Source organism: Crinia signifera, chromosome 3 (assembly GCF_055691185.1).
Source record: "Crinia signifera chromosome 3, ASM5569118v1, whole genome shotgun sequence".
Taxonomy (NCBI): Eukaryota; Metazoa; Chordata; class Amphibia; order Anura; family Myobatrachidae; genus Crinia; species Crinia signifera.
The window spans coordinates 9,370,039-9,658,396 of NC_139219.1; the positions used below are offsets into that span (position 1 = coordinate 9,370,039).

General features: G+C 44.2%; 1 long non-coding RNA gene across 1 annotated transcript; it reads right to left on the reverse strand.

The window, feature by feature from the left end:
• Positions 1-623: 623 nt before the first annotated feature.
• LOC146062445 (uncharacterized) lies at positions 624-133,711 on the reverse strand. The gene is made up of 3 exons (XR_014471321.1): positions 133,649-133,711; positions 129,251-129,333; positions 624-646 (listed from the first exon to the last, which is right to left on the reverse strand). It is a non-coding gene; the product is annotated as an uncharacterized LOC146062445 (long non-coding RNA).
• Between the last annotated feature and the right edge of the window lie 154,647 nt (positions 133,712-288,358).

A 288,358-nucleotide genomic window follows, 5' to 3' on the forward strand; every position in this document is an offset into this window, starting at 1 on the left:
ATTCTCCACAACCCTGCGGGCTCTAGAAAGGCGGTCATTAAATATGCGCCTCTCGTGGTTTAGGACTCTTTGTGGGTAGGGCTTCATTATATGTTCGTGCAGTGCGAAGGCCTCATCTGCCACGAACACAAATCCCAGGCCATTCTTTGTTTGCTCAGGAGGCGGCAGGTGAATAGAGTGGTGGTCAGCCAATCGTAGAAGCGGTTATTCCTTAGGGACCTGCCATCTGAGCATTGCCCATTTTTCCCCACATCCAGGAAAATAAATTCATAGTTGGCAATAACCATAATTAAAGTAGTAATGAGGACTCCCGTTCCGGCTAATTCCAACTGTGGCATCGGTAGAGTCCAGTCTAACATCTTCAGGACACCATAAAGTGGCCAATACGGACTCCATCATTTCTATCCACTGAGATCAGAGCAGGACAAAACACTCTCCAATTTGGTGACTATAGAATTGGGTCCATTTCAATTGGTTTTATCTAATCTTTCATCTTTGTTTTTTATTATTGTGTATTTTATATGTCAAATTGTTATTAAATTAATTATATGTGATTGGTAAAAATCAGCGCTGCTTCCTTTTGTCTACTCATAATTAAAGTAGTCCGAGTCGCTGTTGGTGGGCATTCTTCAATGGTTGTAGGGAACTGTAAAACAAAGAAAAACATGTTTTCAATTACATTTTTGTTTTTTCAACTACAGTCACAAGATCTATTTCAATCACCTGAAGACCTTGGTCATACCCCTGACCTAAACGAGCTCTCTGTTGAGGAGACAACATCGCCACCGCAACAGGCTACCAGGAGGAAGCCTTGCAGAAGCAAATTTGCAGAAGACTCGTTACTACAGGAAGCACGGTCTCACTTGCTCCGTAAACACAATAAATTTGATGACTTTGCATTGTACGTAGTGAAAACCATGCGCAAACTCACACCGCAGCAGCAACTAGAGTGCCAGCGTTTGATGAACAAGGTTTTGTACAAGACACTCACAGGCCAAATGACACCAGAATGGAACCTCAATGGCCCACCACCGCAAGCACCTGCTCCGCCTGTCCCTTTCACTTACACCAAGCCACCCGCCACCTACCCTTCCTCTGGTACCCATCCTCATCAACAGCCCATGTACCATTTGGGTTATGCCCAATCAATGGCCTCAACTTACCAACCGCCTCCTCACACCCCTCCTCAAATCAACCTCCCTACCCATTTCCACCATCACTCACCTCCATCCACCCACCCTTCCACCTCTCTGCAGTCTTCTCCTCAAATCCAATCTACCTCCAACCCGAACCAGCCACACATCCACTGTCTCCTCAGCCATATACACATCTATGTTGGCAGATCAGGATAAGGTGGAGGAGCCAAGTCTATTTAATGTTGGTTGCATACCTCCCAACTTTGTAGCTGCAGAAAGCGCGTCAGCGACCGTTGAATGATGTGGATTTGGCCCTGGAGGTCGCGAATGGATGCTTATGTAAAACATCTATTCGCAGCTGCGTGGGTGAATTCGCCATGCAAAGGGGGGCGGGGGACTGTGCGAGCAGCTCTGCATGTCAACCAGAATAACCATATCCATAGTTTCTTAAAAATAATTGAAACACAGAAATAAAAAAGTCAACTGAGTTTGCGTAGTATCTGCCCTTCAAATTACACATTTTCCAAATCAATACATTGATATTAATAGTTTTAATTTCTTGACCATTTCTTAACCCCTTCCCGACATTTGACGTATATATACGTCATGGCCGGGAAGTACTTCCCGACACATGACGTATATATACGTCATGACTTCAAACTGTCACTGCGTCTAGAGACGCAGTGACAGAGGGACGATGTCTGCTGTCCCTGACAGCAGACATGTCCCTGCATGCCCAGGGGGGGGCTGCGATGCCGCCCCCCCGTCGGCGATCGCTGTGATTGGCTGTTCAGTGTGAACAGCCATTCACAGCGTTTTCTGTGTCACCGGCGAATAACGTTCGCCGGTGACACGGGATCGGAGGTGATTGGTGCTGTAAAGTACAGCACCAATCACCGCGGGGTGTAAGGGTGACACTGGTGTCACCCCACCTCACCCCGCCCGCCCCCAAAGGCCGTGATTGGTTCGTCGGACCGACGGACCAATCACAGCCATGGAGGGGGGTTTAAACTAACGGTGACTGCACTGCAGACGCCATTCCGGTCTGGAATTGCGTGCAGTGCGGTCACCGTGCCCAGCTGCCGCCATATACTGACCAGAACCTTGCTAAATACTTACCTGATCACTGCCTGGATCTTGCTTCTTCTTGTGACATCCTGTGCTGTGTTGTGCTGTGTTGTGCTGCTGCGAGTTATTAGATAGAGAGATAGAGAGAGAGAGATAGAGAGAGATAGAGAGGCCTAGTGACAGAGAGTGCTATATTTTGTGCTGCTGCAGTGTAATAGAGTTATAGATAGAGAGATAGAGAGAGATAGAGAGAGATAGAGAGAGAGATAGAGAGATAGTGACAGATTGTGCTATATATTTTTTATATAACTGACTGCTGCCCCCCCTTTAGTGCTGATCAGTATAAATTAACTGATCAGCAACTTTTTGGGGGCGCAGGTTTTTTTTTATATATATATATACCTGTCAGTGCTGCTGCTGCAGTGTCATAGAGTGATAGATAGTGAGAGATAGAGAGATAGAGAGATAGAGAGAGATAGTGACAGAGAGTGATAGAGACTGCTATATTTTGTGTCTGCTGCCCCCCTTTTGTGCACCCCCAGCAACTTTTTGGGGGTGCAGGGGTTATTTTTCATATATATAACTGTCAGTGCTGCTGCTGCAGTGTCATAGAGTGATAGATAGAGAGAGATAGAGAGATAGAGAGAGATAGTGACAGAGAGTGATAGAGAGTGCTAAATTTTGTGTCTGCTGCCCCCGCCTTTTGTGCTGATCACTATATCTGAGGTGATCAGCAACTTTTTGGGGGTGCAGAGGTTTTTTTTTTTTATATATACCTGTCAGTTGCTGCCAGTTGCACTGTCAGTTGCACCAAAGGTTGTGCACCTGCTGCCCCTCACTGGTAATCAGTGTCGCATCACTGATCACCTTTTTTTTTTTTGTGGGTGCTGTGGGGTCTTTTTTTAATTTTTTTTTTACACACACTGTGATTTTGTGGGTGTCCTGTGGCCACTGTGCGCTGATCAGTGACGTACATCACTGATCAGCTTTTTCGGCACAGGGTTGATCTATTTTTTTTTTTTTTTGATCAAATTCCTGTTGCCTTTGAGCGCTGTTCAGTGACGGACGTTACTGACCAACATCTGTGCTCAATTTTTGGCGCAGGACCTTTTTTTTTTTTTTTAACCCCTTCAATTTTTTTTTTTTAACCCCTTCAATTTTTTTTTTTTGTATAAAGTATTTTTTTTTTCTGCACTACATACACACTACACACTACATACCCCCCGGGTTGAAATAAAGTTTGTACCCCCCCCTACACTATACACGTGTTGAAACATTTCACTACCAGTAACACAAAAATAAAAATGGCATCCCAAATGTCATCCCAAATGTCATCCCAGTCATCCAGAAGAATGTATTCAGCGGAGGAGGCATATGCCATGCTTGCCTCTGACTCTGACACAGCCAGTGATGCAAGCGGGGAATTTGAAGGATTCGTCTTAAGCTCCTCTTCCTCCTCTGGTGATGAGGGACCCCCTCAAAGACGCCCCCGTAGAGCAGCTGAGACCCCCCCCCCAATAATTGATCTCGTATGGACCCCACCACCAGACAATTTTGAGCCCCAGGTTCCTGAGTTTTTGGCCATGCCAGGAATCCAATTTGATTCCACAGGTCTCAGAGAAATTGACTTTTTCAAATTATTTTTCTCTGATGATTTTATAAATTTAATGGTGGACCAAACTAATTTATATGCCCAGCAGTTTATTGCTCAAAACCCCACGTCATCATTTGCTAGGTGGACCCCTGTAGATGCAGTAGAGATGATGACGTTTTGGGGTCTGGTGTTTCATATGGGCATAGTAAAAAAGCCAGAAATTAGGCAATAATGGAGTACAGATGTTCTGTACAGCACCCCACTTTACCGTATGGCCATGCCCCGGGCTCGATTTGAGACGATCCTTAAATTTTTGCATTACAACGATAATGCACAGTGCCCACCCAGAGATGATCCCACCTTTGACCGGCTATTCAAAGTCAGGCCGGTCATTGATCATTTCAGTGCCAAATTTGAAGAGATGTACATCCCAGATAAATTCATTTGCATAGACGAGTCCCTTATACATTTTAAAGGAAGGGTTAAATTCCGCCAGTACCTTCCCAGTAAGAGGGCAAGGTATGGCATAAAAATGTATAAGCTGTGTGAAAGCACCTCAGGGTACACTCACAGGTTTAGGGTATATGAAGGGAAGGATTCAAGAATTGAACCGCCAGAATGCCCCCCCTCCCTCGTAGGTGTTAGTGGAAAAATTGTCTGGGATTTAGTGCACCCCTTCCTGGATAAAGGTTATCACCTCTATGTGGATAACTTTTACACTAGCATCCCCCTGTTTAAGGCCCTTGGTTCAAGAGGTACAGCAGCTTGCGGTACTGTGCGCAAGAACCAAAGAGGCCTCCCAAAAACGCACATTGCCCAAGTAATGAGAAGGGGTGAAAGCAGGGGAATATGCACCGAAAATATGTTGTTGGTCAAATATAAGGACAAGAGGGATGTCCTTATACTGACAACAATTCACGGAGACAGTACCACCTCCGTCCCTGTACGAGGTACCAGTACCCACACCTCAAAACCTAATTGTATCCTGGATTACAATAGGTACATGGGCGGAGTGGATCTTTCAGATCAGGTACTGAAGCCGTACAGTGCCCTGCGGAAAACAAAAATCTGGTACAAGAAGCTGGCCGTGTATATCATCCAGATGGCACTGTATAACGCTTACGTGCTATTCCGTTCTACCGGCCAGAGGGGGACATTTATGCACTTTCAAGAGGAAGTCATAAAGGGCCTAATATTTGGGAACCAGCAGGCAGAGGGCCCCAGTACTTCTAGTACTGGCCCCCGTATTGTACCAGGGCAGCATTTTCCGAACGAAATCCCCTCCACTGCAAGAAAGGGCAGGACACAAAAAAGGTGCAAAGTTTGCTATAAAAAGGGAATAAGAAAGGAAACTATTTTCCACTGTGAAACTTGCCCCGACAAACCCGGCCTATGTATAAATGAGTGTGACGAAAAATTAAAGGTTTTTCGAAACGTTGGAATTCACGTTGCTGTCAGCCTGATTTTATTGCCGTGAGTGCCGCCTAAGTGGACGCATGAATAGTAACTTCCAGAGTGGAGGTATCATGGAGGGCACCGGCCTGATTGACTGAAGTTAATACGAGAGTGCCATCCACTACAGATCCCTAAATGAGTGTTTTAAAATATACCACACATCTATGGATTATTAGGTTCATCATTTCACCGTGCTTCGGGGGTCTTGCTAATGCCACATAGCACCCACCAACATTCCACCAGAATCTGAGCTGCAAAATCCAAAAATCACTCCTTCCCTTCTGAGTCCTGCCATGCACCCAACTGGTATTTTTTGGTCACATATAAGGCATTGCCATACTCGGGAGAAATTGGGGCACAGATTTTGGGGTGCTTTTTCTCCTTCATACCTTCTGAAAATGAAAAATTTTGAGCCAGAACTGCATTTTTGTGTAAAAAAATGTAATTTTTCATTTTCACTGCCCAGTTGTACCACAATTGGTGAAACCCCTGGGGGTTTGAAATGTACACTATACCCCTAGATGAATTCCCTGAGGGGTGTAGTTTGCAAAATGGGGTCACTTGTGGGGGGTTCCACTGTATTGGTGCTTTGGGGGTCTTGCTAATGCGACATAGCACCCACCAACATTCCACCAGAATTTGTGCTGCAAAATCCAAATATCACTCCTTCCCTTCTGAATCCTGCCACTTTTTGGTCACACATGAGGCATTGCCGTACTCGGGAGAAATTGGGGCACAGATTTTGGGGTGCTTTTTCTCCTTCATACCTTCTGAAAATGAAAAATTTTGAGCCAGAACTGCATTTTTGTGTAAAAAAAATGTAATTTTTCATTTTCACTGCCCAGTTGTATCAAAATTGGTGAAACCCCTGGGGGTTTGAAATGTACACTATACCCCTAGATGAATTCCCTGAGGGGTGTAGTTTGCAAAATGGGGTCACTTGTGGGGTGGTTCCACTGTATTGGTGCTTTGGGGGTCTTGCTAATGCGACATAGCACCCACCAACATTCCACCAGAATTTGTGCTGCAAAATCCAAATATCACTCCTTCCCTTCTGAGTCCTGCCACTTTTTGGTCACACATGAGGCATTGCCGTACTCGGGAGAAATTGGGGCACAGATTTTGGGGTGCTTTTTCTCCTTCATACCTTCTGAAAATGAAAAATTTTGAGCCAGAACTGCATTTTTGTGTAAAAAAATGTAATTTTTCATTTTCACTGCCCAGTTGTATCAAAATTGGTGAAACCCCTGGGGGTTTGAAATGTACACTATACCCCTAGATGAATTCCCTGAGGGGTGTAGTTTGCAAAATGGGGTCACTTGTGGGGGGGTTCCACTGTATTGGTGCTTGGGGGGTCTTGCTAATGCGACATAGCACCCACCAAAATTCCACCAGAATCTGAGCTGCAAAATCCAAAAATCACTCCTTCCCTTCTGAGTCCTGCCATGCACCCAAATGGTATTTTTTGGTCACATGTGAGGCATTGCCGTACTCGGGAGAAATTGGGGCACAGATTTTGGGGTGCTTTGTCTCCTTCATTCCTTGTGAAAATGAAAAATTTTGAGCCAGAACTGCATTTTTGTGTAAAAAATGTAATTTTGCATTTGCACAGCCCAGTTGTATCAAAATTGGTGAAACCCCTGGGGGTTTGAAATGTACACTATACCCCTAGATGAATTCCCTGAGGGGTGTAGTTTGCAAAATGGGGTCACTTGTGGGGGGGTTCCACTGTATTGGTGCTTGGGGGGTCTTGCTAATGCGACATAGCACCCACCAAAATTCCACCAGAATCTGAGCTGCAAAATCCAAAAATCACTCCTTCCCTTCTGAGTCCTGCCATGCACCCAAATGGTATTTTTTGGTCACATGTGAGGCATTGCCGTACTCGGGAGAAATTGGGGCACAGATTTTGGGGTGCTTTGTCTCCTTCATACCTTCTGAAAATGAAAAATTTTGAGCCAGAACTGCATTTTTGTGTAAAAAAATGTAATTTTTAATTTTCACTGCCCAGTTGTATCAAAATTGGTGAAACCCCTGGGGGTTTGAAATGTACACTATACCCCTAGATGAATTCCCTGAGGGGTGTAGTTTGCAAAATGGGGTCACTTGTGGGGGGGTTCCACTGTATTGGTGCTTGGGGGGTCTTGCTAATGCGACATAGCACCCACCAAAATTCCACCAGAATCTGAGCTGCAAAATCCAAAAATCACTCCTTCCCTTCTGAGTCCTGCCATGCACCCAAATGGTATTTTTTGGTCACATGTGAGGCATTGCCGTACTCGGGAGAAATTGGGGCACAGATTTTGGGGTGCTTTGTCTCCTTCATTCCTTGTGAAAATGAAAAATTTTGAGCCAGAACTGCATTTTTGTGTAAAAAATGTAATTTTGCATTTGCACAGCCCAGTTGTATCAAAATTGGTGAAACCCCTGGGGGTTTGAAATGTACACTATACCCCTAGATGAATTCCCTGAGGGGTGTAGTTTGCAAAATGGGGTCACTTGTGGGGGGGTTCCACTGTATTGGTGCTTGGGGGGTCTTGCTAATGCGACATAGCACCCACCAAAATTCCACCAGAATCTGAGCTGCAAAATCCAAAAATCACTCCTTCCCTTCTGAGTCCTGCCATGCACCCAAATGGTATTTTTTGGTCACATGTGAGGCATTGCCGTACTCGGGAGAAATTGGGGCACAGATTTTGGGGTGCTTTGTCTCCTTCATACCTTCTGAAAATGAAAAATTTTGAGCCAGAACTGCATTTTTGTGTAAAAAAATGTAATTTTTCATTTTCACTGCCCAGTTGTATCAAAATTGGAGAAACCCCTGGGGGTTTGAAATGTACACTATACCCCTAGATGAATTCCCTGAGGGGTGTAGTTTGCAAAATGGGGTCACTTGTGGGGTGGTTCCACTGTAACTATACCCCTAGATGAATTCCCTGAGGGGTGTAGTTTGCAAAATGGGGTCACTTGTGGGGTGGTTCCACTGTATTGGTGCTTTGGGGGTCTTGCTAATGCGACATAGCACCCACCAACATTCCACCAGAATTTGTGCTGCAAAATCCAAATATCACTCCTTCCCTTCTGAGTCCTGCCACTTTTTGGTCACACATGAGGCATTGCCGTACTCGGGAGAAATTGGGGCACAGATTTTGGGGTGCTTTTTCTCCTTCATACCTTCTGAAAATGAAAAATTTTGAGCCAGAACTGCATTTTTGTGTAAAAAAATGTAATTTTTCATTTTCACTGCCCAGTTGTATCAAAATTGGTGAAACCCCTGGGGGTTTGAAATGTACACTATACCCCTAGATGAATTCCCTGAGGGGTGTAGTTTGCAAAATGGGGTCACTTGTGGGGGGGTTCCACTGTATTGGTGCTTGGGGGGTCTTGCTAATGCGACATAGCACCCACCAAAATTCCACCAGAATCTGAGCTGCAAAATCCAAAAATCACTCCTTCCCTTCTGAGTCCTGCCATGCACCCAAATGGTATTTTTTGGTCACATGTGAGGCATTGCCGTACTCGGGAGAAATTGGGGCACAGATTTTGGGGTGCTTTGTCTCCTTCATTCCTTGTGAAAATGAAAAATTTTGAGCCAGAACTGCATTTTTGTGTAAAAAATGTAATTTTGCATTTGCACAGCCCAGTTGTATCAAAATTGGTGAAACCCCTGGGGGTTTGAAATGTACACTATACCCCTAGATGAATTCCCTGAGGGGTGTAGTTTGCAAAATGGGGTCACTTGTGGGGGGGTTCCACTGTATTGGTGCTTGGGGGGTCTTGCTAATGCGACATAGCACCCACCAAAATTCCACCAGGATCTGAGCTGCAAAATCCAAAAATCACTCCTTCCCTTCTGAGTCCTGCCATGCACCCAAATGGTATTTTTTGGTCACATGTGAGGCATTGCCGTACTCGGGAGAAATTGGGGCACAGATTTTGGGGTGCTTTTTCTCCTTCATACCTTCTGAAAATGAAAAATTTTGAGCCAGAACTGCATTTTTGTGTAAAAAAATGTAATTTTTCATTTTCACTGCCCAGTTGTATCAAAATTGGAGAAACCCCTGGGGGTTTGAAATGTACACTATACCCCTAGATGAATTCCCTGAGGGGTGTAGTTTGCAAAATGGGGTCACTTGTGGGGGGGGTTCCACTGTATTGGTGCTTGGGGGGTCTTGCTAATGCAACATAGCACCCACCAACATTCCACCAGAATCTGAGCTGCAAAATCCAAAAATCACTCCTTCCTTTCTGAGTCCTGCCATGCACCCAAATGGTATTTTTTGGTCACATGTGAGGCATTGCCGTACTCTGGAGAAATTGGGGCACAGATTTTGGGGTGCTTTTTCTCCTTCATACCTTCTGAAAATGAAAAATTATGAGCCAGAACTGCATTTTTGTGTAAAAAATTTAATTTTTCATTTTCACTGCCCAGTTGTACCACAATTGGTGAAACCCCTGGGGGTTTGAAATGTACACTATACCCCTAGATGAATTCCCTGAGGGGTGTAGTTTGCAAAATGGGGTCACTTGTGGGGGGGTTCCTAAATTTTAGCATCTTATGGTGCCTAGAAACCTACATGGTGCCTAAAAAATAATCTCATAAAAAGGAGGCTCCAAAATCAAGTAGGTGCTCCTTCTATTATGAAGCCTGTGGTTTGGTCAACGTGCACACTAGGGCCACATATAGGATATTTATGAAAACAAAAGAATTGGGGGAATCAATTTTTAGTCACATTTCTCTAGTAAAATGTACTGTGTTCCTTAGAAAAATGTATTAAAATTCCAAATCTGCAAAAAAATGAAATTTTGAAATTTCACCTACACTTTGTTTTAATTCCTGTGAAACACCTAAAGGGTTAACAAACTTCCAAAATGCTGTTTTGAATACTGTGAGGGGTGCAGTTTTTGAAATGGTATCATTTATGGGGGTGTCTCACATACAAGTCCCTCAAAGTCACATCAGAACTGAACTGGTCCCTAAAAAAATCAGTGTTTGAAATTTTCTTGAAAATTTGAGAATTTGCTATTCATATTGTAAGCCTCCTAGTGTCCAAAAAAATTAAAAGGAAGTTGAAATAATGATGGAAACATAAAGTAGACATATGGTCTATGTTAGTTATTAACTATTTTGAGTGGTATGATTATTTGTCTCACAAGCAGAAAATTTAACATTTTGCAAATTGCTAAATTTTCCATTTTTTTTACGACATTTTGGTATTTTTCACAAAAAAACACAGACTGTATCGACCCAAATTTACCACTAACTTGAAGTACAATGTGTCACGAAAAAACAATCTCAAAATCACTGGGATAAGTAAAAGCAAAAAAAAGTTATCCCCACTTAAGTGATAAATGTCAGATTTGAAAAAAAGGGCTCTGTCAGGAACGCAAAAACTGGCTCTGTCAGGAAGGGGTTAACTTGGCACAAGACAGAAGAGTAAAGTATCCCCCACAGGACAAAAACTCAATTAAAGCAATATCTCAAACCAGCAATCAGTATTTCTATATGCACTTAAGTGGATTTAAATCTCAATGTGCTGGAGGTGTCCCCAAAGATCGAATAATCAGGTGCTCATAAATATATACAGTTAATTGCCAAGTGCAATCAGCTGTTCAAAAAGGGGATTTCTGTTGTCGAGGCACTTTTATAAATTGTGATATTATCAATCTAAAACTTAACCTTTATTACTCTACTTTTTTTTTAAAATAGATACAGTAACAATTATATAGCTTACATAAATTTCTAGTCTCACAAAGTTCCTGCCAAATTATACTAAATAGCAAAAAGGCAACTGCACAATATATATATATATATATATATATATATATATATATATATAATAACCAGTGTATGACTCCCGCTATTTGGAGACCAGGAAAGGCAGTACAGCATGGAAGTTCAACGCCACATGACGGGAGGTCCAAGACCTCCCGTGTCCAAGACGGGAGGTGTCCAAGACGGGAGGTCTTCCTGACACCTTCTCCCTGGCATCACCCTCTGCCTGTCACTCACTGCTGTCACCCTCTCCCTAGGGTTTACCACCCATCCGGGATTACTCCGGAAAGTCCGGGAATTTAGCCCGTTGTCGGGAGTCTAGATGGTTGGCATTCCCGAACTATAAAAAGTCCAGGAAAACAGGGGACACTCACAGTCCAGCAGCCCCTTTCTCCGAGTCTGACGTGGCTCGACGCCCTGCCATGGCAGTGATGATGCATACGGTGTGGGCTCATCCGGCGCTGCTACTGTGTGTGCACATCCTTCGCCATCCATGAGCAACCAGTGCGTAACATAAAGCAGGTGTGGTCCGGGCCAGCGCAGGCTCAGTGGGCCCTCATGAACGCTGGGTCTGCAGCCTGCACCTGGCACCATTTACAAGGCAATGACAGTCACTGCTGACCACTCACAAAGGTTTGCTGCTGCCCTGCCTCTCTCCACCCAGCCAGCCAGTCCCAATGTGCCTCCGCTGCCCCCAGCCATGCCCCTTACAGTCAGTATATGTAATGTTAAAGTAAGTGGGATGCATTTTTGATTGTCTCTGTGGCAAGAAATAGACAGACAGTGAAATGCAGTGCTGTGTGGGCCCCCTCCCCTGTGGCAGTGGCTACTTCCCCTTGGCAATGAGCATGCAACCCCTGGCATCAAGCAAAACACCTGTAGCAATGAGCATGTAGATAAGAGGCACTTATTTGGCCTAATATGTAGTAGGCATTATGGCGTGTGGTTTTATATGTAATGGGCATCACAGTGTGTGGCATAATGTGTAATGGGCATTTCTTTGGTATAATGTGTAATGGACATTATGGCACGTGGTATTATATGTATTGGGTGTGTGATGTGTAATAGGTATTAAGGCGCGCACTGTCCTTATTATTAGTTTGGCTCCTACACTTTCAAAAAATTGTAGAGCCCTGGCATAACATGGGCATCATGGCGTGTGGCGTAATGTGTAATGGGCATCTCAGTGTGTGGCATAACATGTAATGGGCATCATGGTATGTGGAATAACGTGTAATGGGCATTACACGTGTGACATAACGTGAAAGTGGCGTTATGGTGTGAAAATCAAGAAAACATGATAAGGCGGGGAAAGGGGCGGGGCTGGGGTTGGTCAAGAAGCGGAGCTGGGGGCAGGTCAAGGGGCGGGCCACAGTGCGGGACTCTCTCACCAAAAAGGTAGTAACCCTACCTCTCCCTGATGTCATCCTCTTTTGGACATGAAGAGGTTAACTGGCAGTACTCTAGTTATGGCCTTGGTTGGGGGGCGGGATGGGGTGGTGGCCTTATGTGAAAAAAATATATATAAATAAGTGCTGATGCTCTGCCAATCTATGTTGAGTGCTCCACAGGGAATGGTGAGAGGGGGGGGGGGGGGTTGTGTGTTCCTCAGCCGGGGGCATACACATGAAGTGTACACCTTACACCGCACACCTGCTACAGCACCATACACCTGCAGCAGCTCACCATACACCTGCTACAGCACTGTATACCCGCTGTAAAACAGTGAAAAACCCCATGTCGACCTTTTGACTGTCGACCTAGACCATGTCGTGATAATGCTTGTGTCGACCTAATGATCTGTTGACCTTGTTCCATGTCGACCTAGACTCATGTCAACCTTGCAGTATGTCGACTTCGTGGTGTTGACCTAATGACTGTCAACCATCTTTAGGTCGACCAACCGACCATATCCCAATCAAACTAGTCAAATGCAAAACACCTTAGAAATATGTGCAAGGTAGCCAACACCGCCACGTAACTCAGGAACTCATTCAGGCCCTAAGGGCACAAACCGATTCCCGTAGGACACTGAATGAAAGTGTCGGTGCACAAACACAAACCATTATGGCACAACCACTGCTTAAGTGTCTCTACACACAACTTACAGCACAAAACGAAAACATCATTATTCCCACCCCATCCACAATCAGCAGTGTATCCTGCACTCCTATCAGTACCTCACCAACTACTCCACCAGGTAGGAGTGTGAGAACCAGGGGTTGTGTGGGCAAAGGTGGAAAGGGGATCTGTAGCAGGACCCAGGCCAAAATGCCTACATTTTGGATTTTTTTTATGTCTTTCTTTGACATACAGATGGAGCGCCTCTCATTCAACGCCAGCTCTTGCCAAATTCCCTCTGCTGGTGGGGAGGAGCTTCATCCTCCGGTTGCACGTACCCCCGGCTGCACACAAGCTGAGATTGTTTACATTTTTGGCTCCTCCCTCCCACCAGCCAATCAGGAGCAGCCATTATAGGAAGCCTAGATTTGAGCATACCCTTAAGCTGGACCATTGTATGGTAGGCTATCCCCTTCTTCAGTTTTTTGGAGGGATCATTTTTCACGTTTGTAAAATAAAAAAAATCATATACTGAGTTTTGTGAGAGAACAACAATAACGGACTACCAATGTATATAAATATACCATTTCCTTAAAGAAATAGATACACCTATTATGGGTGTAAGTGTTCAATCAAACTCACTGTACATCCACCCCTGATGAAGTAATATACTGCCGAAACGCGTTGGTTTAATACTTTGTTCCGTTGTCATCTTAAAGGATCTCAATTCGGTGGTTCATCACTTTATGTACAATTGACAAAACAGGAAGCATTTTTCATTTGTTTCATTGTCGCAGGGGGCAATGCCCCATTTTGCTAAGGCAACTCCCCTTTTCGGGGGGTCCCAACTCGCTCATTTAGAACATTGAGAGGTATGTACATGCCAAGTATGTACCAATCCTGTTGTCCTGAACCATCATTGCTTTGGTGATGTCGCCACGTTATGTTACAGTTACTGATGGGGATACTAGAAAATAACACAACCAAATAAGCACACAATCATCCCCCCCCCTCACATACACCATAGAACAAACACTGCGATACACAGAAGCAGTGGCATGCCTTTATCCCCTTTGTTACAAGACCCAGTAACAATATTTTGCATTCATTTATTACATTAAGAATCAGCCACCCTTGCTTTATTCACAATGCACGTAATTAAAATCTGTACATTTTGGCTGCATTAGGAGTTGTTGTTATTAGAACCTTTTTATAGAAATCGAGTACTTGGACACTGGCGCGGTTTTATATGCAATGGAATTGCTGTTGTGCACTAAAATGTTTCCTTATTAGTGGACTCCCGCTGTGACGAGCAACTATCTATGCACATAAATAATTGTTTTCTGTTAAATTAGTTGTGTTATGAAAAAAATAATTACTAGCCACGAAGGTTTATTTTATATTATTGCTCATTTGCAGCATAGGAGGAAATAGCTGATTTTGTTCATTTAGTTCACAATTATAAGCAGTTACATAATCTTATTATTTATGATATTTGGCTAAAACAATTGTAAAACAACTTAAAGGTAATGGGCGGGATGCACTAACATCCGCGTCCCCACTTCGCCGCACATCGCCGGCTACCGCATAGATAATTATCACAAAGGCACAACACCAATTGCGCACAAGGCATGTGAGCAGCGCTAAAAGAAAAGTGTTTGGTACAAAATTTGGTACTTGTTTCCTAGCACGGCGCCAGCGATTTTAATTGTATCCATCGGGTCCGAAAAAAACGGAACGCCATCGACCCGATTTTTACATTGGAACCAATGGAAAATGGTCCCTGAGACCCGATTTTACATTGGACCCAATGTTAAATGCCCCCCCAGACCCCAATATTCATTGTATACCCACCCTGATGGGTCAAATGTCCCCCCATTGTTACCGCCACCCCACGATGAATGCCAACCCGAAGCGTGGCGAGCGCAGCGAGCCCGCACGGGGCGGCGGTACGCGTCCTCCGACCTTTTCATACCCCCACTATCCACGGAGTTGATTTTTTTGCTGGTTAATCTGGTTGGTTCGCTCGGATGCGATATTGCATCCTTGTGAGTCAATCAGATCCCTCCTTGCGAATGGTGGTACGCCGGCCCACCATTCGTACGGGGTATACGTTCGCACGGCATGTGAATTGATGTTTTACATGAATACCCATTCTAAGCCTGGGAGTACCCACATCATTCGATAAGTCTCTGACCATCGAATTATGTGGAATGTGCGTGTATATCTAAGGTTGCTCATTGGTGGGCGGGCAGCTGACATCCGGTCATAACCGGCCATTTTCTGGCAGTGTCAGGGAAAACGCAGGCATGCTCAAGCATTTCACGGGAAGGTGCGTGAGGCCATCTCTTGCCCCGATCAGCCTTATTCTATCGCAACCGCCAAGTCCTGGGCTATGTACAGACTGCGCACACTCAAAATATCATTAGGTGGTGAGTGATTGCAAATGGATTCACAGCTAATTGCCGGGGGTGTGTGTGTGTTACCTGCTTGTTGCCAGGGGATTTCCTGCTCCTTTCCATGTGGTCTGCATTGAATCTGCCGATAGAGACCCTGCACCAGCTCCTCCCACCAGCGCTTGGGCTGCGGTGGCATAGGTACGCCGCTGACTAATAACACAGCAACACTAGATTGTCCATGAAGTCACATAGTGTTCATCCAGCTTTAGGCAGCAGCTCACAGAATGACAGATGATGAATGAAATGAAAAAAAGAAAGAAAACTATTGTTCTCTAGATGTTTCCATAAATATTTTGTAACAACATACGAGCATACATTATTCATTCACTTTTCAATATGTGCGCATTGTGAGCTGCATTTGTTGATTGATCCGTCAAAGTAAAATTGAACCTCGAACGGTGAAAGCAAATAAACAATGAACACTTGTAGGAAATGTTCTTTGCATTCGCAGTTTAATATTAGTGAATGAATATCTTCCGGATGTGGGTGTTGAATGGTTTAATGCAGAAAGAAGATGCAAATCAGGGTTGCCTACCTTTAAAGTCTCCTCTCCAGAAGAAGCCCGGAGAGGATTCTGTCAGCAGCACTTCGGGGGCGGGGCCTGATGTAGACTTCATCAAGCCCCGCCCCCAAAGTGCTGCTGACAGACTCCTCTCTGGGCTTCAAGCCCTGCCCCCCAGTAGGCAAATCCCGCAATTTGCGGATCTTCGAGGAGGGGGCGGGGCAAAATGCAGCAATTTGCATCTTTAGTCCCGTTCCCCTAAAAAAGCATTGAATTGCGGTAATTTGCTGCTGCGGCCAGGGAGGAACCTTTCCAGGGAGCTGGGAGGGGGACCCAATTTTCGGGAGGGTAGCCAGTCCTGAAGCCAATTCATTCACTGGGGCCTATCTGTAAGCCAATGCCTAGCATAATGGAAAGGTTCTAGGTGCTCACTGGTAAACAGATGATTGTAGCAGCCTCCACTTTAAGGCACGATTACGCCCTATACTGACAGAGGCAATGCTACTGATAGCAAAACACACAGTACTAACAATGGTGGCCATGACCGCTGATCTGTGACTTTGACAAGCTGCTGCTTAGTAAATAGGCCCCCAAGTCTTGTTTTCTCTCTCTTTTTCTCCTCTATAGAACCCAGCACTGAAGAAAATGACATCATCGCAGCCGCACTGGGACTGGGCCGCATGCAAGGGGGTGTGTTCTCGGCGCGGCGGGCGGCACTGACCTGTTCATTAGGCTGCGAGTGTACACAGCCTAGTGCACAAGTCTGAATTAGGCCGATAGTTGCCTACCCTCCTGCATTCTGCAGGAAACTCCCTGAAATAGGAGCGATCTCCCAAGGAAAAAAAAATTATATATATACATTCAAATGGAATCATCAATATGATTTCCTGCATCGGTTATTAATTATTAGTTATTAATAAATCACAATAATCCCTATGGCTACATGGATTTTAAATAAAGTTTGGTACTTGTTTCCTATCTGGGCGCCCACGATTTTAATCGCGGGCATCGGGGGTAAAATCGGGGCCATCGCGGGCATCGCGGCCGATAAAAAATCGGGTGCGATGGGCCAGACGCGATGCCCGCGATTTTCCCATAGAGAACAATGTTAAATGCCTCAATTTACCCGCGATGACCACGATTTACCATAGGAAACAATGTTAAATGGATCAATTTACCCAAATCAGCATAGGAAGAATAGTAAATGGGCCAAAAACACCCCTGAACATTGAAATGTCCCCCCAAAAGTAGTTGATGCCACCCCGCCATCAACGTGAACCCGAAGCGTGGCGAGCGCAGCGAGGCCGCGAGGGGCGGCGGTACGCGTCCTCCGACCTTTTCATGCCCTACTATCCACTAGGGCGTGGAGTGAGAATAGAATAGTGTGGCGAGCGTAGCGAGCCACCGAGCCCGAAGCGTGGCGAGCGCAGCGAGCCCCGCGAGGGGACGCGGATACCTTCACAGGTAAACGCGTCCCTTCGCGGGCTTCCCAGTTGTCCGCGTCGCCATGGACACCTGGGAAGCCCGTGAGGGGACGCGTATAACTGTGAAGGTATCCGCGTCCCCTCGCGGGGCTCGCTGCGCTCGCCACGCTTCGGGCTCGGTGGCTCGCTGCGCTCGCCACACTATTCTATTCTCACTCCACGCCCTAGTGGATAGTAGGGCATGAAAAGGTCGGAGGACGCGTACCGCCGCCCCTCGCGGCCTCGCTGCGCTCGCCACGCTTCGGGTTCACGTTGATGGCGGGGTGGCGTCAGCTACTTTTGGGGGGACATTTTTATGTTCAGGGGTGTTTTTGCCCCATTTCCCATTGTTCCCTATGATAATTTGGGGAAATTGATCCATTTAACATTGTTTCCTATGGTAAATCGTGGTCATCGCGGGTCAATTGGGACATTTAACATTGGTCCCTATGTAAAATCGCGGTAATCGCGTCGGTCGCATCGCATGTCATTATAATGGCATGCGATGTACACGCGATGCCCGCGATGGGCGCCCAGATAGGAAACAAGTACCTAAAGTTTCTCATAGACACTTATATGGAGCAACTAGTAAAACACAATACATGAACCAGCTCTGACACGTATCAGTGTATTTTCTTCAACTGTAGAGTAGATCTTCCGAAACATGTACACACCACAATAGTGGGCACTCAGGGTTCTACAGTATGTGGAATTTGTGTCGATATACCGTTCGATTCTTTTTCTATTTGTAGAAATATCTTTCTTTTCGATTTCCACTAAATATGAATACTCAAAAATTTGATGCCCTTTCAATTTGATTGTGATTTTGCTTCTATAAGCAAAATCTAAAAAAAAATAGTGGAAATCTCACCATGTGTACCCACCTTACCTGATCTGGGGCTCATCTACATTTGGATGTAAGTCATTCTATGACACCTCTCAGATGTGGTAGTGCACGTCCGCGCTTCTAGGTGCCACATTCCAGGGCCTGACCAAGGGCCACCCAATTCTGGTGTCTCCTCTACAATGTCCCTTCAAAACTTTTTTTTTTAAAGTAGGTAAGTATGGTTAAATTTCACTCCAAGCCAAAGGGCCCCTAAAGGAGTCACTGACACCCTGGGCCCCGCACATAATCTGACTCTGGTCCATATATGGAACTAGACACTCCTTTTGGGTGAGGCATGACACGCCCCCTCATCAGGGCGCCAAGCGAAATTCTAATACCAACTATAATCTCCCTCAAACTAGTTTTGAAATGTAGGCAAGTATGATTAGGCCCTTTATACAATATTAAACAAAACTTCCAACACATTACAGCTACCATGTGTATACCCCGAAGGATGCTTCCTGTGTGCAAGACGTTAGGGATTTGCGTGCGCAGCGCAGTAATATTTTAAATCACACAAATCGGCATTGTGCGCCTCAGAGACAGGCCCTTGTTGAGACTCCGAGACAGGCCCTTGTTGAGGACTTGTATATTGTACATGCATCAAGTTCACCTTTAAGCTACATAGTAAGAACACATAAGACCATGTAACAGGCTTTTCCTTTATTTTGTAAATGAATCCGTCACCAGTCGGACCACAATCATTAGCAGGAACCCAGGATCTCATGTTATATACTAGGTACAGTATATACGGACAGAATCTACTTATTTATTTTTTTTGCCAATGCTACAGTAGAGTAATGATTACAAATGACACTAATTATTACTCTAACTAGTTAATCAATAATAACACCGATGGCAATTTATCTCTCTGATAGTTCAGCAGTCTTCATTAGATTAGTTGGATATTGTTATAACAGCAAAAAGATACATAATGTACAGCTTCCATTAACCACTTCATAACTAAAGAATTGTGGCAATAAGATATCCTTCTTATAAATGGGCACGAGCTTGAATAAAGGGGGGGATGGAGGAGCAGGGACACAGTGCACAGGGCCCCCTGTAACAGGGCCTCCCCAGCATGAAGCTTCACATTGCTGCATTGGGCAATATTAGTGCGGCACTCCCCTCCTCCTCCTCCTCCTCCTCCTCTGTTACTCTGCAGTCACTCAGATTCCTATTCACCACCCACAAGTTACAATATCAGCTGAGTTCTATGGCAACGGCTGTTGTCTCGCATCACAGAGTCCCCAGCCACACCCTGGAGGACCCACCAGCAACTGTGAGGGAAGCTCAGATATCTCCAGTCAGGGACCGCTGTCCTTTGCTTCCGTATAATGAGTTCTGTTCATTGGTGAAAGGAGGAGAAGGTCCAATGGTTTAAGGCCCTAATTCTTATTGGTTTGCCCCGTTGCAAATTCACAATGTGGACCAATGTAGAAGATCTGCGGGACCCCTCGGAGCCCTGCATAATCTCTGGGGTGCTCGCAGCGGGGTGGGCGTAAAGGAGGTGGACAGGGGGCGTTGGCATGTGAATGGTGGTAGCTAACAACCTTCCAGGGGTGGGTGGCTGACGTCATGGGATGTCATCTGCCCACCCTGTTCATGGAGCAGGGCGCCGCTAATCTGTCACCGAAGAGAGATTATTGAGCGGTTCGAATCGGAGACCATCGTATGATTTCAGGCACCTACACAAGGCTGCGGATGGATGTATATGCAAATGTGGGGAAAATAGGCGAATAGTGGGGGCTACAAGGCTCGCCAAACAAGCTGCTTGCGAGCCAACCAGAATGAGGGCCTAAATGTGGACTCCATTGTCTTAAGTGCTCCAGGGCCCCCAAAGTCTTACTCCAGCCCTGGTGAGAGGTATTAATAAAGTAATCATAATGGAACGACCTTGTTCTTGGTTTAAGTCTTTCCAATGTAGGTTGCCATTTCCTATACTGTGTTGTTATTTGTAAGGTTTCAGCCTTGTTGGTGCTCATCAGTTACAATGTTATAAAGATCAATCAAACAACGAAGCTCGTTAGGGAACGTCTTAATTCAAACCCTTGGGACAAGTGTCAGAGTGACCTGCCAGGGGTTTGGAAAAGGACCCAGTGATCCCCACCCCGGGACCAGTTTAACACTGCCCGTTTGGCAAGACAATATCCACCATTGAATTCCATGCTTACCTGCTGAGCAAATACATATGGTCTGCATGGTGGTATTAATAGGGATACGGTCATTAGATTGACCCTATTAAGGTCAACATACATTGGGTCGACCACTGGATGTCAACAGGCTTTAGGTCGACACATGAAATAGGTGACATGGCTAAGGTTGACGGGGTTGGGTGGTCGACACAAGGACTAGGTCAACAATGGGAAGGTTGACAGTCAAAAGGGCGACATGTGCCGACAGGCGGTATTTCATGCCCTACCCTCCACTATGGCGTGGTAGGAGAATAAAATAGCTCACCGAGCGCAACGAGGCACCTTGCCCGAAGCATGGCGAGCCAAGTGAGGGGATGCGGCACACTTTGACCGTGTCCATGTTGTTTGTGTCACCATTCGGCCTAATGCTTGTTACAACATTCCAACCCTGTCGATCTTAGCCATCTCGACCTAGTTCAGGTGTCGACCCAGTGAATGACCCATACCCAGGGGCGGATAGGCCCACCGGGAAACCGGGCCATTTCCCGGTGGGCTGGCCCAAAACTCATTAAAAAGGGTCCGGCCGTGCTCCCCCCTGGGCTGGCTGGGCCGCGGGCAGCGGCCGCAGCACTTCGCCCAAATCCAAAATGGCCACGGGAGGGCTGCTGCGCATGAGCGCACAGCACCTCCCAGGCTCCCAGCTCCTGTCCTCCTCCCACCAGTGTGCATTACACACCGCCACCCCCACCCCCCGCATTACATACCGCTGCCGCCCAACCACCTCAACCCCAATCCCCACCCGCGCTATACTGCATGATAATATTTCCATTCACTTTTCTGTTACTTTTTTTCCCCTCAAATACAACTTTATTAACAACAATATATCACACAGTAAGTACATTGTAGTGAGTTATATCAGAACAAATACAGGTGATACATTCCTTAGGAAGGTGAAAAGTTTGAACTAAGCTGTTAATCACAATGTAACTATATTCAAGGACAACTCAGTGAACTTCCTTTTTTGGTTTAAGGAAAAGCTAGCAAACGATTAATCACAATATCCATGAACAATGTTGGGGTTAAGGGTAAATAACAGTCCATTAATTTTAATAGTTGCTTAGCCCTCGTGGAGCAGATAGCACACAGCGCTGCGTTCCACATTCTTAGGCACAATGCTGGAAGACTATACGTTTACCTCATCCCATCAGTTCCAGCCTTTCACAGACACAGCTGTGTGACTTTTATGATGAACCAGGAGTGTTAAAAATGATTTACTGTCCAAATGTTTGTCTGTGAGAAGATTTGGGAGCTTATCAATGCACCGTAATATTTCATGATGGTGGATGTGAGTGTCTGGGTCATTTCAGCTGAGGCAATTAAGAAAAATTGGAAGAACATAATGGGGAAAAAAAGACTCGAAATGTAAAATTGTTTCAGGCTGCTCTTGAGCTGTGGTGTAAAATCACCTATAATATTTCAAAGCTGCTGTATGTATTTAACACCATAATGCCGTCCCCTTGCTTGTCTGCAAAAAAGATGGCAGTGTCACTGTGTGATTATCTCCAGCCCCCAGAGGAGCCGAGGACAGTCACTGTGGTGAGTTGTATATGTACAGTATGATATATATAATAGGGTGTGAGAATCAATGGGAAAACTACCAAAATCTCTCACTCCCTGATTGTCACACCCTATTACATTTGTCCCGTAGTGTTCATTATAGCACTCTGCATCTTTCAAAACCCAAGCAGTTCCTCTTCCTTGACTAGGTGGTGCTTCTAGCACAGTGTGATCTGTATTTCAGCACTGGTGTGCAGACCAGACCTGTGCTAGAAGCACCACGACAGAGAGCGACACCCCAGGCAGAAAAAAGGAATTACATGGGATTTTAAATTATGCAGGGTGCTAGAATGACCACTATATATATATATATATATATATATATATATATATATATATATATATATATATATATATATATATATATATATATATATATAGCAATTTTTGTGGAAGCAGGCACTCACCATAGACATCAAAGTAGTTGAGACAAGGCTTTATTTCATGGTAATGGTCGACGTTTCGGTCCTCACAGGGACCTTTGTCAAGACATAAATCTGTCACATCAAGAACCAGGAACACCAGGCAGTGTACTAATGCAGTGTCTGAGACAACTATTTATGGCATCACACATATGATTGATAGCGACACCCACTTCCTGTTCCACAAAAGACAGGAAGTGTGCGCTAAATGGTATATAGACCTAAATTCAGAATAGGAAAACAACCTAACATGTTGTACCCATAGCATTATACTCATAACAAAATTTGGCATACGAAAAACCACATATAAGGACAAAAATAGAATCAAACAAGTGAGCTCCGTTAAACCGGAAGTGACATGCGTTCCACCGCTGTGGAACGCACGCCAAAACCGGAAGTTGGACGCCGTTTGGCGCGCAAATGCAACCAGGAAGAAAGGCAGAAACAGGATATGTTCTGCGTTCCAGCTCAATGACACGCAAGCCAAGAAACGGAAGTAACATTCCGTTTTTTGGTCCAATTGCAGCAAAGCTACAGCAAAGTATATAAGATGTTCAAAAAATTTGTTTTAATTATTAATCAAAAAACTGCAATTGGCTAGGAATATATAACGCTAATGGGACACTGAGAAATGAAAGTAATATGCTTTTAATATAATAAAGTGCGCCATAGATACTTTGTCTCAGAATACTGCCTGATGCATCACAAAAGTGTACAGTACCTAAATCAACTCTATGCACATAAAAACAAGAAAAAAGAAAAAGATAAATGCAAATGTAGTGATAAACATATATATACACACATACAAAGAAAAAATAAGCAGAAACATAGTGGATGCTGCAGAGTCCCACAATCATTCAACTAATTTCAAAGAAAAATATTATAAGCAATATATTCATTAAGGCCCTTTGGAGCCAATGTCCCCAGATCGTAGATCCAACGTGCCTCCCTCTGGTGTAGCTTTCGACTCCTATCTCCGCCACGTGGTAGGGGTGGTATAAAGTCAATAAGCATACATCTCAGACTAGCCACAGAATGTCCAAGTGCCAGAAAATGTTTTGCCACAGGTTTGTCGGATTTTTTCTGCTCGAGAGCTTGACGGATGGACAGGCGATGATTCGCCATACGCTCTCTAAAGCATCGAGTTGTCAATCCAACATAGTACAGTCCACACGGACACGTTAAGATGTAGATCACAAAGGATGCCATACAGGACAGTCTGTACCGGATCTTGATTTTTTTGCCGGTATGTGGATGAGGGAATGTCTGACCAACCATCATTGATCTACATGTTGTGCAATCTGTGCAACGCACACAGCCAAGACGTTGCGTAGAAAGCCAAGTAGAATTATTAGGTATAGGTTGTACATGTGGTCTCATGAGCAGCTGTTTGAGGTTGGGTCCTCGACGAAAGGACTGCATAGGCGGCCTTTTGCTGAGATGTCCCAGCTTTGTATCTGTCGAGATTATCGGCCAGTGTTTTTTTATAGCCTTGCCCATTTCGTCGGATGCCGTGCTGTAAGTAGAGGCAAATATCATACGATCAGACCCACATCTCCGAACTGACCTCATTTCCTCATGCCGATGTCTGGTGAGTGCCTTGCTTAGACATCTGTCAATAGTGGACTGTTTGTATCCTCGTTCAATAAAGCGTGTACACATCTCGTCGATTTGAATCTGCGCTGTATCATCCGATGAGTTATTGCGTAGTACTCGGATGAATTGTGAGATGGGTAAGCTTTCTTTCAAGGAACTTGGGTGGTGACTAGTGGCAAATAATAGTGAATTGCGATCGGTCTCTTTGCGGTAGAGGGTGTAACCGATGCCTTTCTCATCTCGGAATAATGTGACGTCCAAGAAGTTAATGCTCACATTTGAAATGCAATGGGTAAAACGAATGGTAGTGTCTAGGGAATTTAAATATCCGATCATCTCGGAGAACTCTGCCTCTGTGCCAATCCATATCAGGAAAACATCGTCAATAAATCTCTTCAAACATATAATTTTTTTTGCAAACAAGGGCATAATGTGCTCATTCTCATATCTGTGCATGTACAGATTAGCGTATGAGGGGGCTAGGGATGACCCCATAGCGGTCCCCGAACGCTGTATGTAATGCTCCTTGTTATAACAGAAATGATTGTGTCGTAAGACAAGTTCTGCTAATTCCAACAAAAATTCAATAGGCGGACCCTCATGAGTACCCTCCTGTAGGGTTTTTCTTAGTGTATCCAACCCCTCTTGGTGGGGGATTACAGTATACAGCGTTTGTCGAAAAAATCCGACAAACCTGTGGCAAAACATTTTCTGGCACTTGGACATTCTGTGGCTAGTCTGAGATGTATGCTTATTGACTTTATACCACCCCTACCACGTGGCGGAGATAGGAGTCGAAAGCTACACCAGAGGGAGGCACGTTGGATCTACGATCTGGGGACATTGGCTCCAAAGGGCCTTAATGAATATATTGCTTATAATATTTTTCTTTGAAATTAGTTGAATGATTGTGGGACTCTGCAGCATCCACTATGTTTCTGCTTATTTTTTCTTTGTATGTGTGTATATATATGTATATATATATAAGTATCTATGGCGCACTTTATTATATTAAAAGCATATAACTTTCATTTCTCAGTGTCCCATTAGCGTTATATATTCCTAGCCAATTGCAGTTTTTTGATTAATAATTAAAACAACTTTTTTGAACATCTTATATACTTTGCTGTAGCTTTGCTGCAATTGGACCAAAAAACGGAATGTTACTTCCGTTTCTTGGCTTGCGTGTCATTGAGCTGGAACGCAGAACATATCCTGTTTCTGCCTTTCTTCCTGGTTGCATTTGCGCGCCAAACGGCGTCCAACTTCCGGTTTTGGCGTGCGTTCCACAGCGGTGGAACGCATGTCACTTCCGGTTTAACGGAGCTCACTTGTTTGATTCTATTTTTGTCCTTATATGTGGTTTTTCGTATGCCAAATTTTTTTATGAGTATAACGCTATGGGTACATCATGTTAGGTTGTTTTCCTATTCTGAATTTAGGTCTATATACCATTTAGCGCACACTTCCTGTCTTTTGTGGAACAGTAAGTGGGTGTCGCTATCAATCATATGTGTGATGCCATAAATAGTTGTCTCAGACACTGCATTAGTACACTGCCTGGTGTTCCTGGTTCTTGATGTGACAGATTTATGTCTTGACAAAGGTCCCTGTGAGGACCGAAACGTCGACCATTACCATGAAATAAAGCCTTGTCTCAACTACTTTGATGTCTATGGTGAGTGCCTGCTTCCACAAAAATTGCTACATTTGGGACACTGTTTCCTTTAGAGCGGAGCACAGCAAAGTTGTCTGCAAATAATGGATGGAGTGCGGTTCCTCGAATCTACTATATATATATATCTATATATATATAGATATATATATATATATGTAGGTGAGTCCGCACTCAGGGTAAGCCGTTGTCATAGGGGGTGCTCCAACAGATGAATGAACATCACAAAGGTACAGAGGTATATGAAATGGGCACTCACCAAGGTCTTAAATTCAGCAAAAAGATTTATTCACGACATGAAAATACATCCGACGTGACGTGACGTTTATCAAAGGATCGTCATCAGGAGAATGTCAAAACAGGTAACAGATATCATTCCCAACCAACAGGCAACCTGGTATCCATCCATGGATGGATACCAGGTTGCCTGTTGGTTGGGAATGATATCTGTTACCTGTGTTGACATTCTCCTGATGACGATCCTTTGATCGAAACGTCACGTCACGTCACGTCGGATGTATTTTCATGTCGTGAATAAATCTTTTTGCTGAATTTAAGACCTTGGTGAGTGCCCATTTCATATACCTCTATATATATATATATAGATATATATATATATATCTATGTATATATATATATATATAAACCAAAGAATGACCCCACGTGCGCCCTTTTGATGTGAGCAGCTACTCTAAAAACCCCCCTGTTAGTGGGAGGCAAAAATGGAAATAGAAACAAGAGGTATAGAGAGCGCTTTTACCACCTAATAGAACTTCCACCAATTGAAGTCATAAACAGTACAGTAACCCAATACAATGTATATTCTTAAAACCAGAATGCTTTATTTGTGTTTCGAGAACCACATCTGGACATTGTATCCCTTTCGGAAATGCGGTATCAGTAACCCCGCGCGTTTCATCTTAAAAAATACTTCATCAGGGGTTTTACACTAGTTGTGATTTCAAACGCTTAAACATGCGTGTAACACCTTCAAGGTTTGTAGGTTGTAATACCCTTCCCCTCAGTAGGGCAGATTCCAAATATCAGATGTTCCCCAAGTGGGGTGAAAAACCTTCTTTGTGCCCCTATAACGGGTGCAGTAGCGTGATGTTTTAATTTAAAGGGACCATCCCATCTATAGAGAACTGTCGGCAAAATCTGTGCAGTATTGTTGGCCTGGTCCACAGTATCTGATCCACAGTATCTAAAAGTGGACCACAGGTATGCCGATGTTCAGTTTGAGTGGATATGACACGTATGGGTATCAGCTAAAAACAGCTCAATTTATGGTCTAATTGAAAAGTACTGGACAAAGCCGTCAGCAGATCCACTCGCATATTTTTTCACCCCACTTGGGGAACATTTCACATGGGAAATATAAATAAGAAGTAGATTCTGACTGGTTGCTCCTAGCAACATCCCATGTGAAATATAACTCCCATCTTAGTAAATTTCCTCCTTAGTCTCCAGTACTGCATGCACCATGAATCAGGTCCTTGGTCTCCAGTACTGTGGTCACCCAAATCTAACTCTCTCTGCACAAGTTACATCTGCCCCACCTGCAGTGCACATGGTTTTGTCCATTTAAGAAGGAATTTGCCTTTGCGAGTGAACCAGAATAAGGGCCATAATACTGTATTATCCATTCTCTCAAGCCCTTAAATCATCTTTTTCTTATAAATGTATGATATGATATATATATATATATATATATATATATATATTTGATCACATATGAATATTTCATGCTATATAAGTGCAATGGAATATGCTGCGCTCTATAGGAAACTGTTAATACAGAAAACAATAAATGTCACATACCATAAAACTCCCTATATGTACAGTATACATGTATTGCAGGGGCCCATCATAGTATAACAATGCCACAAACATCCGATTCCACCACATCTCTGCTAGTCGTTCCCATTCCTCAGCATCATCTGATTTCTAGAAAAGGATGACATCCATTCGCTATTTATAGATCTTTCTCTAATTAGTGGTTTGAATAATTCTACATTAATTACAGATAATGAATTGCCATGTGTGTCTGGAAATACTTCTGTACTTGTCATGATTTTTTTCCCCATCTTTGAATTATTCACACTCCTTCCTTAGACTTATCCTTCAGTTGTAATATATAACAGGTTATTAAGTTATTATTGCTAACCTAGATTTCCTAACAGAACGTGCACTATACAGTAGTTCCCTGTTGATCTGGGATTTGTATAACTGATTAGTTAATATGCGCACTGCAAACTCTCTCCTTTGTAGCCTGGGAACATGTATGATTAATGGGAAAATGACGCACACACAAGTTATTATTGGCGGATGCATGTCATATACACAAAACTACACATGCAATTATACATAAAATTATATTTGTACATGTAGACGTCACATTTTGGAGAGGGATAAAGTAGAGAAATTGTCCAAAAACAGGTCATTGGCTTCTAATTGCAATATCCTGAACTGACATAGATTAATCAGGGCCATCTTAACTACATTGTGGGCCCTAGGCAAAGCAATTGTGGGGTAGGGTAGATTGTCGAGTTGTCAACAGCGATGGAGATGTCAAGATGGTAACTGTTCTTAGTTGGTGGGAATATAAGTTATTCCGTTTTGGAAATATTGAGTTTGAGTTGGCGAGAAGACATCCAAGGTGAGATGGCAGAGAGACATTCAGAGACTCGGCTCAAAACCACTGGTGACAACTCTGGAGTTGATAGATATATTTGAGTATCATCCGCATATAAGTGATAGTGAAATCCGAAAGAGCTGATTAGTTTGCCAAGCGAGGAGGTATAGATTGAGAAAAGCAGAGGACCTAAGACTGAGCCTTGCGAAACTCCGACTGACAGAGGTAGTGAAGAGGAAGTAGAGTCAGAGAAGCGAACACTGAAAGAGCGATCAGATAGGTAAGATGTGAACCAGGAAAGGGCTGTGTCATTAAGACCTAGGGAGTGTAGTGTTTGTAAAAGGAGAGTGTGATCCACAGTGTCAAATGCAGCAGAAAGATCTAGAAGAATAAGCAGTGAGTAATGGCCTTTAGACTTAGCAGTTACCAGATCATTCACCACTTTAGTCAGTGCTGTCTCAGTGGAGTGTTGAGAGCGAAAGCCTGACTGAAGCCGGTCTAATAGGGTGTGAGAGTTAAGAAAGTTTGTGAGGCGAGAGTAAACAAGTCTCTCCAGTAGCTTGGAGAGGCATGGGAGCTGAGAGATAGGATGGTAGTTAGAGAGAGAGAGTTGGGGTCAGAATTGCCATGGGCCACTTCTCCTCTGGCTATCATCTCCTCCCTTATCACTGCTTCATGCATCTACCCCATTATCTCTCTTCACTTTATCACTCTCCAAGTCTTAGTGCATCTACCCCATAGCTGGTAACATGGCAGTTAGGAGCTGAGTAGATGGTCCTTTATCTCACTTCAATGCCTTATACTGTAAATAGATAGCTGGTGGAGCAATATGTGCACCTCAATGGCAAAATACTAATATTTACTCACCACAACCACACCTCATGTGGGAAAGGTCCACCAATGAACCACTGGGCCCAGATTCCAATAGATAAGAGCATGGTGCGCACAGGACCATCCTAATGTACAGGCACACTGAGCAGCTACCCAGGGTCCCACAATTCCAGCAGAGGAGGGCTAGGTATAGATCATCTACCACCCCTGGCTGGTGCACGGCTTCCCTGACCAGGCAGCACTCTGTACAGCCTCCCAACCTGCAGCCAGAGAGGAGTAGACGGCTGTGCTCATGATGATTGGTGGCTGGCTGGAGCTATTAACCAATCAGAGGGCTGACCGGCATGCACTGTATATAAGCCTGTGAAAGTCATGTAAAAGTAGATTTGAATTCTTCCTTTGCTTGAGTAAGAAGCTAGAGAGCGTTATAGTTAATGTTAAGTCAATAAGCCTAATCGCAGTTAGTTTACAGTAAATTAATGAGTGTTTGGAGATAAGCACAGGTGCGCTACCCTGCATAATAATTAGCCAGAACTTAGAATTACAATCAACTCTTTTATCATCGTAGGTATAAAGGTCCTGATTCAGACCTGTTCACTAGACTGTGTATACTCGCAGACAGGTAAGCTTCGCCCGCCGCTCTGCCGGAAGCCTGAACGCCCCCCCCACACTTGAATCGCCTCAGTAGCATGTGAGGGGATCTGTTCCCTACACATCCCCTCGCATGCCGCCTAACTGGCGAATGATTTCTCTCCACTTCCGTAATAAAAGTCAGTGTAAACGGACTTCTCTTCCCGCCACAGATCATCAAAAAAAGGGGCCCCTTGCGGGCAGGGGAATGTTCACCGTTTTATGGGGATTTCCATAAAACCCTGGGTGTTCCCTGCTGCTGCCCCTCTTCCCGCCTCCATACCTCCCTGTCCAGAGGGAACGGCTCGGAGCATATTCGCGCATGCACAAACCCCCCATCATCGGACATCTGAATCGTCCCAAAAACTCCTTAGCCTGTTTGTCTGGTTATGCATTCAGATACTCCTGTACCGATCGGGATTACACCAATGTGAGGTGATCGGGTTGGATCCTGGTCCTGGTCAGACCTCCCGTTGGTGTACGCTTAGCAGAACTTTGACCCAAGGAGCCTGTTCAGAGCCTTCCACTGGATGGATCTGGATGAAAACTGTGATGAAACTAATAACTGACAATAATAACCATAATATAATATAGGCGAGATGCTTTTAAACAGAAATGCGGTAAAAACCCCGTTATCTGGGTTTGTACCGCATTTACATAGGCTCCAATGCCCCTCCTCCTGGTCAGCGCCTATGGGCTTCTTACCACAGAGCTGTGTAAGGGATCCATCACGAACCCCTCCCAGCATGCTCCATGGCCGGAGTCTCAGACCCAGAAGTCCGGAGCCGCATTGCAAAATACAGCTGTTACCGCAAGAGCTGTCCTTTGCGTTACTTATTGCAAATGTTAGTGCATATGCAATTAGTAAGTATGCAAAGCCGGCGATGTGTGGCGAATACGGGTGGCGGATATTAGAGCATCCCGCCCCTAGGGAAGGGCTTTAGACTGCAATAACCATAATACAATGACTACTTCAAATAACTGACTGAAATAACCATAACTCAGTTAATTAAAATAACTGACTGAAATTGAGGTGGGAAGACAACAAATACTGTGTAAACAAAAGCCTTACCATAGCAACACTGATAACAGCAAGAAAATGTTAAACCCAACTCACAGGGTAAAACTAAACAGAGGAGAAAGCTTGGAATTAGGTGGCACCCCCCCCCCCCCCCAAAAAAAAAAAATAATTAAATAAATACATGACACTGCATGGTGTGCTCGGTGGCGTAACTATAAAGACAGCAATACTCCCCCCCCCCCCCCCCCCGCTGGAATTATCTGCAGGCATACCACTGAAGTGGTTAATAATGTTGCAGGTTACACCCTACTCATTGATAACTTAATTTCTTGAATATTTAACCCAGGGCAATATACTTTAGCTAGTTCTACATCTATAAAGGATTTACCAACAATAACTGATCTTTGCCAACTAGCTTAAGTTACTTTGTGGTGTGAATACTCTTATATTCCAATTTGCACCTATTAAAATCCATTATGTTTCTACAATTAGGAAAGAAAATCAATTTCTATGGGCTGCTTCCTGTGCAGCCCATAGAAGACCCTTACTGCTGGTGGGGGAAGGGTACGAATGCCTAGTCTCTTGCCTGCGGCTTCTATGGACTGCGTCATCTGCAGTCCTTGAAGCAGAGCTGAGCTTGCAGAAAGGCTTCCCATTAGAAGCCATATCTGCCAATCACAGCCCAGCTTGGCTTATTGGTGGGGCTGCAGCCCCCATAGGAAATTAATTGCCAGTCTTTGTTATACATATTATATCGTAAAACTATGCAGAATGGCTATTTTTTGTAAGACTTTTCACTTATTCTCCTAACCTAACTTGAACCAGTTGAACATTATACATTTTACATCCCAGATAAAGATTAAACAAGTTTGGCCTGAGGTGTTTTTAGAGAAAAAAAATCAAAATGTAAACGAAAAAGCTACATAAATCAGTGAAGGAAATTATAAGGTTGCAAAGTGATTACATGTTTCTGTGAATTGGTGTTTCTTTTTCTATAATAAACCTTGTCAGAGCGAGCAATGCCTGGTAGTGACCGCAGTCTATTTTGGTTGCTAGGGGCAACATCACATCTTTTTATATTTAGAAACTTTAGTAAACTTAACCCATAGATTCTTCTTCAAATATTTAACCTTACACAACTGCGTCAATCTTTGTCATTCATCACTGATTTTTCTTCCCGATTATGGTAGCGCTATATATTACTCCAGGTGGCCTTCAATCCATGAATCCCGCAGCCATCTTCTATCATTCTCAGGATCCTGCACTGACCCTGCCAACATCTCCTGGCAGTCTTCCGATCCCGGACCCTGTACTAATTACGCCATCCTCTCTCCGCGGGGTCGGACCAATAGTAGGTCCTGAATGGTTACTAGCGTCCGGCCAGGGGGTACGATGGTAGGCCGTGCATCAACACAAAGGGAGTCACTGAGATGTAGGTCGGCCTCGCCGAAGGGTAAGGAGGCCTCCTGGCCCTTATAGTTACTGTGTTTCCTTACCGGCGAGAGTATAGTGAGAGGGGCTATAGGTCAGGGAAATGCTCCGTCTTACTTGTAATAACAGTCCCTTGGGTCGGCAGGGGGAGAGGGTTCTGTCTCTGTACCCCGGCTGGTGCAAGAGTGAGGACGGCTGTGGGGAGTAGGGCAGTCTGGTCCAAATAGCGGTTACTGGTCTGGGACCCACGGATAGAATAGGGGGCTGTGAGGGGGTAACCGCCCACTTAGCACAATAATAGTCTCCAGGGTTGGGCGCTCTTTAGATGGGGAGTCTGGGTACCTTGCTCACTGGAGGACAGCCTAATGGCGGGGAGCTGCACTGGTGTGGTAAAATTTACTTAGATGCTGGACCTCTGGGTGCCCCAAGGGCTAACTCACGATCAGGCGTCTTCCCTCTTAATGGATGTCGCAAGATGGCGGCCGTCCTTTTCTCCTCCCGGGCAGATAGTCAGCCAGGTCCTGCAGGACACTCTCGGCTGCTGTGCTTCTCCCTTGGGGTGCCTGGTTATCAGCGCTGCTGGGATTCTGAGTCAGTGTGGCTGCCAAGCAGGGTAGGGGTGAGCCGCTGTGCTCGCTTCTGCTGCCGGCTCTCTCTCTCCCTCACTGATTGGCTGCACGTTTATCTCTCATTATCACCCCTGCATTTATCCCTTGTTAAGGCTTAATACATCTGCCCCATTGTTTGCCATGTGAGGAACAGATGGGAATTCAGCACACATAGGAATATACTGTTCCTCACTGAAATGGTTATTAAGTGTAGTGACTACTGTAGTCCCTGTATTGGGAGTCACTGTTATTTTGTTTTACACTGAGGCCACACCCCTTTAAAATAGGCCCCACCCTTTTTGGTGTGTGACTGGGGTAACAGTTTAGAGTGCTCACTGGATGTCCCCACACTCGGTGACGCCTCTGGCTGCACTGCACACACTGCACCCATTATAAATAAGCCAGTACAAGTGTCATACAGTATAAGACGTTAATTAGCTCAGTCTCCTAATGTGTCCTAGACTAAAGCTGGGTACACCCATGGCGATTCCTGCCACCGAGGATATTATTAACTATATCGGTGGTGCCGCGGGAGTCACGATATAGTGCACAGACACCGACCGATATTGGTCAGTACATGAAGTCGTTGACTAACGAATTAAGATTGAGCTGCACCACAATGATTACATATCCATGTCCTGAAATGCTCCCCCATTGTGAAGCCACGCCCCTTGTTTCATCGGACAGGTTTTCTGGGTTGTTCATTTGGAGCCAGGAGCATCTTGTATAGGGTTGCTGGGGGTTATGTCGTACCGGGCAGTATGCACATGGTACTGTATGTGGCTGTAACCGTGGAGGCAGCAAGGTTTATATTATATACTATGCAATGATGATATAGAGTGAAGGGGTCACTGTGAACTCCCACTGTTGGGCAGTGCCTGACCAATAGGCTGATTTGGCTGCAGCCTAGAGCGCCAGGATTAGGGAACCATTACTTTATGTACATTGTGCTACAGCGCCAGCCGGGCAGCCTAAAGCCAAAGTCTCCTTTACACGCCACAAGCATTAGATCCTACATGCCAGTTGTATAACCTTCGTTACATGCACATGGGCAGTATGACTGGTGAGTCCCTGAGCATCCATACACGTGTGTATAGCAGCATTACATGAACATGGGCAGTATGACTGGTGAGTCCCTGAGCGCCCATACACGTGTGTGTATAGCAGCATTACATGTACATTGGCAGTATGACTGGCGAGTCCCTGAGCACCCATACACAGGTGTATAGCAGCATTACATGTACATGGGCAGTATGACTGGTGAGTCCCTGAGCGCCCATACACGTGTGTATAGCAGCATTACATGCACATGGGCAGTATGACTGGCGAGTCCCTGAGCGCCCATACACGTGTGTATAGCAGCATTACATGCACATGGGCAGTATGACTGGTGAGTCCCTGATCGCCCATACACATGTGTATAGCAGCATTACATTTACATGGGCAGTATGACTGGCGAGTCCCTGAGCGCCCATACACGTGTGTATAACAGCATTACATGCACATGGGCAGTATGACTGGCGAGTCCCTGAGCATCCATACACGTGTGTATAGCAGCATTACATGTACATGGGCAGTATGACTGGCGAGTCCCTGAGCGCCCATACACGTGTGTATAGCAGCATTACATGTACATGGGCAGTATGACTGGCGAGTCCCTGAGCGCCCATACACGTGTGTATAGCAGCATTACATGCACATGGGCAGTATGACTGGTGAGTCCCTGTGCGCCCATACACGTGTGTATAGCAGCATTACATGTACATGGGCAGTATGACTGGCGAGTTCCTGAGCGCCCATACACGTGTGTATAACAGCATTACATGCACATGGGCAGTATGACTGGTGAGTCCCTGAGCGCCCATACACGTGTGTATAACAGCATTACATGTACATGGGCAGTATGACTGGCGGGTCCCTGAGCGCCCATACACGTGTGTATAGCAGCATTACATGTACATGGGCATTATGACTGGTGAGTCCCTGAGCGCCCATAAACGTGTGTATAGCAGCATTACATGCACATGGGCAGTATGACTGGTGAGTCCCTGAGCGCCCATACACGTGTGTATAGCAGCATTACATGCACATGGGCAGTATGACTGGTGAGTCCCTGAGCGCCCATACACGTGTGTGTATAGCAGCATTACATGAACATGGGCAGTATGACTGGCGAGTCCCTGAGCACCCATACACAGGTGTATAGCAGCTTTACATGCACATGGGCAGTATGACTGGGGAGTCCCTGAGCACCCATAAATGTGTGTATAACAGCTTTACATGTACATGGGCAGTACGACTGGTGAGTCCCTGAGTGCCCATACACGTGTGTATAGCAGCATTACATGCACATGGGCAGTATGACTGGTGAGTCCCTGAGCACCCATACACGTGTGTATAGCAGCATTACATGCACATGGGCAGTATGACTGGCGAGTCCCTGAGCACCCATACACGTGTGTATAACAGCTTTACATGCACATGGGCAGTATGACTGGTGAGTCCCTGAGCGCCCATACACGTGTGTATAGCAGCGTTACATGCACATGGGCAGTATGACTGGTGAGTCCCTGAGCACCCATACACGTGTGTATAACATCATTACATGCACATGGGCAGTATGACTGGTGAGTCCCTGAGCGCCCATACACGTGTGTATAGCAGCATTACATGCACATGGGCAGTATGACTGGTGAGTCCCTGAGCGCCCATACACGTGTGTATAGCAGCATTACATGTACATGGGCAGTATGACTGGCGAGTCCCTGAGCACCCATACACGTGGGTATAACAGCATTACATGTACATGGGCAGTACGACTGGTGAGTCCCTGAGTGCCCATACACGTGTGTATAGCAGCATTACATGCACATGGGCAGTATGACTGGCGAGTTCCTGAGCATCCATACACCTGTGTATAGCAGCATTACATGCACATGGGCAGTATGACTGGCGAGTCCCTGAGCACCCATACACGTGTGTATAACAGCTTTACATGTACATGGGCAGTACGACTGGTGAGTCCCTGAGTGCCCATACATGTGTGTATAGCAGCATTACATTTACATGGGCAGTATGACTGGCGAGTTCCTGAGCATCCATACACGTGTGTATAGCAGCATTACATGCACATGGGCAGTATGACTGGCGAGTCCCTGAGCACCCATACACGTGTGTATAACAGCTTTACATGTACATGGGCAGTACGACTGGTGAGTCCCTGAGTGCCCATACATGTGTGTATAGCAGCATTACATTTACATGGACAGTATGACTGGCGAGTTCCTGAGCATCCATACACGTGTATATAGCAGCATTACATTTACATGGGCAGTATGACTGGCGAGTCCCTGAGCGCCCATACACGTGTGTATAGCAGCATTACATGCACATGGGCAGTATGACTGGCGAGTCCCTGAGCATCCATACACGTGTGTATAGCAGCATTACATGTACATGGGCAGTATGACTGGCGAGTCCCTGAGCGCCCATACGCGTGTGTATAGCAGCATTACATGTACATGGGCAGTATGACTGGCGAGTCCCTGAGCGCCCATACACGTGTGTATAGCAGCATTACATGCACATGGGCAGTATGACTGGTGAGTCCCTGTGCGCCCATACACATGTGTATAGCAGCATTACATGTACATGGGCAGTATGACTGGCGAGTTCCTGAGCGCCCATACACGTGTGTATAACAGCATTACATGCACATGGGCAGTATGACTGGTGAGTCCCTGAGCGCCCATACACGTGTGTATAACAGCATTACATGTACATGGGCAGTATGACTGGCGGGTCCCTGAGCGCCCATACACGTGTGTATAGCAGCATTACATGTGCATGGGCATTATGACTGGTGAGTCCCTGAGCGCCCATACACGTGTGTATAGCAGCATTACATGCACATGGGCAGTATGACTGGTGAGTCCCTGAGCGCCCATACACGTGTGTATAGCAGCATTACATGCACATGGGCAGTATGACTGGTGAGTCCCTGAGCGCCCATACACGTGTGTGTATAGCAGCATTACATGTACATGGGCAGTATGACTGGCGAGTCCCTGAGCACCCATACACAGGTGTATAGCAGCTTTACATGCACATGGGCAGTATGACTGGGGAGTCCCTGAGCACCCATAAATGTGTGTATAACAGCTTTACATGTACATGGGCAGTACGACTGGTGAGTCCCTGAGTGCCCATACACGTGTGTATAGCAGCATTACATGCACATGGGCAGTATGACTGGTGAGTCCCTGAGCACCCATACACGTGTGTATAGCAGCATTACATGCACATGGGCAGTATGACTGGCGAGTCCCTGAGCGCCCATACACGTGTGTATAGCAGCATTACATGTACATGGGCAGTATGACTGGCGAGTCCCTGAGCGCCCATACACGTGTGTATAGCAGCATTACATGCACATGGGCAGTATGACTGGTGAGTCCCTGTGCGCCCATACACGTGTGTATAGCAGCATTACATGTACATGGGCAGTATGACTGGCGAGTTCCTGAGCGCCCATACACGTGTGTATAACAGCATTACATGCACATGGGCAGTATGACTGGTGAGTCCCTGAGCGCCCATACACGTGTGTATAACAGCATTACATGTACATGGGCAGTATGACTGGCGGGTCCCTGAGCGCCCATACACGTGTGTATAGCAGCATTACATGTACATGGGCATTATGACTGGTGAGTCCCTGAGCGCCCATAAACGTGTGTATAGCAGCATTACATGCACATGGGCAGTATGACTGGTGAGTCCCTGAGCGCCCATACACGTGTGTATAGCAGCATTACATGCACATGGGCAGTATGACTGGTGAGTCCCTGAGCACCCATACACGTGTGTGTATAGCAGCATTACATGAACATGGGCAGTATGACTGGCGAGTCCCTGAGCACCCATACACAGGTGTATAGCAGCTTTACATGCACATGGGCAGTATGACTGGGGAGTCCCTGAGCACCCATAAATGTGTGTATAACAGCTTTACATGTACATGGGCAGTACGACTGGTGAGTCCCTGAGTGCCCATACACGTGTGTATAGCAGCATTACATGCACATGGGCAGTATGACTGGTGAGTCCCTGAGCACCCATACACGTGTGTATAGCAGCATTACATGCACATGGGCAGTATGACTGGCGAGTCCCTGAGCACCCATACACGTGTGTATAACAGCTTTACATGCACATGGGCAGTATGACTGGTGAGTCCCTGAGCGCCCATACACGTGTGTATAGCAGCGTTACATGCACATGGGCAGTATGACTGGTGAGTCCCTGAGCACCCATACACGTGTGTATAACATCATTACATGCACATGGGCAGTATGACTGGTGAGTCCCTGAGCGCCCATACACGTGTGTATAGCAGCATTACATGCACATGGGCAGTATGACTGGTGAGTCCCTGAGCGCCCATACACGTGTGTATAGCAGCATTACATGTACATGGGCAGTATGACTGGCGAGTCCCTGAGCACCCATACACGTGGGTATAACAGCATTACATGTACATGGGCAGTACGACTGGTGAGTCCCTGAGTGCCCATACACGTGTGTATAGCAGCATTACATGCACATGGGCAGTATGACTGGCGAGTTCCTGAGCATCCATACACCTGTGTATAGCAGCATTACATGCACATGGGCAGTATGACTGGCGAGTCCCTGAGCACCCATACACGTGTGTATAACAGCTTTACATGTACATGGGCAGTACGACTGGTGAGTCCCTGAGTGCCCATACATGTGTGTATAGCAGCATTACATTTACATGGGCAGTATGACTGGCGAGTTCCTGAGCATCCATACACGTGTGTATAGCAGCATTACATGCACATGGGCAGTATGACTGGCGAGTCCCTGAGCACCCATACACGTGTGTATAACAGCTTTACATGTACATGGGCAGTACGACTGGTGAGTCCCTGAGTGCCCATACATGTGTGTATAGCAGCATTACATTTACATGGACAGTATGACTGGCGAGTTCCTGAGCATCCATACACGTGTATATAGCAGCATTACATTTACATGGGCAGTATGACTGGCGAGTCCCTGAGCGCCCATACACGTGTGTATAGCAGCATTACATGCACATGGGCAGTATGACTGGCGAGTCCCTGAGCATCCATACACGTGTGTATAGCAGCATTACATGTACATGGGCAGTATGACTGGCGAGTCCCTGAGCGCCCATACGCGTGTGTATAGCAGCATTACATGTACATGGGCAGTATGACTGGCGAGTCCCTGAGCGCCCATACACGTGTGTATAGCAGCATTACATGCACATGGGCAGTATGACTGGTGAGTCCCTGTGCGCCCATACACATGTGTATAGCAGCATTACATGTACATGGGCAGTATGACTGGCGAGTTCCTGAGCGCCCATACACGTGTGTATAACAGCATTACATGCACATGGGCAGTATGACTGGTGAGTCCCTGAGCGCCCATACACGTGTGTATAACAGCATTACATGTACATGGGCAGTATGACTGGCGGGTCCCTGAGCGCCCATACACGTGTGTATAGCAGCATTACATGTACATGGGCATTATGACTGGTGAGTCCCTGAGCGCCCATACACGTGTGTATAGCAGCATTACATGCACATGGGCAGTATGACTGGTGAGTCCCTGAGCGCCCATACACGTGTGTATAGCAGCATTACATGCACATGGGCAGTATGACTGGTGAGTCCCTGAGCGCCCATACACGTGTGTGTATAGCAGCATTACATGTACATGGGCAGTATGACTGGCGAGTCCCTGAGCACCCATACACAGGTGTATAGCAGCTTTACATGCACATGGGCAGTATGACTGGGGAGTCCCTGAGCACCCATAAATGTGTGTATAACAGCTTTACATGTACATGGGCAGTACGACTGGTGAGTCCCTGAGTGCCCATACACGTGTGTATAGCAGCATTACATGCACATGGGCAGTATGACTGGTGAGTCCCTGAGCACCCATACACGTGTGTATAGCAGCATTACATGCACATGGGCAGTATGACTGGTGGGTCCCGGAGCGCCCATACACGTGTGCATAGCAGCATTACATGCACATGGGCAGTATGACTGGTGAGTCCCTGAGCGCCCATACACGTGTGTATAACAGCTTTACATGCACATGGGCAGTATGACTGGTGAGTCCCTGAGCGTCCATACACGTGTGTATAGCAGCATTACATGCACATGGGCAGTATGACTGGTGAGTCCCTGAGCGTCCATACACGTGTGTATAGCAGCATTACATGCACATGGGCAGTATGACTGGTGAGTCCCTGAGCGCCCATACACGTGTGTATACCAGCATTACATGCACATGGGCAGTATGACTAGTGAGTCCCTGAGCGCCAATACACGTGTGTATAACAGCATTACATGCACATGGGCCGTATGACTGGTGAGTCCCTGAGCGCCCATACACGTGTGTATAGCAGCATTACATGCACATGGGCAGTATGACTGGTGAGTCCCTGAACGCCCATACATGTGTGTATAACAGCATTACATGCACATGGGCAGTATGACTGGTGAGTCCCTGAGCGCCAATACACGTGTGTATAACAGCATTACATGCACATGGGCCGTATGACTGGTGAGTCCCTGAGCGCCCATACACGTGTGTAAAGCAGCAGTACATGCACATGGGCAGTATGACTGGTGAGTCCCTGAGCGCCCATACAGGTGTGTATAGCAGCATAACATGCACATGGGCAGTATGACTGGTGAGTCCCTGAGCGCCCATACACGTGTGTATAACAGCATTACATGTACATGGGCAGTATGACTGGTGAGTCCCTGAGCGCCCATACAGGTGTGTATAGCAGCATTACATGCACATGGGCAGTATGACTGGTGAGTCCCTGAGCGCCCATACACGTGTGTAAAGCAGCAGTACATGCACATGGGCAGTATGACTGGTGAGTCCCTGAGCGCCCATACAGGTGTGTATAGCAGCATTACATGCACATGGGCAGTATGACTGGTGAGTCCCTGAGCGCCCATACACGTGTGTATACCAGCATTACATGCACATGGGCAGTATGACTGGTGAGTCCCTGAGTGCCCATACCAAAGCCGATTTTCCCATTAGGCACATGAGGCACGTGCCTAAGGGCGGCACATGTTTGGGGGCGGCACTTGGATGCCTGTGATAGTACTGTCAGCCCAAAATGTACCAATAACTGTGTGTAGATGGACAGGACATGCAGATACTGCCCCTGTAAACTGTCCTACTTAGTAAATATGTATACATGATAAAAGAACATGTGACAGTTAGTGGCTTTTATTTATAAATCCATTATATTGGCTATTATCAAATGAGGGCTTATAAGTAATCAATAAAAATAATACAATTAGGCGGGGGGAGGCCGGTGCGACCATTATTGTTGTGCCTAGGGGCACCCTCATCCCTAAATCCGCCCCTGGCCCATACACGTTTGTATAACAGCATTACATGCACATGGGCGGTATGATTGGAGAGTCCCTGAGCGCCCATACACGTGTGTATAACCGCATTACATGCACATGTGCAGTATGACTGGTGAACGCATGTTAAGCATGTATCCTTCTAATTGTCTCTTTCCCAGCATAAACATTCCTCGTAGATTAAATACTCCATCCCTTTTATTAACTCAGTTGCCCTTCTCTGACCTTTATCCAGTTCTTTCATGTCCTTTTTGGAATGTGGAGCCAGGAATTGCATTCACAATTCCAGATGCCGTCTAACCAAAACCTTGTACAGTGGCATGATTACATTTTTGTTCCTAGTTTCTATACCCCTTTTTATACAGGCTTGTGTTCCTTTGGCCTTCCTGGCTGCTCCATGACGCTGTATATTGCACCCCAGTTTGTTGTCAATTAGGACTCCTAGGTCCTTTTCCAATTCAGATTTCCCTAATTCTCTCTCATTTTGGTTATCATTTGTACCCAGGTTATGCCTCCCAAGATGCATAACCTTACATTTATCTATATTGAACCTCAACCTTTAATCCCGCTGTTGGGTGTTCCTCAGGGGTGTGTCCTCTTACTAGCAGGGTCCAAGCACAGAAGTTACAGTTTGAAGGTTGCCCATCCAGCCAGGAGTCACGCTGGGTCCTAATGCCCAGCAGCTGGTGGCTGGCTGTCATAGAGGCAGTGTAGATTGTGCTTCTAACAAACTATGCTGGCAATATATACATGAGTGAAATACTGTAGTAATAATAATAATAATGATAATACAAACTAATAATATACATATACAAACAAGGGTGCAGGTAATTGAAAGCTGAGTGATATTTTGAAGCATGAATCTGTTCAGAAGTAGAATAAACTGTAATTGTCGGAGTCCTTCAATCAATTTTCTCTATTTTAGCTTTTCTCCATTTACTGTATTTAACTTTATAAAAGTCTGTAATGAAAAACCCATTTCATCACCTTCCTGTAGTAAACTGCACACTAAAAACTAACATAGATGTGACATAGTCCCACACTGCATAAATGTGGAAGTCTAGGTACACACACGCCATTTTGTGATAGTATGGCCACCATTTTGGTTCGCAGAGTTGCGCAAATAAAGTTTCCATACCCGAGTATGTGTGACAATGTGGACCAGAAGAGTAGACATACTATCACACATAAATTCATAATAACACACTTACACGAAATGAAATATAGTTAAAAGGTTTAGAACGCCACACATAGCTTAGTTAGCCCTGCACACACCTGTCTGTATCGTGTTTAGTACCGTTCCGCTCAGTTCATTATGCGAAGTATTCCGGTCATTGCGAATATGTCGCAATGTACATTGCCCGATAGTTATGGACATAATCCATATTCCAGAGACAGTTTCTGTTGTAAGTAGTTAACAAAGGAAACTAGCTCAAACCGGTTCTTATCCTTGCTGACGCCGAAACCACCAAACAAAGGACTCTTAAAGTTCACTCCCCTGCACCTGGTCAGACCAGGTACAGCGTCTAACCTCCAATCACAGTGGACCGGACATATGATCTCTGACCAATGAGAATGGCCCTTGACCTCCCCCTTCTGACCCTATAAGATAGGCGATCCGGAGCAGGCTCGCTCTCTTCGGCACATCTACTTTCCCTGGACCTTCCTACCGGACTATAGTTCATTCCTGAACGATAGTGAGCTCTGACCGGACTGCGCTTCGCTTACTAGATGACCACGGTAAACGGTTGCATTTTCACGGTATTTATTCTTATAAGTATTGTTGGCTGATTGTGTCTTGTAACTGTATTCTTTCCCCTTAGTAGAGTCTGTTTAGTGTTCATTGTTAGTATATTGTATTACCTGTTATACCTGTTTATTCTTATTTCTGTAACCCCCTTTTTGTCCGTTAGGGACTTAAATACAAACCTTTTTATGGAGTTCTAATCTCCTTATTCCTATTCAGTGGTCGTGTCTGTTTATTCGCATAGTAGCGATAAGGTACATTGCGGACTCTGTCCTTTAAGGTATATTTCGCAGATTAGAGACAAAGTACTGCGAAAGGATCTCGTATTAAGGTATTGGTTCTTGGTGCAAAATACACAATAAAAGGTACGCTACGCTGCGCTACGTTTTGTTCGCACGTAGTTAGGTATAAAGGGTAAGCAGGTTACGGACACATTACGTAACCTGCACTTTTCACTCATTGTCTCTCTGGTCATAATCAAATCGTCATTAACAATTGAGGGCTCGTCCGTCCGCTCCACAGTCCAGAACTCAGTACCAGGCGTGCGACTCGACCTATACCAGCAAAAGGGTGGAAGTATTTATTTGTTTCCATTGCTGGATAGGCCGAGTCCACGGCAGTGCGGGGTTCGGGAAGTGCTAGCGCTGAACCCGGAGTACAATAAGTGAAAGCCACATGTTTTAAAGCATATCATACCTAAGTGTTTAGTAAACTGTACTTCTGCCTGCCACAAGTAGTTTAACGGGGTATAGTGTCTTGGGCTGCTTGTTTATTACAGTATATGTACCACGTGCGATAAGGTTCGCACACGTGGAATCTGTGTTTATTATAGTACATAGAGGATCCCCTCTGTGCAAAACTATAATTGTTTATTGTTAGTTACCGCAAAAACAGGGACCACGCCACGTGGCGACAAGTCCTGGGCCTTTTGCAGTAACGTAAAGCGTCTATTGTATATTACGCAAGGTGCGCGCGCACGTGCCCACATCGGGAAAGTTTCGCATCTTTGTACGTGGTTTACGGATTAAGTACGGGATTTATTTCGCATCTTGATACGTAACTCTCGGACAGAGTTAAGGGATTTATTCCACATTTAGGCGCAATTACTGCGTATAGCGAAACCCGAGCGCAACCTTGCAAATACACTATAGAACACGTGGGTGGCCGATTCATCGGCGGCCTGTGAACAACGCACGTACACACGTGGCTGTTCATTGGTACTGCACATGCAGCACACATAGGAACTCAAAGGTGAACAGTATTAAACCATCAGCTTTATTTAAACAGTATAGTAATATACTGCGAATAAGGCGGTGATTAATAAAAGAAAATACGTTTTTTTCTTTTTGTTCATTTTTCATAAGCAAGCAACTCAAGCATTATTTTAATAGATTCCTATAGTTTATTATAAGGGATTTATACCTGCATAAGTATCTAGTGACAAGCTACCAGCCTGGGAAAATTTTCTGTACAGAAATATTTCAAAAATACGCATAAGACCAAGGTGTAACTAGCGCCCAGTGTGAAAAATAACTGAGGCGAACGGGTGTGTGACGGCACGACTCAGCGCAGTGTAGTCCAGTGTAGGACAGTCCAGTTAGGACCGGGTTCACGTGACGACGTGCCCATAGGAACTGCCCCTTCAGTGGAATTGATTCCGCTAGGAGGGTACAAGAAGATATATCGGAACGCACTTGTTTCCGATTAGCTACTTTAGAAATCCGATTTTTGGGGGTATAGGAAAGCAAGTTTGTTATACCCTGGAAAAATTGTGCCGCATCAAGCAAGTTGGCTAGAAGTTCGCTGCTAGTTGAAAGACTTGGTGATTGAGTACGTTACCTCGCATTGTGGGCTCTTCGCTTGATTGCGTTGAAGTGTCGCTGTGTGGAGAAGTGAGTGGTTGGGGAGCTCTCAACTTAAATTACCCACCGATTATCTATTAAGCTGTGAACGTTTATTCCTGTAACTATGGGTAATAACGGGTCACGCTGTGATAACGTGCAGGATAGGGAGGAAGCAAGCCAGCCAAAAGCATCGGCTGCTTTTATTATGTGCAGGAAGCACGGTGAACTCGCAGTTGTTTACCAAAATAAATGGAGAAAAATGACACAAGGCAGCAAGTTAGAATTTCCCAGTGTTGGTAGCTTCGATCCAGAAATCTTATCGGCAGTAAAAGATGAAATATGCCTACTCTCCAGTCGTAAGGAGAGAGTGAAGCATATAGATATTCTTAAATTGTGGCAGAAGGAAGGACAGGAACAATGGGGAATCAAAGGTCTGGCAGTACCGGACACAATCAGCCACAATAAAAATGCAACCGTTGCCGCAATAGAATCAACTCCCCCACCCCCATATGTGCCGAAGGGGTTAATGACTCATACGAAAGACATGAGTAATAATGTATCTGTTACTAACTTGTACCCTGTCTTACCCCCTTATAAGGAAACCCGAGAGGAGAACGAGCAGCTGTTGGCACTGGCCGTCTCCCATGCCCTTAACATGCTTGAGGGAAAGGCGCAACCCACTGCTGGGGTCCCAGCACAGGAGGAGCAGACGGCTGATGTCAACAGCATAGTATTAGACACAGGTAAGTACACACAACACAGCACAGAGATAGTTGTTCCTGGGATGTTGTCCAAAGGTGCAGGGGGGATACAGATCCACCCTCTGCACACAGTGGAACCTCCTTGTGGACGGGGAGACGAGGATGAGGTAATGCCTGTAAAGGATAGTGACATACACAATACATGGACACGATTGGAACGTCATTCAATCATCAAAAATTTCCCTGATCCCAGCAAAGATCTGGCAAAGTGTCAGAAATTTGTAAGGGAGCGAGGAAATTCAGATGAGCCCACCAATAAGGATTGGCGATACATGTTGAGAGCTTGCCTCCCTTCACATATAGATGTCCAGAAGTTCATTCGAGACAGTGGTGTGGAGGGCGATAAGATCTTAACTGAACAGGGCAACCAGGAAAATATACGCCTAATAAATATACAATTGGGTGTATATTTCCCAGGGACAGTTGAAAATACCCTAGGGTTCACCATCACACAGAAAGATGGTGAGTCCACCAGCGGATATTTCAACCGTGCTTTACAGGCGTTGCCAAAACACTCTGGTATCCACAGCCCCAGGGACAACATACATCTTAAGGGAGGGATTGTCTCTGTGCTGATACAAGGTCCTAGGGAAAATCTGAGAACCAACATAAAAACCATTCACCCCAACTTCAGACAGATGTCAGTACGCACTTTAAAGAAATCTGCTGTTGATCTGGACAAACAACTTATGACAGAAAGACAAAACCAAATGGTATGTTTCAAATGTGGAAACAAAGGACACATAGCCAGACATTGCAGGGTAAGTAACCATAGAAAACATAACACACATGTAAGTAACTGGGAGACACGATGAGGGAAGACAAGTAGGTCTCAACACATAGCCATAGCCCCACCTAGTAGCCAACGCTGCCCTAAGCATGACACACATATGCAAACAGGGAGTAGGACACACATGCACCCCACATCCAGGTAACATAAGACAATATCTGAGGGAGGAGCCTCAGATATGGGTAAGTGGAATAGTTTAAATATAAAGTTTTTTTTTTGTATCTAACCCGTTAACAACATTCCCTCCTGGTCTAGGTTGTGTCAAGCAATTAGTAGCAGCAATTGGGGTAACAGGAAAAATACAGCATTACCCACTGACGAAACCAGCAGATGTTACAAGCGGGCCTCTGCATACCAAACACTTTTTTTGGCTGCAGCGGCCCGACTAACCTCCTGGGTAGAGATTTACTATGTAAAATGGGATGTGTCATCTATTGCACCCCTGATGGGGTATTTCTGGACACTCCTAGAAATCTTACACAAGAAGTGCAAGATATGCTGGACAGTCCTCAGAGGCTAATGTTGTATTCCACTGTTATAGAGTCAAATCTAAGGTAGCTAAAAACTACAGCACAAATACCGAGTTCCCTTTGAACTAAAGATGGGAAGGACACAGGATCAATGGCAACCATAGCTTCAATAGAAACCCTGTTAAAAACAGAAAGTATAGCGCCCCAAAGTACAGAATCACCATTCGAAATCTGAGGTTGAGCTGGAAAAATACCCAGTGAAATAACAAGGTTCCCAAAAGAGAACTTTTAGCTAAATACCCCTAGACACAGCCCGTAGTCACAACCACACTGGGAAACAGAAAGAAAGGGAGGGCTTATGAATCAGAACAGGAGTTGAAAAGGGTAAGAACCAAATAGTTGAGAGCCAATTCCCCCATAGTGCTAAATCCTGGCGTCATCAAAATAAAAGAAAAAAATGTTTCTGTTGAAAATAAATGTACACATTACTGTCATTAATATTTTCTACCCTTTTTGAGTTTTTCTCTCTTTTCTTTTTTTTTCCAATTTTTTCTCCTTCCCCTACTCTTTTGTTCCAGAAACCCACAAATCATAGATAAATAGTTCGAAGAATCTGTCGCACTCCCAGCAGAGAAATACCATTGTGAATATGCGGTACCCTGTAAAGCGAGTAGTCACAATATAGATATTTTTCAGTAAATCTTGAACAAAGTCCCAATAACTTTAAGCATTACTCCTAATGTTACCCAGGGCAACCACAGCCACCATCTTGTGAAAAACAGTCCAAGTAATGCACAAAGCATTCCCCTTCTACAAAGAATGAAAAGGGTTGTAAAACGCATTTACATATAAATAGGTGCAATCACAATACCCATGTCTTCACAGACAGATGTGGATAATAAAGAAGGAGAAACAGGCCTGACTACAGCCTTTTGCCATGGGTAAAACTGACACAAGAGACCATGTGATTTAGAATATTAGACCTGCTGAGGGGGCGACAGATATAGTGACGTAAGAAACCTGGTGATGCCAGCCTGACCAATGTCGTACTGCAGTGTGCAATTAAACCCTATTACTTAAGCACTTCATACTTGTCTACACAGTGTAGTTGCCATAGCACTACTGGTAAACAAAACTGAGAATGTGGTGTTGGGGTGTGTTTTAACTGTTTATGCTCCTCATATAGTCTGGACACTCCTAAAATTCTGCCTAAACATGTGAAAAATATTCATCAGCCAAGTTCACTAAATGGGAACTTGCATTGATGTTACCATGTAAAATGGGTAATATTGTAAACCCAGCAACACTCTTACCAGGTGTGCCCGCCAAAGGCACAAAGGGTGGATTGGTGCTGAGGTTGCTGGAATGGTGGAATTTAGTGGGAGCCGAGACGAATATGATTGCATGACATGTTTGAGTCAGACCTTTTGCAGCATGCCCCCAAAGGGTGGTAACAACCCATTGGAAGAGGTAATTCATTTTTTTTTTCCGTTCTTTCCACAACACCGAGAGGGAAAATTGTACACTGGCTATACCGTAATAGATGGAAAAGGCATAGTAGAGGCTGAACCCATTGGACGTCTCACTCAGCAGCAGCAGTCTCATTAATAGTACTGCGAACTGAGAGAAAAACAGCCAATATTCATGCCGACTCCAAGTATGTTTGTTGGGGTAATACAAAAGATCTTAGGCCCTATGGCGCCTCAGATGTTTTGTTTCAGTAGCTGGCACTCCAGTGGCGCAAGCGTTGTAAGTTTAAAAGATTCTCGACAGTCACACAGCTGCCGGACAGAGTGGCTGTTATCAAGTGTAAAAAAAAAAAACCACATCTTCAATGAGGATTCAGTGTCACTTGATGATGAACATGCTGGCAAGGCAGCTGGGTGAGCCATGCGCTCTGCGGATAATGTTTGTGTTCCCCCTATAAATGTCAGTATATTCACATAGTAATACAAGATTTGTGTCCCCTGCAGGAGAAGCAGTCTGGAAGCCGAAGGGATGTGGACAGGAATAGAAAGATGGACAAGGTAAACCAGTGACTCTAAGAACATGCCAAACTGTCAGGACAGAGATAGCCCATGGCCTGACGTGTCTTGACAGGAAAGGTATGTGGAAAAAAAAAAAAATTAGTCCAAAATTACTGGTGTGCCCACAGACAGGTAAGACGACAGGATCATGCCTTACTTGTCTGGGGGAAACAAACTGCAACGGCTGTTCCCACAGAGCCATCTCCACATCCCTCCTCCAGCAGGATCCTCTGCAGGTAATACAAAATTGGCTTTGTACAGTCCACTCTAGAAGCATTTAAGTTATTTATTTATCTATTTTTTTTATGTATATATATATATGTTGACGTTTGTGTGTATAGATATGGCAGCCCAGAAACACCCTTGAGTATGCAAATATATATAAAAGGTTTAAGTCATGTGTTAACCTTCAGGGACTGATGGTACACCCCATAATCTCTTTTTGTAGTAGTAAAATCACTCTCAGAACTCCACCTCATTGGTCCACATCGAAACATTGCTTGGCGGGCAGCCACAGGTTATGGTAATCCCACAAGGAGATCCTAGACCACAAATGCAAGTGATGTATCCACACCTGGAAAACTGCAGCAAAAGGACTTTGTTGACACCTGTTGTGAACTGTCATAACCATGAACCAGGAGATGTTGTTGTTGTTTCCCCTGCTTTGCCATATACAGGTTGCTTGATAGACCTTTGGAAAGGACCACCCCAGATCTTGTTGACCAGCACTACCTCAATAACAAAGTCGCAGAGAGAGATTCGGGTACGTTCGTCCTACTGCCAAAAGAACTGAAAACCGGAAGGTCCCTACACTCGAGGGCGAAAGAAAGAAATCGCTAAGAGACACCATTTCGGGAGGACTGGAGAGCAGCTAAGGTCAAGCAACCTGTACAAGCTACAAAAAGGGACTGTGACACACCCCACTGGTAACAGGTTGAAAGGATCACTAACAAAATTTTTCCTTTCTCAGTTTTCTCTATTGTTGTGGGTCCTATTCTTGTCTCCCCCCCACTGTCCGTTCTTATCCTCAAAAGCAAGGATACCGCCGCCGCCCTGCTGCCAGGCATTGGACGGACGATACAGAGTTCTGAGAGTGTGTTACCCGTCCCAGCTTAGGTTAAGGTAGAATCTATAAACTTGACACCTTACCCAGGACCGGATGTTTTAATACCATCATACTTTAAAGCATACCAAAAAGAGAGACAACAAAGAGTTCAAGGGTCTGTTGTCACAAACGATACCTACCAAAGGATGCCATATTTGTGAACGTGTATATGTTGTAACCACCCCTGTTTTTATTTTTATCCCTAAATTGTACATTATCCTTCGTGACCCTGAGTAGATTGTTCGATAAATGCGGCCCATCGTTTATCCATGATCCTGGATCGGCCGAGAGCAGATGGTTTACTCCCCTTATATGTTTATTTCATGTATCCCAATTTCTCTGTTTGGATTATGAATTTCTGTATTGTCGTGTGAAATGTTTTGTAATGTAACAGTTTTATATTTACTGTTAAAGGGTGGACTGTGGAAGTCTAGGTACACACACGCCATTTTGTGATAGTATGGCCACCATTTTGGTTCGCAGAGTTGCGCAAATAAAGTTTCCATACCCGAGTATGTGTGACAATGTGGACCAGAAGAGTAGACATACTATCACACATAAATTCATAATAACACACTTACACGAAATGAAATATAGTTAAAAGGTTTAGAACGCCACACATAGCTTAGTTAGCCCTGCACACACCTGTCTGTATCGTGTTTAGTACCGTTCCGCTCAGTTCATTATGCGAAGTATTCCGGTCATTGCGAATATGTCGCAATGTACATTGCCCGATAGTTATGGACATAATCCATATTCCAGAGACAGTTTCTGTTGTAAGTAGTTAACAAAGGAAACTAGCTCAAACCGGTTCTTATCCTTGCTGACGCCGAAACCACCAAACAAAGGACTCTTAAAGTTCACTCCCCTGCACCTGGTCAGACCAGGTACAGCGTCTAACCTCCAATCACAGTGGACCGGACATATGATCTCTGACCAATGAGAATGGCCCTTGACCTCCCCCTTCTGACCCTATAAGATAGGCGACCCGGAGCAGGCTCGCTCTCTTCGGCACATCTACTTTCCCTGGACCTTCCTACCGGACTATAGTTCATTCCTGAACGATAGTGAGCTCTGACCGGACTGCGCTTCGCTTACTAGATGACCACGGTAAACGGTTGCATTTTCACGGTATTTATTCTTATAAGTATTGTTGGCTGATTGTGTCTTGTAACTGTATTCTTTCCCCTTAGTAGAGTCTGTTTAGTGTTCATTGTTAGTATATTGTATTACCTGTTATACCTGTTTATTCTTATTTCTGTAACCCCCTTTTTGTCCGTTAGGGACTTAAATACAAACCTTTTTATGGAGTTCTAATCTCCTTATTCCTATTCAGTGGTCGTGTCTGTTTATTCGCATAGTAGCGATAAGGTACATTGCGGACTCTGTCCTTTAAGGTATATTTCGCAGATTAGAGACAAAGTACTGCGAAAGGATCTCGTATTAAGGTATTGGTTCTTGGTGCAAAATACACAATAAAAGGTACGCTACGCTGCGCTACGTTTTGTTCGCACGTAGTTAGGTATAAAGGGTAAGCAGGTTACGGACACATTACGTAACCTGCACTTTTCACTCATTGTCTCTCTGGTCATAATCAAATCGTCATTAACAATAAATAACATCTAATTTGATATATTAGTAATGTAAACATAACAGTATTTTACACATCATTCGGAAGAAAAAAATAGAAAAAACATATTTAACTAGAAGTGTAGCTTTAGACTAATAATGAATTAGAAAGGCAGAAAGGGAAAGGTACAGTGAGAATATTCAGTGTTATTTAACATGAATTGTTGTGAGATTAGGAACGCCGGCATTACATCTAGAACATTGGAGTGCGTGAATCATTTTAATGCATTGCTAGGAGGGTCCATAAACGCTCCACTGCAGTACCAAATTCAGGGACAAAATCGGTGCATCTAAAAGCACAGGTTGAAACAGGGGGCCCGATCTAATGACACCTGAGTTCAGGGGCCATTCAGGAACCTAGACTCTTTTAAAGGGGCAATCACAAGGAAAAAACCATGGCATTGTAAATGATTGCCCCTTTAAAGTAACACAAAATATTTCCACTGCACTGTGACAATGAATCACATACAAACAGGATCAGATGACGTCTTGTATTTATTCTGTAGCAGGTAAACAGCTTACCATGTAATCAGCATAAGCAAGGATGGTTACAGCAATGTGGCATACCTGTGTCACAGCATACCAGCGTCACCTGCTGCTCTAAAACCTGGACCGGATCCTCCACATTATCTTCCTGCGGAGATATGCTGTCCCTGCCACAGTACTATATGCCATTTTGAATGGAGTGTAAATGGGTAGGACATGCAAATACTGCACCTGCAAACTGTTCTACTTAGTAAATATGTATACACTAGTAAGCCCGCACGAAGTAAAAGCTTCGAAAGCTAGTCTGCTACCATCTGTGCATGTGTGAGAAAGAGATGTAGTTTCACTGTTTTCCAGCAGATGGCAGTGTTTTTTCGGAGGCTCACGGACACTAGACTATAGATGATATTAAAAATTTGTCATAGTGGCTTTTTTTTTTAATTCTGTTAAACTGGCAATTATCAAATGATGGCTTTAAGACCAATCGATGAAGAAAATATTAGGCAACGGGACAGACATGGCCATTACTGGTCAGCCTTGGGACGCCCTCATTCCTAAACCCACCCCTGTTACCGGCCGCACTTATTCAGACCAGAAAACATTCAACTGTTCATGAAATTTGACGCTAGTTCATTGGCTGAAGAATCAGACATTTTACAAAATCAGACCAACATCATCTTCCGTTAAATCCTGGCTAGGGATGCCACTCCCGGGCCATTTTTTTCAATCCCGGGATCCCCCCCCCACACACATACACAACCGTCCGCCATGCAAAATAACTTACATGGTCGATCAGTCCGTCGGACAATGAAGCCTGGCAGGCAGTGTGGGGGTGCTGCACTGAGTGGGCAGGTGAGTGGCAGACTGTGTGGGGGTGTGACCTGTGCGGCATAACCTATTACATCACATCACTGCTTCGGGAACAGCCAGGCAGCGTCTGAGTGCTCAGACGCTGCCCGTCATTAGACTGCGCAGGATTGGAAACTCCAATTTTGGCAATTTTGGAGCCGATCCCGATCCCACTGTCCCAGGATTGCCCACCCTAATCCTGGCCCATGAAAGTGATATTCATTAGCACGTATGGGGATTGACTCACACAATACTGGGGAATTGTGCAGGGTAAGTTTTCCTTGAATGTAGCACGTGGGTAATTTTAATGAATAGATGTAATCCAACTTGCCTAGACAACTTAGATGCAGATGTACGTAAACTTCAAGAGAGATAAAGTAGAGCGTGATAAACTACCAAGCAACCATTTTTTTCTTTGTAATTAACAACAGTATAGCTTAACTTTCTGGTTCTGTTACAGCACAAACTTCTCCTTGTGTGTCGTACTTCCAAAAATGAAACCTATGAGACAGTGAGAACATTTATGTGGTGATAGAACCTTGGCAGATCTTTGTTTACTAAAGATATTGGCAAAATCAAAATATTGAGTCGGTAACTCTTCAAGGACAAGGAGGTGGGGGGAGGGAGGGTGACACATAGTGATTGATTAAGACAATTGTTTTTTGCAAAGATCAACTTTTAATTATCTCTTTTGACCGCCAGTCAATTACCGGAATAGAGGTACGTAACTGTGGAAGTTGTGCAAAAACCCTGGTTGGAAAAAACTGAACCAGGCGAATACTGTAGAATAGAGCAAAATATAAAAATGTGAATATATAGGTGAAATAATATAGGTGGTGGTATGTATAGTCGGTGGGTTAGAAATGTGTACACGAGTAGTGATAATAGGTTAGACGGTATGCAATCAGGCGGGTGTCGTATAGCTCACAGAAAATGTTAGACATTGACAGAATTTAGACATGCACTAGTTAGACATTGACAAAAGTTAGATATGCATTAGTAAGACATTGACAAAAGTTAGACATGCACTAGTTAGAAATTGATAAAAGTTAGACATAAATTAGTTAGACATTGACAAAAGCTAGACATGCACTAGTAGACATTGATAAAAGTTAGACATAAATTAGTTAGACATTGACAAAAGTTGATCATGCACTAGTTAGACATTGATAAAAGTTAGACATAAATTAGTTAGACACTGACAAAAGTTAGATATGCATTAGACATTGATAAAAGTTAGACTTAAATTAGTAAGACATTGACAAAAGTTAGACATGCATTAGTCAGACATTGACAAAAGTTAGACATGCATTAGACATTGTCAAAAGTTAGACATGCATTAGACATTGTCAAAAGTTATACATGCATTAGACATTGACAAAAGTTAGACATGTATTAGACATTGACAAAAGTTAGACATGTATTAGACATTGATAAAAGTTAGACATGCATTAGTCCGACATTGATAAAAGTTAGACATGCATTAGTCCGACATTGACAAAAGTTAGACGTGCATTAGTCCGACATTGACAAGTTAGACATGCATTAGTTAGACATTGACAAAAGTTAGACACACATTAGTTAGGCATTGATAAAAGTTAGACATAAATTAGACATTGACAAAATTTAAATATGCATTAAGTCTGACAGCGACAAAAGTAACGACACAAACGACACAAGTAAAATGTCGACATGGAAAAATCAGTATGTGAACATGAACACCGTATGAGTGCACCGCATCCCCTCACATGGGTCCCTGCGCTGTGCACACTATTCTATTCTCCTTCTATGCACACTCTGATGGTAAAGTACGAACAAGTCGGTTTAAACAAAGTTGGTTGTCAGAATATTGAGTGCGTTGGCATGTCTAACTAATGCCTGTCTAACTTACTATACTATAAATGTTATATTTATTTTTAAATATACATATTCACTAACAAGGACCATTTACAGGGGAAGTATGTGTATGTCCTACCCATTTACACGCCATTAAAGATGGCATATGGTGCAGTATAAATGTCTTGCTGTTACTGGTACATTGCTGACTGATAGTGCCATCACAGTCAGCCAAGTGTGCAGCCCCAAGCATGTACCACCCCTAGGCATGTGCCTCACGTGAAAAATTCAACACTTGTTCAGAATGGATCCCAACTATATAATATACTGTAGAAGACCTAGGGGTTTATTCTAGTTCATTCTTTCTGACAAAATCCTTCTTAGATGGACAAAACCATGTGCACTGCAGGGGGGCAGATGTAACATGTGCAGAGAGAATTAGATTTGGGTGAGTTTTTTTGTTTCTGTGCAGGGAAAATACTGACTGCATGATTTTACACTGCAATATAGATCTCACTTTGAAGAAAAACCCCACCCAAATCGAATTCTCTCTGCACAAGTTACATCTGCCCCACCCGCAGTGCACATGGTTTTGTCCATCTAAGAAGGATTTTGTCAGAAAGAATGAACTAGAATAACCCCCCTAGTCCTGAAAGACATGAGAATTGTGTCAGATTCACACACTGCAATCGAGATGTAGGAATATTCTGTGGAATGTTACAGGCCAGCAGGTAAAACTCCACGCCAAGGTTCCAGGATATTTGCAGACAAGAAAGTGCCCAATTCTACGCAAGGTCTGGGCAAGCAGCAGATAGAAGGGGGTTTGCATCCATGCACAAGGGTGCGCCAGGGGATCACTTTATGCCAACCATCCCAAACGGGACTAAAGTGTGTTTCCAACCCTCTGGAACGTCGTTCCCTGATTTTTCCCTCTCTTTCCTTCAATTTTAAAAGTCAATTACGAGACTGCTTCTGTGTTTCTGTCCCATAGGTAGACCTAGCAACGCTATGCTGATTATTGTAAAGCTCATACATCGATGTATCTGCACCTATGGTTGAACTGCGTTGCTATAGTTTTCTTTGTTTAGTCATAACAAGTGGAAAATCTTCATACGTTTCATCGGGTTGGGATCGTTTGGTCTACAAGAATTAGGTCAAGACCGTTAGGTCGACATGGCTCTAGGTCGACATGTGTCTAGGTCGACATGGGTCTAGGTCAACAGGTCGACACAAGCATTAGGTCGACAGTGTCTTGGTCGACAGTCAAAAGGCCGACACAGTGTTTTTCACTGGTTTTTGACCCGAATGTCAACACAGTCTACATGGACACAGTTTCCAGTGCTCCGCATCCCCTCGCATCGCTTGCTTTGCTCGCAATGCTTTGGGCACGGTGCATCGCTGCGCTCGTCACACTATTTTATTCTCCCACCACGCCTGTCGCCACATGTCGGCTCAAAATTTTGTACATTTTTGATCATGCCAAACTTTTGACCCTGTCGACCTACTGTCTGTCGACCTTTGGACCCTGTTGACCTTTTCACTGTCAGCCATTGGACCCTGTCGACCTTTTGACCCTGTCGACCATAAGTGGTTGACCATATGACTGTAGCCCTAGGCAATGTAGATGTAATATACCATAACCACACTTATACGGTGTCCATGTACACATATTGATTTTCCATGTCAACATTTTACTTGCGTTGTTAGTTTTGTCAATGTCTAACTAATGCATGTCTAACTTTTGTCACTGTCTGAGTAATGCATGTCTAACTTTTGTCAATGTCTAACTAATGCATGTCTAACTATTGTCAATGTCTAACTAATGCATGTCTAACTATTGTCAATGTCTAACTTTTGTCAATGTCTGACTAATGCATGTCTAACTATTGTCAATGTCTAACTAATGCATGTCTAACTATTGTCAATGTCTAACTTTTGTCAATGTCTAACTAATGCATGTCTAACTTTTGTCAATATCTAACTACTGCATGTCTAACTATTGTCAATGTCTAACTAATGCATGTCTAACTATTGTCAATGTCTAACTTTTGTCAATGTCTGACTAATGCATGTCTAACTATTGTCAATGTCTAACTAATGCATGTCTAACTATTGTCAATGTCTAACTTTAGTCAATGTGTAACTAATGCATGTCTAACTTTTGTCAATATCTAACTACTGCATGTCTAACTATTGTCAATGTCTAACTAATGCATGTCTAACTATTGTCAATGTCTAACTTTTGTCAATGTCTAACTAATGCATGTCTAACTATTGTCAATGTCTAACTTTTGTCAATGTCTAACTAATACATGTCTAACTAATGCATATAACAGGGAGCACAAAAATAAACAAAAAATATAATGGAGGGGGGGGGGGGGCTGCAGAAATAGGTAGGAGTAGATAGGGACACCTTCATTTGGACACGGGCTTTTAACTAGTACAAGATCATTTGTGTGCGGCCCTCGGATAGTTACAGGAAGTGCTAAGTGGCCCCCAGCTGAAATAATTGCCCGCCCCTGCTCTAAAATCTATACTTAGTTTGCGTCCTATGTTCTATTGAAGCATTTTGACCGATGTGTTTGCTCAGTTTTTCTGGGTAAGAAATGAACAATTAGCATTTTATAACATTTACTTAAAAAATAGCCCATATATCATGAAAACTATATTTGATTTTTTTTTTAATAATTCGCAAGTTTTCTGATATTCATGCTAAGAATGTTCATTAATTTGTTATGCTTCCTTTTATGTCTGAAACTGCATTTTTAATCTCTTGGCAGATGGTGCTCAGACACTTATGAATTTTACACCCCAAGATCCCTTGATGCCAGGGGGTATTTCTTTTATGTAACACATTTTTTGCTGTCTTATTATACCGTATTGCATTTTCATCATCAACCTAATTTTGTATCCTGCTCTTTCTTTTAATTAAAATTTTAGAATCCTATCAATGCAAAAAGTTTATTTAGTAGAGCAGCCTGTCGGTGATGGATAGAAACCTGTACATCTGTACATGCACCAAGATAGCTACAGTACAGCACCTTTTTTCCTTTGCACCACCTATAAATACCTTCACACTTTTTAAGGACTCATATTGTATAGTATAATTGGCTGTGTCTATGGGAGAAATGTACTAAGCTTTGGAATAATAAGGTACTAGCCAATCAGCTCCTTACTTCCTGTGGCAGTGGTGCAGCCAGCTTTTGACAGATGCTTGAGAGAAAATGGACAAACAGATATTTTGTCAGGGTTGCCAACCCTCCCGGAAAGGCCGGGAGGGTCCCGGAAATCGGGTCCCCCTCCCGGCCCCCCAGAAAGGGGGGTCAATCCTCCCGCATTTCCATCCATCACCCGGTACCCCACACCCGGCGGGGGGGGGGGGTCCGCAGGTTAAATTACGCGATCGCGTCATTTTAGCCCCCCCCCCCCCGCAGTGCAATGACTGAAATACCGACATTGCACTGCCGGGGCGGGGCTAAAATGACGCGTTTGCTATAGCCACAGTCCCAATAGAGCAGCCCGTCCGTTGCTCCGCCCCTGGACCGCCCCTCCTGACGATGGCCACGCCCCCTACTCCAGTGAGCTGGCTGCCCTCTTCCAGAGAGGGCAGCATAGAAGTCGGCAAGTATGTGTTTTGTATGCTCTGGGTGTGCTATATTTTGTTGATATATGTAATGTTGTCATACAGGCCCTTATTGTAGTTGAATCGGACGGATGCGTATTTTCGGACGGCCACGAGTGTTCTTAGCCCGCCTACCATACGGATCGCTCACACCGTCTGAATGCGGTAGGATGCCGAGCGAATGTTTCATGCAAACACCTCCCCTATCTGTGGAAATTTCCCCCATCCTCCGATGGTCACCGACCATCGAATGATGGACTGAGCGGTCAGACAGCACCGAGTGCTCCAGACCACTCGGACATTTCTCCGTATGAAAGCAGAGATATGGGCGGGCAGCTGGCATCCGGCTATGTCAGTTGTCCGCCCCCCACACGTGCGTCACGGCCGCATTACCATACGTACGCCCAGCGTTTTCAAGGGAACGCCCATGAAACGCGGGGCATACGCATATGGTAATGAGCCCAAACAGCCCTTCACGCCCCTCTCCACCCCCTGATCAGATGGTTCCGTATGATCATTTTTTGTACGGAACTCACGCTGTGTTCGTACGTGTGAGGCGTTCGCACATGCGCAGATACGCCTCCGCACATGCGCAAACACCAACCATCGGCCATCCGTCCGCACTCGGAGCCATCCGACTCAAACAGAATAAGGCCCACAGTAATGTCGCCTTGCAGCATGTGGACGTGCTCATAATGTCATCATGTTTATATTGGGGAAATGTCCACATGATTATATCGTTGCAAACACGTCCCTAAAAACTTACACGGGACAGAGGATCAGACATCTCCAGAGATGATTTGATGACGACTTCTGGTAGATCAATGGCAACTGGAGTGGTCAGCATGCCTAACTCCCTATACCCTATAGCCTATGGGCTTCTATCGCCGCTAACCGCAACCGCCGACCCCCGCTGCAGATGCCCCCTTCTCCCTGGCTTACCTTCCTCCAGGAAGGTAAAATCCCCCCCCCCCCACCACATCACAGGTATCGCCGGGGCCTCCGTCACGCACTGTTAGTACATATGTGCTAGCATCGCTGCAGTCAGGTGGCGATGTATTTTAAAACATCCCGCCCTAACCCCTCAGTCCATTTCCCTAACCTTCTCACCCACAGCCTAACCCTATCCTTTTCTCCCTAACCTATCCTCCCATCCCCTATATCTCACTATATCTCACTCTAGTGCCAAACCCAAGCCCCCCCCCCCAGTCTTTATTCCTAACCTACCTGTCTACAGCTTAACCATATTCATCCCTCCTGTATCCCAATCCTTTATCTATCATTAGTACCAAACCCTAAGCCTTCACTTCCACAGACTAAGCTTAACCTTCCCTCCTGTAACCTACAGTAATCAGAGAATATGAGATGTCCAATTTAAATGTAAATACACAGGACGTTGCATTTTGATCTAACAACCCTATGTTTTCACTTGTGGTGGTGAATATTGTCTGGAGAGGCATCCTGCCACACTGAGCAGATTAAGGTATATGGGGGCCCTGTTAATAAAAGTGTTAAAATGACAGTTATAAAAATAAAGTATCATTTATATATAATAATACCACCAATTAATATTATGCCACATCGTAGCACAATCATTCACATTACATGCATGTTATTATTATTCACATTACACCACACGTAATGCCCCTGATTCACATTACACCACAAAGTAGTGTCCCTTATTTTTCATGTTATGGCACACAGCAGTAACCCTTATTCACATTACAAGACACAGTAGTGCTCTTCATTAATACAACACCACACAGTAGTACCCCTTATACACAATGCCCACAATAGTTGTGCCACTTACACACACACATGATCCCCCCAGTAGTAGTGCTGCTTGCATACAAAATACCCACAGTAGTTGTGTTCCTTAAATACTGTATAATGCTCACACGCATGCAGTAGAAATCTAGTCGGATGGCCAGTGTTCTCGTCGGAGTACACTGGCCCTGCCAGATCACTCAGCGTACATCGCTGGTGCGTTGCTGTGCGCTGAGCGATCTTACTGAACGATAAAGCAATCAGATCGCTGGAGCACATCGCTTATATGTAGTCCCCATTACTGTACAGATTCATTTCCTCTTACTGGGTGAGAAACTTTCTCTCCGTACACAAGGGGATATGGTCGCTGAGCGACCATATCCCCGGCGATAATGGCTGTATGGGGCTATAGCGACATCCCATCTAAAACAGAACTCCCATCTTAGTGAATTTCCCCCTAAGACTCTAAACCCTTTATCAATTTTATTGCTGTTCTCTGAACCTGAACCTTGCTCTGTATATTCATGGCAGTCCTGATCAGTTTTAATAAACTTATATTATTCACATTTTGATGAATGTAAAGTTTGCAGCTGTGCGAGTGAATGTAATACCCTTCTATGCAATGTATTGTATGTGGGCATTATTTGTAAGCATAACATGTATAAGGAATACTACTGTGTAGTGTAACTTGAATAAGGGGCTCACACTGTGTGTCATAACATGAATAAGGGGCACTACTTCAATATGTAACATCAATAAGGGTCACTACATGTGATGTAATGTGAATATGATTGTGCTACTGTGTGGCATAATTTGAATTGGGGGTCCTTTTGTGAGGACACTGTCCCTTTATAGAGTATGGAAGGTAGAGCACACATTTTGTAGTATGCAAGGGGTGCTGAAAACCCTGACCCTGGAATGGGTACCTCCTATTGGGTGGAGAAGAGGGGGGGGGGGGGGGGGGGCAGTAGCAGGGGAAATGAGTTCCACCACCTTTCCATGTATATATTGAAAGATATGTTATCCCAGGAAGGTCAAAAGCAGGGTTAACAAAGAACCTGCGTTACCTCAGATGATAACTGTACAACAGGAAGACATTTATTTGGTTTCTCATCAGAAGGAGAAAATAAGTAATTTTCACTGACTAATATTATTTGATGGAGAAATAGTGACTGTACTAAGTAATAAGGTGTAAAGACTTTATACAGTTGGCTTCATGCTACAGTGAGTTACGCGCTTAGGCAATGATATGAAGAAAAGTGGAGAGAGAATATATACAGTGTTTTTACAGTGTTGTTACAGTGTTGTTACATTGGGGTTTATTCTAGTTAATTCTTTCTGACAAAATCCTTCTTAGATGGACAAAACCATGTGCACTGCAGGGGGGCAGATGTAACATGTGCAGAGAGAATTAGATTTGGGTGAGTTATTTTGTTTCTGTGCAGGGAAAATACTGACTGCATGATTTTACACTTCAATATAGATCTCACTTTGAAGAAAAACCCCACCCAAATCTAATTCTCTCTGCACAAGTTACATCTGCCCCACCCGCAGTGCACATGGTTTTGTCCATTTGAGAAGGAATTTGCCTCTGAGAGTGAACCAGAATAAGGCCCAAAGTACCTGATAGTCAAAAGAAAGAAACTTTGCTACAGTTATTGGTACTTGTGTAGTTTCACAGCGCCACCGCGTGCACAGTCTGTGTTTGAAACTTGGCAGTCTGCCAGACTCTGTGTTTACTGTGCGTGTGCCGCTCTAGCTGTTCTCAGCGCAGCGCGTGGCTGCTTTACATATGTAATCTACGTTATCAGCATAGTGCTGGGCAGCAGCAGCGCTGACAGGTCATTGTGGTACTTGTAGTTCCACAGTGAAATAGGCAGTCCTGTGCACCACTGACAACGGGGGCATGTAAACTGGACACCCCGGCACACCGCTAACGTATGGGGCTTCTAAACTAGACACCCCGGCACACCGCTAACGTATGGGGCTTCTAAACTAGACACCCCGGCACACCACTAATGTACGGGACTTCTAAACTAGACACCCCGACACACGCTAAAATTTAGACACTTTAGCAAACCGCTAAGAAGGGGGCACCTAAATTTAGACGCTAAAGCGTCTGAATTTAGTTGGGTATAAGGGTACATAGGGGTGCACTGTGCACTCTTAAACCTGTTCACGACACTAGTCGACGTAACAGCTGTGGACCTTGTTAATTCCATTATCCACGCCACCCCGAAGCCCTGCCCCCAAGATGGGAAATGCCTGTGATTTGTGGGTCTACAAATAGGGGGGCGGGGCTAAACGAAATCAGTCCCATCTTTAGTCCTGCCCCTACACCGAGGGTTTTAACAGGGTTCATTCTGTGCTATCCAGTAGAGTCCAGTAGAGTCCTCCATCCATGCGGGGCTGTGAGGGGCTACCACAAAAATCAGGAGCCTCCCCCATCTTCTGGGAGGGAAGGTATGTATAACTGAATGGCTGCAGTTCTTTCTTCTGCCACCATACCTCTGTTGCTGGGATGCGGACAGCATACCCGCATTCAGGATGCCAGTAGTTGGAATTTATAAAAAACTTCATAAAAAGGATAAGACCAGCTAAAATCGTATAACTTAGGCCTGTTTTGTTGCTATATTATTAGTAACAGCAATAACATTAATTTCCAGCAATTTCCAGGCAATTTTGCAAACCTCACATATCCTCTCCTGATTGACATGGCACTGACAACAGAGGGACTGACATGCAATCCAAAACCAGAGTTTCTGATTTAGATAAACATACAACCGCTGTGTGGACAAACTCGGCCAACATCTGTAGCCCAGTAATATTTCCTTATTCTATCTTTCGCGGCCCTCTCTTGTCTTAGTTTTAACTAACTTATTATTTTTGGAAGCCAGCAGTTTACTGTTGCCTCAGGTCTAGCACCCATAAGGAAATATGTGCTGGGGGCTACTGTCCAAACTCTAAGTGCAAGTCAAAGTCAAAATCTAGAGTATATTGGTTTATCACGGCTTAATGGCCATCTAACAGGTGCCACAACCCTAAATTCTGATGGTGCCCATGAGTCTATTGCCCAACAGTCCTGCTGGTTTAGGGGGAAATACATATACTGTACTTGTGTATCACTGCAGTGGGAAACTTTGTTTAGATCTTTATTTCCCACCACTGGAAATCTCTTGGATCCTCAGCTTCTGAACTGTCCTGGCCAGTGTCACCTTCTCTTCTGTTTCCTTACCCACGCACTACTGCAGGGATCTTTCCTTGGCCAACTCTTATTCATGTTGTTGGTAGATGTTCCCTTTCCACCACCACACTATATAAAGTCAGCAGACCGCTGTGTTCATGGTGGGAGTGGGACACATCTCCTCTGAGTGCAGTGAAGGAATTATATACATGGCAGGCCTCATTTAATAGTACTTGTATGCCACATTGTTCAAGGTAATTTTATGTCCTCCAAAGCACATGGGGTTGTAGCATAATATACCAGAGGTTACAGAAGATGGGAAGTGATCACCAGCTGGTCGAGAGAGTTGGAAGGAGTGAAAATATTTCTTGCTTAATTTTAACACCCTGGGGAACAGTGCAACGATAAGGATTGAGTTTGTGGAGCCAGATTATTAAAAATACATCATGTAGGGGGGGGGGGGGGTCGGGCGGTTTAACAATTAATGATGACTCACGGCACAGCATCTCCATTGTGGCAGACAGCATAATTAATGTAGGAGATTTGGACCTGGTAAAGCTGCCATACAGGGAATACAGACAGCAGGGGATAGTGATCGCAGGGGATAGTGATCGCAGGGGATAGTGATCGCAGTGGATAGTGATCACAGCCACACAATGTTAGGGGAGGTGATCACCCCTGGATCCACCCATGATGTAGAGGGCACCTTTATTACCTTAGTGGTGCATAGCTGTTTCCGCTCTGAAAATGGGCCTTAGTTTTGTGCCAGCTTTGCACCTGGTTAGATTGAGCATTCTATCATTATAACCAGATGCAATACTGCACATTTCATTTCTTTAAGGGACAAACATTATAAAAATTAAATTAAACGCCGCATACACTAAAGTACCACATATAATAAACTCATTCCCAGTGTCCAGCACTTCAACAGCTGCCAGCCCCACCCCCTGACCATGTGACATCACAATGTCAAGACAAAGGGCAGGTTCTCCGGTACCAGTTAGGAAAGCTACTGGTGGAACAGCCCCTTCTGATGTCACGGGGGTGGGGCTATTACAGCACTGGATGTTGTTCTAGGCAGTGGGAACCCTGTACACCATATACAGGTGCCGTCTAGGAGCAATGGTGATGTCACAATTAATGTTTGTAGTAAGTGCAGCTAAACGGAGAAGTGTTGTAAGAATAAAAAAGGTTTATTTGCTGGACGTGTGGTTGTGAAGCAGGAGGAAGATAGACTTTTGAAGTGACATTTACATTTTTGCACAGTATGATGGGAATTCTATTGAAGATCTATAAATCTTTAGAAGGTACTAAATAAATAATAAGTCGAATCTGATTGGTTTCTATGGGCAACATCCCATCTTCAATAGAAATTCCAATAGAACTCCCATCTTGTACCTCTGAAGACACAGTGCACCTCTAGCTGGGTATGGGTAAAATCCAGAACTGGACAGCACCCTGGACCGCCGGGGGGTGCATTGTGTGTGTGTGTGTGTGTGTGTGGGGGTGAACCATCCGGTGGGGCTGCTGTGACACCTGTCACCAGGAGAGGACAAGGGGAGAATAAAGCCTCAATGCATGGTCCGGGGATGTAATTAAAAAACGGGCGGTCTGGAAATACGAGGAGGCGTTATCTGACCCTTCCCCATGTCCCCGGTGAAAGCTATCACCGCATGCCAACGGACTTGACACCCCCCGGACAGGCACCCTGCGGATCGGACATTACAAGCTCCGGAATACAGCGCTTGATAGTCCGGTCCGGCTTTCCGGGGTCCAGTCCGGTTCCGGTTTTCACTTAGTCCCCTTAGCTTGAGTTGGCCTGTGGATTGCACATGCAGAACGTGTCGTAAATAAGACCTGACATGTGGCGTGGAGTGAAAGATATTTATTGTGGCATAAAAAAATCAATTGTTAGCAGTCAGGGCTTGCCATTGTACATTATCTACCAGCAACAATATACAACCGGAAAAAAAATCTGACATCGCTCCCTCCCCCCCTCCTGTATTTATAATGAAATACTTTATGGTCCTGTCATTTTTTATATAAATTTGGCGGCAATAATAACTGCTATCTCTCCCAACTCACACATAAGTAATTTATAAGACTGTATGGCCGGAAAGGTCTCTGGTCAGGAAGATTCTTCACATGAAAAGTTGTTCTAAGCAGAGAATATAATTTCCTGGCAGAAATCAATCAAACGCGCTTTATGAACACCGCCACTTCGTATGACTCACTCTCTTCCCGGATTTCAAAGCTTATCTGTTCCCTGATATATCACGTAAAACATTGCCGTCTACAAAGGTGTTTTCATGCTGTTGGTGTTTGGACACTCAGACCCGCATGTAGTATACATTGTGTTTGGTTTCTCCTCTCACCGCTGGTAAATATGCTCAGGTTTAGCATAAAGCGGTAGATCTGGATAAGTGAGATGTGTGGGAGATGAGGGAACTGGATGAGTTTCATGTAAGGATCATTGCTTCCTCTTTTACTGTCAGATATCATTTCATCTTCTCATTATTACAACACATCCCGCAATGTAAAGGATGCTGTCAAGTATCTAGTATACGGTATATTGTGCTTGTGGAGGGGATTTAGCAACTGATTTTTAAATTTTTTTGTTTTCCTGGCTAAAACTGTTTTGCAATTGATAATAATAAAAAAATATATATTTGCATAGTTATTAAACTGTAACAAATAATCTAAAGCTATTTATAGGGCCAGCCCATGGGTTGATAGGTCTACAGTAGGGCTGGTCAAACCGGTCCTCGAGATCTACCAACTAGGGTGGCCAATCCTGAGATATGGCCCCTAAAACGCTTGGATTTCAATCCCGGGATTGGAGTTTCCAATCCCGGAATTCGGGATTAGACTGCAAGGCCCAGCTTCTCCTGTCCCCGGCAGTGGGGTTCCGGGAAGCATGACAAGGTCAGAGGTCATGCTGCGCAGGCCACACAGTCGCACAGCCCCCCTCAATCCTCGATACGCAGCCCATCTGCCCCGTTCTCTTGAGTCCTACCCGGCTCCTGTAAAAACAGCCTGCCCACCCAGCTCCCGGCAGCATCGCCCACCCACCCGGCTCTCGGAACCATCGCCCACCCACCCGGCTCCAGGGCCGCACCACCTAGTCCGCGGCCACATTGCACATGTAAGTAAAAATGCGGGGCAGCCAGGTGTTTTTTTTTATTAGGAAAGCCAAACCCGGGAATCTCGGAATTGAGCGTTTTCGAATCCCGAATCCTGGGATTGAAAAAATGCCACAGGATTGGCTATTTTCTAAATCACCTATCTGGTGCACAGCTGTAGTCATTACTAACTGCCACATTTCCCAGATCACCTATGGTAACGATGGGAATCGGTGGGGGGGGGCCTGCATACCATACCCTGCCTGCATATTGCCCTCTGCCTGCATACTGCCCCCTGTCTGCACACCACCCCTGACTACACACCATCCTTTGCCTGCATACCAACCCCTGCTTGCATACCACCTACTGCCAGCATACCATCCCCTGCTTGCATACCATCCCTTGCTTGCATACCATCCCCTGCCTGCATACCGCCCCTTGCCTGCATACCACCTCCTGCCTGCATATCACACCCTGCCTGAATACCATCCCCTGTCTGCACACCACCTCCTGCCTGCATATCGATCCCTGTCTGCATACCACCTCCTACCTGCACACCACCTCCCTGCCTGCATACCATCCCCAGCCTACACACCACCTCCTGCCTGCATACAACCTCCTGCCTGCACACCACCCCTCTTGGCGCAGTCCTCAACCTCGCTTCTCCCAGAAAATGGTGGCATCACACCCGTTTCCAGCAACGCTATCCTTCCTCCTGAACGTCTCTGCCTGTTGACCAGAAAGGGTAATTTGTAAAACTCCTATACAGGTCCTGTCCGGCATATGGACACGCGCAGTTTCCCGAACATCAATCCCATTCTTAATTACAAACTTTTTTTTTAATTCATTGACCCGCCTCATAGGATGTTTCCTTGTATCCTGATTTTATATATTTGTTCTATTAATATGGATCTTTTTTAATGACTTATCACTGATTATGTAGTTACCTGGGCGTAGTTTTATTAAACCAAGTGATTCTGTTCACTCCCTCTCACATTTGTGCATTCTACTATTAGTTATCCAGATACTCAATATTTATGTGCATTTCCCTGAAAACAATATTTTTGACATTTACTTAATTTCCAAATATTTAGATTGGTATATGTGCCGTTCTGTCAGACCCTGTCATATTATAACCGCATGTCAGAAATGATTTAGCATTGTTTACTTATTATTGATTGAAATCTTTGTATTTATTACTCTGTTGAACTGTTTTACATTAATATTAATTGATGTTAAATATTTAGTAAACCCTACTGGTCTGAAATGCTGATATTTAATGATTTATTTGCAGCTGTAGCCTCTAAAGTGGACCAGATTGTTGTGCCAAGAAGTCCAAATAAAGAATTAATATTAAAATTACATCCAATAAGGAATAGTGGAGAGTAACTATGAGATACAGAAATCCAACTACCTGTATCATTTGGGAGCTTGTTACCTGTTGGTAGTTATCTATGGTTAAGCTAAACAGGACTCTGTGACACTGGGAAAGATCTGCTCAACTTTACTTCAGTTATATGATTTGTGCATGGTGATAAGAACTCTGTGGCATTTCATATTTGCATTCTGTACCTCCCAACTTTGATGAGGCAGGAGGAGGGATGCTCACGCGTGCCCCGAAATTTTGGGGGTGTGGCCTAGCAAAAATGGGGCATGGTCTATACTCACGACACTCCCAGGAGGCCACGACCCGTTTTTGCGCTGTTTGGTATGAATAGAAGATGTGCACACATGCTACAGGGGTCTCCCTACTGCCCCCCCCTGCCACGGGACACTACCGGCCCCGGGAGGGATGCGGGAACATCCCCTAAAAACGGGACGCTGCCGTGGAAAGCGGGACATTTGGGAGGTCTGTATTTGTGCTATTATTCTGGGGTATTATTAAGATCAATGGTTGGCGCCCCTGCATTTTCTATGCATGCTTAGCATTTTTCTGTTACACCTGTGTTTTTATTAGAACTTCCACTAAACGGACAGTTACCACCCTCAGACTTCTACTTCCTGTCAATCACCTTGCGAACAGCTAGCGAAGGAGAAAGCAGCAGACCGTACACATGCGTGATGTATCAATAATCTGCCACTTTGCAAATTTGCACAGCAGTGATCTGGTCTGAATCGGGATCATCGATTCACATCTCAATATACCTGTGCTATTGGAGAGAAATATGCACTAGTTACAGCACACACACACACACACACACACACACACAAACACACACGCACATACACACGTGTATATTCCAGCAGCCTCCTCAAGCCCGACACTCTCCTCCATTCCAGCAGCCTTCTTAGGTCCACCACTCTCCTCCATTCCAGCAGCCTTACTCAAGCCCAACACTCTCCTCCATTCAAGCAGCCGTCTTAGGTCCACCACTCTCCTCCATTCCAGCAGCCTTACTCAAGCCCAACACTCTCCTCCATTCCAGCAGCCTTCTTAGGTCCACCACTCTCCTCCATTCCAGCAGCCTTACTCAAGCCCAACACTCTCCTCCATTCCAGCAGCCGTCTTAGGTCCACCACTATCCTCCATTCCAGCAGCCTTACTCAAGCCCAACACTCTCCTCCATTCCAGCAGCCTTACTCAAGCCCAACACTCTCCTCCATTCCAGCAGCCGTCTTAGGTCCAACACTCTCCTCCATTCCAGCAGCCTTACTCAAGCCCAACACTCTCCTCCATTCCAGCAGCCTTACTCAAGCCCAACACTCTCCTCCATTCCAGCAGCCTTACTCAAGCCCAACACTCTCTTCCATTCCAGCAGCCTTACTCAAGCCCAACACTCTTCTCAATTCCAAAACTCTCCTGAAATCTAACAGCCTCCTGAAGTTCAACACTCTTCTCAATTCAAAGAGCCTCCCCAAGCCCAACACTTTCCTTATCTACAACAGCATCCTCAAGACCAACACTCTCCTTAATTCCAACAGCGTCCTAAGCCCAAGACCAAATCCTCCTTACTATTTAGAGGGTAATGAGGACATGTATAATAGAGGGTCAAATGTTTCTGGCACACGTAATCTGGCTCACAATACCCACAACCATTAAAACTATTTTTATAGAAACTTAATAGGAAGGCATAATTATACTGCTATTGATAATACATACCTTTGTCTGGTTTGCGTGTACAGTATGTATTAAAAAAATTCTTCTTTTTAATAGCACTTGGTACTGTAGCTAAATTATTTATATTTATATTTATCCATATTCTTATGAACAAATTGACAGGGAGTGGGCCTGTGGGGGTGGAAACCAACCGTTTTTTTTAGAAAGTTGCAAGATAAACGGTGGGCAAGGCCAAAAAAACGATGGGAGTGTCAGGGAAAATGCGTATTACAGGAGTGTTTGTGACATCAGCTCCGGATACGCCTTTTCCATTGCACTGCCAATTAAGTCCTGGGTACGCATCAGCTGCAATGAGTTGTGGTCAGTTTCAAAATAATTCAATGGTGAGCCTGGTACAGGTTTTCACTGGAACGGGGCGGGGGCTGGCCATGCGAATTCACGCCCATGTGATAAAGTGTGAATCAGGCCCTATGTTTGTACCCACATAAGGGCATAAGGGTATATACAGTGTTTGAGCATTAAATTTGTTTTATTTACAGCAAATTTATGTCTATTTTCCTATTCATACAAACTGATGTGTGTACTTGAACACAGGTATAACTAAGCAGGAAAGTTATGTTTTATCTGCTGCAAATTTATATTTCTCTGCTTACAAATTTTCGTGTCTATCTGCACATGGGTATATCTGAGCCATAAGGGGAAATTTACGAAGCAAAATATTCCTAAAATAGGTGTATTCATATAAGCTAAAAACGCCTATTTAAGACGTATTCGTATTTTTGGCATTTACTGTGCTGAATATACACCTATTGCTATATTCCAGCAGAATATCACTGCCTACAGCAGGCCTGGCCAACCTGTGGCTCTCCAGATGTTGTCAAACTACAAATCCCATCATGCCTTGCCACAGTTTTGCTATAAGGGAGTATTAAAACTGTGGCAAGGCATGCTGGGATTTGTAGTTTCACAACATCTGGAGAGCCACAGGTTGGGCTGTCCTGGCCTACAGGATCGGCCAAATCCGAATCCGTAAATACGGCAGATTATTTGCAATGAATAAAACTGTGATCGCACTTCTAGATAAACATTGGAACCATCCATCATGACCTTATTCAGTTTTGCAGTCACATGGGGGCATTGGGAGGTAATGGAAACTGTAAAAGTGACGACATGCCCCCCCGTTTTCCCGAACGCCAGCCACCTCTGCAATCAGCCAAAGGCATTTTCATTGCTTTAGATGCGATTGTAGGAACCGTTCTGCACATCAGCAGGTCCTGCGTGTTTGTATTACAACAAGAGAAGATCAAACCTTGGGCGCTGCAATCCAAACAGCACATGCGTGTCTACTTTACTGTCCTCCTTTCTGGGAGAAGCCCGGGTGGAGCAGATGCTGACGTCATTGAGTTATTCATTTGTGCGTCATTAATTATGCAAATGTGCATTATTCTAGCTCCACCCCTCCTCAACTGCCACGATTGTTGGCTTTAAACTCACTTCCCCTGGGCAATGAAGGATGAGGGGGGGGCTGGGAGGTTGACCCAATTTTCGGCATACTCCCGGCCATTCCAGGAGGGTAGGCAAGTATGAAACAACAGCACTAATCTCTTATGTGATCAGTAGTTTATTCCCTCAGTCCTCAAGGCAAATGTGCAAATCTACAAATGAATTGCGGAAATGTCGCTCTTTGCGATCCTGACGCACAGCCATACGCAATTTACGAACCACTGAGTTGTTTTCGCAGTCTCTGCATAGATGAATATGTCCTGACCCTTCCCCAACTCTGCGACAGAGACTGGCTGATCCAGACCGGTGCTGACATCACACACCCTGCGGGAAATCACCTGGCCGTGCCCGCATTCTTCTGACACTCCCAGAAAATGGCCATGCGCATATTCGTGCATGCGCAAACCTAGACCATTGAGACCAGGGGCGAATTCGGACCTGAGCAATCTGAATCACCCCCAGAGGGTATGCATGCCGCGATCCGTCCACAGCCCAGCGAGCGGGGCTGAATTAGCTCCTTTTATTAGTAAATCTGCAAAATCATCACCTAAGTTTTTATGCATGTAAGTTCTGTTATGTATTTGATTTCCTACGTGTCTCCCTTCCATATATTACACAGTCACGCATCGCGCTCTTCCTCCATCCGCAAGCGTCGTAGCGGTGAGTGGTTTTATTCTCCCTTCTAAAACTTGATTTTGGTCAAGGAAATCACAGCAGGAGGTGACAGCATTGATGGATGTGCATTAAGGACTCGGAGCAAAAGCAAACAATTTAAGCTGCAAAAAATTTGAAGGGCAAAAGATTTATTTTATATTAGCAAATGCCCGAAGTCATAGACTATAATAACAGGGGACCAAAAATAGACACATAACACAGCAAAGAGAAACGCGTTACTGATTTTCCTTTTTTTTGTACTTGGAGTCTTCAAAAGACAAAACTAAAATGTCACTTAACGCGTCACAGAAACTAAAATAAAGTCAGACAGATAAATTGTGGTTGCAGAAACCTTGACAGACGATTTTGTTCTCCCGTGCAAAAATGTTTGCATACATATCTTTTCGGATTGGATCAGCACTACACATTGCTTAGAAACCCTTTACCATTCAGGTGGTGGAGTCAGAGCGATCACAAATACTGTATAACAATATTTACCTAGTGCAGTGGTTCCCAATCTCGGTCCTCAAGTACCCCTAACAGTTCAGGTTTTCCAAGTCACCCACCCTGTGTCATCAACTGTCACATTTTAAAAATCCACAGGTGACCTGGAAAACGAGAACTGTTGGGGGTACTTAAGATGCGATGCGCGCTCCCATCGCACAGCACACAAAGTCTGTGCAGCCCCTCCTTTTTGAGCTAGGTCCGATCGCATTGCATCGCACGCAAATCACATCTAGTTCAAAATGCACAGGGAATATTGTACCATGTATGGGCACCTTTACTCATAACAGAGTTATGTCATAGGATAGCAAGATCAAATCCATACTTTCCAACTTTTGTGCACCGCAAGCAGGGACAGTGACATTTTGGGGGCGTGGTCTAGCGGGAAGGGGGCATGGTCTACACTCATGCCACTGTTGTGAGGCCACACCCCCTCTGTCTATGAGGCCACGCCCCTCGGGCTGCAGGAATATTCACCGGTGATAGGGGGGACTGCCAACTGTGGTGTCTTGTTGTTATTATACAGGAGGAGCAGCCTGTGGGGTCCGTTTGCTATGATTATATAGAGGAAGTAGCCTGTAGGGTCCTTTTGTTGTAATTATTATTATACAGGGGGAGCAGCCTGTGGTGTCCTGTTATTATTATTATACAGAGGAAGCAGCCTGTAGTGTACTGTTATCATGATTATATAGGGGGAGCCTGTGGTGTCCTGTTATTATTATACAGAGGGAGCAGCCTGTGGTGTACTGTTGTCATGATTATATAGGGGTAGCATCCTGTGGTGTCCTGTTATTTTTATACAGGGGGAGCAGCCTGTTGACCTAGTGGTGTCGAGCTAATGCTTCTCTACCCAATGATCCCATTCTGTCCATTCGGCTGCTCCTCTTGTCACTGGCCACTGCCTGCTCGACCTTGCACACGAATCATGGTTCCGCGTCCCGGATGCTCACTGACTCTGGCTAAGCTGAGCCGCTGCTGCCCATTGGATAGACCATACACACAGCCTATCGGCAGTACATAAATTGACCTTTTAAAAACAGAAATATAAGATAGTCCATGTCCCAAGGTTAGAGGCCCTTTTTTAACATCTTTGAAAACAGGTCTGTCAGGACCTTGTGCTTCTCAAAATTCCTACCGTGCACATTGTGAATTGTTTACAGCTGGAATACTACAACACACAAACTAAATTCAGACGCTAATAGAAAATCAAAAGTATTAATTATTAATGTAAAGAATAAATAAATAAACCAGCTTCAGGATTCTGGAGATGAGAGTGTCGCTTCTCAGAATATACAACAAAGAAAACATAATAAAAAACATGCACAAATAAGAATGTTTTGACTTAATATAGCAGAGAAAGAGAACCATGTATAATTAGTTTACATATCATTAGTTAGTTTAGCACTAGCGACCTGCCCCGGCTTCGCACGGGAAGCACTAATTATCTATAGCCAGATGACTTCTGGTGGATGGATGGGGGTGGTCATGTGACAAAGTTTTAGCAGATATCTATAGGTACAGTGCCGATGGTCAATCTCTTTCCGTTGCACAACTTTGGTGCGTTTAAGTTGCGAATAAGCATCACCGGTGATCCAACCTTCAATGGTAATACGTGCGGTGGCATTCCGGGTGGTTCCAATGAATTAAAAAATTCAATCGGATAATTGACTGCATGTTTTTCGTCGATCGATTTGTATTTGACCATTTTGCCGGGCAGTTTCAATTGAATTTGCTCATTGAGCTTGTTGATGATATCATTTTATGGTGCCAAAATTGCACGTTCGCACAGCCAATCCGGATTTTTGTAGTTGGTTGATAGATTTGGGAATATGTTGTCCACAACGGCTTCCCAAATCTATATATAAAAAATACTGTTGATTCGATGGCTACCAAACTTCACAGGATCACCGGCTGGGCTAATCTGAAGATTGTCTGAAAATTTCATCAAAATCGGTCAGGCCCTTTTGGAGTCCATAGGGAACATACACACATACATACACACATCACTTTTTATATATATAAATATATGTAGTTTAGTACATATATATATATATATATATATATACACACACACACACACGAGTATAATAGCCATTAACCAAAGACTACAATAAGAATTTTAGACTTTTTTTTATGTATTTAGAAATGGGACACGGTTGTTAGGTCAACACAAATAAGTTTGACAGTCAGTAGGTCGAGCCAGGCAAAAGGTCATGCCTAATTTCGACAGGGTCTTAAGGTCGACAATTAAGTTAACTGTGTTTACTTGTAATTCTTAGCGTCAGTTATGTGGTGGTGGACAGGGATGCACGTCTCTCTGTCCACGTATTTTATGTTTGGCAGTCACCCTATTGCATTGACTATGCTTCATTTTATTTGGTCATGGACTAGAACTAGAGTAGAAAGAGAAGTGGGGGGCCCCGATGCACAACTGAGCAAGAAGACAAGCAGGGCATAAAGTGGTCATGCAGAAGTGGGGGAACTAATTTCTCTATGCCACATATTTACCCCCACCCCCATTGGGAAGAGACAGGGCCAGTGGTAGGGTTTTTGGCATCCCCCTGCAAACTAGAATGCTTTTCTGTGAGAATTACTGTGTAGGGCCAATGTGGAGGCAAACATGTTCCACCTCGTCATTAGAGGTGGTGGAACTCAGTTCCACCCTGTTCCCCTTCACTTTAACTCTTGAAGACAAGTACATTAGAGTCCCTAGTTTGAGAAATAGATGTCTCAACCGTCCACAACTGGCAGCTTCATTAAATAGTGCCCAGTGTCAATGTCTACAGCGAAGAGGCGACTCCGGGATGCTGAGTAATAGATTAATACGGGCAAAAGAACACAGACAATGGACAGAGGAAGATTGGAAAAAAGTGTTATGGACAGATGAAGCAAAGTTGGAGGTGTTTGAAACACACAGAAGAACATTAGTGAGACGCAGAACAAGTGAAAAGATGCTGGAAGAGAGCCTGACGCCATCTGTCAAGTATGTTGGATGTTGGATGGTCTGGGGCTGTTTTGTTGCTGGTAATGTGGGAAAAGTTTAAAGGGATTTTGATTAAAGAAGACTATCACTCCATTTTGCAATGCCATGCCATACCCTGTGGACAGCGGTTGATTGGAGCCAATTTCCTCCTCCAACACGACAATGACCCAAAGCACACCTCCAAACTATGCAACAACTATTTATGAAAGAAGCAGGCAGCTGGTATTGGAGTGTCCAGCGCAGTCACCAGATCTCAACCCCATTGAGCTGATGTGGGAGCAGTTTGACCTTATGGTACGCAAGAAATGCCCATCAAGCCAATCCAACTTGGGGGAGGAGCTTCAGGCAGCGTTGGGTGACATTTCTTCAGATTACCTCAACAAATTAACAGCTAGATGCCAAAGGTCTGCAATGCTGTAATTGCTGCAAAGGAGCATTCTCTGACGAAAGCAAAGTTTGAAGGACAAAATTATTATTTCAAATAAAAATCATTATTTCTAACCTTGCCAATGTCTTGACTATATGGCCCTTATTCTGCTTGGTGCGGCCGGAGCCGCATATGCGGCTCCGACCGTGCAGGCGAATCCCCGCCTTCCATACGGATCGCCACGGCCGTCCGTACGCTGACATGTGGCGGTCCGCATGAAAATGGCGGGGGATACGCCTCCACCATCTTGGAGCAGCCCCCTGCATTCGATGGTCGCCGACCATCGAAGGCAGGGCCGCACGCTCCACCAGCTCCCGCAACCATAGACCTCACGGACAGTTGTCCGTGTGAAAGCATGTATGGGGGCGGGCAGCTGACATCCGGCGATGTCAGATGCCCGCCCCCAACACATGCGTCACAGCCTCATTACCATGCGTACGCCCCGCGTTTGCATGGGAACGCCCATGAAACGCGGGGCGTATGCATAGGGAAATGAGGCTAAGTAGCCCCTCACGCCCCTATCCACCCCCTTTGCGGCGGTAAAAAAAATTGTGCGGCGATTTCGCCTGCACATGCGCAGAGTGCCCTCTGCACATGCGCAGAGCGAAAACATCGGCGGAACGCCCGCAAGCGGCCGTTACCGCTTAGATCGGAATAAGGGCCTAAGTTCTATTCATTCTGCAACTCATTTCAGAAATAAAAGTCAGTTTTCATGTAAAACACAAAATTGTCTGAGTGACCCCAAACTTTTGAACAGTAGTGTACAGTACAGTATATGCAATGGTTTTGTCTTCAGTCATCTGTATATGTACAACAACCATCAACACATGACACAACTGATATTTTGTTTTAGAAATGACATTGCATGGAACGCTCTTCCATGTGAGGTGGTGTCGGCAGATACAATGACGTCATTTAGATTAAGGATAGACAATCATTTATGAGATAAAAAACATCCAGGGATATAGACAGTAATCAAAGGTTGAACTTGATGGACGTCTTTTTTTCAACCTAACCTACTATGTAATTACTACTGTAAGTAACTTTGCAAGAGAATGGTAAAATTGAGGGTATTCATTTAATAGTACTGCGTAGGGAGTGCAGAGCCGGTGGAGCATGAGCTCTGGGCGCCAAAATATGAGGGGGCGCCGGAGCCGTGTAACTCAAGCTCTGCCGCTCCGCCGCCCTGCTAGTCTGCTCCACGCTGCGCTATATTCATTTATTATTCAAACAAAGTCTCCACTGTGTCTTGCGCAGACTGACAGAGAGCTCCGGTGCTCCTGTCAGCCAGCGCCGCATCTCTGGTTGCCGGGCAACCAGGGATGCTAGTTCTCCTTCTGCCTCCGGCGGGGATTGCGTCTCTGGTGCCGGTCGCTCGGCAACCAGAGACGCTCAGGCACTTCCAGCCGGCGGTTCTTCCTCCAGACTGTTGCCAAGGCAATGGGGGACGCCGGGCCGGCGCGCCATTACTCGCATGCACCATTATGCCATGGGGCTGGTCAGCCTGGCCACTGACTATTTGGCACCGAATCCCTTTTAAGGGATTCAGGCCTGGCCAGCCTCTGCTGGTGATAATTCTTGCTCCTTTGGAGGTCCTGCCGGTCTTTATTATCCACTGGCCTGGTCTGGCCTGTCCTCTCCTCTCTTCCGAGGAGGCTTCTGCGGTTCCCTGTCTCAGTTCCTGCAACTGTAAGTGCTCAAAGTCGGAGCCCTGGTGTTATCTTATTTATATATTATTTTTATTTGCAATCTGCAGTACAGAATTTGGTACTTATGTAATATCTGGGCTCCCGTTTTTCTTATGAGACCGCGTCCCCTCGCGGGGCTCGCTGTGCTCGCCACGCTTCGGTCACGGTGGCTCGCTGCGCTCGCCACACTATATAAAATCAACTCCATGTGTAATTCGATAGTAGGGGTATGAAAAAATGGGGTGCATTTAACATGGGAGCCCAGATAATACATAAGTACCACCCCTAAAGGGTTAGGTCCTGTCTTTATTACTTCTTGTGTGTGGTTTGGTGTTTCACTGTGTCGTTGTGGGTCTGCGATGAGGTTGCCTGTTTCTGGTTTGCGACGCAGTCGCTTCTTTGATTTCCTTTTCCCCGGTTTTGGCTCAGGAGGCGTTAGCTAGTGTCTCAGGAGCTAGGGAGGGGGGCGTGAAACATGACCTTGCTCCGGGCACCGTGGCACCTAGTATCACCACTGGTACTGTAACAAAGAAACAAATACAGTCATTACTTTCTTCCAGTAATTATTGGTTGACATTGCTATTTATATTGTCTTTATAGCTAGACATATGCAGACCGCATTTTCATCACTCTTGGAGATGTTGGGCTGCTCCTAGAGGCAAGTCCTCCTGCACAGTACATACTGCCAACTGCTACTCTGCGACAAGAGCCATGAAATATTCCAGTATTGCAACCGGCACCCTGTCATTGGGGAGGAGCCGGTATTTATAAATGTCACTCAATCCTTAGAAGCTGACATTCGGGTGTGATCCCAAGTCCAGGGCCAGATTAACAATGGGGCGGATGGAGATGCAGCTCCAGACCTCCACATTAAAAAAAGGTCCATCACCATCAGACAGACACCTGCCGTCCACATGGTGGGCCATAAATCATAAGTATTAAAATGTTATTTCTATTGTACACATTTCTGCTATTTTTGTACTTTTAGATATCTGGGTCTTCTTGTGTATGGCTTCTACACCACTACATGGCATTGAGTTCACCTCTAATTCTCATAAAAGGCCCTTGAACATTTTCAGATCTGGAATTGTCAGATTAACAATACTAATGCATTTGACATTGAAAGGATTATTCTTTTTGATCTTCAGCTCCGTCCTCCTATTGGCAATGGAAATATTTGTTTATGCTCTGTTCTTTTAGAACACACACAGTCTTATTTTTTTAACCAAGTGATAAAGTAGAGTCTTGTCCTGACTTCCAATGACTGACAGCTAAAACTTGAGACTCATCCAACATCGGATGGGACAGGTTTGGAGAAATATTCTTTAATGTGCTTCAGAAACGTTGTGTACGTGCTGAACCTGGAACTATAAGCCAACTGATGCGTGCATATGTGAAGGGAGGAATCCGTCATGCTGTGATTTGGAATGAAACTCACAAGCAATAATGGATAATAAACCACAGCGTAATGCTTATTTGGCATCAGGAGCAACACAGACAAATAAAGTTTAGGGTGCATGAAAAGGATTTTCATGCAATCATTATTCCGCAGCTTTCAACACATATAAAGTTCAATGCTAGAGCTGAAGTTGATTCAGAACAAAAACAATTGTTTTCCTATAGTGCTTTTGAGCAAACAGCAGACAATGACATACGAAAAACAAAGCGTCAACAGAAACACAATGATTACAATACATGGTTCTTTTTATGGCAACTTTGGAAGTATAAGATAATTATATACTCTATGTAGAATTTTTAAATAGATTTTTTGAAAGTATAAGTGCCCTCTTTCTAAAACGCAATACAGTGCATTGCCATTGGGGGCAGCATACTGAAATGATCCTATATCTTATCTTAACATGTTCACTTCCTGTTCGGTTATGGTATAATGCAAGGGTAGGCAAGTAATTTTTAACGGAGTCCGAATATTTCTATTTATTTTGATGGAGGTCCACAAAACACAAAATCAAATATCTGTTATTCATATACATATGTCAGCACCGGGGTTTCTTGTGTTCCCAGCTGTGACCGTGGTGGACCAGTGGAGGGCGCTGGGTAGCAGAATATAGGAGGCTTGATATGTGACATGCACTGGGGACCCGGGCACAGTGAACCAGAGGGTTGGCGGAGACCAGAAGCAGGGGCGCGGAGTCTAACTTGCCAGCGGTATTCACCAGGGAGTCCCGCAAGGAACTATGGACTTGGCTGCGTCTGACAAGCAGGTCGCGGCCCCCTGCCCTGGTCCTCTGGACGAAGGCTGGGAGTGAGGACACAGGAGATATGAGAGAATGTCTTTGGAGACGGCCTGAGAGCCGGGGATGATAGTAGACAGCCTGAGAGCTGTGGGACGGCCTGGGAGCCGGAGGTGATAGTTGACAGCCTGGGAGCTGTGGGATGGCCTGGGAGCTGGAGTTGTAGTTGGCAGCCTGGAAGCTGCGAGACGGCCTGGGAGCCTGTGATGACAGTTGGCAGCCTGGGAGCTGCGGGATGGCCTGGGAGCCGGTGGTGATGACCTGGGAGTCGTCAGTACAAGATGTAGATAACCTGGAGAGAGTGTAACAGAGTCTCTGGAGGTACTTTAGTATATAGTCGACACAGGATGTCGGCAACAGGTGTATATGCGACAATACTTGAATACAGCAACTGGTGGACGTCAGGGATGTCGACTGAGATGTAATAGTCTCTATGGAGCACAATAACAGTGAGCCAACCCAGGTGTTGACAGGGACTGTCGACAGGATCAGGACAAGATGGTGAAATCACTGATATTGGTAACTGGCTTAAGAGCCAGAGAGGTGCTCAGCGAGACACATGATACTCGACCGCAGTGGTGGAATTAGCAGGAGTCTCTGGAGATGAACGGAACCAGGTAAGTAGCAGCAGGACACTTGGAGATGGTATCGCTGGAGACTGGATAGCCAGGAGCCTTGGAACTCTCTGTCTCTGGGGTAACCACACAGGAAGCAGAATGAACATTTGTTCAAGGCAAGGAGGACTCTGGGAAGCTGGCTTATATTCCTCCAGGTGATTGCTTGATTGTCTGCAGCTTGCAGCAGCAGACAGAACCAGGAAGTATGCCTTGAGTTACCTGGGATCATGTGACTGGTGCTGAACTCAGGGAGCTTCACAGGAGTTCTAATCACTGAAAATGCAGAGCAGCTGCAACAGCAACAGCTAGGAAACAAACAGGCATAGAAACCTCAGGAAATCACTGTGAACCAAGTCAGGTTCATGACAACATACTGTAAATAAAGACAGCAGGACTCACGGAATTGAGGTGAAATAAAATCTTTCTTTGGTGAAAAGTTGATCACAAAAACATAGTTCCAATGTTTCGAGGCTGGACGCCTCTTTATCAAGGTGTGATACAATATTAAATGAAATGTGCATACCTTAAATAGGGTGTGAAAAGAGGGAGTGAGGACACCAGACCGGAAAGCATTCTCCGTACCACCCGCCTGCTGCATCACGTGCTGCTTCCGGGAGCAGAAGTGCGGCACTGGCGGACATCCTAAGTGTGACTGTTGACTGGATGAGCCGCAGTGACGCCCGCTGACCCATAGTTGTCATGGCGATCCCCGGACGCTTCCCCTCTGGTTTGGCGTAGCTGGCTACCCGGCACTTGGATACCGCTGCTGCCGCCCGGCTTAATCAAGTCCTGCCACTGCTAAAGGACTCCCTCGGAGATGCTGTGAATAAAAGTTAAATATAAATGTGCAGTGGAATATGGCATATGTCATAACACACACTGTCAAAACACAGAATATGGCATATTCCACTGCTAGTTTCAGGAGGCGGTCCGCATTTCTGTCCTTTGCAGTCTGGAGATGGACCCAGGTCCGACAGTTGCCTACCGCTGGTGTAATGGATCGAAGCTGTCTACATCGATCATGTTATGGTCAACCACCCTAAGTTGGACCCATCTAGTTAGACGCCTAAAGATAGTCGACCACGTCTAGATTGACTGTAATGGAAGTTAGATGCCAGCGTTAGAGCGACGGGAGTGTGGTCGGTGGGAGTGTGGTCAACAGTCACATGGTTGGCATGAGTTTGTCACAGTTTTTTGTGCCGAATGTCAGAGGGGACCCCATGGACACTGTGCTAAGATCGCCATGCTTCGGACACACTATTATAATCTCACTCCGGGGAGGTGGTGGGGACCCCGGGTGACCGCCGACAAGCCAGCGGGGACCCAGGGGAAGCCGTTGGAAGGGGACGCGCGCGCATCTCATGCGCGCACGTCCCCTTTAGCACATACAGATGGCGGGTGGCGGGGGATGGCGGCTGGCCTCGCCATCCCCTGCAAAGAAGAGACCCGCTCCATCTGTAGATCCGTAGACCGGGTGTGGTCTGTTCCATCATTGTGGCACCTTGAATTGCTCACTGTCTCGCGTTCAATGTGTACCTTATTAATATTCTTGTAAGGGTTTATTCACTAAGATGGGAGTTCTATTTTAGATGGGATGTTGCTATGGGAAACCAATCAGATTCTGTCTATAATCTTCTAGAAATTGCTAAATAAATAAGAAGTAGATTCTGATTGGTTGCCCTTAGCAACATTCTATATGATATACTGTAGAACTTCCATCTTAGTAAATCCATGTAGAGTCTTTTTTTTTTAAAGTGTATTTATTATACACACATAATAACAAAAATTACAATTAATAATTATATAAAAAAATCTGCACTTGTGTAGATTCACGGCGCCAGCATGGCGCCGTACGTCTGAGTCTCCTTGCGGGGCTCGCTTCGCTCGCCCACGCTGCGGGCTCGGTGGCTCGCTTCGCTCGTCACGCTGTCTAAAATCAACTCCATGCCAACGTGGATAGTGGGGCTATGAACTGGCGCCGTGAAACTACACAAGAACCAAAAAATCTATATGATTTCATTCGAAAAGAGCAACCAGCATAGCCACATTTATACTGTATATGCAGTATAGTTTGAGGCAATTTCTAAATTTCCTTAAAAATGTAGATTTTTTTACATAATTATAGTTAGCATCCGTTTTTTTTTTTTTTTTTTTTTTATTGACACAATAACAGTACTTTTAAAATCCAGTATTCATCTATCTCTTCATCACATTACATTTTGTTATAACATCTGACATTTTACAGATTCCCTGTAGAGTCACAGCCAGTTAATTCATAATACGTAACATTCCTTTGAAATCATAGGCTCTTTTCTGGTTCACTCTCAAAGGCAAATTATTTTTCATATGGACAGAACCGTCTCTGTACCGGCCCCGCTCTCTTATGTTGCTGTAGACTCTGACATTGTTCTATAGCCTCCTGCACATGGCCAGGTCTCTGGGATCATGACACCCACATCATGTGCTAGTGACTTCTCAATTGTGTATACCTAAATTGTCAACAAGGCCATTTTCCAATTGAAAGAGGGCTCCAGCGGTGGCACTAGAGCCCTCTATGGTGCCGCTATACTGATGAGTGGTGGAACTAGGGCTCTCTATGGTAGCGGTATACTGATGAGTGGTGGCACTAGGGCCCTCTATGGTGCCATTATACTGATGAGTGGTGGCACTAGGGCTTTCTATGGTGCACCATGTCTCGGCTCCCTGACGCCCAGCTAATTGGGACACGTGAGCGAGTGAGACACTTGTGCCTTCCCGCCCCGTCATCCGCCATCTGCCAGAAACTCCATGATGAGCTGGCGGCATGGCTGAGAGGGGATCCATCTGTATGAAGGTGGAGAAACGCGTTACAGACCTTTGACATTTCTCAATAACAAGGAATTTTCCTGATAGCCCAGTGGCCTCCTGTTGGCATCTGTCACCTTAACTCTTCAGAAAAGCTTAACAAATACCAGAACAATCACCAAAAGCTATCCTAGCCAATTACATCCCCTCTAAACAGTCCACACATCAGCAGTACTTAATGCTCCCAGTTCGATGTTTTTTCAGACGAGGTCTGCTTTTTTTGGTGAGAAAGCCAGTCCTCATCATATTCAATGCTCCTGGTTCACCAAAAATTAACAGCTAGCTTCGCCCTGTTCGCCGCTTGGTCCCCGCCGTTGTTTTCTTATAGGAAATTAAGTGTACCTTGCAATTTGTGGATTCAATGCTACTCGCTTTTTCTTTTGGTATGCCTCTCCATTTTGCTCTCGTCATCTTTTTTTTAGGTGAACTAAATTTCAATCAGGTGAATGAATTTCATTGTTTTTTTTTCTTGTCTACAAGTCTATTTTTTTATTATTTAAATGATCTATATATTTTTTTTTCTTTTGAAGCGCCACATTAATATATTTACACTTTTTGTGGCAATTTTTTTTACCTCCATGATGCATTTTTTTTCTCACTGTTTATTTTACCCATGTTTCACCTCAGTTATTACCCATGATTCACCTCTTCTTCCTCACTCCTCCGTTTGGCCTTTGAGGGCATACACAGCTTTTTATCAGCTGCTTTGGAATCGTTTCTAGGCTAATTTGCATTTTCTGCATTTCTCTGCAATATTTGAACACTGCCTACAAATGGGGCCATTAAGTCCTTGTCTGCCACATTGGTCAATGCTCGCCGTCAGGGACGGTGAGCTGCTGGCGCGTAGAATAGGGTGAGTTTGCGGCATGGAGAAGGGTGGAAAACATTGCATGCATGGCAAGCATAAAACAGAGTACCCAGTGGTCCTCCGACTGCACTCACGCGTCCCCAGTGGTCCTCCGATTGCACTCACGCGTCCCCGATCCCTTAGAGGTAGGGAAAGTTGACAGGCAATGGACATTTCAACCACTCTATTAAGAGTGTAAACATTTCTTTTAACCATTTATTTATTTTTCAGGTGCTTTCTACTCTTTTCTTTACCTACGTTCTATTCTAATTTAAACATATATTTAGCGCTCATTCTTTTATTTTTATATGCAACTTCCATATTTAGCAGCTTTCTTAATATAGCGCAGTGCCCACCATACATCTGTCCTCAAGATCTACCATCAGTTCATCTTTCCCAGGCAACCTGTGACTGTATAGTAGGAATGAATGCAGCAGGTTTGAAAATGTGACAGTTAGTAATGACTACAGCTGTGCACCAGGTTGGAGATTTGGGAAATGTGACAGTTGGCAATGACTACACCTGTGCACCAACTAGGTGGTCTGGGAAATGTGACAGTTAGTAAGGACTACAGCTGTGCCAAGCTAGGTGGTCTGGAAATTGGACAGTTAGTAATGACTACAGCTGTGCACCAGCTAGGGGATTTGGGAAATGTGACAGTTAGTAATGATTACAGCTGTGCACCAGCTAGGATATTTGGGAAATGTGACCGTTAGTAAGGACTACAGCTGTGCACCATCTAGGTGGTCTGGGAAATGTGACAGTTAGTAAGGACTACAGCTGTGCCAAGCTAGGTGGTCTGTAAAATGTGACAGTTAGTAATGACTACACCTGTGCCCCAGCTAGGTGGTATGGGGAATGTGACAGTTAGTAATGACTACACCTGTGCACCAGCTAGCAGGAACGTGCGTGATGTAAATGGCTAAGTGTGCCCCTGGCAAGTACCAGAGCCAGATTTGCACACAATATATGAGCCATGGGGTACATGCCAGGATTATACACAAGTGCAGCAGTATACACTGCTGGAGATTCACTGAGTTTTAATAAGAGTTGTGCAGAAAAGGTAGCCAGGTGAGGCACTGTAGGTGAGGCACTGTAGGTGAGGCACTGCCTCACCTGCCATAGACCTTTTACTCCAGATTTTTGACTATAACTTTTTTTAGAATAATAAAAATAAGATTTTTTATTTATTTTGTTGTATTTTTTACATACTTTATAAACTCAAAACTCCGACGTATACATTAGAATGACAGGAAAGGCTGTGCCTCACCCCACTGCACGCCACTGCCAACTAGGTGATCTGGGAAATGTGACAGTTACTATGACTACACCTGTGCACCAGCTAAGTAGTATAGGGAATGTGACAGTTAGTAATGACTACATCTGTGCACAGGCTAGGTAGTATAGGGAATGTGACAGTTAGTAATGACTACATCTGTGCACCAGCTAGGTAGTATAGGGAATGTGACAGCTAGTAATGACTACATCTGTGCACCAGCTAGGTAGTATAGGGAATGTGACAGTTAGTAATGACTACACCTGTGCACCAGCTAGGTGATCTGGGGAATGTGACAGTTAATATGACTACACCTGTGCACCAGCTAGGTGATCTGGGGAATGTGACAGTTAGTAATGACTACACCTGTGCACCAGCTAGGTGATCTGGGGAATGTGACAGTTATATGTAGATGGGAAACGGGGATTGGGATAAGGGGAGTATGACCGCACCGGTATTGGTATTGATTTCAAAAGGAATAAGGCAGTAGTGATAGGAACTGACCTTTTTATGCCTATATAATAGAATAGATGTGTCCCAGAGCGCCTAGTGGCTGAGCGCCAGTGGGTGCCTGTTTATGGGACGGTCAGTGGTGCACCCGGAGTTAAGAAAGCAATATGTAAATTTGCCAAGAGAGGTAGAGAGGAAAAGAAAACTCTGGGTGGGGGCACTCTTCTATCACTGTTGCGGGTTTTGTATTTGATACACTTAAAATTTAAAGTTTAATAGATATGCTCTAAAATAAAGTTCCTCCAAAAGTATCCCCTAGTAATGACTACAGCTGTGCACAGGCTAGGTAGTATAGGGAATGTGACAGTTAGTAATGACTACATCTGTGCACCAGCTAGGTAGTATAGGGAATGTGACAGCTAGTAATGACTACATCTGTGCACCAACTAGGTAGTATAGGGAATGTGACAGTTAGTAATGACTACACCTGTGCACCAGCTAGGTGATCTTGGGGATGTGACAGTTAGTAATGACTACATCTGTGCACCAGCTAGGTGATCTGGGGAATGTGACAGTTAGTATGACTACATCTGTGCACCAGCTAGGGGATTTGGAAGATGGGGACCGTTGGAAGATCCCGAGAACAGGTTTGGCCACCCCTGCTGTATACCTTCCCATCCTCCCCACTGCTGACACCAACATCACAGGATCAGACAATACACCTCATCTGTGTCTCACTCTTTGCCAAATGGGACCGAAATAGTGTTTCTCAGTAAGCCATCTGACTGGAGCCCGCACAAAGCACAAAGCAGCAACAGGATATGCATGAAACATAATTATTCAGCATATTTAATGTGGCAAGTGATATTCTGGAAGACATGCCGGAACAATGATCAAATACAAAGGAATTATGTAACGCATCTGCGAAACTATACAACCAGCATTCTCATCCTACCTACCTATCACATCTAGTGCCAAAAGAAAAACCCTCTGTGTGTATGATCGAAAATACCTGGAGAGATGTCTCTTATCCGTTTCAAGGAAATGTAAAGTATGTGTCAAATATGCTGATGTTTCAAAATAAATCACAGCTCCTTTTCCCACTTGAAAAGTGCAGCGCCCGTGGATTATTAGCATAGGCTGATTCTCATTCTAAAGAGATTCTATGCATAAATAAATACAGATTCCCTTCCAGCGGTGCGTGTGGCAGGTAGAGTGTATTTTATTAGCCATCTTCACGAAACAACAACGCACACACACAAAAAGATTCAATTCAATAGAATTTACCTGCTGGGAATACTGAATGAAACACAGGAAAACATTTATACGATCAGGTGCACTTACTTCCAGCATGTATATCTGTTTTTTTCCCCTACGCAGTAAGGGTTATTTGTATTCAGTATATATATATATCCTGTAGACTTTGTCTTTTGTGTTAGTATTCCTTTCAACTGTCTTTACCCCTTCGAAACCCGCTGCGTGCAGTGATGCATTTCAATTCTCCACTTTGCCTTCTGAAACTCTTTTTTTTATTGTATTTTTTATTTTTTACTCTTCCTTACTCTGTGCTATCATAGAAGGTGAATAATGGGGCAATCTATTGTTCTCTTTTGACACTATTCCTTAGTAAAAGGTTGTACGGATTCCAACAGCCTGCAGTCATAGGCCCCTCTTTTCATAATTCACAGCAGTTCAAATTACCTTTTTACATTTGCATAAGCTGCCCAGCACATCCTTGGGCAAATCTGCCAACATGGTGTGAAATAGGAAAGAAAATGATGATAGAAATGTTTGGAACAGATAAAAAAAAAAAAGAGGTTTAAGAAAATTAGCTTGTAAAATTTAAAGGACCTGTAGGCTACACTTTGAAAGAGAGAACATTTTGGCACAGATGAGATGAGCCGGTAGCCCTTTCCCTCTCCCCTGCCGGGCTCATCCGAGTACTTTTCCAAAGATGGTGCAATAAAGACAGAGAGGATTGTCTGCTGGTTGGCTGGTTGTGAGGCAGATCAATCATTATAAAGTATGGCGTTAAATAAAGCCAGCAGTGGAGGCACCTGTGAAAAACGATCTCTGGATGATTAACTTTGCAAATATTTTTTTTTAAATGTTACTATAAAGCTCCTAAAAAAATTGGCAGAAACAGAGCTTACAGAAGGATTGCAGAACGATAGCAATTTTTTACTGTTTACCTGTAGGCTGCAGCCCCCTCAGGTAAAATCCGTGTCTGTAGTATGTATGAATAGGAGCGGCAGTGTGTGCAGTATGTATGAATGGGAGCGGCAGTGTGTGCAGTATGTATGAGATCATCAGTGTGTATAGTATGTAGGAATGGGAGCAGCAGTGTGTGTGGTATGTATGAATGGGAGCTGCAGTGTGTGTAGTATGTATGAATGGGAGCGGCAGTGTGTGTAGTATGTATGAGATCATCAGTGTGTATAGTATGTAGGAATGGGAGCAGCAGTGTGTGTGGTATGTATGAATGGGAGCGTCAGTTTGTGCAGTATGTATGAGATCATCAGTGTGTATAGTATGTAGGAATGGGAGCAGCAGTGTGTGTGGTATGTATGAATGGGAGCGGCAGTGTGTGCAGTATGTATGAGATCATCAGTGTGTATAGTATGTAGGAATGGGAGCAGCAGTGTGTGTGGTATGTATGAATGGGAGCGTCAGTTTGTGCAGTATGTATGAGATCATCAGTGTGTATAGTATGTAGGAATGGGAGCAGCAGTGTGTGTGGTATGTATGAATGGGAGCGGCAGTGTGTGCAGTATGTATGAATGGGAGAGGCAGTGTGTGCGGTATGTATGAATGGGAGCGGCAGTGTGTGAAGTAGGTAGGAATGGGAGCGGCAGTGTGTGCAGTATGTATGAATGGGAGAGGCAGTGTGTGTGTAGTATGTAGGAATGGGAGCGGCAGTGTGTGCAGTATGTATGAATGGGAGCGGCAGTGTGTGCAGTATGTATGAATGGGAGCAGCAGTGTGTGAAGTAGGTATGAATGGGAGCAGCAGTGTGTGCAGTATGTAGGAATGGGAGCGGCAGTGTGTGCAGTATGTATGAATAGGAGTGGCAGTGTGTGTAGTATGTATGAATGGGAGCGGCGGTGTGTGTAGTATGTATGAATGGGAGCGGCAGTGTGTGCAGTATGTATGAATAGGAGCGGCAGTGTGTGTAGTATGTATGAATAGGAGCGGCAGTGTGTGTAGTATGTATGAATAGGAGCGGCAGTGTGTGTAGTATGTATGAATGGGAGCAGCAGTGTGTATAGTATGTATGAATGGGAGCGGCAGTGTGTGTAGTATGTATGAATGGGAGCAGCAGTGTGTATAGTACGTATGAATGGGAGCAGCAGTGTGTATAGTATGTATGAATGGGAGCAGCAGTGTGTGTAGTACGTATGAATGGGAGCAGCAGTGTGTGTAGTATGTATGAATGGGAGCAGCAGTGTGTATAGTATGTATGAATGGGAGCAGCAGTGTAACGGATCTGGGTGTGTTGGAGTACCATGACAGGCACGTGTGTATGTTGGTGGTGGGCTGAGCCCTCAGCCGGGACCGCTGTTTAGAACGGCCATGGCAAATAACTACTCTGACTCTACTGGCCGTCCCGGGCAGGTGACTGTAGGTTGCGAGGTGCTAGGCTTCTCCTTTATTCACCGCGTTCGAAGGAGCGAGTTAAGCCCGCTCTGACCCCGATGCAACCAGGTTTTAGGATGGTACAAACCTACGGCGACCGTCAGGGACAGGACCAAGAGAATAATCTAACTAACAGGGCCTATCTGGACTAACACCCTGGCTAACGGCACCAGGCCAAGGACGGAGAGTGTGACTGAGCCACATGCACCGGACTGAGTAATAACAAGGTGCCACCAAACAAAACACACTCCAACACAAAACAGTACGCTTACAGAAATGGTACCCCAAAACAGGCATGAGCCCACAACCGTGGGCCTCTCTGAATTACGGAGAGCTGGACCAGGACAATAGTAAGGATAACGGGCAGCCTGCCCACAGAAATAAAAAGATAAGGAACCAGGCTCCACTTACGTGACCAGACTGAACCCTCCGGAAGCACAGGATGGTAATGTACACGCCAGGAGCGACTTGGCAGAACTGGATGGTGATACGCTGACCAAGACGGAACTGGATCAAGACTGGACCAGGACCTGACCAAGATGGGACCAAGACGGGACCGGATCCAGACGGGACCAGGACTGGACCGGATCAGGACGGGACCGGATCCAGACTGTAGCAGGACTAGACTCTGACAGGACCAAGACCAGGACAGGACTAGGCAAATCCAGGCCAGGACAGGAGTGCAGCCAGGACAAGCTGCAGGGATCAATGACCTGACAGGTGACCAACAGGAAGCCTAAAGACTGCAGCTCACAGGAACAGGAAACTGCAAACAGGAAACTGGAAGCTATCACCGGCCCTGCATTGTTGGGGAGAATGCCTTAAGAAGGGTTTAGGTGATTAACACACCTGTGACAGATCCAGCCAAACTGCCAGCAGGAATAACGAGCTAATTATCTACCAGCCTTGTGAATAGATCAAGTTTCCTGAAAATTTGAGCTGCAATGGCACAGATTGACCACCGGAGGCCAACAGAGAGTTAAATGCCAAACACAAACTGAACAGAACGCAAACACAGAACTGAACCATTAATCATGGTTCCTAACAGGCAGTGTGTACAGAATGTATGAATGGGAGTGGCAGTGTGTGTAGTATGTATGAATGGGAGCGGCAGTGTGTGTAGTATGTAGGAATGGAGGCGGCAGTGTGTGTAGTAGGTAGGAATGGGAGCAGCAGTGTGTGTAGTATGTATGAATGGAGGCGACAGTGTGTGTAGTATGTATGAATTGAAGCGCCACTGTGTGCAGTATGTATGAATGGGAGCGGCAGTGTGTGCAGTATGAATGAATGGGAGCGGCGGTGTGTGTAGTATGTAGGAATCGGAGCGGCAGTGTGTGCAGTATGTATGAATGGGAGCGGCAGTGTGTGTAGTATGTATGAATGGGAGTGGCAGTGTGTGTAGTATATAGGAATGGAGGTGGCAGTGTGTGTAGTAGGTAGAAATGGTAGCGGCACTGTGTGTGGTATGTATGAATGGAGGCGGCAGTGTGTATAGTATGTAGGAAGGGGAGCGGCAGCGTGTGCAGTATGTATGACTGGGAGCGGTGGTGTGTGTAGTATGTATAAATGGGAGAGGCAGTGTGTGCAGTATGTATGAATGGGAACAGGAAACTGGAAACTATCACTGGCCCTGCATTGTTGGGGAGAATGCCTTAAGAAGGGCTCAGGTGATTAACACACCTGTGACAGATCCAGCCAAACTGCCAGCAGGAATAACAAGCTCATTATCTACCAGCCTTGTGAATAAATCAAGTTTCCAGAAGATTTGAGCTACAATGGCACAGACTGACCACCTGAGGCCAACAGAGAGTCAAATTCCAAACACAAACTGAAATGAACACAAAAACAGAACTGAACCATTAATCATGGTTCCTAACAGGCAGTGTGTGCAGTATATATGAATGGGAGCGGTAGTGTGTGTGGTATGTAGGAATGGGAGTGGCAGTGTGTGTAGTATGTATTTATTTATTTATTTATTAACAGTTTCTTATATAGCGCACACAAATTCCGCAGCGCTTTACAGAGCATAGTTATTAGCAAAAACACATAACAAATTACAGCACAAGACCATTTAGGACAAGTACATGGTTAATATGGATAGTTGCATCAGGGGACAGGACACTGAAGCAATCATCAGGGTGGCAGTGGTTTATATATTCTAAGAAAGGCACATGAGGAGAGAGGGCCCTGCTCGTGAGAGCTTACATTCTAAAGGGGAGGGTTAGACAGACAGGGGTGACACAGAAGGGAAAGAAGTGGGCATAAACAGGTTAGTATGAGAGATGGTCAGGTTTTATGCAGGAGGGTGGGAAGGGGTCAGCTTAGTCCTTGATATTTTAAGTCTAAAAAAGAGCTGGGTCATCCAAGAGTAGACAGCAGAGAGACAGTTGGAGATATGAGTGAGGATAGAGGGAGAGCGATTAGGAAAGGAGTGGTAGATTTCAGTGTTATCAGCATAGATGTGATAGTGGAAGTCGAGTGAGCACATAAGCTCACCCAGAGAGGACGTATAGAGAAAGAGAAGAAGAGGGCCAAGAATAAAATTTTGGGGGACACCTAAAATCAATGGAAGAGCAGGACAGGTGAAGTCATTAGAGGTACAGCTGGGCATTTTCAAAACTGACAGTGCAAATACAAGCATTAACAGTGATAGTAAAAGTTGTTTGCAGATGTAAAAATGATGATATTATGGTTGAATCGCCAGATTAAGCAGCCACAGGTAGTATGTTGTGAGAATAAATTAAACTCACTCAAAGCAGTCTTTGGTTTTCTCAGTTGTTGCTTCTGTCCTTCTGTTTCACTTCAGTGTAACGCCAGTATAACGCCACAGTTATATTTAAATTATGCCGCACTTTAAAAATGATGCACTTCAAAACTATTATGCACACAGCTAAAACATGCACACAGCCTATTCGGCCACAGCCTATGTAATGACCATTAAATGCATCTGCACTCATTAATTGGACTTTCCCCACCCAATCCCAACCCCCCTACTACAATGAATGGTAATAAAAGGGGCTTACATAAACATCCATGCATTCCAAGATAGCATGTGTCATTAAGAGTTATAAGATATTCCTCCCTTCACATAGGCAACAGAGATTTGCTTTTTAACTTGCAAAATTAAGTTTGTCAAAAACACATTTCTGATATCTAAAGCAGTGTGCAGAATGATCAATTACCAAAGCATTTAAATACATCCAGCACCTGAGGTGTAATAATCTGCAGCCCAGCCAGACCAAGTATGTAGAAAGCTGGTTACCTATGACAATATCAATCAATCTAGGACAGAGGGTAGAATCATCTGCAGCCAAGCTGGTTACCTATGACAATATCAATCAATCTAGGACAGAGGGTAGAATCATCTGCAGCCAAGTATGACTATGAATGGGAGTGGCAGTGTATGTAGTATATATGAATGGGAGCGGCAGTGTGTGTAGTATGTAGGAATGGGAGTGGCAGTGTGTGTAGTATGTATGACTCTGAATGGGAGTGGCAGTGTCTGTAGTATGTAGGAATGTGAGCGGCAATGTGTGTAGTATGTAGGAATGGAGGCGGCAGTGTGTGTAGTATGTAGGAATGGGAGCGGCAGCGTGTGCAGTATGTATGAATGGGAGCGGCGGTGTGTGTAGTATGTATAAATGGGAACGGCAGTGTGTGTAGTATGTAGGAATTGGAGTGGCAGTGTGTGTAGTATGTATGACTATGAATGGGAGTGGCAGTGTGTGTAGTATGTAGGAATGTGAGCGGCAGTGTGTGTAGTATGTAGGAATGGAAGTGGCAGTGTGTGTAGTAGGTAGGAATGGGAGCAGCAGTGTGTGTAGTATGAATGAATGGAGGCGGCAGTGTGTGTAGTATGTAGGAATCGGAGCGGCAGTGCGTGCAGTATGTATGAATGGGAGCGGCAGTGTGTGTAATATGTATGAATGAACTTGTGAATTTTAAAACTGCCATTTTATTCTAAGTGCCATTTTTAAATAAGTGCAGAGTTATATCCAAGAAGGAGTGGTGTGTTTAGTAGAATTTTGCTGAAGGTGGGAGTGGTTATCTGCTCAGAATTTTGCTGAAGGTGGGAGTGGTTATCTGCTCAGAATTTTGCTGAAGGTGGGAGTGGTTATCTGCTCAGAATTTTGCTGAAGGTGGGAGTGGTTATCTGCTCAGGTGCCTGACCTGTTAAAGGGTCCACAAAGTGCAGATAGTGTGCTGCATGATCTGAGAGTGGGCCACTGAGGAAAACGTGCAACTGGAAGAAATTACAGAGGAAGCGGACAGTTACAGGTGTGAGGACACCAGGAGTGTGACACAGCTGCAGGAACAGATAAGTATCAACTTTCTTATATTTTGATAAAAATTAACTTGTAGTGTGTAATTGCATTGTAATTTAACTCTCTACTGTATACTAGGGGGTTAGTCGCAGGGAGCTAGATAAAATGGGTGGGGCCCTGATTGAGAATCTCACTCAGTGCATGTTGTGCAAGATGTATGCGCACCTGGAGCAAGAGTCCCAGTGCGAATACATCTGCACGAGATGTGAGCGAACGTCCGCCCTGGAAGCCCAGGTCACTGAGGACCGTTCAGCGACTGAGGGATATTTCCAATCTTGAGCAAAGCCTAAATAGAACGGTGGAGGAGTTGCAGATGGGGTCACTGGTAGAGGAGGAGGATCAGGTAGCCAGCTGGGTCACGGTTAGAAGGGGAAACAAGAGGGACAGGAGGGACAGGAACGACATCTCGGATCTATCACACCCGAACAAATTTGCCCGGTTGGACGAAGTTTCGGGGGAGGATAGAGACGAAATGACGGAGCTGGAGGAGACGGCTCCCTCTAGCAACCAGAGGAGCGGTCCCTCTAGCTCAAACGGGATGACAGTTAGGGCCTTATTTTGGTTCATTCTTTCTGCCAAAATCCTTCTTAGATGGGCAAAACTATGTGCACTGCAGGTGGGGCAGATGTAACATGTGCAGAGAGAATTAGATTTGGGTGGGGTTTTACTTCAAAGTGAGATCTATATTGCAGTGTAAAAATAAAGCAGTCAGTATTTTCCCTGCACAGAAACAAAATTACTCACCCAAATCTAATTCTCTCTGCACATGTTACATCTGCCCCCCCTGCAGTGCACATGGTTTTGTCCATCTAAGAAGGATTTTGTCAGAAAGAATGAACCAAAATAAGGCCCTTAGTGAGGTACCAAGGCAGATAGTGGTGGTAGGGGATTCCATCATTAGGAGAACAGACAGGGCAATCTGCTATCGGGACCGCGATCGCCGCACGGTCTGTTGCCTCCCGGGTGCTCGGGTACGGCACATCGCGGACCGAGTCGACAGATTGTTGGGAGGGGCTGGGAGCAACCCGGCGGTCTTGGTGCACATCGGCACCAACGACAAAGTCAATGGTAGGTGGGATGTCCTCAAGAAAGAGTATAGGGAATTAGGTAAGAAATTAAAGGCGAGGACATCTAGGGTAATTTTCTCGGAAATATTACCAGTGCCACGCGCTAGCTCAGGGAGGCAGAGGGAGATCAGGGAGGTAAATGTGTGGCTTAAGGATTGGTGTAGGAAAGAGGGATTCGTGTTCATGGAACACTGGGCGGACTTCTCGGTCAGGCGCCATCTTTTTTGCCGTAATGGATTGCACCTGAACGAGGAGGGGGCTGCGGTGCTGGGGGGAAGGATGGTTAGAGGGTTGGAGGAGATTTTAAACTAGGCGACGGGGGGGTGGGGGCAGCAAGACATTATGGGAACATCAGGGAGAGAAGCCGGACTGGGATCAGGAATCATATGGGGGAAGGAGATGGGGTTGGGGGACGGAGACATAGACAAAGTCCTGGGACATAACAAGGGTATAATCGGGGGTAACTCTCAGGGTGCATCAGGAATGTCATGTAATAAAATGTTATGTTGTAACAGTCACGTTACCCCATTACAGTTCTTAGGTACAGATGATCTTAGTATACGGGAAGGAGGGAATGACAGAGGAAGAATTCCCGGAACTATGGAGAGGGCAGGCAGTGTGCATGGTGGGGAGGCCTGTACAGAGTCTATTGAAGGGGAGAGGGGAAAGAGGAAGCTAGTAAAGAATTCAAATGGGTCCTGGGGTGAAACTAATCACAATATTAGAGCCATATCTAAAAATAAACATAAATTAAAATGCTTACTGGCTAATGCAAGAAGCTTAGTGAGTAAAATCGGGGAGCTTGAAACGGTGATCAGTAGGGATGACTACGACATCATTGGTATTACAGAAACATGGTGTAATGAGTCGCATGACTGGGCATTAAACATGGAGGGATATACACTCTACAGGAACGACAGGGAAAATAGAAGGGGCGGGGGTGTGTGCCTATATGTAAATAATAACTTAACATCATGTGAGAAAAATATGAGCACAGACCTGGAAGACGACAACTCGGAGACAGTGTGGGCAGAGATAACCGACAATAATAAGAAACCAAAAAACAAATTTATAATAGGGGTATGCTATAGACCACCAAATATAAATGAAAGGGAAGAGTCTCTTCTTTTAAACCAAATCAAACAAGCATCAAATCAGGGTCAGGTATTAATTATGGGGGATTTTAATTTTCCCGACATTGATTGGGAAAACGAAACAGGTAAATCAGCAAGAAGCAATGGGTTCTTAAGCTTACTTAAAGACCAGTTTATTACACAAACGGTGGAAACTCCAACTCGTGATGAGGCGCTCTTGGACTTAGTATTAACAAATAACACAGACTTAGTTTCAAACACAAAAGTAATTGAACAATTAGGGAATAGTGATCACAATATGGTTTCACTGGAAATCAACTTCAGTAAATTACATCAAAAAGGATCTGCAAAAATACTAAACTTCAGAAAAGCGAACTTTGAATTATTCAGGGAAGCCCTAACAGGAATTGGGTGGGAAACGGTTATGGAGGGAAAAAATGCAGAGGAAATGTGAGATACTCTAAAAAAGGTGCTTGATTCACTAACTATTGAATACATTCCTAAAGTAACTAAAGGTAAATTCAACAAAAAAAAGCCACCATGGTTGGACAAAGAAGTAAGGTCAGCTATCAACAATAAAACCAGAGCCTTTAAATTCTATAAAAATAACTTGAATGAGGAGGCGTTCACAAAATACAAAGAATCAAACAAAACTTGTAAAGGGGTAATCAAAGCAGCTAAAATATTATATGAAGAGTGCATAGCCACTGAAAGCAAAACCAACCCAAAGAAGTTTTTTAAATACATAAATAGTAAACGTTTAATTAAGGAAAACATAGGCCCACTAACTGATACTAGTGGAAAAAGTGTTACTGAGGACAAGGGAAAAGCAAAACTGTTAAATGAGTTCTTCTCATCAGTATTTACTAAGGGAGAGCAGACTGTGGAACGAACATTTACCACAAACGGGACAAATAAGCCAGATCTCATTGTGGATTTCACGCCGAAAGAAATAATACTGAGGCTAAGCAAACTCAAAACAAATAAGTCACCAGGGCCAGATGGGATTCATCCGAGGGTATTAATGGAATTAAGGGATGAACTAGCTACCCCCCTACATTATATCTTTAGCAAGTCACTATCGTCAGGTATAGTACCAAAAGATTGGAGAATAGCAGAGGTAGTGCCAATATTCAAAAAAGGAAAAAAGGAAGATCCAGCTAAATACAGACCCGTTAGTTTAACATCAATTGTGGGTAAACTATTTAAAGGATTTTTAAGGGATGGTATCCAGGAATATTTAGATCATCACCGTCTACTCAGTACTAACCAACATGGGTTCGTAAAAAATCGTTCATGCCAAACTAATCTACTAGGGTTCTATGAAGAGGTTAGCAAAAACCTTGATAATGGAAATGCTGTAGATGTGATTTTCCTAGATTTCGCTAAAGCATTTGATACTGTCCCACACAAGAGATTGATTAATAAAATGGAGAACCTAGGATTGGGTGAAAATATCTGCAGATGGGTAGGGAATTGGCTATGTAATAGAGAACAAAGAGTGGTTGTGAATGGTGCCGTATCAGATATGATACCGGTACTAAGTGGAGTGCCCCAGGGTTCGGTTTTGGGGCTCATTTTGTTTAACATTTTTATTAACGATATTGGGACAGGGTTACTCAGCAATGTATCCATCTTTGCGGACGATACAAAACTTAGCAAAGTCACCAAATCACCAGAAGATGTCACCATGCTTCAAAATGATCTTGCAATTCTAGATGAGTGGGCAAAAAAATGGAAGATGAGGTTCAATGTAGATAAATGTAAGGTTATGCACCTTGGGAGACACAACCAGTGTGCAAGTTACAACCTTAGCGGAGAGGAACTGGGTAATTCCATACTTGAAAAGGATCTAGGAGTCCAAATAGACAGCAATCTAGGATGTAGTGCCCATTGTAATGTAGCTACAAAAAAGGCCAACAAAATTCTGGCATGTATTAAGAGGGGAATGGAAACTAGGGACTCAAGGGTAATTATGCCACTATATAAAGCATTGGTGAGACCTCACCTAGAGTATGGAGTACAGTTCTGGGCCCCACACTATAAAAAGGACATCATAGAATTAGAAAAAGTCCAAAGGCGAGCAACAAAGCTTATTAGGGGAATGGAGAATTTAAGCTACGGGGAGAGATTAAGCAATTTGGGACTATTTACATTAGAAAAGAGACGTTTAAGGGGGGACATGCTCAACATGTACAAGTATATCAAGGGCCAATATAAGGAACTGTCACACACCCTATTTTCTACTAGAAAGGAATCTAGGACACGAGGGCATGAGTATAGATTAGAAGAAAAAAGATTTCATTCAGCTAGTAGAAAGAATTTCTTTACGGTCAGAACAGTCAAACTCTGGAACTCTCTTCCCAGAGAGGTGGTAATGGCTGGCTCATTAAATGCGTTCAAGGCAAAGTTGGACAAACATTTACTGGAGAAAAACATCCATGGGTACAAATAAGAAATATAATTTGTCTGTAAAATACCAGAACCTACCAAATCAGCAATGGATATCTATACCAGGTTGAACTAGATGGACGCAAGTCTTTTTTCAGCCTTACCTACTATGTAACTATGTATATATCAAGGGCCAGTATAAGGAACTGTCACACACCCTATTTTCTACTAGAAAGGAATCTAGGACGCGAGGGCATGAGTATAGATTAGAAGAAAAAAGATTTCATTCAGCTAGTAGAAAGAATTTCTTTACGGTCAGAACAGTCAAACTCTGGAACTCTCTTCCCAGAGAGGTGGTAACGGCTGGCTCATTAAATGCGTTCAAGGCAAAGTTGGACAAACATTTACTGGAGAAAAACATCCATGGGTACAAATAAGAAATATAATTTGTCTGTAAAATACCAGAACCTACCAAATCAGCAATGGATATCTATACCAGGTTGAACTAGATGGACGCAAGTCTTTTTTCAGCCTTACCTACTATGTAACTATGTAACTATGGAGTGGCAGTGTGTGTAGTATGTATGAATGGGAGCGGCAGCGTGTGTAGTATGTATGAATGGGAGTGGCAGAGTGTGTAATATGTATGAATGGGAGTGGCAGTGTGTGTAGTATGTATGAATGGAGGCAGCAGTGTGTGTAGTAGGTAGGAATGGGAGCGGCAGTGTGTGTAGTATGTAGGAATGGGAGCGGCAGTGTGTGCAGTATGTATGAATGGGAGCGGCAGTGTGTGCAGTATGTAGGAATGGGAGCGGCAGCGTGTGCAGTATGTAGGAATGGGAGCGGCAGTGTGTGCAGTGTGTATGAATGGGAGCGGCAGCGTGTGTAGTATGTATGAACGGGAGTGGCAGTGTGTGTAGTATGTAGGAATGGGAGCGGCAGCGTGTGCAGTATGTAGGAATGGGAGCGGCAGCGTGTGCAGTATGTATGAATGGGTGGCAGCAGTGTGTGTAGTAGGTAGAAATGGGAGCGGCAGTGTGTGCAGTATGTATGAATGGGAGCGGCAGTGTGTGCAGTATGTATGAATAGGAGCGGCAGTGTGTGTAGTATGTATGAATGGGAGCGGCAGTGTGTGTAGTATGTATGAATGGAGGCAGCAGTGTGTGCAGTATGTAGGAATAGGAGTGGCAGTGTGTGCAGTATGTATGAATGGGAGCGGCAGTGTGTGTAATATGTAGGAATAGGAGCGGCAGTGTGTGCAGTATGTATGAATGGGAGTGGCAGTGTGTGTAATATGTAGGAATAGGAGCGGCAGTGTGTGCAGTATGTATGAATGGGAGCGGCAGTGTGTGTAGTATGTATGAATGGAGGCAGCAGTGTGTGTAGTATGTAGGAATAGGAGCGGCAGTGTGTGCAGTATGTATGAATGGGAGCGGCAGTGTGTGTAGTATGTATGAATGGAGGCGGCAGTGTGTGTGGTATGTATGAATGGAGGCAGCAGTGTGTGTAGTATGTAGGAATAGGAGCGGCAGTGTGTGCAGTATGTATGAATGGGAGCGGCAGTGTGTGTGGTATGTATGAATGGGAGCGGCAGCGTGTGTAGTATGTATGAATGGGAGCGGCAGTGTGTGTAGTATGTATGAATGGGAGCGGCGGTGTGTGTAGTATGTATGAATGGGAGCGGCAGTGTGTGCAGTAGGTAGGAATGGGAGCGGTGGTGTGTGTAGTATATATGAATGGGAGCGGTGGTGTGTGTAGTATGTATGAATGGGAGCGGCGGTGTGTATAGAATGTATGAACTACTCTTAATGCCCCCCATACACGGTCCGTTTTTGCAGTCCATTCTGTACTTTTAAAGTACACATCGTATCTGATCGCATCCCTTGTGCATGCATTGTGCGTGCACTGCGATCTGATACGATGTTTACCTAGTACAAAAAGTGTGTGCAGCACATACTTTTTGTACCGTACTATGTGATGCGCGGGAGCGTGCATCGCATAGTACAGAACGGAGCCGGCAAAAATGGAACGTCTATGGGCTCCTTAAGGTCTGTCCGATGGACGGGTGAAAGTTTATGCTTATGTAATTCTCAAAAGTTTTGTAAAGTGAAAATGTTTTTCATTTAATGGACCCTTATATGCCTTTTACCCCTTCCGTGTTATGGCCGGAATTTTCTCAGGTTGAGCTGCGCTGCAGGCATGCCACTGTAAAGAAAGGGTGCGCCAGTGGTGCCTCCAGCGGTGAACCACTTTTTACCATGGCTCGGGTGAAGCATCTGCAGCAGCAGACTGAGTGCGGCACACAGCCCGCACCCCCTGCAAATGTTGAACTTGCCCTTTTTTTTACCGGGGCCCGGCGGCACTTTCAGCAGCCCAGGTTGTATTCAGAAAGTCATAAGCTTTCCAACAACACATCACAATGCATGAAAACAGCAGAGATTGAATGGACCCTTATGACCGCACCCTTGAGGGCTTGTCCGACTGAACCCATCTTCGAACTTAGATTGTCACTTAAGTTGATAAGGTAGTGTGCAAAGTTTGAAGACGATTAGTTAAAGTGTTCGAGAGTTATTGTCAGGGCCATTTCTAGAAGCGGACAAGCCGAGCACCCGCCTGGGGCGCTGCACCTGCCAAAACGCAACTGCACGGCTTGGCAGCCACTTCTATAGGCGCCGGGGCACCGTGCCAGCTCCCCCATGACCTGCCATATAACTTAGCTGGACCGTGGGGTGTGCTGCAGCATAGTTACGCCAATGCCCCCCTGTGGCTTGGTTGAGCCAGCGCCCATGGGGTCTGCAGGGACACCTGACAGCCTGAAGGTTCTCTCCCTGCCTCCCAGCTGTCAGTATGATGCTGTCGCTGCTGTGCTGTTGGGACCTTGGCAGGGCAGGCATGTAGAATGCAGCACCCAGGCTCCGTGAGGGGGCGGGGATTGTCGGGATCCGGCCAGGGGTGGGTCTGAATGGACTCTGAAGGGGGGTGGGGGGCGAGCACAGGCTGGCTATTGGGTGAATGCAGCAGCCTTCATGAAGCTCACTTCCCCCTCCTCCCCTGACCTCCCAGTGTCCACTCACTGCACTCACTCTTATCAGCTCCTCCCCCACAGACGAAGAGCTCATGACAGACATGCTGCTGCGGATTCTGCCTGAAAGAGGAGTGCATGCACCTGTACCCCTGCAACTGCCCATTGTAAGTACAGTATATAGAGAAGCCTCCATATTCTTTTATGTCACTGTGTGTTTGTATATACAGTACTTATACTCATGTGCCAACACTCCGATGCTACATGTGTATATATGTATACTATATATTATGTGTAATGGGCATTACAGTGTGTTGCGTAAAGTGTAAGGGACATTACGGCATGTGGTGTAATGTGTAAGGGAAATTATGGTGTGTAGCGTATAGTTTCAGTGGCATTACGGTGTGGTGTATAGTGTAACTGGCATTGGCATATTCTAATGGACTTTATAGAACAGTATGACATTATGGGAGCTAGAGTTAATTATTATTGTGTACTTTGCCATGGTTTAGCATCGGATGAGCATCTTTATAGTTACATTTCTGAAGTGTTTATATTCTTGGATGCGCTGCGCAAAATGTGCAAAACAAACTTTCTACAATGTTCTGCTCCGCACAAATTCTATTTATTTTGATGTTCTGCCCTAATCTTTGTATAATATGACTTACAGCATCACAATTTATATTTAATAAAAAACTGAGTGATTTTCCTGAAATTTTTGAAGGCTGAAAAGAAAAACAAAATAAATTGATTTGTATTTATGCATTTTTTACGTTGATGTGATATTTAATAAAAAAAATGCTAAAACCAATTCAACCATACTCTTTATTATGGAGCAGCTATCTAACATGTTATGTGGGGTAAAATAAGGGCAAAGTTAGGTTTTTACATATTGGTGAATTAAATGGACACTTTCTAAGTCCAGCAAATATTCTATCCAGGAAACTGGTGTTTTTCTTTAGGTTATGGGGTGATTCATCACCGCTCGCTAAGCAACGGTTGGTATAATGCCCACAACATATTATGCCATACACCGTAATGCCCATGACATATTATGCCATACACCATAACGCCCATTATGTATTATGCCATACATTGTAATGCCTATTGAATATCATGCCACACACCGTAATTCCTATTAAATATTATAACACACACTGTAATGTCCATTACATATTATACAACACACTGTAATGCCCATTAAATTATACCACACACCGTCATGCCTATATATATTACACCACACTGTAATGCCTATTACATTTTATGCCACATTACATACATGCTTGTTGCCAGGAGTTACATGCTTGTATTCATGGGGGCTTACATACTCGTTGCCCAGGGAAAATTACAGTTAGAGCCATCCTCATTTAGCCCTTTAATAGGATTAAGTGAGCCAGAGCTGTCGACTTAATCCTCTGCTAATCCCCTACTGTATTGTTCTATGTGTTGTATTGCAGCTGAGAACAATAGGCCTTGGCCCATTGTGGCTCACCATGGCTATCCAGAGACAGCTAGTTGAAGAAGGTGCCATCTGTACATGCTCGTTGCCCTGGGACAATTACATTCTCATTGCCATGGGGGGTTACATGCTTGTTGCCAGGGGGTTACATGCTCGATGCCCAGGGGGATTACATGCTCATTGCCACAGGGGAATAAGTGCTTGTTGTTAAGGGGAGTTACATGCATGTTGCCATGGGGGAGGCGGGGCTACATGCTCGTTGCCTGGGGTTGCATTGCAGGCTTTCAGTGGAACAGCACAGCCGGCGTTCCCAGAATCCTCACTTCTGGGTAGCGCTGGGCACCCTGCACTTCCACCAGATGCTAGAGATGAAAAAGCACCTCTAGCATCTGTCTTCGATTAGGTGGAGGGGCACAGAATTCCTGTCAGCATGAAGTGCCGCTCTCTCCTCCGCCAGCAACTCCCGGCTCCAACAGGTGAATGTAGTGTTCTGGTGCACCACCGGAGCACTCTGCAGTTTCGCCTATGTATGTAACATGTGAAGAGAGAGTTAGATTTGGGAGGGGTGGGGATTGTTTCTGTGCAGGGTAAATACTGGCTGCTTTATTCTTACACTGCAGTTTAGATTTCAGTTTCAACACACCCCACCCAAATCTAACTCTCTCTGCACATATTACATCTGCCCCACCTTCAGTGCAGCATGGTTTTGTCCTGCAAATATTTCAGCCATAGGGCCTAATGCAGACTTGATCACAGGGAAAATTTGTTATCAAAATGGGCAAAACCATGCTGCACTTCAGGTGGGGCAGATGTAATGAATGGGTCCCCCCTCCAGAAATAACCCTGCCAGGTCTGAAGCCCGGGGTTGTCCCTGGTGCCCCTGGGCGGTGAGCACCGGGCTAATTGCAGTGTAAAAAATAGATGAATAACTATTTGATTCTGCTGTGGAACCATTGGCGGATTCAGGGGGGGCACCTGGGCACGTGCCCCGCCCCGTGTCTCTAGCCTCCGGGAACCGGAGATATCGCCTGGCAAAGCTGTAACGTTTTTCCCCATAGGATAATATAGGACCCGTTAATTCCGCCCCCACCCGGTTCCGACGGCTGCCAGTTCCTCCCCTGGCATCACAGAAGCTTGTGGTTGATCTCGTTCAATTCCAAATCACTCTGTCTTCAATATGATACCAGGCCATATCAGTCAATCGGTTCCAGAGATATTGCAGATAAACTGATTTTTTTATTTTTGAAATGTTCTCTGAGGGCAGATGACTCAAACAAAACGTTCCAGTTTCACGGGACCAAAATCATTCAAAGCCCACTCAAAAGTTCTTCAATATGATACTTGTCTCATGTAAATGGGTCAGTTGGTTCCGAAGATATAACCGGTTAAATGAGATAACTGGTTAAAGTGGGGGAGGGGTGGTTTTCACTCCCCCTCACACCAGAAAATGCAGGGATTAGGCTGGTGTAAAAGGGGCCAACCTGGGAATGCATTTTCTGGTGTGAAAGGGGTATTATTTCAAATAGCCCTAGAGCCTGGTGCTGGTTTTAGAAATTCAGGGAAACACCTATTCGGTTTGACCCATTAATTTCTACAGTTAGGACTGGCTCTTTGAGTCCGAGCTGGTTACAGCCCGGACTGGTTGCCCTATTTACAAGTGGTTACCCTATTTACAAGTCGTATTTTCCCAAAAATATGGTCGATGCCAGTCGTATGCAGTCGTACCCGGCAATGGCTTTATTCGTATATCTTAGTAAATTCTCCCACAGTGTCTAGATAGACAGTCAAAAGGTCTACACCAAAAGGTCGACATGCAAAAGGATGAAAGGGACAAAAGGTCAACATTGGAAAGAGCGACATGGAAAAGGTTGACAGGGTCAAAATGTCTGTATTAGGCCCATTGATCATATACCGGGCTTGCCTACCCTCCCGGAATGGCCGGGAGCCTCCCGGAAATCGGGTCCGCCCCCCGGCCCCCCGGGAAAGTGGGCAAGTCTCCCGCATTCTGGTAATTGACCCCGCTCCCCCCTTGCCCGCTGGTTTGGGGGGCGGGGCTAAAATGACGAGATTGTTTAATTTCACATCATTTAAGTGATGCCAAGTGATGTCAGCCTTGCTCCTGCCCCCACTGACATGTTGCCTCTCCGTGCTTCTCCCGGAGAGGTGAAATTCTGTATCTTTCTCAGTAAAAAGCAGAAGGTAATAATACCTTCAAGTAATCTAAATCCAACTACATTTCAGTATTTATATCAACTTAAACAACAATGAATATGTTTTAGCAGTTATTTGTACGACATAAGACAGGAATATGACATTTAACAGAGCGGAGAAAGGTTGAACTAGTTACTTCTCCTTCCTTAGCGCCTTTCACCGCACCAATCAGACGTGTTGTCACTTCCAAACTATTTAACCTTTCTTGTAAATTATTCATGTACATGATGTTGTGAAGGGAACTTGTAATTGGCACAAAAATACAATGGGCACAATATCAAAGCACTGATATCATGATGGCAACTTTGTTACCGGTGAAACACCTGCTACCACCTCCACATCGCAAACGTCCTTCACAGTGAGATCAGTGTAGCACAAAGCGCCTGGTCTGTCTCCAAAATGTTATTAAAGAGCATCATTCGACAGAGATGCCCAAACGACAGTGATCATTTCCACTGTATTCAGGGAAGCTTGTTTAGATAACTGATAATGTCTTGCTTTCCTCGTCTAATTACTGTACATTTGCTGTTCGAGCATCATGCGTTTACAGTCACCAGCACGGAAAATGTCAGATAAATGTCATTAGATTATGGCTGGATGGCACTTTATTCTGGAGGTGCTGATGAAAGAAAAGATGAACTTTATTGTTGGCTTGGCTCCAGAAAACGACTGGTGGAAGAAACAAATTAGAATAAAGAAGAAAAAAAAGAAGAAGCTTAAAAATGGACGTGTTTGGGTTATGCAAATAGAAGATAAAAGCGTATCTAAAAAAATCCCGTAAGTAAAAATACATACATAACAAATCAAGGTCCTAATTCTTGACGGACAACTGCCGCCCCGCCACAGCTGGTTGCCTTTGGAGGGGAGCGCATTGCGCATCTCTCCTTCCCCTCCCTGTGTCACTATGACACAGTCGCCTGTCAGCCAGAGCTCAGAGCTCGCAGGCTGGCAGCCAATCAGGAGCCCGCGAGATAGTCGTGGGGCAAGAGAGACACGAGATGCGCTCCCCTCCCCCCAGGGGTGGGGGGGGGGGAGAGGAGGACCAGACCTGACACAGTAAGTTGCTGCTTACTGTACTTCTAGAACTGTGGGGGTATTTATGTGTGGCACTGGGGGCATATGTGTGGCACTGTGGTGGCATATCTGGCACTGGGGGCATATGTGTGGCACTGTGGGGGCATATGATATCTGGCACTGGGGGCATATGATATCTGGGACTGCGGGCATATCTGGCACTGTGGGGGCATATTAGTAATGGGCATCAGTTGTGCAGTGCAATGAGCATTATGGTGTGGGGCATAATGTGTAACGGCATTATGGCATGGGTCATATGTATTGGGTGTGTGGCACGTAACAGGCATTACTGTGTAAATTTTGGCCGTGTGCCTTCGGCGTGCAATATTCCAGCCACTCCCCCAGTGTCATATGACCACGCCCCTGACCATACCCATTTTTCAACGGCATGCGGCACAGTACCACTAAGTCATTTTTCTTACTTGCACCACTGCCTCACAGAATCAAGTGACATAATTATCTCCGCCTGTGGTTATTTTAAAATGTTTCAGTGAGTAATGAGTGCACCTGTGCACCTGCCGGGTGACCTGGAAAATGTGAACTGTGTGGGGTCCCGAGGACCGAGTTTGAGAACCTCTGTTCTATGGTATCTCTTGTGCGATAGTAAAACTTCGCACTCATACAAAAAAGTTGTGAACATCAAGCAAATACAGTAAGTTCTACATGACTTTCTGAATAATAAATAAGTCCCCAGGTGATGGATAATGAGGGAACTCAAGTTTAACTCGAGACAAACAAAATAGGTAATACACATATTCTATTTAAAACGAACATAAGAAATACGTCATCTCTATGTTGTGATTACTCACCCAGGCGCCTTTATAAGACTAGGGATAGAAGACGGAACTTACCATGCACTGAAGGAAAACAGCTTGGGTTGTGTGTGACTAACTACACCTGAAAGCATTTAGCAGAGACCTTCAGGCTCCTATGCGTCTACTAAACAAAGGCTGGTTTCCATGACACCAATTAGGATAAAAGCGATAAAATGGAAAAGAAAATGTTTTGTACTCTGCCTTCTAAGACGGCATCATCTGCTAATATTGCACGGGATGTGTCAGTAAACACATTCACTTACAGCTAGATCCAGATAGCGGCTACATGTAAGTAGGAAAATAACATATGTTAACCCCTTCCTGACAGAGCCAGTTTTTGCGTTCCTGACAGAGCCCTTTTTTTCAAATCTGACATGTATCACTTAAGTGGGGATAACTTTTTTTTGCTTTTACTTATCCCAGTGATTTTGAGATTGTTTTTTCGTGACACATTGTACTTCAAATTAGTGGTAAATTTGGGTCGATACAGTCTGTGTTTTTTTGTGAAAAATACCAAAATGTCGTAAAAAAATGGAAAATTTAGCAATTTGCAAAATGTTAAATTTTCTGCTTGTGAGACAAATAATTATACTACTCAAAATAGTTAATAACTAACATAGACCATATGTCTACTTTATGTTTCCATCATTATTTCAACTTCCTTTTAATTTTTTTGGACACTAGGAGGCTTACAATATGAATAGCAAATTCTCAAATTTTCAAGAAAATTTCAAACACTGATTTTTTTAGGGACCAGTTCAGTTCTGATGTGACTTTGAGGGACTTGTATGTGAGACACCCCCATAAATGATACCATTTCAAAAACTGCACCCCTCACAGTATTCAAAACAGCATTTTGGAAGTTTGTTAACCCTTTAGGTGTTTCACAGGAATTAAAACAAAGTGTAGGTGAAATTTCAAAATTTCATTTTTTTTGCAGATTTGCAATTTTAATACATTTTTTTAAGGAACACAGTACATTTTACTAGAGAAATGTGACTAAAAATTGATTCCCCCAATTCTTTTGTTTTCATAAATATCCTATATGTGGCCCTAGTGTGCACGTTGACCAAACCACAGGCTTCATAATAGAAGGAGCACCTACTTGATTTTGGAGCCTCCTTTTTATGAGATTATTTTTTAGGCACCATGTAGGTTTCTAGGCACCATAAGATGCTAAAATTTAGGAACCCCCCCACAAGTGACCCCATTTTGCAAACTACACCCCTCAGGGAATTCATCTAGGGGTATAGTGTACATTTCAAACCCCCAGGGGTTTCACCAATTGTGGTACAACTGGGCAGTGAAAATTAAAAATTAAATTTTTTACACAAAAATGCAGTTCTGGCTCAAAATTTTTCATTTTCAGAAGGTATGAAGGAGAAAAAGCACCCCAAAATCTGTGCCCCAATTTCTCCCGAGTACGGCAATGCCTCACATGTGACCAAAAAATACCATTTGGGTGCATGGCAGGACTCAGAAAGGAAGGAGTGATTTTTGGATTTTGCAGCTCAGATTCTGGTGGAATGTTGGTGGGTGCTATGTTGCATTAGCAAGACCCCCCAAGCACCAATACAGTGGAACCACCCCACAAGTGACCCCATTTTGCAAACTACACCCCTCAGGGAATTCATCTAGGGGTATAGTGTACATTTCAAACCCCCAGGGGTTTCACCAATTTTGATACAACTGGGCAGTGAAAATGAAAAATTACATTTTTTTACACAAAAATGCAGTTCTGGCTCAAAATTTTTCATTTTCATAAGGTATAAAGGAGAAAAAGCACCCCAAAATCTGTGCCCCAATTTCTCCCGAGTATGGCAATGCCTCATATGTGACCAAAAAATACCAGTTGGGTGCATGGCAGGACTCAGAAGGGAAGGAGTGATTTTTGGTGGTGGAATGTTGGTGGGTGCTATGTCGCATTAGCAAGACCCCCAAAGCACCAATACAGTGGAACCCCCCCACAAGTGACCCCATTTTGCAAACTACACCCCTCAGGGAATTCATCTAGGGGTATAGTGTACATTTCAAACCCCCAGGGGTTTCACCAATTTTGATACAACTGGGCAGTGAAAATGAAAAATTACATTTTTTTACACAAAAATGCAGTTCTGGCTCAAAATTTTTCATTTTCAGAAGGTATGAAGGAGAAAAAGCACCCCAAAATCTGTGCCCCAATTTCTCCCGAGTACGGCAATGCCTCATGTGTGACCAAAAAGTGGCAGGACTCAGAAGGGAAGGAGTGATATTTGGATTTTGCAGCTCAGATTCTGGTGGAATGTTGGTGGGTGCTATGTCGCATTAGCAAGACCCCCCAAGCACCAATACAGTGGAACCCCCCCACAAGTGACCCCATTTTGCAAACTACACCCCTCAGGGAATTCATCTAGGGGTATAGTGTACATTTCAAACCCCCAGGGGTTTCACCAATTTTGATACAACTGGGCTGTGCAAATGCAAAATTACATTTTTTACACAAAAATGCAGTTCTGGCTCAAAATTTTTCATTTTCACAAGGAATGAAGGAGACAAAGCACCCCAAAATCTGTGCCCCAATTTCTCCCGAGTACGGCAATGCCTCACATGTGACCAAAAAATACCATTTGGGTGCATGGCAGGACTCAGAAAGGAAGGAGTGATTTTTGGATTTTGCAGCTCAGATTCTGGTGGAATGTTGGTGGGTGCTATGTTGCATTAGCAAGACCCCCCAAGCACCAATACAGTGGAACCCCCCCACAAGTGACCCCATTTTGCAAACTACACTCCTCAGGGAATTCATCTAGGGGTATAGTGTACATTTCAAACCCCCAGGGGTTTCACCAATTTTGATACAACTGGGCAGTGAAAATGAAAAATTACATTTTTTTACACAAAAATGCAGTTCTGGCTCAAAATTTTTCATTTTCATAAGGTATGAAGGAGAAAAAGCACCCCAAAATCTGTGCCCCAATTTCTCCCGAGTATGGCAATGCCTCATATGTGACCAAAAAATACCAGTTGGGTGCATGGCAGGACTCAGAAGGGAAGGAGTGATTTTTGGTGGTGGAATGTTGGTGGGTGCTATGTCGCATTAGCAAGACCCCCAAAGCACCAATACAGTGGAACCCCCCCACAAGTGACCCCATTTTGCAAACTACACCCCTCAGGGAATTCATCTAGGGGTATAGTGTACATTTCAAACCCCCAGGGGTTTCACCAATTTTGATACAACTGGGCAGTGAAAATGAAAAATTACATTTTTTTACACAAAAATGCAGTTCTGGCTCAAAATTTTTCATTTTCAGAAGGTATGAAGGAGAAAAAGCACCCCAAAATCTGTGCCCCAATTTCTCCCGAGTACGGCAATGCCTCATGTGTGACCAAAAAGTGGCAGGACTCAGAAGGGAAGGAGTGATATTTGGATTTTGCAGCACAAATTCTGGTGGAATGTTGGTGGGTGCTATGTCGCATTAGCAAGACCCCCAAAGCACCAATACAGTGGAACCACCCCACAAGTGACCCCATTTTGCAAACTACACCCCTCAGGGAATTCATCTAGGGGTATAGTGTACATTTCAAACCCCCAGGGGTTTCACCAATTTTGATACAACTGGGCAGTGAAAATGAAAAATTACATTTTTTTACACAAAAATGCAGTTCTGGCTCAAAATTTTTCATTTTCATAAGGTATGAAGGAGAAAAAGCACCCCAAAATCTGTGCCCCAATTTCTCCCGAGTATGGCAATGCCTCATATGTGACCAAAAAATACCAGTTGGGTGCATGGCAGGACTCAGAAGGGAAGGAGTGATTTTTGGTGGTGGAATGTTGGTGGGTGCTATGTCGCATTAGCAAGACCCCCAAAGCACCAATACAGTGGAACCCCCCCACAAGTGACCCCATTTTGCAAACTACACCCCTCAGGGAATTCATCTAGGGGTATAGTGTACATTTCAAACCACCAGGGGTTTCACCAATTTTGATACAACTGGGCAGTGAAAATGAAAAATTACATTTTTTTACACAAAAATGCAGTTCTGGCTCAAAATTTTTCATTTTCAGAAGGTATGAAGGAGAAAAAGCACCCCAAAATCTGTGCCCCAATTTCTCCCGAGTAAGGCAATGCCTCATGTGTGACCAAAAAGTGGCAGGACTCAGAAGGGAAGGAGTGATATTTGGATTTTGCAGCACAAATTCTGGTGGAATGTTGGTGGGTGCTATGTCGCATTAGCAAGACCCCCAAAGCACCAATACAGTGGAACCACCCCACAAGTGACCCCATTTTGCAAACTACACCCCTCAGGGAATTCATCTAGGGGTATAGTGTACATTTCAAACCCCCAGGGGTTTCACCAATTTTGATACAACTGGGCAGTGAAAATGAAAAATTACATTTTTTTACACAAAAATGCAGTTCTGGCTCAAAATTTTTCATTTTCAGAAGGTATGAAGGAGAAAAAGCACCCCAAAATCTGTGCCCCAATTTCTCCCGAGTATGGCAATGCCTCATATGTGACCAAAAAATACCAGTTGGGTGCATGGCAGGACTCAGAAGGGAAGGAGTGATTTTTGGATTTTGCAGCTCAGATTCTGGTGGAATGTTGGTGGGTGCTATGTGGCATTAGCAAGACCCCCGAAGCACGGTGAAATGATGAACCTAATAATCCATAGATGTGTGGTATATTTTAAAACACTCCTTTATACATAGGCCGGGTTTGTCGGGGCAAGTTTCACAGTGGAAAATAGTTTCCTTTCTTATTCCCTTTTTATAGCAAACTTTGCACCTTTTTTGTGTCCTGCCCTTTCTTGCAGTGGAGGGGATTTCGTTCGGAAAATGCTGCCCTGGTACAATACGGGGGCCAGTACTAGAAGTACTGGGGCCCTCTGCCTGCTGGTTCCCAAATACTAGGCCCTTTATGACTTCCTCTTGAAAGTGCATAAATGTCCCCCTCTGGCCGGTAGAACGGAATAGCACGTAAGCGTTATACAGTGCCATCTGGATGATATACACGGCCAGCTTCTTGTACCAGATTTTTGTTTTCCGCAGGGCACTGTACGGCTTCAGTACCTGATCTGAAAGATCCACTCCGCCCATGTACCTATTGTAATCCAGGATACAATTAGGTTTTGAGGTGTGGGTACTGGTACCGCGTACAGGGACGGAGGTGGTACTGTCTCCGTGAATTGTTGTCAGTATAAGGACATCCCTCTTGTCCTTATATTTGACCAACAACATATTTTCGGTGCATATTCCCCTGCTTTCACCCCTTCTCATTACTTGGGCAATGTGCGTTTTTGGGAGGCCTCTTTGGTTCTTGCGCACAGTACCGCAAGCTGCTGTACCTCTTGAACCAAGGGCCTTAAACAGGGGGATGCTAGTGTAAAAGTTATCCACATAGAGGTGATAACCTTTATCCAGGAAGGGGTGCACTAAATCCCAGACAATTTTTCCACTAACACCTACGAGGGAGGGGGGGCATTCTGGCGGTTCAATTCTTGAATCCTTCCCTTCATATACCCTAAACCTGTGAGTGTACCCTGAGGTGCTTTCACACAGCTTATACATTTTTATGCCATACCTTGCCCTCTTACTGGGAAGGTACTGGCGGAATTTAACCCTTCCTTTAAAATGTATAAGGGACTCGTCTATGCAAATGAATTTATCTGGGATGTACATCTCTTCAAATTTGGCACTGAAATGATCAATGACCGGCCTGACTTTGAATAGCCGGTCAAAGGTGGGATCATCTCTGGGTGGGCACTGTGCATTATCGTTGTAATGCAAAAATTTAAGGATCGTCTCAAATCGAGCCCGGGGCATGGCCATACGGTAAAATGGGGTGCTGTACAGAACATCTGTACTCCAATATTGCCTAATTTCTGGCTTTTTTACTATGCCCATATGAAACACCAGACCCCAAAACGTCATCATCTCTACTGCATCTACAGGGGTCCACCTAGCAAATGATGACGTGGGGTTTTGAGCAATAAACTGCTGGGCATATAAATTAGTTTGGTCCACCATTAAATTTATAAAATCATCAGAGAAAAATAATTTGAAAAAGTCAATTTCTCTGAGACCTGTGGAATCAAATTGGATTCCTGGCATGGCCAAAAACTCAGGAACCTGGGGCTCAAAATTGTCTGGTGGTGGGGTCCATACGAGATCAATTATTGGGGGGTGGGTCTCAGCTGCTCTACGGGGGCGTCTTTGAGGGGGTCCCTCATCACCAGAGGAGGAAGAGGAGCTTAAGACGAATCCTTCAAATTCCCCGCTTGCATCACTGGCTGTGTCAGAGTCAGAGGCAAGCATGGCATATGCCTCCTCCGCTGAATACATTCTTCTGGATGACTGTGATGACATTTGGGATGACATTTGGGATGCCATTTTAATTTTTGTGTTACTGGTAGTGAAATGTTTCAACACGTGTATAGTGTAGGGGGGGGTACAAACTTTATTTCAACCCGGGGGGTATGTAGTGTGTAGTGTGTATGTAGTGCAGAAAAAAAAAATACTTTATACAAAAAAAAAAATTGAAGGGGTTAAAAAAAAAAAAAATTGAAGGGGTTAAAAAAAAAAAAATTGAAGGGGTTAAAAAAAAAAAAAAAAAAAGGTCCTGCGCCAAAAATTGAGCACAGATGTTGGTCAGTAACGTCCGTCACTGAACAGCGCTCAAAGGCAACAGGAATTTGATCAAAAAAAAAAAAAAAATAGATCAACCCTGTGCCGAAAAAGATGATCAGTGATGTACGTCACTGATCAGCGCACAGTGGCCACAGGACACCCACAAAATCACGGTGTGTGTAAAAAAAAAATTAAAAAAAGACCCCACAGCACCCACAAAAAAAAAAAAGGTGATCAGTGATGCGACACTGATCACCAGTGAGGGGCAGCAGGTGCACAACCTTTGGTGCAACTGACAGTGCAACTGGCAGGTATATATATAAAAAAAAAAAAACCTCTGCACCCCCAAAAAGTTGCTGATCACCTCAGATATAGTGATCAGCACAAAAGGCGGGGGCAGCAGACACAAAATTTAGCACTCTCTATCACTCTCTGTCACTATCTCTCTCTATCTCTCTATCTCTCACTATCTATCACTCTATGACACTGCAGCAGCAGCACTGACAGTTATATATATGAAAAATAACCCCTGCACCCCCAAAAAGTTGCTGGGGGTGCACAAAAGGGGGGCAGCAGACACAAAATATAGCAGTCTCTATCACTCTCTGTCACTATCTCTCTATCTCTCTATCTCTCAGTATCTATCACTCTATGACACTGCAGCAGCAGCACTGACAGGTATATATATATATAAAAAAAACCTGCGCCCCCAAAAAGTTGCTGATCAGTTAATTTATACTGATCAGCACAAAAGGGGGGGCAGCAGTCAGTTATATAAAAAATATATAGCACAATCTGTCACTCTCTCTCTATCTCTCTCTCTCTATCTCTCTCTATCTCTCTATCTATAACTCTATTACACTGCAGCAGCACAAAATATAGCACTCTCTGTCACTAGGCCTCTCTATCTCTCTCTATCTCTCTCTCTCTATCTCTCTATCTAATAACTCGCAGCAGCACAACACAGCACAACACAGCACAGGATGTCACAAGAAGAAGCAAGATCCAGGCAGTGATCAGGTAAGTATTTAGCAAGGTTCTGGTCAGTAAATGGCGGCAGCTGGGCACGGTGACCGCACTGCACGCAATTCCAGACCGGAATGGCGTCTGCAGTGCAGTCACCGTTAGTTTAAACCCCCCTCCATGGCTGTGATTGGTCCGTCGGTCCGACGAACCAATCACGGCCTTTGGGGGCGGGCGGGGTGAGGTGGGGTGACACCAGTGTCACCCTTACACCCCGCGGTGATTGGTGCTGTACTTTACAGCACCAATCACTTCCGATCCCGTGTCACCGGCGAACGTTATTCGCCGGTGACACAGAAAACGCTGTGAATGGCTGTTCACACTGAACAGCCAATCACAGCGATCGCCGACGGGGGGGCGGCATCGCAGCCCCCCCTGGGCATGCAGGGACATGTCTGCTGTCAGGGACAGCAGACATCGTCCCTCTGTCACTGCGTCTCTAGAAGTCATGACGTATATATACGTCATGTGTCGGGAAGTACTTCCCGGCCATGACGTATATATACGTCAAATGTCGGGAAGGGGTTAAAGCTAAGTAACTGTCTTTGGGCCTGATTCAGGGATGATTGTAACGCAGCCTCGATCGCAGACGCACTTGCAGTTGCAGTGGTGAAAATAGTCAAATGTGTATCTCAGTCTTCCCTTTCTACGCCATTATCTGGTGGAGGGCACGACCGGGTTGCCTACCCTCCCGGAATGGCCGAGAGGGTCCTGGAAATCTTGTCCGCCTCCTGGCCCCCCCGTAAAACAGTGGGCAAGTCTCCCCGAATGGGCGAAGTCTCCCGCAACCGCCCTCTCTGTGATTTGCATCATTGTAGCCCTTCCCTCTGCTGTGCACTGGCCATGCCCCCAAACATGATGTTTCATTGGTGGCCGCATCCCTTTCCCGTCCCGTCAATTCCCTTTGTGGTGTAGCCTAGGGTCTACTCTAGTTACTTTCCTCAAATCCTACAAAAAAAATAGCCTCTGAAGTAGTGGCGTAAGTTCATCCCAGTTGCCCGGAGGCAAGATAAGTATTGGTGCCCCCCCCCAAATAGCTCATTCAGTAAGGTGTCTGTCTCCAGTAGGGTCATGGGATCTAACACAGGGTGTGACACTTGCAAAAATGCTGTTAGAAGGGGGAGTCAGCCACATTAGCAATATCAACTGCTTTCATTTGACTGATTCAAACTTGAAGGGGAGGAGAGGTGCCCCCTTGGGAACAGGAGCCCGGCGGTGGATGACTCCATTGCCTCCCAGAGTTTTGCACCTGCTCTGAAGGACCAGATGTGCCCATGACACACCTGTAACATGCACATGAACTGGCCCTCGTTTGTGTTGCCTCCCAGGTTCCACCATGGAATGCCCAGGGATTGCAAAGTGTTAGCGATATTGTACGTAATTCTGATTGCCGTTGGACACTTGGGTCGCAGGTGCACAGTTAGGGATTCTATGACCCTTCAAACATATGCAGTAGCAAACCCTCCGACCACTGCGTAGCGAGCGGTAGTGAATCAGACCCTTAAAACACAGCTGATTCCACTCTATATTTGGTTTCATGCTGGTCCTGCTATGGTCTCTGTAATGCAGAACGCTCTTAGTGGGTGATTTTGATTTGATCGCTCCCCCGCACTTTGCACAGGGGGGGGGGAACGATGTTCAGCGTCAGCATTTATGCGCATGTGCAGACACTTGGTGCGAGTGTACACGACAAATCGGTTATTCGCCATCCTGTTTGCACCTAGCAGTGCTCCCATGAAAACGCTGTTCGTTCCCATGGTAATTCGGCGATGTCAGCTGCCTGACCTCTTCCCGTACAAGGTACCAGAGAGTGTCTTAGATTTGCGTGCGCCTTAGAAATTATTCGAAGCTCGGCGACCATCGAAGGATTTCCTCTCCGCACGCAAGCTGAGAATGGATGTTTCGTACGTGTGCAGGGGAACGCGGCTTGAGATGGGGGGTACGGCTTTCGTGACGGAGGTGGCCGACATATAAACCACACGCTAAGCTGTGAATTTTGAAGCTTTGCCTGTGAACTATAATAACCTCCTTAGTCTAAACTCTTTACTAGTTACATTAGGAGATACGTTATTTGGAAGTGTCTGTTTGTGTGTGTAAGTGTGTGTGTGTGTGTGTGTGTGTGCGTGTCTGCCTGCCTCTCTATATATTTGTGTGTGGGTGGTTTGAAAAGATCTTTTCTTTTCCTTGTATAAAACGGACATTTTCACCAAAATGTAGTTCTTAATTCTCCTGTCAATGCATCGATGTGTCATTTTATTCAACAAACAATTGTCACATTCATATTTCCAGCCATACTGTATGAGAGGAAACTAGAAGAGAACATTTAAATGCAAGAACCAATTACTTTTTCAATTTATACCAGTTTGTTTAGTACAAACATCATCCGCCTAATAATGAAGTCATTGGCAGTCAGAGCTAAAATTTTAAACATGCTTGAAAAGGTTAAAGCGCTGAGTAGCCAAAGTGTAACACTAGGAAAACAACAGGTAATAAGCCCCAAAAACAGGGGATAAAGAGTCAAGCTCCTAAAGGAGCACTCACGTAACCCCAGGAGGGGGAGCAGGGCGAACCAAGGCTGGGAAGCACCAGGACTGACACCACAAGACTCTAGGAAGCAGGGTCTGGGAACAGGCAAGACGACGAGGATAGCTGAGTGAACTAGCTATAACCGGCGCCATATTGCCTGTGAGCATCCCTTAAAAGGGATACTACAGCCAATGAGATGGCCCTGCCGGAACCAGCCCCCGGCTACTAACTTCCTCAGGTGGCCGAGCGCGCGACTCCCGGCGTCCCCTGTTACCAGGCAACCGCTGGGCGGCTGCAGGGGAGCGCCGGGAGCTGATATGTAGATGTCCGCGCTAGGCGGATGTGACGTCACTCCGCCGGGCGGAAGTGACCTCCGGACGCTCGGCTGAGCCGGGCGGAAGCGCTGTGTGCACCTCCTGTGCACCCGTCCCCGGCCGCCGAGCGTCAGAAGTGACCGGAGAGCCCCTGCATCGGCGCCCACGCCGGGCGGAAGTACCTGCCGGACGCTCGGCTTTGTAATAAATCGCATATTTAATGGGATGCGATTTGGAGGCTGAAAAGTGCGATGTACAGTAGGAGCAAGTTTCATCTTTGCTCCTTTGGCCATGGCTAGCCATGGCTAGCCATGGCTATTCTATTGTTCTCAGCTGCAATACGTATCGTATTGCAGCTGAGAACAATAGATTAGCCATGGCTAGCCATGGCTAGCCACGCCCAAAGGAGCAAAGATAAAACTTGCTCCTACTGTAGTGCGAGTTGCGGCGAAGTGGTGCGATTTTATGACACATAAAAGTGCGATTTCTTCCGCCGGTCATGTGCGAGTTTTGGACCAACCGGAGTGTGATTTACAAGACTGTCTCCGCATGACTAAGAACCCCCTAACCTATTGGCCCACCTCTGTCCCCTCCATTATGCATCACACCCCCTATATAAAGGGGCACTGGTGCCATTTCACTCTTTGATAGGAAGTAAGGAGCATGGAGAGGAGCAGTGGCAGTGTGAGCAGAGGAAGAGGTGTTGGTGGCAGAGTGAGGAGTGGCAGAGGGAGGAGTGGCAGAGTGAGCAGTGGCAGAGGGAGCAGTGGCAGAGAAGGCAGTGGCAGCAGCCAGCCAAGTGGGAGAGGCAGCAGAGGACTGCTGAGGTCGTCCTCCATTACAGGGAGTGGCAGCAGTGTGGCAGGCAGCATGGCCACAGCAAGGCCAGCCCCAGACCAGGCCCTGGCGGACCAGCCCCAGCAGGAGGAGGTGGAGGATCCGCTGGCATCCCCATCCTATACCCAGGTATTCCATACCCCAGAACAGCTGCAAGAGGGCCACATGTCAGAGGTGGAGGAAGATGGAGGTGAGGAGGAGGAAGACACGGGCATGGAGGAGGAGGGGTACATGGCTGGAGTAGAAAATGAGGAGGAGGATGAGGAGTTAGAAGCTGGCCGCACAAAAAGTGGCAGAAAGGTCAGATTCTCCTACGAGGAAAATGCTGCGCTTGTCCGGGCTATCATACCTGTGTTTGACCGGTTACTGGGGAAAAGTCACCACAAGACCACTGCACAGCGGAAAAGAGCTATGTGGAAGGACATCACCCAGGCGGTGAACGCTGTAAGTCAGCACAATCGCCTGGTCAGAAACGTGAAGAAGAGGTTCAACGATATAAAGAGACACCTCAAAAGTAAAATAGAGTTGGAGGAGGCCACCAAGACTGGCGGATGAAGCCCCACCACTGTCTGCTACACGTCCTATGAGGTCAAGCTCAAAATAATCATACCCCCTGAGGTCCTGCCACTCCAACTCAGAACGTGGGAATCTGATATATGTGCGCCACAACTTCTTTAAAGCAAGTAACACTTGAGTAAAATGCTTAGAGAAAGTGGGCTGTGATACCCCCAAGGACCATGAGGTCACAGACTGAGTGGAGCCTGTGGCCAAATAGTAGAGGGTACACATTAATTTCTGCAGCCCAGACACTGCATAGTTGCCTCCCCCGAAAGGGTCCAAATCATCTCTCACCTGCTCATATAAACCCAAGAGGTTATTGCGGTTCAGCCTAAACATCCCCACAACCTGTTGATCCGAGAGGGAGTCCAGGTACAGCCGAGCACGATACATACGTGGGGTACGCAGTACTCGGGGGTACCTGGATCTGTTGCCCAGCTTCCTTTCTCCTGCGCAGCTCCTCCAAATGGGCCACATCACAAATCAGCAACTCCAAACCACTCTGCAAAATCTCCATGTCTCAAACCCTCACAGGTGTCCTTAATGATGTTGGGGTATATGTAGGGGTGTTTCTGAGTGAAATTGAGGGCACCTGTGTTGAAATTAACCATTTGTGCACTTGACCAAAGTGAGTTCTGGGCCAAATCGCCCAACAGAACCTGGTCTGAAAAAAGTGCGATTATTAGACACCTTAAAAGTGCGATTTACGAATACGCATCCCATTTAATAAGCGATTTGTATACTTTTCTGTACGAAAACATCTGGATGCGATAAAAATGCGATTTTTACACACACTTTCAGTCCGCATGAGTTATCGCACATAATTAGCGCATCCTATTAAATATGCGATTTCTAGGAAAAATGCGATGTCGCCATTTTTTTTACTAATAGCCAAAAAACACACATCTCATCCCATAGAATGTCACCCTTAAGGCCCCCATACACTATGCGAATTGGGCACGATTTTGCCCGATTTGGATGAATCGGGCCGTAAAATCGGCCCAAATCGCATATGGAGACATGCCCTCCGACCCGATGCGCGGCCCCGTGCGCATCGGATCGGAGTCGGCAGGTCGGACGGGCTGCCCATAAGATTTTCTAAATCTTATGTGCTGCCCGGAGCCGTGCGAGGACTGCAGCTGGCGGGGGGACCTACCAGAGCCGGGCGGAGGGATCAGGGGAGCGGCGCAGGGAGCCCGGCCGAGGAGGAGAAGAAGCTGCCGTCAGCGGGAGCAGTGGGGGCAGTGCAGAGTACCAGGGAGCCGGGCCGGGCAGGAGAAGACGCTGCCAGGCAGCGCGAGTGGCGCCGGGAGCAGAACACTTAAAAAAAAAAAGCCCATACAAACGCATAGGAAGCCATTGATTGGCTGAGACCTCTCTCAGCCAATCGCTAATTGGCTGAGAGAGGTCTCAGCCAATCAATGGCTTCCTATGCGTTTGTATGGGCTTTTTTTTTTTTTAAGTGTTCTGCTGCTCCCGAGTCCCGCCGCTGCCCGGCAGCGTCTTCTCCAGCCCGGCCTGGCTCCCTGGTACTCTGCGCTGCCCCCACTGCTCCGTCTGACGGCAGTGGCTTCTTACACGGCTCCCTGCACCCCAGGATCACCGGCGCCCCCCTGCCCCCTGCTCCTTACCGCCCGCAGCTCCCCGTTACATGTGGTAAATCGCAAGCGATTTATCACAAGTAAATTTGGCACATCAAGTGACAAATTGTATGTGAGCCTCCCAGGGAGCTGCCGGGCTGCTCACAGGAGAATTGGGTCCGACTTGTCCTAAGGACAAGTCGGCCTAATGTATGGGGGCCTTTAGTCTCCTGCATCTGAAGATCTCATAAATCAACTTTTCCAGAAACCACAATGTTTTAAGTAAGGCTGAGACAGTGACGCCTTTGTATTCTGACTGTTCAGTTACACAAATACACATTTTTATTTAATATTGTATAAAAATACCTTTAAGCTATGTGTACAGTATAAGGTGTACAGTATATGTAACATAAATGCATTTTATGTTTGGACTTGGGACCTCATCCCTAATATATCTCATTATTGTATGCACATATTACAAGATTCAGAAAAATCCTGAATCCAGAAAATTTCTGGTCCCAAGCATTTCAGATATGAGATACAGTACTCGGGCAAAATTTACTAGATATACAACTACTGTATGTCTCAGTCTTATTCGTATTTTGACAACTGAATACGACTTATCGGTGGAATCATTTACAAGGTGTCGTATTTTTGAGATTCATATTTTTCGATGTGGTATGGTCGTATTTTTTTGGAGTATTTTTTTATAACTTGTAACAGGATATGCCTAGTATACGTTCGTATTTTGAAATACGGCTTGCTAGTAAATTTCAAAATGACATTGGAGTTATGTAAAATTCAAGGCGTATTCTTTCGATGGCCTATTTTACTTTTGTAAAAATACGAATACGTCAGGTTGTTACGGTTGTAAAATACGAAATACTAAAAAAAATTCACATTAGTAAATGACAAAACTACGAATACGCGCCCGAATACGACTTAACACGAATACGCCAATTCCTCCCGTATGTTTCTTAGTAAATTTCCCCCTCAATCTGCGGTAAATATGATTGTTTTTAAGTGTCTATGACAGTGTTGTAAAACCCTTAAGGCCCCCATACACTGTCAGATGTATCAAGCTTCAAAAAGTGATACAATTGAGAGTGATAAACAACCAGCCAATCAGCTCTTACCTGTCATGTCACAGGCTGGGTTTGAAAAATGAGAGATAAGAGCTGATTGGCTGGTTGTTTATCACTCTCCACTTTGTGGCAGGTATTCAGCGAGGGGGTCAAACAGCAAGTATTGCAGAAAACCAGCGATCCTCGCTGTTTAACCCCCGCGCCGGCCGCTCGCTCTATTCAACGTTCTGGGGAAATCCTCGCCGTCACAGGACGGCGAGAATTCCCCAAAACAGCGAGACCCGCGGCTAATGCAGAAAACTCGCTGTATTTAGCCGCGAGTCTCGCTGCTTCTGGAGCCGCATACGCCAATTCTCCCTCGCTCAAAAAATGTAGCAAGGGGGAATTGGCGTATGAGGGGGGGTGCGTTTAATACTGACAGGGTGAGAGGTGACAGCGAGCAGGAAGTCCTGCTCGCTGTCGCCGCTCGCCCACAGCATTGAATACCTGCCTATGACTTTTTGAAGCTTGTTGCATCTGGCCCACTCACCTGGATCAGGCTGAGATATCTTTAGTAGTTGATAAACCCAACAAACTTGTGAAATGCTTTTATTTCTCTGGGCACCATCCAAGTGGGCCCACAGCTGAGAGCACCTCTGGTCCCACTTCTATGCCTATGCTGAACTAGTGTACCATGAAGTTCCCTCGAGGCTGGTTGAAGGATTCAACATGTTGGCAAATAGTTAATTACGCAGAAGCACTCAACATAATTTTAGATCTCTTGGGGGGAAAAAAAGGGGGGGGGGGGGGGTGTTGCAGCACTCATGTATTTTAATGAGTCAACCAATCTGTACAGTAAAAAAATATTTAATTTGTATCACATGACATACAATAAAAACTATAAGTAAAGAACACTTTAAAAACAACAAGTGGACCAATTGATATAACCTGCTCTGGTAGACCTCAACAAGTGGGGAAGTGGGGAAAAGAAGCTGGAGTCCAATTTGTAATCCCAATTGGTCGCTGGAGGTGTCCCGTTCCGATGTGGACTTGTTAGCTTGTGGGGAACCTCTCTAAAGTGCGTTTTGGGTATTAATGGGATGAGGTGCTCCAATTGAGTTCCAATGAGCCACTGTGGTTTAGGTGGCATTAGGTCGACCGCTGAAGGTGAAATAGATTGACATGGCTACGGTCAGCAGGGTCGGAATGTCGACAGTCAAAAGGTTGATATGAGTTTTTCATGTTATTTGTCCCGAATGTCGACATAGTCGACATGGACACCGTCTAAGTGTACCGCGTCCCACTCCCATGGTTGGCTGTGGTTCTGGCACACTATTTTATTCTCCCATCGCGCCGTAGTGGATGGTAGGGTATGAAATACCACATGTCGGCTCAAAACCCCCCCGCCTTGAAAAACTCATGTCGACCCTTTCACTGTCGACCATACCATTGTAGACCTTCTGGCCATGTCAATCTTCAATGGTGGACTCAATGCATGTTGGTCTTTATAGGGTCAACATAATGATCCCTGGGTTCCAGTCTTAGATATTCCTCCAGGCCAGAGAGAACACTCCGCATGTTATTCCAGCTGCTGCATCTCGTACTTCAGACAATATAAAATGTTTCTTGTAATACTCCATAAACCGCAGACACATTTATTTGAAAATCCCAATAAACAACATGATGTCATTTGGACTCCAGTATGATGGAGTGTTCCGTGTCTTTAGGTAAAGACAGATCCCATCTCGAAAGCAGCCATAAAAGGTTCTGATTGGTATGAAACAGTATATCTATCATTCTATTTGTACTTGATTTAGACTTCTCTGCACATAAATTCAGAATGTTCCTTTGTCTATTCAGCACAGCAGTATTGATGGCAAATAAAAACAATAAATAAATAGGTTTTGTGCAATACTGTATGTAGTAACACTATCATACCCATCGTACAGCTCTCAACATAAGAGGACAGGGAAAGAATAAAAAGGCATCTCTCCCTCTCTCTCCCTCTCTCTCTCTCCCTCCCTCTCTCTCTCTCTGTCTCTCTCTCTCTCTCTGTCTCTCTCTCTCTCTCTGTCTCTGTCTCTCTCTCTCTCATCCATTATCAGACGGACCCAATTGTTTCCCACAGTATGTATCAGATTTCTGACCCATTGTTCAGTTTTCCTTTAACCACTTGAGTGGTATGGCCGGAAATTTTCCGGGCTCATCTGCACTGCCGCAGCAGGCTGTCCCGGAAAATTTCGGGGCATACCACTCAAGATGACACAGGGGCATACCACTATGTAGTAGGTGTGCGCCAGTGGGGCCTTAATCAGAGCACCAGTGGCGCACTACCTTTAGGGGTCCCCACCTCTCCTGGGGGTCCTCCTCACCCCCCACCCCTCCTGTTTGTCCCCCCGGGTCCCTCCGCTCCGGTGTACCTGGCGATCGTACGCCGGAGCTCCCCCGCCGCCAGCCGCCAATCACCATCCTGTAATGATGTAGCCGGCAGGCTCGGGGATGTTCGGGGTGGCTCGGGGGACTCGGGAGAGTCCAGGCACCAGAGTCCTCCTGAGCCGCTGCGAAACATCCCCAAGCCTGCCTCCTGGGTGATGATTGACAGATTGGGGCCGCAGGGGAGCTCTGGTGTACTAACGCCGGAGCAAAGGTAAGGGGGGGGGGGGGGGCTGGCGGCTTCCTATGAACTGTGCTGGGTTTTGCTGGGGCAGGACAAACCTGCCCTGGTAGGTTTGTCCTGCCCCAGCAAAACCCACCACTCAAGGGGTTAATGATGTATGTTATAAGTACTTTACTGTACTCAGTGGGGCACAAGGGCCGGTGACATCCGGTGACATCCGGTGTGGCCAATAGGGTCCTGCAGAAAGCCATTGTGTCGGTGGGGCCCCATGGAAAGGGGCTGGGCCCCATGAAGCTCACGCTGATGTCTTAAAGTGGACTTGGTTGAGTCGAAGCTCCCACAGATATATGACTCTGGGGAAGTACCCAGGATCCACGGTGATAGTGTGCTTCCACCGGTAACTAGGGCGTGCAATGATGGCTCCTTCCCAGTGACAGGAGCCGGTTGCTGCAGGATAATGTCACACGGCAGCGCCTCGCTCCTGTCACTGTGTAGAAGTTGCACTTTAGTGTGACTCCGGGAAGCGGCCTGCGCCTTCATTGTAAGAGTCCTTTTTATAGTCATGTGTGATGTAGTGACGCCCCAATGTGGTCTTCTCATCTTATCCTAGGGGACAAGTGATTATGTGGGGTTCTGGATGACGCTCCGACAGTGGGGATCCCGACCGTCAGGCCCGCAGCGTGGCGAGCACAGTGAGCCTGCAAGGGGCTTCTTTGCGCTCGCCCCCCTGGGCTATTAACTCCGGCCCTGGATGACAATATATTTTTGATAGAATATTCCCTTTGGACACAGTAGGGGAAATTTACTAAAAAGAATACGCCTGAAATAGGCTTATTCGCTGGCAGTCATATGGAAATATGACTGAATTCGTACCCGGCTTCTGCCGTATTTCCAGTTCTTAGGTTTTTGAATATTATATACGCTGTATTTTATACCACAGTATACTGATCTAGGACAACAGAATGTTTCAGTTTTGCTGGCCATTCTTGCTTTGAGTCATATGTTAATGAAAAAGATCATCCTGTGACAGTATATATATTACAATTCGTGGTAAGGTTTCAGACACAAGCTACAACGCTACAGCACCCTGTCTGTGCGGCACCTTATTAAGAGTTGTCAGGCATATCATTCACCAGTCCGGCTGGGAGAATATGTCATTGAGACACATCAGCATCTTCTGGTTCCATGATATCTAATTGTGAAGCATAATAACAAGTCACAGAGCTGCCCTTCAGTCGGAAATGTTAATATATAAAGTATAAATCTAATTTGCTATTTTAAAAATAAATATTATGCTTTTTGGTAGGATAAGGAATTGATAAGATACAGAACTCAATGGCAGATCTTAATCACTAACGGGGAGCCTAGTGTTACCCCAACTTTAAATGATCCTCTCCACTTAAGTATCTCAGACTGAACTCAAGGGCGTAACTAGCATTCAGTAGGTGCAAGGGGTACAGCTGCTATGGGGCCCAGAGATGAGGGGACCCATCTTCCCTGTGTATGTTACATGTGTTATATACATTTATCACCATTGGTTGGTATATAGAGGCCCTTACCAACTTTTGCTATGGGGCCTATGGAACTGGATAACATTTAAAAAAAAAAAACATTAAAAAAATTGGTACACACTATAAGATATTTGTAAACAATATGCACAATAGCGATATCGTCCTCAGTATTATCGTGCATATCGTGTAGTGTGCACGTTAATGATGTGTACTCCTGCGAAACGAACGATAACGATCTCATTTCAGAAACCAAAATTGTCACTGGCAAAGCAAAATATACGGTATACCGTAACTTTATATTTATCATTTACCAAATCGGTCAGTGTGTACGCACTGTATCGTTCATTCTGGACTGCAAGGGAAATCATGAACGATATCGTTAAGCATATTGATTTCGGCAAGTGTGTTCACACTTTCTGATGCCAGTGGCGACAAGCAACACTGGGGGGAGGGAGGGGGGGGGGGGGCATTCTAGTTAAAGATGTGCTCTGGCATCTGTAGCTGGGGGGGGGGCTCTGCCCCGGCATCCCGGCTGTGAGTGACAAGGTCCTGTCACAAACAGCCGGGGGGAGGAGGCGGGGCAGGGCAGCCGGAGCCAGGCATCGGCTAAAGCTGAGTTCAGCGCTCAGCTCAGTGGTGCTGCCCGGCGCTAAGCAGCGCATTCAGCGGCTATCCCAAGAATTTTACGGGTTTGCCAGTCTGGGCACTGGAGCATAGCCCGGAAAATTCTCAGGAGTGTCAGGGAAAGGGTTAAAGACCTGTGTGAGTGTGCATCGTTCGTCAGGTTGAAGTGCACAGAGCGGTGGGAAGAGCTGACCTATTTGCTCGGCTGCGAGTATACACAGGCCAACGCACAGATCTGAATACGGCCCTTGGCGTGTAACCAGCTGAAAGTCATAGCGCTTTCATGCCGTACAGCTTCAGCATTGGTTACTTATATATCTCAGATCACTACTGTGCTTTTATTTCCTTATTGTTTTCTAGGTGGTTTTACTGTTATGATTTATGGCTCTCGTTAATGTACTTGAGCGTTCCAAATTTGATTAAAAACATTAATTTCCAATGGCAACCAACATCAAAATATGTTTTTTTTTTAATGCTATGCAAAATGAATAATAAATGAATGTTAAAATGTATCTAACTTCAAAATACCATCTTTATTGTCTATATTCCTTTGTTACGGTGTTCCTGACTTTTATTTTTATTTTGCTCAACCGGTTCTTATAACATTAATTGTAAGGATAATTAGAATAACGCGGCTTTCATCGCTGGTTTAGTTGCCACAGGAAGAAAACTGTGCGGATATGTGTGAATCTATTGAACGTTGTTTCAATTAATCCAGTGGTTCCAAAACATTTTTGAATCACGCACCGTAGAATACCAAATTTCTTTCACGGCAACCCTAGACCAAAAGTACCTTATTGAGAAAGTTACAGCAGATAAAATATATTGAAATAAGTTAGTTGTATTTATAGGTCATCCTTAGGGTCAGCTATGTGGTGAGGGACAAGGTTTGCTTCTGTTTGTACACGTATTTTATTATTGGTATCCACAAGCACTGGTTTTGCCTAGTAGGACCATAATGCAAGACTCTCCTGCAAGTGTCCAGAGACATCCCAGGGTGCCAGTTTGGGAACCATGGTTTTTATTATTGGATCCGACATATTGAAGCCTATGTTATGGGACCCAAGTTCGGCTGGCCTCCCATACCACCGGGGAACTCCAACACTATTACATATGCCCCACAGTATCCATCAATATTGATTCATTGATTTTGGGCGTTTATATATTTTGTTGTTAGAAAGATGTTATATGTATCAGATCCTAACCAACTGCCTCCCCTTCGTGTCTCCATGCCCATCACCCACCCACAAGCCTCGCTCCCCTTGATCCTCGCTTTCTTTCCATATGGTCTTCCTGTGTTCACCATTGTACCCATTCCCTATGCCTGCTGGAGCTTCACAGAGAGTCCTTGTTGGCATTGATAACATCAATAGAGTGCCAGAGAAGATATATTGGGCAGAATATTGTATTGGTTTAGGCTGGAGCGTAGCTGGTAGGGAAGAGGGGAAAAATTGGAAAAGAGACATGAGAGATGGAGAAAGAGGGGGAGAGATACTGTATAAGAAGAGAAGTGTGGATTTGGAGAGGAAGATATGATAGAACAGGATGAGAGAGACACTGGGGAAGAGGGGACTGTACATGGAAAAATCTGCATTAAATGCATCCTCGAATGTGCAACGGAGTGATCCATAGACTCCAGACAATTTACCTGGAATCTAGGGGTTAAAAAGTGTCAGTTACAGGTTTACCATGTGGGAAAATTGTCTTCCAAATAGCTCCAGTTGTTAGACCCAGAGCTTGAGCCGGGTGGTTAACCCGCCGCCTAATTAAATCTCTCCAATACTTTTAGTTCCGCTATGCATTCATTTTTTTTATTGTTTTTGTACAATTTGTGTAGTGATCTAGAGAACAGTTTAAAGGACTCAATACAAGAACGCGATACAATGCTTAGCCTTGTTCTTTCAACAAACAATGACCATATAAATATGGAAAACGACGGCTCCTTTTATTGTTCATTAAGGTTGGAGATCATGAACCATGAACCCCAGTATTTTTCAGACTTGACATTAGCATCATAGATCAGTTATTAAGGAACATTTAGGCGACCAAGATGTTCTTGAATATTCTAGACAGCTGAATCTATGAATATGTACAATCATGTCCGTCTTTGGCTCAGTTCATTCCCAGTTAATAGATGTAGGTCACAGAAGGTTTAGCTGGTAGAAGCCTTTTGCTTAATAAGCAACAGAGAGACGTAGACTCGCCAACGGCACAATATTAAAACAATACATTTTGCTGCAAACTTATACAGAATATGGAAGATATGAATTTCTAACAGGACTTTATTCCATTAACAAATGTTTTCCAGGCAGGTGTCGTAACCCACGGAACTGAAATTACTGGAAGGAAGAATTTATGATGTTGATGTCCTAGTGATTTGATATTTTACAGGCTTTTTTTTTTTTTTTTTTTTAGAAATGAATTAATATTCTCTGCATTAGTTTTATTTAAAATGTTAAATACAATAATGGAATTGTCGCATTAACCCAGGAGCAACCAACCTTAAACATTTGGTACTTTATAACATCATTGTTTTAATTTCAAGTCTTTATGGCATAGCCCCAACTGTGTGCCCTGCAGGGCCGGATTAAGGTCTGTAGGGGGGACCTTGCTAACAAAATTTTGGGGTCTCCCATCAATTACAATATAAATTTGTAATGTATGTATACTGTATGTAGTCCCTTGTGGCAGCTTTGACTACCTCATTAGCAGAACCTCAGTTACAGCCTTCACCCTGTTCCCCAGTGTTCCTCTACCCTGTGCCCAGCATCAGCATACTTGAAGAGTCCACGAGCAGGGGGCCTGGCAGAGAGCGGCTAACCGGATCCATTGCTTCTCCTGCTCATCATCGGTGCCCCCCCCCCCCCGTCACTATCCTCATTGTGTCTACAAATGCTGGCTGCAGCGACTAGTATGTGCTGGGTTCCTCTATGTGTGAGGGCCTTGGGACAAGTGCCCTTGTCACCTAACACCCCACCTCCACCCCTTAAATGACCCTGGTGCCTCAGGGATGCTACTATTTTTAGATAATGCTTTTTAGTTAATTTGACATAACCAGGAGCTGGTTGGTTGGTACTTACAATATATTCTATAGATAGGTGGTTTTCATCCTCAACCAAGTTTTGACCATTTCTGTCGGTGGATGTAGGTCGGATGATCTCACCTGTGCATAATTAAAGAAATCCACAAAACATGACCTGTTGGTGAAACTTGAGGGCTGGAGCTGGGAAACCCTCATACAAATAATAATGATATATATGGCCTTGGGTAAAAAGAAAGAATAATATTTGTAATTATAGGAAATAAAAGGTTAAATGCATTATATCTGCACTTATTTTGCCCGTATAACACTTCGATCTTTGCCTCTTTACCAAGGAAAAGTAAACAGCAGCAGCACCAAGGTGTATTAACATTTCGGGTGAAGACATAGGGGAGTGAAAACTTACCCCCTCGGTGATTGCTGCTAGCCCAACCCCAGTGGTGTAACTATATATTTAGCTCCCCCCTGCAAAAAAAGTTACAGGTCCTCCCCCCCCCCCCCCCCATATGGCATTTTGTTAAAATAAGCAGGGATGTTTCTTGATAATTTGGAGTAAAATCAAATAAAAGTGACTTGGGATAAAGAACATAGTAAGAACACAATCTTCATCCACAATATAGAACTAAAAACATATAAACTCAAACAACAATAGAAATATTGAAGTGTTCGAAAAGTGTGGGGCACCAGTAAGTAACATTTATGTGTTATACCAAGTAGCTAAACTAACAATTCTTGGGTTAATTTATTGGGGGCCAATTAGCCTACCAGTATATTTTTGGATTGTGGGAGGAAACCGGGGTACTCAAAGGAAACCCACGCAAGTACGGGGAGAATATACAAACTCCGCACAGTTAGGGCCATGGTGGGGATCGAACCCATGACCTCAGCACTGTGAGGCAGTAATGCTAACCATTACACCGTCCGTACTGCCCTGTATATATAACACGTGGTAGGGATAGAACCCATGAGCTCAGTGCTGTGAGGCAGTAATGTAACCATTACACCATCCGTACTGCCCCGTATATATAACACATGGTGGGGATAGAACCCATGATCTCAGTGCTGTGAGGCAGTAATGCTAACCATTACACCATCCGTACTGCCCTGTATATATAACACATGGTGGGGATAGAACCCATGACCTCAGTACTGTGAGGCAGTAATGCTAACCCTTACACCATCCGTACTGCCCTGTATATATAAAACATGGTGGGGATAGAACCCATGACCTCAGTGCTGTGAGGCAGTAATGCTATCCATTACACCGTCCGTACTGCCCCGTATATATAACACATGGTGGGGATAGAACCCATGCCTCAGTGCTGTGAGGCAGCAATGTAACCATTACACCGTCCGTACTGCCCCGTATATATAACACATGGTGGGGATAGAACCCATGACCTCAGTGCTGTGAGGCAGTAATGCTAACCCTTACACCATGGGTCCTCAAACTGCGGCCCTCCAGATGTTGTGAAACTACAAATCCCAGCATGCCTTGCCACAGTTTTGCTGTAAGGGAGTGTTAAACTGTGGCAAGGCATGCTGGGATTTGTAGTTTCACAACATCTGGAGGGCCGCAGTTTGAGGACCCATGCCTTACACCATCCGTACTGTCCCATATATATAACACATGATGGGGATAGAACCCATGACCTCAGTGCTGTGAGGCAGTAATGCTATAACCATTACACCATCCGTACTGCCCCGTATATATAACACATGGTGGGAATAGAACCCATGACCTCAGCGCTGTGAGGCAGTAATGTAACCATTACACCATCCGTACTGCCCCGTATATATAACACATGGTGGGGATAGAACCCATGACCTCAGTGCTGTCAGGCAGTAATGCTAACCATTACCCCATCCGTACTGCCCCGTATATATAACACATGGTGGGGATAGAACCCATGACCTCAGTGCTGTCAGGCAGTAATGCTAACCATTACACCATCCGTACTGCCCCGTATATATAACACATGGTGGGGATAGAACCCATGACCTCAGCGCTGTGAGGCAGTAATGTAACCATTACACCATCCGTACTGCCCCGTATATATAACACATGGTGGGGATAGAACCCATGACCTCAGCACTGTCAGGCAGTAATGCTAACCATTACCCCATCCGTACTGCCCCGTATATATAACACATGGTGGGGATAGAACCCATGACCTCAGTGCTGTGAGGCAGTAATGCTAACCATTACACCATTCGTACTGCCCCGTATATATAACACATGGTGGGGATAGAACCCAATGACCTCAGTGCTGTGAGGCAGTAATGCTATAACCATTACACCATCCGTACTGCCCCGTATATATAACACATGGTGGGAATAGAACCCATGACCTCAGTGCTGTGAGGCAGTAATGCTATAACCATTACACCATCCGTACTGCCCCGTATATATAACACATGGTGGGAATAGAACCCATGACCTCAGCGCTGTGAGGCAGTAATGTAACCATTACACCATCCGTACTGCCCCGTATATATAACACATGGTGGGGATAGAACCCATGACCTCAGCGCTGTGAGGCAGTAATGTAACCATTACACCGTCCGTACTGCCCCATATATATAACACATGGTGGGGATAGAACCCATGACCTCAGTGCTGTGAGGCAGTAATGCTATAACCATTACACCATCCGTACTGCCCCGTATATATAACACATGGTGGGAATAGAACCCATGACCTCAGTGCTGTGAGGCAGTAATGCTAACCATTACACTATCCGTACTGCCCTGTATATATAACACATGGTGGGGATAGAACCCATGACCTCAGTGCTGTGAGGCAGTAATGTAACCATTACACCATCCGTACTGCCCCGTATATATAACACATGGTGGGGATAGAACCCATGACCTCAGTGCTGTGAGGCAGTAATGTAACCATTACACCATCCGTACTGCCCCATATATATATATAACACATGGTGGGGATAGAACCCATGACCTCAGTGCTGTGAGGCAGTAATGCTAACCATTACACCGTCCGTACTGTCCCGTATATATAACACATGGTGGGGATAGAACCCATGACCTCAGTGCTGTGAGGCAGTAATGCTAACCATTACACCGTCCGTACTGCCCCGTATATATAACACATGGTGGGAATAGAACCCATGACCTCAGTGCTGTGAGGCAGTAATGTAAACATTACACCATCCGTACTGCCCAATATGGTTACATAATAAGGAAGTAGGTACCAAGCCTAGGTTAAATCATAACATCTAAGGCATTAGTCCTTTCCAAAAGTTGTAGAGTACAAAACATTTGTGTTATATAACTGCAAACTTGGAAGTAAGAGTATAACGGAATGTGTAAAGCGGGATAGTGGTCCTTTAATTGAGATAAAGAATGTACCAAGGAGCAATCCTCATCTATAAATTGGTGAATTAAACTGAGACCATGGAGATGCCAGCATCAAAAAATTGTTGTCGAGTCACCATGTTGAAAGAAATGAATATGCAGTAATGGTAAAAATATTGTGCGATCGGCAGACCCAGTCTTCTATGGGAGGTGCGCCAAGCATATATAGAAATATAAGAAAGGGGGAGATGGGTCAATTTGTCAAAATCATGTTTTATCAAACTAATGGAACGAGTAATATTGGGTTAGTTGTTATTCACAATCTCAAATAGGTCAAATAGCCAGGGGCCCAACAAAGAGGAAACGAGGTATCCCACCTTAATCTGGATTTAGCATATAAGGGTAGCGCTTCCGTTTTGTTATAATTTATAAAAAAAAAAAATAGAAATAGCATGGAAGTTAGACAAAATATTCAATAACGAAGGAAGGGCAATCATTTTTATTTTAAGTTTAAAAATGTAATCTTTTTTATTTTTAGATGTAAAAATAAAAGAATTTTGCATACGTTTTAAATATATGTTCTTGACCTAATTTAATCGTAAAAAATCTGAGCTGTTTTGGAAAAAAAATGCCAGTTATAGCGCAATAATATTTAAAAAGATATGCATACTGTTATCCCAGGTAAAACTTGTTGAAGCTTATACTTTCTTCACTTTTGTATTATTTTTCAATTCCTCTGCACATTTTAATATTTTACATTTATTACAAAAATTTTATTTTTTTTAAATTCACTTTTAAGAGAGAAAATGAGCCACCAAACTGGTTGCTAGAAGAAATTTTACATTATATAAACCTCCATAAATGCTTTTAAGTTTATCTTAAACTGTATGTACAATACAAGTATTAATAAACTAGATCACCGGAAAGAGCCCTTTAAGACTTTTCTGTCCGTCTCCTTGGAGAACAGGCTCAGCAGATCTTCTGCTCTGGTTTAGGAGACATAATTACCTCTAATAAATGTACTTTCTTCCTTTGCTTATATAACTTGCAATTGTATGTGTTTATTGATCTCTGGGATACTGTATGACACTTACGAATCTACATGCCAGGTTTATACCTTGTATAGAATCTATTCCCTTGACTTCTGAGTGATTTTCTACTGTACAATCAATAGTCATCTGTGAAAGAAACACAAGAAGATTATATAAAGGTTTAAATCATAGTGCCACACAATAGTATCACAGTCCTATAAAAGAAGGTCTGGAGAAATAAGCCGCAGTGGACCGATTGAAAATGTGTCTCCGTAATTCTTATGCCTCTTGTGTTCAATAGAATAATTGGACTGGATCCAAATATCTTACGTATACTAAACTACTGGACAATAATTGATTTATTTTCTTAGCAGCATATTCCGTTGCGCTTTACAATAGGAGGCAATGATACAACAAACTGGGTATTTTCAGACAGTCAAAGGTAGGAGGGCCCTGCCTGCAAGCTTACAATCTATAGGGAAATAGGCATTAATACATAAGGATAGATAATGTATTCTTTATCGCATTAATTCCACCAGAATGCAGAGGTTCCTGCTGTGCTGTGTGATACGGTGACCCAGCAGTTTGGCCAGGGGTCAGGAGGATGGAAAATGTGAAAAAAGAAAAGAGTGGATATGTGGCCTGTACAGTGGGGATGTGATTGGATAGGAGAGGATATGTGTGGCCTGTACAGTGGTGATGTGATTGGATAGGAGAGGATATGTGTGGTCTGTACAGTGGGGATGTGATTGGATAGGAGAGGATATGTGTGGTCTGTACAGTGGGGATGTGATTGGATAGGAGAGGATATGTGTGGTCTGTACAGTGGGGATGTGATTGGATAGGACAGAGGATATGTGTGGTCTGTACAGTGGGGATGTGATTGGATAGGACAGAGGATATGTGTGGTCTGTACAATGGGGATGTGATTATATAGGAGAGGATATGTGTGGTCTGTACAGTGGGGATGTGATTGGATAGGACAGAGGATATGTGTGGCCTGTACAGTGGGGATGTGATTGGATAGGACAGAGGATATGTGTGGACTGTACAGTGGGATGTGATTGGATAGGAGAGGATATGTGTGGCCTGTACAGTGGGGATGTGATTAGATAGGACAGAGGATATGTGTGGTCTGTACAGTGGGGATGTGATTGGATAGGACAGAGGATATGTGTGGCCTGTACAGTGGGGATGTGATTGGATAGGACAGAGGATATGTGTGGTCTGTACAGTGGGGATGTGATTGGATAGGACAGAGGATATGTGTGACCTGTACAGTGGGGATGTGATTAGATAGGACAGAGGATATGTGTGGTCTGTACAGTGGGGATGTGATTGGATAGGACAGAGGATATGTGTGGCCTGTACAGTGGGGATGTGATTGGATAGGACAGAGGATATGTGTGGTCTGTACAGTGGGGATGTGATTGGATAGGAGAGGATATGTGTGGTCTGTACAGTGGGGATGTGATTGGATAGGACAGAGGATATGTGTGGCCTGTACAGGGGGGATATGATTAGATAGGACAGAGGATATGTGTGGTCTGTACAGTGGGGATGTGATTGGATAGGACAGAGGATATGTGTGGTCTGTACAGTGGGGATGTGATTGGATAGGAGAGGATGTGTGTGGTCTGTACAGTGGGGATGTGATTGGATAGGACAGAGGATATGTGTGGCCTGTACAGGGGGGATATGATTGGATAGGAGAGGATATGTGTGGCCTGTACAGTGGGGATGTGATTGGATAGTAGAGGATATGTGTGGCCTGTACAGTGGGGATGTGATTGGATAGGAGAGGATATGTGTGGTCTGTACAGTGGGGATGTGATTGAATAGGACAGAGGATATGTGTGGTCAGTACAGTGGGGATGTGATTGGATAGGAGAGGATATGTGTGGTCTGTACAGTGGGGATGTGATTGGATAGGACAGAGGATATGTGTGGTCTGTACAGTGGGGATGTAATTAGATAGGAGAGGATATGTGTGGTCTGTACAGTGGGGATGTAATTAGATAGGAGAGGATATGTGTGGTCTGTACAGTGGGGATGTGATTGGATAGGACAGAGGATATATGTGGCCTGTACAGCGGGGATGTGATTGGATAGGAGAGGATATGTGTGGCCTGTACAGTGCGGATGTGATTAGATAGGAGAGGATATGTGTGGTCTGTACAGTGGGGATGTAATTAGATAGGAGAGGATATGTGTGGTCTGTACAGTGGGGATGTGATTGGATAGGACAGAGGATATGTGTGGCCTGTACAGTGGGGATGTGATTGGATAGGACAGAGAATATGTGTGGCCTGTACAGTGGGGATGTGATTAGATAGGAGAGGATATGTGTGGTCTGTACAGTGGGGATGTGATTGGATAGCACAGAGGATATGTGTGGACTGTACAGTGGGGATGTGATTGGATAGGACAGAGGATATGTGTGGTCTGTACAGTGGGGATGTGATTGGATAGGAGAGGATGTGTGTGGTCTGTACAGTGGGGATGTGATTGGATAGGACAGAGGATATGTGTGTACTGTACAGTGGGGATGTGATTGGATAGGAGAGGATATGTGTGGTCTGTACAGTGGGGATGTGATTAGATAGGAGAGGATATGTGTGGTCTGTACAGTGGGGATGTGATTGGATAGGACAGAGGATATGTGTGGTCTGTACAGTGGGGATGTGATTGGATAGGAGAGGATATGTGTGGTCTGTACAGTGGGGATGTGATTGGATAGGACAGAGGATATGTGTGGTCTGTACAGTGGGGATGTGATTGGATAGGAGAGGATGTGTGTGGTCTGTACAGTGGGGATGTGATTGGATAGGACAGAGGATATGTGTGGCCTGTACAGTGGGGATGTGATTGGATAGGACATAGGATATGTGTGGCCTGTACAGTGGGGATGTGATTGGATAGGACAGAGGATATGTGTGGTCTGTACAGTGGGGATGTGAATGGATAGGACAGAGGATATGTGTGGACTGTACAGTGGGGATGTGATTGGATAGGACAGAGGATATGTGTGGTCTGTACAGTGGGGATATGATTGGATAGGACAGAGGATATGTGTGGTGTGTACAGTGGGGATGTGATTGGATAGGAGAGGATTTGTGTGGCCTGTACAGTGGGGATGTGATTGGATAGGACAGAGGATATGTGTGGTCTGTACAGTGGGGATGTGATTGGATAGGACAGAGGATATGTGTGGTCTGTACAGTGGGGATGTGATTGGATAGGACAGAGGATATGTGTGGTATGTACAGTGGGGATGTGATTGGATAGGAGAGGATATGTGTGGTCTGTACAGTGGGGATGTGATTGGATAGGAGAGGATATGTGTGGTCTGTACAGTGGGGATGTGATTGGATAGGACAGAGGATATGTGTGGTCTGTACAGTGGGGATGTGATTAGATAGGACAGAGGATATGTGTGGTCTGTACAGTGGGGATGTGATTGGATAGGACAGAGGATATGTGTGTACTGTACAGTGGGGATGTGATTGGATAGTACAGAGGATATGTGTGGCCTGTACAGTGGGGATGTGATTGGATAGGAGAGGATATGTGTGGTCTGTACAGTGGGGATGTGATTGGATAGGACAGAGGATATGTGTGGTCTGTACAGTGGGGATGTGAATGGATAGGACAGGATATGTGTGGTCTGTACAGTGGGGATGTGAATGGATAGGACAGAGGATATGTGTGGTCTGTACAGTGGGGATGTGATTGGATAGGAGAGGATATGTGTGGTCTGTACAGTGGGGATGTGATTGGATAGGACAGAGGATATGTGTGGTCTGTACAGTGGGGATGTAATTAGATAGGAGAGGATATGTGTGGCCTGTACAGTGGGATGTGATTGGATAGGAGAGGATATGTGTGGTCTGTACAGTGGGGATGTGATTGGATAGGACAGAGGATATGTGTGGTCTGTACAGTGGGGATGTGATTGGATAGGAGAGGATATGTGTGGTCTGTACAGTGGGGATGTGATTGGATAGGACAGAGGATATGTGTGGTCTGTACAGTGGGGATGTGATTGGATAGGACAGAGGATATGTGTGGTCTGTACAGTGGGGATGTGATTGGATAGGACAGAGGATATGTGTGGTCTGTACAGTGGGGATGTAATTAGATAGGAGAGGATATGTGTGGTCTGTACAGTGGGGATGTGATTGGATAGGACAGAGGATATGTGTGGTCTGTACAGTGGGGATGTAATTAGATAGGAGAGGATATGTGTGGCCTGTACAGTGGGATGTGATTGGATAGGAGAGGATATGTGTGGTCTGTACAGTGGGGATGTGATTGGATAGGTGAGGATATGTGTGGTCTGTACAGTGGGGATGTGATTGGATAGGACAGAGGATATGTGTGGTCTGTACAGTGGGGATGTGATTGGATAGGACAGAGGATATGTGTGGTCTGTACAATGGGGATGTGATTATATAGGAGAGGATGTGTGTGGCCTGTACAGTGGGGATGTGATTAGATAGGACAGAGGATATGTGTGGTCTGTACAGTGGGGATGTGATTGGATAGGACAGAGGATATGTGTGGCCTGTACAGTGGGGATGTGATTGGATAGGACAGAGGATATGTGTGGTCTGTACAGTGGGGATGTGATTGGATAGGACAGAGGATATGTGTGACCTGTACAGTGGGGATGTGATTAGATAGGACAGAGGATATGTGTGGTCTGTACAGTGGGGATGTGATTGGATAGGACAGAGGATATGTGTGGCCTGTACAGTGGGGATGTGATTGGATAGGACAGAGGATATGTGTGGTCTGTACAGTGGGGATGTGATTGGATAGGAGAGGATATGTGTGGTCTGTACAGTGGGGATGTGATTGGATAGGACAGAGGATATGTGTGGCCTGTACAGGGGGGATATGATTAGATAGGACAGAGGATATGTGTGGTCTGTACAGTGGGGATGTGATTGGATAGGACAGAGGATATGTGTGGTCTGTACAGTGGGGATGTGATTGGATAGGAGAGGATGTGTGTGGTCTGTACAGTGGGGATGTGATTGGATAGGACAGAGGATATGTGTGGCCTGTACAGGGGGGATATGATTGGATAGGAGAGGATATGTGTGGTCTGTACAGTGGGGATGTGATTGGATAGTAGAGGATATGTGTGGCCTGTACAGTGGGGATGTGATTGGATAGGAGAGGATATGTGTGGTCTGTACAGTGGGGATGTGATTGAATAGGACAGAGGATATGTGTGGTCAGTACAGTGGGGATGTGATTGGATAGGAGAGGATATGTGTGGTCTGTACAGTGGGGATGTGATTGGATAGGACAGAGGATATGTGTGGTCTGTACAGTGGGGATGTAATTAGATAGGAGAGGATATGTGTGGTCTGTACAGTGGGGATGTAATTAGATAGGAGAGGATATGTGTGGTCTGTACAGTGGGGATGTGATTGGATAGGACAGAGGATATATGTGGCCTGTACAGCGGGGATGTGATTGGATAGGAGAGGATATGTGTGGCCTGTACAGTGCGGATGTGATTAGATAGGAGAGGATATGTGTGGTCTGTACAGTGGGGATGTAATTAGATAGGAGAGGATATGTGTGGTCTGTACAGTGGGGATGTGATTGGATAGGACAGAGGATATGTGTGGCCTGTACAGTGGGGATGTGATTGGATAGGACAGAGAATATGTGTGGCCTGTACAGTGGGGATGTGATTAGATAGGAGAGGATATGTGTGGTCTGTACAGTGGGGATGTGATTAGATAGGAGAGGATATGTGTGGTCTGTACAGTGGGGATGTGATTGGATAGGACAGAGGATATGTGTGGTCTGTACAGTGGGGATGTGATTGGATAGGAGAGGATATGTGTGGTCTGTACAGTGGGGATGTGATTGGATAGGACAGAGGATATGTGTGGTCTGTACAGTGGGGATGTGATTGGATAGGAGAGGATGTGTGTGGTCTGTACAGTGGGGATGTGATTGGATAGGACAGAGGATATGTGTGGCCTGTACAGTGGGGATGTGATTGGATAGGACATAGGATATGTGTGGCCTGTACAGTGGGGATGTGATTGGATAGGACAGAGGATATGTGTGGTCTGTACAGTGGGGATGTGAATGGATAGGACAGAGGATATGTGTGGACTGTACAGTGGGGATGTGATTGGATAGGACAGAGGATATGTGTGGTCTGTACAGTGGGGATATGATTGGATAGGACAGAGGATATGTGTGGTGTGTACAGTGGGGATGTGATTGGATAGGAGAGGATTTGTGTGGCCTGTACAGTGGGGATGTGATTGGATAGGACAGAGGATATGTGTGGTCTGTACAGTGGGGATGTGATTGGATAGGACAGAGGATATGTGTGGTCTGTACAGTGGGGATGTGATTGGATAGGACAGAGGATATGTGTGGTATGTACAGTGGGGATGTGATTGGATAGGAGAGGATATGTGTGGTCTGTACAGTGGGGATGTGATTGGATAGGAGAGGATATGTGTGGTCTGTACAGTGGGGATGTGATTGGATAGGACAGAGGATATGTGTGGTCTGTACAGTGGGGATGTGATTAGATAGGACAGAGGATATGTGTGGTCTGTACAGTGGGGATGTGATTGGATAGGACAGAGGATATGTGTGTACTGTACAGTGGGGATGTGATTGGATAGGACAGAGGATATGTGTGGTCTGTACAGTGGGGATGTGAATGGATAGGACAGGATATGTGTGGTCTGTACAGTGGGGATGTGAATGGATAGGACAGAGGATATGTGTGGTCTGTACAGTGGGGATGTGATTGGATAGGAGAGGATATGTGTGGTCTGTACAGTGGGGATGTGATTGGATAGGACAGAGGATATGTGTGGTCTGTACAGTGGGGATGTAATTAGATAGGAGAGGATATGTGTGGCCTGTACAGTGGGATGTGATTGGATAGGAGAGGATATGTGTGGTCTGTACAGTGGGGATGTGATTGGATAGGACAGAGGATATGTGTGGTCTGTACAGTGGGGATGTGATTGGATAGGAGAGGATATGTGTGGTCTGTACAGTGGGGATGTGATTGGATAGGACAGAGGATATGTGTGGTCTGTACAGTGGGGATGTGATTGGATAGGACAGAGGATATGTGTGGTCTGTACAGTGGGGATGTGATTGGATAGGACAGAGGATATGTGTGGTCTGTACAGTGGGGATGTAATGAAATAGGAGAGGATATGTGTGGTCTGTACAGTGGGGATGTGATTGGATAGGACAGAGGATATGTGTGGTCTGTACAGTGGGGATGTAATTAGATAGGAGAGGATATGTGTGGCCTGTACAGTGGGATGTGATTGGATAGGAGAGGATATGTGTGGTCTGTACAGTGGGGATGTGATTGGATAGGACAGAGGATATGTGTGGTCTGTACAGTGGGGATGTGATTGGATAGGAGAGGATATGTGTGGCCTGTACAGTGGGGATGTGATTGGATAGGACAGAGGATATGTGTGGCCTGTACAGTGGGGATGTGATTGGATAGGACAGAGGATATGTGTGGCCTGTACAGTGGGGATGTGATTGGATAGGACAGAGGATATGTGTGGTCTGTACAGTGGGGAGGTGATTGGATAGGACAGAGGATATGTGTGGTCTGTACAGTGGGGATGTGATTGGATAGGAGAGGATATGTGTGGTCTGTACAGTGGGGATGTAATTAGATAGGAGAGGATATGTGTGGCCTGTACAGTGGGGATGTGATTGGATAGGACAGAGGATATGTGTGGTCTGTACAGTGGGGATGTAATTAGATAGGAACGGAATATGATGGTTAAGTGGCTGGTTCTGGAACTTGATAAGCTGCCTGAAAAGTTTTCAGGGAAAGCTTGTAGGTTTGGAGACTTTACGTACATTTAGGTAGTAGAAGACATGTCAAGCTACAGGTATTGAAAGCAAGTTGAATTCAAGTACACAGCAAGAAAACAAATGATCTAAATTCATGGGCTTCATATAGGGGTGTGGTACAGGGTTCCAACAGTCAGGATCCCGACAGTCATTAGCCTGACGTCGGGATCCCAACTTTCCGGGCTCGGACAGCGTGGCGAGCGCAACAAAGCCCCTTGCGGGCTCGCCATTCTGCGTGCACGGTGGCTCGCTATGCTCGCTACCTATTCTATTCTCCCTCTATGGGGATCGTGGGCCACCACGAGGGAGAATAGCCGGTGGCCGCCGGGATCCCGTGCGTCGGTATTATAACAGTCGGGACCCCGTCTGGCACCCATCATATAGAGAGCAATTCAGACTCATTGGTACTGGTCTGAATTCGGCCCTGTTTTCGATGTTGGGGGGTCTGCGTATGCATGTATTTATGCATGTGCAGGCCCCCTGCGCGCACACACACACACACCCTTATCCCAGCATGCCGCTCTGATGCAATTACAGTACTAACATTATGGAGGAAATAAGTGACAAAACATAGTTATCCCTGATGATGCTGAGCAACAATGGAACCAATATGGAAAACATCAAATGCTCCCTGCTCGAGATAAAATAACTACCATGACCAGCTAGTTGTATAACAGTGTTACATTGGCACCCATCTTTAATTAATAATAATAATAATAATGATAATAATAATAATAATAATAATGATAATAAACAATTCATTTATATAGAACTCTTTCTCCAATAGGCCTCAAGCTGCTTAACAGATTAACAGAATGAATGTAGTACAGTACAGGAACAGTGAAGTACAGCACAGCTTTTCATAAACGATATGGAAATGCTCGAGTAACCAGGAAAGTCTTGAGTCTGTTTCTAGAGTGGGGGTCTCTCGCACTGTGAAGTGAGTTCCATAAAGTCGGAGCCACATCCTGGTAGGTTGTACTCTGATTGATCTGATAAAAGTGTTTTTGTATAGTTTTCACTGTTTAGATGTATTATAATCATGGATTATGGCTGTATTTAACACGCTGTCATTATGTTAAAAAACTGTCCCTATGTAGACATCCTGTATGTTAATATTATAATGGTCGTCAAAATATTATAATGTAACTATATAGTATTTGCATTCATGATGTAGGTAGTCCAGTAAATCAGACATCACTGTATTATTATCACTGTATTATATCACCGTTATAATCTCTAGCAGTGTCCCCTTGGAGATTATTTGTTTCATTTGCTCCACTCTAGAAGTGATCGCTTCGACATCCAGCCATAAAAGCAAGTATTTGAATCCAAAAGGTTGACATGAAGAATAAAAAATAGGTACTTGTTTCCCAGCACGGCATTTCATATCCCCACTATCCATGTCGGCGTGGAGTTGATTTTATATAGTGTGGCCAGCGCAGCGAGCCCGAAGCATGGCGAGCGCAGCGAGCCCCGCGAGGGGGCGCGCAATACTTCACAGGTATACGCGTCCCCTCACGGGGCTCACTGCGCTCGCCACGCTTCGGGTTTGGTGGCTCGCTGTGCTCGCCACACTATATTAAATCAACTCCACGCCGACGTGGATAGTGGGGGTATGAAAAGGTCGGAGGACGCGTACCGCCGCCGCTCGCCACGCTTCGGGTTGGCGTCAATATTGGGGTGGCGTTAACAATGGGGGGCCATTAACCATACTGAATACCCATGAGGGGGCATATACAATGAGAAATTGGCCATATTGGCCCTTTTCCCATTGTTCCCTATGTAAAATCAGGTTGATCGCGTCGGATGCCATTATAATGGCATGCGGCCGACGCGAGCAGCGCGATTTTAACTTGAAAACTAATTTAACAATGTTCTCTATGGGAAAATTGCATTGATCGCGTCGGTCGCATCGCGGCCCTTTATAATGGGCCGCGATGGACGCGATCAACGCGATTTTGTCTTTACCAGCAAATTAAGCTGGTAATTGACAGAAAATCTGGTTCATCGCGTTGATCGCTTGCCTTAAGTACCTTAACTTAAGGCATGCGATCAACCCCGATGGGCGCCGTGCTAGGAAACAAGTACCAAAAAATACAATGTATTAGGTAAAAAAAAAAATCTTACAAAATTACAAAAACATAAAAAGCACCATATGAAGCCGGGATCTTCCACCTCCACTCCAAATCCGGATAGAAATGGGGATGGTCATGGCTCCTCTCCTCTCACCAACGTTTCGGGCTGTAATAGCTCTTTTTCAAGCCCGAAGCATGTTGGTGAGAGGGGAGGAGCCATAACCAGCTGGGAGTCTTACCGTGTGTCATCTGGTACCATCCCCATTTCTATCCCGATTTGGAGTGGAGGTGGAAGATCTTGGCTTCTTATGGTGCTTTTTATGTTTGTTTTTGTAATGTTTTTTTCTTTTTTTTTACCTAATACATTGTATTTTTGTATTCTTTGTGTCAACCTTTTGGATTAAAATACTTGCTTCTATGGATGTATGCCTCTGATGAGTTTATGACCCCGACCTGAGAGGACGTTTAAAGAAACCTTTTGGGGAACATAGGGTCTAACATTGAGGTAAGTTATTGCCCCATGGAGCCACGGTATTTGATGTATTATATAGAATCAGTCTGGGGATTTACCTATATGCCCTGAGAGGAAAAGTAACCTTTTTATGAGCATAGGGCATAGGGCCTAGTAATAAGGTCAGTATACTAAAGAAAGGGACACATGGTATCTTGGAATGGGAGGAGTCGGGAGATTACTTATCCCATATGGCCTTGTTAAAAGGTCAGTGTTGTTTTGTTGGAGAGAGCTGATCTGACATTGGTGGATGGTGACTTCACCTCTCCCTAATAATTGATTTGATAAGTTCACTATTGCATTTTAGAGACAGTGCCGGGTGAAATTCTCCAGTTTGTGGAACTACTGTAATTCTGCTGATATTATTGGAGATACACCACTCTAATGGAACCCGTTAAAAGGGACACATTGCGATTATGGTTTATTCTCCAACATACTGTTCGTTAGGTATGTACCATATATACTCGAGTATAAGCCTACTTTTTCAGAACAGTTTTTATGCTGAAAAAGCCCCCCTCGGCTTATACTCGAGTGAGGGTCCCACTTGAGTAAATACGTTTTCGCAGGTTTTTTGTTGTAAAATTAGGTGCCTCGGCTTATATTCGGGTCGACTTATACTCGAGTATATACGGTATATTTATATGCCAAGCCTTAATCACAAACTAGGTTTAATTAGTTACTAAAAGTGACATTCTTTTCACCACCTACAGTTCACCCCTGATGAATTCTTGTAGACAAAACACGCAGGGTTTTGAATTTGTCAAGCTTTTAGTCTAACTCTAATGAACAGATGTTGTAAAAAAGATGTATATTGATTTCAATAAAGGGGCAAGACTAGTAGCTCAAAGGCTACTGAAGAGCGCTAGCTGTACAAAATCACAAAGCCACAACAGTTTACTTTATTATATTATATTGCATATATACACCCAAGTCCCTCTACGGACTCACAATGTGATGTTACACACAGCTATTTCTAATCACTGTACAGGATTTGCAGCTTCTTATCAAAGGTGTGTGGCCTTTTTTGGAAACAGAAGTAAAGATAAGCAACTGACACCAATAGGTGTATGTTGCTTTAAGAAGCGCAGTCCTGTTCAGTAATTCAAATACAATGATATTTATGTAAAGTGGAAATATTTATTAAAATCACATATATAATATTTCATAAAGAATTGTGCACAATAGTATCAACAGACAAACAAGACAAACAACACATAACATATAAAAGTTGCAGCTTTGTATGAATATTTGTTTGAGGCTATATTTGCAGTTCTTAATACTTGAGGCTAAGAGGCATTTATAGTTACCAGTCCTGCACTTGATTTCAGAACCCTAGCATGGGTCTGTCGCTTGTGGGATAAATAGACCAGGATAAGTCTCTCAAATTACCAGAAGGATATCCGGAAGTACTTTCAATGGGTGGCTTGTTCCTGTTCACAGGCAGCTGGTTTGGGTACTAGCACTGATGGCTATAATTAGCACAGCTGCAGGAATAGGTGCTGTGGGGCTCACTCCAAAAAACGCGTTTCTCCGCCTGCAGTCACACTCGGCAGCTTCCTCAGTTTTGCAAGTGCAGGACTGGTAACTATAAATGCCTCTTAGCCTCAAGTATTCAGAACTGCAAATATAGCCTCAAACAAATATTCATACAAAGCTGCAACCTTCTTAACTTTTATATGTTATGTGTTGTTTGTCTTGTTTGTCTGTTGATACTATTGTGCACAATTCTTTATGAAATATTATATATGTGATTTTACTAAATATTTCCACTTTACATAATTATCATTGTATTTGAATTACTGAACAGGACTGCGCTTCTTAAAGCAACATACACCTATTGGTGTCAGTTGCTTATCTTTACTTCGATTTCAATAAATATTTGTTATTATTTTTTTTGAACGTATAACAATTCTTGGAGTATCCTTCACCCTATACATTTATGGGGAGGATTCTAAGGTGGTGGAATTCATTAGCACGCTATATATATATATATATATATATATATATATATATATATATAATGTCGGTGAATGATAGGCGTCACTCCGGGGCTTAGTATCAACCAAATTTTATGTGAAAAGCGGTGTCACGGTCAACGCCGTTTCGGATAAACCGTCATCAGGACCACACAATGTGAAATAACAAATAAAGTGCATTTTATACTTACAGAATCATATACCTTGGATGGGCATTAAGGTCTTGAAAAAGTTCTCTACAAAGACCAAAATTTTGACCATTGACTGTGATATGCACTTTGCACTCGCTGTTATGCATTAAATAGTTCTAGAAAATCTGGTGAGTGCTCCTTTTTTTTTTCTTTTTACAGCTTGGACCGAAATGTCGAACTGACCCTGCCATCCTGCCTGATTAAAGGATTTGCTTGCTTCAAAGACTGGTGAATACACCGTTCTTATTGAAATGATATTACATGTGGACTAGGAATTGGTCCAGTTCTGAGTTGCTACCCAGTAGCGCACGCAGGGGGGGTTTCTGAGTACCCAGAAACCCCCCCAGAAGTCTAAGGACCCTAGCCTGAAAGCTGAGGGTCCCCTCTTTCCATGGGTATAAGAATTTTAAAAATCGGCCCTTGGGAACCGGAGATATCTGACTTCAAAGCAGTGGTCCCCACCCAAGCCTGTTAATTGCTCTTCCCAGTCAGATATTTCAGGTTCTGTCTGACTTGGAGTTTTGCTGAGGGTATATTCCAAATGCTGGGACTCTCCCCCTTTGATGGACACTAGTAGCTTGTCTCTCCTCTTCCCAGAACCAGAGATATCAGCCTTCAAGCAGCTGGTTACTGCTCCAGCTCCACACACCTGGTATGTAGTTTTATATACTCTTTGGCAGATTGCTCTGCCTCCTGAACTCTGATCCCCTAGTGCCCAGTACCATTTGGTAGGTGGGATTCTCTAGTTTTTAATTCCATTAAAATCTAAGAAATCTATTTCCGGGAACTGGAGATATCTGCAGTCAAGCAAGCTGTCCTCCCACCAGAAAATTATGAATAATAAGCCCACTCCTCTATACACCCTCCTCTGCATATTAAACATCCTCTACCACCCTGGAAGTTATGTATCAGGGCCCCTTCATTCAGCCCAATGCCCCCTTCTCCCATCATCTGTGCAGTAAAGGGGTAATTAGTGGAAATTACTGATCCAGGCCCTACATGCTGAGCGGTTGATATAATACCCCCTACCACCCGGGGCAAAGCTTCCCCCACCCCTACCGCTGGAGGATCGGTAAGTGCCCCAATACATTGCTATGCCCAGGGGTCTACACTGCTGTTGATGCCCCTGTATGTATATATATGTATGTATATATATATATATATATATTTTTTTTATTATTATTATTTATATACATTTGGTCTATCTATAATACTTTAACTGACCCGGCATATACTGGGTCACCTAAGTGTCCATCTCTGTGCTTTGCTCCGCCCCTCTGGAAACCCCCTTCTGAAAATCCTGCGTTTGCCACTGCTACCCCAGCATCACTACATGCTGGCAAGAGTGCAAGCAATATGGAATAATAAATATAGAATTGATATATATATTTATAATTTTTAGCTAGCCCTTTAAGGCTTTCTATATATTACCTAGAACTCACAGAAACACTGTGGGGCCCTCTAGTCCTTATGGATTTGCCTCACAGCTACGCTCCTGCTGAACTTAGATCCCGTCAGCTAGCTGAAGGTTGGCACGCAAAGTCCGTATTGCAATTTAGCTGAGGTTTAGCTTCTGCAATTCTAATTTGACTTTGTTAACCTCTTAGGTCACTTCTAAGAACACAGATAAGAAAGTTTATTAGGTGCGCACAGAACAATTGTGGCTCTAAGTGCGTTTCGCTCATCTTTATTCATGAAGCCCTTGAACTGATGGGAAAGGGTGATGGAACTATGTGCAGACTGTCAACTCACATAGACATGTTTATCCCGGTACGTCCTGCTCCCCTTAGTTAAAGAACAGAAGGCCAGCGCAGTAGATGGGAAGCCTTCCAGCTTTTCTTTGTATTATGGAAACTTTTGGAATTGCAGTGTGTGTATGGTCACTTCTGCAGAGCTGGTGTCTGTCACTGAGAGAAGAATACATGCAGTATAATGAGAGGTGCGGGTTGCTGAGCACGCACAAGCTAGGAAAGGCAATTTCTCATTTTCCTCATTTTCTAAGCTGGTGAAATTCTGTTTGATTGCAAAGTTACAGACTAGTTCATGAGATTAGAATGCAGAATTCTGGAGAACAAAAGGCAGCGATCCTGGAGAAGGTGAAAAGGTAAAGTATAAATTTACATGATGTTGTAAAAACACCAGGACTCACTGTCTGTCTAATTCTTTTTCAGCACTTTCCAAAAAACATATGGTCCCGATTCAGACGTGTTAGCTAGGCTGCATATACCCGCAGCCTATGAAACAGGTCAGCACCGGCCGCTACCATGCTGAATGCATGACCCCCCCCCCCCTATCCCCCCTGCTGTACAACTCTGTCTCACCTACAGTAGTTGTAATGGTTAGCATTAGTGGGGCAGTACGGATGGTGTAATGGTTAGCATTAGTGGGGCAGTATGGGTGGTGTAATGGTTAGCATTAGTGGGGCAGTACGGGTGGTGGAATGGTTACATTAGTGGGGCAGTACGGGTGGTGGAATGGTTAGCATTAGTGGGGCAGTACGGATGGTGTAATGGTTAGCATTAGTGGGGCAGTACGGATGGTGTAATGGTTAGCATTAGTGGGGCAGTACGGATGGTGTAATGGTTAGCATTAGTGGGGCAGTACGGATGGTGTAATGGTTAGCATTAGTGGGGCAGTACGGACGGTGTAATGGTTAGCATTAATAAGGCAGTATGGGTGGTGTAATGGTTAGCATTAGTGGGGCAGTACGGGTGGTGTAATGGTTAGCATTAGTGGGGCAGTACGGGTGGTGTAATGGTTAGCATTAGTGTGACAGTACAGGTGGTGTAATGGTTAGCATTAGTGGGGCAGTACGGGTGGTGTAATGGTTAGCATTAGTGGGGCAGTACGGGTGGTGTAATGGTTAGCATTAGTGGGGCAGTACGGACGGTGTAATGGTTAGCATTAATAAGGCAGTATGGGTGGTTTAATGGTTAGCATTAGTGGGGCAGTACGGATGTTGTAAGGGTTAGCATTAGTGCGGCAGTATGGGTGGTGTAATGGTTAGCATAAGTGGGGCAGTACGGATGTTGTAAGGGTTAGGATTAGTGGTGCAGTATGGGTGGTGTAATGGTTAGCATTAGTGCGACAGTATGGGTGGTGTAATGGTTAGCATTAGTGGGGCAGTACGGGTGGTGTAATGGTTAGCATTAGTGGGGCAGTACGGGTGGTGTAATGGTGAGCATTAGTGGGGCAGTACGTGTGGTGTAATGGTTAGCATTAGTGGGGCAGTAGGGATGGTGTAATGGTTAGCATTAGTGGGGCAGTACGGGTGGTGTAATGGTTAGCATTAGTGGGATAGTACGGACGGTGTAATGGTTATCATTAATAAAGCAGTATGGGTGGTGTAATGGTTAGCATTAGTGGGGCAGTACGGGTGGTGTAATGGTTAGCATTAGTGGGGCAGTACGGGTGGTGTAATGGTTAGCATTAGTGTGACAGTACAGGTGGTGTAATGGTTAGCATTAGTGGGGCAGTACGGGTGGTGTAATGGTTAGCATTAGTGGGGCAGTACGGGTGGTGTAATGGTTAGCATTAGTGTGACAGTACAGGTGGTGTAATGGTTAGCATCAGTGGGGCAGTGCGGGTGGTGTAATGGTTAGCATTAGTGGGGCAGTTACGGGTGGTGTAATGGTTAGCATTAGTGGGGCAGTACGGACGGTGTAATGGTTAGCATTAATAAGGCAGTATGGGTGGTGTAATGGTTAGCATTAGTGGGGCAGTACGGGTGGTGTAATGGTTAGCATTAGTGGGGCAGTACGGGTGGTGTAATGGTTAGCATTAGTGTGACAGTACAGGTGGTGTAATGGTTAGCATTAGTGGGGCAGTACGGGTGGTGTAATGGTTAGCATTAGTGGGGCAGTACGGGTGGTGTAATGGTTAGTGGGGCAGTACGGGTGGTGTAATGGTTAGCATTAGTGGGGCAGTAAGGATGGTGTAATGTTAGCATTAGTGGGGCAGTAAGGATGGTGTAATGGTTAGCATTAGTGGGGCAGTACAGTGGTGTAATAGTTAGCATTAGTGGGACAGTACGGGTATACGGATGGTGTATTGGCACGCGAGTTAGAACTATAAATAAGTTCATATCTGTCTTATACATTGGAGTCCCTATAAAGATACCGTTATGTGCACCACTGAATAGAAACCTAAAGTAAGTTAACTTCCTTTTGAAAATTAAGATCAGCACAGAGCAGTTCCATTTAAAGGTCTGGAAACCATACTAAAGGTTAACAGTGGATCTCGGAAATACCCGTTATTTGGGTACTTGTGAGTTATCCGGGCGTCCGATTTTAAAATCGGGTCGGATCGGGACATCGCATCGCATCGCATGCGACCATCGGATGCGATGCGATGACCCGATTTTTCCATAGGAATCAATGTTAAAATGGACTGAGTCCATTTTAACATGGAATTCAATGGGAAAAAGGGGTCCTTTTCATACCCCTACTATCCAAGTGGGCATGGAGTTGGATATAAACCTGTGGCGAGCGTAGCGAGCCACCGAGCCCGAAGCGTGGCGAGCGTAGCGAGCCCCGCGAGGGGACACGGAATACCGTCCCCTCGCGGGGCTCGCTTCGCTCGCCACGCTTCGGGCTCGGTGGCTCGCTACGCTCGCCACAGGTTTATATCCAACTCCATGCCCACTTGGATAGTAGGGGTATGAAAAGGACCCCTTTTTCCATAGGAATCATTTTAACATTGATTCCTATGGAAAAATCGGGTCATCGCATCCGATGGTCGGATGCGATGCGATGCGATGCGATATCGCATCGCATCGCATCGGATTGTATGCCTTAACTTAAGGCATACAATCAAAAAATCGGGAGCCCGGATAACTCACAAGTACCGTTATTTGAGATAATTATATTTATTATCTCCACCTTTCAAGCCTAAGGGTATTTTTTAAGACAAAACATTTGCGCATGGTCAACAAAGAGTTGAAATAACTAAAAAAAAAAAAACAATGCTACTTTGAGGAAGATTACAAATAAGTGGAGTATCACCAAGTGTATCGATTTCAATATATGCATGTGATATATACAATTTTTCCATAAAACAAGATAAAATACATTTCATAAAACATTTGAATAGCCGAACATGGGTTAAGGACGGCATTGTGTGAGGAATGGTGCACCCCTCTCCACTATGTGGGAGTCCTGATCTATAGCAATAGATGAAATAACACATGAGTTTTTTATACATTTTTTGGAGTCAATTCACAGATTTTAGCTCATGGGCGCCAAATTAGTGTACCGTATCCACTCACATCACTCATGTCGCTCCTTCCTGTGGTTGGTTGGTTTTCAAAAAAAGACAAAAATTTTATAAAAACATTTGTTGATCTTTTCATGTGTCAACCATTGTCATGACAAACATTTGACCATGTCAACCATATGCATGTCGATTGCATGGTGTTGATTTAATGACTGTTGACCTATAGACCAGTAAAATACCGGGTCCGGCCCTATAAAAGTGAACAGATGCAATCTAGACTTTCCCTGCCTCTCTGTAATAATAATCATGGTTAATAGTGATCAGAATAAATGCATCATTGTTACCGGGCAGTAGGGGCATACGTCAAGTGTGTTTTTCTTTTCCGTGCCCTCCAGAGAAATACATTAAAAACATGCTACTTCCCGGGCAGGGGGGGCAGGAAGGGGCCGGACACAGGGCACCATCCAGCGTTTCATGGTTGTGCACACAAAAATGTTGGGTGCACCCATAGAAACGCTGGGTGTACCCGTGAGAAAGCAGGCATGTTGATGACTGCTTGTGGCGGTGTCTGACGCCATATGACGTCAGTGCCCACCTCGACTTCGGCCATCTGCATTTTTTTTAACCCGTTCAGCCGCACGCATCCATTTGCATGCTAGTAAGCGGATTCGGGTGGGGTGGGAATTTCGGCAGGGTAGCGGGCGACATTTACCTGCCCCCTAGGCATGCGAATATACATAGCAGAGCAAACAGGCATGAATCAGTCCCAAATTATTTTATAGATTATTGACCACCCCAGCATAACATCGTCTTTATAAAAATAAAAAAATGTTGGCCCTTTTAAAAAAGATCCATCTAGTAACGCTGGGGAGTAAAACCTTCCAGTTATCAAGCAGTTACCGCAAATAACCACTGCGGAATTTGCATGATTTAAAAAAAATAATAATAATTCAGTTCACTTTAAAGAAGTGTCAAGAAATCTGAACTGTGTCAAAATGTGTAAAATACGGTCCAAAATAATGCTAACACCCTGTCAGTCTCCTTCTTTCCAAGCTATTTAAAAGACTAAGGCGAACAGTTATATTTTACTTAATAGGAATCAGGTCGATAGTGGAAGTAAGGAATTAATTCTACGCACTCTTCCATACACTCATCGCTAAAGCTATTTTAATATCTAACAGCAAAGATCTAGAATATGCTTAGCCTATGCCTTCCACATACTAATGATCGCCATCAAGCGCTCAATGGCATTAGTAGAGTCTTAGCAATGCTGGGTTTTATTTTACATTTATATAAAAAAAGTCTAAATTTAGTTTCTGTAATGAATCAATTTTTTTTCAAAAAATATATATTTTTTAAATATGGCATTGCAGAAGAATTCTACAGTTTTGTTTTTGGAGGCTTCCTATGGATTCTGTGCATTGTACTGTATCTAAAATATGTCCTCCTACTTTTCTATAATGTTTGATTTATAAGTAGAGGAAGTTATACCTCCGCAACTATGACCTATACTTGAAAAACGGGATAGCAGCAAGCTACCGTATGGTAGAGATTTGGAATATCAATTGGTTGTTGCTTATCAAACTGAAACAGAATCAACAGAGATTCGTACAGGTGAAAGATTTGTGCGCATTTACATTTCCCCATGTAGTGACAGCATCTTGGGATTATTACTGTGCATGACTGATCTCCGGCCTTCTGTTGCATCTACAGTATTTGCTATTTGTACCTTATCACAGAATGCTATAGAGTGCAATTTCACGGCATGAGATAAATCTGTATTTACCATTATTTTCTTATAGCAAAGAATGTTTTTTTTCCCTCGATTAAAGTGTACAAGAGGCTATCGGGGAAATTTTACTAAAATACGAATGGTTACGAATACGCCTACTCATAGCCATTCGTACCCATATGCAGTAGCAAATTTGTATTTTGGAATTTACAAAGGCCAGTATACGGGCATTCGTATTCCAGGCATATTCGTATTTCTGAATACGAATGCATACGCCTTCTATAGAATACAAATATGAATCATTATTCATCCGAATGGTGATTCCAAATTTCCTAACAGGCTGTATTTTACATACAGACTTCTACTGGACAAGGATACGGAAATCAATACCAATGAATACGGCCACCTACGCCATTGGTAAATACGAATCTCGTAAATACGTCAGATAAGTATTTTCCGGTAAATACGTCCAATGCCGGTCGTAACCATTGGTATCCGCCATCCGCCCCGTTCTAGCCACATAACTCCCAGAATTAGTATAAAGTCGCAGAAACAACTGCAGGAAATTATAAAAGGACGGCTGCAACTGTGTCCAACTGAGAATCAGGTCCTTCAGCAGATACCACTTCCTTACAGACCCTGACTCCATAAAGGCTGCTTCTAGAAATATCCCTATTGCACACTGAATGAGAAATATACATATAATAATCAGATAATACAGAGATCTTGGTTGCATATATCTGCAGATATAGGGTTAAGCCCCCAGGCCGTACGTCAAGGCATCTCTGTGATAATACAGAGATGCCTTGACGTACGGCCTGGGGGCTTAACCCTATATCTGCAGATATATGCAACCAAGATCTCTGTATTATCTGATTATTATATGTATATTTCTCATTCAGTGTGCAATAGGGATACAAACTGTTTTTTTCCTAACCAGATTTACCCCTCCCTGTTGGCACCTGAATGACAGACCTCTGATTGAGCAGCTTGCCAATAAAAGTGTTGTGCAGTTGAGAGAGGCACAGATGGGTCAGCATTAGGAGGGATTGCTGACACCTGAGTGCCATTGGAGAAGCCAGGGGTATCTCCAGGTAAGCTGGCTCTCAGATGTTGTAAGCCATTATCATGTGGCCTTACACTGGGCTATTAGGCCCATAAATTTGTTATTGTGCATGGGATGGGTTTGGGAGTGTGATTCCCTCTTTGTTGGTATGGCTGGTCTGCTCCAGGTTGACACACCCTAACACTTTATTAACATTTATGTTTTTTCCTATCACATTGTATGTATTATTTTAACCACACCTTCACCTCCTTACATAGCACTTATGTGCTTCTTATTTAACACCTACTAACTTTCATTTGTGTGCTGCCCTGGAGTAGTCAGCCTGTGCCGGCATATTGGGGGCCCACACCCCATACCCATACCCAGTGTTAGGGACCCCCAGTGACAGAGATGCCTTGACGTACGGCCTGGGGGCTTAACCCTATATCTGCAGATATATGCAACCAAGATCTCTGTATTATCTGATTATTATATGTATATTTCTCATTCAGTGTGCAATAGGGATACAAACTGTTTTTTTGCTTCTAGAAATATCCTGGGCTGATTTTCCATCAAAATCCACTCTTGGGGTACAGTATTTGCGTTCCTGTTCTGGTTGTTATTTTTTAATTCTTGTTGAGAATTTTGTATTACTTCCATTTGGAGTTGAGCCCTTATGTTCCAGATGTTAATGTTGGTGTTATTTTTGCATCAGATCAGTTAATTTCTCCATTCGAAGCCTTGGTATGTGATTAACCGAGGTATGGCTATTAACAATTGATGCTTCCAAATCATTGATGGTTTATGACCAATGGTGAATACTTTTGTTTCCCATCGTCGATGATAAGAAACTATGAAATGGTTCTTTGTTTTTCCATCAAGGTGCTCAGACACTGATCATTGATGACCACAAGGCCACACCCAGGTTCTGTTAATGGTCACTTGTTATTTTACTAACAATGGTAACTATCGATAGTAAACATAATGATGGCAATCTAAACTTTAAATTTATAGGAAGAATGGTTTCCTTCAACGAGAAAAGGAAGAATTGAAATAGAGATAATAGGTTATCTCTAAAAGCTGTGCCAATACTGTAGGTGGGGAAATCCAAAGGAAACACAGATTATGGCTGAAATCTGTGTCAATAAATGGTAAAAGAATACAGAGAGTAGATCTGTGATAGGCTATACATGATCGTATGAGAGTGCTGCTAAGTATGAGTGAAGGGAGCTGAGATATATTTCACACCCTCAAGAATGAGAGGATATGGCTGGTTCTATGTGCAGGGGTAAGTTCATTAGGTTTCCTGCCCGGGGGTGTAACTCCAAGCGGCAATGGAGGTTTCACACTCTGGACTCCATGTCTTAAAGTAGCCCCTGCATGTAAAGCAGCACCTGTGTGTTTTTACAGCAGGAGCCAAGTGCTCTTGGAATGAAGCTCTGCCTCACACCCGTAGTTAGTGGGCTCTATACTATGAGTCTGTCTAACATCTCCTGCCTGGTACCACTAAACCTGTGCTGCAGCCAGCAATGTTGTTGGACTCTGAGAAGATACGCACCGGTGAATGTTAACTTGGCCTCTGGGTAACTGAGATGAACTTATGCCCCTGTTCCCTGCCAATATTAGAACACCATGGCCTAGATCTGATAGTTCACCTATCAGTTGTGAAACATCAAATTGTTGATACAGAAATGAAAAATGTCTGTTAGTGGGAAATAGCTGAATTATTAGTCATTTGCCAGGTAACTCCTGCCATAGAATAACTCCATCACTGGATGCAGAGGAAACAATGTAGATGATATTGGCCAATGAGGACAATGAACACAGCCTGTTCAGATGTGCTGAGTTGATCTAGCACGACATTGTGTAAACTTCCACACTGGTGGCAAACTCTACGCTGGTCTTCTCCTACAGGAAATGATAGAAAAAGACATGGGGAAAACTGGAGATAATTCTCAGCCTAAATCTAGAACTTGGACAATACATGAGCAACATGTTTAATTCATCTTTATGTACATTTTTACTTACTTTGCCTTGGTGGCTATTAAGTACTGTATTAATAATTGCCTAACTTGGCTGGAAACTCTGCCTGTGTTTGCGGGTTCTTCAATGCCCTCAGAATGTCTATAGATCCCTTGAGTGTCTTTAGAATAACAGTTAGACAATATTATTAGGTTTTTCAGGCTTCAAATGGACAGTCGGCCTCTTGGCAGCACGATTCAGAGGATTTTTGCATAATTTACTGATTACCTTGCACCTTAGAGGGTATTAGGACCATAGGTCACATTTCTATTTGACTCTAGATTAGTATAAAATAGCCGACATAATTAGTGGAGAATGGCATTTTATAGCTCCACGATGCACAGAAAGGGTCCCTTAATCCTCTCTTTACTAAGGTTCGTTTAATTCTTGTCTTTATGCCAAATTGAGAATAACAGTTTTCAAGCTTCAGCGCACAGCTCATATTATTCCTAACAGCTCCGTTACACAAATCCACCAAGTTCAACCAACTCAAAATGTGAGTTACGGCAGTCGTGACAATTTAAACTGCAGGGGAATACATCTTTTCCTATTCTACAGCCACAGGACATGATATTTCCTGTATCAACAATGAAGCCATTTAGTAATTGCAGTAACATACTGTATGCACACCTACTGTACACAGAGAGATCCATCCCATCCAATTTAAAAAAAAATACATTTAATACCGCTTCCTGGATTATTTGGACCTCCCACCTTAAAGAATTTACCAGTATTTTCTTTCGTACCTCAATCAATGTCAAAAACAGTTATATCAATGCTCCGTGTCATATAGCAGCCAATACGGACAAAAAAGATACTAGCCTGGGGGCATGGAAGCTAGGGACACCAAATCATTATGCCACTGTACAAGGCACTGGTTGGACCTCATCTAGAATTTGGAGTACAATTATGAGCTTCTCACTACAAAAAGAACATTATAAAACTGAAAAAAGTCCAAAGAAGGGCAACAACGCTAATAAAAGGGTTGGAGTCATTAAGTCATAAAGACAGATTAGCCCAATTAGAAATGACATGATTAACATGTACAAATATATCAGGGAACAATATAACGAACTGTCAGACATTTATTTTGAGGTCAGAGACTAGGACATGTGGGCATGCGTTCAGGGTGGAGGAGAGAAGATTTCCCACCCTACAAAGGAAAGGCCTAGAGCTCTCTTCCAAAAGAGGTGGTTCTGGCAGACACAATAAGTACATTTAAATTAAGATTGGACAAGCATTTATTGGATAAAAACATTCAGGGGCTCAACTGATAAACATAATTTAGCCCAAAGTAAAATCGTAGTAAAAAATTCAAAAGGGGATTTAACATCTAGATAACACCCTCTAAGGCAGGCATGTCCAACCTGCGGCCCTCCAGATGTGCTAAAACTACACATCCCAGCATGCATTGCCATCATTCTAGCATTCCCTAATAGCCAAATTGTGGCAAGGCATGCTGGGATGTGTAGTTTTAGCACATCTGGAGGGCCGCAGGTTGGACAAGCCTGCTCTAAGGGTTCCTGGAAAAGTTTTAACTTGATGGACTTCTTACAACCTAAACTACTATGTTACTATGTAATGCCAGGGACCATCATGGATGATTGTGGGTGATGCTGTTTTCTTCCAGATCTGTATCTTTGCCTTGAGAAGAGATTGCACCTGCCCAGTTCAAAGTTGTGAAGTGCTGCCCAGAAATACCTTTTTATAACAATGGAACTATGGAATTTACCATTTTTTTCTGGTATCTTCATGTTAGTGATTATTATATATATTTTAGTGCTTGGGCTCAACCCATTCAATAATCGATTCTCTATTACTTTAGCCTCTCTGTTGTGGGCTGGGTAAAAATTTAGGCCATTATGGATATTATGTCAACAAGTGAAATGCCAACATTGACATAGTGTGGACAATGTCAGCATTGAGAATGTCAATAGCCAGTATGCCAACGTGTTATCAAAATTATTCTCTATCCCTGACCCCAACCCTAAGTGTAGCCAAACCCTAACCCTAAACACGGCTTAACTGCAACTTAGTTATAATGCTGCAGCCTAACCCTAACCCTGACCCTAACTGCAGCCTAAACCTTACCCTAAATGTAGCCTAACCCTAAAAATAACACAGACAACAGACATGTAAATGTCGATGACTGTCATCATAACATATATGTCAACAATCAAACCATCTTAACATTCTGGTATTGAAATAAGGAAATAGACATTTTGACTTTGGTTCTAAGCCTTTTCACACCATCAAAATTCTCAATTATATTAATTATTAACAACTCTACCTGCAATAACTTGTCTATAAAACTTGTTAATTTTCCTCTCCTTATTTGGCAGTACCAATGTTTAACCAAAGCCCAGAACCAGGCCTTGCCGAAGTGGTTTCATCTACACTGCATTGGCCACAGTGTCAGTTGGGGCACGCTAATATACAACATATCTTGAGAAGCTTTCTTGTGACCTAGAATGTACAGCTACCATGTATAGAAATGCTCTTAACATTGTCAAACATAGGGTTATGCCCCAAAATGCAATATTAATACAACTACATTTACTTACATCCCTCCCGCTTCAGACGGGTGCCGGATGGGTTCCCGGCACTCGGGATTCCGACAGTCATTACACCGACGTCGGAATCTTAACTGGTAAACCCAGACACTCGTGTGGGGTTCCACAACTGTGGCGAGCATAGTGAGCCCGCAAGGGGCTTCATTGCACTCCCCCCGCTGTCTGAGTCCGGCAGTCGGGATACTGATGTTGGGTTAATGACTGTCGGGATCCCAACTGTCGGGCTCCTACACCATACCCCTTCAGACTACCATTACTCTCCGAGGGCTTACTTCGTACTTCAAGAAAAAGATTACTCGGATTACTCAACTATGGAGTAATATCATCATCCTCACCCTAAAACCTGCTAACTTCTTAGGGTCCTTCTTTTAATATAATCCTTAATTTAATATAATAATAAGTCAAGATAAAGGGGTAAATTACTACAATCGGAGTTCTTTTGAAGATGGGATGTTTCCCATAACAACAAATCAGATTCTATTTAATATTTGCTAGAAGGTTCTAAATAAAATGGAAGTAGAATCTGATTGGTTGCCATATGCAACATCCCATCTTCAATAAAACTCTCATTTTAGTAAATTTACCCTAAATTATCTACCTTCTTCTTACATTCCTCTTAAACTTCCTGTCTACTTGTCCATATACCACCACCAATAAAGACAACCCTGGACTCGTGTGCTCATCAAAACCATAACTATATTCTGTAAACTCTCTCTTCACTGGTATCTTTCCAACAATATTCAAGCATAAAGTGAATACATCTCGGCTCTTCCAAGTTTTAATATGGCTACAACCTGTGTTTATTTGCAGCAAGTATTAAATATGAACAAATTACTTACACACCCAAGCCAAAAGTTAAAAATTGTGCCCTCTAAAGACTCTGTCGTTGATTCCATCAGAAGAGTACTAGGAATTCAAAGGTGGTGAAGGAAGCCAACATTTAAGGGGAACAAACTTGAAAACAATTCTCAATTATGTTATTGACAGCTCCACTTAAATGAGAATGAACAAGATAAACTGTAATCCAGAGATATCAATAAACCAGCTCTGGCTCCATAAGCTACAGTAGGGCTTCCATCACATTATAGAGAAAAATGCCAATTTACATTATGGTGACCCACTCATGACTGTGCCCACTCATGACTGTACCTCATATTTCTCTATCATTTTAAAATTGGGTGTGGCATACTGGTTTTCCTTTGGTTTTTATGGTTTTTAGTATCCTTTACCCAAATACCATGGGAATACCGAAGATACTGCTAAAATGATTTATTATTATTAGCTTCCGGATCCCTACATCATTATGGTAATTTGGGATAAAGTGAAACATAGGATGGTGGTTTTGATATTAACTTTACACCTGAGGCTGTCTAAAGAACGAGGGGGGGTCCCAAATTCACCACAGAAACCTATATTAAAGCCCCAAGCTTCTCTAGCATATAAGTGAACATTAAATTTCCCCATTTTATGAGGTAATTCTATATGTGCATTTGCCATTTCCACTGCTCCTTAAATTGCAGACCATTGTAAGTGAAGGGGCTGTGCAGACCTACACCAAATGTTGAAAAAAGTATTTGATACTTGACCTCGGTAGATGTATGCCATATGTGGATGACAGAAGTAGGATAGTTGCCAACGACTTTGTGATACAGGAAGTATTTGTTATACAGGAAGTGCCTCTGCAGCCATTTTTCATCATGATTGCGGATAGTAAAAAAAACACTTCTGCAGTTCTCAAGAGTTCTGTGGTGATTAGCACGCAGACTAATTTACACTATAAAATAAAAAAATACTATATTGATGCTGTATTTGTACAAATAGTACATTGAACAAAAAAAATGAATAAAATTACAGTTTTATCTGGGAAAATCACATGATCAATCCAAACTAAAGCAATTATGTTAAAATACTTTCTAGACAGACGTACAAGTGGGTAAGTTATGTATTAATAATGACAAAGTACATAAAACAATCAAGTAAGCAGTACAGAATGTATATATTTATTGTATATATTATTTTGTGTGCTGTAAGACACAGGGAGAGAGACAATAGATTTGTATGCAAACTGTATCATCTCAGACAATTGTTAGAAATGTATTTCACCTGCTGACATCTATTTTTACACGCTGCTTCTGGCGGGGATTGGAATTTTGTTTGACTAAGCACTATATTGAATAAATAATGGCAAAGTCAAAACCTACAAGCAACTAAGTTTATTTAAAACACACATAGCTACAGTATGGGTTTAATGCACCAAAATGTTTTTATGACGGTACTCAGAAATACTGTAAGCCCTAAACCACCAGTCGCAGGGGAGTTTTACAGGTGTTTGGACCAGAGTCGGAGTAAACCCCCCATCTCTAGACCCCTTCAAGCAGCACGATGCAGAAAGCTCCTGAACCAGCAAAGCTCTCCTCAGTCAGTAAGTAGCACAGGCACAGCAGCAGGGGGAGCTACTGAGTACATGCAGACCCTGCAGCAGCAGCAACAGCTCTGCTTGCATAGCACTGAGATATCTCCTTCTGTCCTCATCTCATGTGTGTGTGTAGTTGTATGTACTGTATGCATGTATGTATGTATGTATGCCGTTTGTATGTATGTATGTATGTATGTATGTATGCATACCTCCCAACTGTTCTGCTTTCCTTGGGAATGTCCCATTTTTTGGGGACGTTCCTGCCTTCTGTCCTGGGCCAGTGTCCCACAGCGTGGGGGTAGGGGGGGTATTCGGGACACACAGTGTCTATTCATACCCCCACATCGACGAAAATGGGGACATGGCCTTGCGGGAGCGTTGCGAAGTATAGGCCATGCCCCTTTTGATAGGTCATGCCTATCAAAAGGGCGTCCCGCCCCGTCCACCCTCAAAGTTGGGAGGTATGATGTATGTATGTTTGCATGCATGCATGCATGCATGTACTATGTGTGTATTGTATGTATGTATGTTGTGCGTATATGTAACGTTGGTTCTCAAAGGTTTAAAACAGTTTTTTTTCTCATCTATAACCAACTGTGACATGTAGAGTATCTACAATCGTACCAATTAACAATTGTTATACGTAGTCTATGTACAGTACTAGACTTTTAACTGCCTGGCTTTAAAAGGTACCATCAATTGTGTATACATGCGCCAAGGCTCTGCTGTTGGATGCCCTGCATAAAACCATCTCATCTAGAAGAACTATACGGCACTATTAAACTGAACTAGGTCACTATAAATTTTTAGTTCTTTTCTTAAGCGGATAAGTTAATGTCTGATTGCTTGAAGACTGTGCAATTTTAGGGTTGCTCCAGCAGAGATATTAATTGCAAAGTGTTCTCACTGCCAAAAGCATTTTAGAAAATGACAAAAGCATAAATAAAACAAGGCGATACCCTCAGAGAAAAACAACAATGGAATGAAGTCCCTCAATAGAAACGAAAGAACAAACATATATTGAGAAATAGTAAATGTTGTTTATGTGGCCTTCAATAGTTTAATGGGTTATAGCAATTCACCAGATGTAGTGTAGAAAAAAAATCAACATGATACAATGAACACGTTCTATAAAGTTGCAGTGAGCGGTTTTTAAACTCTTTGATACAATTATTAGAAGATACAGTATTTAGAATTGTTGGAAACGTCAACAAATGACTACTTCATCATTCTTCCTCAGAGACAGAACATGAACTGTGTACTGATCCGTAAGCTAAGAAGCAAAACTCAGGGGATACATGGAAGTGTACAGACCTTTGTTGCCAGCTTGCTGCTCCTGAGAATGCAAAGTCATCACCGTTCATTGTGCTTTGGTGCATAGTAGGGCACAACGGTGACGGTGGGAGGTGCTGGGGGATGGGAGGAGACTTTTGGCTCTAGTGATAACCAAGTCAACATACCTCAACAGCAACCTTCTGCTGTAAGTGTACATATTTAGGAAGATGGAGACTGAAAAGATAGTCTGCAGTGGAAGCGTAAGAGTGTTGGAGTGCAATAATGTCCTTAAAGGTTTTGGAGACGTCAAAGTTCATCGAGCAGAACCATGTGTCTCTAAATACTGCATATTTGTCATCTGCAGAAGACAAAATATCTTCCATTTCCGGTACTTACAGTATGTAATATCTGGGCTGCCGATTTTCTGATTGTATACCTTATCTTAAGGCATACAATCAGATGCGATTCGACGCGATTTTCTGCAAAATCGCATCGAATCGCATCCGATATCGCATGCGATGCGATGTGATTCAATGTGATTTTGCATAGGATTCAATGTTAACAAGGTCCTGTTCATTTCCCCACTATCCAAGTGGGCATAGAGTTGATGTTATAAAGCATGGCGAGCGCAGCGAGCCACCGAGCCCGAATTTAAAATCGGGTCCCCAGATACTACATAAGTACAGGTTGAGTATCCCGTATCCAAAATGCTCGGGACCAGGAGAATTTTGGATAACGGATTATTCCGTATTTCGGAATATTTTTATATTTTAATGATGTATTTTGAAGTATCTTGCATTTATGCTGTATAAACACATAATATACACACAAATATATTTTATTACCACATAAAATACACACAAATATATTTTATTTGTTCAAAAAACAAGGTTTCAAAACGTGAAACAAAATGTGTGTACTATCTCAGCACTGAATTTGAATGCCAAGCAATCATTTTCTTGTACATATATAGTGCCAGTTACATATCATGTCCTCAGTAGTGCTGTTACAAATGTCCCCAGTGAGTTTTTAGCAAAAAAAAAAAAAAATTTTCACTTTCTGGAATGTCCGTATTTCGGAATAATTCGGATAACGGATATTCGGATACGGGATACTCGACCTGTACCCCATTTCCATATAAAAAAAAAATCGATTTTGTTAAACCAATCTTGGAGGAGATGGAGAGCGCCACCTTATCGGGATGACCGATTTAGCAGCATTATTCAGATGGCATAACAGGGATTTTTTATGTCTTGAGAGAAGTGCAGAGGAAAGGTGGAACAGCCAAAACAGTGGGTCGGTAGGGACCAGTTCCCCCACAATGATCACAGAAAGTTTAAGAACCTCAGACCAAAATGAAAGTACACAGGGGGCATTGCCACCATATGCGGAATGGATTGCTAGAGGCCCTAGAGCACCGCCAAAATTTTGGGAACCCTGATGCCCATCATAGAGGGAGAATCTTTACACCTGTATCAGTGAGACAGTAATTTGTATTGGGTCTCCCAAACCCCAACACTAGGAGAACAAGCATGCGCTAAACAGAACATTTTAACCCAGTTGGTTTCTCCAATTTCCTCAACCAATTCTAGATCCCAGGTTTTAGTAAAGTGCAAGAGTTGGAGACTCGTATCTTCCAAAATAAGATTATATATTAAAAAGATAATGTGGAAAGGAGGGGACCTGGTAGCACAAAGGAGCTCAAAAGGTTCTAGAGTAGTACGGAATGTGCCAGAAGGACCGAGGGATTGGAGATAGTGGCGGACTTGCAGGTACAGCCAATAGTCCTGCCAGGAAAGTTCCACTTGGTCTGAATATCTCTAATGGATGAAATTTTTGCTCCACTCATGAGCTGTTCAACTCGAAAGAGGCCCCTATCTAACCAACAGCTAAAGGCTCTAAGGTCTTACTCAGGGGGGAAGCGATTATGTGCCAAAAAAGGGTACATACAGGAAGGGCCTAGATGAGATTGAAAGTGACTCCCTAAAAGACTTCCAGCAATTCAAGTAGGCCCTATAATGGGGTGTGTTAAACTGGGAGTGGTGGGAAGCCACGGGGCCAGGTAGATAGGGACAGGTAGTGCCTGCTTTGGTGTATCATTTCGTGACCACTCAAGAGCCCTAGAAAGCAAGCAGGCATGGTATTATCCTTGAGAATTAGGAAGCCAAAGACCTTCTCTAGATGTTGTACTATACATTGAATCTTGCTTTAGACATGGTCTCTTCTCTCCCCACACAAAGTCCTGGATGAGGACATGAACGTCCAAAAACAAGAGCTGTAGGATTTTTATGGGTAAGGTTTGAAGAACATACAGGATCCTAGGTAGGGAGATCATTTTAAGGATTCCCAGCCTCCCAAACCACGAGAAAGGCAGAGCTCTCCAGGGACAAAGATCGGAGCGTATATTGCTCAGAATGGGTGTGAAGTTAGCTTTAAATAGTTGGTGGGATCCCTGGAGATGGCCACCCCAAGGTATTTTAATTGGGACCCATGCCAGGCAAAGGGAAATGCGGTTTTGAGACCAGCTACCATTTGGGGTGGAGAGGTAATATTGAGCGCAACCGACTTAAAGTAATTAACCTTAAAATTAGAAAGATCTCCGAACAGCCGGAACTCTTCCAGCAGGTTGGGGAGGGAGGTGGTCAGGTAAGTCAGAGTGGCCAATAAGTCTTTTGCAAAAAGGACTTATATATATTCATGGAATTGGAGAACATAACCTGAGATATTAGGGTTTGATCTAATAGAGAGTGCCAGTGCTTCCATACATAAAATTATAAGGGGTGATAGGGGACATCTTTGTCAGGTGCCATTATTGATAGTAAAAGGGTCTGGAAAGGTAGCCATTCACTCTAACCTTAGGTGAAGGGGAGTGGTATAGGGAGAGGATTCACTGGAAAAAGACAGGGCCCAGTCCCAGATGTTGAAGCCCACTGGACATGAAACTCCAATCAATTCGATCAAATGCCTTTTCAGCATCAGTGGACAGTAAGATTGTGGGGGCAGTCATTGTGGAGATATGGTGAATGAGGGCCAGAATTTTAGAGGTGTTGTCTCAGGCCTCACTACCCCGAACAAACTCAACCTAATCCTTATGTATAACTGCCGAGTGGAAGGCTTTAAGTCTATTCACCAAAAGTTTAGTAAATCATTTGACATCAACATTAAAGAGGGAAATGGGGCGGTAGCTGGGGCATAGGGAACCTTCCTTAGGGATCACTGTGATGTGGGCTTCTAATGACTGGCTAGAGAAAGGGGACTGGTCAGAGACTGTTAAAGGCCTAATGTAGTAAATGAAGGAACTTGTTCTCAAAGGCCTTGTAGTAGGTGATGGTGAAACCATCTGGATTTTATAGCCTCCTCCAGTTCGAGCACTTCAGCATCGAGTGCATCAAGCATGGGGAAGCCAGTCTTATTTAGGTAGTCATCAATAGCCCACCATTTGCCTATAGTATCAGGCAAGGTTCCTGTAGGGGGGTGGTTGTATAGGGAGGAGTAATAAGTGCAGAATGGCTCCGCGATCCCACTAGTCTCGTGGAGATCCATCTTTAATAGAGGGTATAAAGGAAAGTGCTTTCTGTACATGGAGCACATGGGCCGGAGTGTTAATTTTAAAGATGTTGAGCTACAGATTGAGGTGTGGAGAAGATTCAATACATTGTCTGAAACTGCATGATTAGAAAGTTAAAGAACCACTTTACTACTGAGATTAAATTGTGGGAGATACTGTAACTTAAAACCTTAAAAATTACTCACTTAAAAGATTTACAATTTAAGGTACTTTCACAACTGATAAACAGTTTTAGCATAAATACTTACTTTGGTAATTAATGCTCATTCAAATGAGGAACACATTATTAGTCCTAGATAAGAATATCAAGAAGCTCCAATTAGAAAATAACAAATTTCAAAACTGTTCTGAAAATAATGTTATTCTTGAATCAATGATTTTTTGTAAAATTGCTGAGGAAGCTACTGTATTTCTAACAAATTAAATACATCTTGAGAAGTAAAATGGAAGAATAATGAATTAAGAGAACAACCAAACAGTTCTCCTACAGGGAAATAGAAAGACAGGTGTTATCCAAATCATTATCTACAATTTAACAATAGGTTTCAACGTAAGAGGGAATTGTATTAGTTTATTATTAGAACATTTTACTCATTTCAACTCAATAATACCCAATTTACAGTCATTTTTGTTTCTTACACCTAGCAACATTTATTTGTTTAGCACTCATTTGAATAAAATATTGTTTGTAAGCTTATACTTAAACATATTTTTATAAGGAAAAATGTAACCCTCAAAAATGGTGGAGATTTTTCGTTTTTATATACAAATAGCATTGAATTAATGAGAAACTGAATAAAATATCGCAGCTCCAACACTTAGATTTTAGATACATAAAAATGTAATTGTTTTAACTAAATACTATTAAGTATTAATTTACCTAATGGGAATATATATGTATATAGATCCCCCAAAAATAAGACTATAAAAACAGTAGTAGAGTAGTTTAGGTGCATAAATGATAAACTAATACCCGCAATTACGCGACTATTAAGTAGCTCACATCCATATAGAGATTATAAGATTATAATGATGCATATATCATAATGTAGCTAACAATTGGACAATCAAAAAAGTGTCAGTCACAACGGAACTGGAAAACACGTGTTATTTAATAATAATAATAATAATAATAATAATAATAAGCTGCACATGAAGACATTTGAAAAAATATATTACTACGGTTGAGTATCCCGTATCCAAAATGCTCGGGACCAGGAGAATTTCGGATAACGGATTATTCCGTATTTCGGAATATTTTAATATTTCAATTATGTATTTTGAAGTATCTTGCATGTATGCTGTATAAACACATAAAATACACACAAATATATTTTATTACCACATAAAATACACACAAATATATTTTATTACCACATAAAATACACACAAATATATTTTATTTGTTCAAAAAACAAGGTTTCAAAACATGAAACAAAATTTGTGTACTATCTCAGATATTGAATTTGAATGCCAAGCAATCATTTTCTTGCACATATATAGTGCCAGTTACATATCATGTCACCAGTAGTGCTGTTACAAATTTCCCCAGTAAGTTTTTAGCAAAAAAAAATATATATTTTTCACTTTCTGGAAAGTATGGTTTTCGGAATAATTCGGATAACGGATACTCGGATACGGGATACTCAACCTGTATCTCAATTTAGCATTATTTTTGATTGAAAGAAATATACAGTGTACTACCAAAAGTCAGGTTTTCCATATAGATATTTTCTTATTAATGAAATTGAGTAATATTGATTTCTACAAGAAGTAATAAGGCATGTACCTTTTAGATTTTTCACCCAAGCAATACAATCCTTAACTATAACAATTGTTGGATGTCTTCATTTGAGCTACAGTTAATGTTATATAATCTTACACATAAATTTTCATTTAAAAAATTGCGCTGCTTCTAAATTTTTTTTTACAAAAAAGGATACTAACTAAACCAGACTAATAATACTGAAGGGCAAGAAGTTTATTTTGCTTTACCATTGTTTTAAATTGCTGTATAATTTTTTTGTTACTTTTTTGGGGGGGAAGGTAATGGGAATTAACATTGAGTCAAAATACGGTGTACACATTCATTTATTTATATATCTATTGGAGAACAATGATCATTGGAATACTGTAATACATGTTTACTCAATTGTGGCAGACCAGGGAAGATTCTATGTTGTAGTGGAAAAGATTGCCATTTGTATTTGACTCAGAAGTGTACGCCAAAGGGGGAGGAGTTGGATATAGTTTTAATTTGCATATTTTTGCTGTATTTCATATGTTAAATGGCCAGTAATATCTCTGATATTTCAAGATATTACTGCATTGTTTTCAGTAAAGTCAGTGGTTACGTTATGTGATTCAGTTGGGTGTAAATATGTAAATATTTGCATTGAATTTATGTGCAGGAATTTATGGAGTAAAAGATAATAATAATAATAATAATAATAATAATAATAATAATAATAATAATAATAATAATAATAATAATACTATTGGGGATAAAAGAGAATGTAGCTCCCAGCATCAGCTGTGCTCAAGCCAATCCCATTGATCACATCAGCTGTCAGTCACCAACATCTAGAGACAGGAGTTACAGTGTGGCCTGTTGCCAACATGGTGACCTGACCACATTATGGATAGGGATGCTCCTGTTTTAAGAGCATATATGAGTAGACACCATAACAGTTTGAGTGCTGTGGGGAGAGCATGAATCCATGAATCCATAAATCTACAATTAATATATTTAAGTCACCCTCTTTTTGAGAGGAGAAGAGTAAGCCCCTACAAGTGGTAGGAGTTGCCCTCATTAAGCCAAAGAAATGTGAAGTGCTGGCTCATTAAGAAAGACATTAAGGGCTTGATTCTGGTTGGCTTGTCGTTCGCTGCTTTGTGAGCCTTGTAACGCCACCCGCGGGGCCTGTGTATGCCCGCTGCTCGCTAAGCGCGGAATATCCTGTCAAAGATTATATAATTCTAGTTATTGTATATCTATATTTTTCTTAAACTTTTTCTCTAGCTAACTGTAACCAAGTCCAGATGTTCTGTGAGTTTTGCACAATCTTTAGATGTTTCTAGAATATCTATGCACACGTCCCAAAATCACAAAAATCATATGTCTAGTCTAGAGGGTCTACACGGTGACATATCATTCGCAGGCATGCATTCCACTATCGAATGATTTCTGTAGCGTTCGCTAATCAAATTCAGTCTCTGGTGACTTAGATCAGTGGCGCCCTGCTCCGAGAACAGGGCAGGCAGCTGACATCCGGTGACGTCAGCCATAGGCCACCGGAAGGCAGGTGGCCACCCCCTCTTGCATCGGGATGCCCAGCGTTTTCCATAGTGCAACTAGCATTTTTGTGGTATGCCCAGGAAATGCTGGTCTCCTACTCCACAGCCCCCTGGTGCAAGCGTCTTGGAGACTATGCAAGTACGCCTCAAGAAAAGACATGCACATATTTGCACAGATCGAACTCCCCTTATGAACGAACGAGGGAGTTTGCATACCAGAATCACCCCCTAAACACAGCTGAGAGGAAAGAGTTTTCATATGAGGCCCCATAGCAAGTTAGACAGAGGAAACACTGCAGAGCACATTAGGGAGAGTATAAGTGCCTCCATCTATGTATGCAAAAGGAAAGAGCCTCAACAAGGCTTCAGTATAAATGTCTAATGGACAGATGTAACACCGGTAGGAGATCCCTTTTGTAGTTTCACATTAGGAGGGGGTGGGTTATTGCTGCCACTGATTAGAGGTGGAGCCTCTTGGCCAGAGGTGGAGTTCATGTAGAACCTGAGGGTGTGCAGTATCATATTTAAGTGGGGGAGCATGCGATCTTCACCGAGATTACCAAGTATTGTGCCGGAGGAGAGCTTAAAGTGTGCTTCAAACAACGATGACATATGCTGGTCTAACAGGGGTCTAGACCTTTGCACAGACTAGAGGATTCACACGTCAAATGCACTTTATTTATAAGGTCTCAAATATTGAGGAAATATCAGGGTATTAGTTGTAAGGCACAGAAAAAAATTGTTTACTATTTTATTTTTTTTAATTTATTTTGTTGGCTTCAGTCAAGGGATCCAATCTTATCCCCTTGCCAACACTGACCGACTTGGTGCGTTATTAGATAAGGTAGAGCATCTTCTGGCTCTAACTGATCGCATTTATCTTCCCTGCATTGGAGAACTGTTCCGATTCTGTGCAGTATGATTCTTATGCCACTAGGGGTCGCCAGATTTTTTGTTATTTCAGCTGTAGTTCAAAAAAACTTCCAGTGATGCTATTCTTTGCAGTCTGTTCTGCGGCCAGGGGATTTACTGCTCATCACCAGCATGGTTTTAAAAATGATGATTGGATATTTAACTCTGCCAGATGCAAGCATTCTTTGCTGGGACACCAATTTTTTGGGACCTTTGGGCCTGATTCAGACCTGTTCGCTAGGCTGTGTATACTTGCATCTGCCCCACCGAAAGCCCGCCTCTCACATCCCCTCGCTAGCATGGGGGGTGATGTGAACGAGAACACAACCGCTCACATGCAGCCGAAGGGCAGAGAAATCATTCGATGGTCTCTATTTCCTCATCCAAGGGCAATGACGCTGATTGGAAATATGAAGTAAAAAACAAATGGACTCTCACCAAACGTTTTTGTCCACAAATGCTGTAGACAAAAAGAGCACAAGTATGTTTCACAAAGCAGGCATCCCTGGAACTGAGTAAGCCGCCGAATAGTAATGAAGGTGGAGAAACGCGTTTTGAGCTCTACAACACCAGCGCCTGTCAGGCACAACTAGGTCCATTACATCGTGGCAGCAACACCATGATCATATCCAGTTACAATTATTGGTAAATGGAATGAAAGGACTCTTACCTGCAGATTAAGCATTGGCTTGAGGAGACCACACATACCCTTTCACAGCTGCAGGAGACCATTGATTGTGCAGGACTGGTAATTATTATGTACTAACATTTTTAATAAAAGCATTGAATTTTTGGTACTTGTGTATTATCACGGCGCCCATCGAGGGCATCGCATGTACATCGCATGCCATTATAATGGCATGCGATGCGACCGATGCGATGACCGCAATTTTACACAGAAATGCATGTTAAAATGTAAATCGCTTTGGTCGCATCGCATGCGGCCAAAAAAACGCATGCGATGCGACCGACGCGATTACCGCTATTTTACATAGGGAACAATGTTAAATGGCCCAATTGACCCGATTTTACATAGGGAACAATGTTAAATGGCCCACAGACACCAAATAGCCACCCTGAAGTGTGAAATGGCCCCCCCCAATTGTTAACGCCACCCCACGATTAACGTCAACCTGAAGCGTGGCGAGCGCAGTGAGCCCGCGAGGGACGGTGGTATGCTTCCTCCGACCTTTTCATACCCCTACTATCCACGTCGGCGTGGAGTTGAGAATAGAAAGTGTGGGGAGCGCAGCGAGCCACCGATCCCGAAGTGTGGCGAGCGCAGCGTGCTCCGCGAGGGGACATGGATACCTGTGAAGCCCACGAGGGGACGTGGATACCTGTGAAGCCCGCGAAGGGACGCGGATACCTGTGAAGGTATCCGCGTCCGCTCGCCACGCTTCGGGCTCGCTGCGCTTGCCACACTTTCTATTCTCAACTCCACGTCGACGTGGATAGTGAGGGTTGACGTTGATCGTGGGGTGGCGTTAACAATTGGGGGGGGGGGGGTGCATTTTACACTTCAGGGTGGCTATTTGGGGTCTGTGGGCCATTTAACATTGTTCCCTATGTAAAATCGAGGTAATCGCATCGGTCGCATCGCATGCGATTTATTGGCCGCATGCGATGCGACCGACGCAATTTTTTTCCTTGCGATGCCCAAGATCAAAATCGTGGGCGCCGTAAAAGTACACAAGTACCGAATTTTTTATTATATCGGAATGTTTAATTATTTTGTCCTGACAAGACTGCGCTTCTTAAAGCGACAGTGACCCTATATAGGCCAAAGTCACTTTCATCTTTTTTTGGTCTGTATATAAGAGGCTACACATTTATTCTTTTTAAAGCGGCAGCAGTCTTGCCTGATATATAAGCTATTTGTGTCACTATATTACAATAGTAGAATACCCCAGCGCTCCTACGTGGCCCCAGGGTCACTCTCTTCTGTCCCTGGAAGTGCATGCCCAGGGGGTCTCCACGTGTGCATATTTAGACATATGCAGACCCCCCCTAAATCGAAAACGGCTCCAAATATTGGTCTGATTTCACCCCCTTTGTGCTTATGAATCCTTTATATTTGTGCCTGCCAATTACATGCGGCCAGTCACCTAAGCCACCATAGTTTGCGATTCAGTTATCCAGGTCCTCAATATGCCGCTCTGCCACTGTGACCACCTAACACTTTGAATTAGTCTGCAGTTATTTTGTTTCTTTTTGTGCGTATTCTGGATTATCAGTGTTTCTTAGGAAATTTTTGGATTTCCTAAGTGAACTACAAGATTTTTAACCTCTACTGCCTGGTGCTTCTGCTATTGTTCGAAGAATAAGTATCACCTTGTATATATATAGTATATATATATCACCAAACTTTGCGGCTTCTTGTTTAACTGCACCCATGGAGTTCATGACAAGAACCCTTATGTCACTATTGTTATAAAACACAAGCCATGGGGAAGGCACTACCTTCCTGCTGCGCTACTGTACATGTTGCACTGATTTTGAGATCTGTGTATAGCAATATGGAATAGATTACATGCATCGCTATGCTGGACGGCCGTCCAACCTTAGAGTGTACAGTTGGATCATCTAGCCAAGCTGCGGCGTTCCATTCGCTGAGTTCCGCCAGCGAATGTGGTGCACGGGTGGCGCGCATGCGCCTGAGATGCTTGCTCGCCCAATTCTTGGCAATAGACATGCTCGCGCATCCACGTGCTCCGGTGCACCGGCTGCCAGGAATGTATCACTGGGGCACCCAATGAGCCTGGCTCCATCTGGTCGATAAATAAAGATGTCTGTCTTATATTAATCCTAAATTTCTCATGTATTAAAGCCTGTGCTGTAGATTTGTATATTTAAGGACTGTTTCATATTTACCAAAAGGGCAGTAGAGAGCCTGGCCTAACCTAGGTACTTTTCAGGAGGTGTGGCCTAGTTGTGGGAGGAGTGGCCATGCGCCATTAAAATAATACAGAAAAAAAATTGTACTTAAAGCCACACTGCAGCCCAGCACACAGAAGCATGTGATTGGTTAAGGAGAAAAGCTGCTGGTTTTTAGGTAATGGGGAGTGGAACAGGGTCACCACTGGTCCCATCCATAAGACCTGGGCCTGGGTAATTTGTACCACCTCCCCTCTTGGTGCCCCTGTCTACCAACATTTACATTGGTACAGGGTCAGTTGCGCCTGGATTTGCCTAAACCATGCTCCTGTCCAAACATAGGATACCCATTCTTTTTTGATAGATCATAACCACTATTAAATCCAGAGGCATTTGTGGGTTCCTCCAAGAGGATAACAAAATAAAATAAATAATTTATGGTGTTCCCTTTGTCCCCAGCATCTCACCAGTATTTGTTGTAAATCAGCCAAGATTCTTATTCTTCCCGACTTGCTATTTATATACTTGAAGCATGTAAATGACTAGACTTCCTTTCATTAAAGTTTTTCTTTCTCTAACTGGGTTTCTATTACTGCTGAATTGCAGATTGTTTTAACTGTTAAATAATGCTGCAGAGCTTTTAACTCTCCATAAGAGGAATGGTTTCTTTTTGTGGCTCTGAATTTTCTAACCTCTCTTTTCAGCCACATTTGATTTTCTATTACCGTATTTATTTCTAAGTGTTATTTACTATCAGAACATTTGTCAACAGCACCTTTAAAAAGTGGAAAGCAAACTGTAAATAATTTGCTTATCGCAACTGAATAATCTTCTCCTGGAACCTTGAATGCAGAAAAGTCCAATTATGGAACTTCTTTTGGTTATTCAACAGCTGATTGAGGGTTTATAACAACTTGTCCACAGATGCTCGTGCACCGGACGTACAGGAGTAAATGGGTATATTTGCTTGTACTGTATGCAGAGTTCCACACAGCTCTGAAGCCACACTACTTCCTATTGCTGTACGATGCGTTTCATAACAATAATCACCACCATCATCAGGGCACACGTGCATCAGCCAGTGCCTGCCGTGAAAAATGGGTATATTTACATTTACACCCAGCTTAGAACAGTCCGCAGTGAACATTGCTTATATCGGAACAGTACTTCGGGTATGAGTCATACGGTCGACACTAATAAGGTCAACAGTCAATAGGTCGATCACTGTTGGTCAACAGAGTGAAAAGGTCGACACAAGCAGTGGCGTTTTTCACTTTTTTTTGGTGTCTATGTTGACATACAGATACATCTTTGCAGGGGCTGGCGATTCTATCACCAGCCCCTGCCAGCGTCCGGCTACCGCCAGGGGTGCGCTCGCACGTGATGCTCGCGCGCCCCGTGGCAACGGAGCCTGCCGCCTGTCCCCACCGCCTCTCCCGCCATCGCCGCCGGTCCCCCTCGCCGCCCCGACCCCCTGAACTGGGCAGCGTCTCCTTGAAGCGGAGATGGGCAGGGAGACGCTGCCCAGCCGCCGTGTTACTATGACTGGCACTCACCAGTGAAAGGGATCTGGCGGCGCCAGCCAAGGATGAAGCCTGCTACATCTGTAGGTCAACATCGACACCGTAAAAGTGTGCCGCATCCTCTTGCATGGCTCATTTCGCTCACCATGCTTCGGGCACACTATTATAATCTAACTCTATGCCCACTTTGATTGTAAAGCATGAAAAAACACCCCTTTTTTTAAAATTAAACGTGAAAAACGCACGTCGACCTTTTTCATGTTTACCTTTTAAAAGTTGACCTATTTCTTGTGTTGCTTACCTTTTACAATTACAATTTTTTAATATACAGAATTAAGTACTGTCTACCCCCTATACCAGTGATTTTCAACCTTTTTACCTTGCGGCACACTAAATAAGATTTTTAAATTGCCAAGGCACACCGTGAGATCCCCACAGGGCAAAACACATCGGCCCCTACAGGAAAAAAAACAAACCTATTGGCCCCAACAATTACACTGGTCCCACAGGTAACAAAATAAGACATTTGCCCTTTACATGAAAACAAGAGACCAGTTAATAAACAGTTGAACTGGTGGCGGTTGTAAACTGGTTTGGGCATCTCTAGATCTGGGGGCACACTTGAGAACAGCACTAGTGTACACACTAGTGTACCACGGCACAGTGGTTGAAAATCACTGCCCTATACAATATTGTGTTATTGTCTGTTAAGTAAAACTTAATTATATATAGGTAGGTGAGACTCAATTGATGGTTTACAAATGTACATGTAAATGTATATGATTAATAATAAATAATTTGTGCTTCTCTTTTCTTCACGCTCCAAAAAGGAACTCGAAAAATTCACGCACAAAGGGTTCACCTAGCTGTCAGGATCTGCCAGGATTGTCTTTCTGAAGCAGTGACATGTCAGAAATGTAGTGATAGATTTACACATCTCCAGGTATAAAAATAATTATATTGTAAGTGTCTGTATGGTGAGATGATATGTATTCTATGAAATATGACATGGTAAAAAGCCATATCCTTTCTTAACGATGTAATGAGGTCACCTTGGCACAGTAGTACGCCATTGGAAATCTGTGTAAAATAACTACAAATATTCCTGCTTTTGGTATTTAAAAAAAAAAAGAAGAATGCAGAAATTGAGTAGAAATAAATGTTAAAATAATACACATTTAAGGTAGAATTTGAAGTCCAAAGGACTCATCATGAAAATGATAATATATTCATATGTTTTGCTATATTCACTTGTGTGTGTGTGTGTGTATATATATATATATATATATATATATGTGGGGCGTGGCCTGGCGTCGGTCGAGCTCATGAGAGTGTAACCGCTCCAACTGTGCTGCTCCTGGCAGACGGCTAAACATTTGCTGATATCACCTGCGGTTGTTGATCCACCCTTGTGTATTCCTTGTTGGATTTTTAAAGGATTCGTCTGACGAAGTCCCAGTGACGAAACGCGTCAGGGCGTGGCCTACGTCCCCCACCGGTGTTTGATCTGACTGCTAGCTGACGTCGCTTCTCAGGCTCCCTTCGTCTCCGGCATCCCCGCTGACCTGCACGGCAAACCAGCCTGGCGGACCATTGGAGGTTGTTCGAGTAGACACCGTTCCTGTGACGTGAGCAGCTTTGCCTTTGGCTTGATTGTCATATCTTGTGGTACCCAGCCCACAGCGATTGTTTATTTGGTACGAGGCTCTTTTGATGTGTACCTGGGATACTGTGTTTTATCTCGATTAAAACTCCTTTTAATGCACTATGAAGCGCACCTTTCTTCTCATCTTTGCCTAGATACTTCCCCTCTGTGGATTCCAGAGGTCCTCCCATTGGAGAAAGGTTGCTGCTGGGACTTAATATAGACTTTTGGTGCAAATTGATTCTGTTGATTACAGGACTATTCAGCTGGGTGATCCAGCAAGTATTTGTGGCGCTTGGTTCTCACTATTTGCATACACATATATATATATAGTCGACACAGGAATAGGCGGCACTCAGAGGATTTTCAAAACAAGTTGACTTTGTATTAAAGTAGGACACCAACGTTTCGGAGCTTTCGCCCCTTTGTCAAGGTGATAAACAGTGAATGAAGAATGTATACAATGTCTTACCTTAAGTAAGGTGAACAAACGCCGCCCCTCCTTCCCTGCATACAGCGCGGGCTTCCCCTCTGCCTCCTGCGTCGCATAGCGCCGGAACCCACGTGATAAACGAGAATCACGTGATGAACAGTGGGTGATGTGTTCCTGGTAACAGATGGAACGCAAGCCAGGAAGTTGGCTCTGCTGTGTGAAGCGCACGATGACAGACGCTGTCAGCTGAGCGGGAGAGCCCGTCTGCCTGCAGAGAAATAAGAACGTTTACATATAAGGGCAATAAATACAAAAACATATCCAAACGTGCAGCATGATGACATGATTAAACAAATCATGATGTAAACTAGTGACTGGTCTCATATGTGAACGTGATAAGGGTAATATTTGAGGAATATAAATGAATATGAAAATAAATATAAAAATTGAATGTAAAATACTGTGAAATATACAATATTATAGCATATACAGTGCAGGATCTGTAAGTACTGGATAATCAGTATCCACGTCTGCTGTCCTATAGCATAATTAGCATGAACTGGTATCATAAAAAATTAGTCATGTGTGCTATAAAGCACTATAATACTAAATTGATTAATAGAACTGTGTGCTGCTAACCAGGGATCATGTCATTTTATACACCTAACAAATGCAAACATGAACATCTCAGTTGCAAGAAAGTTACTGGCAGTGTACTGACCAAAAGAGAGTTGAAAAGAAAAAAGACTGGAGAGTATCAGAGAACAGCAGGGTTCAGAGAAAAACTGAAAGAGGCAGTTTGTCATTAAGTCCAAAAGGTTTGATTGAATTCAAGCGGTGAATCCACGTTGCTTCCAACCTCAATAGTTTTCCATCTCTATCTCCACGGCGTATAGATGGAGGTACATGATCAATGGCCATATGTTGTAAATCCGCCAGCTTGTGTTGAGCTATGGCGAAATGTTTGGCCACTGGTAAATCCGTGTTTTTTGAAGTACCTGCTAGCGCTTTTTTGATGGACGATCTGTGATTCGCCATGCGATCCCTCATGGGCCTATTAGTTTTGCCCACATAAATTAGTCCACATGGGCATTGAATAATATATAATTATAATATAATTTATATTATTCAATGCCCATGTGGACTAATTTATGTGGGCAAAACTAATAGGCCCATGAGGGATCGCATGGCGAATCACAGATCGTCCATCAAAAAAGCGCTAGCAGGTACTTCAAAAAACACGGATTTACCAGTGGCCAAACATTTCGCCATAGCTCAACACAAGCTGGCGGATTTACAACATATGGCCATTGATCATGTACCTCCATCTATACGCCGTGGAGATAGAGATGGAAAACTATTGAGGTTGGAAGCAACATGGATTCACCGCTTGAATTCAATCAAACCTTTTGGACCTAATGACAAACTGCCTCTTTCAGTTTTTCTCTGAACCCTGCTGTTCTCTGATACTCTCCAGTCTTTTTTCTTTTCAACTCTCTTTTGGTCAGTACACTGCCAGTAACTTTCTTGCAACTGAGATGTTCATGTTTGCATTTGTTAGGTGTATAAAATGACATGATCCCTGGTTAGCAGCACACAGTTCTATTAATCAATTTAGTATTATAGTGCTTTATAGCACACATGACTAATTTTTTATGATACCAGTTCATGCTAATTATGCTATAGGACAGCAGACGTGGATACTGATTATCCAGTACTTACAGATCCTGCACTGTATATGCTATAATATTGTATATTTCACAGTATTTTACATTCAATTTTTATATTTATTTTCATATTCATTTATATTCCTCAAATATTACCCTTATCACGTTCACATATGAGACCAGTCACTAGTTTACATCATGATTTGTTTAATCATGTCATCATGCTGCACGTTTGGATATGTTTTTGTATTTATTGCCCTTATATGTAAACGTTCTTATTTCTCTGCAGGCAGACGGGCTCTCCCGCTCAGCTGACAGCGTCTGTCATCGTGCGCTTCACACAGCAGAGCCAACTTCCTGGCTTGCGTTCCATCTGTTACCAGGAACACATCACCCACTGTTCATCACGTGATTCTCGTTTATCACGTGGGTTCCGGCGCTATGCGACGCAGGAGGCAGAGGGGAAGCCCGCGCTGTATGCAGGGAAGGAGGGGCGGCGTTTGTTCACCTTACTTAAGGTAAGACATTGTATACATTCTTCATTCACTGTTTATCACCTTGACAAAGGGGCGAAAGCTCCGAAACGTTGGTGTCCTACTTTAATACAAAGTCAACTTGTTTTGAAAATCCTCTGAGTGCCGCCTATTCCTGTGTCGACTACATCCAATTTTTGCCGGAAGGCACCGGGGTACAAGTGTAGAGGGGTGAGTGCCGGACCGCACAGCCTAACCTAATCCATTGAACTCATCCGAGTTCCCCGGAGTCAAGGCACCCCCGCATTGAAAGGCAATTCTTGCCTCCTACGGTGAATTACCCTCCACCTCCACCTCTCTCACCCCCTTTCCTACACCGGAGTCTACAAGTACTGCATCACTGCACCACGCACCCCAGCTGTCTACACACGGCATGTCGACTACTGCACCGTCCACGCCCAGTGACAGAAGCACCATGGCCATGTCTAATGCCAGCACCCCAGGTTTCCAGGGACTTACCTTGGACAGGAAAGAACACTTCAGCTATTCAGAAGGGGAGACAGCAAAAGCTTTGTTCTCTCAGAGCTTGGCTAATATGGAAGATACCCCCAATACAGAGAACTTATACCGGCAATGGCACAAAATCAAAAAACGGGAGGTGGATTTCCTCCTACATGGAGTGTCATTATCTGATTACCTACGAGATGGCATGATACCACGCGGATTCAGGATCCGAAACACCCCCACGATTGGTCGACACAATGTCGACTTTTGTCGAAAATGGATCGGCATTTTAAATAAATGCAGCCATGACCTTATGGTCCTCGTTGTGGAGGAATCCGGTCGGGAATTACTGGCAGCCAAGGAACATGCTACCAAGTTTGAAGCTGAACATAAAAACACGCTGACTACCGACACTAGTCAAGATTGGGTCAATAAATTGCAAAATCAAATTGACGCTTACCAGAAACAACTGATTCAGTTTAAACGCAATAAATATCAGATTGTCAAAGAAGATTATGACCATAATCTGGTATATAGATGGCTCACAGGCACTTCAGCAGACCGTCCCTACAATCGTGCACATAGATCCAAGCCATTTAGACGTAACCAAGGCCCTTCATCCAGACAAGCCGCACACTCGTCCAACAGCGATAGCGAGTTTCAAGTGGACTCTGATGCCCCTGAGTCAAGAGACCCTTTAGGCGTAGCCGCCAAGAAAAGCAGCAGCAGAAAAGCAAGCGGCCGACCACCCGTAGGGGAGGCCAATACGCGAGGAGCAGCAAAAAAAGCGGCGGTCACACAGAATCCATAGTATATAACCTGTCTGATAGGCATTTCACTGACCTGGAGATGGAGGTATTAAACCATGGACTTTCTTTTGTTCCGACTACCAAGCATCATGAGTTACAGTGGAAATCTGACTTGAATCGATTTGGGAGAAACCTTAGACTCAGAGAATTTTTTCATCAAACAACTGTTAATAACACCAGTGTTTCCTCCGTACAACAAGAATTTATAAAAAAACACAGTCAATCAACATTCGATCCCCCCTCTAACAACGCCTCTATAGCAGCTTACCTCAGGTTAGTAGACGATTCGATGACTAGATATCATCAAGCATCTCATCCTAAACATCATAATCTGAACAAATCTCAACAACTGGCACTCAAACAATTGGGTGAATACAAAGATGTTACCTTTCGTCCGGCGGATAAAGGGGGTGGTCTTATAATACAAAATCTGGTCGACTATAAGGCTGAGGCCTATAGACAACTGCTTGATGTGAACACCTATGAACAGTTAAGTCATGATCCTACTGACAGGTACAAAAAGGAGGTGGATGTCATTCTGGCAAAAGCCACCACTGAAGGCCTAATCTCTAATAAATTATGTAAAGCTTTATCCCAAAAAGCACCTAGGGTACCGATATTTTACACGGTACCCAAAATACATAAATCCCTGCAAAATCCCCCAGGTCGTCCCATCATTAGTGCAACAGACTCCATCTGCCACCCGATATCCCAGTTTTTGGACTCCATCGTTCAGCCCATCATCACCAAGCAACCCTCCTACATTAAGGACACGACAGCATTCCTTAATTCCCTGTCCACCATCACACAGATACCGGAGAATGCTATACTGGTCACTATGGATGTGGCCAGTCTTTATACTAGTATCCCACAAGTACAGGGTCTACTAGAGATGGAACTGTTCCTTGAAAAGCACAACATGCAAGATCTACAATTGGAGCTCTTCATGAAACTGATGGAGATAATCTTAACCAAAAATTATTTTCTTTTTGACGGCAAATTTTTTCGCCAGTTAACCGGGTGTGCTATGGGGAGTCCCATATCACCGTCATTTGCTAACATTTACATGTTCAAACAGGAACACGAGATGTTTTTCAGTGATGTCACCATTTCCAGCAAAATATTAACCTTTAATAGGTACATTGACGACCTGTTTATGATTTGGATAGGCACAGAGATGGAACTTCAACAACTGATGACAGACATTAACAACAGAACGTCTACCATCAAATTGACATATAATCAGTCATGTTATGCCATCAACTACCTAGATGTACGTGTCAAGATCATAAATAATTCTATCCAAACTGAACTTTATGTCAAGCCCACGGACAGAAACACAACGTTAAAAGCTAACAGTTTTCATCCAATGGCCCTGAGAAAATCATTGGCCAAATCACAAATGATTCGGGCAGCTAGAATTACTAGTGAAACTGATCAATTACCTGCAGTGCTTGATACGTTTATAATCAAGTTCAAACAGAGAGGATATCCCCCCAAGCAATTGCAAATACAAAAGGCAGAAGTGTTAAACATGGACAGAACCACGCTACTCACCCAAGTTTCCAAAATATCCCACAAAGATCGTGAGGAACCCATGCCGTTTGTCACCAAGCTGACTCCAACCAGCAAGATCCTCCCCAGAGCCACTCGGGCTCTATGGCCAATAGTTAAAACGGACAAACAATTAGATTGCTTCCGAAATAAACGTCCAATGTTATGCTACCAACGGGGCCGCAATATTAAAGATGTAATTGTACACACGGACATTACCGGTCAGGACCATCTTCAGCAAGCCAGTCAGAGTAACATCTTGACAAAAGCGAATGGATGCTATAAATGCATAAAATGCACAACCTGCACCGACATGATTACGGGTCCGGTCTTTAAACATCCTAGTACTCACAAAGAGTATCCCATCCGTCACATCTTAAATTGCATGTCCGCATACATTGTATATATTATTCAATGCCCATGTGGACTAATTTATGTGGGCAAAACTAATAGGCCCATGAGGGATCGCATGGCGAATCACAGATCGTCCATCAAAAAAGCGCTAGCAGGTACTTCAAAAAACACGGATTTACCAGTGGCCAAACATTTCGCCATAGCTCAACACAAGCTGGCGGATTTACAACATATGGCCATTGATCATGTACCTCCATCTATACGCCGTGGAGATAGAGATGGAAAACTATTGAGGTTGGAAGCAACGTGGATTCACCGCTTGAATTCAATCAAACCTTTTGGACTTAATGACAAACTGCCTCTTTCAGTTTTTCTCTGAACCCTGCTGTTCTCTGATACTCTCCAGTCTTTTTTCTTTTCAACTCTCTTTTGGTCAGTACACTGCCAGTAACTTTCTTGCAACTGAGATGTTCATGTTTGCATTTGTTAGGTGTATAAAATGACATGATCCCTGGTTAGCAGCACACAGTTCTATTAATCAATTTAGTATTATAGTGCTTTATAGCACACATGACTAATTTTTTATGATACCAGTTCATGCTAATTATGCTATAGGACAGCAGACGTGGATACTGATTATCCAGTACTTACAGATCCTGCACTGTATATGCTATAATATTGTATATTTCACAGTATTTTACATTCAATTTTTATATTTATTTTCATATTCATTTATATTCCTCAAATATTACCCTTATCACGTTCACATATGAGACCAGTCACTAGTTTACATCATGATTTGTTTAATCATGTCATCATGCTGCACGTTTGGATATGTTTTTGTATTTATTGCCCTTATATGTAAACGTTCTTATTTCTCTGCAGGCAGACGGGCTCTCCCGCTCAGCTGACAGCGTCTGTCATCGTGCGCTTCACACAGCAGAGCCAACTTCCTGGCTTGCGTTCCATCTGTTACCAGGAACACATCACCCACTGTTCATCACGTGATTCTCGTTTATCACGTGGGTTCCGGCGCTATGCGACGCAGGAGGCAGAGGGGAAGCCCGCGCTGTATGCAGGGAAGGAGGGGCGGCGTTTGTTCACCTTACTTAAGGTAAGACATTGTATACATTCTTCATTCACTGTTTGTCACCTTGACAAAGGGGCGAAAGCTCCGAAACGTTGGTGTCCTACTTTAATACAAAGTCAACTTGTTTTGAAAATCCTCTGAGTGCCGCCTATTCCTGTGTCGACTACATCCAATTTTTGCCGGAAGGCACCGGGGTACAAGTGTAGAGGGGTGAGTGCCGGACCGCACAGCCTAACCTAACCCATATATATATATATATATATATATTTAAATATACATATGCAGTATACACACACACACACAACTATATGTGTCAATATATTACACACATAGATATAAACAAAAACTGTACACACACACACAAACATATCACATATACACACACACACACACACACAAACACACACACACACACTCTAATCTCATCTACAGCGTCTACATTAGGGTGGTTGCAAGAAATCAATGTTTGAATTTCTTTTGTGGAACTCCCTATTAAGTTGACAATTGGTATAAAAATTAGATTGCCAAAGCTGTGAAAAAAAGCAATTTTCGCAAAAAATGTGCATTTTTTTGCCATAAAATCACTACCGTGTTTCCTAGGAACCTGGATTTGGACTTATTTCTTAGATAATGTTCCTAGCTGTTAAAGTCTATAGAAATTAAGATAGTTAGCATTTTCCAGTAACAGAAGAGTTCCAAACCCATAAAAATATACTTTTTCGGGAATGTGTCAAAAATTTACTAAACACAATAGATTTTTGTTTTTAAGGTATAATTTTTGATTCGTTTAACAGTCCCAATAAGGTGCTTTTAAAAAATGAAACAATCTAAGATATGAGAAAACTAAGTGTCAGAAAGAGGGAGAATGAGAAGGGGGTGGAGAAAAAATATGGTACTTGTGTACCAGCACGGCACCCATCTCATCGCAGACCATAAAGCATGCGATGGTATGCGATGCGATTGGCACCCGAAGGTATACAATTTAAAATTGTATACCATTGTATATAGCATACAATGCCATACAATGATTTTAAATTGTATAAGCACCCTAATGGGGGCTTACAATGGTAAATGCACCCCCACGCCACCCCCACTATGAACGTTAACCCGAAGCGTGGCGAGCGCAGCGAGCCTGCGAGGGTCGGCGGTACGCATCCTACGACCTTTTCATACCCCCACTATCCATGTCGCCGTGGAGTTGATTTTATATAGTGTGGCGAGCGCACCGAGCCACTGAGCCCCTGCGAGGGGACGCGGAATACATGTAAAGAAATACGCGTCCCCTCGCGGGGCTCTCTGCGCTTGCCACGCTTCAGGCTCGCCACACTATATAAAATCAACTCCACGCCGACGTGGATAGTGGGGGTATGAAAAGGTCGTAGGACGCGTACCGACGCCCCTTGCGGGCTCGTTGCGCTCGCCACGCTTCGGGTTCACATTCATAGTGGGGGAGGCGTGGGGGTGCATTTAACATTGTAAGCCCCCATTAGGGTGCTTATACAATTAAACATCGCATCGCAGTGCATAGGGTGTATGCCATGCGATGCGATTATATGTTATGCGACCAAATATCGTGGGCGCCGTGCTAGTACACAAGTACCAAAAATACAAATATTCAAACCAACTCTTTATTGTAATCATTATCATCAACTTAATTACTACAAGGACAATCTTCAGAAAGTACAAGTGGTACCACATAAAATAGGGTTTTATTTCTAAAATTTGCCCTAGCTTATATTTAAAATGAATCTAATTGGTTGGCAATTTAGGGAGAGGGTTGGAGAGGGTAGCTTTGTAGGGGTCATGATAGAACAGCAAATTCATCGAATCATGGGAGCGGGCAGGACTAAAAGGACATGATCCTAATGAAATTGGCATTGCTCCGCCCCCCCCCCTCCCCATTGATCCACGAATCATGTCAGTTTTCAGTGAGCGGCAGGGCTTTGTAATTTTGTGTCTGCTTTCTGTCATATATCAGGGGTGCTTTCTGGGTACTGTGAACTGCCTCCCCTCTCAGTGTGCACTACTGATTTAAATATTGGTGCAACATGATGTATAGATCATCATTTTTGGGAGCTATTTATATGACGGTAGGGTGGCAATGTGGAACTCAATGTATGTGTTAACCAGTGGTGCTGAGAGAGGAGGGGGGTACTATCTACCCAGTCCTGTTGGATGGGCCCAGTGGGAAGCCCCCATTCATGTACAGTAACAGGTAATAGACAGAGACGCTGTACTTTGCATACAAAGAAGTGACTGCTGCTATAGCAGCCTCTCTGCCAAACCCAAATCACGCTGGCCTCCATATCTCACCAAGTTGGCCACACCCCCATTTATAATATTGGGGCCTGGTAGAGCTGTCAGCAGCCCCTTTTATCATTTGGTCTAATTCCTCGAGCTGTCCTAAAATAACGGCATCTGCCCAACTAATTTCACTTTTAGTATGTGAATTGTGATCTCTGGTAAATCTAGCCATACAGTTATGGTTTGTATTAATTGACATTAAAGGATAATAATATTATCATAAACAATGACACACCGTATCCCCAGTGCTATGCTAAAATACAATAGATGCATAACTAAGAGCCTTGATGATGCCAAAACCATGTAATTCGTTCTATGTTAAAAATGAAGCCATCCTCTCCAGGATCCAATAAATGGAGTATCCAATGCTAGTTTACCCATAAATAAAAAATAAAATAAAAAAAACATGTGGTGGGTATTTTAAAAACTTGGGGAAAGATAAAGAGCAGAAATAAAGTAATAATCAGCTTCGAACTTTTGTCAGTTGTGTTGGAAAAATGACAGGAGCTGATTGGTTGATAATTCATCTCTCTCAACTTTTTGTCCAAGCTTTGATAAATCTCCCCTACAATAAAGTGTGTGTTAGACATCATCATGTACATGACCTACTGTCAGGTACATGACCTACTGTCAGGTTTAATATAATTCCCATGGAACCCTTCATATATTTTTCTTCAAAAATATATTAATATTTCATAACTAAAGTGATATTAGCGTGCTAATATAGATATATATTAAGGTGGGTATTCAATCGCTGGCGACCATCTCCCCATGGGGGTGATGGCCGCCGGGCCCTATTCAATGCTGTCTTCCCTGACAGCATTGAGCAGGGTTTCTTGGCAGAACAAGCCCGACTTCACTAGCTGTCGGGCTCGTTCTGCCGGGAAGTGATGAGCTGCCGGCTGCAGCTTGCCTCTTCCCGGCCGCAACTCATGGCCACACCCCCTTCTTGCTCCCCAGCAGGCGGGACATTGAATCCCGTCTGCATGTTGTTGGTCGAGCTGACAGAGAACGGGACAGGGTCACGGTGGTCGAGCAAGCTCGACTGCCGTGACCTAAACATTGAATACCCCCCTAAAGCTGCTATGCTTATTTTTTAAAGAAAATAATTTAACTTTGCTTAGGATGTAACTTCCCATCCAAAATTCTGGGGTATTTTTTTAAAACAAAAACAAAAATATAATAACCTAATAATAAAGCATGTAAAGCAACTTTGATCAGTCAATAGCACAATGATCAATGGCTTATATGTTTTTTCTCGTATTAAGCTGTGGGCAATATCCTGAAGTGGGAGCATAGTACAAATGAGCCAATAGTATTGTGTGACATAATTCTGAACTGTACAATGTCCCTTTTACCTCTTGAAATTCCAATAAAATAGAATTTGCAAAAAAAAAAAAAAGAGCCAATATCTACACCTGGTGCAGATACATGTTACTGCCTGATTCACGTTCGATCGGTACCCAGCTTTTTTGCTCTTGGGAACCAATGGTGACAATCTGCGCATGTGTATGGTCAAGTATACGCATGTGCAGGGGGGGGGGGGCGAATGCCTTCGGTTACTACCACAGTTGCTGAGGCGTTCGCACAGAAGCTGGCAGGCAGTGGGCGGACAGGGGGCTGATGTTTCATAGGTGTGACCACAAAAACGGTGGGTGTGTCTTGAAATACCCTGGTAAACAAGTAATAAGGCCATGTCCTCTCATGGCAAAAATACAGTGATTCGGGCACATGTCAATAAGGGGCGGGACTAATATGACACGGTTACTATAGAATTGCATCATTAAGCCCCTGCCCCTCCCAACGGACTCCAGATTCAATAATATTGAACTGTTCATGTCTAACCACTCCACTAGGAAGTGGGTGGAATGTAGGAGGGGTGCCGGCACATGGGGAATTGTCTGATAAATCGGGAGTCTCCCACAGGATTCAGGAGGGTGGGCAAGAATGCAACAGGTTTTGTCTACTTTCACAATTATTATTTTTGTTTTTATTTTTTGTTGCTTTATTCCCGACTCATAATCATGATAATTACAAACAGCAAAATCTTTGAGTATTTTTGTAACTTTTTTTTTTTTTTTTTATATGTTTTTAATGCTTCGGGTGAACATTTTTCTTCTGCTGAAACCCAGAATTTGAGGACTGAAAGTAGAAATCTGCAGTCATTTGTAAAAGTGAAGAACATCATTGTCAGACCCATCTCTTCTTGCTAGATCTGATGATTTATTAATCAGCAATCTAAACAGAGAACTAATGAAATTTCTCTCAGAAAGCTGCCCATGATTATCTTGCATGAGGGAACCAAGAAAGTCACTGGGAAAAGGGCTTTTCATTGTTAGAGCCTAGAATGTACAAATAACACGTACTGTACCATAAAGCTGTCAAATCCTACAGCGTCACTTCATTCTCTAGTTAATACACTACAAACTGATTTATGTTATTTTATATTTCTGTATGTCCTGACTAAAGTAAAACTTTTTAAAATGAAAATACATTAAAGGAGACTCCAGAAAATAAGCTAATGTCATAGTTGCCTACTTCCCAGTTGCCCTCTCCGGGAGAGATGAGCCAGTTCAGTGAGACAGGGGTAGGCGGTGCCACTGACAGGGCGGGGTGGGGGTGGCCGGTGGATCACCAGTGTGAGGGCGTGGCCAACACAATCGAGTCTTCATGGCCCCGCTCACCACCGTGCAATTCCGGAATTATAGCCATTGCACGACGAAGGGGGTGGGGGTGGGGGGCTTTGTATGTGTTCACTGGATCAGTGATCCAGGTTTTGGCTGATCCATCTTGCCTTGTTTTCATGCATACCTTAGTCTTTGGGTGGGGCTGCCTCCTAAGCGTATTATACACGTATATACTAGGGGCGGGATGTACTAGAGGGAAAATACGGTAAAACGGGGGTTTTACCGCATTTTCCCATGTACCAATAACCGTCTGCCCTGTCTCCGCCTGGCAGGGTATCGCCACCCTCTGGGTGGCGATACCCTATAGAAGCCTATGGGCTTCTATCACCGTCCGCGAGCCCCCCCTCCTTTGATCCCCTCCTCCCCCAGCAGGTGTCACAGCCGGGAGGACATCTGGCTGCAGGGGGGAGGAGGAGATGCAGGGGGACACTGACAGCCACCGGGATGTGATGGAGACCCCCGCAGACCATATCACAGGTAACGCGGGGGTCTCCGTCACCGCAACCCGATGCTAGCCGCATATGTTAGTAAGTATATGTTTTTTTTTCAATAAAAGGGATGAAGCGATAAACAAAAGTACAGTACGTTAACAGATGGGGCTTAGACAGACAGACTAGGAGGGGTGGAGGCAGGGGCGGGCTGGGCTGGGGGGCAGGGTGCCATCTGCCCCCCAGGCCGCTCTGGCAGGTGTGCTGCGGGCCGCGCTGCAGCGCCCGTTTCTGAGGCCGCATTGCCGTTTGTTTGTTTTTTTCACTGCCGGCGGCCATGTTCCTGTGGTTTTTTAAATGATGTCTGCGGCCACAGGAACATGGCCGCCGGCCTCCATGGCTACGTGGAGGAGGGCTCCGGCCGGCAGCCTGTTCCCTCTTATCCCCAGTGGCAGTCGGCAGACGCTGGGTGCGGTGTGGACGTCATGACGTTGACGCCTCCCACCCACGCGTCTGCACTCAGAGACTGGAGGAAGGCTGGGGCCGCCCGCAGAGCAACTCGTGGGGGACGCTTCAGGAGGCCGCAGAGAGGGGAACAGAAATTTGTGGAGCCGCAGCAGGACAGGAGGAGCCTGGTCGAGGATAAAAAACAGGACAGTAGTAAGTTAACATGATCTAAAACGACATACAGTATCTGCTGTGCTGTTTCATGTATATTAATAATAATGCAATGACACCACAGGCTGCTCCACCTGTATAATAATTTGTGTCATGGCATTACTATTAATAATAGTAATGCCATGTCACAAATTATTATACAGGGGGAGCAGCCTGTGGTCATGGCATTACTTTTATATTATACAGGTGGAGCACCCTGTGGTGTCATTATTATTGTACAGGGGGAACAGCCTGTGGTGTCATGGCATTATGCCATGACACCACAGGCTGCTCCCTCTGCATAATAATAATGCCATGACACCACAGGCTGCGACCCCTGTATAATATAAAAGTAATGCCATGACACCACAGGCTGCTCCCTCTGTATAATAATAATGCAATGACACCACAGGCTGCTCCCCCTGTATAATAATTTGTGTCATAGTATTACTATTGTTATATTATACAGCGGGAGTAGCCTGTGGTGTCATTGCATTATTATTATACAGCAGGAACAGCATGTGGTGTCATTGCATTATTATTATTATACAGAGGGAGCAGCCAGTGGTGTCATGGCATTACTTTTATATTATACAGGGGGAGCCACCTGTGGTGTCATAATTATTATTGTACAGGGGGAGCAGACTGTGGTGTCATGGCATTATGCCATGACACCACAGGCTGCTCCCTCTGTATAATAATAATGCCATGACACCACAGGCTGCTCCCCCTGTATAATATAAAAGAAATGCCATGACACCACAGGCTGCTCCCTCTGTATAATAATAATAATGCAATGACACCACATGCTGTTCCTGCTGTATAATAATAATGCAATGAATTAATAAAAAATTTAATAAAAAAAAAATAAAAAAATAAACTGGTACAGTATTCTGGTTCTCCGGATACCTGTAATCTAGTATTACTGTAATTACAGTACTTACAATACGAACACCCACAGCTAGGGGATTTTGTACACAGCTAGGGGATTTTTTTACACAAATACAGTATGACTGAGTCTGCGAAATAGTCTATTAATATGCGCAAAAATCCCCCCACCTGCGAAAAAATACGTTACTGTATTTACAGTATTACACCAACAGTATTTACAGTAGCACAGATTATACGAGAATACCCATAGTAGCAGCCTGCAGTAGCCCACCCTAATAGAGTATTGTCATCGCTAGTCGGGGATCTGCGGCCTATACACACCAGGCAATTTTAACACGTACAATATTCTAAATGGCGCTATCTCTACTGCACTGCACTGTATGTGGCATCCATGTTGATCCCTAAAATGGCGGAAAATCACGATACCACGTGATCCTATTGTTGTGACTACTTCAATTACAAGTACAGTATGCGGGAAAAAATGCGAAATGATCCGTTATTTACGGTATTACAACAATATTACGGACAATACCGCAATCCAGGATTTATTACACATTATACGGACAATACCCATAGCGGCAGCCTGCAGTAGCCTAATAAAGTATTCTCATCGCTAGTCGGGGAACTCTGGACCATACACACCAGGCAATTTTCAGATGAAAAACGTCTAGTGTGTATGATCCTCAAGAGAATCATGCACTGTTCATTATGGTACTTACTGTATGGTACAGTACCTGAAGCAGAAGTGCAGTAAGGGGGAGGGAAAGTTGATCCTGCCCTCGCAAATGTAGCGGGGGATCTGCGTCCCATACACACCAGGCAATTTTAACACATTGTACAATACTGTATTCCAAATGGCGCTACTGTATTTCTACTGCACTGTGCAGTCAACCCTAATAGAGTACTGTCATCGCTAGTCGGGGATCTGCGGCCCATACACACCAGGCAATTTTAACACATTGTACAATATTCTCAATGGCGCTATCTCTACTGCACTGCACTGAACGTGTAAGCCATCAAAAATCACGATATCACTACTCGATACTGTATACAGTAAGTCTGCGAAACAGACTCTAGTATTTACGGACAATACCCATAGCGGCAGCCTGCAGTATCTGAATACAGTATACACAGCAGGCGATTGTATACAGTATTCTGCACCGGGTGCATTTGAACAGTAGGGAAAGAAGGGAAACATCTTCATTCAGGGAAGGGTGTGAACCGAGCGCTTCCGCGCAGGGACAATTTTGTAGTGCTGCTTACTGTATACTGTAATGCAGCAATCAGTCAAATGTACAAATGACTGTACTACTGTATAGTGTACTTACTGCTCCAGCGAGAAGATACAGTAATGTTCTTGCAGAAGGAAGGCAGTATGATGGTAAAGCTTGGTAGAAACACAAACGCAGCAACAACTTGACTTTGGATTCAGCAGAATGAATAGTCCAGGTGTACAGGTACAATCTCGTGCTTGTATACAGGCAAGAGATGAAGAGACGATCCGTAGCAATTCTACACGGTTTAGATGCAGAAAAACAAACTGGATAGTTTGACAATTTTAGTATCTGTAGCTGAATTTATGCTGGCAGAGACAAAGGAAATCCTTCATGAAGCTGATAGGTGCATTTGAATTATGTACAATTACCAGCGAAACAAAAAGGCAGACTGCAATTAACATATGACTGCAATCAACATCTTATTGTCTGAGGTGTCGGTCTGTGTCTGAGTTTGGAGAAATCTATTGTTGCGGAAAAAAAACATTCTCTGTAGCTCTGTACTGTATGTACAGTATGGGTATTAACTATCGTGTACATGGATGCCTGCCATTGTGAATTTTTGTTTGTGGAAAAGTCCGAAAGAATTTGATAAGCACCAACTACTGTAACTACAGTACCTGTATTGGTTTAAAAAAAAAAAAAAAAACGTTTAAAAAATAAAAATATAATGTAACCAACTGAGGATCGAACTACTGATACTGAGATAGTGAAGCCGTGCCTCTACCCGCTAGGCCACTATTGCCTGTGATTTTACTGCTGGCAGATGGTTAGCATGGCTTCTGCACCAATCAAATACAGTTCATGACCATCCGATACGTCACTGCGGCTGCGAATAAAATAAAATAACTCTGTCCGTAAAGTAAGGACAAAATCCGTAGTGTAAAGTATGATACTGTAGGTCCTCAAATAATGTTTTAAGTAGTCATCCAGCAATAGCAAAGGTTAGCATGGCTTCTGTACCAATTACATAAATGACCGTACGTAGCTGCTTCTGCGAATAAATAATGTACAAACACTCTGTCCGTAAAGTAAGGACAAGATCCGTAGTGAAAAGTGGCTGGTTAGCAAAGGTTAGCGAATTTAATCCCGAAACACGGTCCTCAAGGCAAGGAGTTTTACCTGAAAAGCTAAATCTATTTTGCGAAAAAAACCGTTCTCTGTAGCGCAGTATGTATGGGTATTAACTATCGTGTACTGTACATGGAGGCCTGCCATTGTGAATTTTTGTTTGTGGAAAAGTCCGAAAGAATTTGATAAGCACCAACTACTGTAACTACAGTACCTGTATTGGTTTAAAAAAAAAAAAAAAAAAACGTTTAAAAAATAAAAATATAATGTAACCAACTGAGGATCGAACTACTGATACTGAGATAGTGAAGCCGTGCCTCTACCCACTAGGCCACTATTGCCTGTGATTTTACTGCTGGCAGATGGTTAGCATGGCTTCTGCACCAATCAAATACAGTTCATGACCATCCGATACGTCACTGCGGCTGCGAATAAAATAAAATAACTCTGTCCGTAAAGTAAGGACAAAATCCGTAGTGTAAAGTATGATACTGTAGGTCCTCAAATAATGTTTTAAGTAGTCATCTAGCAATAGCAAAGGTTAGCATGGCTTCTGTACCAATTACATAAATTACCGTACGTAGCTGCTTCTGCGAATAAATACTGTACAAACTCTGTCCGTAAAGTAAGGACAAGATCCGTAGTGAAAAGTGGCTGGTTAGTAAAGGTTAGCGAATTTTATCCCGAAACACGGTCCTCAAGGCAAGGAGTTTTACCTGAAAAGCTAAATCTATTTTGTGAAAAAAACCGTTCTCTGTAGCGCAGTATGTATGGGTATTAACTATCGTGTACTGTACATGGAGGCCTGCCATTGTGAATTTTTGTTTGTGGAAAAGTCCGAAAGAATTTGATAAGCACCAACTACTGTAACTACAGTACCTGTATTGGTTTAAAAAAAAAAGAACGTTTAAAAAATAAAAATATAATGTAACCAACTGAGGATCGAACTACTGATACTGAGATAGTGAAGCCGTGCCTCTACCCGCTAGGCCACTATTGCCTGTGATTTTACTGCTGGCAGATGGTTAGCATGGCTTCTGCACCAATCACATACAGTTCATGACCATACAGTACGTCACTGCGGCTGCGAATAAAATAAAATAACTCTGTCCGTAAAGTAAGGACAAAATCCGTAGTGTAAAGTATGATACTGTAGGTCCTCAAATAATGTTTTAAGTAGTCATCCAGCAATAGCAAAGGTTAGCATGGCTTCTGTACCAATTACATAAATGACCGTACGTAGCTGCTTCTGCGAATAAATAATGTACAAACACTCTGTCCGTAAAGTAAGGACAAGATCCGTAGTGAAAAGTGGCTGGTTAGCAAAGGTCCTCAAGGCAAGGAGTTTTACCTGAAAAGCTAAATCTATTTTGCGAAAAAAAACGTTCTCTGTAGCGCAGTATGTATGGGTATTAACTATCGTGTACTGTACATGGAGGCCTGCCATTGTGAATTTTTGTTTGTGGAAAAGTCTGAAAGAATTTGATAAGCACCAACTACTGTAACTACAGTACCTGTATTGGTTTAAAAAAACAAAAAAAAACGTTTAAAAAATAAAAATATAATGTAACCAACTGAGGATCGAACTACTGATACTGAGATAGTGAAGCCGTGCCTCTACCCGCTAGGCCACTATTGCCTGTGATTTTACTGCTGGCAGATGGTTAGCATGGCTTCTGCACCAATCAAATACAGTTCATGACCATCCGATACGTCACTGCGGCTGCGAATAAAATAAAATAACTCTGTCCATAAAGTAAGGACAAAATCCGTAGTGTAAAGTATGATACTGTAGGTCCTCAAATAATGTTTTAAGTAGTCATCTAGCAATAGCAAAGGTTAGCATGGCTTCTGTACCAATTACATAAATGACCGTACGTAGCTGCTTCTGCGAGTAAATACAAACACTCTGTCCGTAAAGTAAGGACAAAATCCGTAGTGAAAAGTCGTGGCGGCCACTGTTTTGTAGAAGAGATTTTTACGCATGCGCTGTACTGTTTGGGAAAAGTGACATCTGGTGGTCAATGAGTGTAAGTGCAGGTTACATTTACAAGATTACGTTACGTTATAACGCGATCTATAACGGGACTATAGCGCAAGGAGCAGGCGCGATCCAGGCGCGATTTGCATGGCGCACTTTATGCGCAACGCAGCCACGATGTACTTGGGCATAACTGTATGCGGCAGCATCGCGGTGGCTGTCAGGCGAAGGGCGGCGATGTATATTAATACATCCCGCCCTGGGTATGCTCCCAGCAATAAACCCTGCCGGTTATATTCCTGTTTTACTCTTATTCCTTGTTCCTGGTGATTTATATGTTCCCAGTTCCCTGTCAGAGATTATTCCAGAGCTCAGTGTATTGCAGCCTATGTATCTAAGACCCCAGTGCAGCAACAGTGATCTAGATTGTTCCAGCCTGTGTCTGTGTCTGAGTGTTCCAGTTGAAATAAATGCCATGCATCCTGGAAGATCCTGCCTGTGTCAGAGAACCATTACATCCAGTTTTTAAGATTTTTCTGTTACCTGCTTTTGCCCAGATGTATTGTGAGCACGAGTGGTTTCCCTACACATTGGCCTTTATTCAGATCTGATCGCAGTACAAATTTGTTTGGAAAATATGCAAAACAATGCACACTGCAGGTGGGGCAGATGTAACAGGTGCAGAGAGAGTTAGATTTGGGCGAGTTATTTTGTTTCTGTGCAGGGTAAATACTGGCTGCATTATTTTTACACTTTAATTTAGATTTTAGTTTCAACACACCCCACCCAAATTTAGATCTCTCTGCACATGTTACATCTGCCCCACCTGCAGTGCACATGGTTTTGTCCATCTAAGAAGGATTTTATCAGAAAGAGTGAACTAGAATAAGGCCCACTGTGTATATAATATACATATATAATATACACACAATGCCCAATGATGAAGTAGTATATTCATTTTTTACACATTATTAAAACTTTAACAGCAAGTAATCAAAAATAAATAAAATTAAATCATTGTAAAACTTACTGGCTTTAGGTTTCATTATTTTTTAAAATAGAAACCTAAATATCCCAACGAGAATAATCCTTTTTTTAATTGATCACACAAATCTTGGGATGGCTAATACCCCAACATTTTGGGACGCTAATACCCCAAATGCCTCAAACTTCAGATGATTTGTATTTTTCAAAAGTAATAAAATTCTGGAGAATTTAGGCAATTTTCTTGGTTTTTTTTTAAGCGTCTTGGGGCACGGGTTAGAGTTGTCTGATTGACTTCAGATTTTGCATAGGCTCCCAGATATAGCAAAAGGAAAAAAAGTAGAGGGTGTCTCATGTCGTACCTTCAAATTTAAAAATGTACCCCAAATAAGACACACTTTACCGCTGGGTCCAGGAAACCTAAGCACATGCTGTATATGCAGGTGCCAATGTGGCAGCGATGGTGCCATCCTCAGTGATGGAACTGGTGGGTTGTGCCCAGGTGCAAAAATATAATTTGGGCCTCCCTCCTCCACCCAACCCAAGTTTACACTATGCACCTGCTGCACCAATGGTAGTTCCCCATCTGGCTATCCCGTCTACCTTGTGCTCCGGGCAGTGAGACCTCTAGCCCTAGTTTTGATACCACCTGATAGTAATTGTTTCCGTCAGTAATTGCCTTAATATTTTTTTAATCTTTCCAACAAATTACACCATAAATCAATTATGCGGTATGAGAGTGTTACTGGCAACCTGCTCCCCAATACTGACCCTTTCTCCTCTATGACCTGTGTTACCACTTCATTACCACTGTCTAATTATCAGTATTAATAATGAAATGTGTAGGAGGCCCCTTGTATGCTTACACATTAATAGAACAGCAGGCAGTGGTGTGCAATCATCCCATCACCCAGGGCACAGAAACATGGGTACTGCACTGTTGATACCTCCATGCCCACTGCATCTCGCTGTTACCTAAAACAGCACCCTCCAGTGGCCAATAATGTTGCTGCAGTGCTGCTTAGTGATCCATGCAGCTCTACATTTTCTCTTGCTGGTGGCCCTGCCCCCATGTGTTCAGAGGAGGAGCAGACACAGGGCGATGACGAGCCCAGCTCCACACCAAACTTGGCTACTTGCTTGTAAGTTTTTATTTGTACGCTGCCTATATATAGATGTATATCTTATATAGATATCCGCAAATAATTTTGGATTAGCCGTGATGTAAAAATGTACTGTCTTTGTTGCTGGCAGCTGCGGAAAGTGAACACAAATGCACACACAGATGCTTTCTCCCTTGGATTGGATGACATTTTAATTGTTTGCCCCAGGCATGGATTTGGGCTACAATCAAGGTCTCAGTAATACTGTACGCTTCTGAGTGCGGTATAAAATAAATAACGAAATATCCCGAAATATGTTAAAATAATCTATTTTGGCCTTATTCAAATTGGCACTTGTTTGTAAAAGTAGGTCGTAAAATGCTGACTTTAAACAGTTCTTTCTGAATACAATTACTGTACAAGGGCTGAGTTTGTTAATTGATATTAACCCAATCATGGTATATAGCGCCCATACACTATAGGCCTAGGTCAGCATGCATCGCTAATCACAGAATTCACAATCTGTTCACATATTTAATGACTGAGTGTATGGCGTCTATTAGCGAATAAATATCCAATCGCATAGAAGTCGCAGTTTGATTGACAGGAAGCCTGCCTTTAGGGTCGGAAACATGACGTTTTCTGGGTGTGTTTGTGAAAAACGCAGGTGGCCCAGGCAATTTTCGGATCGTTCTCTGAAGGGATGGCCACTTCTTGCCTTGTTCTTAAACAAAAAAGGATCTAAATGGATTTAGATGAAGCGCAGATCGATATTGAATCTACTGTAATGTGCCCCTGCTGTTTAAATGATACTCAACCCTTCGAAAAATAGAAAAAAGAACTCACAATAGAAACAGCGCTCTTGGAATAGATAAATACAAGGTACAAGGTATAGCAGGGTTGACTACTCTCCCGGAATGGCTGGGAGTGTTCCGGAAATTGAGTCCCCCTCCTGGCCCCCGCGGAAAGGGGGACAAGCATCTCAGAATTGTGCCCGTCCTCCACGACCAATCCTATCGGTGAGGGTCCACGGGACCACATGATGTGCATCACATCATTGTAGCCCCCCTCCTGTGCATTGCCTGAAATACCGGCATTGCACGGTGGCGGGGTGTAGTCATGAGTGCGCGACTACGCTTACCAAGCCACCAAAATGAGTCATACCTTTCTACTGTAGGACTGCCCCCGTCCCGCCCCTTTCAGCTGCTTCGCCCCCCTGCTTCAAAAGAACTCCCAGAGAGGGCAGCCCAAAGGTAGGCAACCCTGAGGTACAGTTCTCTCACAGCTGAAGCCAAGCAATAGTACAGCACCCTGCCAGGTAGGTTCTAAATCTTGAAGCTTGGCAGCTTCTCCTTAGGTCCTAGGAGTTTGCTGAGAATGTCACTGTCTATTCACGGAAATTGCGAAAAAAACACAAATGATAAATTTCCTATTTTCTCTCTGGTTATACTGCCCATAAAGCTGAAAAAGCTTCTGATGAGTTTAGGGCAGCGGTTCTTAAACTCTGGGTCCTGACCCCAAAGTGGGTCCCGACTTTCTCATCAAGGGGTCGCAACTCCATGTTGCTTTTCTAAATGCTGATGACTTTTCTAAACTCAGTCAGAGATTCAAGGAGTCTGAAACATCTTTTGAATTGTCTGTAACTTGAGACTCCTCCCATCACTCTGTGCCTCCACAATGCTGCCATGTATGTGCTGTCTGCTGACTACACATGTGATGTGATGACCTTCTGCAGTAACTTGCTGGGGTCCTGTAATAATTCTTATTGTCTGATGGGGTCCCAGAGCAAAATAGTTTGAGGACCCCTGGTTTAGGTGACTGCTAAAAATTAACTTATACAGTAAATCGATATTGTCATGACAATGGCCTTGCCTGTGGGCATGTGTAGGTATGTCAACAGGTCAGGTGGGGTGGTGGACCAGGTGGGCGGCTTGCAGCTCTGGAGGGGCCACTCCCCTCCTTTCCCCCATACCTCACGACCGTGAGTAGTGGTACGCCATCCATCAGTAAAAGTAACTTGTCCTTCTATATGGTGGTGGAAGATAAAGAAACCCTTACGTGTAGATCACCACATCCTTTTCTGGGAGCGCGGTATGCATTATAAACAACATTGCAAAGATACCTTGAGGTGATTATTTACACACCTCCAATTGTGAGTCTAGGTATGCGAGAGTACCTTAATTCCAGTGAGAAAGCTTCATCTGTATATGACCATAACTACTTACCAACTGACCCCTAGTGGTGAAGGCCTTATCAATCAGCACTCACTTCTTCTCTTCTATAAAATAAATCACTTAGGGTCTCTACTGATAATGTTGTTGTAAAATTGACTACACATTGGTTTTTGTTTTATTATTGTTTTACATGCTTGCCATCATTAGCATTTGCTTCCTGTATGACCACTATTGCCTCTATTAATTAGCATTTGCTAGAACTAGCGACCCATACTGAATAAGGCCCTATGTGTGATATTGAATATTTCAAAGGACTGGCAATTTGTGTCAAGTCCTCCAGGGGACAATCATGCAAGTAACGTAGTAGTGTTATGGTTGGAGGACGCCATGCTTTAGTAACGCAGTTTGTAATGGTAACAAAATACCAAATGATTTCGTACCCCCCTCTTTTTTTAGAACTTCGTAAGTGGAGACTGAATTAAATTTGCGGGTGCCGGGGCAAAGACAGGACGGGCGGCTGGCGTCATGTAACGTAACGACATTGTAGATCGCCGTGGCCATTTGCAAACGCCGACCATCGGAGGAGGGGCCTAATTCGGTTCGCTATGAATGAACCCGAATCGGCCCAATTGTGCATGGCCTGTAATTTTTCCTTGCAGTGAAATGTATGTCTCTGCTTGTTTACACGATGGTAGCATTAGTCTCCTCTCCTGGCTTTCCGTCTGTATTCTCATTACAGACGTAGCAGCAAATAGAATAGGGCACATCTGTACCTGCCAGGCTAATCACGCTCTGGCTGGATTTCCTTTCATGCATGCAGTCGCCTTTCAGCAATAAGTGCATCCGGCTTGGCCTTGTGTCTTTTCCTGATTGATTTTAGGAACTTATCCAGTTCACAACATGAATCTTGCCTTGAAACACAGGCTTGTAATTAAGACTTTCCCGTGCCAACAAATGTATGCTCATGTCGGTTTGGCAGCATAATATTTTTCTCATGTTTCACAATGTATCACAAATGAATCCTCTTGGAACCCTGGCTGTCTGTGTTCGTATTCCTCCAGCTGTAATGGGGCCTCATTCAGATAACACACAACTAACTAAAAGTTTGACATTAGACTACAGGATATTGCTGTTATAGTGTGCTCTGGGATAACATGATGCTATTATCATATCCATCAAGGCTTTGGAACTGACAATATAATGACGCTGCTTTGTACAGGTTGTGTTACCTAAACAAAGGAATAAACAATTCTGAGTCTTGGGACCGGCATGGTAATATTCCACCTGCGATCCTGTGCCTTAATATTGTCACAGAACCAAGTCTCCTTTTTAAAACCACTATTGTTTTTATATTATCCCATATTTATCCATACTATATTATATAATAATGATAATAATATTGATCATTGATAATGATTATATTGTTGAAATAAATGACAAAACAGCAGTTACAAAAATATACTGTATGGGCTCAATATATACACATATAACATGTTGTGCGTTTCTGGGGAAGTAGCCACCAGATTTAAAATGCCAATTGGTTGCAAACCCCCCCCCCCCCCCAAAAAAATATATATTTAGGGTTATTCAGACCTGATTATGCCGAACGGCCATTTGCAGCAAATCCAAGAAGCTCACATCAAATGATTTTTGCAGTGTGCAGCCCTTGCAGAACTGAGGACTTTTTTGGCGGCTGCGATAGAAACATTCTAATCGGGGGCCGGAGCTGACACCATGCATCTTCTCCTCAAACTCCTGGGCTAACCTGTGTTTTCCCTGACACCAGTGGTGGCTCATACCTTTTGGGGTGAGGGGGCTGCCGCTGGCCACAGCCGCCGCAGGGGTACCGCGCTGCAGGCCCCCCTGCCACCGCAGCCGCCACCGTGCTCCCTGGTCCACCGCAGAATTCCCAGAGTCTGTGCTATGATTACAAGCTCCGGGACTGGCGCATGCGCAGTACAAACCTCTGTCCTGCACATGCGGCTGTTAGGCGCGTCTCCAGGCGCCGTCACCGGCCAGGTCCGTCTGCAGCGTCTGCGCTGCCAGCACGTTGGCCATCTCCTTCCGGCTCTTCCTGCACTGAAGCGTCGGGGACATTGCTAGGCAACGCCCGAGCTTCCGCCGCCAGCGTCCCAGCAGGGGGAGGAATTTGCCGGACGTACCTGACGTCACGGCACTACAGGGGGTGGCAGGTTCAAATAAAAGCCGGCCTGCCTGACCCTCAGGCGCCGGTTATAGCGTCTTGCTTGTCTAGCACAAGTCGTGTTCCTGGTTCAGGAGTCTGCTGGAGGTTTTCCTTGTCCTGCTGGTTCCTTGCTGCAGTTGTTCCTGGTGCCCGTGGGCATCCTCTGCTATTGGAATCCGCTATCATAGAAAGCTTGGAGGTCCTTGTCTGTGGTCCTGTCATCTCCCAGATAAGTCAGGGGTCACCCTGCAAATACCTCCTGCTTTGTCTTTATATTATATCATCTTCTGAGCATTGTTGCCATTGTCTTTATATTATATCATCTTCTGAGCATTGTTGCCATTGTCTTTATATAGATCATCTTTTGAGCATTGTTGCCATTGTCTTTATATTTATATTACATCATTTTCTGAGCATTGTTGCCATTGTTATATATCTATATATACCACCGTCACGCATTGTTGTGTTCAGCCATCAGTTATCTCCCGGTGTAGTTACTCCTTGGGAGTCCGGGGCCCCTTGCCTCGTGTGGGCATTAGGTAGCTGTCCCCTTGCTCTCCTCTCGCCTTCGTGGGCGTGTTGTCTCTCTCAAGACCAGGTGGCATCGGGGTTGGAGCTGGACTAACCGGCTCCTTCGGACGCGGATATTATTGGCGAAGCTTAGTTCCGCACATGTCCGCCAACCCCAGCTCGAGGCAACGGAGGTAGGGCAGGCAAGGTGGTCTCCGAATCCTTACAGCGGCCAGCTTCCACAACACAACAGCCCATAGAAGAGAATCCTGGTCCCGGCGCCTGTATAATACAGATAACAGGCACCAGGACCGGCATATGCGCAATCTTCAGATTTCACTTGGCAGCCCATAGAGAGGTGTCCCGGAGGGAGGGAACACCTCCCAATGGGACTGCCTTGGGTGACTGGCAGGTTGGACTTCCAAGAGGAAGTCACTGCCAGCCACAGTGAAGCCGGTGCAATCTTACAGACTGCAGCTGGCTTCACTACAGTGGCATCCCTGCAGCCCATAGGTAAAAACCGCCACTGCCTGACACTCCCAGAAATGGACAATTACCACCCACAAATGCCAGCTTCCTGTCAATCAACTTGTGTATAGCCAGCAAAAAAATAAAGTATCAGTATTTTATCGCCGGGGTGGCGTTAATCTGCTTGCTAGGCTCCGATTATACACAGCATGAATCAGACCCTGAATGTGGATAGAGCATGTGGTAGTTTTGGTGATTATACTGCATGATAAATGCCTGGCTATGGACCTCATTACAGAACACTGTGAACTGAACTGAAAGCCAAGGATTATACTGTAGGTCTGATTGACATCTGCGCTAACTACCTGTTGTTTAATAGATTTGTCCCTACAATTGTTTTAATAGTTTTGCCGATAACAGATGCAGCAAGAATTACTCAGTAATTGGGTGACCAAGAAAACATATGCACCAGTCTATTGTAACAACCTGTATAATCTTCTGACAAAGGAACCGTATTCCGGAAGCCTCTGTGCCTCATTTATACATACATTTGACAGCTATGGATTTAGCTCATTTGTAGAGTGGACTTTGAAATGATTTTCTTACAATTGGATAACAGATAGCAAAAAACATAATTTCATTACAATCAGTTGGATTAGTGCTTAATGGCCACCTTCTTAGGGTAATATTAAGAGGGGAAGGGGCCTGTGTGTAGCCTCCTCCGGCTGGGCCACCTCCCCTCTGCCGTCAGTAGCACAGCGCTGTAGAGTCTGAGCCAAATCACCTCCACCCCCCCCGTCAGTGTATGCCAAATCCACTCCAGCCAGTTAGCGTGAGCCAAATCCCCCCCCCCAGTCAGTCGGTGTATGCCAGATCCTCCCAGTCAGTCTGTTTATGACCAGGGCCGTGTGGTAAGCACATATAGATTTGAGTACTTTTCATGTGGATATTGTGGGTGGAGCTAAAATGCAGGTGGAGTTTTAATTGATAGTTAATAATAGGGATAGGGCGTGGCCACATAATAGTACCAATTCACTTTACACCACACAGTAGTGCCACTTAGACACACTGTGCCAGGATTACATACACGTAATGTCCATTACACATTGTGCAAACTGTAATGCTCATTGCACATTATCCCACACACCGTTATGCCCATTACATATTATGCCATATAAGTACCATTTACCCACATGCTCAAGCACATTGCTTGGGGTTTCTTGCTCAATGCCAGGGGTTACATGCTTGTGGGTGGAGCTAAAATGCAGGTGGAGTATTAATTGATAGTTAATAATAGGGATAGGGCGTGGCCACATAACAGTACCAATTCACTTTACACCACACAGCAGTAACACTTAGACACACTGTGCCAAAACGCCTTACTCAACTCGGTAGTCCGCGTAATGGGCGGGCTGGCTATGTTTATGCCAAATCCCCCAGTCTGGCCAAATCACTCCTAACACCCTTACAACCCCCCCCCCCCCCCCCCAGATTGTGGCATGCAAGATGGTACTATTGTGTATTGAAAAATAAAACTGACATTATGACCTTCACAGCACACTGATGAGACACGAGCAAGCATTGTAGGTTAAGTCTTCACTGGGCAGCTGTGATGACTGGTAGCCTGCCTGGTGTATTTATCCGGCCCAGGACTTGTACTTACGGTCCGCCATGATTCAGCCTTGTCAATGGGCCCCCTGGGACCTAACAGACCCAAAGCAGCCGCCTTGGCAGAATAGTGGTAAATCCGCTTTTGCACTCTACTCCCATTATACTGTATACTTCAATATTAGTAGGTATTGTGTGTAATTAAAAAACACTGTAACTTCTAAAATGATACATAATTACATTTAATTTTCAAAATATATAACAATACAAGTGACACTAATCATTCATTTCACCCCGTATATTGTGACAGAATTTCTTTACTTCATTCTATTGCCTCCATTATATGCCTTAGCGCTGTTTTTGTACATACAATATAATAAGATAACTGCTACAAATGTTTGTTTTCTGGATTCACTAAAGTATTATATGCAACGTTCCCACCATATGATATAAGCATTCAGTAGGAGAACAGATAAGTGATCAGTGTCACAGTGTTGGACCTGGTGTGAACTTCAGTTACTGCGTCTGAATTTGATTTATGTGTCTATTACACTTAGCAGCTTTTTATCTGGAATGATCTGTATATCTGTCTGGAGCCGGGAATGCTGATGTGCCTCTTGTTGTTGCTTCGAGTTTTGTATTTTTGTTAATCTATTCTGTATACGCTGTGTGCTTGGGGCAATTTACTGCTACTGGATTCTATAGAACGGATTTGCTGGTTTATCTTTCAAAGAGTCTGTTGGCTAAAGCTTATCTTAAAAAATTCTTACATTGCAAAAATGCATTGTGCATTGTAGATGATTTAATGGTCAATGCAATGTATAGTATTTTTCTTTCATCTACATAATGATCAATTCATCTTTGTTTCTGCTGAGAAATGGTCCATAAATATTCCAGCATTCCAAAGGCATGGACAGGCCTGCTTGGAAAAAGATTCCCTGTGAAGATTGTGCACTCAACACCTGTTGAGTGGTGGGGAATGTTCCTCCGCCTCCGAAGGCGGGCTCCTGGAGATAGGGGGTGTGGCTTGCCAGCAAGTGGTATGGCCTAAAATTACATAATTCTCGTGAGGACACTCCATGTTTTCACCGCTCTGGGGGCCTGACCAGCGGCTCTGTAAGCTGCTGGCCAGCCCCTGCCTCTCGCACAGTGTCTATTCACCGGATTACAGGGGGGGACTTACAACTATCCCCCCTACCACGGTACATTTCCGGCCCGGAAGAGATGCGGGAATGTCCCCGAAAACCGTGACGTTCCCGTGGTATGCGGGACAGTTGGGAGGTATGGTTTGACCCAAGATGGGGATGATCTGGACACCAGAACCATACCAACTCTGGAAATGTTTTCTATAGTGTAAGTTGAAATTGTCTCACTATAACATGTGTTACCGGCTAATCATGACAAGATGTGCATAATGTTTGTACGAAGGAACTCCTCTCTCTCTCTTTGTCTACAGTAGGTGATTTATTTGACCCATGTCAAGTTTCCTGGAGGGCCAGTGGCAACTCTTAAGATTGACCTAGGGGGAGATCAGTTGACTTTCCGAGTAAAAACAACTACCGTAAAAATTACTTTGATAGCTACGTTCCTCCCTTCAATGCTTTTGTATTTATGGGTCTTTTTAAGTGGTGATAAATGTAAATCTCCACAAGGAAATACAGATTGATAGTAAGCGACAGGGGCAAACGCAGGATTTTCAGAAGGGGGTTTCCAGAGGGGCGGAGCAAAGCACGGAGATGGACACTTAGGTGACCCAGTATATGCCGGGTCAGTTAAAGTATTATAGATAGACCAAATACATATATGTATATATATATATATACACAGGGGCGTCAACAGCATTGTAGACCCCTGGGCATAGCAATGTATTGGGGCCCCTACCGATTCTCCAGCGGTAGGGGTGGGGGGTGCTATGAGCAGAAGCTTTGATGTCCCGCAGGTTAGGGGGTATTATAGCAACCGCTCAGCATGTAGGGCCTGGATCAGTAATTTCCACTAGTAATCCCTTTACTGCACAGATGGTGGGAGATGGGTGGGAGAAGGGGGCATTGGGCTGAATGAAGGGGCCCTGATACATAACTTCCAGGGTGGTAGAGGATGTTTAATACGCAGAGGAGGGGTGTATAGTAGAGTGGGCTTATTATTCATAATTTTCTGGTGGGAGGACAGCTTGCTTGACTGCAGATATCTCCAGTTCCCGGAAATAAATTTCTTAGAATTAAAAACTAGAGAATCCCACCTAGCAAATGGTATTGGGGACTAGGGGATCAGACTTCAGGAGGCAGAGCAATCTGCCAACGAGTATATAAAACTACATACCAGGTGTGTGGAGCTGGAGCAGTAACCAGCTGCTGGAAGGCTGATATGTCTGCTTCTGGGAACAGTAGAGACAAGCTACTAGTGTCCATCAAAGGGGGAGAGTCAGACAGAACCTGAAATATCTGACTGGGAAAAGCAATTAACAGGCTTGGATGGGGACCACTGTTTTAAAGTCAGATATCTCCGGTTCCCGAGGGACGATTTTTAAAATTATTGTACCCATGAAAAGAGGGGACCCTCAGCTTTCAGACTAGGGCCCTCATATTCCTGTTGGGTTTCTGGGTACTCTGTGTACTCAGAACCCCCCCCTGCATGCACTACTGCTTGCGGCACACTAAATAAGATTTTAAAACACCATGAGATCCCCACAGGGCAAAACACATTGGCCCCCGTAGGAAAAAAAACAAACCTATTGGCCCCCATATAAAAAACAATCACACTGGTCCCTGCAGGTAACAAAAATAAAATACATTGGGCCGATTTTTAAAATTCTTGGACCCTTGGAATGAGGGGACCCTCAGCTTTCAGCCTAGTGAGCGACGCGCCTGATGATAAATAGAGTCAAATGATGAATGATTGTTCTGCCATCCATACGTTCGCAATTCCCTTCACACCTAGCAGTGCGGGCGCAGGGCGTGGGTTGGCAGAGATGGGTTGCACCCATGGGAACGTCCAGCGTTTCATGGGCGTCCCCATGAAAATTCTGGGCGTTCCCACATAAATGGGCCCGTGACGTGGGTGTCGGGGAGTGGGCAGCTGACGTCAGCAGATGTCAGCTCCACATCACCAGAGAAGCGTTTTACATCTGCGGGCGCTGTTTATGCTAAACATCCATTTACACGCGTGCAGGGGAACTTGGCATGCGGGAGGGGGGGGGGGGTTAAACCACATGCAAAGCTCATAGAATAAGGTCCTATGTGTATAAGGTACACTACTGTGTGTGTGTGTAACTTGTATAAAAGGCAATACTGTGTGGTGCAGTGCGAATAAGGAGCAATACAGTGTGGTGTAATGTGAATAAGTAGCAATACAGTATGGTGTAATTTTGTAGGGGGCACCAAACAAAATCTTGCTTAGTGCATCAAATTAGCTACTGCTGGCTCTGAGTATTGGTTTATCAGCATCATTACAAATACGCAAAGCTGGAATAGCATCCGTGGCAGTGTAGGGTAGTACATATTCTGTGGAGAACCTTATGACAGATATTGGATTCATATACAGCAGTACATAGCAAGGGCTATTCAGTTAGAGTGCAGAAAGCATTCTGGCCCTTATTCTGGTTGGTGCGGCCGGAGCCGCACACGGTGCTCCGGCCGCACAAACCAATCCCCGCCCACGAGACGGATCGCCACGGCCGTCCGTACACGGACGGCTGGCGATCCGCATAAAAATGGTGGAGGCGTACGCCTCCACCATGGTGGGAGCTGCCCCCTGCATTCGATGGTCGTCGACCATCAAAGGCAGGTCCGCACGCCCCAGCAGCTCCCGCAAGCTGAGACCACACGGACAATCGTCCGTGTGATAGCTTGTATGGGGGCTGAGAGCTGACATCCGGCGACGTCAGCTTTCCGCCCCCATGAGTTGCGTCATACCCTCATTACCATGCATACGCCCCGCGTTTGCATGGGAACGCCCATGAAACGCGGGGCGTACACATAGGGAAATGAGGGTATGAAGCCCCTCACGCCCCTATACGCCCCCTTTGCGGCGGACGAAATACGTCTGCGGCGAAGGGGGCTGCACATGCGCAGATTGACCTCTGCGCATGTGCAGAATAAAAACATCGGCGGTACGGCCGCACGCGGGCCGTACCGTCCGAACCAGAATAAGGGCCAGAGGTATGGTATATCATCCCCTAAAATAAACTCAGCTGCATTGCTCTCAGTATAGCAGGAACTGGCAATCCTTTGTAATTAAGATCGTGAAATAACAACTGCAGCTTCAACCAAAAACAGCATCCAAGTAATCCTCTCCTAAAGGAAATCCTGGATTTATAGGGCAGCGCTGTGAGTCTATGCCCAACCCTCGGGGTATTTAGAAAATACAACCACCTGCACCATGAAGACGGCTTTATCCTGACATACAGCAGTGTAAAGAGAGCGGTATAAGCAGCCGCGCTAGAATAATGCTAAGCTAAGGGAGACATTTGTCTGAATCATTTTCCCAGGGAGCACTGGCTGAAAGTCACCCCATCACCACTAATTGTTCGAGTGAGACAGAAGAACACAGTCCAAAGCATTACCTTTTGTTTGCAGTGTTCAGCTAAAAATAACCCAGGCTATATTTTAAAGGATACAATGGTTAAAATTTTGTACAGATGCACAGAATACATTTGTGATTCACCATCGATCTCTGACCATCGATGGTCACTAAACTATCAATGGTTGATTACCAACTCTAGTTATATCTAACTACTGGCAATATATTCCCCTCTATCTACTGTATATGCCTGCTTTCAGCCTATCAGAGGCCTAATTCAGACCTCGTATCAAGGCTGCAGATTTTTGCAGATTGACAAAACCTGGCTGCACTGCAGATGGGGCAGATGTAACATGTGCAGAGAGAGTTAGATTTGTGTGAGTTATTTTCTGTGCAGGGTAAATACTGGCTGCATTATTTTAACACTGCAATATAGATTTCAGCTTGAACACACCTCACCCAAATTTAACTCTCTCTGCGCATGTTACATCTACCCCCACCTGCAGTGCAGCATGGTTTTGTCTGTCTGCAAAAATTGCAGCCTTTTTACCATACGCTAGGCTGCATATATTCTCTGGTAAACGCCGCCCTGCCAAACGCATGCCCCACCCCCCTCCGTTCATCGGAACACCCCAACCTGTCAATCAGGCAGCAAGAGTCCTGGTGAATTTTCCATCTGCTGCGCTCGCTGTAGGGGTTTGCCCATGCTCATAATCGCACATGCGCAGACCCGCACCATCAGCCGGGGGAGCGAATTCGGACCACAGTGTGCAGGCCTGAATCGTCCCTTTTGTTACACTGCTGCAAAGAAACAGAATTCGATGTTACGGCGACTCATTGAATATGTTCGGCCAGTTCACGGTTAAAAAAGGGGGGATTTAGATTTTGTGTTACCTGCGCTCGTTATCACATGGACGTGCATTACCTAGACGACGTGTCAGTGCTATCTATATTTATAAATGGTAACACACCTTATTATTTTCCATGGGGGCAATTCATCACGGCAAGATCATTAATGTCAGCGAGATAAGGACAAAATAGAACCCGTGACCTTTGTGTTACTATAAATTATTTTTGTGAAACACCAAGTTAGATCTTCCCATAAAGAAACAGAAGGTGAGAGCGGAATGACTGTTATGGAGAGGGTCTTAAAAGTGTTTTACTGTATCTATCAGTTTCTTACTGGGGCCCTTAAACACGGCACTTACTGACTTATGGAAATAAATGGAGTTATTATCTGTTTTACACTTTATGCCCGAGTAATGTTATAAAGGTTGTGATACAATTATATATGTATACTATAAAAATCAGATTGTTTTCAATTATGCCGACACAAAAGGTCATTTCTGCTTTACGTGAGCAAAAAGAAAAAAGCTCTGAGTACTGTGCTTGGTTTCTAGGTTACTGTGTCGGTACTTATGTACTAACTGGGCTGCCAATTTTGAAATCGGGTCCATCGCATCGCATCGCATCCGACCATATCGCATGCGATGCGATGCGATGACACAGGTTTATATCCAACTCCATGCCCACTTGGATAGTAGGGGTATGAAAAGGACCCCTTTTTCCCATTGAATTCCATGTTAAAATGGACTCAGTCCATTTTAACATTGAATCCTATGGAAAAATTGGGTCATCGCATCGCATCGCATGCGATATGGTCGTATACGATGCGATGCGATATCGCATCGCATCTGATTGTATGCCTTAAGTTTAGGCATACAATCAAAAAATCGGCAGCCCAGATACTACATAAGTACCACTGTGTCTTTGTAAATGAACGTTAAATGCATACCCTCAAAAATGACCCATTGCCCCAGGTGCAAAGGGCCTTCAATAAGACCAGTTTGGTAGGATGCATGTAATCGCGGGCCTAGAAAACAGTAAAACGATGATTGCCGAACGACCGCCCGGCCACCCCGCCGCGTACGGTAACACAACTCCTAGCATGCGGCTACAAGCAGGAGAAAACCTCTGATGGTCACTCACCTTTGAATGAATTTAAATCCTTCGGTCTGAAAAGTAAGCCAATACTGGTGCTGACGTACTCCGCCCCGCCTCGGTATTGCCCATAAAACCCTGGGCGTTCCCCTTCCCGCCCCCTTCTCTCCCCTTACTGACCAAATGGCTCAGCAAGTGTGAAAGCCGAAGCCCTTTGTTCCAGGGTTTGTAAATACCTTTTTTGGCCTGATGTTGGGTCTCCAACTGCCTATTGTAAGTATAAGAAAAGGGGCATGGCCATGCCCCCCTTACCCGTGACCTTACCCCCTTTCCGAATTTATACCGGTTTTTGTTCTTCAGATGTTGGAGCGTATGATATAGACATTGCTACAACTCACATCTCTCAAAGTGAATTCCTGCAACGGACACATTCCACAGATGGTCTGGAAAGCCATACCTTTCAACTGTCCCGCTTTTTGCGGGAACGACCCTTTTCTTGGGGACGTTCACACATCTCGTACGGGGCTGGCAGTGTCCCGCAGCTGGGAAGGGGGAGGGGCAGGTGAGAGCCCCCCCCTCCATCTCTCGTGAATAGACGCTGTGCATTCCTGCAGCTTGAGGGGCTGGAGACAAAGCCAGCCTCTCACAGAGTCACTAGCCATGGTCCACGAGCGGCAAAACGGCACCATGACCCTACAAGAATAGGCTACGCCGCTAGGCCACGCCTCCAAATTGTCCATCTTACCTACAGTACAATGTTGGGAGGTAAAACTATTGGTAGATCTCAAGGACCGGTGTGGCCACTCCTGTGTTACTGTGCCCGAATAAGGCCACAGCTTTTTTAGTGATACTTAAGACCCCTCAATGGGCTGGCATAGTCATTCTAAACTCAAGAATTTAGAAACCCCCTGGAAGAATTCTTGCATTACCCCCACCCCCCCCCCGGGGTGAATAGAATCTCAGGTAATGGTTTGGAGTACCCTTTGCATGTGATAAACAATACAATTATCCAGCACATTATCAGGCTATGTATGTTATAACTTGTAATACGCTTCTGCTTGTTCTCTGACCATAGTACACCATATGGTCACTCACAGAAAATGATAGAGCGCATCTCTGGTGCTGAAAAAAAGTTTTGATGGAATATATAAAATCCTGTCCAATCTATTGTACTGTACATCTGAATTCAGGAAAATGCACACTGTGGGTCTCTGATGAAAATGAAGACAACAATGCTTGAAATTGAATTTCCATTTTACTTAATTGGATTAAGACAAGACCTGAATAGCAATTCGCAGTAAACATTAAAATGTACATAAGAAATCTCAAGACATTTTAAAATTCTAAATAGCCCAGTAATGCTAATGAGTTCTATGGTGAAATGCAAGACATAAATTCTGTTAAGTGGTATTTAGGGATTGGGAAGTTTAATCAGAAACAATAAAAACTAAAATATTTAGTGAAACTTAAAGGCAAAGTGCGTGTGTGTTTTATTTTGATGTAGGCAAGGTGAAAAAAAGATCTGAGCGCCACTACAAATAACATTTCCTATTCACAGTGTACATAGTGAGATATTCAATCTTGACCTGATTTTTCGGGTAACCAAAAAATCCAGACATCCCTATTTGTAGAGCTGGTCTGGCCCTCCTCTAATAGAACATCCCTTCCACTGGGCACTACAATCCCCAGGAGCAAATGCGTTCTTGGGGGACAGTTGTCATGTCATGATTATTGTAGGGGAGATCTGTGACCTGCTGATTGATTTTCCAATGGCCTTATAAGCACCGTGGATGTTTTTTTCTTTTTGCACTGCAATCTCCTGTTTGTTTTTTATTTTTGTCATCCTTTGCACTATATATGCCTTAATAGTTTAGAAATAATTTTCCTATGGATGTTGCTGGCTTTTGTTTTGTTAAACAGTGAGTAGAAAGATCCCTAGGGATCCCTAGGATATACAGAATTGTTGGGGGACGGCGGCACTCAAATAAACAAAGAGACCAGACTGTGGCTGCCGATGACCAACGTTTCTGAGCCGGTTGGCTCCTTTATCAAGGTGCAGGAAGAACTATTTGTAGTTTATTATATTTCATTTCCTTTTCTGATATAATATACATACTGTATAATTTTTAAAATATACATACGATATCCAGAGGTGGGGATGCCGGCGGTCCAAAGACGGACCCCAGCATTCTGATGGAGGATCCCAATAAGGATGCTATAAGTGACCTAACCCTCTCACTCTACACCCTAACCCTAATCCTCCCTGCTTGCAGCCTGAAGACCCATACACTCTGGGCTTTTAGCTTGAGGTGAAAAGCAAGTTTGAGCGGCTATCAGCACATAGCCGCCCAGTGTGTATGTCCCGGCGATGAGCTCCTGCATCATTGCCGGGAAAGCCGTTCATCTGTTGGTATTACCAGCAGACGAACGGCTTTGAGGACGGCTTTGCATAGTGCTACACTATGCAAAGCCGTCCACCCCCCACTGTTGGCACCGGGCAGGGGAAGAGCCGCCCAGTGTGTATGCCCTGGCGATGAGTGATGAGCGCTGCTGCGTGCTCCTGCATCATTGCCGGGAAAGCTGTTCATCTGCTGGTATTACTGTACCAGCAGATGAACAGCTTTGAGGATGGCTTTGCATAGTGCTGCGCTATGCAAAGCCGTCCACCCCCCACTGTCGTCACCGGGCAGGGGGAAAGCCGCTCAGTGTGTATGCACTGAGCGGCTTTCCCCCCAGTGAGGACAATGGTCATCGCTGTCCATACACGCTGGGCATAATCACCCAGTGTGTATGGACACAACCCTAACCTCCCCCTGCAGCCTGACCATAACCCTCTCTTCACTTGGGGCTAACACTAATCCCTAGACATCGCCACTTTACCAACCCCCCACCACACTGTCTAACTGTAACCTCTAATTCTAAGTGCCTAAACCTGATCCCGCCTCCCCCCACCCTAACCCTAAATTCTCCTCTAAGACCTAAACCCAATCGCCCTTCCTCAGCCTGATCCTAACCCACCATGGCATACTTATATTCCGAATGCAACCTGTCAGGAGTCTGCCGTCGGCATCCTCCGCCATGCTGAAGTTCCGTAAGCCAGCTTCCCATCCATATATGTAACCGCTTCTCATTTGTAAGAATATTAAAATAGTTATTTATTGTAATTGATTAGAAATAGATCTTTAGTGCACCTACACAGTTACACCCCTTTCTTGTGTTGGTGTTTAAAAAGGTAAATTATATACATAGTGTAAGTCAATAAATAGCTGAAAACTACAATGCTAAATACTTGCATTATTGGTATTAATAAGTATTATATTGTACAGCGCTCATTTTCTCCGGAGCAGCCTATAATGTTCTTCTGTTTGTTTTTGTACCCGTCCCACTCCAGCAGGTACTGTACATACTGTTTTAGAAGAATAGGTGGTACACACTTAAGTAATTATCCTCCCACCTTTCTAGCTGAAAGCAGTAGTTCACTATGCAAAACAACAATTATATTATATTGTTTGTAGTTCTTGGTGCGTTGTGCAAGAGTCTGAAATGTGCCGATCTTACTGCGATTCGTCAACTGTAACAATCAACTGTTACAATGTTTGATTTAAAATCGTTCTATTTTTACTGCTGCTCAAATATATCAGCAAAATAAAGTGTTCTGCATAAAAAAACAAAACAAAACTATTTTGGTGTCTCGGACTGTAATCGATGGCAGTTTCCGCGCGGTTGTTCTTTATGACACATTGGTAGAATTATTATTATTATTTATTAATGTAAAGATCCATATTTACAGTTAAATGACATAATGTGCCCCTAAACGTAAAGGATTCAGTGGGTCATTCTGATTACCTCGCTAAAGAGTGAGTTCGGCCCTGTACCGATGGTTGCGGGTCTGTGCGAGGGCTTTTATGCGCTTGTGCAGGTCCCCTCTGCGAACTGCTTCGGTGACCTATCTTCATCCCAGCACAGCACTGACTTTAATTTGTGAATGCAGGAGAAATCAATCCATTGTCACCGACCATCCCAGACCGTATGTCACCTGCTGCGGAGCGATGCAAGGGGATGTGTCTTCATTACACATCCCCTAGCATGTTAACAACGGGACTAAACGTTGGGACCGGCGGGTATTCGGTGGGGCGGTTGCTTTTAAATGTATCAATGTGCAGTGCCTTTTCTGAGGACAATATGGCTCAATATGGAGTCAAGGTGCATGCACGCTGTACAACTTTTTAAACGATATACCTGAGAAAGAGATCGGTGATGATATTATTGTGTATATCGTCTAGTGTGTACACACTATATCGTTATCGTCCCCCCCTGTACACATGTATACACATGCAGTCAAATCCTGACAGTATCGTCAATGAGATTATGGGATACATTTAATAGGATGAGATTTTTTGTTCTAAAATCGCACAAAATCGCATTTTTTTTAATTGTTAATTTAAAAAAAAAATCTACTATTTAATGGAATGCGAAGTGAGGCATGAAAAATGCGATGTGATGCGATAGAAAAAGCAAATTTTAGTCATGAAAATGTCTGAATTAATGCACGCGTGCTTTGTGAAAATAAAAACAAAAAAAAAATGGCATAGTGTCCCCCCTCCTGAGCATAACCAGCCCCAGGCTCAAAGAACCGGTCCTGGTTTTAGAAATTTAGGGGGTCAAAAAACATTGGGGATACCAAGGATTTCTAAAACCAGCACCAGGCTTAAGGGCCAGTCCCCTGTATTTTTACAACCAGCACCGGGCCCACACAGCCAACAGGGTAATGCCACAGTGGTGGGAAACTTTTTGTTCAAGTTCCCCCGGTCAAATCATTCATCCAGGCAGGGACCCTGGAGGAGTGGGGCCCCCCTCAATAACGGTGTCCCCCCTCCAGAGCTACCCCTGCCCAGGCTGAAGCCTGGGCTGGTCCCAGAGCCCTGTGGATGGTGGGCACCGGGCTGATAAATGCAGGGCAGCCGAGAGGTATGCCGGACCTGGTAAAATTTGGGATGCGGAGCCTGCTGTCAGCACAGCACATGCTGTAGGTGTGTGCGTCCCCGGAAGGGACGGAGGGGGAGAGAGGGGCGGGTCAAACTAGGCCCCTCCCCCAGGCCCCTCCAGTAAGCCTGGGTAATCAGTACCCACTCCCCCCCCTCTCGGCGGCCCTGGATAAATGGCTAATAATAGATTAAACAGATAAAATAGATATGTTGTGTAAACACAAATCCCAGCATGCGGGGCTTTAAAGGGCCCACTGATACTTGTAGTTCTACAATATGACAAATAGTGAAATAAAACACACACACGAACAGGGTGTAACCTTTACACATTTTTTGGGGCAGAACCATGCACGGATCGCATTGCTTTGTGCATGTTTCTGTCAAACTCAACATGTTGAAGCGGGTCTATTTGTTTTGCGATTTTTGGTAACATTTCCCAAAAATCACACCCTATTAAATTTACGAGTTGTATAGGTCAGAATGTGCAATTTCCACGGCAAAAGTGTGATTTTTACCGCAAATCGGAACCTATTCAATTGTCAATTTCAGAAAAAACTTGCAATTTCGACCGTTTTTCAAAACTAAAAATTGCAAAAGTCGAAATATCTCATCCTATTAAATGTCACCCCATATTTCTGAGCCATGCCAGGATGACGTCGCTGAACAATAGTGTGAAAGACATCGTTCAGATATGCATAATATCGTTCGACTGGGCGTTCAATGGAAAGTACTAACGGTATTTCTCATGTAGCTGGTCGTATCGTGTGTACGCAACTTTAGCTTTTAACTTCATATAAAATTTTCCAATGAAGATAATTAAGTATAGAAGGGGGTAATTGACCAGCAGAAGCTCTCTGGGGCATATCCTGTTTAGAAAGAGTGCATCCTACTCTTTTTTTTACCAAATACCCCTTTTACACAGAGAGGAGAACCTGGGTTATTGCCGGGTCAAGCCGGTGCAATTCCAGACCAAGCGTGTAAGGGTCGAACTGGGTTTTGCATCCTGGATCCTTGACCAGGGGTGGGACTAAGGGTTTTACCCAGCGGTGGTTTGAAAGGGTATACATTATGTATAGCTGAAGTTATGTCCCTGTCCCGTGTTCTGTGCTCTGGGTTGGACACAGGTCGCAACAGGCTTCAGTGTGAAAAGGGTCATAGCAAGCCGGGCTGATCTCCATCAGCCTATGGGCTCCCACAGTCATGACATTAAACCACTTATATCAGGTTTTAAGCATCCTGTAAACACAGCAGCACATAATTTAAATGTGAATGAAATTAAAGTAAATGTTACAAGACTGCACCAACATTTATCTCCAAATATCTTCCAACCTGACCCCCCTGCTCTGCACAAGTGCTGCATCTCTCATTCGCACTAGTTACCGGCTCTGTGGAATGCCCTGCCAACACTTTCTTCTAAACTTCCAAGCCTTCCCTCTCTACTGCAGGCAAGCTTTCCAAATTGCTGAATCACTTGCTAAAGCTCTTTCAGCTGTTGCACCCAATGATCTCCCTTCTACACAGTTTAGATAAAAAGTATATGTTCTAGTTCCATGATAAAGCAATGTTTGACCTCAGGACGACAGCTTACTAAACATCTTTTACCATTGCAATCTGGCAGGACCAATCTGTCTCTCTGTTATTACTCAAAGTAGTAACTACCATAGGTGCAGGTGGTCAGGCTGCTATGGGGCCCAGAGCTGAGAGGGGCCACCTTCCCTGTCACAGTTACATGTGTTATATACAGGGGTGTAACTACCATAGGTGCAGGGAGTGCAGCTGCTATGGGTCCAGAGCTGAGAGGGGCCACCTTCCCTGTCACAGTTACATGTGTTATATACAGGGGTGTAGCTACCATAGGTGCAGGGAGTGCAGCTGCTATGGGGCCCAGAGCTGAGAGGGGCCACCTTCCCTGTCACAGTTACATGTGTTATATACAGGGTATAGCTACCATAGGTGCAGGGGATGCAGCTGCTATGGGGCCCAGAGCTGAGAGGGGCCACCTTCCCTGTCACAGTTACATGTGTTATATACAGGGTATAGCTACCATAGGTGCAGGGGATGCAGCTGCTATGGGGCCCAGAGCTGAGAGGTGCCACCTTCCCTGTCACAGTTACATGTGTTATATACAGGGTGTAACTACCATAGGTGCAGGGAGTGCAGCTGCTATGGGGCCCAGAGCTGAGAGGGGCCACCTTCCCTGTCACAGTTACATGTGTTATATACAGGGTGTAGCTACCATAGGTGCAGGTGGTCAGGCTGCTATGGGGCCCAGAGCTGAGAGGGGCCACCTTACCTGTCACAGTTACATGTGTTATATACAGGGGTGTAGCTACCATAGGTGCAGGTGGTCAGGCTGCTATGGGGCCCAGAGCTGAGAGGGGCCACCTTACCTGTCACAGTTACATGTGTTATATACAGGGTATAGCTACCATAGGTGCAGGGGGTGCAGCTGCTATGGGGCCCAGAGATAAGAGGGGCCACCTTCCCTGTCACAGTTACATGTGTTATATACAGGGGTGTAGCTACCATAGGTGCAGGTGGTCAGGCTGCTATGGGGCCCAGAGCTGAGAGGGGCCACCTTACCTGTCACAGTTACATGTGTTATATACAGGGTATAGCTACCACAGGGTTGCCGACCCTCCCGGAATTTGCGGGAGTCTCCTGAAAATCGGGTCCTTCCTCCCGGCCCCCGGAAGGGTGGGCAACCCTCCCGGAATCAGGGGGACCCCCACTGAGCCCCCCGATCGCGGCATTTATATGCCGCAATCCGCGGGTCTCAGGGGAGGGGGCGGAGCTAAAATAGCACAATTGTGACGTTTTAGCCCCGCCCCCTCCATGGATACCTGTTATTTCGGCTATTTGTTGTAATGGGGGCGGGGCTTAATTACGTCACAGTTAAGCCCCGCCCCCAAAACGCATAATGCAAGAATCCTCTCCGGGCTTCTCCCGGAGAGGATTTTTTCAAAGTCGGCAACCCTGAGCTACCATAGGTGCAGGGGGTGCAGCTGCTATGGGGCCCAGAGATGAGAGGGGCCACCTTCCCTGTCACAGTTACATGTGTTATATACAGGGTGTAGATACCATAGGTGCAGGGGGTGCAGCTGCTATGGGGCCCAGAGCTGAGAGGGGCCACCTTCCCTGTCACAGTGACATGTGTTATATACAGGGTGTAGTTACCATAGGTGCAGGGGGTGCAGCTGCTATGGGGCCCAGAGCTGAGAGGGGCCACCTTCCCTGTCACAGTTACATGTGTTATATACAGGGGTGTAGCTACCATAGGTGCAGGGGGTGCAGCTGCTATGGGGCCTAGAGCTGAGAGGGGCCACCTTCCCTGTCACAGTTATATGTGTTATATACAGGGTGTTGCTACCATAGGTGCAGGGGGTGCAGCTGCTATGGGGACTAGAGCTGTGAGGAGCCACCTTCCCTGTCACAGTTATATGTGTTATATACAGGGGTGTAACTACCATAGGTGCAGGGAGTGCAGCTCCGATGGGGCCCAGAGCTGAGAGGGGCCACCTTCCCTGTCACAGTTATATGTGTTATATACAGGGTGTAGCTACCATAGGTGCAGGTGGCCAGGCTGCTATGGGGCCCAGAGCTGAGAGGGGCCACCTTCCCTGTCACAGTTATATGTGTTATATACAGGGTGTAGCTACCATAGGTGCAGGTGACCAGGCTGCTATGGGGCCCAGAGCTGAGAGGGGCCACCTTCCCTGTCACAGTTACATGTGTTATATACAGATGGAGGCCCTCTCTTCTTTGTCCAGCGCTCGCCAGAACATCCCCACTGGCGAGAGCCGGACTCCATCAGACATGCGTCCCAGTCTCATGGCGGCAGAACCCGGCCTGTCTCCACTCCAGGGAGATGGACAGGGTTGGGGGGGGGGGGCAAGCGGTGGTGTAAACAGTTACATGTGTCATATACAGCTACCATAGTTGCACAGCTAAGAGGGGCCCACCTACTCTGTCACAGTTACATGTGTTACTTCCATTGGAACAGGGAGTGCAGCTGCTATGGGGCCTAGAAAAAGGGGTCCATATTCCTTGTCACAGTTGTATGAGAGGGTATGGTCCAGAGGAAAGATCTTGGGTATCTGCTGAAGACATCCATGATTCGTGCTTTTCACACCAAGAATCTCTCTAAGTTGCGTGGGTTTTCGGAGCCCAGCCTAAAAAAAAAAAGGGTGGGGGGGGGGTACTGTCAGGATTCGGAGGCCTACCCCCTTTACCAGCAGTGGTCGGATGGGTGAATGGGGCATGGGGCAGTGGTGCTACAGGATGGTGCTGGCTGGACAGCGGAGGCCGGGTGATGGCATAGGTGTGGAGCAACCGCAGTTGCTGTGACTTCCTGGTGCACGCCGGTACTAAAGGCTAGGACTAGATGCAGCTGACTCTGGGTCTAATATGTGTCTCCTTTACAGGGAGTTGCCATGGATTCCCCCATTCAGTTGGTACAGTCCTCTCCCTTATAAGGGACCTGGTTTAGAGCCTCAGTGCTAGTGCTTCTAGTTACTTGCTTCACTAAGGTGTTATTCCTGTCCAGCTGCTGCCATCAGTGATTCACTTGTGTTGCTCTGTCCGCTCCGAGCTCATTGGTTGCTATGGTGATCGCCAATACTGCTTCGGGGGTGAATTCCAGTTCTGACAGCTTCTCCTCCTTCATCATTATCCTCATCTTCATTATTAAAGCCACAGTCTTCAATTCTTCAGCCTTAAAGTCACAGTCATCAATTCTTCAGCCTTAAAGTCACAGTCTTCAAGTCTACAAATCACAGTCTTCAATTCTTCACAAAGTCTTCATTAAATCCTCTAAACAACTCAATAGAATTCACCTCTTATTACTTTGCATCACATGAAAAAGCATTAAATTTGTCCTTCAAGGTTCAATCCTACACTAGGTGCTGCCTCCTCAATTTCTCAATACTCAACGGTCCCTTAAACTTCGCTTAGTGTGACAATATGATACTTAATAAAAGTACTACATTGTGTACTAACTGTGTACTGTAATGCTAGGTACACACCAGGACGACTAGGGCCCGATCAGCACAATCTAGATCCAATTCCGATCAATCGGATGTAGATTGTGTGCTGATTGGGCCCTTTTCTGACCTGGTGTGGAGCGATTCCGATCCGATGCGCGGTCCCGCGGGTCGGTCGGTCGTTATTGAGATCCTACCTGCTGCAGGTAGGATCTCAATGACGACCATAGAACCGGGTGCGGGTCGCCATCGGATCGGACCCGCTCACGGTGCACATCGTGAGCGGGTCGTGCCCTCCCGCGTCATCGTGAGCGGGTCGGACGAGACACTGACGACCCGCTCACGATGTGCATCGTGAGCGGGTCGTCCTGGTGTGTACCCCGCATAAGTTTAGCATTTGCCGCTATCACTGCCACGTATGTCCAATGTTATAATAAAAAGGCTCCTACGGTATACCAAGCACAAAGACAGTGCTACTGTTTTATTCATGTATAAAGCTTGCACATACACTCTCCTTGCAGAGCTGGAAACATCTTAAGATGCGTCTGGCTCCTCAAACTGTGCAGATGTGTATTTTCTTTGAACACCTTTCAAGCAGGTGTCTTTGGTTCCTCTGTCTCTACATCAAGTGCTAAATTATTCATGTGTGAGCACCTGAATGTCATTCTGGATTCAGTATTGAATCCCGGCGGTCGGGATCCCGGCGTTCAGAATCCCGACGCCGGAATCCCGACAGCCGAAATGCCGACAAGGGGGGGACGTTGATCGCCCCCCCCCCCCTTGCGGGCTCGCTGTGCTCGCCACGCAGCGGGCCCGGTGCCTCGCTACGCTCGCCACGCTATTTTATTCTCCCTCCAGGGGTGTCGTGGACACCCCAGGAGGGAGAAAGTGTCGGCATTTCGGCGGTCGGGATTCCGGCGTCGGGATTCTGAACGCCGGGATCCCGACCGCCGGGATCTTAACTGCATCCCGTCATTCTTACAGACCAGATTTATAATGGTCAAAAAAAGGGGAAAAGGGGTTTTGGAGTTGCTTCTGCACCAGATATATGTAAATTTATTGAAATGGTCCCCAAATATTAGTTACTAGATTATGTTATAGTACAACTAAAGTAGGGGGTGCTGCCAAAGACAATAAGTGGAATGCAAAGGAGAAAGACAGAAAAAGGATTGTCTTTTTGCTGGCGCACTTTAAAGAAGATCTTCACTTAACTTCTTTAAAGTGCGCCCGCAAAAAGACAATCCTTTTTCTGTCTTTCTCCTTCAAATTTATAATGGCCAATGAAAGTCAAGCTGCCCATACACCTACAGATTTATCTTCAGATCTGTCTGGTTGGAACAACAACCTGGTTATGGATGAGAGCAAATGACAGTTGACCATTTGCTTGGAAAACTGACAAACTGTCATTCAGATGTTGCCAGATCTGAATATAAATAAATCCTATGGAGTTATACTGTACTTTAATTTTTGAAAGTCAAGAACCATCCTTTGCTACAGTTGATAAAAACCAGATAGCATGATTTATATTTTACTGGTGATCAAGAAATTGCAGTAAATGGCCTGTGAACTGTTGGCCGACTTTGTGTATGTAGCAGGATCACTTGTTTAGATGCTGAATATTCTATTTCTGAATCATCTGGAAGCTGTTCCTTATATCTTTTTAACAATCTTGCCTCCTGAGGAAAATCTTCCTCTGCCAAATCAAATCTTGTACCCCGGGGGCGTGGTCAGTAGGGATGCAGCTAATTGGAAGTCTTGGAAGATGACTAGTCCCCTGAAGGATGGAGTTTTCAGCAGTTTGCTTTGTATACATGTCTGAACTGTATTTTACCTTCTTACCATGTGTCAACATCACACAAAGGGATTTTGCTTTGTTATCGCTACGAGTCAAGGTTGAACAGTTGTCCCTTTAGCAAGTCGAATGCAGTTGTTTTCCAGTGACATTCATCAGAAATGAATGAAAGGGAAATAAACACATATTTGATTTAACACGCAAGCCACCGGGGTCCCTAGACTTCCAAATACTGATACATACATTATTTTCAGCCATCTTAAGTCCTTCAGATAACAGACTGTGCTCTGGGATGTACTGTTTCACATATCCAGTATGTACATAGATGGTAACCAACGCAATTAATTGAGATTACTGCAAGTATTAATATTAATTAGGGATGTGTTGGTTCCATTTTCTGGAAACCGTACCCATCCGAACTTCAGGTTGGTTCCGAACCCTTGAGTTGGTCTTCCTTCTGGACTTTGATCCCAAAACAAGGCAAAATGTCATCTTCCTGATGTCGGATATGGCATGTTTTTCTATTACATAAAAGTCTCTCACCTTATGGTTCTGGTGACAATACACACAGGACACTAGAGGGTTAGGGTGAGTGTCCCTGGGCAGCACTATCTGTGATTGAACTATATTATGTATATGGCAGCATTTAACAGGGAGGTATAGCCATATATTATTAAATTCAATGCTTTGAGTTAGTAGTTGGACCGGAGCACAGTGACTGTGCTCAGTTCCTCTACTGTCAATCAGAGGTGGATTTACTACATGGCATCCTAGATGCCTCCCTAGGGCCCAGCAGGTCCCAAGGGGCCCCTTAATTATATCCTTACTGTTCAACACATTCCCAGAGGAGCATTGCGTGACTATTGGCAGCACGGAAGGTGTAATGGTTACATTACTGCCTCACAGCACTGAGGTCATCGGTTCTATTCCCACCATGTGTTATATATACAGGGCAGCACGGACGGTGTAATGGTTAGCATTACTGCCTCACAGCACTGAGGTCATGGGTTCTATTCCCACCATGTGTTATATATACGGGGCAGTACTGATGATGTAATGGTTAGCTATACTGCTTTACAGCTCTGAGGTTATGGGTTCTATTCCCACCATGTGTTATATATATGGGGCAGTACGGATGGTGTAATGGTTAGCATTACTGCCTCACAGCACTGAGGTCATGGGTTCTATTCCCACCATGTGTTATATATATGGGGCAGTACGGATGGTGTAATGGTTAGCATTACTGCCTCACAGCACTGAGGTCATGGGTTCTATTCCCACCATGTGTTATATATATGGGGCAGTACGGATGGTGTAATGGTTAGCATTAATGCCTCACAGCACTGAGGACATGGGTTCAATTCTTACCATGGCCCTAACTGTGCGGAGTTTGTATATTCTCCCTGTACTTGCGTGTGTTTCCTCCGGGTACTCTGGTTTTCTCCCACAATCCAAAAATATACTGGTAGGCTAATTGGCTCCTAACAACATTAACCCTAGAATGTCTGTGTGCGCGTGTACATGTGGTAGGGAATATAGATTGTAAGCTCCACTGGGGCAGGGACAGATGTGAATGTTTAAATATTCTCTGTAGAACAACAAAATTTATATATTGGTCCAGCTTGGTGGAACAGTATATATACAGGTGCTTTGAGGTGAGTCGTTTGGCAAGCTGCTCACACCATGGGGAGGTCAACCCCCAGAAAATGGAAATGGAAGAAGACAAAACAGATGGTGGAGCGCTAACACAAAGTATATACGTATGACCAATTGGTATTACAAATATTTTATTTACTGATACTAAAAATGATTTACTTAAAAGCAATTGCGTATTCAAAATGCAATAAAATTATACAGCCTGAGGTGGGATACAGGTTAAATGAACACAAATATGGCATTAGGGGTGTCTCACTTGTTCCTAGAAGTACTCTCCCAGATTGGAAATGTCACAACCTCCCACTTGTAATCAATGGAAACTGGGATGGCGGGTGTCTATAAACCTGCTGGATATGTTGGAACCTGATCCAGAGTATAAAAGGATCCTGGGTTTCAGTCCTGGTGGAATTGCTCCAGATGAAATGGCAGGTGGTGGTGTCCCTTTGAATGTCCAGTAAACGTCCAACAGTTGGAAGTGTGGGGAGGTGGAGAGTTGGTCCAAGTGAGAATTTCTTTTTGTAATCCCAAAGTATCAGTCTGTACACGCTTGTGCTGACGCGTTTTGTCGTCCACAGACAACTTTTTCAAGGGACACCACCACCTGCCATTTTATCTGGAGCAATTCCACCAAGGACTGAAACCCAGGATTCTTTTATACTCTGGATCAGGTTCCAACATCTCCAGCAGGTTTATGGACACCCGCCATCCCAGTTTCCATTGATTACAAGTGGGAGGTTGTGACATTTCCAACCTGGGAGAGTACTTCTAGGAACAAGTGAGACACCCCTACTACCATATTTGTGTTCATTTAACCTGTATGCCACCTCAGGCTGTATACTTTTATTGCATTTTGAATACGCATTTGCTTTTAAGTAAATCATTTTTGGTATCAGTAAATAAAATATTTGTAATACCAATTGGTCATACGTTTATACTTTGTTAGTGCTCCACCATCTGTTTCGTCTTATTCTCTGTAGAGCGCTGCGGAATATGTGTGCGCTATATAAGGAACTGTTAATAAACAAAGTCATGACTGTGTGACGTCACAGACCTGCCCAATTTCTTTAAATGTGACCCAGGTATTAGGCTACTTCCAAAAGACCTAGACGCTAATTCCCATTTGTATGCAATGCTGATGTTCACGCTGCTGAGCATTATCAATAGACTGTGCGTAATCCAAGGCACTTTATCGGTGCTGCCTGCAATCTGCAGCAAAAAATATATATCTTTGAATTGTTCGAGGAGAGCCCCAAACCGCTATCTTGCCTAGGGCCCCATTCAGTCTAAATCCTCCTCTGCTGTCAATCATTATTAGTAAAAGAATAAAACATCATAGGATGGAGATTCCTGGCGCCTCGTGCAACATCAAGGGTGCCGCAATACACCCTATGGTGGCAGAGCGATATGATTTTGTATCCTAGGGTGCAGGTCTAATCATAACTGCAGCGGGAGTAAAATACTTGTAGTAGACTAATCCTGCTGCAGCACCGTACAGCGCTATGATAGCAACTTCAAACAATTGTCCGAGTACACACCACATCTAATATATTTATCTGTCCAATCTGTCTAATGGGAACATCAGTCTGGTACTATATGGGAGCAAAAGGACAAGCAACAATTTGTTCCCAAATGCTGGAAAAAAGGCAATGGTCAATCAGACAAATTGGTTACATCTGTTGGATTTATAAGATTTATACCGACAATCATCTTTGTCCATTTTTCCAGCATTTGGGAGTAAATCCTTTTATTGTCATTTTCTCCCATATATTACCATATTTTTGTTCCTACCAGATATATTTGATAGATAAATCTTCAGGTGTGTACCCAGCTTTAGAATTGAATACATCATTAACATAATGCAATTGAGTGAATGCGTTGTAACTTAAACCAACCAAATACATTTTGTTTAAATATACGTCAGTGGTAGTAATTAGAAGAATACCTATGATCAAAAAATGTGAGATTTGCTTGGAACCTTGTGTTTTGGTTTTGGCAAAGTTTTTGGGACCAACCTCAAGTGTTTTGTTTCAGATAGAGATTTCTTGAAAATTGGTGACACCAGCTAATTTCTAATTTATTTGTAATTTTTTACATTTCCTACATTATTAAGAACATCAGTAACTGTTATTTTCAGTTAATTTTGATGACACTCTCCGGGCGTGGTTTGGTGGACTCAACCAGAAAAACCCTTGGCTTGGCTTGATCACATGACATAATTGCCAACCTTGTGGTTACCCCCCTGTGATAGGGAACAGCCTGGTAGGAGGTCTGAGGTAAGTGTAGTACAGTTAGGTGAGCAGTGCGGGATCGTGGAACAGAGGTCATTGTGGCAATTGCTGTCTTTGTAGAACATGTTGTTGGGCCACAATTTTGAGATAGAGTGTGAAGATCAAGCTGCCCAATTCACTCGAGTAGTGGTTGGGGGCGGATAGCTTGTACAGTGTCCAGTCAAAGCTTTCCTGGAGAGTAGGAAAGTACAGAATGTCACATCGCAGTTTCATTTTTGCATGACCATCAATAATCCTTTACTGAAAACAAACTGAGGGCCGGATGCACTAAGCTTCAAAAGTGATAAAATAGTGATAAACAGACAGCCAATCAGTTCCTGCCTGACATTTTTTAAACACAGTCTGTGACATGGCAGGTTGGAGCTGATTGGTTGGCTGTTTATCACTCATCATTTTATCACTTTTGAAGCTTAGTGCATCTGGCTCTATGGCCCTTATTCTAATCGGATCGGTACGGCCCGCGTGCGGCCGTACCGCCGATGTTTTTACTCTGCACATGCGCAGAGGTCAATCTGCGCATGTGCAGCCCCCTTCGCCGCAGACGGATTTCGTCCGCCGCAAAGGGGGCGTATAGGGGCGTGAGAGGCTTCATGCCCTCATTTCCCTATGTGTACGCCCCGCGTTTCATGGGCGTTCCCATGCAAACGCGGGGCGTATGCATGGTAATGAGGGCATGACGCAACTCATGGGGGCGGAAAGCTGACGTCGCCGGATGTCAGCTTTCAGCCCCCATACAAGCTACCACACGGACGATTGTCCGTGTGGTCTCAGCTTGCGGGAGCTGCCGGGGCGTGCGGACCTGCCTTCGATGGTCGACGACCATCGAATGCAGGGGGCAGCTCCCACCATGGTGGAGGCGTACGCCTCCACCATTTTTATGCGGATCGCCAGCCGTCCGTGTACGGACGGCCGTGGCGATCCGTAGGGTGGGCGGGGATTGGTTTGTGCGGCCGGAGCCCCGTGTGCGGCTCTGGCCGCACCAACCAGAATAAGGGCCTATGTGAGAACGTCCGGCTATGCATCTTCAGCAATTGCAGATGCAACAGAGATGTGTTTGACTTTCTCACCATCTTATGTGTAATCCTGAAACACACAACATCTTTACAAGCAGAGCTACTGTACGTTCAAACCATCATGAAGAATAGTATTGGGACAATTTGAGAAGGTTCCTGTTGTATTTAATGACACAGCAACTGGAAATCCAAATCCCAAGCCTCTGAGAAATATTGCCAGGAGCCCGGTTACTAATCACTTTGGGAATTGTAACTTACTGAACAGTTTAACTCTATAAAACTCTAGCATGATGCATCGCCCCATCATTCTCGTAGCTCGGAGGAGGGTAGAGTTGTCTTTGATGAATGATGATATTGCGAAGACACCAGGTTGTATTTATTACATGTGTCACTTTAATATGTGTGTAAAGATTTGTTTTGTATTCAGTTACTGTAAGTAATCCTAGAAATGTAATATTCTGCAAATAAAAAAAAAAGTGCTCTCTCCACCGGGGCTGAATTTTGGGGTCATCGCACCTAGGCACAACAGTAACCGCTGCCCCCATCTGCCTAATTTTATTATTTCCATTGATTAGTTATACAGTAAGTCCATATTTGATGATTGACAATTGAATGTAATCATAGCAAGCCATGAACTATTCCATTTATTTATATATGCATATTTACTAAGTAGGGCAGTTTACAGAGGAAATCCTTCCCATTTACACTCTACTCAAGATGCTTATTGGTACAGTAGATTGGTAAATTTAGGTCTGACAGTACTAACCACAAGATTCAAGTGCTGCCCCCCAACCGGTGCCACCCCTGTGCGCCTGCCACATGTGGCAAATGGAAAATTCACCACTACTCTCCACCCTTTTTCAAAATGAACTAATCATAATAGACTCAGGTATTAAGGGCGGGATGTATTAATATACATCGCCGCCCTTCGCCAGGTGTCCTCCGCGATGCTGCCGCATATGTACTAACATATGCGGCTGGCATCGTGGTGCTGTAACGGAGACCCCCCGCGATACCTGTACTGTGCTCTGCGGGGGGTCTCCGTCTCCTCCCTGCCAGCTCCTGATGCCTACACGCCGAGGACAGCTAAGCAGGCTGTCCCCGTCGCCTCTTCCCCCCCCCTGCAGCTGGAAGGACGTCCGGCTGCGTTGATAGGGGGAGGAAGGGCTTACCTTCCGGGGCCCTGGAGGACCTGCAAGAAGGTAAGCCCAAGGGAGGGGGAAAGGGGGGGGTCGGCAAGGCGGCTGGGTTGCGGGCGGTGAAAAGAAGCCCATAGGCTTCTATAGGGTATCACCACCCAGAGAGTGGCATTACCCTGCCTGGCAAAAACGGGGCGGACGGGTAATAGTACATAGGAAAATGCAGTAAAACCCCAGTTTTACTGCATTTTCCCTTTAGTACATCCCGCCCTTAGACTTATCATGACTTCACTCTTCCCATTCGCCATCCCATGTCTCTTGGCAGAAATCCAGACACATTTATGCAAATAAAGGTGTGCGGGACTCAAGGGCGTAACTACCATAGATGCAAGGGGTGCAGTTGCTATGGGGGCCAATTTTTAATGTCTAATTATTATCTTTTACATACATTTATCACATAAGTTGCTAAATAGAGGGCCCTTAAAAACTTTTGCTCTGGGGCCTACTGATATCTAGTTAAGCCCCTGGCGGGACGGGACTGGCATAGAATACTCTGCTCTGAAACTCTGCCATGCTTGTCTTTTCCAATTTGAAATGAATGCTATGACTTGATATCGATGTGTTGTAAGTTCCAAATATGCTTACTGAAGCCAAAAGAGAATGACCAGCTAATAGGATTTACCCCAATTTGTGATTGATGCACATAAGTTGCAGAGGCATTTTAACTAATTACATCTAATAAAGACAATTTTTCTAAAATCTTCTTGCTTACTGAAGAACAGGGGTTCTCAAACTCGGTTGTCAGGACCCCATACAATTCACGTTTTCCAGGTTACCGGCAGGTGCACTGTGTTAAACAGTCCAAGTTTTGAAAACCAATACAGGGTCTAGATTTAAAGCTTTTTTGGCACACTCCTTGTAGTTGTGAATTAGTCTATTAGTCTACATTCAGACTCCTGAAGCACCAACAACATATGATATTACCTAAAGCTGGTACTAACGAGTAATAAAAACAGATGATAATGTTGATTATATAATAAATTACTGTACTTAAATAATTGTCCTGCACAGAACATACACATACTGTGTCTCCCCCCTTTACCAGGTTTTAAAAATACACAAGTTCCCTAGAACATATGAACTGTATGAGGTCCTGAGGACCGGGTTGAGAACTTGTGTTGTAGACTAATCAAAGCCAATTTCTTATTAGTGGCTATTGGTTACATTATATGTATGTTTCCAGAAATTATGCTAAATTCCCCTATCCAAGTATTGCTAATATCCTGTTCACTTCGTAATATATAGAATTGGACACAAAAGAAATAATGCAGATAACATTGGCCCACATCAGATTATATGTAATATAAAATCACAGATCCCCAATCCCGCAAGGAGGAGAATCAGCATGGCACTGCAGAATAGTTTCAACCAATTTAATACACCTCAACGTTTCGGGCAGAACACCCAGTCTTCAGGAGGACATGTGCAAACCAATATAATATATAATCTTGTCGGAATTAAATTCCGAAACAATGACCTTCAACACTTGTTGAGTTTTCCTTCTGGAAGTTCATGTGAGTGCCGCTAGCCGGTCTGCCTCTATAGCCTCACCATGTGCTGCTCCCTGGCCGGATATTATCCCATTATATCCCAATCCTCTGCACTCTATATTTAATTATTTACAGTTTCTTATATTGCGCAGCAAATTCTGTTACAATTTACATTTGGAATCAGCAATGATAAGACAAACTGGGTGAATACAGACAGACATAGAGGTTGGAGGGCCCTGCTCGCAAGTTTTTAATCTTTAGGGAAAAGGGAAGGATACACAAGGATAGGAAGTATCTATAGATTTAATTTATACAGTATGATCTGTTTCTTTGGAAACTTTCTTTCCACTATTTAATAAAGAGTTTTAAAGACCTTTTGTACTTGATGTGATTCTTCTTTAATTTTAATGAAATATTTTGGTGGATGAACAGTCCAAAATTTATTTTCTGATGAATTTGGAATGTTAATTAAGTGCAAGTTGTATTTTCATTTCAGCTTCTATTTAGCCGAAAGTAAATTGTAATAAAGTTTCTGTAATCTGCTTTCTACAATTACACATCAAATTATGTACGTATTGTGTTGAACAAGAAACTTCATTTCACAGAGATGATTTGATATATGAAGGACATTTACTAATTAAAGAATGATATTCTCAATGCAGTGTATAGAGAATTTCTGATTACAACGGTTGGAAAGTTCTAGATTAAATTTAAATTAATAGCCAAATTAATATCTTAGGTATGTGACACAAATTAATATCGGAGATATTTGACATATAAATATGGTAATGCTATTCTATTTGATTGAAGTTGCAGTATATTTTGTCATGTACCTTTATGGACGTGAGTTTTGATTTGAACATGTTCCTTAGAGAACTGAAATATCGGACTGCTGTTTGCCATGATGTAATAAAGGATTTATGCTGCTTAAACCTATTGAGTACACCCTGATATTTTGCGTTGCCATACAGTAATTTAGATTTAACCCCTTCCCGACATTTGACGTATATATAGGTCATGGCCGGGATGTACTTCCCGACACATGACGTATATATACGTCATGACTTTAAACTGTCCCCGCATCTATAGACGCGGTGACAGTTTAAACATGTCTGCTGTCCCTGACAGCAGACATGTCCCTGCATGCCCAGGGGGGGTTGCGATGCCGCCCCCCCCGTCGGCGATCGTTGTGATTGGCTGTTCAGTGTGAACAGCCATTCACAGCGTTTTCCTGTGTTACCGGCGAATCAGACGCTCGGTAACACAGGTGTCAATCACCGCCGGGCGTCAGGGGGCATGAGGGGGTCATCGGTGACGACGACACCTCACCCCACCTGCCCCCAAGGCTGTGATTGGCTCGTCGGACCGACGAGCCAATCACAGCCAAGGCGCGCCATTTAAACTAACGGTGACTGCGCTGCAGACGCCATTCCGGTCTGGAATTGCGTGCAGAGCGGTCACCGGCCACTCTGTCCTGCTATACATACCTGAACCTTGCCTTATACTTACCTGATCACCGCTGATCACCGCTGGTAGCGTGCTGCCAGCAGCTGGATGCTTCCTGGATCTTGTGACTTCCTGTGTCCTGCTGCTGCAGTGTCATAGAGTCCAAGATAGTGATAGATAGTGAGAGATAGTGACAGAGAGTGACAGAGAGTGATAGAGAGTGATATATTTTGTGTCTGCTGCACCCCCTTTTGTGCTGATCACTATATCTGAGCTGATCAGCAACTTTTTGGGGGTGCAGAGTTTTTTTTTTATATATATATACACCTGTCAGTTGCACCAAAGGTTGTGCTGCCTGTGCAACTGACTGCTGCCCCCCCTGCTGCCCCCCCTTTTGTGCTGATTAGTTTAAATTAATTAATCAGCAACTTTTTGGGGGTCCAGGTTTTTTTTTTTAAATATATACCCTGTCAGGTTGCACACAGTTGTGTGCCTGCTGCCCCTCACTGCTAATCAGTGTTCACTGATCACTGCATCACTGATCTGCAGTTTTTTTTTTTTTGGAGAGTGCAGTGCGGTTTTGTTTTTACACCCACGTTGCTTTTGTGGGTGTCCTGTGGCCGCTGAGCGCTGATCAGTGACGTACAATCACTGAACAGCATTTTTGGCACAGGGTTGATATAATTTTTTTTCTGCAGTTTTTTTAAATTGTTTTTTTTTTTTTGGAGAGTGCTGTGGTATATTTTTTTAAATTGTTTTTACACCCACGTTGCTTTTGTGGGTGTCCTGTGGCCGCTGATCAGTGACGTACATCACTGAACAACATTTTTGTCACAGGGTTGATATAATTTTTTTTCTGCAGTTTTTTTAAATTGTTTTTTTTTTTTTTTTACACCCACGTTGCTTTTGTGGGTGTCCTGTTGCCTTTGAGCGCTGTTCAGTGACGGTCGTTACTGACCAACATCTGTGCTCAATTTTTGGCGCAGGACCTTTTTTTTTTTTTTTTTAACCCCTTCAATTTTTTTTTTTAACCCCTTCAATTTTTTTTTTATTGGGATCAAATTCCTGTATAAAGTATTTTTTTTTTTCTGCACTACATACACACTACACACTACATTCCACCCGTGTTGAAATAAAGTTTGTACCCCCCCTACACTATACACGTGTTGAAACATTACACTTACAGAAACACAAAAATAAAAATGGCATCCCAAATGTCATCCCAAATGTCATCCCAGTCCTCCAGAAGAATGTATTCAGCGGAGGAGGCATATGCCATGCTTGCCTCTGACTCTGACACAGCCAGTGAGGCAAGCGGGGAATTTGAAGGATTCGTCTTAAGCTCCTCTTCCTCCTCTGGTGATGAGGGACCCCCTCAAAGATGCCCCCGTAGAGCAGCTGAGACCCCCCCCCCAAATGATTGATCCCGTATGGACCCCACCACCAGACAATTTTGAGCCCCAGGTTCCTGAGTTTTTGGCCATCCCAGGAATCCAATTTGATAGTACAGGTCTCAGAGAAATTGACTTTTTCAAATTATTTTTCTCTGATGATTTTATAAATTTAATGGTGGACCAAAGTAATTTATATGCCCAGCAGTTTATTGCTCAAAACCCCACGTCATCATTTGCTAGGTGGACCCCTGTAGATGCAGTAGAGATGATGACGTTTTGGGGTCTGGTGTTACATATGGGCATAGTAAAAAAGCCAGAAATTAGGCAATATTGGAGTACAGATGTTCTGTACAGCACCCCATTTTACCGTATGGCCATGACTCAGACTCGTTTTGAAGCAATCCTTAAATTTATACATTACACCGATAATGCACAGTGCCCACCCAGAGATGATCCCACCTTTGACCGGCTATTCAAAGTCAGGCCGGTCATTGATCATTTCAGTGCCAAATTTGCAGAGATGTACATCCCTGACAGATTTATTTGTATCGACGAGTCCCTTATACATTTTAAAGGAAGGGTTAAATTCCGCCAGTACCTTCCCAGTAAGAGGGCAAGGTATGGCATAAAAATGTATAAACTGTGTAAAAGCACCTCAGGGTACACCCACAGGTTTAGGGTTTATGAAGGGAAGGATTCAAGAATTGAACCGCCAGAATGCCCCCCCTCCCTCGTAGGTGTTAGTGGAAAAATTGTCTGGGATTTAGTGCACCCCTTCCTGGATAAAGGTTATCACCTCTATGTGGATAACTTTTACACTAGCATCCCCCTGTTTAAGGCCCTTGGTTCAAGAGGTACAGCAGCTTGCGGTACTGTGCGCAAGAACCAAAGAGGCCTCCCAAAAACGCACATTGCCCAAGTACTGAGAAGGGGTGAAAGCAGGGAAATATGCACCGAAAATATGTTGTTGGTCAAATATAAGGACAAGGGGGATGTCCTTATACTGACAACAATTCATGGAGACAGTACCACCTCCGTCCCTGTACGAGGTACCAGTACCCACACCTCAAAACCTAATTGTATCCTAGATTACAATAGGTACATGGGCGGAGTGGATCTTTCAGATCAGGTACTGAAGCCGTACAGTGCCCTGCGGAAAACAAAAATCTGGTACAAGAAGCTGGCCGTGTATATCATCCAGATGGCACTGTATAACGCTTACGTGCTATTCCGTTCTACCAGCCAGAGGGGGACATTTATGCACTTTCAAGAGGAAGTCATAAAGGGCCTAATATTTGGGAACCAGCAGGCAGAGGGCCCCAGTACTTCTAGTACTGGCCCCCGTATTGTACCAGGGCAGCATTTTCCAAACGAAATCCCCTCCACTGCAAGAAAGGGCAGGACACAAAAAAGGTGCAAAGTTTGCTATAAAAAGGGAATAAGAAAGGATACTATTTTCCACTGTGAAACTTGCCCCGACAAACCCGGCCTATGTATAAAGGAGTGTTTTAAAATATACCACACATCTATGGATTATTAGGTTCATCATTTCACCGTGCTTCGGGGGTCTTGCTAATGCCACATAGCACCCACCATTCATTCCACCAGAATCTGAGCTGCAAAATCCAAAAATCACTCCTTCCCTTCTGAGTCCTGCCATGCACCCAACTGGTATTTTTTGGTCACATATGAGGCATTGCCATACTCGGGAGAAATTGGGGCATAGATTTTTGGGTGCTTTTTCTCCTTCATACCTTATGAAAATGAAAAATTTTGAGCCAGAACTGCATTTTTGTGTAAAAAAATGTAATTTTTCATTTTCACTGCCCAGTTGTATCAAAATTGGTGAAACCCCTGGGGGTTTGAAATGTACACTATACCCCTAGATGAATTCCCTGAGGGGTGTAGTTTGCAAAATGGGGTCACTTGTGGGGGGGTTCCACTGTATTGGTGCTTCGGGGGTCTTGCTAATGCGACATAGCACCCACCAACATTCCACCAGAATCTGTGCTGCAAAATCCAAATATCACTCCTTCCCTTCTGAGTCCTGCCATTTTTTGGTCACACATGAGGCATTGCCGTACTCGGGAGAAATTGGGGCACAGATTTTGGGGTGCTTTGTCTCCTTCATTCCTTGGGAAAATGAAAAATTTTGAGCCAGAACTGCATTTTTGTGTAAAAAAATGTAATTTTTCATTTTCACAGCCCAGTTGTACCAAAATTGGTGAAACCCCTGGGGGTTTGAAATGTACACTATACCCCTAGATGAATTCCCTGAGGGGTGTAGTTTGCAAAATGGGGTCACTTGTGGGGGGGGTTCCACTGTATTGGTGCTTCGGGGGTCTTGCTAATGCGACATAGCACCCACCAACATTCCACCAGAATCTGAGCTGCAAAATCCAAAAATCACTCCTTCCCTTCTGAGTCCTGCCATGCACCCAAATGGTATTTTTTGGTCACATGTGATGCATTGCCGTACTCGGGAGAAATTGGGGCACAGATTTTGGGGTGCTTTGTCTCCTTCATTCCTTGTGAAAATGAAAAATTTTGAGCCAGAACTGCATTTTTGTGTAAAAAATGTAATTTTTCATTTGCACAGCCCAGTTGTATCAAAATTGGTGAAACCCCTGGGGGTTTGAAATGTACACTATACCCCTAGATGAATTCCCTGAGGGGTGTAGTTTGCAAAATGGGGTCACTTGTGGGGGGTTCCACTGTATTGGTGCTTCGGGGGTCTTGCTAATGCGACATAGCACCCACCAACATTCCACCAGAATCTGAGCTGCAAAATCCAAAAATCACTCCTTCCCTTCTGAGTCCTGCCATGCACCCAAATGGTATTTTTTGGTCACATGTGAGGCATTGCCGTACTCGGGAGAAATTGGGGCACAGATTTTGGGGTGCTTTGTCTCCTTCATTCCTTGTGAAAATGAAAAATTTTGAGCCAGAACTGCATTTTTGTGTAAAAAATGTAATTTTTCATTTGCACAGACCAGTTGTATCAAAATTGGTGAAACCCCTGGGGGTTTGAAATGTACACTATACCCCTAGATGAATTCCCTGAGGGGTGTAGTTTGCAAAATGGGGTCACTTGTGGGGGGGTTCCACTGTATTGGTGCTTCGGGGGTCTTGCTAATGCGACATAGCACCCACCAACATTCCACCAGAATCTGAGCTGCAAAATCCAAAAATCACTCCTTCCCTTCTGAGTCCTGCCATGCACCCAAATGGTAGTTTTTTGGTCACATGTGAGGCATTGCCGTACTCGGGAGAAATTGGGGCACAAATTTTGGGGTGCTTTGTCTCCTTCATTCTTTGTGAAAATGAAAAATTTTGAGCCAGAACTGCATTTTTGTGTAAAAAATGTAATTTTTCATTTTCACTGCCCAGTTGTACCACAATTGGTGAAACCCCTGGGGGTTTGAAATGTACACTATACCCCTAGATGAATTCCCTGAGGGGTGTAGTTTGCAAAATGGGGTCACTTGTGGGGGGGTTCCTAACTTTTAGCATCTTATGGTGCCTAGAAACCTACATGGTGCCTAAAAAATAATCTCATAAAAAGGAGGCTCCAAAATCAAGTAGGTGCTCCTTCTATTATGAAGCCTGTGGTTTGGTCAACGTGCACACTAGGGCCACATATAGGATATTTATGAAAACAAAAGAATTGGGGGAATTAATTTTTAGTCACATTTCTCTAGTAAAATCTACTGTGTTCCTTAGAAAAATGTATTAAATTTGCAAATCTGCAAAAAAAATGAAATTTTGAAATTTCACCTACACTTTGTTTTAATTCCTGTGAAACACCTAAAGGGTTAACAAACTTCCAAAATGCTGTTTTGAATACTGTGAGGGGTGCAGTTTTTGAAATGGCATCATTTATGGGGGTGTCTCACATACAAGTCCCTCAAAGTCACATCAGAACTGAACTGGTCCCTAAAAAAATCAGTGTTTGAAATTTTCTTGAAAATTTGAGAATTTGCTATTCATATTTTAAGCCTCCTAGTGTCCAAAAAAATTAAAAGGAGGTTGAAATAATGATGGAAACATAAAGTAGACATATGGTCTATGTTAGTTATTAACTATTTTGAGTGGTATGATTATTTGTCTCACAAGCAGAAAATTTAACATTTTGAAAATCGCTAAATTTTCCATTTTTTACGACATTTTGGTATTTTTCACAAAAAAACACAGACTGTATCGACCAAAATTTACCACTAACTTGAAGTACAATGTGTCACGAGAAAACAATCTCAAAATCACTGGGATAAGTAAAAGCAAAAAAAAGTTATACCCACTTAAGTGATACATGTTAGATTTGAAAAAAATGGCTCTGTCAGGAAGGCAAAAACTGGCTGCGTCAGGAAGGGGTTAATTATGTTTGCGCAGAACCACACCTCATATATATATATATATATATATATATATATATATATATATATATATATATATATATATATATATATATGCCCTCTGACCAATGAAGTCACAAAAGGAGAGGGGCCACTGGAACCAATAAATGCCACAAGTGTCTGCTCTGTGGGGCTGCATAAACAGTCAATATACCGACAATAAAAATACCGACCATTATTGTCCGACAGTCAAAATACCCGTTGAAGCCAACTTGTTATTATTTTATGATCCAGCGAGCCATGAGAGGGGATGAAGTATACTTATATGGTGTTCCTGTCATCCTATGTCGACATAGACACACAAAAAAATCATGTTGACTTTGACACGTCGACGTTTAATATTTTGGAATTTTTGACCGTGTTGACATTTTGACCATGTCTGTATAATGCATGTCCGCATTTTGAACCTGTCTGTATTTTGACTGTATTTTGTCTGCCAATGGTGTCGGAATTTTGATTGTCGATATTTGGAAACTTATACTGAACTTTCAAAGATTGCACAGTGCCTGCCTGGCCCATCTAAAGGATTCCCATACACATACAATAGGTATGTGAACATCAGAATTTGACCATAGGGCAGTCGGAGAAGGAGGGCTGGTTTGACGAATCACATTTTGTTTTACATCTTGTAGATATCTGCTTGACCTTTGAAAAAGCTGCAGATAGAAGTGAAACGCGTAGGTGTTTTTCCTGCATAACCAGACAACAACTTCCTTTTCACCCATATCATCAAGTGAGACACTTTCAAACGGGAGACTTCTCCAATTATTTGGAACACAATTCTATCTAAGGATCTGGTCTCCCACACTTCTGTGGCAAAGAATTCTCTTGGCACGCCACTTCCTTAAAGGCCCGGATACCATCAGTGGATGAAGACTACAATCCAAATCACCTTTCCTTGCACCTTTCCCTAAATGGGTGGATTATAAGCAGGCTTTGCTGTGGACTGGCAAGTTGAAATAATCACTATTATAATACCTGTCTGGTTATCTGCTACTAATTGTTTTAGTTTTTAACTGTATTTAAAAAAAAAAAAAATATCCTTATTATTTGCACACCTGACCACCTATTACATAATTTTTATACCACTAATTGTAATTACATTACCATTATTAGAATTGTTTATGTCCTTTTAGCGCAGTCTATCCCTTCCTGTTTTTTCTATCTGCTCGTGAATGCTTCATTAACTTAATTAATGATGCTCAATTGTGAAGAAGGGAAGCTAATGGAGGCAGTGTGATGCTTCAGGCATTGTTCTGCTGGTTAACCATAGGTCTTGTCATTGGGTATTTTGACAGGTACTTCCTACATTGTTGCAGATCTAGAACACACCTTCATGGAAACAGTATTCTCCAATGGCAGTGGCCTCTTTCAGCAAGGTAATGCACCTGGCCACACTTCAAATTTTCAAGAATAGTCGTTGATCCAGCGTCCAAGTTCCCCGTATCTCCAGCTGATCAAACGACAGTTTCGGAAAAACAATTCCGAGCTATGTTTTACCCAATCTCTCAAATTACAAGACTTAACGTATCCAATGCTAATGTCTTGGAATCAGATACCACAGAACACTTTCAAGGATTCTGTGGAGTCCATGTCATGGCGGCTAAAGGCTTATTTGGCAGCACATGCAGGACTTGCTCAAAACTAGATCGTTGATTAAAAAGTTATGCCTGGTCCTTGTGTATATTGCGAGAAGTTGTGTAGTGGAAGGACGCACTGATTCAGGACTTGTCCTCTATAGATTATTCCATCAGGCTGATCACAGACCAGCAATAATTATTCAGTAAATGTTCATGGCCTTATCACTATCTAACAAAGATCTAAAGTTGCTCCAGATGGAGAGAAAAAAGGTGCTGGAAAGAGAAAGTTGACACAGATAAATGTCCCAGACATCCTTTTATATGTTATATGTCTCCACCTCGGAGATTGACGGGCAAGTAACATACCCACCCTGCCATTTTCTCACAGGTAGTTGGACAATTGGATGCACCTTACTGAAAGGGATAAATGTACTGCAGGTAAGATACACATTTTATATCCTCAAACAAATGATTTCCATGGATTATCAGCCAAATGCCCTTGTCGTATCTCTTCGCCTCTAGTCAGGATTCATGTAATAAGTCTAAATTACAGACACTCGGAGCAGGGGGACGCACAGTGTTTTAGATGCATCCGCATGGAAGTGCTAGATGTTCCCCTTGGAACGCGGACAGGCAGATGCCTGCCGGGGGCCGGAGGCTGATGTCACATGAGGTCAGGACACGCCCCCCTTTAACGGACACCGACGGAAATAAAAGTCAGTTCAGCCTGACTTATTTCTAAAAAGGGAGAGAAATCATATGATTGTTGCCAATTATTGAATGAGTTCTCTCCCCTTTGGCAGCATGCGAGGGGATGTGCAAATTACCGCTGCTCAGTGAGCCTGGCTGAATCAGGCCCTTTGTCCTTAAGTCTTCTTCTAGTCTGTTTGTGTGTATTATTTTGATGCTGTCCCTGATGATGGGGGGGTAACCCCAAAATGTAGGATTAAAGGACACGTATGCATATTGCATTTACATACAATCCTGGATGAGCACCACAGCAATGTCACATTATTCACCCTGCATGAGTGCCATATATCTGACTGCACTGTATATCTTTATATAAAGGGCTAACTACTTCTCGCCTCTATGAGGTTAAGTACCGCCAGTGACCACTAATGACTCCTTTGTATGCTAAAAGATGTCATAAAAGAAAGTGAAAGCAATTTTTGCAGGGACACTGCTCTGTTTCAAACTTGCTGGATATGTGGAGAGAGGGAGCTGTGAAGACAGAAATTGGTGGTAGGAGCATATAGGGACTGGGGTGGAGATTTTGTGTGCTAAAATCTGTCACAGCTCAAAGTGAAAGTAAAAAATGTCACAGCTTAAAGTGAACGTACATCGCAGAAGCTGGCTGCTACTAATATATATATATATATATATATATATATATATATATATATATAGTACTTGTTTCCTAGAACGGCCACAATCTTGTCCATCGTGTACCTTAAAGTTAAGGTACACGATGGACACGATGGACCAGATTTCCTTTGAAATCAGGTCCATTTTGCCGGCAAAGGCAAAAATCGGGAGGCATAAGCTTCAATGTTAAAATATTTTTAACATTGAAATCGGGAGCATCGCGTCGGTCTTGTGCCATTATAATGGCACAAGATAAGATGGTCTTGATTAAGTCCATTTTACATAGCAAACAATGTGAAATGGTCCAATATGACCCATTTCACATTGTATATGGCCCCGTCATGGCTAAAAAGTTAAGCAACCCCATTGTGAGCGTCACCCCACGATTGACGCCAACCCGAAGCGTGGAGAGCGCAGCGAGCCCGCGAGGGGCGGCGGTGCGAGTCCTCCGACCTTTTCATACCCCTACTATCCACGTCGGCGTGGAGTTGAGAATATAAAGTGTGGCGAGCGCAGAGAGGGGCCGCGTATACCTGTGAAGTGATACGCGTCCGCTCGCCACGCTTCGGGCTCGGTGGCTCGCCACACTTTACATTCTCAACTCTACGCCGACGTGGATAGTAGGGGTATGAAAAGGTCGCAGGATGCGTACCGCTGCGCTCGCCACGCTTCAGGTTGGCGTCAATCGTGGGGTGCCGTTGAGGGGGTAAAATTTGGGGTCTGGGGACTACTTTACACTGAATTCAATGTAAAATAGGGTCACAGGGGCCCTATTCACATTTGATTCAATGTAAAAATCGGGTCGTCGCATCGCATGCGATTTGGTCGCATGCGATGCGACCAACGCGGTTTTTCTGACACGATCACCCAGATACAAATCGGTGTGGCAGTGCTAGGAAACATAGATGTATATAGAGTATATACAGTATTTAGTGAAGTTTATGTGGACGCTTATCTATCATTATTTACAAATAAAACTTTTCCACGCTGTGCAGACATTTTTAATTAGCTTAGGAAACAACTGAACAACTGCTTTATATTGAAAATGTCAATGAACGGACCATGACATTTCTACCAGGAAAGACAACAACAAACAAAGATAGACCTTTCTACAGATGACAGTATTGAGCAGTAGCTCCAATATGTCAATAGGAATGCTACTCAGTATGTACATGGTGGATTTACTTATTAAATCTAAGTATTGGTTCGAGAATTCCCTAAAAAAAAAAGTTAATAAATATATTCGTGTCATGTTGAATATATATTTCAACAGACAGTCCGGCACTCTACCAAAGTGTATAGAGGAAATGCAGTATTACTTGCCCCGGTGCCTGCCTGGGTTTCTGGGTCCCTTTGATATAGCAGCAACAGAAGGTGCCACTCCAGGGCTAACTTCAAATACAACAATGCTTTATTCAAAATGGCATTTTGGGTAGATACCCATCACAAGGATACACAGTGATATAAATATTATAGTTGTGTTCATTGATGGATAAAAATAAATGTAGCAATGTGGACACTTTAATTAAACATTTCATAAAACTATTTTTTTTATACATTTTAAAAACGATAATACATTCATTTTATACTTAAACCTGAATTTGCTGTCAAACAAAAGTTATGAAGACTGCAGGACACTTTGAATAAAACATTTTTCTTTCATATTGTAAAGATAAAGGCTGTATTGGTGACCCCATTTTAGACCGTATATCAATAATGAAACAGTTTAAACTCAGAGAAAATGGAAAATCTGTGATTTTGGCAGACTCCTGCAGCCTTGCTTCTGAAATAATTTATAGAGTACTTTTCTAAATGGCCATAAAATATGTTGCGTTCTAAGCCGTAACTTTGGCTGTAACAGAAAATGTCTCTCAAGTTGGACGTAAGAAATATTTTGTGGTCTTTACCGCTAGGTCCTAATATTTAAAGGTGTATTTTTCTGCTGATAAAGCACTCGATGATTGAGTATTATCGATAGGACTCCAGACGCCTTTTAATTCATGTCTATGATGTGAGGTCACATTATTTGCCTTATTTGATGTGACAGCAGTGTTGCTACGAAGCCTAGATTAAAGCTGCGTGAAATCCATTAAGAGATGTTTGCAGAAAAAAACATTTACTTATCCCAGTGCTTGGAAAGATGTTAATATTGCCGCTATAACCAGTGTAGCATACTGTATATGCATTTGTTTCGCTGTTTTGTCCTGTAAGAGACCAGAATATTCAATATGAAATTCCAGTTCAGTAAGAAGGAGCATACGAAAAACATTAAGGAGCAACAAAAGAAATAAACGGAACGATTGTCTCTTTGTTGGTGCACAGAAAAAAGTTATTTAATTAGAGGTTAAAATATACCCTTTATTTACATTTATTGAAACTGCGTAAACTGTGAAATATTCAAACACATAAAATAATGATTGCATTTACTACAGGTTGAGTATCCCTTATCCGAAATGCTCGGGACCACGAGGATTTTGGATAAGGGATTTTTCTGGATTTTGGAAAAAAAAATTCTCCATATTTACCTGGTCCCCTGGTGGTGCCCCAAAGGTTCCCCAACATCTACGGCAGCCTTCAGGATCCTCTTGTGTGTCATCTCCGGTCACAGGGGTGCATTGCGTGAGTGCACGGCGGCGCACTCCCACAATGCACCCCTGGGAACAGAGATGCCGCTGCAGAAGATACTGAAGGTTGCCATGGACATCGGGGGGACAAGGTAAGTATGAAAAAAAGGGGTGGAGGGGAAACTGCCCCCCCCCCAAATATTCTGAAAAACCACGGTTTTCGGAATATTTTGGTTTTTGGAATACACGGATAAGGGAGACCCGACCTGTATAAGAAAGCTATGTGTGCCATTGTGTATTTGTTGTATTAACAATGCATCAGGCTGACATAGTCATTATCTAGACTTTGATGTTAACATATCATCCCTGATGGACCAGTGATGACACCTTCTCTTGGTGACTGCAGCAGATCCAATAGCATCTATTGCATTGTGACGATCATGTCACTTCCGAGTCAGACTTCCAATGCTACAGTGGTTTTGTAAGTATTTCTAACCTATACCTACAACTAAACCCCACCCCTAACATTACCCTTTATTGCTTAACCTTAACTGATTCCCCATTCTGAGTGTCCAATTGTTGCTTATTGCCATTTGAACAATGTTAACAATATTGACATCATAATAGTCAACAATGTTGTGTTGACATTATTATTATTATACGCCCTAACCTGTTTATGTAAGCATCTGTCTATAAAGCACGAGTGGGGTGACCCTGTAAAGACCCCTTTTGGATCGTCTGGAAACTTTGGGAGCACACCTTTCCTGATTGTCCCCCCACAAGTTTCTGGAGATAAAATCCAATATAATATAAATATTACAATTTTGTGTATTCTCCTTTTGTTTTCTATATCCATACTGTATATGGAATTTGGAGAAAAATAATGGAGACCACTCTGGGACACTTCTAGCGCAAGGAGACAGAACTTTGTACTTTTGCCATTATGGGGGGTATTCAGTTGAAAAATTGGCACTTTTTGTAAATTTTATGTCAAATTTACATTTAACCTATTCAATTAGAGTGCATCTTTTTCGGCTTTCTGAAAAATCAGCACGGTCGGAAAACACAGGGATCAGCGTATTAACTGCCGATCACCGTGTTTCTAGTCGAAACGGCAGCCATTTCTGTCAATTTTTTCGAGGATACAGTTTTGACTTTAAAAAAAAAAAAAATGAATCTGCATCGGCAGATATCTGGAGGGAAATGCCTACAATTGAATAGCACCCTTTACAGCCTTTTCTAGGTTCCTAACTGAATTGATATATTTGACAGTGATCCAATATGTCTTACTTTATAAAATCATATAGCCTTGTTTTTTTGTGTGTGGACACTGGATAGGAAGGTAGTAATAGCAGTTGCTACCTTGAGTTTTATGTTAATCGTTCTTTCAGTAACTGCAGCAAGTCGTAGATTAATAGATTAACCAAAGCTGTAGATTAATGTGGTGCACAAACACTATACTGTAGCTGTTGTGGCATGATACAGTGTGAACTAATAGATGAAAAATATTGCCATGGGGGAAATAACATATATAGTATATGTGAATCTGTAGCTCAAATGTGCCACCTTTAAGTGAAAACTGACAGATATTTGTACTGATGTGTTTTTAAAACCCTGTAGTATGAGATGCAATTTGACAACAGTATAAATTGTCTACATACTCAATCATTTGAAGAAAATGTATCTTAGCACTTAGCAGGTAACACAATCTATGTTGTACAGGTTGAATCTCCCCTATCCAAAATGCTTGGCACCAGAGGGATTTTGGATTTTCTGTATTTTGGAATACCTGTGGGACCCAAGTTAAACCCAAAACGCATTTATATTTCATACACACCTTATACACACACACACACACACACACACACACACACACACACAGAGGGAGCCACGGTTATCTTTGCTCCTGGCACATTAGAGCTTCCTGCCACACCATTCTCAGTGGCTCCATCTGTAACGTGACAATAATTTTATACAATATAAACCTATCTATGTGTATATATATATATATATATATATATATATATATATATATATTGTATGAAGGTGTATCGGGTTGGCACTCGTGGCTTTAATAAAAATCCGGTGCCAGGAACATAATCGAGCAATAAGAGACACTTACCCCCCTCAGAGAAAGGATGGATCCGGCACACGGTAGTATAGGTGAAAAAAAAATTAAAAATTATATATATATATATATATATATATATATATATATATATATATATATATATATATATATATATATATATATATATATAGTCCAGGGAGTATCCACTTCTGTAAAGTTGTGGATTGTCAGGCACTCGCCTATTAGTAAATCCAAGGAAAAAGGTCTAATAAAATCCAAATAATGGTTTATTTTTTCAGTCCTTTTCAAGCAGGTATTAATCACCAATGAGTATAGGTAATGCCCCGACGTTTCGGTCCTACAAGGACCTTTTTCAAGGAGCCTATAACAAATAGTGCAGAAAACCTTTAAATAATTACATATACATAAAACAATGCATAGTACAAAGGGAAAAGTATATACATATAATAAACCAAACAAAATCTTACTTAGTCAGCAGAGATACAGTATAGTCATCGGCGTGAAGGAGAGGAAAAACTCCAAAGGTGGCTGGAGCTGCTGCTGAATTTGAACTGCCCGGGCCCGGCTATTTATCCCTCTAATGTCCAATCAATGATCAGCGTGTGGACGCTGCGTCCACGCTCTAACAGCGGTGCTTCCGGCGTCACCGGAAGTTCGGGACCCGGAAGTTTCTGCCGCTGACACGCATCAATGGAGCGCACGGCTTCCTGTCCTTTTGCTGGAGCCGTGCGTGTGCTTTAGAGTAGTCGGACTGATAGTTCCGGGTGCACATAGAGCAAATGAAGTGCGGGCTGTCATAGATTAAAAAACGCAGATTGGAGAAAAAATAAGAAATAAAGATGCATATCCGTTTAATCATATAGATATCTGTGTAAATATATGTATAGGATGATATTATAGAGGAAAAGCCGGGGGCGGTAATCTATGCCAGTTTTAAGAGAATTTTTATTTTTTATTTTTATTATATATATTATATTATGGAGAATGTACTCAAGTACAAAGCTATTAAAGTAAAAATACACAATGGTTTTAGTCTATGCTGGCTGAATGCTATAGATCTCTAATAGGACATGAACACTGGGAAAATACAGAACGGGAACATTTTTAGGTAGAGGATGAACGGCAGATGTGTTCATCACCCTCCATCTCTATCTTGGTGATGAATAATAAACAATTATATTTTTATTTTTATTTTAATTTTACGTTTTATATATATTTTTTGTGTTTGTAGAAAAATTTCTGGGTCTGTTCACAACACAGTGCGACAGATCCGAGCAATCGGGATCATTAATTTTCAAGACTCTGCAAATGCGCATGTATGAGTGTATGTCTTTCTTTATTGTCTTTATTTTTATTCATATTTTTATTTATGGTGGAAGGATCTCTGGGCAAAACCTGAGTCCATCTAAGGTGAGTATAGGTCGGACCATTCAAATTCATCAGAGTCCATTAGTCCAATGAGTTATCATTGGACAATATCGGTATACCGAAAGAGACAAAAAATGTTCAAAAAGGTTTGTTACAAAAAATATACATAAAGAAGCAGAATATATAAGAATCTCAATACCCCAAACAGAACATATATATGCATATATGAAAAAAGTTAATGAAAATATAGCACAAAGCTGATAATTCAAGACAAGTTCTAGAGGACAGGGCGCTCCAGAGAAGGGGAGGGACCTGAAGAGAATGTTAAAGAGAGGAAGAAAGCAGGGGAAAAAAGGGAAAAGAAGGAAAAAATGAAAAAAATATATAGGATGAAAACTGTGCACACAGAAATATGCTTTTCAAAAAAAAAATTTTGTTTTTCAGAAAAAGATTTTTTTCTCTCTTTATATTTTTTATATATGTTACTGTACTATATATATGATTATCGGAGTGCGCTAGACTTGGTGCCACCTAGTCGACAATATAATTATAACCACGTGATGCACCAATCATACTTCATAAAGTTTTCTTCTGTTGTTGTTCAGAATAAAACATAGACTCCGTTCAGATAGGAAATTCTTTATTAAAACCAACCCAACGTGTTTCGTCAGAATGACTTTATCAGGGGTATGGCAATATTAGACCTTATACTGGGGTCTGTACAGTGAAGAATTTTGGATCTTAACATAAAATCAATATATGGTGATCATCACCAGCCAGTGGAGTAGCTAGATATTGCACTACACTGTGGTGATTGTTTTCTGAAATAAAGAGGAATTACCTCAGCCCTTAAACCACTCCACTGATCCCGGTGAATTACTCTGAAGACCTTATTAAACAGGTCAAATCGGGATATTTTGATGATCACCATGTATTGATTTTATGTTATTATCCAAAATTCTTCACTGTACAGACCCATTATATGGTCTAATTTTGCCATACCCCTGATGAAGTTGTTCTGATGAAATGCGTTGGGTTGGTTTTAATACAGAATTTACTATCTGAACAGAGTCTACGTTTTATTCTGGAGAGCAACAGAAGACAACTTTATGAAGTGTGATTGGTGCATCACGTGGTTATAATTATATTGTCGGCTAGGTTGTACCAAGTGTAGCGCACTCTGATAATCCCCCCTTTTCCACATTTTGTATCCAGACTCTCACTAACAGGAGAGCCTTATCAGAGTAGCAACTTGTTAGTGTTAAATTTAGCGCATAAGGGAGGAGGAAGGTGCCTTCCGTCAATGGGCCAACGTAACCCATAATTTCCTCCCTCCTTATTGAACAACCTCTTTCTTCAGTGGGGTCTATGTGCCGCTAATCAGATTTTTGACCCAGAAGGCTTGGTCAGATCCTTTCCTCGCTGAAAGAAGTTTTCACTCTGCCAAATTTCCACTTTTTTATATTTCTCCAGGTATGCCATTGTATGTAATCATTGTCTTTAACCTCTTACATCCCATTCATGTACTCACTTATAGCCAAACTCCTGAACAATTGGAACAAACTCCCGTACAAACTGAAACATTGCAAATCTACTTTCTCAAAAATATGTACACCCTCACTACTTCCTGGAGGAAGGACATTCCAGATATTGCCACAGCAGATATTTTACTGTCTAATTAAACATCCACACTGCAGACATTAGGCTTTGCTTCAAGAGTTGCATATCAAGACTATTCATATGGCCTACAGTATATGCCTTCATCCCTTCATGCCCATATTGACCCTTCCATTGAAGCCAAAAGCTCCAGGTGCGGGAGTTCCCGTGCAGACTTCTATCACTGTTTGTGGGATTGTCCGAAGATCAAACATTTCTGGAATAAGGTATATATGTTTATTAACACACAGTTTTTATTGTCCTTGCTTCCTTCTTCATTAGCGTGTTTCTGCCTAATTATTCAGAATGGTCACAAAATATTGCTGTCATCTCTCATGCAACTCCAAACTACGATGTTACAAAAAATTTATTTTGACAGGAAAACTGTGCTGTTACACTCCAATAACACTAACAGGAAATTCGACAAACTCCCCCCTCCGGCGATGTCCCTTCTTGGAGACAGCACATCAGTTCAGCCTGACGCACTGTCTCCTTTCCCCTGGACTGGGCTTTACCCTCAAGACTATCATCTTGATTTGAAAAACAATAAAATAGTTTATTCCAAAAATACGGTAATTTTTGCCCTCATTGCATTTGCCCCACCGGCCCCAAATTAATACACTTTTTTTAACAACCAATCTCACATAGATTAACTACCTAATGTACTTAACAAAAATATCTCTTCAACAGGGTCACAGCTTACATAAAAATATCACCCAAAAAATGACAAAAAAGGTGGAACGGGATACTTTCCTTACACAGTACGTATCCAAATAGAAAAGGAACAATTGTTGGGTCCTGTTAGGGATATGTGTTTCTCATAGAATGATGTTATGCACTCCAATGGATATTCCGAAGTGATCCAAGGTGATGTGGAAAAAAGAAGAAAAAATACAATGTGTAATACAGTTTCTAAATAAAAAAAGTCCAAAAAATGTCTCTGGTTGATCTTTAGTTGTATAAGTTGAGATAAAGAGGGCGTACCCCACTCACACGAGAAAGTTAAGTAAAATACAATGGGTGAGATTTAATAGGATGAGATATTCAGAAAGTGAGAGATTTGGTAAGAAATCTCCAGTTTTTTTTTAAAGCGGCAATCATTTACACTGCAAAACCAGTTACATTTAAGTGTAAATAATTGCCGCTTTAAAGAACCTGGAGACTTCTTACCAAATCTCTCACTTTCTGAATCTCTCATCCTATTAAATCTCACCCATCATGTTGAATGGCTTCTTTGCTTTAGAAGTCATCACTCACTTAAATACTAGATGGGTCCCACCCAAAAAGTTAATTTTTAATTATAATAGCGCTTATGATTTTTTTTGTTATTCACAATTTTTTTGGTTTGCACCATTGAGGGTTTTTCGGTGATAACCCTAACGAATTTCAAAAACTCCACATAGCTGATTTAGGGCAGAATTTCAGTCACACTAGCACAATCTCTTTTAGATAAAAATATCACTGATAACTTAGTTTCATAAGGTGCACGCATAATTGTAAATGATCTGTGTTGCAGTAGTAGAACAACTTTAGTTTAAATAAGTAAAAATGATTAAAAAAAAAATACCATAATTGATAAAATCAGATCATAAACCTGTAATATTACTTAAAATATCAGTAAAAAAAAAAAAAAAAGATCATTTTCACTAAAGCCCAAATACAGTATAATGGAGAATCCAATAGGCATCTTTAATTTATCAAAATGGTGATATGTTCACATTCTCTGAAATCATTTCATTGACGAATAAGCTAATCAGGATTGCCAGCATTGTATATAGGAAATCTCTGTAATGATCATGAACGGCATTGTCATGTTATTGTGCCTTTGGTGGTGCTTTAAGCTGTTTTCCTGTTATTCCCTAGAAGTTAGGAACATTTGTCAGCTATCCGTAATGAAGGTATATGGCAAATTCAATAATGGAGTTTTATTGCACTTTTAGAACTGGACACATATGAATTACATGTTATGTACTACAGTGATAAATGACCTCATACATAAAGGTTGCATACAGTATGTGGCTTTATATACGGTTAAAGGACCACACATTGCCCATAATATATGTATTCATTCGAAACAATACAATTACTCAAGAAAGGGGTGGGGCAGAGAGTTAGATTTGGTTAGCATGCTGTGAGAGTTAGATTTCGTCAAGATGTGTTCAAGCTGAAATCTAAATTACACTAGTGCCCCTGATTCATATTACACCACACATTAATGCCTCTAACACATTATGACACACACTAGAGACCCTTATTTACATAACATCACTCCATAGTGCCTCTTAATCCAGTTACGCTACACAGTAGTGCTCCTTATACGTGTATGCAATATAGTAGTGTTCCTTGTACACAATACCCTCAGTAGTAGTGACCCTTACACTTAATGCCTACAAACTGCTCACAGCAATAGTACCTTGTGGTGATTGATCACATACTGTACGCCGTTCCAGAAAAGGAAGCTGCTGGGACAGTCTTTTCTGTTGGAATTACTGTGCAGGGCTGTGGTGGAGGGGGAAATAGTTCCACCTACCAGTAGAGGTCGTGGAACTCAGTTCCTCCCCGTTCCCCCAAACTTTAGCCCCTAGTTGTACTGACCTGGCTGCCCCTCCTGCTTGTTACAGACGGAATGTCAGTAAGTATGCTTATGCTTCTACAATCCTCTGAATGGCTTTCTTCGCTGTATTTGTAAACTGGACGATTCTCTGAGTGTATGGTCTGTGAATAGTGATGTGATGAGACAGGTCTTAGTTCGTTGTGCTCTCTGGTGTGGTTGGAGTGGATAATAAGTTATTAATCCTGGCAGGACAAGAAATGATAGGGTGAATTTCACAGGGAACACTTAAGGCCAAATTCCGCTGAAGAAACATGGAAACCTCTGCAGACAAATGTAAAATAAAGGTGAATATTCCATTGAAATGGTTCGGAAATATTTACTTTATAGTCATGTACTTCCCCAAGTACAGCAATGTCGCTGCCGCCACAGACAGATAAATAATACAATGATGCAGAAATAATATAAAGCAGAATGTTTAATAAAAAATTCCAAGATGTTAAATATGCGTGATGTTCCTGGTCGTAATAGTATACCTGACAACAGGACATCTGATAACAGCCGGACATCAAAGGAACACTGGAGGAACCAGAGACCTGACAGATGGCTCATAATTAATATTCATAATATCATAGGAGAAAGACATCAAAGTATGTCATTAAGACCATGCAGGTAATCTATATGTATGAATCAGTGGCGTAGCTAGAAATTTTTCTCCCCCTAGACAAAAAAATTCCATCTCCCTCCGTCCAATATGGGGCGCGGCGGTGGAACACGGGCATCTCTGGCTGAGCTGACAGGTGACCCAAGCAGCAGTGAGCGCTGAGCTGGTCCCACTCTGTGCATATCTAATGAGCGGGGACCCAGTGCAGTGCATATTTAATAAGGGGTCCCCGCCCCGTGCATATGTAATGAGCAGGACCCGCTCATTACATATGCACAGGATGAGGAACCGCTTATTCAATATGCACTGCACTGGGTCCCCGCTCATTAGATATGTACAGGGCCAGGCCAGCTCAGCGCTCACTGCTGCCTGGGTCACCTATCAGTTCAGCCAACGGCACCCACCACAGACCCTGTTGGCGCCGCTCCCCCAAGCCACCGTGGGGTCTGCCACATATGTAGCTACGCCACTGGTATGAATATGTACATACTGAATAATTAAGATAATTAATCAGATATCAGAAACAAAGGAACAAAGGAGACATAGGGGTTTATTTACTAAGATTGGACATTGCTATGGGTAAGCAGATTCTGGGAGTGATTCTAATTGGCTCAATAAGCAGTGAATATTCGCTGATTATCACTCCATGTAATGCCGCCTGCACGAATACCCGCCCCACCCACCACCGTTTCCCCTCGCCACCATGAGAGGGTATGTGCAATGATGACACCCTCTTTCTTGCCCCCGCCGCAGGCGAAATCATTCGATGGTTGCCGACCATCGGATGATTTTTCCTGCCTCCGCAAATATAAGTAATTCTCAACTGACTTATATTTGCGGCCGGCGAGAGGAAGACAGGGGGGGGGGCTTAAGTCGTGTGACGTCAGCCACCCACCCCCGGCCCGCTCCGCGTACCAATGGGAATGCCCAGCGTTTTCATGGGGAAGCCCATGAAATGCTAGGAGTTCCCATGGCCCAGTGACACCACCGCCCCTATCTTTCCACATCCACCACTGTCCCTCGCTTCCCTCTGAAACTGCTCAGTGGGTGAGCAACTCCCTGCAGCCGGAGTTTAAACATGTGCAGAATTGCGCATGAGAAAACCATGGGGGCAGGGGCCAAATTCGGATCACTATGTGAATTGGCCCCTGTATCTATTATCTTCTAGAAGGTGCTAAATAAAGAAGCAGATGCGGATTGGTTGCTCGTCGCAATGTGAATTCTAAAATAAAACTGTATGGGTAAATAAACCCCATAGTGGACAGATGGAGCTGATCTGTAGTACCGGCACGCCTGAGCGACTTGCCTCGGCACACCGGTCACCGACACTTGGACAGGCTCTCACAAGAGTCTCATATGCATGGGCCCCTCATTCCCGCCAAGAGCCATATAGATGGGCGCGGCTCCATCTGTAGATTTTATTTATAACCGTATCCCAAATATTTGAGCAAGAGTGAATGAGATTGATTTGAAGTGCAAATGGATGGGTCTAAAACAGTGCTGAATCCCCTGTGGCCAATACTGCGTGTCATATAGCTATCCTGTTAAGGGGCCTATATAGACTAAAAGAAGAAAAGAAAGCCTAGGGAAGGGATGGAGCAACAAAAAGTTGCAGTTTTTGGAGGTTTGGCCATGTTCGGCATATGCACTGAATGCAATGAATCCTGGAGCTTGGTTGCGGTGGGCAATGCCATGTTCAGATCGGAGTTGCCCTTTAGAAGCCTATAGGGTTCTATCGGGCCTCCTGCTCTGAGAGATCCAGCAGGATCCCTCCCAGCACCCCAGCTGTGTGTACGTCACTGGACGCATGTGCAGAAAAGACTCCGAGTTCAAAACCCTGAGGTCACTGGTGGAACTTGTAAGTGGTGGTCTTGGGTGCAAAAGTATAATTTCAGCCCCACAGCAGTGAGTGACAGGGGTACAAGCAGCAGTGTGCCCCCATAGTCCTCAGATACCCCTACACATGGTAGTTCCGCCTCTGCCTGAAGTCCTAACATTGCAAAGGGCAGCAGGCAAAATGCGATAATTGCTGCATTCCGCCCCCCGTTTTGAGTGTAGTCATTTAATACTTAACTTTTGATCATCTTTTTTTTTAAAGTTAAATTATTCTTTAACAAAAAAAAAAAAAATATTATCATAAAAGCAGTGTTCCAGATTGATGAATGGCAGTCCTTCTGTGAACTGCAGGTGATGCTAGTGAGCACCATACAAGGAAAGGTGGCGATTGGTTGCGAAGGTCATGTGACTGTCAGGTGATCATTAGCAAGATGGCGGGACCTATGCAGGCAAGACACAGAGACTAATCTTTATTTTTGTCAGACACACTACGGTGCAAGGTTTTTCATGGCACCCAAAAAGTGGCAATGCCGATTCTGGTAAGCACTGGAAGTGACACACTGACATAAAGATAAGTGAGAAATGAACACATGAAAAATGTAATTAAAGCACTGTGTAGTGTATGTTTCACATTGTATGATTGATAACGTGTATGAAATCTTGTGTTGCAGCCTAATTAACTAGTTCCCAAATCTAAACTGACCCATAAGCGTATATTTAGCAACAGCAAAAGTGTATCAATATTATAATAATTTGTGCATTGGAGTGGATAGACAACACTGAGATCAAGATGTTAGAGAGTAACAAAGTGAAGAAAATGGTCGCACGAGCAGAAGAGCAACCATGTTGGTAAGCGAGAGGTTATTCTTCCAAATTCCTCACTTATCATACTGAGGGCAAAATGGATCAATATATATAATTGTGGTGATAAATCTAAAAAATGGCTACAGCATCACTTACGGAACCCCATTTGCAGGGGCTGGCTGGCAAATTTTAGCCTGGTGGGCAAGTCCAGAGCACTGGCCCATAAGTAATAGCGCATTGTTAAATGCAGGTTTTTCATTGAAAAAATATGGGTACTTGTTTCCTAGCACGGCGCCCACGATTCTCATCTTATGCCATCGTATCGATCGGATCGCATGCGATGCAATGCAATGTGATCAGACCCGATTTTTAATTGTACAGGCACCCTGATGGGTGATTACTATGTTAAATGCACCCCCATTGTTAACACCACCCCGACTATGAACGCCAACCCGAAGCGTGGTGAGCGCAGTGAGCCTGCGAGGGGGCGGCGGTACGCGTCCTCCTTTTCATATCCCCACTATCCACGTCAGCATGGAGTGGATTTTATATAGTGTGGTGAGCGCAGCGAGCCCTGCGAGGGGATGCGGATTACTTCACATTTATTCCGGCGTGCGCTCGCCACGCTTCTGGCTCGGTGGCTCGCTGCGCTCGCCACACTATATAAGATCAACTCCACACCAACGTGGATAGTGGGGGTATGAAAAGGTCGGAGGACGCGTACCACAGCCGCTCGCCACGCTTCGGGTTGGCGTTGATAGTGGGGATGGCTTTAACAATGGGGGTGCATTTAACATAGTAATCACCCAAGCAGGGTGCCTGTACAATTAAAAATCGCATGCCATTGTAATGGCATGCGATGCGACGCAATATTAAAATTGTACAGTGCGGGTCTTAGGACCTTAATTAGTGGTATGCGATGGCATACGATGGGCACCGTGCTAGGAAACAAGTACCAAAATATGTATTAATAAAAAAAAAAAGAAGATTGATTATATTAACTCCAGACACCACAGGCTACTCTGCTGCATAAATAAAGAACAGGACACCACAGGCTGCTCCCCCGGGTAAACAGGACACCACAGGCTGCTCCCTTGGGTAAACAACAGGACACCACAGGCTGCTCCCCCGGGTAAACAACTGGACACCACAGGCTGCTCCCCCGGGTAAACAACTGGACACCACAGGCTGCTCCCTCGGGTAAACAACAGGACACCACAGGCTGCTCCCCCGGGTAAACAACTGGACACCACAGGCTGCTCCCCCGGGTAAACAACTGGACACCACAGGCTGCTCCCCCGGGTAAACAACTGGACACCACAGGCTGCTCCCCCGGGTAAGCAACTGGACACCACAGGCTGCTCCCCCGGGTAGACAACTGGACACCACAGGCTGCTCCCCCGGGTAAACAACTGGACACCGCAGGCTGCTCCCCCGGGTAAACAACAGGACACCACAGGCTGCTCCCCCGGGTAAACAACAGGACACCACAGGCTGCTCCCCCGGGTAAACAACAGGACACCACAGGCTGCTCCCCCGGGTAAACAACAGGACACCACAGGCTGCTCCCTCGGGTAAACAACAGGACATGGTTCCTTGCTGACTCCGCTGAGTGCCACAGCACAGAACCTGCCCTCCACCTGCCATCCTCAGTCCCACTGTCCTCCACAGAGCACTCTGCAGTCAGCACAGACTCATGGGCGGTTGCAGGTGGCGTCATCGTCATGCTCCCACGCAGCATCTCTCACTGCCGGCGCCGGGCACCAGAAGGAACAAACGGCCATGTTCCTGTAGCCGCGGCCATGTTTTGAGAGGTGCCATCCTCCACCTGCCATGCTCCGTCCCACTGTCTTCAACAGAGCACACAGCACAGACGCATGGGCGGGCGCTGGTGGCGTCATCTTCATGCTCCCCACACAGCATCTCTTACTGCCAGCGCCGGGAACCAGGAGGAACAAGCGGCCATGTTTTGAGAGCTGGCGCCGCAGGCTACAGGGAGCAGCGGCCCGCAATACACTTTGATGGAGCGGCCTGGGGGGCACATGGCACCCGGGACCCCGGCCCAGCCCACCCCTGCCCATTTGTAGTATTGGGATCCACAGTAAATATCAGAGCTATGCGCTGCAGTCCTGAGGCAGAATATAAGTTTCTATGGGGCTGCATACATCAATCTCTGGACTGAGTAGCTTTATGCATTGAATTAGAAATTATTAAACCATTGTATGCAATATCTAAGTGTCACTCTTGTTAATTAATAATCATTTGATTAAACAGGGCTGAACAGCTGATTGCTGCATTCTTTGTACAACTTGCAGTCAGCCACTGAGGTTTCACAAATTAATTCCAAAATCTAACTTATGACCTATCAGAAACCAGTGATATTTCAGTATTGACAGTATCCACATACACTATTATGCATACCACCCATCCGCATGCTGGGTTCGTTCGTCCGGCACATTAATGGTTGTTTTACATAAACAATCATTCGCATGCCAGTGGGAACCTCCCCCATCTTTTGTTGGTCGCCGACCATCAAATGACGGGAAAGGCACACTCTTATGTACGGGTGGTCCAGACCACTCGTACATATGAGCGAAGAAATGCATTGATATAGGTGGGCAGATGACTGGTTATGTCAGCTGTCCGCCCCCCCCCCGGCACGTGCGTCATTACCGCATTGCCATTTGTACGCCCAGCGTTTTCTTGGGAATGTCCATGAAATGCTGGGTGTATGCATATGTAAATGCGCCTGGCCTGCACCCCACGCCCCTCTCCACCTCTGCTCGAAAGGCAGGAAGTGTGCACTCGGCGAACAGATTAAGCGCCAAGTTCGTATCGTATGAACATGCGCAGAAATGCAGCTGCACATGCGCATATGCTAGTTGGTGCCCGAACGAGTGAACCAGAATAAGGCCCTATATGTAGGGGCTTTAATGTGTATAAGGTTCTTTACCTGGCATAATGTGTATAAGGTGCCGGGGCACTGGATGTAACTACCGGAGGCTGGAAGCTGGAGATCAGGCGTGAGCCCGTAGCCGGGACCGCCGGTTAGGACGGCCACAGCGAACCCTATACTGACTTTATTGAGTACCCCGGGCAGATGACAAACCCCTGCAGGAACTAGGCTTCACCTGTCGCCGCCGCGTTCGAAGGAGCGAGTTAGGCCCGCTCCAACCCCGATGCAGCTAGGTCTATGTTTGGGGACAAAGGGTAAGCGATCGTCAGGGGTAATTTAAGAGGAAATACTGACTACAGGGCCTGACTGTAAAAGTACCCCTGTCTGCCGGCACCGGGCCAAAGACGGGAATGCGACCCAGTCGCAGGCACAAGAGACAAATGACGGGGAATCTCCACATAAACAGGAGACAAGGCTAAGAGGCGAATCCCCAAAACATAACCAGGACTGAAAGGGGGAGGCCCTGCCTATTAAACGCATAGAAAGGGCAAGCAAAAGGAAACAAAGGTAAATAACTGGTAACTACCAGAGGGAGGAAATGGGCTTGGCCCGCGGCAGGGCGCAATCCTGAACCCAAACAAACTAAACAACGGGCTGAACGGCCAACTAACAAAAAGAGCTTGGCAGCTCTCCAAAAGACCAAAAGGAAAATAACCAGGCTCCACGTGACCCACGGGGTGATGGTAACTGTGGATCAAGACTAGGCACTGGAGCAGAGCTGGAACAAACAGCACGCTGGAAGCAGACCAGATGGCTGGGAGCCACTGCAGAGAACAGTTCCAGGGATCCAAAAGAGAACGCAGGAACAGGGACCGGGAGCAAGCTAGAAGCTGACAGAAGTTCCCTGCACAGGAAGGAGAAACTAAAAAGGAAGCCAGAACACAGGAACTGAAGCTATCACTGGCAGAGTATTGCAGGAGAGTCTGCTCAGGTGATTAATACACCTGAAGATCCAGGAAGCTCCCAGGCTAGTGCTTAAGAGCTAATTACCTCACAGCCTAGTGAATAATTAGCTGCCAGAATACTGAGCCGATGTGGCACATACTGTAGCTACCACTGGAGGCCACCAGTGAGTCAAATGCTGAACACAAAACAAAAGCAGACTGAACCATAAATCCAGATTCCCAACATAAGGGGCTCTACTATGGTGTAATGTGTATACACAGCTCTGTGGTGTAACGTGTATAAAGGGTTCTACTGTGTGGCATAATGTATATAAGGGGTATTACTGAGTGGTGTAATGTATATATGGGGTACTGTATTACTGTGTGGTGTAATGTGACTAACGCAGTACTGTGCAGTGTCATTTAACTAGCAAACACTACTATTCAGTAGACTGCACACCCCTTTGGCACCCAATATTTAATATTTGAATGAGGGGCGAGGGGCACCAATTCTTTTTCTGGCACAGGACTCAAAAATGTCTAGTAATAACTCTGGTACCAACACTTCTGTTGTGAGGGCCAGGTGATCCTGCCCAAGAGAAAGAACAAGGGAAGGGGGTGGATAGAGGGCTGTCGCATGGGTGTGCCCCAAATTTCCTGGTCATGCCCAGAAAAACGGTGGGTGCACCTAGAAAAACACTGGGCATCTCCATGTGAACACAGCGCCTGCCCCAAATTCGCCGCATGCGAATGGATTTGTAAGCGAACACAACCATTCCCGTGTAAATGCCGCCCTTCGCTCGGCAAAGGGTGGCAAGCCATCGTTTGAAGCACCATTTATTTTTTTGCAGCTGAGGGTTGAGGTGGACAAATCAGAAGGGAGAATCAAATGCTTGGGACTGAGCCCTTTCCGTACCAAGTTAAAAAGTGCTAAACTATTTCACCTCTTGAAGAAGCAGATTTTGACATGTGTTCTATATTCCAATGAATCCGATACTAGGTATCCCAGAGCAACCGTTTTGTTTGGAGCATCTAATAAAGGCTGTCAATGTTCTGCATTCTAACAGAAGTAATTAAAAGTGAGAGTTTTTTAAGCGAGGCCTTAAGGATAAATAAAAACGCACAGATTCTTGTTATGGGATGTGCATGGTTTGAGAGGATGATGTATTTTATTCTTGTTAGAGATCATGCAGGATACGAATTCCTGCTCAGCTTGTCAAGCAATGCAGAGGCAGCCTCAAACAATGAATAATCCAAAATGGTATGGGGAGTTTTAAACACCTGGCTATGGGCAAATATGCAAATAGGCCATCCCGTATGACTTCTCATCTTTATACAAGGGTTTCTGAGGCCATCTCTGCGTGCAATAACCCCTGCCATGCACTGATGAGCTTCTATATGAACAGGACGGCCCGTCTGCAGGCAATACTGTATAACCCGACTACAGGAAAGACATACTTTTAGTAGCAACATGATCATATTTTTTCTTATAACTTTTTATTGCAATATATAGCATTTCTTATTTAAGGATGTTTTTTATTTTTTTGAAAGTAGGAGTAAAATGCAGCATTTGCTTAATTGTGTATAGACCATTTAAATTAGAAGAGAGTCAAAATGCTGGTTTATTCCCTTTATGGCCCCACCTTCTGTCTTCACAGATTTTCTGACCTACCTGTAGGAGCTGGCGGTGGTTGACAATGATTTAGATCTAATATTTAGGTTGGGTTAGGAGATATTGGGGCAGATGTATTAAGCCTGGCAAAGAGATAAAGTGGAAGGAGATAACGCACCAGCCAATCAGCTGTGTTTGAAATTTGACAGTTGGGAGTTGATTGGATGGTGCGTTATCTCCTTCCACTGTATCTCCAGTTTATTGCTTCACCAGGCTTTGGCTGTAGTCTGCAGCTCACAGTGCAATGGCCATGCCCCATGGCGAAATGGGGGCATGACAGTGTGGTTGCAGTCATTCTCACAAGGCCATGTCCCCTTTTCCAGAGACCATGCCCTTTCTCAGGAGTGAGGTGCAGGGGAGCATGTGGGAGTCCTGAGTTGGAAGGTATGTGTCACGGAAGGCCGCTGCTGGATGTGGCAGGTAAAGTACTCACCCCTCCGTGCCCGCCGCCTCCTGTCCGTGCCGCTTCTGGGGTCCGGCTGCCATGTTGGGTTCAGGTCTGTGTCGGCTGGGGAGTACAGCAGGCTGGGGCGGGTTCCCATGGGTCCTGAGGGAGTTGTGTCTGAGGCGCCACCTGGAGGCTGGCGCCACCATCTTGAAAGTGGGCAAAAAGCAGATTGGCCGCCAGGTTAAAGTTTCCTGCCTCCCTGCACTGTTTAGTCAATGGCAGCCACCCACTATGTATTTAGGTAATCTGCCCTGGCAAACCAGTGTCAGTGCAAAAGTCTTCTAGCCGTGTGCAGTAGGATACTTCTGGTACTCTCTGGCCCCTGCTGCTTCACAGTTCAGTCCGCCCTGCAAACTGACTCGGGAATTCTGACCCAATTGCTGCTGCCTCTTTGCCTGCAGTCTGTGTATCCGGTATCGGCTGCCTGGGCCCTGTGGCACGCTGCCTTGGTACCCGCCAGCTGGTCGCCAACCTCCGTTATCCTTGTGATTTGGGACACTCAGAGACTTTTCAACCACAGTCTTTTCTTATAAAGTCATTTGTTCCATTACACACGTCTTTCCCGTGCGGATTGCTGGATTCATTTGTACTTCCATCTACTCCATTCTTTCACCATACCACTTCGTCAACCAACCAAAGCTCCTCTTCTCCGTGACTCAGACCTCTGCTATACCATCGGGTACTCCGTGAGTTATTGCAAGAACTTATTGCTTCCTTATTATTTCCAAGGCCATATCCTCAAATACGTTATTTGAGACTTTCTTTGTTTCTGCCTTATTTCAAAGCTGTAATTTGAATAAGTGATTTGCTTTCCATTTATGAAACCTTCTAAAATAAAACCAGCCCGTTTTAACCCTGCAACATCTGCTCAAGTAGTTCCTGAGCACCACACAAACCCACCCAGTCCTCCAGCCGTGACGGTATGCACTGGTATAATTAGTTTCCTGTTCTGTTCGACACACCCGTATGCACTATGCAGGGATACAGCCACCTCCCAGCATCATCTACTGGGCCTATTACTAGATTCTGCCTGTGACCCAAATGCAGAAATCCCCAGAATGCTATGAATACAATTTTAGGCAGCATGTATTTATCCTGGAAATATCAATCTTCTACTTTGAAACTTGCCCGGCGTCTCTCCCAGGAATAATGAAATCCGGAAACAATAATACAGTGAGATACATGCAAGTCCGGTCCTGAAGCCTGCAACAGATAAATCATACAGCACATGGACTGGAGCAGTGATGTGCTGTATGTTATAAAGAAATTAATTGAAAAACTTTATTTAGCCTATTAAATCCTTTATTAATTTTGCACTTAACCTGAGTTAACCTTCATTAGCGATGAAAGCGAAGCGCTTGTAATCTGTGTTTTGCAAACGGTTTACAAATTTTTGTTTAATACAGAAAACTCAAGACCCTGAGGATCCTTCTCCACATCACAGGACATTATCAAATACCAGCCCTGCCAGCGCGCACGCTGAAGGTCAAAAATCCATCATTCTTTCATTAAATAACCAAAATGGAAATCAAAGAACAATACAACAGAAAATCAATAGCTATAGTGGCAGCCGGATTAGAGTTAATGCTTGCATCAGGATTATTGTTAAAGCCTGCTGTCTCTTAAATGGCAAGGCTGTATGTTCTGCTGGGGCCCGGGAAGTATGAGCCACTGTCTTCTAGTGCATTGACCTTTGTAGTCATTTTCCTTTGGGCACACTGATAATGAAAAAAGTGAGAAGAAATACTGCAAGCTTAGGCCGCAGCCACGTACTGTCTGTCAATGAGCATTCGGTTTCACCATTAATCTTTTATATGTTCATCGTAGGTAGGAAATGAGCTCAATCAATTACACTTACCGCCATAAATTTATCATCGGCTTATTCTGTGCAACATTTGGACATCTTTGGATGAATTTACCGAAGCGTTAAAGCCAAAAAATGGGGTTTAGTAATAAAAAAAAAAAACGGATTCTAAACGGCAAAACCAAGAGAAACATACCGTAGAGATAACATTTTAGTTTTGACATTTATTCTTTTGGAGCCATTACATTTCTCTTACTCTGTAGACTGACAAGACATGGATCCGGATTATTATGTAACTCAGACAATAATTGACTTATGCAGTAGGCATTTCTGTGCTGCAAAAACATTTTCCTTTCTTGAGATATGTGTGTACATTTGTTGCAACCATAAGGTTTTGTTGTATGTTTTCAAAATGCTTTTTGGTTATTGTGTTTATATATTGAAATACAGTTTTTTATATGAAGATAATTTGTGCAGTGCAAATTACTGCTGTGTTAGATTAATGTATGTTTTAAGTGCCAATTCACTGTGCAGTCCGACTGTCAGTTGACCAACATCAAAATCCTGACTGTCAAATGCCCAACAGTCGGGCTATTGTCCTTTGTGGGAGAATAGAGCCTATGGTGAGCGGAACGAGCCACAGAGACCCCACAAAAGGCTTCTCTGCACTCTGTGGAGTGCGCTGTTGACTTCCCAAATTGCCAGCAGTTGTCCTGGTGGCTCCTTCACATTGCAAGACCAGGTTTGTTGTAATACCCTGCTATTTTAGTGCTGCATTTCAGGGGAGGGGGTAATAGGAGTGAGCCTAGACAGTTGCCCACACATAAAGTGGGATCTAAGCCCCCCCCCCATGGGTGCAGGAACTTTTCGTTGGTGACAACCCCATCCAAGTTCCTTCAAGTTCTGACTCAGTTTGCATGCATACTGTTTGACATCTGCTCTAGTGGAGCATCTTCACAACAGCGAGACCTGCCAGCCTTAGCCACTCTTCAGTCTGCATGCATGCTAATCCTCCATGTCAGCGAGACCCTCCAGCCCCATTGAGACCTTCAGCTCAGAGGAAGGTGACCAGGGTATGTACTTACTAAGACTTCAAGTTTTTGATCAGATTTATATGTAAGGGGCAGTACGGCTTTGTACATTATGTGGCAAGGACACTACAACTGTGGGCAGTCTGTGTTTAAGGGGCACTATGGAATATGGAACTGTTACTGTGTGTCTCCTGAGTATATTATTTTGTGTTAATATTCGCACATTATAAATCTTGCCTCCGACTGGCTGACTAATGTGCAGTCCAAATACATTCATCTCTCTCGCCCACTTTGTATGTACAACATCCCCTCTAGAGTGTGATATTCAATTGTATAAATAAATAGAATAAAGAAAGATCAGACAAGGGGCGAAAAAAGATAAAAATCATACAAAGGGAAGAGAGATGCATAAAACGGTAGTTAGATGAACCTAATAGTAACTCTACCTATACTTAAAAAGAAGAAACATATTAATGGAAGGAACTTGGAAGATCCATGTGGAATCATTCAAAGGTGCCCAAACTGCTTTTGTATAGGCTTCAGTTATAAGATGGTACATTGCATAAACTAACATGCCATTGCCAAGACATATTGCCTCCCTGATTTTGCTAAAGCTGAATCCCAAGATAAGAATCTGCTAAGTGAAGGTTATGATGTTCCACTAGGCTTGGAGACAGAATTCTTAACTATACAGTTACAACTGGGGAAAGGTTGACACAGAAGGATGAGAAAATGGGATATAGCTATTCCAAGATGTACCTAATGCCTTTAAAATAAAATATTTTTCTAGGAAATGACCAAATTCATTGGAGATATTATACACTCCCCTAAAGTATCAATGATGGAAAATGTGTCAACATCTTTCTAGGGTGGTTGCCCATTTGTCCTCGTCACCTTTTCCTTTAGACAGAGAGGATAGTATAAAAAACTCCGAGCTTTGTGAACTCACAAGGGAAAGCCTAATTACATCATTCTGAGCTCCCTTGATCCTAACATACAATTAGAGATGTGCACCGGCCACTTTTCGGGTTTTGGGTTTTGGGTTCTGATTACCTTGAGGTTTTGGGTTCTAATGGGTTTTGCCAAAACACCTCCTAAGTGTTTTGTGTTTGGATTTCTTGGGTTTTGGGTTCTGATTTTTTTGTTAAAAAAGCATAAAAACTGCTAAAATCGCAGATTTTTTTTTTTTTTTTTTTGCTCCTACGCTATATTAACCTCAATAACATTCATTTCCACTCATTTACAGTCTATTCTGAACAGCTCACACCTTACAATATTGTTTTTAGGGCAAAATGTTGCACTGAGGTAGCTGGATAACTATGCTAAGCCACACAAGTGTGCGGCACAAACACTAGACTGATATGGCACTGATATGGCACACTTCTACTAGAAAGGAATCTAGGATGCGAGGGCATGAGTATAGATTAGAAGAAAAAAGATTTCGATCAGCTAGTAGAAAGAATTTCTTTACGGTCAGAACAGTCAAACTCTGGAAATCTCTTCCCAGAGAGGTGGTAACGGCTGGCTCATTAAATGCGTTCAAGGCAAAGTTGGACAAACATTTACTGGAGAAAAACATCCATTTGTACAAATAAGAAATATAATTTGTCTGTAAAATACCAGAACCTACCAAATCAGCAATGGATATCTATACCAGGTTGAACTAGATGGACGCAAGTCTTTTTTCAGCCTTACCTACTATGTAACTATGTAACTTAGCATACCCTCTAGGCTGATACTGCACACCTAGAATTACCCCTGGACTGATATGGCACAGGTAGCATCACCCCTGGACTGATACGGCACATTTAGCATCACCCCTGGACTGATATGGCACACTTAGCATCCCCCCTAGTCTGATACGGCACACCTAGCATCACCCCTGGACTGATATGGCACAGGTAGCATCACCCCTGGACTGATACGGCACATTTAGCATCACCCCTGGACTGATATGGCACACTTAGCATCCCCCCTAGTCTGATACGGCACACCTAGCATCACCCCTGGACTGATATGGCACGCTTAGCATCACCCCTGGACTAATACAGCACACTTGGCAGCACCCCATGAATTATACGGCAGACTTGGCTTACCCCAGGAATTATACGGCACAGATGGTGGCACCCCTGACCTGATACAGCACACATGGAATTATACGGCACAGATGGCGGCACCCCTGGACTGTTACGGCACACATGGCGGCAGGCATGGAATTATACGGCAGACAAATTCCTGCAGTTAAAATAAAAATGTGTATTCTTTTAATTATAAAAAAGAGCAGCACACCTTACTTAGCAACACCCCATGAATTATACAGCACTCTTGGCTCACCCCTGGACTACAGCGCATTTAACAGCCCTTGCAGTAAAAAAAAAAAAACCTTAATTTTATTTTCATTAAAAAAAAGGGCAGCTCCCCTGGTCTGATATGGGACACATGGGGCACCCCTGGAATTATACGGCACACATGCGGGCACCCCAGGACTGATACAGGACACATTGGGGCACCCCTGGACAAATACAGCACACATGTGGGCACCCCTGGATGGATACAGCACACATGTGGGCACCCCTGGACTGATAGTACTGGTAGCCAGTGGAAACAGCAGATTGGAATTATATACTGCAATAAATACTGGTAGCCAGTGGCAACAGACTGGAATTATATACTGCAATAAATACTAGTAGCCAGTGGAAACAGCAGACTGGATTTTTATATACTGTGATAAATAATACTGGTAGCCAGCGGCAACAGCAGACTGGAATTATATACTGCGATAAATACTGGTAGCCAGTGGAAACAGCAGACTGGATTTATATACTGTGATAAATAATACTGGTAGCCAGCGGCAACAGCAGACTGGAATTATATACTGCAATAAATACTGGTAGCCAGTGGCAACAGCAGACTAGAATTATATACTGCAATAAATAAAATACTGGTAGCCACTGCCAGTGGCAACAGCAAACTGGAATTATATACTGTGATAGGTACTGGTAGCCAGGGGCAACAGCACACTGGAATTATATACTGCAATAGGTACTGGTAGGCACTAGCCAGTGGCAACAGCAGAGAGCAGACTGCAGCAGACACTAGGCAGTGCAGGGCAGGCAGTGGCACTAGCAGCACCAGTGGACTATCACACTGTGACTACAGGAGCAGACTCAGCAGAGGCAGGCCCCAGCACAAAGGAGAGACAGAACACAGCACCAGTCATCCTTGCAATGGTGATGTCTTGATCACTGAGCAGAGACACAGTACACAGCAGCACGGGCCCCAGCAGAGACCACACACAGCAGCAGCACACCCTTCCCTACCCTTCTCCGAGATTGGAGTGAAGATGGCGGCGCGGGGTTGCGGAATTAAGGGGTTCCGTGATCTCGCGAGAATCCGACGCCGGGCGATGACGTTTTGCCCGTGCGCCCGGATTCTAGTAAGGCTGCTCGTATCCGGGCCCGGATTGATGACGTCCGTGCTCTCTCGGATCTGGGGAATCCGAGCCCGCACATCTCTACATACAATAGGTTAGGACAGTGTTTTTCAACCATTGTGCCGTGGTACACTAGTGTGCCTTGAGCTGTCCTCAAGTGTGCCCCCAGATCTAGAGATGCCCAAACCAGTTTACAACCTCCACCAGTTCAACTGTTATTAACTGGTCTTTTCTTTTCATGTAAAGGGCCAATGTATTTTATTTTTGTTACCTGCAGGGACCAGTGTGATTGTTTTTTATATGGGGGCCACATAGGCGTGCGCAGCCCATTTTATTAGGGGGTGCACCATTGGAGGGGCGTGTACATCCCGCCTACTGGGCGTGTCCATCACCGCCTACTGGGCACCAATGCAAACTAAATAGAAGGTGACTTATTTATGTATATGGGCTTCAGAATGAATCATTCCCACCAGACACACCAGAAACACCCTAACACATATACACGCACACACAGACATTCTAGGGTTAAATTTTGTTGGGAGCCAATTAATCTACCAGTATATTTTTGGATTGTGGGACGAAACCAGAATACCCGGAGTAAACCCATGCAAGTTCGGGGAGAATATACAAACTCCGCACAGTTAGAGCCATTGTGGGAATTGAACCCATGATCTCAGGGTTGTGAGGCAGTAATGTTAACCATTACACCATCTGTACAGCCCATTACACATAATGCCACTCACCGTAATGCCCATTACACATAATGCCACTCACCGTAATGCCCATTCCACATAATGCCACACGCTATAATGCCTATCACAAATAATGCCACACAGTAATGCCCATTCCACATAATGCTACCCAGCATAATGCCCATTACATATAATGCCACACACCATAATGCCCATCAAACATAATGCCACACACAGTATTGGACATTCCACATTATGCCAGGGGTTGACAAATTTTTGTAAAATAGGGATAATAGGGACAGTGCGTGCTGAAGGCGCGTGCCAAAAATTTACAACGTAATGCCTATTACACGTCACACACCCATTACATAGTATACCACATGCCATAATACCCAATACACATTATGCCACACACTGTAATTCCCAATACACATACCAAACACTGTAATTCCCATTACACATTATGCCACACACTGTAAGGCCCATTACATATTACGCCTCACACCGTGATGCCCGTTACACCTCACACTGTGATGCCCGTTACATGTTGTGCCACACACTGTGATGCCCATTACATGTTGCACCTCACACTGTGATGCCCATTACACCTCACACCACGATGCCCCTTACATATTATGACTCAGACCATGATGCCCATTACGCCTAACACCGTGATGCCCATTACACATTATGCCTCACACCGTGATGCCCATTACACCTCACACCATGATGCCCCTTACATATTATGACTCAGACCATGATGCCCATTACGCCTCACACCGTGATGCCCATTACACATTATGCCTCATACCGTGATGCCCATTACGCCTCACACCGTGATGCCCATTACACATTATGCCATGCCCATTACACATTACTCCTCACACCGTGATGCCCATTACACATTGTGCCATAATGCCCATTACACATTATGCCACACACCATAATGCCCATTACATATTATATCACACACTGTAATGGCTATTACATATGCTACCACATAAATGTCGCTGGGGGCCCCACACGCTGTACACTGTTCACCCATTTAATTCTACTCACCTCATCATCGGTCCGGCAGAGCAGCGGTAAATGTCACATTACACAGCGCTTGGACCCATAGTCACATTACACAGTGCACAGTGACCAATATTGACCGATATTCACCGATATTCACATTACACAGCATGTAATGACCAATATTCGCACATAGTGACCGATATTCACATTACACTGCGCATAGTGACACATATTTACATTATACAGTGCGCAGTGACCAATATTCACACGTAGTGACCCATATTCATATTACACAGAGCGTAGTGACCAATATTCACATTACACAGCACATAGTGACCCATATTCACTTTACACAGAGTGTAGTGAATAATATTAGCACATACTGACCCATATTCACATTACACAGGGGTTCGGCAGGCGGTGTTCTGCTTGCTAAGCAGCAAAAGATTGCTGCTTAGTTAGCAATCCTGAATTAGGCCCCCTGTTCCCCTCACTACATTCTCACACACAGCCCACTCCATCACAATATATGTCACACTCACACACACTTACTCACTGGTCCCCAGTCTCTGCACACATCTTCAGCCAGGAGCCAGCTAAGCCTGCAGCTGCTACACGAGTCCACCCGGGCACAGGAAAATACAGGGGGCGTGGCCTAATCACGGACCCCCGTGGCTCCGCCCCCTTTTGAATAGACTTGTGCTGACTGCTGAATCCTGAAGGAGCCCAGCCAGCCAGGCCACTGGCCAGCCCAACGCAGCAACTGCTAGCCGGCCAGGGGAGGGGGCACTGTCGGTCATAGGAGGTGCTGCCTGCAATTGTGCTGGGGGTCATTAGGAGGTGCCTGTGCACCCCCGGCACCCCCCTTGCGCACGCCTATGGGGGGCCAATAGGTTTGTTTTTTTTCCTACAGGGGCCAATGTGTTTTGCCCTGTGGGGATCTCATGGTGTGCCTTGGCAATTTTAAAATCTTATTTAGTGTGCCGCAAGCAGTAGCGCACGCAGGGGGGGTTCTGAGTACCCAGAAACCCCCAAGGAATATGAGGGCCCTAGTCTGAAAGCTGAGGGTCCCCTCTTTCCATGGGTACAATAATTTTAAAAATCGGCCCTGGGGAACCCGAGATATCTGACTTCAAAGCAGTGGTCCCCATCCAAGCCTGTTAATTGCTCTTCCCAGTCAGATATTTCAGGTTCTGTCTGACAGAGTTTTTCCGAGGGTATATTCCAAAAGCTGGGACTCTCCCCCTTTGAGGGACACTAGAAGCTGGTCTCTACTGTGCCCAGAACCAGAGATATCAGCCTTCAAGCAGCTGGTTACTGCTCTAGCTCCACACACCTGGTATGTAGTTTTATATACTCGTTAGCAGATTGCTCTGCCTCCTGAGCTCTGATCCCCTAGTCCTCAATACCATTTGGTAGGTGGGATTCTCTAGTTTTTAAATCCATTAAAATCTATTAAATCTATTTCTGGGAACTGGAGATATCTGCAGTCAAGCAAGCTGCCCTCCCACCAGAAAATTATGAATAATAAGCCCACTCCACTATACACCCCTCCTCTGCGTATTAAACATCCTCTACCACCCTGGAAGTTATGCATCAGGGCCTCTTCATTTAGCCCAATTTCTCCCTTTTTCCACCATCTGTGCAGTAAAGGGGTAATTAGTGGAAATTACTGATCCAGGCCCTACATGCTGAGCGGTTGATATAATACCCCCTACCATCCGTGGGACATCAAAGCTTCCGCTTATAGCACCCCCTACCGCTGGAGGATAGGTAGGGGCCCCAATACATTGCTATGCCCAGGGGTCTACACTGCTGTTATGTATATATATATATATATATATATATATATATATATATTATTATTATTTATATACATTTGGTCTATCTATAATACTTTAACTGACCCGGCATATACTGGGTCACCTAAGTGTCCATCTCCGTGGTTTGCTCCGCCCCTCTGGAAACCCCCTTCTGAAAATCCTGCGTTTGCCCCTGGCCACAAAGTAAAAAGGTTGAAAATCACTGGGTTAGGAGAATACATAGAGGTGCACTAAGTAGTGCATTGACAAATTGTGAATGTTTGGCTTTATTTTGGTAGCTATGAGATGGGGATACTATATAATATACTTACCTTGTAATTTGAGTTTATTGTCTAAACATTTGTGTGTCATATTGGTGCTCTAGAACTGAATTGTTATTCTGGACTCAAGCACCAGGGGGAGAATAGAGAAAATTGGGGTCATTGCGCTATGCAGTACTATTCAGTCATACATGGATTAAAACATGGATATTTATTGCAATAAAAATTATATATTCACAAGATAATATTAGTGCACACTTTTTAAGCCTATGGCTTCAAGAATATCAATATTAAAAATTAATTAATAATAATGATGAATAATGAAAACAAGTAAAAATACAATATAAAGTGCAAGAAATGGGTGCTGCGGTATTCTGTATATAGGGGATGATAGTCCCAAAAAGGTCACCTCAATTCAGCTGTGTCCTGTCCTCTTTTGGGCCCAAAAGGAAATTGTTCCCTGGAGATGGGTGAACAGTGGAATGGGATGGATGTGCCACTGTATTGTCTCCGTAGTGATTTTATATCGGAGTCACCCCAAAGATTGTTGTGGATATGGGGTCCTGGTTCGGCAGTATTACAGAGGGGGCGTTCCTCCACAAAGATGGTATTGCCCGTCCTAGGATCCCACACTGTTTGTGGTCCCAATGGGAAACCGGATTTTAGGAGTACTGCTGGTAGGCACAGGCTGAGGGTGATGTAAAGGCAGCTGGATGGGTGTACCAAATGACCAACGCGTTTCGCTGCCCCTGCAGCTTTTTCAAGGTGGTTTGCCAGGTACAGCGTCTGGGTATAAATACCCTCAGTAATTGGGGTATTGTGCACATCTGTGTTAATTCAATTAATTTATTGCTTTCACAAAACATATTAGAAATTATAACAGCATGAATAGAAGACAGCTCTAAACACTTGTATACTTTCAAAGTTAAAAAACGAGGTTTCCAAATGATAAAAAGTACACTTTTCATAAGGTATTGGAATGGGATAGTATAGTTGCGTTTCCGGACTTCCGGTGACGCACTTTCGGTTTAGGTGGAACGCAGGTGACCCGCATAATCGCGGTTTTATATTTAGGGAAACGGAGTGTTAAACACTCTCTAGCAACTATTTGTTATGCAATACGGCATCTGCTTTGACTCATTCTCTAATTGATACTAATGCGTTCCAAAAGGCGCATATTGATTTCACATAGCAGACATAGAGTAAGCAAGCAATAGGTCGATTTTGTAATGTATATTTCATTATATTATATTTATATATATATTCCATGGCATAAAAGTCGGTACTATATTCTATATTTTCTCTACTCTCGTATCCCCCCCTTTTTTTACCTCTTTTTGCCTCTTATTACATTTATATCTTGTTCCTGCCTCCATGATAGGAACTAGAAGATAAGTGCTTACCTATTTAGGATTTATATATATATGTACGCATCCTGTATAACAATAATAAAAAGGAATTCACTATGAACCCTATGGGAAAATGATTCATATTTACATTTATATTGATTTATTTTGTTTTCTTCTTTACCTCTACATATATTTCTATTTTTATCTATTTAGTCTTCACCCATCCCTTTCCATACATATATATTTTTACTTCTAATACTGTATTACTCTGAATATAGTGTCTTTATAATGTTGCAATATTCCTGGAATAATGAGAATCTTCCCTCTACAGCCCTAGTACCGACTTTTATGCCATGGAATATATGTATAAATATAATATAATGAAATATACATTACAAAATCTACCTATTGCTTGCTTACTCTATGTCTGCTATGTGAAATCAATATGCGCCTTTTGGAACGCATTAGTATCAACTAGAGCTGGGGTAGCCAACCCTGGTCCTCGAGAGCTACTAACAGTGCATGTTTTGCAGGTCTCCTCACAGAATCACAAGTGAGCTAATTAGCTCCATCTGTGGATCTTTTAAAATGTGTTAGTGATTAATGAGTGCAGCTGTGCAGCAGCTAGGTTGTCTGGAAAATGTGAACTGTTGGTAGCTCTCGAGGGCTAGGGTTGGCTACCACTGAACTAGAGAATGAGTCAAAGCTTCCTGTTCAGTGGAACGCAGGGATGTTGCATATTTTTTATTGGGTCACGTGACCAGGAAGTATCCATTCGGTACTAACACGTAGGAGGATAGTGACTGCGCTGGTGCGGCACATAAGAACTACACACTAGCCGCAGATGCCGCATTGCATAACAAATAGTTGCTAGAGAGTGTTTAACACTCCGTTTCCCTAAATATAAAATCGCGATTATGCGGGTCACCTGCGTTCCACCTGAACCGGAAGTGCGTCACCGGAAGTCCGGAAACGCAACTATACTATCCCATTCCAATACCTTATGAAAAGTGTACTTTTTATCATTTGGAAACCTCGTTTTTTAACTTTGAAAGTATACAAGTGTTTAGAGCTGTCTTCTATTCATGCTGTTATAATTTCTAATATGTTTTGTGAAAGCAATAAATTAATTGAATTAACACAGATGTGCACAATACCCCAATTACTGAGGGTATTTATCCCCAGATGCTGTACCTGGCAAACCACCTTGAAAAAGCTGCAGGGGCAGCGAAACGCGTTGGTCATTTGGTACACCCATCCAGCTGCCTTTACATCACCCTCAGCCTGTGGCTACCAGCAGTGCTCCTAAAATCCGGTTTCCCATTGGGACCACAAACACCCCCTGGAGTGTGGGATCCTAGGACGGGCAATACCATCTTTGTGGAGGAACGCCACCTCTGTAATACTGCCGAACTAGGACCCCATATCCACAACAATCTTTGGGGTGACTCCGATATAAAATCACTACGGAGACAATACAGTGGCACATCCATCCCATTCCACTGTTCACCCATCTCCAGGGAACAATTTCCTTTTGGGCCCAAAAGAGGACAGGACACAGCTGAATTGAGGTGACCTTTTTGGGACTATCATCCCCTATATACTGAATACCGCAGCACCCATTTCTTGCACTTTATATTGTATTTTTACTTGTTTTCATTATTCATCATTATTATTAATTAATTTTTAATATTGATATTCTTGAAGCCATAGGCTTAAAAAGTGTGCACTAATATTATCTTGTGAATATATAATTTTTATCGCAATAAATATCCATGTTTTAATCCATGTATGACTGAATAGTACTGCATAGCGCAACCACCCCATTTTTCTCTTTATTTGCTGTAAGGGTGTGACACCCCTTTTTTAGGTTGCAGCTTGGCAAGGCACGCCCACATTGGCGCCCTTCACAGATACCTAGGTATCCACTTCTGCTTTACCAGGGGGAGAATGTAACCCCTATTAAGGGTTAACACCACTGGCGGTTTTTACCTATGGGCTGCAGGGCTGCAGCCCCCGCCCCCAGGTAAAATCCGCCACTCTCTCTGCCGAAAGTGAAACCAGATGCAGTCTGTGAGACTGCTCTGGCTTCACTGTGACTGGCAGTGACTTCCTATTGGAAGTCCGACCTGCCAGTCACCAAGGCAGTCCCATTGGGAGGTGTCCCCTCCCTCTGGGATGCCTCTCTCTGTGCAAATGCGCAGCAGCCCCGAAAACAGGTTCTGCGCACGCACCGTACCACGGATCATACTGCACATGCGCCGGAATCCGGGGATCCGATCAAGCCTCCGGGGTCTGCTGCAAAGGCAGCACATGGAGGTTTGTGGCCAGTGCATGCGCAGTATATATAAAGTTACTGGGCATGCGCTGGCCCCGTGCGGGGGACTCGGGAGTGCGTGCGGTCAGGGAGCATGACGGTGGATGGGAGGAGCCGGGGAGCACGGCTGGACGTGGACAGCAGCAGAGGAGGGGGGGCTCCTCTATACTGGTAAGAGCCGCCACTGGTTAACACAGTTATGGAAGAAGTGCCTTATTCAGGTTCAGTAGCAGATTCAGCTAAATAGCAGAACCTGCTACTGCTTGGTATCACATTCTGGAACCTCGTAATGCAGGATAAAGCCGCTGAGCATGCTATGTACCAAACAGTGATACACTCACAGCCTACATAGCGAGTACGGACGACCCCTACATGCACAGTCGGGCTGCAAAGTCATAGCAGCTGCATGTAACATCACACAGCTGCCACGAAGTTGGTCTGTACATGCATTGTACGGACCACGTCTCCTTAATGATGCATCACTGCCTCATCGATGCCCATTGCTGTCCATCAGATCTTTAAACTTTGCTCACGGATTCACAGCTAAACCCAGTGAGCAGGATTCTCTTGGAATAACATCAGCTAACGACAGCAGAGGTAAAGCAACACACAAAGCAGTAGATCATGGGAGAAATAAATCAGGATTGTAACATGGCTATAGTACTGTATCTATTGAAAAGCATTATGGGAGCATAATATGAAGGGTTAGGTGTAAATTCTAGGGGACTAAGGGACCTTGTCACATGACAGGGGAGGAGAGTGGGTGGAGAGTAGTAGCAAGGTTGGAACAAGAAACCCAAATGGACCTTCGCGGTCTCGCTTCGCTCCCCATACTTCGGGCACAGTGGCACGCTTCGCACGCCACCTGGTTACTAAAGGCAATGCGTGGTGGCGTGCATAGTGAGTGACCAAGCCTCCCAGCTTCGCTCCTCCCCCCGGGCATGAAAGGTTCTTTAGCCCACTAGAATTTAGCAACTACCATCTATCTAGTCTATGAAGCCTGGTAAAGTGAAATATTGTGTCATATGTGTGAGGTAAACAATTCAAAGTATACCATCTAGTACCCTAACAAATTTGTTGACTGTCTACTTACTTTTTTCTTTACGTAGAATGTGCTTTTGGTTTCCTTTGAAAAGGTGTAAACTCTATGAAAATTTACATTAACTTACAGTAGATCAAGCACAACCCGCAGCCAGTGCGCACTTCGCTATTTTTCCCAGTGTTTCACCAATGTTTCTTTTATCAGGCTTGCCAATGAGATCACCTTATAAAAAAAAGATATTGTCCCAAAAACACACAGGTTCATTAACCTGTGCCAATTATCCCTAATTGCAGGTAATTAAATCCCGGGAAAAGTTTAGACACATATCTTATGATACATATAATTTTAAATATAGAATCCAGAGACAGTATGTGACAGTAGTCACGATAAAGAAGTAACTTTGTACCAGGCATTTGGGAAGTAATTTGAAGATGAGTGAAATGCAGGAAGGGTATAAGCCATACCCCTCTCCCCACACCCCAAGTATGATATAGTCACACCCAGCGCCCCAGAAAGCAATGAGGATCCCGGGTCATGAAGTAGACGTGACAAAATCCTGAGGGCGCGGTCACATGTGGCTTTTGCCTTTTAATCCAGGTCAATGTCTGATGCCATTTTACTTGAACTAATAATCTGTTCCGTGTTGGAAATTCACTTCTGATTGAAAGAAAAATCTGCAATTTAATAAATCACCAACTAATTTAGAATTCGAAGCATTTGCATATCTCAAATTAAAGTTGTTGCATCATGCTCCAATATTCCAGGGGCATTCATGTAGAATTTCATTTGAGTAAGGCCATTGAAGCATGGATAAACCTGGGATGGCAACTACAGTAGGGCCTGATTCAAACCTGTTCATCATAGAGATGTGCAGACTCTGATTTACTCTGATTTACTCTGATTTCAAAGCAGGATCTTATTGGCTATCAACTGTCAACAACTGTCATGTGATTTGGGATAGCCAATAAGATCCTGCTTTGAAATCAGAGTCAATCAGAACCTGCACATCTCCATTAGTATGCGTATGTTTGCTGCCAAGCAAAGAGGTAAACTCCACCCAGCCGAACACCCGCCCTCCCCCACCCCGCAAATCCCAAATGGGTTTTTACGCTTACAAATCTACTCACATGCAGCCGCACCGCTGAAAAATCATTCAATGGTCGAATAATTTATTCCCCAATCTGTAAATATAAGTCAGTCTACTGACATCATATGATATCCAGGGCCGCTGCCAGCCCTGTCTGCGCCCCAGGTCCCCCCCCCCCCGCTCGCCCGCCACCCCTTCTCCCCTCCGCTCACCCTCTCTGAGGGAAGTGGGACCAGCCGCGGATTACCACACTCGGGGGGTGGGGGGGGGTAGGGGGGCCCTCTGATGAGCAGCACGGGGCAGCGGGTTCAATGCTGATCTGGGGGGGGGGGGTGGTCAGCAGGCGCCTGCCACGGATGGGGTAGTTGGGAAGGGGGCTTCAGAAGGGGTGCCACTGATGACCAGCACGGGGGGGGGGGCAGCGGGTTTAACCATGATCCGGGAGTGGGGGCAGAGTTGCATATGGCTCACTGGACTCACCTGCTGTGATGAATTCCATCCTGCTGGGACCTGGTAGCCTGCTTTCTTCCTGCTCTCCTCGGCGGCTCAGTACCGCCCTCCAGTGGCCGGCGCCCTAGGAAAATGCCTAAAGCTGCCTAGTGGGGGCGTCGGTCCTGATGATATCATATCTCCCCGAACTTGCAAAGCTTCAAACGGTCACTGAAAACTCACCTATTCATCAAAGCATACCCGTCCACTGCATAAACCAGATGGTTCTCCGACCCCTTGCCTGTTTACATCCTGCTATCTAACCACCACCCACTTGCTTGCACCTCTTGTATTCTGTATGTCTCCCCTTCCTACTAGATTGTAAGCTCCTCCGTGTAGGGCCCTCTTCCCTCCTGTCGTTTAAGCCCACTTCTCTTCACATGTCACTCACAGCTCTTCCTATACTCCAACACTCAGTGACCATCTTCATCTGCATACTCAACTCCATCATTGGCATCAAGCCTCTAGTTGTATGTTGATTGAGTCCTCACTACTTATATCCAAGCTGTAATGTGTATTGAACTGTGGCGCTCTTTATTTGTACTGTATTTTTGTTATTTATTCAATGTTATGCCAAGCTTTGACTCCCTGTATTGTTCCTTTGTACGGCGCTGCGAAACACTTGTGGTGCCTTATAAATAAAATTATAATAATAATAATAATAATAATAATAATAATAATAATGCCCACCCCAAGCAGGCATCCACACGCCTGCATGAAATTCGCCGAAGCTGTTCGCTCCCGGGTTTTGCATATTCAGAATGCCCAAACCCCAACCATAAGGGACGGGACCAAATTCAGCCCGCTATGAATGAGTCTGAATTGGCCCCATATTTGGGATATTTCGAGCTCTTTCTGAATTGCGTCCTGCAGCTGTTTTTTTTTTAACATTAACTTGACCCAAGTGACAACTCTGAAAATGACAACATATTATACGGTTGCGAGTTTTTAGCCTGTGTTCAACTCTAAATCATCCCATTAGTGATTTTGGTCTGGCAATTTCAATTCCCAATACACATTCACTTTTCCAGCAAGGCCTATGTATCCGATTTTTATTTCCCCTTGTTTTGTAGGATTAATGCCAGAAAAGCTTCAAAATGCCATGTTCTGAATTTAAAGTAGGGCTATGTATGATTTTTGTATATTCCCTGGCCATTAAAATATATGTATATTTCTATCACACTACACTGTGCAGCACGAGTAAGAGGAATCAGGATTCTACATAGAATATAATGAGCAGGGGAAACGAGAAATGAAATAACACATTGCTGCAGCTGCTGGGCTTTTGCGTCCTGTGTCACACTGGCCTAGGCATGCATCAGAACTTAACTATCTTAAAAATATTATTCTTACACTGGGTGGAAGCAAGCATTTTGGACAGCTAAGCTTGGATACAGCTTATGTTTTTTTTTTTTCCAATAACGACATTAAGTTTTGTTTTATGGGGATAGGAGAGCACGGGCTTGGATGGTTGATCATGACATTTGTTAATAAAGTTTTTCTCTTCAATGAGCAAGAAAAAGGAGTGGAACGGAAGATCGAAATGTTCAAATTCAACATTGGGTTTGGAAATGTTGAAGTGAAACTCAATTTGAGAATCATTTTGCTGCAACTTTATTTATTATATATAATGGGGCCCATTTATTATTGATCGCAATTCTTGATCTGGGCAGAATATTACCGCCCAGGATCGCATTGTAAACTGCGATCACATCACAGGGATGTATCATCTCTGACAGCGTAGGGACAGGGCTCCAAAAAGAGCCTGTTCCTGGAAAGTCCGGAGCCGGAAGCCAGGGGGTCTGCACATGCACAGTTAGTGCAGACCCCCAACCGACTCCGCTGACCGCACTGCTGCCGGGGCAGTGCGATCCCATAGCCATAGGCTACAATTGGCTTTCACCATCTCAGAATGGCAATAGACAAGGGGTGCGAAGGCGGGCAGCCCGATGTTGGGGGATGCGGCCGGCGGCAGTGAAAGGGGGATCGCAGCATCTGGGTGATACTTAATATTTGTGGCTGCAAATATTGTTTGATAACTGGGCCCCTTAAGCTGATAGAAGGATTCCGTAGCACTGTAAAAACATAAAACATCAGTGAACAGACAGGACAGTTACTGTATAAACACGTTCACAACTATACATATGTAAAAATATACATATCACCGCCAGAAGTAGTCACAGACCGATGCTTGGTTTGTTTCACTTTCAGAAAGTTCAGTTTCTCAAGGGTTCTTCTTCTTCTTCCCCTGTCAGAGAGGCGTGACACCCCCAAATCTGATATCACACAGTAATGACACCGTAAAATTTTATATTTTTATATAGTTCAATTCAACTATACACGGTTAGCAGTTAACAACAAAGTCAGTTACAGTAGGTTACCAATCTACCAATCTACTTTCAGAACTGTTACACAAATATACCCCCAAGAAAACAAAATTCTCATAGGGACCTATTTATCAATAAAACTCGTATATGACCAATATCTCCTCCCCTGACACCAAGGGGCGTAACTAGAACTTCATGGGCTTCATAGCAAAATACTGAAATCCCCCCGAGACAATGTTGGTGAGAAGAAGAAGGAGAGATAGTGATGGGGAGAAAGAGAGAGAGAGAGAGAGAAAGTGATAGGAGGGACAGCGAGGCTTTACCTATAACAGAAACTTCACCAGATACTGGGGTACCGCCAGGTCTTAAGGTGGACAAGGCTGCTACAGGAGGCTGGGCAAGGCAAATACAGGACCAGAGCCGGCCCTAGCCTAAATGACGCCCTAGGCAAGATTTTGGCTGGTGCCCCCTAGCACCGCCACTAGTTTCACCTCTGACCCTGCTCCCCTTTCCCAGCACCATCAACCCTCATCATAGCAGTCATCATTTTGGTGCTCCTACCCATATACAGATACAGCCTCACTCACACACAGAATATAAGCATGCTGCATATCATTTAAATCAGCAGAAGCTGCTGATGCCCCTAGGCATTCCAAATGCCCTAGGCAATTGCCTAGTTTGCCTATGCCTAAGGCCGGCCCTGTACAGGACTGTTGACAGACTGGGACACAAAAGGAAGGACCAGACACAAAAAGCAAACAATAGACACTTAGCACACTACTGTGTGCGATTAGCACGGAACCACTGCAGCAGATAGTATACGGTACACGAGCACTACAGCACTAGAGATGGAATTAGCCAGCACTGGGCAGTGAACCGCAATGGCCGAGGTGTAAGCGATGCATTTGCATAATTACAATGAGGACAGACAAATGGACCGGAATGCGGAGCAATACTGGTTAGAGACACAGACAAGCAGGGCGGGTAGGCGGAAGTAAATGCTAATAGTGACACAGTACCGGTAAACAAACAGGAAGACAGACAGGCTCCAGTAGCAGAGTAGCCACTAGTAATGACATAGAAAGTACATATATTATATAGCTGAATAGATGCTACTAGCAACACAGACAGACATTCAGCAGGACCAGACTGTGGGGTAGTTCTGGTTAGAGACAAATGGGTGAAAACACAGGTACATAAACAAAAGCTCTTAACACAGCCAGTATAGGCTGGAACACCCAGGATCAGGTACTTGCAGGGAAATAGCAAGCTTAGCGTATCTCAGGGTACACAGACTAGTCAGGATTAGGTAGGATCAGGGTTAGTCATGAAAGACTGAGTGTGATCTGCTACAATAGCTAGAAACAAGCAGTATAACCAGCACAGAGCTTAGGGCAGACTGGGTAATATAGGGAGCAATATTCAATCAGAACAGCTGGAATGGACAAGCCCCCTAAATGAGGAAAGTCACTGCAGGCGAGCAGACTGACACCCAAGGCAGAGTGCTAATTGCCTAATTATGTGACAGGTGAACTATACACAGAACAAATACAAGAGTCAGAAGAGAGTACTTGCACAAGGCAAGTTAGGCAGCGCTTGTTTCAATGAATAAACCAAATGGTGTATAAAGGTATAAATTTTACTGTTTAAAATAGCATGTAAATACAGTATACATTTACAGGTAAAAAACAATGAATAACATAACTCAATAAAAAATGGAAGGTGGGGAGGTAAAAGTAAATTGGAATTAATAATGGCAATGATAAAAAAGAGGGTATCCCGCCTCAGTGGACATACGTATAGTGGAAAAGATATTTTTGATCACTGAATTGTGGAGAGCAGGTAAGTGCACTTTACCGGCTTGGAGTTCTGGATCCTTTATGAAGAAAGAAGTGGTAGCTGGAGAATTCTCACAATATATGCAGCCGTGGGATATGCCGCTGGAGGAGTCAGAAGTCGCAGGTGGAATCAGTCCTCTAGTTGAGGTGTGAGACAGATGGTTGATGTCTCAAAACACCGGAGGGATGTTAATACAGCGATTTGACCTGTAATTACCAGCAGCAAATGAAATGTGGCTTCCGTGTCCAAGTTGGAGACCTCGCTAGGTGTAGATGTTGTTAACCAGCGGTATCTTGGAACACGGTGTCCGCCTTTAGATGGAATCCAGTGTTGGGGTAGAAATAAGTGTCCACAAAAGAGTGGGAGTCCACAGCAGTGTCCTGAAGCAAATACAAGAGTCAGCCTGCATTTAGACAGACTGACCAGAGGCGGTTCGTAACAAGCAATGAGGAGGGAGAGAGAGAGTAACAGCAATTAGGATAGGTGAGCAACAGCTTCAGGAGATAGGGTGACAGCGATGGGGAGAGAGGGGAGGGACAGTGATGGCAAAAGAAGGTGACAGCGATGGGGAGGGAGAGAGCGAGAGAAGGGATGGGGAGAGAAAGGAGGGACAGCGATGGGGAGAGAGGGATAGAGACAGATAGATTTAAAATATATCCTCTACACATGCACACATCTTGAAATTGGGCATTATTGTATTATTTTTCTGGTTCCCCTCCCCAATGTACATTCATTATTGAAAATGTTTTACCTACGTGCTTGTTGCCAGGGCTTTCTTGCTCATTTCCAGGGGTTTATTGCTCATTGCTTGTTGATATGAGTTTCTTGCTGATCTGCAGGGGTAAATGCTCATTTGCTAGGGGCTTCTTGCTCATTGCCAGGGTGTTACATGCTTGTTGCTAGGTGGATCCAAGCTCATTGCCAGGGGGTTCCAAGCTCTTTGCCAGGGGGTTTCGAGCTCATTGCCAGGGGGTTCCAAGATCATTGCCAGGGGAATTTTGAGCTCATTGCCAGGGGGTTCCGAGCTCAATGCCAGGGGATTCCATAATCACATTGTGCCAGCACTCCCAGCATCCTGACAGACGTTCGGGCTTCATTAGGACCATTAGCATCTGCCTTCTCCAAGGCGGCAGCCATTTTTGGAGGGTTGTTTTAACAGACTCCATGCTGATGGCCAGACCGACGTTGTACTCCTCTGCCACCACTCACTCTGCGGTGCTATACTCCACTGAGCAGTCTCATAAATCATTATACTGTACTGTATATCATCAAAGTATAACTTTTTTGGAGGTGACAACCCAGTTTAACAATGTACAAATTTAGCAAATACGTGTTGTAAGTCCCCAATAAAAAAATCATCTTACCAAAATATCAAGAATTCATTGCCAAAATCTTAATGGAATAAAAACTAAAATCTGCTTGATGGAATAAGCGTATGACCTTACATGCAGATGTTCCTCCAGATTTACTGCTGCTAACTGCTGTATGACTGTTGAGCAAATCAGGTAAATAAAAAGCTTTTGCTATAAATTATATAGTGATAAGCCTGCCAAGCATTCATAACAATGCATTTGCATGACCTTCAAGTCTTCAGGCCTCCAGCACTTGGAAAATTATTGAAAGCTTCGTTCTTTGAAGTCACATAAAAACTGAGCAGAGGATAATGGCTCTTCTCTTTTTTACACAATGTCAGAACCTAATTCCGTGTAGATTAACTAATACCAAACATAGCAAACATTCTAGATATACTTTGCTTTTATGTAAATGTCATGATCAAAATGCACTCTCTTCCCAGAAATAGATGATTGCCAGCAGTGGCGGCTCCTACCTTATAGTAGGAGGGGGGCTGCCGCGATGCCATCACCCCCCCCTCCACCGCTGCTGTCGCTCCTGCTCCCAGCGACCCGCATCGCTGGGCAATCACCGCCGCCGATGTTCCCAGGCAGTCTCTGCCTCCACTATGGTACTGATGATGACAGGCACCAGCACATGCAGAATACCGACCTCTGTACTGCGCATTACGAGCGGGTGAGTGTGCTTATGTGGTACCCGCACGGTTTTGGGGGTTTCTCATCCAGGGGATTAGACAGCAATAGTGGACAAAGAGTCGAGGGAGCAAATGCAATTAAATGGGATACATTTTATTACTCGCAACTCACGGACAGCCGTACAAAACGCTGCAATAAACAAATAAACAAGGTGATTTTACAACAATAAATGTATCAATCTTGCATACATTGGATAAAGCTACAAATAATAGCCTATACGGGACTAACCAACATCATCATTTCTTTTAACGTACTTAACGGACCCCTATATTTCAACTTATACTACTAATACATAATACAAGGTGTACTGTACCTAACCCTACATGGACCAATGGTACCGGTACCCAATGATCGTTACAGAACCGAGGTTTATGACTCGGCCTGTAAACAGGAATGAATGTACAATTACCCCGTGGAAGGTCTCTAATAGACAGCCCGGCCTTCCTACGGATCAGTAGCCGGGGTATCTCCTTGGGCAGGCCTTCCTACGGATTAGTAGCCTGGGTTAACACCGAGTAGGCCTTCCTACGGATCAATAGCCGCCTGGGGCAATTCTGGGTAGCCTCACTATACCCTAAGTGGCAGTTCAGAGGCACAATTCCCATGGTAGTCGGGGAGGGGCCTGAGTGGCTGTTCAGTGAGGGCTAAGGGAGTCCTTCCCTGGGGTAGGTAGATGAGGGCAGGCCCTGGTGAGGTCTACTCGACTGGGGGGGTGTATAATCAGGGTCCGGGTGCATGTAATTAGAAGGGCCCCACAATAGTTCTCCTCTTAGGAAGGATTTTGTATAAGGCCACACTGGCCGACTCACGTGTCTCTGCGCTGCCTGGGATGCTGGCTTGTCATCTCTCTCCACTCCGGCTGTCACTGCCCTTGAGCTGCTGCTGCTGTGTTCACAGTTGGACATTGGCTGCCACTGGCTATCCTGTAGGTGACGGAGGCCAGGGTATCTGGTAGCGTGGCACTGCGGGGCGCGGGTCCTATGTGCCGCCGGACGCTGAGACAGGAGCTGTCCATCACCGCTCCATCTCTGTCGCGTCCCCCTGCCCAGCTTCTGCCGCCGCTGTGCTTCCTCTCCTGCCGGCACTGCTCCCGTCCAGCAGCCTGACTCTCCACCCCCGCTCCCAGACACTGCTCCGGCTGCCGCTCCTTTCTCACCGTCCTGCCTATTCACGCGCCCGCCGGCGACCTCTGACCCCTCTCCTTTCTGGCTTCTCCGTGCGCTGCCGGTTCCTCCAATGCCTGGCCGGGCTCCTTCTTTCATCTCCAGGGTAAGTCCCGCCCCTAGTCTCAGCAGCAGGGCAGTTAACCCCCACCACGCTGCGGAGTTAATCCTCCGCGTTTTAATCAAGGGGACTCTCTGCCGGGTGCCACACTTACACATCCGCTCGCATCCAGCCGCAAGGAGGAAAAATCATTTGATGATCGAATGATTCCATTTATAAAAGTATGCCTATACTTACTTTTGTCCAGGAGGGAGATGGGGGGTGGGCACTGATATCATATGATGCCAGCTTCCCGTCCCAAGCAGGCATGGACACACCTGTGTTCTGCCGGGCCAGCTCAGTGTTTCTGTTAGAGCGTACACCATTTTTGTGGGCACGTCCATTACACACTGGACGGACCCCATCGACATCCCCTGGCCCGCCCATCAGCGAGTGAAGGCCCCGGAGAGTGTGTGACTCCCTGAAGACGTTCGTTCTGGGGGCTTGCACATGTGGGACTGGGGTAAAATTTTGACCTGCCCCCATACTGTGAGGATATAAAAGATCACACGCATGGAAGGAATCGGGTGGTAGCCTAGATCTAAAGATCACGTCAGCCTTTGTCAGGAAGGATCTAATAGTGGCAAAAATGAAGAACCTACTTCTGGGGTGGCCAAACAGGTCCTAAAGATCTACCAACAGTTTATGTTTGAAAGACCACCCATAGATCTGTAGAATGTGTCGGTTAGGAGTGAATGCCGCACATGTTTGAAAATGTGACGGTTAGTGATGACTACAACTGTGCACCAGATAGGTGATTTGGGAGGCTGCCGGACGGGGTCCCGACAGTTGGGATCCCGACAGTCATTAACCCGGCGTCGGGATCCCGACTGTTAAAACACTGACGGCCGGGTTCCCGACGGCCGTCGGCTATTTTCCCTCGTGGGGGTCCACGACCCCCATAGAGGGAGAATAGAATAGGTGGCGAGCGCCCGCAAGGGGCTTTGTTGCGCTGGCCACGCTGTCTGAGACCAGGCAGTCGGGATCCCGACGTCGGGATAATGACTGTCGGGATCACGACTGTCGGTGAATCATACCACACCCATCTGGGAAATGTGACAGTTAGTAATGACTACACCCGTGCACCTGTGGTCTGGAAAACATGAACTGCTAGTAGATCTCAAGGAATGGTTTTGCCAGCCCTGACCTATTTACAATACCCCAAAGAATTAGTCCTTCTTATTACCGCATATTGGGCCTCATTCATGATTGTATGCAATTGCACTAGGCTATGGAATTACTATTGTTGGCAAGTGAAGCTGCCAGCCAGGAATGAAGAGAGACGCCCACTTTAGCCATCAAAAACTCATTTGCAATTGTGTGCATATTCCAGCCTCTATGCAAAAACATGGCGTTGTGGTATAGCACACCGTCCGCCGGGATTCCAACAGTCATTAGCTCGACGTCAGAATCCTGACTGCCGGGACTCAGATGAGGGAGAATAGCTGCTGCCCTTTGCGATTTCCAACTATTGGGGTTTTAATAGTCAGAATCCTGACTGTCGGTCACTCACCTGGCACCCAAACAGGGAACATTGGGTCCTAGGGTTGGCCTATGGTTCCGCAGACTGTCCGTAGCAGTAGCAATGCATGTGCCATGATTTTGGGCATACAAGATTGCAACGTATGACAGAGACAGCAATAACACACCTGTGTTTTTTTAGCACCTTCAGTCACTTCCTGTGGGGGACATGTGGGAGACTTGCCCACCTTGCCAAAATATCACAGGCATGTAATTAGAATATGCGATGGGGTGCAATATTTAATAAAATCGCACCCTATAAGATTTCGCTCAACGTGTTAATGATTTATTAAGTTCACTACTATTCAAAAAGAACACCCCAGAAAGTAATGTCGTTGTTACACAGAGAATTAACCCAAGGCCAAGATGTGATAGCAACACTACTGTGCAGGTCCTGTTGTTTTGAAAAGTTTTCTTTTTTGGTTTGTTTTCCCATCAGCGAGACCTTAGGAACGCACGCGGAGTCAATAGCTGGCCACACTGAGCGGGAACACCACGGTTCATCGCTGTACAAGAATAATTGATTGCCTTGCTTTGCCTCTTATTGTGAAACTAATCTGACAATGCCTTACTGAATCATAATGATAAGGTTGCTGAGTGGATGACTGACACTCATTTTTTGGGGATTTATTCTACGGTTACAGTTTTGCCCTATAGGTAGTGAAGTACAGTACTTGGTTTCTATGGGAATACATTGTTTCTTGTTAGTATTGGGCTGGTTGCATGTAATGGGGCAGCATCTATAAAATGAGAGCAAAACATTGTCAATATTTTTATGAGGATACTTTCAAGTAGCGGATTAACCCTTTGAGCGCCGCGTGAATTTGTCAAACTAGTTGAGAAAATCGCCAAGCAAACATTTTTATTCATCATAATGACCTGTAATGTTACCGTGTATAAGAAAAATAATCTTTCTTAAAACAACATTTTTTACTGAATTTATATAACAAATATGAGTGATGCTGGCATTTTAAGTGGATATTTTGAACATCTCTACCAGCGATGTTGGCACTTAAGGGTTAAAGGCTTAATGCAAAGTAAGCACGCTGCCAGTTTTGTAATACACAGTGTTACGGGCAAGTTTGTTCTCAGGAAAACTGGAACCAGGGTGGAGAGGCGCACTCTAAGGCAGGCAAATTAAGGTCCATGTTTATTCTAATGGCATCTTGTGCAGACCAGCAATCATGCGCATACTGTGTACTCAGTGGCCTATTTCTAATGGGTGCAATGTGCACCCATTTTTAAATCATCAGAAAAATGTCCGCCACATGCGCAGTGGAGTCTGAGTGCTCTAGTGCTCAAACTCCACAATGTCGGCAGCAGTGGGGTAGCTAGGTGCCACGGTGCCCAGAGCAAGGGCATGTTTTGTGCCCCCCCCCCCCGATTTGTAGTAGGCGGGGCTCTTGCGCAGTGAAAAGGGGGCACAGCCTAACATTATACCACACACCATAATGCCCATTGCACATTATAGCGAACTTTGTAATACCCATTACACATAAAGCCACATGCCGTAATGCCAATTACACATAAGGCCACACATTATGCCCATTGCATACTATACAACAAACCATAATGCCCATTACATACTATATAACAAACTGTACCGTAATACCCATTACACATTTGACACAATTGGCACTTACCTACATACCAAGGTACTTTATGCTCAATGCCAGGGGCTTCATACCCGAAGGGCCTTAATGCTCAATGCCAAGGGTGACTGAAATTGCTCATTGCAATGGGGGACTGAAATTGCTCATTGCCAAGGGGGACTGAAATTGTTCGTTGCCAGGGGGGACTGAAATAGCTTGTTGCCAAGGGGGACTAAAATTGCTCGTTGCCAAGGGGGACTCAAATTGCTCATTGCCAATGGGGACTAAAATTTGCTCGTTGCCAAGGGGGACTGAATTGTGCAGCAGCCTGCTCCCGGCTCCCTGCTCCCCGCCGCTATTTTCAATTCAAGTCTCCTGCTGGACCGCTAGCCAATAGGTGCTCGCAGTCCAGCAGCCACCAATGCTGCTTTTGATTGGCTGCGGGACTGCAAGCGCCTATTGGCTAGCAGTCCAGCGAGAGACGTGAATTGAAAATAGCAGTGGACAACACATCACCCGGACACAGTGAGGAGCGGGGAGCAGGGAGTGGAGAGAGGGCAAGCTGGTGGTGCAGGCACGGGTCCGGTGCGTTCTGATCTTCTGGAGCTCGTGCTCCGCCGGCACCGCCCGGTATGAAAGTCAACTGAAAAATGGCCACTGCACACATGTGTGGTAGGGTCTGAGCGCTCTAGTGCAGAGATCCAGCTCTCCATGGCTGCTCCCGGCAAAAAGGGGGGGGCTTCGGCTGGAGGAGGCTGCACACAGGCCGCCTCCTCTCTTAAATTGCTCCTTTGTCTTGATTTTGGTTCTCATTCATTGTGATTTTTTCGCCAAACCAACCTGAATTGTTCGGTTCTTTCTTTGGTTAAAAATCGCTTTAAAATAAAGGAACTGATAATCATTGATAAAAATTGGTAAAATCAATAAATATAGTTCAAATTCATGTAATTCTTTAAAATCAAAATCCTAAAATGTTAAGTTAATATCTGAATGCCGAACTGCAGGAAGATACCTACCTGGAGATCCAGATCTGGGTTTTGGTTCCAGTCGAATCCCCCAAATTTCGGTGGATTTGGATTTCTGAAGGAACGAACCTCACACCTCTGCACCTGCAGATGCAGGCTGATACTGATGTTTGTTGTAAGCTAGGAGTATAAGCACCTGGGGCAGAGGTGTATAATTCCTTTTTGTAAACTACACATTTATGTAAGACTCTAAGGGGAAAATCTATCAAATCTTCTAAAGATAACTTGTACTTGTGCCCATTGCATTGCCCAGTCAGATTATTGCTACAATTGATATCATACATTATATCTGGGTGATAACTAGAGGTGATCAGGGCTCTCTCTTACTGCCCCACTGTCCCTGCATCTGGCAAGTAGTGTGAATAGATCTCTGCCGTTGTGCTGACCGTAGCATCATTTAGATGTTCTAGGTCAGACATGTCCAAACTCTGGCCCTCCAGCTGTTGTGAAACTACAAGTCCCATCATGCCTTGTCACAGTTTTACTATTAGGGAATGCTAAAACTATGGCAAGGCATGCTGAGATGTGTAGTTTCACAACAGCTGGAGGGCCGCAGTTTGGACATTCCTGTTCTAGGTACTAATGGTGCAGTCTCTGCAGAACCTGGGAGTGTACTAAGGGCAATGCTGCAGTTATTGGTGCCGGCTATCCTGTTCCCTTCATGATGTCACTGGTTCCAGTTCCGAGATCCCGCCTCCATCACAGCACTATTTGTCAGGGGCATGGTTGGGGCGTTGCCAGCACAGGGCAATTTACAGCTGTGTTATGGGATTCTATATAATGCCACATTGAATCTGATTGGTTGCTTTGAGCAACATGTCCAATCTCTTCCTAAGAGCCTTATAAAGCAAAAAGACAGGATTAAAAAAAAAAAAAAGGCTATAAATTATTTTTGGTGTCACAGTATGTGGAAATCGTCATTATAAATATCATGATCATCATCATCTTAAATTAACATGTTCTCACATAATTTGCTTAATATTACTGTTTTTATTTATGGAAAGAACAATTTTGTTGGACTGACACATTTCCTTTCTTCCATATCCAATTTTGCAGCTAATTATTGAGTACAACTTGGGTACGTCATTAACCATGTGCTTAACGTAATATTGGCAATAGACCATCAATTCTTTTTTAAACTATCGATAGTCTATGACCAATGTTATCTTGTTTCACCATCAGTGATGGAGAACCAGGTGGTTTTTCCAACGTTAATGGTAGCTGTGGTCCCAATGTTTTGGTTTCTTTCATTTATAGAGTGCTGGTGAACATGTAATCCGTCATTCAGCGGGACCCTTGCCCTGCCTCCGGCTCTTTCACAAATACA